This window comes from Eublepharis macularius, chromosome 15 (assembly GCF_028583425.1).
Source record: "Eublepharis macularius isolate TG4126 chromosome 15, MPM_Emac_v1.0, whole genome shotgun sequence".
Taxonomy (NCBI): domain Eukaryota; kingdom Metazoa; phylum Chordata; class Lepidosauria; order Squamata; family Eublepharidae; genus Eublepharis; species Eublepharis macularius.
In genome coordinates this window covers 12,974,350-13,252,473 of record NC_072804.1, presented here as the reverse complement: position 1 = coordinate 13,252,473, position 278,124 = coordinate 12,974,350, and the positions used below count along the sequence as shown (strand labels likewise).

Genomic DNA, 278,124 nt, shown 5'->3' with positions numbered 1-278,124 from the left:
AACTGCAGAATGTCAGGGAGCAAAAGCAGGGCTTTTTTTCCTGGGAAAGAGGTGGGGGAACTCTCACCCGGGGCCACTCCAGGGAGGAGGTGGGATGCCGCTCAGTATATGCGCATGCTTCCAGGACTGCACTTCTGGGAAGTGACGTCATCACTCAGGCCACGGCCACCCTGGGAGTGCTCCTGTGCTCCATTGGGGGGGTGGGGTCCAATTCAGCCCAGATTGGCACAGAACGGGCTGTTCTGCCACGGGGAAGCACACCCCTGCCTGGCAGTGGCCGGATCTGGGCCATTTCGGGCCCAAATTGGGCCAAAACAAGCTCAAAACAGCCCAGATCAGCCTGGAACAGGCTGCCGCTACATGGTAGAGCACTCCCCCGCCCAGCAGCAGCCTGAATCTGGCTGTTCTGGGCACAAAATGGGCCAGAAGCAGCTCGGATCGGCCTGGAACGGGCTGCTGCCACACAGGAGAGCACCCCCCCACCGGGCAGTGGGCTGATGATGGCTGTTTGGGGTCTGAATTGCGCCCAGAAAGGCCAAAAGGGGCCCAAAAAGGCCAGGATCGGGCCACTGCCGGACGGGGGGAGTGTTCCCCTGCCCAGCAGAGACCCAATCCTGGCTGTTTGGGGCCTGATCCTGGCCATTTCAGACCTGAATTAAGCCCAAAATGGCTGAAAGGGGAACAAAATGACCAGGATCGGGCTGCTGCCAGGCAGGGGAGTCTTCCCTCGCCTAACGGGCCCAATACTGGCCGTTTTGGGCCTGATCCTGGCCATTTTGAGCCTGAAAAAAGGGCCTGAAATAGCCCGGATTGGGGCCGAAACAGGCAGAATTGGGACGGTCTTCCACCCAGAAGCATCCTGATCCTTGCCGCTTTGGCCCCGATCCAGGGCATTTTAGAACCAAAATGGCCAGAAACGGCCCGGATCGGGCCCAAGTTGGCCTGGAATGGGCTGCTGCTGGGTGGGGGAACCCTTCTCCGCCTGGCAGCAGCTCGATCCAGGCTGTTTTGACCCAAGTTGGTCAAAACAGGGCATTTTAAATATACCCACTTGACACCAGTGGGGCACTCCAGGGTTTTCTGGCTCAAAAAAAGCCCTGGTTATGCATAACTTCAGTAGGAAATCTTCAGTATTTCAGGTAGAAACTCTGTTTAACAGGATGCCTCTTTAAGTGAACATATTGTTTTAAAATACTGTCTTGCATACAGAAAGCTTTTTTAATACCTGCACAATCAATCAGGAGTTTTGCTTGGCAGAAGCACCATCTGGTCCCCTCACTTTATAAAAACACTTGGCAGACACCAGGAAAGGTGTCAGCGGGTTCCATGTTTGGGACCTCTGATCCTAGTCTTATCTCAGTCCGACTCACTTGAAAATACAACCATAAGCCTTTTTTCTAAGTAGCTGGTGACTGTATAACTGGAAACAGATTTTTTTTAATATTTGAAAGAGTGCACCCTTCAGGTTTGCGTATGAAAATTTTATAAATATCACCAATAAGACTCTCCAGTCTTCATAAATAAATAAATGGAGAATTCTGCTGTGATTGTAAGGGATCTTTGTTGATTGGAAGGTCCTCCAGAAGGCCAAAGGAAGCTGTGAGACAGAGACAGAGACAGGGCATGAGTAACTTGCACGGCAGTCCCTTACAGTTCTGGTTCTTGTCTGAATGCTGCCTTGTTTCTTCAGTGGGAGAAAACACACATTTCCCGTGTGGAAGGGTGCTTTTCACTCCTTTGGGGATGGGGAGGAATACTTTTTCTTTCACCGTCCTTTTTCCCCGAACACTTGTAATAGCTCTTGGCCTTGGTTATGGTACGTTTTATTTCCAAGCATATGAATTGATTACCATAGCCTTATTTCAAATTTCGGACACTTTTGGTTGTCAAAGGTATATACCTCCATTATCCTCACTTGGCTTCCCATTTTCTTCAGTATGTTTTGAGCCTCTTGGACCCCTTCTCTCTGCTTTTTTTCATACCAGTTCTTGGACCTTCATGCAGTATTAGACGAGATGTCGTCCATTCCTTTCAAAAGTTACTTGGGCTTGCCCTGTTGGGGCAGATGACGGAAATGGCCACTAGAAAGATTCTTATGAAGAGTCAGCCACATGCTTAGGAGCCTGGCTGCTGGCCAGAGCTACCATTTGCTGTTTGATGGGAGTTTGCACACTAGTGGCTTTGTTCTTCGCTTGTTTTATTGGTATGGAGCTGATAAACTTACAGGAAAGTGTCCTCAGTTTTGGATAGGTTCAGTCTAATAATTTCCTCCGCCTCATCCATAGATGGTGTAAAATAAGATGCGTAAGTCACCTGTGTTACAGAATCGTTAAGAGTCTGAACAAGATAACAGACTGCTTGAGTGCTTTGAACATCACAGCAAGAGCCCTGGTAGAATTTTGGTTCTCCCTCTGAGGACATCCTGGGTGTTTCCCACTGTCCAAACGGGGAGGCAGGAAAGTTGATCTTTCTTCCTCTTCCTGTAGAGTATGTGTGGGAACACCCCCTCTGCTCAGTTCATTTCCTGCCTCAGGGGCGAACTGTTCTGTTCTAGGCTAGCTCTTAACTGCCTTCTATAATAATTCCTACCGCTAACTCTTATATCTACTTCCTCTTCTTATTCATCTTTATTTCCCTTCCGCTTCCACTCTATTCTCCTGTCCTCTTGAGCGAAAGCAAGGAGAAGATTTAAAGGAAGAATGGCCTCGGCCGAATTGTCGGAATCGGAGGACAGCTTTCTGGAGAGGGCGGGCCATTCCTCGGGAGCCGTCTTACCGATGGCGGGAATGAGCCCAGCCAGCGCTGGCTTACCTTTCGAGGCTGAGCAGCTCCCCGACGAGAAGCAGGCTTCAGAGGAGAACCAGCCCTCCAAAAAATGGCCCCGCTTGCTACAGAGGGAGCCCTGGAGTTCCATGAGCCAGAGCCTGAAGGATCAGTGCAGCATTGACGGAAGGAGCTCCATTTTGGCTGCAAAAACCGGCATGGCTAGCGTTTTCCCGCCTAAGCCAAAAGGCGCGCTTCCCAACCTCCCAGTGGGAGAAATAGGACTGAATCAATGCTCAGATGCTTTTAAAACCGACCAAGAGAGCCAAGTAAGTGCCGCCTCTCCTACTATGCCCCCTGAATTTATGTCGGTTCTTAGACGAACGTTGAGGGAAGAGATTCTTTGTGTAATGCTGAGCGCCCCCAGCCCACTCAGGCCTCTTTCTCCATGGGTTTCCAAGACCCCCCCCCCCGGGGACCTCAAGCCACGGCTCATCCTGGCCCACCAAAGCAGCAAGAAAGACCCCATCCAGCGCCACCTTAAATAGAATGAAGGGCTGGCTGGAGGAAGATCCCTCCCCTAGTGAGGACGCCGATGTTGGGGACTTCCTACCAGAGGAGGAACAGGAGGATGAGTCTGCCGGCCCAGAACAGTCAAACAGACTATTCCAAGCAGAGGATTACCAGTATCTTCTGGCAAAAACCCTATCTTCTCTAGACTTACAAGAGACACATAGGGAGGAGGAAGACCTGGCCCCTAGGGGCCCCAAGATCAGGCCCAAGGGAAATAAGGAATTCTTTCCTAGATCTGAAGAGAGGTCCAGGGTCTTTCCTTTTCCTGAATATTATGAGCGACAGTGAAAAGCAGAGTGGGCCACACCAGCATCTTGCAAACATTTTTCTAATAATGTTAAGAAGCTATACTCTCTTCCTAACTTTGCTACCGAGCTCTCACAGGTACCGGCTATCGAAGCCCCAGTAGCTGCGCTGCAATCTCAAGGCCTCCTTTCCGAGGATGGCCAAGGCACAATAAAGGACAGTCTGGATAAAAAGGGATAAATAGCATTGAAGAGAACACATGAGGCGCTCGCTATGGCAATCAAAGCTTCAGCCGTAGCGTCTACAGTGTCGAGAGCGTCTGTGGTCTGGATCAGGAGAATGATCCAACTATTGCCCGAGAACAACAAACGCCTGCTGGAGGGGGCCAACAGGATTCTAAAGGCTAGCACATTCGCTGCAGATGCCACACTTGATGTGATGTCCTTTTCTTCCAGAGCAATGGCATCAGCCACAGTTGCACGGAGTTTCCTGTGGCTCAGGGCCTGGCAAGCTGACATCCAATCCAAGGTGATTTTGATGTCTTATCCGTACCAGGGGAGAAAGTTGTTCGGAGAGCAGCTTGACAAGATACTAGTGGAGACGAGAGACAAAAAGAAAGCTCTACCACGTTCGCTGAGGAGGAATGACGGACGCACATTCCAGTTTCAGTCTTTCCGAACATGCCACACTCTACCTAGGCAGCGACAAGAGACCAAAAGAACTTGGACCTTCCCGAGATCACAGTCTCACAGGGGTTCCTTCACTAATAGATCACACAAGAACCTGGGTGGCCGCAACTTCAGGTCAGACCCGGAGGACAAAGGTCAGAAGCCCTGACTCGAGGGAAACTCCAGTGGGAGGGAGACTGCTTCTTTTTCACCAAGCTTGGGCAGACTCTCAGGTGGATGCTTGGGCCATGGAAGTGGTATCTTCTGGCTACTTAACAGAATTCTCCTCTCTTCCACCAGATCGATTTCTACTCTCGCCACTCAAGAAAGATCCAAGCAGGCGATCAGTTACAATCAAAGCTATTTGCCACCTGATCGACATTAGAGCTGTGGAACAGGTCCCTCAACACGAGAGGAACGGGGGTATACTCCATCTTCTTTACCGTGCCCAAGAAGAATGGGGACTGTAGGTCCATCCTAGACTTGAAGTTCGTAAATCGGTTCATCAAACTTCGACACTTCAGGATGGAAACACTTCGCTCCATTGCGGAGACCCTACGTCAAGGGGAGTATCTGACGTCCATAGACTTGACGGAAGCGTACCTCCACGTCCCCATTGCTCCTCCTCACCGGCGGTTCCTCAGATTCTGTGTCAGAAACATGCACTTCCAGTTTCGAGCCATGCTTTTTGGCCTGGCAACGGCACCAAGAGTTTTCACAAAGCTACTGGTGGTCCCTATTGTCAAACTACAAGAGATGGGTCTTCACTTGCACCCATATCTGGACGATATTCTAATAAGATCAAGGTCCCAGGACTCTTCCATCAGAGACACACTACTGGCAATTCACTTCCTGGAGCATCACATTTTCCTGATAAACAAGACCAAGTGCTCCTTGCAACCATCTCAAAGGTTAGAACACCTGGGACTGATAATCAGAACACAGGAGGGTACCTTCACCCTACCAGAGGAGAAGATCAAGAAAACCAAGAAGTTGACAGCTATCATCAAACAACAAAGATCCTTCATCGTGGAGTTGACCAAACTGCTGGGCCTTCTCGTGGCCAACTCAGAAGCCATTTACTGGGGCCGCTTTCATGCCAGACCACTGCAAGCTCTGTTAAGGCCTTACCAGCTACAGATAGCCCAGAGGAAAGCCATCAAGATACTTGTGCCCCTGGTTGTCAAGAACAGCCTTCGTTGATGGACTATCAACAACAACCTCAGACAAGGCAAGAGTTTTCTCACTTCTCAGTGTATCCAGATCTTCATGGACTCCAGCCTGTTGGGCTGGGGCGCAACGATGGAAGGTCTTCCCAGACAGGGACTCTGGTCCCAGATCGAGCGGAAATTGCCTATCAATGTGCTAGAGATGAGGGCGATCTACCTGGCTCTCATACAGTTCAGGGACCAAATAGCTTCCTCTCATGTTCTTATTCGTACGGACAATGTGGCAGCCAAAGCCTATATCAACAGGCAGGGGGACTCTAAATCCTCCTGTCTACAGAAGGAGGCAAATAGAATCACCAGCTGGGCGGAGAACAACCTTCTGTCTCTCCAAGCGGAGCACATCAGGGGTGTGTGCAATATACAGGCAGACTGGCTGAGTCAGGAGTCCCTGCACCCGGGAGAATGGTCCCTCAACAGAGAGATGTTCGAGCTTCTTTCAGTCCACTTCGGCACACCAACAGTAGATCTCTTCGTATCGCCTCAAAATCATCAAGTCCCAAGATACCTCACCAGGTACTTCCATCCGGCAGCGGAGGGCACAGACACCATGACATCGCAATGACCCAAGGCTCTCCTTTATGCATTCCCTCCTCTGCCAGTGCTCCCAAAACTCCTACGAAGGATTCAAGATCAAGGAGCAACAATAATTCTGGTAGCCACTTACTGGTCCAGAAGACCCTGGTTCTCAACTCTACTCCTATTATCAGTTCTTCCTTCTCTCCGCCTGCCAGTGCGACCGGACCTACTTCAACAGGGGCCAATATGGCACCCCCACCCGGAGTGGTGGTCCTTGACAGGCTGGAAATTGAAAGGAGATCTCTTCTTCAAGTAGGCTACCAATCATGGATTGTTGACACTATCCTTTTTTTTTTTTGAAAATTTTTATTTTTTAATATCTAACAGAAAACTACAAAAAACTACAAAAATACAAGGGAAAGAAAAAGGGGAAAAAAGGGGAGGGGGGCTGGGAAAGGGGGAAGAGCAACATACAAACAATAAACACTACACTACATCTCTTGTATTCCCTTCATGCTGCAATTTTTCTTAAAAGTTAACTTTCTAACATGCGATCAGATTAGTAGATCTTATACAGTACAAGCCATATTCAGGATCAGATCTTCTCCCCCCCCCCCCCCTTGCGTCTCGGTCTCAATTCTCTCTGCGCAGCTGGAGCAGCTGTGTCCGCTCTCTCCTCCCCCCCACCTTCCCCTTCAGACTTTGGACGTTCGTCTTGATGGAACTCCTGATGATTGAACAAAAAGTCTGTCAGCTGGGCTTCCGATGTAATCTTAGTAAGTTTGATCCTTATAACTAAACAAAACGCCTTCTGGAAACAACCATTTATATTTCACATCACATTTCCTCAAGAAAGCCGCAAGTCCTTTATACTTGAATCTTCTTTTACGAGCCAAAAATGGAACATCCTTCAAAATTTTAACCTTGTTGCCCAAATAATCCAAGTCCACATTGTACGAATTATATAAGATGGTGTCCCGAGTCTTCCTAGATGAAAAGTCAATAATAATCTCGCGAGGCAGCTGCCGCTTCATTACATACTTTGAAGATGTCTTCCGGACCTCCAAGATGTCGCTTTTTAACTCTAGTTGCCTCTGCGAATGTCGCCAAAAGTCCAGACACCACATCTTTTAAATTTTCATTTTCCTCCTCTTTTACATTCCGTTTGGGCACGGTCCACTTGCAATCCTATTAATTGATTCTCCAAAAGCTTCACTTCCTTACTTGTTGCTTTCATGAGTACTGCGTTCTCGTGCGCAGACTGCTCTGCTCCGGTCGCTGTTTCTTTAATGGCTTTCACCTCGCTCTCCACTGAATCAACCTTTTGCCCCATTTCATTCAGTTTCACTACAAAGGGCTGCACAGCATCGAAAACTGCTCGTCTCACCAACTCTTCCAAAGTTTCCCCCTTCCCCTGTAGCGTCGCCATCACCGATTTACTCATTGCTGGGCTCTGCTTTTTCATTGCCATCTTGGGGGGGGGGGACGCCAACTGAGTTCCAAAACTCGGTAAAGGGGGAAGAAATCCGCGCCTTCTTAGCTTCAGCTCCCACCAATCCTTCGCATACGCTTAAGAATCAGAAGGGATTCGCTTACTTACAGGCTTTCACCTTAAATCTGCTTATTGCCGTTCTCCATGGCCCGGCAGCACACGCGGTGCTGCGCAAGTCTGCCGGCCTCCATTGGAGCAAACGGGCAATTTACCCCCTGCATTGCTTTCAGGGGGTTCTTCCCGCGGCGCCCCGGATCCAGGCTCCCTCACTGGGAGTCCTGGAGGTTAACCCTCGCGGGTCAACCGCCCAGTCAGGCTGCTCAGACAGTTCCCCCCGGACCTGCGGAGAGGAACGTCCAACATGGCCGGGAAAACGAAACGAAACCGACACTATCCTGGCGTCGAGAAAGAAGTCTACAAATAGGATCTACAACTCCACGTGGAAAGCCTTTGTCTGTTGGAGTAAACGCAAGAAAATAGACCCGATGTCTCCATCTTTAAGTGACATCCTGGGCTTCCAGCAGGAGGGTCTGCACAGAGGTTTGAAACCGGCTACCATGAAGAAACAGATCGCAGCAATTAACACGATAGTTCCTAGGATTGAGAGGACTTCACTAACGGCGCATCCTCATGTTAGGAAGTTTCTTCGGAGAGCTACCTTACTCAACCCTCCAGTGGTACATTGCTTCCCTACCTGGCGGCTCCATGTGGTCCTGTCAGCTCTCACCAGGGCTCCGTTTGAACCGATAAGGGACATCCCTATCAGATGGCTGAAACTAAATACTATATTCCTTGTTGCTATTACATCAGCATGGAGAATTTTAGAGTTGAGCGCTCTTTCCATAAGATCAGACTTGTGCATATTCCACAAAGATAAAGTAGTTGTGAGAATGGATCCTACTTTCTTACCCAAAGCTTACTCGAGGTTTCATCGGACACAGGAGATTAATCTCCCTTATCATAGAATCATAGAGTTGGAAGGGGCCATACACACCATCTAGTCCAACCCCCTGCCCAGTGCAGGATGAGCATCTCTGACAAGTATTCATCCAGCCTCTTCTTGAAAACTCACCACCTCCCTAGGCAGCTGATTCCACTTTTGAACTACTCTGACCGTGAAAAAGTTCTTCCTAATATCCAGCTGGTACCTTTGTGCATGTAATTTAAGCCCATTGCTTCGCGTCCTACCCTCTGCTGCCAACTGAAACAGCTCCTTGCCCTCCTCCAAATGACAGCCTTTCAAATATTTAAAGAGAGTAATCATGTCCCCCCTCAACCTCCTCTTCTCCTAACTAAACATTCCCAAAGCCCTTAGCCTTTCATTGTAGGGCTCAGTCTCCAGACCCCTGATCATCCTCGTCGCTCTCCTCTGCACCCTCTCGATTTTGGCCACATCCTTTTTGAAGTGAGGCCTCCAGAACTGCACACAATACTCCAGGTGCAGCCTGACCAAGGCAGTATAGAGAGGGGCTATGACCTCCTGCGATTTCGACGCTATGGCCCGTTTGATACAACCCAAGATTGAATTAGCCTTTTTTCCCACCGCATCACACTGACTGCTCATATTTAGTTTACAGTCCACTCTTACCCCAAGATCCCTTTCTCATATACTACTGCCCAGAAGTGTATCCCCCATCCAGTATTTGTGCTTCCCATTTTTGTGGCCCAGATGTAATACTGTGCACTTGTCTTTGTTGAATTGCATCCTATTCACAGCTGCCCACTTCTCCAGAGTATTCAGGTCTTGTTGAATTTTACTTCTATCTTCTTGGGTGTTTGCTACTCCTCCCAATTTGGTATCATCAGCAAATTTAATGAGCAGCCCTTCCACTCCTTCATCCAGATCATTGATAAAAATATTGAAAAGTACCGGGCCCAAAACCGAGCCCTGCGGCATCCCACTGGACACCTCCCTCCAATCTGATGAAATGCCGTTGACCACCACTCTTTGAGTGCGGTCCTCTAACCAGTTCCCTATCCACCAAACTGTCCACAGTCTTCCAGTTTGCCCATCAGAATGTCATGGGGGACTTTATCAAAAGCTTTACTGAAATCCAGACAAATCACGTCAACAGAGTTCCCCCAATCCAGTAAGCTGGTCACTCGATCAAAGAAGGAAACCAGGTTGGTCTGGCAAGATTTGTTAGGAACAAAACCATGCTGACTTCCCCGGATCACTGAGCGGTCCTTCAGATGCTTACAGATTGATCCCTTTAAAATCTGTTCTAATATCTTCCCAGCAACAGAAGTCAGACTGATTGGCCTGTAGTTTCCCGGGTCATCCTTCTTCCCTTCCTTAAAGATTGGGATAACATTTGCTCTTCTCCAATCTTGTGGCACATCCCCAGTCCTCCAGGAGGCCTTGAAGATGATGGACAGGGGTTCTGCAAGTTCTCTAGAAAGTTCTTTCAGCATTCTTGGGTGCACCCCATCCAGCCCAGGGGATTTGTATTCATCCAATGCAGCCAGATGCCTCTCCACAACCTCTCTGTCAGTGTCAATTAGCCATTCAGGTGTCCTGCCACATTTTCTACTATCTCTAGATGTGCCTGAGTTCTTCAGGGAGAAAACAGAGGCAAAGAAGTCATTAAGCCTGTCTGCTTTTTTTCTGTCCTGCCTCAGAGTTTCTCCATCTACTCCCAACAGCGGTCCAATTGCCTCTTTTACCTTGCGTTTGCTTCTCACATATCTGTAGAAGTTTTTGTTATTGTAGCGAGCCCTCCTGGCCAGACCCAGCTCGTACTGAGCTTTGGCCTCCCTGATGGCTGATCTGCAGTACCTAGTAACCCTCATATACTCCTTTTAGAGGTCTGTCCTTCTCTCCATTTCCTGAACATTTCCTTTTTCTCCCTTAGCTTATTCTGGAGCTCTCTGTACATCCACATCAGTTTCTTGGAGCCCTTACCATGTTTCCGTCTTGCTGGGATAGTGAGGGCTTGAGCTTGCAAAAGCTCGTGTTTGAGAAGGGCCCACCCTTCACTCGCTTCTTTCCCTTCCAGCACACTCCCCCACGGAATGACTCTCATCAAGCCTCTGAGTTCATCAAAGTTGGCCCTACGAAAATCTAACCTATGAGTCTGGCTACGAACTTCCTTGGCTCCCCACAGCAACTGGAATTCAAGGAGGACATGGTCACTTCCCCCTAAGGTCCCCACCACCTTCATCTCATCTACTAATTCTTCCCTGGTGGTTAATATCAAGTCTAGTATGGCCGAACCCCTTGTAACTTCCTCCACCTTTTGAAAAAGGAAGTTATCGGCCAGGCAGGTCAGGAAATTGCATGATTCATGACGCTTTGCTGAGCCTGTCTCCCAGCACACATCAGGGAAGTTGAAGTCACCCATATGTACAAGGTTCTGATGTCTGGATACTCTACCAATCTGTTCAAAGAGGGCAGCATCCGTTTCTTCTCGCTGGTCAGGTGGTCTGTAGCAGACTCCAACAATCATACTCTTTGTCCTTCCTCCCCTTATTTCTACCCATACACTTTCCACTGGGCTGTCCGCCCCATTCTCCATAACTTCTTGACAGTCAAGCCCTCTCCTCACATACAACGCCACTCTACCTCCTCTTCTACACTTCCGGTTTTTCTTGAACAACTCATACCCATCCACTAGCACATTCCAGTCATGGGAATCATCCCACCAAGTCTCAGTAATTCCTACTATATCGTAGCCCTCTGTTTGCAATAGAAGCTCAAGCTCTTCTTTCTTATTGCCCATACTTTGGGCATTGGTATATAGACACTTGTAGCCTTGTACCTTCGTTCTGTCCGGATCCTAAACACCCAAGGGAACGAGAGTGGCACAATCTGGATGAGCGCAGGACTCTCAAAACGTACGTTATCAGAACAGAAGATTTACGCAAGACGGACTCACTATTCGTTAATATCTCTCCACCTAAACTAGGGCAGCGTATGTCTTCAAATTCCATTGCCTATGGCATCAAGACCTGCATAAGAGAGGCATACAGGGCTCTCAAGATGGAGATTCCGAATGGAATTACAGCTCACTCTGCCAGGTGTGCGGCTACCAATGCAGCATTAAGAAGAAATGCCTCAGTAGAAGAGATCTGCAGAGCAGCCACCTGGTCCTCAGTTTCTACATTTATCAGACACTATCAACTACATACATACTCGTCGGCGGATGCAGCGTTTGGGAGAAGAGTTCTGCAGCACATCGTAGAGGATGAAGATCTTATCCCACCCAGATCATAGAGGGACTGCTTTGGGAGCACCCAGGATGTCCTCCGACTCAGAGGGAGAACGGACCTTTGGACACTCACCGTGAAGGGTCCTTCTCCTCTGAGGTAAGGTGGACATCCTGCCCTCCCAAATTCTTTGTCCCTCAACTGTCTCTTATACTATCTCTAACTCTTCTTCTGACTTACTGATCCCAGCTATTGGGGTATCTCTTTGTTATGATTGTTCTATTTAAGACAGTGTTCCAGTTTGTCACAGTTATGACAGTTCTCTGTTTGAAAGTTTTTTATCTTAGTGCTATAGGATAGTATCGTGATTGAGATCCTGACTGCTGTGGGGAAACACCTGAACTGAGCAGAGAGGGGTTGTTCCCACACATACTCCACAGGAAGAGGAAGAAAGATCAACTTTCCTGCCTCCCCGATTGGACGGTGGGAAACACCCAGGATGTCCTCCTTACGTCAGAGGAGACGGACCCTTCACGGTGAGTGTCCAGAGGTCCGTTCCCAAGGGCCCAGGTAGCCATCTCTTGGGGACTCAAGTTGCTGTTCCATTGGTGTACCAGCAGTTCTGCCAACGACAGAAGACAAGACAATTTCTGCCAATTTTGCCAACCCCCACTGTTCCTGGGAATTCACTGACTCATAGGAGCATTATTCAGTGGGGCGCCGAAGGCTGCAGTGGGAGGGCAAAATAAGGAAGTTGTTTTCTTCTAACACAACTAACTTGTGCTGCTTCATTCTGATCCAAAGCTGCATCTTCAGGAGCAGCTAGCCAAATGCCTACAGGAACCCTTTAAAAATTGCGATGTAGATTGGCCCCAATAGTGTTCCACAGGCCAAATTTACCAAATAATTTTAGTTACAAAATTGGTTTATCTTAACTTCTACGGCTTGTGAACTCACAATGCTGGATCCATGCTCAGAAAAGGACAGAAACCGCCATGCAACAAACAGAACGCCCAACGTGGGCAGGGAGGGCCTTGCTGGTGACCCAGCAATTTCCCCCTCCCCCCTCAATTTCTCCTTAAAACAAGAGAATAAAATTCAAGAGTTTTTATGTAACTGATTTTCTAATAATCCTTTCTGGTAGCTCTGTGTCAGCAGAGCAAGTGTCCCCAAATGAACTCAAGGTCACTACCACCACCCGCCCACTCACTTTAGCAGAATTACAACAGATAAGCATCAAGGGCAAAGGTCATGGGACATTTATAGAATATTTTATTTTTAGACTGAAGTGATGGATCGGCCTATAATTTCCATAATCAGCTTCTTGAGCTAATCTCAAGTGTTACTATTAACTGAAGAATAATAAACTTTATTGCTTCAGATGTAACTGGGATTTCTTCTTAGAACTTTGCTGTAAGGGGAAGAGGGTGCTGTTTTTTGGGGGGGGGGGAAACAGGAATAAGCAGGTATCTTCTGGTGGAATTCATCTGGCAAATAAATTAGTGTGTGCAAAACATTGGGGGATCATTAAAGGAGAGCAATTAGATGAGTCCAAAAAAGTATCTTACCTAAAGATATGAAGGTCACAGGCAAGGAGCCCCTTCTAAGGAGAAGCTCTCAATTTAGCCTGTCATGTTTATAAGGTTTCAGAACCTTCTCTTAACAGCTGCTTCAAAGACTCAAATTCTTTGCTAATTTATTATCTTAACTAGGTTATCCATATTTGAAACATCTTGAAGCAGGTAACAATAGTTCATTCTTGCTATTTTTTGTCTTAAAGTCTATGTAGAATTAGCGATTACAAGTTTCTCATACATCTGAGTATCTTTTGGCCCTCTTCGAATACTGTTGCCGGCCTCTACTTAGTTAGACGTTCCTGCCATCCTCAGAGACTCTCTGCACCTGGGCCTTGGTACGTTGTATGCCTTAGTATGAGCTAGAGGGCTCTTCTAATCTGCACATGGCAATACAGCTGCGTGACTCTGTTTTATGCCCCTCTCCAAGGCGGTTAGATTCTAGGCCTCTGGACCCCATTTGTGGCCTGTCTAGTTATGGGGCCGGGCTAGCTCTGTTTCTGTGTGCAAAGGCATCTTCTATTAATTTCTTGGTCATATCCAGCAACTGTTTCTAGCTATATCCATGACACTATTGCACACCAGGACAGCTGCTTGCATGCCTTGAGGTGTGTGTGCACACGGGTTATGCTAGACGTATGCTAGGGCTGCATAAGTGACAACCAACTTATGCAACCCTAGCAAGTGGTTTTCAAGGCAGATGAGCAGAGGTGGTTTGTCACCGCCTCCCTCTGTAGAGCAGCCCATCCAAGCCCAGACTAATCGGCCCCTGCTTAACTCCCAAAGTCTGTCTGTACCATGCAGCCTTCCCTACGTAAGCTTTCGATGAGCTCCAAACACCCCACCTGTAGAAAAGCCTGCCAACGGCACCTTCCCTATGGAGTAAGAAGTAATGTCTCATATTAATTGTAATGTTTGTTTGAGCCTGATCATCTGACCAACCCCTGGAACAAGGAGTTTTGCTTGATAAATAATGCCTGAGCAACTTCTGTTATTGAAACTGTTATCAGTGCTTTGGTCTCCAATCAGTGAGGCATCCAAACCATTGCTCACACAGCCTTCTTGTTGCATAGCCAAGCTGCTGCCATGTAAGCCTATGTACAATAAGCACAACAAGACTCCTGGATTTACTGCTGGAGGTCTGTGGAGGATATTGACTGTGTTAATAGCCACGATTTTCAGGGCCTCTGTCCTTAACCTGACCGTCCTCTCTAGGCTTAAGTCTAATAACAAATGCACCTGCAACCTAAAACTAATAGGGAGGCCAGCAGAGGTTCACAGTCAAATCTGGGTTGGCCCCTTAAGGCTACAGAATTTTGAACTCGCATCACATTTGCAGAACCTGAGCATTGCTGCAGTTTTGAGATGTGGCACATGTGGTGAGAGGCCGCTGGCCTAGACCGACACGGAGCTTCCGCATTACCTCCAAGTGCTTTTGCTGCCTTGCCCGACCGCTCCTGTCTTTGGTGATGGTGTATTCTATATGGTCTGTGGATCAGTGGCAAGCTCCCAGTGGGATCCCACCACCCTATCATTTAAATATTTTTTTTGTAGAAACATCTCAGGCTCAGTCTGAGGGGGTCATCAGGAGGGTAGGGGGAGGCAGGAGGTCTGCAATGCTACACCTGCGTTGTTTTTCTCATTGGTTTCAGAGGCGCATGGTGAAGTTGGTACCAATGTTTTTCTATGGCAGCTGTGCATTAATGTGTGGATTGCTGAGAGATGGGAAACTGGCTGGTGGACTCAGCAAGGAGCAAAGGTGAAGGCAAAGGTGAGGAGCAGGAACAGAGAAAGAGGCAGAGAGAGACCTATGTGGTGGGGGGGGGGAGCGAGGAGGGGAGTGACAGAATCGCAGGGCCGTTCTGAAGAGAGCCCTTCTAAGCCCATTGATTTCAGTGGACATAAAAAGGTATACATCTGTTTAGGACTGCACTATACTTCATTCAGAATTCCTGATGGAAGAAACAAACCAAAAACAAGGGTTCTTGAAGGAGTATGTGTCATATAATGACTAGCCTATTGTGGGAAAAAATGCAAGTGGGCACTTTGCAGCAGCCTGGAGGCCAGAGTCATTGGCAACGTGCGAGGCTAAACAGTGAATCATCACCAATACGGCTGGCTTTTTATATAGTAGGATGATCGTTATTAATGTTATGTATAGTCAGCCTTTCTCTCTGAAAATCAAGAGAGATTACACAGTGTAAGTCAAATATGATCAACAGGATAGGACATCCAATAAACAGTGCAGTAGGGTTTGGACTGCAGAAGTCTGAAACTGCTAAAAAAAAGCTGAAACAAAGTGTAAGCCTTTAAATATGAGACATTCAGTATTGCCTACATTATATAGTAGGAGCATACAGTAACAGACAGTACACAATCGTATAATCCACATTCCCTATCACCCTTACCAAAGTATCTTTTGGAACCACTTCATTACATTCTGTATTATTAAGTGTAGTTGTTATTATGATGATGATTAAATATTTATTATTAGTCCTTTCTGACAGTTCTATTAAAACAATTTGTGTTTTCTTTAAGGATTATTCTTTTCTTTCTGCATAAATTTCAGTCAGCAAATGACAAGACAATAGAACATTGTCCTTCTTGCAATGTTCCCAGTCTTTGAAGCAAATCTGAACACACACAGCAGTCCCCAAATGGGGAATCACGTCACGTGTCCTAAACACTTGGCTCTCTTTTAGAAAGCTGCATAAGGAGGAACACAGCCAAGTCTCAAGCGTTCTGTCCACTGAAGGGCAGCAATGCTCTGGTGCAAGAGTGTTTGCTGTACGCAAGTAGCGTCTGCTCTCATGAGTGAGCTGCAGAAAGTATCACTGGGACGGAATCTTGGAACTGCAACACTCATTCTCTGTGTTATCGTAGGCTTAGATCTCACTGAGATGTTAAAGTTGTATTTGGACTGTATCACTAGAGACTGCAAGTGGCAGATAACAGGATGGAATGACTTCTCCATGAATGCGTGTGTGTGTGTGCACGTGCATGCGTGCATGCATGCACACGCACAAGCATTCCATGGAAGAAATTAGGAGCAACACCAGCCTTCTCCCTAGTTTTTTGCAGGATATGCTTGTATATGAAGGAGTCTCCAGGCAGGTCTACCCCAACCTCATCTTGAAGTGGTATAGCTCAGACAAGGGTTTACTACCTCAGTGAGAAATAGAATTATCTCCCGCACGGAGAAACTATTGAGAAACATAATGTGTGGGTAATAAAGTTTATAACAAAGCAGGTTTATCAGTTTTATATTTACCAAAGTGAGCTGCAAGTATTGATATGATACTCGGCCACTTCTTATGGGAACAACAAAGGCACCCTATACAGGGGTGGGGGTGGGGGTGCCAAGCTTGTGTAAAGGGGTCCATGGAGTCAGCCAAGTCGTATGATTTGTTTCCTTATGATGACTGAGTTGGAAATAAGTAGTGAAATGTTCTCTAGGGGAATCTTCGGGGGCCAGTGCTAGCTCTTAACAGCCCAGACCCCATATATTCAATGGGCATGTACATTTGAAAATCAATATAGTTAACATTCTTTCATTTTATAGAAGGATCTCAAATGAGAAATGTTTCATCAGCTTCCAAATCCAATTAATCTTAATTAAAATGTATCCCTGCGAATCCCTGACCTGGATCGTCTAGGCTAGCCCCATCTCAGCAGATCTTGGAAGCTAAGCAGGGGCAGCCCTGGTGAGTATTTGCATGGGAGGCCATCAATAAAGTCCATGTTGCTATGCAGAGGCAAACTTCTCTTGTCTTGAATGCCCTGTGGAGTTACCGTAAGTCAGATGCAACTTAACAGCTAAGTAAATAAATTAATTCTTATGGTTCCTGTAACAGCAAAATCATATGGTCACGGACAAGGTATTATTGGCTCATACTTTCTTTTGTAAAATAATACAGACAAACAATATTGAATTTCTGCTTTGAACTACAACTTCAAAAACTATTAATTGGTGGTGGTGGTGGTGGTGGTGGTGGTGGTGTGTGTGTGTGTGTGTGTGTGTGTGTGTATGAATTGTAGTGCATTTGGGATATCATGGCCATGAGTACATCCAATGTAGGTAAACCTAACTTCCCTATAGAACTCACTTCTACCAGACACAGAATCCATGACGGTAGCAAAATCAAAAAGTCCAGTAGCACCTTTAAGACTAACCAACTTTATTGTAGCATAAGCTTTCGAGAATCACAGTTCTCTTCGTCAGATGCATGACAGTAGGTAATCAACAACAGCTTTAATTTACATGCATCTTTTCCATGTGAAATAAATACACATTCAAGATTACATGTGGCTTTTTATCTATTAGCTTTCTCAGAGGCTTAGTGAGAGAGGTGGGCCAGGCAGAGAACACTGGCTCTGTTGCAACTTCCCACTGGCTATGTGCCTTAAGTACATATGTCCTCCCATACTTCTACCTGGGCAACTTTGAATTTCAGCAACCCGAGTATTATAGTCCTCCTAAACACCTGTCTACAAGAAGGCTTGGAGATGGATCTTGTGGTCTTTGTTGTTTGGAAGCTCCTTCAGAAGGCCAAAGGAAGCAGTGAGGCAGATACAGAGAGACAGAGCATGAGTGACTTGCACGGCGGTCCCTTTCGATTCCGGTTCTTGTCTGAATGCTTGCTTTGGCTCTTCAGTGGGAGAACACATTTCCCCTGAGAGGAAATGGGAAGGAATACATTTTCTCTCACCATCTCAGCTCCTCTGAAGTAAGGCCCTCAGGCCTGGTTGGTTAGACCAGGACTTGGGATACACGGCTTGCGCCTAGTGGACTGGTTGACCCAGCCTTCTCAAGCCTCAACCTAAATAGGCCAGGAGCTGATCTGGCTCTTGCTGGCAGCTGGGGGGGGGGGGGGCTCCTGAGACTGAGCTGTTCCTTGAGCAGGATCCTGTGAGGCAGTGCTGCACTCAGAGCCCTGTTCTGGATCCAGGCTGCCACTCCGGCCCTTCGCTTCCTTTGTACTATCTAGGGTTGTCAGGTAAATGCCAGGTCCCCTTACCCTCCGGGCAGGAGGTGAGAGACCTGGTACTCACCTTAGAGACGTCCTTGTGCGCACACAAAGCGTGCACCCGCTCCCAGGCAACATGATGACGTCACTTCCGGGTCTGGCAGGGTAGCCTCTGGGGCTATGGGAGCATGGACAGCAGGTGCCTCTGCAGCATCAAGCTGTCCCAGCTCCCTCCGGTCCTCTTGGTTCCCTGGCCTTGGCTCCTAGGGGTCCTCCTTTGAGGCCTCTGAGTCACTGGGCTGGTCAGAGGGGGTGTGACACACACCCTATCAAGGACACTTCCTCACAAGCTAAGGGAAATGCATGGAAGCAGCAAACGGTTTGTGAGTCAGCAAGACCAGCCCCCGCATTCCCGTGCTGCTTTCTGCTGCTGCTGCTGCCACCCCCTAGGTTGGCAAGGCTGGTTTGCAAAAGCGGCTGATGGTTGTGAAAGCGTCTTCCAATAAAGAACTGGACTGTAACAGGCTACTGCTTAAATGTGGAAAATGGGGTAACTTTTCATGTGATACTGATCCATCAAGAATTAATGATACAAAACTGATTTGGGACTGAGGTTGGGAAATGCCTCTTTGGGAAGGTCATTGAAGCCAAGCACTGAATATGCTGTCTGACGGGGAAAGTGAACCATTCATGTGAGGACATCCATCAAGAACAAAGCAGCGATATACTGAACTAACTGCTCTAATAAATTAAGGGATATTTATGTTAGATTATGTTAGATTGCTCTTACTGTATTGTGTTCAGACAATTGTATACCATTCTTAGGGTCAAACTAGACGTGCAGATTTTTAAAGAGTTGAGTCTGGGAACACAGAATGGACAATGTATTGTCGAAGGCTTTCACGGCCGGAGAACGATGGCTGTTGTGGGTTTTCCGGGCTGTATTGCCGTGGTCTTGGCATTGTAGTTCCTGACGTTTCATCGGGATCACAAAGTGTAGCATCCAGACAAGAATAAAAGAACATGAAAGACACTGCAGACTTGGACAACCTGAAAAATCAGCAGTGGCTGAACATAGCCTAACTCAAACAGGGCACAGTATCTTATTCCAGGACACCAAAATACTGGAAAACACTTCCAACTACTTTGTCAGACTGCACAGGGAAGCCATTGAAATTCACAAGCATAAGCAAAACTTCAACAGGAAAGAAGAAACCTTAAGAATGAACAGAGCATGGTTTCCAGTTCTGAAAAACACCAGGCCAACAAAACATTCTATCCCCGACAACAGCCCTGCAGAGAAGATTAGCACATCAAGTACCAATCCATATGCAAAAGAACCTCCTCAGGATACAGTGAAGCCTCCCGCCATTAGCATTCCACACCCTGGGAAACTCTTACAGGATGACTCAGCCCAAACCCACCCCTCCTGAGTAGATACAAATGACCTACATCTTTTCCACACTGTGACACTGAGAGATCTCTGTCTTTTGGAGCTACACCTCTGAAGATGCCAGCCGCAGCTGCTGGCGAAACGTCAGGAACTACAATGCCAAGACCACGGCAATACAGCCCGGAAAACCCACAACAGCCACAGAATGGACACTCCAGTCTCAGTTGAGTCTGGGAACACTCCACATGGAACAGAAGAAACAAGGAAAAAAACCTTCCCCCCGCCCCCCCGTGCTATTTTGACACAGGGAAATGGCTTGAGGGGGGAGGGGGGAGCCCTCCTCCCCCCAGGGAGGCTGTTTGGACCCTCATGTTTTAACAGCCATTCCCCAAAGCTGCTGTGTGGCTGCAGGAAACCCAAGTGCCCCAGACCCCCCTCTTTAAGACCCCCCTGTCTGTCTAGCTTGACTCTAGTTTCTTTGCACTATCAGTTTCATTGTATTAGCCAAGGGCCAGTGCATGTATGAATCAGTTGGGTTAAGCATTGTGCAACTGACGACAAAATGCATTGAATTACACCAATATTTGGGTGGGTGTAGGAACATTTCTAAGTCTCCTTAACTTTGCGGAGGCCACATATCCACTGCCTGCTAATATCCACTAATTTCCAGCACCCTTACCCTGATGGAACCCAGGCCACTTAAGAGGAAAATCTGGCAGAGCTGAGGAAGGGGAAGGGGGAGAATGGAAGTTAGTTAGAGTCTTATGCTCATTCAGGCACCGTTCTTTCCCCTGTGGTGGTGTGAAGTTATTCCTGTAAAAGAGGCTACTAAGTTAAGCAAATTTCACTGAAGTCATTGGAAAGCTGGAAATTACTGTCTGCTCAGTTCCTCTCATGCCACCCCCCTCTTACTCCACCTTAAAGAATCAGCCCATTTGGGGACCAAATTGGCCAGGTGTGAAGTGCGGGAATGCTCCTGGGGGCTACGCAATGATGTCACTCCTGGGATTGGGGGCCCCAACCGGGGAACCTGGCAGCCCTAATTGCAACATAGCCAATGATGTTTGCTGCCCCTCATTTCTCCACCCTATCATTCCTGCTGGTTCCTAGGCTCAACCAGGCAACGCTACCAACAGGCCAGGGGAGAAATAATAATTCTAATAGCTGTGCTTGTATAGCACTCTTCTAGGCAGATAGTGCTCCACACAGAGCCATGAACAAAGTCAGTGTTGTTATCTCCACAATACAGCTGGGGAGCTGGGGCTGAGGAGTGGCTTGCCCAAGGCCACCCACTGAGCTCATGGCTTTAGTGGGATTCAAACCAGTTAAAGGTGCCATCCCCTGCTCCCCCCCTCCCCCCATGCCCATTTATTGGCTGATGGGGGGTGCATTCCCCAGGGTGCCCCCTGGGCAGCGTGGCGCACCCCCATCCCCAAAGTGCCCTGATTCAGGCCAAAATGCACCCCACAGCGGGCCCATTTCAAGCCAAATCATGGCTGGCAATGGGCTGATCCAGCCTGCAGGAGCACTCCTGGCTACCCTTTGACCCTGCACGATGATATCACTTTCCAGAAGTGACGTCGTTGTGCAAAGCTGGGAGAGCATACGTGCGCACAGCACGCACACACGAAACCAGTACCCGGGCAGCAGCAAGGTAGGTGCCAGGCACCCAATCTCCTGCCGGGAGAGTCAAGGGACCCGGCAACCCTAGAACCAGTAGAGTGCTGATTCGCAGCTGAACCACTTAACCACTGTGCGACAGCAGCTTCTGCACCTTTAATGTCCTGTACCTGTAACAGAGTCTTAATGGGATTTTTTTACCAGTATCAGATGATATTTCCCCGAAGAGTTTCAACTTCCCCTTTCCATGAATGAAACCTCTATCAAAGGAACAGGACATTTTTCTCCGGTCCTGTTGGCTAACCTAGTCTTACAACTAACCTAGCTGTAAGACTACAGACATAATCATCTTCTAAAAAACCCCCTGTGGACGACTCCTGCTATTGGGTGCTGCAAGGACAAAGGACGTCACTCGGTTATGCAAAGAAGGGGGATGTACCATGGCAGCGGGGCGGGGTGGGGGGAGATGTAATGCTTCACTGGAGGATACCTGACTTTTTACATCCCTAACCCTAGGAAAAAAGATTGGCAGGTATCACACATATGCTGCACTTTGGGAAAACTGTTTCCTCAATTAACTCCCCACCACTCCACAGTTAGGAATCGTGTCCCACACTGTACCTTTCGCAATAAACTAACATCCTAAATGACTGAGAATCACGCTGACTGTGGCCATTTTCACATGCCCGTTAATGCCTCCAGAAAATCGCACAAAACTTGTGGCACGACGGCATCTTCATAGCACAATTTCCCATTTAATGGCGCAATGACAGCAGAAATTGCGCCATTAAACAGGAAGTCATGCTATAAAGATGGCGTCATGCCGTGGGTTTTGCGTGATTTTCCAGAGGTTTTAGCTGTGTGACTAAAACCAGTGCCTGGGGCCTCCTCTTCATTAAGGCCTTTTCTTTCTTCAGTAAATACACCGTTGGCCCTTTCGTTGCCTAGGAGACAACCTGGCCCAGTCATCTACTGGCTGTCTCTGCATCACTCATTGCGCAAGAATCCAAGCGCCTCAGTACCTTTTGCACAAGGTTTGAATGTTCAGACCTAACTAGGAAATTGATTTTAGCAAGAGGCGGGGAAAGTGTGGCTGCAGTGATGTAATTGTGCCTGTTGTGTATTATTTTGTGACTGCTTAGAAAAAGATGATTTGAAACAGAGAATTTAACGCACCAGATTACCCGTCGTGGTCACTGTTGGAAGAATTTACCCAAAAAGGAATTGTGAATCAACTTGGACTTCCTAGAATACAATCATTTATTTATGAATTTTTAAAATATATATTAATTAGTTCTGTCCAAAAATTGAATTGAATTTATATAACCGATTGTATCTGACTATTTGTATATTGTTTGTGAGGGAATAATAGGCACTAGCACTTTACAGATTAGACGTTCTCTAGCTGTATATAGGAAATACTGAACAACTGGACACTTGCTCTTTGTACTTGCTCTTGAACGTTTACAATTTGGCCTTGCTATAAGGAGTATTTTGATAACCTTGACTTAGTTATAACTTACAACTTTCATTATAAGGATTGTTGTTATAAGTAGCTGTGAGATATAATAAATTCAACTTTGTACTTTTGAGATACATTTTCTCCGGGTCTATTAAAGTGTTAGAATTTTTCCAGATCAGTTTCCTAGTTAGTTTTCACAGTTATTGTTCTTTTGGTGATTTTGATTCCATGATACTCTCTTTTGTGTGTATGTTCAGGCCTCTTCAGCAATAGCACTAAGTTTGTATCCACAGTTGCTTAGAGGGTGGCACGTGTCCCCAGTTGCTACTAGTGTGTGTTTGCGCTATAGCAGCAAGAAACCGGGAAGAGGGTTTCCTTCCTTCTCCATTGAAGGACGTAGTGAGTGGCTTTCTTCTGGAGCAGTGCTGGGGAAGTGTCATGGGAAAGGGAGTTGAGGCTGGGAACTGGTTGCCAACTCCAGGTTTGTAAATTCCTGGATATTTGGGGGTGGAGCCTGGGGAGGGTGGAGTTTAGGGAAGCAAGGTGACTCGGCAGGATATACTATCATAGAGTCAGCTCTCTAAAGCCGCCATTTCCTCCAGGGGAATGCATCTCTTTAGTCTGGGGATGACTTGTAATTCTGGGAGATTGCCAGAGACTGGCAACCATAATCGAAGACCAGTTATGGAGTCACTGTTGCCTAAGGAAAGAAATAGCTGAAGTATGTGGCAGCCTCAACGGCTCTTTCATGAAGGGAAGTGCCTTATGTGAAACAGGGAGGAGGAAGCTGGATAAGCCAGATCAGCTTCGCCCCTCCCCTTTCCCTTCCATACAAGATCATAGAATTTTGAGGCAAGAGAAGTAGGATATCAGATTGCTGGTTTGAGAACACTGGTATGTGACCTTTTTTAAAAAAAACACTATTATATAGATACACTTTGGTTGAGAGAGAAGGACTCAGGCTATGTATTTTAGCTGTAGGAGGCTGTAGGCCTGAAAACTTAGAAACTTCCGGTCATTTTGCTTGAGGGAGTCTGGAGCCCTATAATATTAATTAATTTTAACTAAGTGATTTCATACACTGTAGTGGTCCCTGTTTTCCTGGAACCATCTCAATTTTCCAGTACTAGCCCTTTCATATATAATTGTCCCAATTTCCATCTTCTGCCTTTTCAGAAGGTTTACAAATTGTGATGTTCTAGCATTCCCATTCCTTGTGTATCATCTTGATCTCTAGAAGTTATGGATGTGCTCTGTTACTTGAGACACTGAAAACTGAAAAAAAACAAAGTAAACAAAAAATGATTTTTTTTTGTGAATTTGGGTGCATGGCCAGAGATTGCGGTGTGCTGATACAGGCCGCTGTAAAACATTTGCCTTTGGAGGTGACAGATGTAGGTGGACTGGGTTCATGGCCCTGGAGGAAGTCATCTGGTGAAACAAGTAAATCATTCAGCCGGCCCCTTGTTGGGTCCAGAAGGGGTTCTTGTACACCCCCGCAATTTATGGTTCCACCTGGAAAGAAAAAGAAAAAAAAAACAGGATTAAAGACTGCCTTCTATGCCATAAACGTACCTGCTATCTGGATGTTCCCTGTGGACCATCCATCTTTTGCGCACCTAAAGGGAAAAGAGGAAAAATAGACGGTATCATCTTCTGAATACCTGAGGAGTAAAAGCTTTTATGATGTTTGGAATATTTTGAACTGTTATTGCCTGTGAATTTATGGCTGACGTTCATACATTGTTGTTTATTTCAGGTTTCTTGTACCTTTAAATTTGAATGTGATTCTAGATATTTGGAATGCTGTTTAGAGTTTACCAGTTTTATATTCATCAGTATTCATATAAGCACTAAGTCACTTTAGCACTTTGCAATACTGATGTATATATATTTCAATATCATATTGATTTATTTTTGACCTTGTTGTCATATTTATTCCCTTGGCTGTGGATATCCACTCTTTGTATTGCATTCCAATACCAGTGGAGCCTCTTTGTTTTGTGTGGCATCGCGCAGGAGGCTGGGAGCTCCGGCTGGCTAGAAACTCCCCCAGCCGGGAGGTGGTGCCATGCAGCTACTAGGGTTGCCAGGTCCCCTGCTGGGGCCCAACCCAAGAGACGGGTGTGTGGTGGGGCACACTCTGGGAGAACTCTGGAGCACTTCTACGTTGCATCAGGACAATGTGGAAGTGCTCTGTGGGAGTGTGGGAGCGTGCTGTGGGGCTCTCATGTCTGCTCTCTACACTTTTCCCTCCTTGCTGACCTGGTGAGAGGTGGTAAGAGGTGGAGGCAGGGAGCAGGAGATCCCTGCTCCCACCACGGGAATGGGATCCCTAGCAGCCACAGGAAGGTTGGGCAACAGAGCAGGGGGGAGGGGAGGGGAAGAGGCCAGGTGTCCGGTATTTGGGGAACATTTTCCCTGGACAGTCGTCTAAAATACCAGACTAGGTAAAAACCAGACACCTGGCAACCCTCTGTGGAGAAGTGGCAATTTGCCCAAGGCCTTTTCTGTGGATAAGCATTTAAAAACCTGAAAACAGTGGATCTGTTGGCTTGGTGCTTTATGGAGGGGGGGAAGAGCTGTATGTTGGATTAAAGATGATTTTTTTTCCCTCAGAGAGTTGAAGGCTTTTTGAGAGGGGGATCTCTTTGCATGATTCATAGACATGTGCCAGATTCAAGCAGGCTTTTGAATGGGTTCTAAAACCTATTTAGTTAGACTTCAGCAAGGGAAGTGGAGTCTCTTTCTAGCCCCTTCAGATGTGGGAGGTGGGGAATGTTGCTGGTCTTTTGCATGAGGAGTCAGAGCAAGCCTGTCTCCCAGGCAGCCCAGGGCTTCTCATGTTCTTTGAGTTTCATGGGAAACAGCTCATTGCCATGGATTCTGTACTGCAAAAATAATGGGGAAATCTGAGCCAAATTGCAGAGATTTATAATTAGATCTCCTGACCTTTTTTACTTTTAACTTTAAAGCAAGTGAAGGTAGGGTTGCCAACTTCCAGATGGAGCCTGGAGATCTCCTGGAATTACAACTGATCTCCAGCCTGCAGAGATTAGTCCCTCTGAAGAAAACGGCAGCTTTGGAGGGTAGGTTTTTTAGGGCGAAGGCATCTCTTGCGCAGAAGCCACCAAGTTTGGCTTTGCCACAATGCTTCTCTCGTTTTTCGTTGTTTGCCTTACATACAGCTTCATATTACAGATCCGGTCTTCTTGGGCTAATGACACTTAAGGAACTACTTTATTAGGTTTTTATTGTGGCTTTTTCACTGTGTTGGTACGCACACATCACTGAGATGCCCCGTGCCGACTTCTTGAATACTGAATGTAAATGCCCGGGCTCGCTCCATGTTTGCCTCCTCACCACAGCTGCTGGCCCATGGTTTGTAATCGTTCATCCTCAGTTAAGAAATTCCATAAAATGAATAGCTTTATACAATTATGAGGTAAAACAGGTTTTCTAGGAAAAAGAGACTCTCTCTAGTCATCTTCGGTACAGCAGGTCCTGGTTGCGCCTTGCCTGGAGGCTGCTGCCCTCTGCACTGCACAGTCGATGGGAGGCAGGAAGAAGAAGAGGAGCTCCGATGCCTCTTCCACAAAGAATGCTGGTTTCAACTGCTTGGGGCGTGCAATAGCTCACACCCCTCAAGCGAGTTTCTAAAAGATGCTTTTGTTTCCCTAAGTTATTTCAGAATTGTGTGAGATCCAACTATCTTTCTGAGGGCATTGTTTTTTTGGAGAGGAGGGAGGGGGGTATAGAAATTTTATTTAAAAAGAAAAAATATAGCAATAGAAAGTACATAAAAGAAACTTATACAGCACTACATTTGGAGTTAATTTGAAACTTATTCAAAGTTATACAAACAGTACATTTGAAATAAGTTTTGAAACTTGTACAAGCACTACAATTGAAATTAGATTAAATAAAAAGATAGAGTCAAAATTTATAATAACAAAGCTTAATTATGTAATAGCTCTCCTTCCCTCTCCTTGGTTACTTATACAAACTTTAATGTTAGCGATTTCTTTGTTTTATCTTTTTATCTTTGTACTAAGTTACCTCATAATTCTTCTTAGTTTTTGCCTAAGTAGTCAAAAAATCCTTCCAAATATTGGATAAAAATATATAAATAGATGCAGAAGATTTTCAAACTTAGATTTAAGCTAAATCCAAAAAGCATGTTATTAAATATCCTACCAAATGATCTTAGAAAAGAACAGGGAGACCTCTTCCATTACATCATGACAGCAGCAAGAGTGCTATACGCAGCGAAATGGAAAGTAGATATCTGCCCTAATGCATCAGATTGGAGAGATAAGATTTATGAATATGCACCAATGGCCAAATTGACAACTTATGTACATAACAGACCAAGAGCTGAATTCTGGGGAAAATGAGAGAGGGCATCGTTTTTGCACACAGCACATGTTCACTCTTGCTGACCTACACACTCACACACAACGCAGAGCACACCTATTTGTTGCCACTCCTCTGGTTTTACGTGCTGAGTAACTGTTATAAATAGTTATACAACACATTCATGTCAAAAGCATAAATTCCCTTTATTTAAAAAAGGTTGATCATTTTACCCTCTTTTGATAATATCACTGCACGTATTAGATAAAAGTACAAATAACAAATGCTCCTGAAAATTACCTTTCTTTTTGCAATTTACTTTTAAATATGTGGAAAAATCCCCGCTCTGCCATGGAAGCCAGTTGCGCTCTCCGCCTAACCTACCTAACAGGGTTGTTGCGAGGATAAAATGGAGATGAGAACGATCTAATCCATTTTGGGTCCTCATCGGGGAGAAAGGTGGCGTAAAAATGAAATCGTCAGGTCTGCGGCCCACAGCACTGCCCTGCTGCTTTCTCACTGCTGTTCTGCTGTGATTTCCCAGTGTTGTTTTGTGCGCAGGTTCACAGGAACAGGTGCGGTTCCCAAGACAGCCTCACCTGAAGCGGCTCACTGCAGAGACCTTGGAGCAATCACGCTCACGTTCCCCAGCTTGTCTATACTAACTGGACATACGGGGGGGGGGGGGCGGGGGAGATGGAAAGGAGGGTTTGATATACTGTTGCAAGAAACTAACACGGCATTCTCAACAAAGGCCTTATTTTCAGCCAGAAGCTTTTATAGCCTTTGGATACCTATGGACACTTGTACTATGAATATATTCTCTCAATAAATAACCTTTGACTCAAGAGTCCTTTGATTTCTTGCTGCAAGGGGTGGGAGATGAAATCAGAGTAACTTGAACTCCATAGACTGACAGAAATAAATAAAATGGACTTTTTAATCTCACTAACAATTTTAATAACAACAACAATAATAATAATATTTGCTTTATATACCGCCCTTCTTAATGCCCACTCAGAGCGGTTTACAAAGTATGTTATTATTATCTCCTCAACAAAACACCCTGTGAGGTGGGTGGGGCTGAGAGAGCTCTGAGAGAGCTGTGACTAGCCCAAGGTCACCCAGCTTGCTTCAAGTGGAGCAGGGGGGAATCAAACCCGGCTCTCCAGATTAGAGTCCTGCACTCCTTACTACACCAAACTAGTTCTCACCACCAGAAACAGCAACAGAAAAAGCAATATTTCCTCAGATTATTCCTTCTGCTAATAAGAAAACACTATTTTCCTAATAAGAAAACTCTATTTTCCTAATTTTTTGTGGTTTGGAAAGATTTTTCCCCACCCAATTATCACATTAAGTCTAATAGTGGTGTGTGCAATCTGGTTGCACAAGTATCCAAAGAACTCATTATTTCACTCCTGATGAGCCAATATTATATTTGTCCCGTTCTTTTTATGAACTTTGAAAGTGTGTTGCTGATTTTTATTATTTAGTTCTTGAAAGACTGAAAAGCATCCCCTACTTAAGCACAAAAATGCTACTTGACATTTTTTAAAAACAGTGGTAGAAGATGCATATGTGCCTCTACTCATATCCTATCATTTCATGTTTCTTTAACTTTTGATTTCTAATCTTAGCTGTGAAAATACAACTGGACAGATTTTTTTTGAAGAGGTAAACCCTAATATAACTATATCAAACCACACACCTACACACACCCTTGCCTTCCCTCTAACATCCGTGTGGGGGTGTGGGTTCTGTGAGTTGGCAGAAATGATTGAAGTTCTTCAATTTAAGAGGAAGAGTAGCTCTTCAATTTAACAAAGCAACATGTCATTCATTATTGTGTCATACAGGATTGTTTGGAACGGAGATGTTTTATGCAAGAAAGCATGGTTCATCCTCATATGCTATGGGTCGGACAAAGATTTACGACATTTGATTGGCTCCTGAAGTTACAAATGAATATGCTATAGCTGCATTAGCCCTAAATCACAGTCTACAAAAGGGATTGAATCTTTGGGCTGGCTGAATCTCAGCGGCTGAAGACAGGCATGACACCAAATAAATCTGTGGGTGCTGAAGGGCTACTCTGAAAGGTCTTGGGGTATTCTGTTGCTGCTGTGGGTGAGAATTAGAATGTATTTTTGAATGTGTGGATATTTTTAATCATAAGGAAAGGTTCAAGGATAAAACCTCAGGTTGTTACAGTGATTATCTGGGTGAAGGAAGGAATAGTATTTAAAAGGATCCTCTTGATGCAAAGAAAGCATTTAATCTGATGTGGGGCAAAACTGCATGATTTTTAAAAGGAATTAACCATGCTTTTCATCTCCTGCTACAAGAGAACATTTCTTTGATTATTATAGACTTTGCTCCCATTATTCACCAAGACACACTAGAATAGTTGGATTATTTGATTATAAAAAATGGTTTGAATTTTTTCATTTATTAAAAAAAACAAACCTACCAATAAAGGTCTACAGTGCAATCCTAAACAAATTTACTCCATTTTAAGACCATTGATTTCAGTGGGTTTAGACTGGGGTAACTCCACTTAGGATTGCACTGTAAATAACATACTGTAGTACAGGACGTATCATACAAAGCATACAGATATTAAGATATTAGATATAAATTACATTTTAAATACCAAAAGAACATTAAAACAACATTAATAATGTGGTTGCATAATGTAAGAAAGACTAGATTAATTAATATATAAACTGTAAAGAAAAATTCCTAATAATAATTGAATTTGTATTCAACAGTTCTTGTTAGTTAACATGAGACATTAATTATGAAGGCACAAATGCTCCAAGATATAACCATTAAGATGAAGTCGAGTATATAGTCAATTAAGGTAGGAAAACCTCCCAACTAGAGTACCGATAAAATAAATGTTATGTTGTTTAACAGACCATCTTAACATTCCCCATTATTAGTGACTGTAGTAGATAAAGATATAATATAATATAATAATATAATATAATATAATATAATATAATATAATATAATATAATATAATATAATATAATATAATATAATATAATATAATATAATATAATATAATAATAACACTTGATTTCTATACCGCCCTTCAGGACAACTTAACACCGACTCAGAGAGGTTTACAAAGTATGTTATTAGTATCCCCACAACAATCATCCTGTGAGGTTGGTGGGGCTGAGAGAGCTCGGGAAGAGCTGTGACTGAGGTCACATCCAGCTGGCTTCCAGCGGAGGAGTGGGGAATCAAACCCAGTTCTCCCGCTGTTCTTAACCATTGCACCAAACTGGCAATTGAATACAATAAAATGGGGTACTGTACCTTACATACCCAGGAATTGACATAATAGCCTATACTTAATGTAATAAAAATATACAAAGAACAGAAAGTACCAAAGCAATTTGTTTAATTACAGTAGATTTTCTCTTAACACTCTGATGGTTTACATTTCAATGCTCTTTAAATAATTTCCCATCATTTCCAAATATTTGGAAATTTTTTAAACATTTTTTCTTTAATTCTCACAAAACTAGTTGTTTTACTTAAACTTCTAGATCCTACAATTTTCTTTAACTGTTCTTTTTAATGTTGAACTTCTAATATTTACCCTAAATTGATGTCACTACCAACATCGGAATCAAAGAATGTCTTTATCCTTGAGTACTACACCTTTTAGTTAACAAATACATTTTAGGATTAAGAGCTGCTTTAACATCAAAATCTCATTAATCATATATTGTGTTTGTAACTAGTATTCTTTACAACTTCTGCAAGTCTGTCAACAGTGGATAAAATCATCCATTGTTTGTTTAACCTTCTAGTAATGATAGTCGTTCTACTCATAGATTTTTGGTGTATGTAGGAGGGATAACAGTATTGTAGCAATTTTGTAGTAATTTTCTCTTAATAAAGAACATCATCCTTATTAATGTATTTAGTCATATATGTCTCTATATTGCTACACACGGCAAAGAGCAATCCCATCAGTGTTTCATCCTTCTAAGTGTATTGGACATCAATGGAAATGGGCTCAAAAAGGGGTAACTCTGCTCAGAGTAGCAGTGCTGAATTCTTTAGGTACAACTTCAGCTTTGCTACTCCATTTTTGGCATCTATCAATTTTATTGTTAATAACCATGTTATAATCCCCTGCTTAAATGACCTCACCTTTTGACTTTTTTAGATGGACTGGGAAAATGATTATAAAATTTTATTTTGATTGTTCTGAGGGGTATGCTGTTTTTTTAAAAAAAATATATTTTATGTATGTTGTCTGTTATAAATTGAACTAATAATAGAAACTAATAATAGAACTAATAATAGAAATCTTCCTGAAGGCTTTGAATCTACTTTCTATTTGCTTAATTCTGATATAAATAGCTTCAATTTTTTATATATATTAAGAACCATCTATTTTCTGCACCTCTTCCCATATTTCTTTCATCTTACTGCAAAATTGTGTTACAAAAATTTGATGTTCTTCTTTAAATACTGACGTGATTTCATCAAAGGAAAGGCACTTTGGTTCTGATATTCTCTGAGAGCAGAACCACAAGTGACAAAAGGCACAGATTGGACACTTGTCAGCTTCCCTCAAGTTTTGATGGGAAATGTAGGCAGCTTGGCGGAATGTTGGACAAGTGACAGTTGAAAAGTCCATTGGACAGCAGTCGGAGAGCCAAGCTGCCTACATTTCCCATCAAAACTTGAGGGAAGCTGGCAAGTGTCCAATCTGTGCCTTTTGTCACTTGTGGTTCTGCTCTGAGTTTGTGTCTTCGCCCTGCTAATAACCATCCATTTCCCCTGCACTGTGTCAATGTTCTGTTCTAAATAAGAACAATTTTTTAAAAGTATCTAAAAGTTTGAACCAAACCTTATGAATTAATTTTACAAACACGTTTCTTAGAAGAAGAAAAAGAGACGGATACAGTAATACTTACTTAGACATGAGATGATATAACTTTAACCATAACAGTCTTGTTAATTCTGATGGTGTGTATGTAAAGTTCCATCAAGTCTCAGCTGACTTATAGTTAGTGACCCCTGATGGGGTTTTCAAGGCAAGAGACATTCATAGATGGCTTGCTATTGCCTGCCTCTGCATAGCAACCCTGGTCTCCCATCCAAGAACTGACCAGGGACGACCCTGTTTAGCTTCTGAGATCTGATGGGATAGGGCTAGCTTGGGCCATCCAGAGCAGGCTTTTACACCATAGTACACTAAAAAGATGTGTGTTGATATGTAGGGTAGAAGTATAGAGATTCAATGAATCTGCCTCCTCATCGTGGTGTCTATCTCCAGGACAAGTCACCGTTCCTGACCCAACAGCAGAGAACAGGCCTTGCACCAGAGGAAGACACCACCCTTAATAAGCAAGGTTCAAGTCCATTAGCACATTAAAGGACAACATGACATCCAGCCCATAAAGTCATAACATAACCATTTCTACATTACTACAATCTCAAACTTCTAATTACATCCAGCATCAGATATCAGTTGTTTGTTTAATCCTTTATTTTCTTTCCTTGTGCTGAAAAGTGACTGTGTGTGTAATTCTCAAGACTCTTTCTTTGCCCAAAAATTATATAGTTTGCACACTTGTTTTGTTTGATCCTAGTGTTTGTTCGGTTGCCCACGAAGCTCAGAACCATCATTTAAATCTATGTGATTTCACAAGCTCTTTCTCTTTTTTGCCCACATTTTCCTGCCCTCTGTAACAACAGTTGTTTGAGAGCTGCTTTTGCATCTTAAGTATTTGACCCCTCCTTCCAAAAAAAAGAAAGTTTTATAACCACATCGTCTCTCATACCTTATGACCTAAATACACATCTCCAAATGAAACATATTTCCAAAAGATTTTTTTTAAAGACAAAGTAGGTTTTAGAAGTAGGAAATTGGACCAAAGAGGCAGCGCAGTGGTTGTTTAATCCATCCCCTATCATCCTGTGCTCCAAATTGCCACTTTCCAAAGTAGTTTCTTCTTTCAAGGAAAAAAGGCTGTTTATGTGTAACATATAATTCAACCCTTAGCTGGCAAGTGTGAGCTGCAATTATATAAACTGAGAACCAAAATAGACTTTATCTTCCCATAACTCATTCAAGTCTACCAACAGAGCTTACTTTCTCCTGGAAGCTCTGAGGCTGGTTTTCTTTAGCTAGCCATGATACATTTCCTGGGGGCTGAATGGAAAGGATTTCAATATGGGGCTGGGTAAAATATTTCCATTTCTTACTTCATTAACAGACTATTTACAGAGTTGTATGGATGGTGTGCCACAGTAACTCAAACTCTGTGTGAGCAAAAGGAAGTTCTATGATTTGCATACATTCTGGCCCATGAAGGAACAAAACACTATATGAATGCCAAATATTATTGTTACTAATTTGCATAACAGTTATATAGCTCCCCCCCCATAGGCTGATGCTTGATCAGGCCTTACCTTTAGGTATCAGGAAGGCAGGGCTAAGAGACTCATCCTGGAATAATAACATAACATTCTATTTATAACTTAATGCCAACTCAGAGTGGTTTACAAAGTGTGTTATTATAGGATAGGATTGCCAGGTCTGCAAGAGGCTTTGGACCTGGCACTTTCTGGTGGCCCCAGCATGCTTCACTCTTGCGCAAAACGCACGGCCCTGCGCAATGATGGCACTTCTGGATGACATTATTGTGCAGGTGCAGGAGCATGTACACACTTTGCAATGGGCCAATTTGGGCCTCAAACAGGCCGATTTGGCCCATTTGGGCCAAATTGGCCCACTGCAAAGTGTTTGCATGCTCTCAGGGCAATGCAATAACGTCATTCCTGGGGGTAACATTGTCACACTGCCCCTGGGAACATGCCTGGAAGACCCATTTCCGTGACCTCCCTTGCTGGCCAGGGAGTGGTGGCGGGAGGTCGAGGGTGAAAGCGGGGGATCCCCCACTCCCACTGGGGGAATAGGATCCCTATTAAGGGACCTCATATTAACCTAAAGATGATTTTTCTTACTGCAATAGGGAGGCAAATTCTCAGGGGAGCTCTTCAGGAACACAGTGGGGGGGAATGAATAAATCAGAGAATAATACAGAAACAGCTTTGTCCCCAGTGTATCAGAAGCCAGTATCCATCCCTTTCTTCCTGCTCTCCCTATCCTACCCATTACTCCCTCTGTGCCAGGTCATTCAGGACAGGTCAGGGATACTATAGCGAAGGTGCTTCTCACCACGGAGAACAGCCAGACACATCTCTCCTCTCCTGTCTCAGTGTATTGGGCAAAGGAACTAATTGTTCTGAACCAGTTCAATTGCAATACCAGGGGGCAGGGGAGGAGGGGATCAGTCCTGCCAACTCCTTGGGTGACTAGACACACTCAACTCCCTGCTGATACTAGCCATGCCAACCTCCTGCTGATGGGCGCTCCTACTTGCCCTCACCTCTTGTTGGGCTGGTGGGGGGAACAGTGCATGGTGTAAATGGTATTTGGCTGTGTGCCAATGTCAGCAGACCCTCTAGAAACTCTTTGGTAATACCATAGAGTCTCTAGAGCATTGGTCAACATGCTGTGACCTCTGGGTTTCTGCCCCTACTTGATGTTAGCATGTCGCCTAACGTCATTTCCACCCCTTAACCCCAAAGCTCCTGTGGATGTTGGGCCACCACTTGGCATCCCTGTTTGACTTCCAAGCAAGCCAGAAAGACCCTGAGGATGTTGTGATGGTTGCTGACGGCCAATGACCCTTCCTTCTGCAGCTTTTATTGTGCCCTTTCCAGGGCTTTTTTTCCTGGGAAAAGAGGTGGTGGAACTCAGTGGGTTGCCCTCCGAGAAAATGGTCACATGGCTGGTGGCCCCGCCCCCTGATCTCCAGACAGAGGGAAGTTGAGATTGCCCTCCGCGCCGCTGGAGCGGCACGGAGGGCAATCTCAACTCCCCTCTGTCTGGAGATCAGGGGGCGGAGCCACCAGCCATGTGACCATTTTCAAGAGGTTCCGGAACTCCGTTCCACCGCATTCCTGCTGAAAAAAAGCCCTGGCCCTTTCCAAGGTCTGTGCCACGGCCCAATCTGACTTATGCAGCAGTTGTAATTCAGCCCGATGCCCCCGTTACAGTGTGCCATATTTTTCAGTCTCATTTTTGTAGACGGAGTCAGAGTTCTGAGAGACAAGAGCACTGACAGGGAAAAGAGAAGTCATGAGAGATCACATTCCATGTAGAACGGCAGGCTGTGAGTCCACTGGCCCCTTAGAAACCAACAAGATTTCAAGAGTATAAGCTTTCAAGAGTCAAAGCTCCCTTCATCAGATACAAGTAGATTGCCATTCCTACTTGTATCTGATAAAGGGAACTTTAACTCTTGAAAAACTGTTACCCTAAAAATCTTGGTCTCTAAAATGCCACTGGATTCAAATCCTGCTGTTCTACTGCAGACCAGCAAATCTCCTGCAGAACAGCAAATCCTGCTGTTCCACTGCTAACTACCTGAAATTCCCTTGGATCAAGACCCCTTTCATGTGAAAGATCTAGGAACATGATTACGATCTGAAGGGCCACCCCTCCAACCCACCCATGCCTCATCATTACCAGGCAGAGGTAGCCTTCCTTCCCTCCCATTCAAATAATGAAGCTTGTTTCTTAAAATAATTCTCTCTTAAAGAAGGTCAGACCGAACTGTTCCTTCACATGGATGATTCACCAGCACCAGTCCCCAAGGAAGGGTGGACTCAAGTGGCTTCCCTGGTCTTGTATAAGCCTCCTCGGAAGCAGAGAGCCTGTCCTGCCCAGCCTCCGCAGGGAGTTCCTGGGACTCAAACAGGGAAGAGACAGAATGGTCAGAGGAAGGGGGTCCCTCTAGCCAGCCCCGCCACAGATGCTTTTTTTCTGTGTCACCTCACCAGGCCAGCCACTTGAGGTGCTCACGAAGTAAAAGATGATAAAAACATACCATCAGCCAATCACATACTCTCAGCCTAACCTACCACACAGGGTTGTTATGAAGATAAAATGAAGGAACAGAGAATGATGTAAACCATGTTGGGTCTCAAAATCAGTCTCATAACGTAAATGAGTTCTCAGGCTTGAAGCAGTCTGCACATATGATGATCAAGCCCAGGTAAAGAAGAAATGTTTGGGCCTGGTGCCTAAAAGGGAGTAGGGTAGGTACCAGGTAATGCTCAAGGAGCAGGGCATCCCACAGGCGAGGTGCCACTCCTGGAAAAGCCCTGCCTCTGCTTGCCACCTGCCTTGCCTCTGAAGACTGGGAACAGCAAGGAGGGCTTCAGGTGAGGATGTGATCTGGCGAGCTGGACTGTGGAAGGAGATGCCCCTTTAAGCACCCTAGCCCCAAGCCATTAAGGGCCTTAAAGGTGAGGAGGAGGGCTTTGAGCTGGGCCCAGAAACTAATGGAAGCCAGTTTCTGGGCAGCTTTTGTGGTTCAGCTGCGAATCAGCACTCTGCTGGTTCGAATCCCTCTACTGCCATGAGCTCCGTAGGTGGCCTTGGGTGAGCCGCTCCCCTCAGCTCCAGCTCCCCAGCTGTATTGTGGGGATAATAATAACACTTAACTTGTTCACCACTCTGGGTGAGGCAATAATCTGTCTAGAGGAGTGGTACATAAGCACAGTCACCATCATCTCTGGAGCTTGGGTACAAGTAGCCTGGCTTCCATGTTTTGTATCAGCTGAAGTTTCCAGACATTTTCAAAAGCAGCCCCATGCGAAGTGCTTTACAGCAACTGGGAGTTTCCACTTTAGAAGATCCTCTAAGCATTCTCAACCCATACCTTAGGTCAGTTCTAGCTTTTGTTTTATTTCCAGCTGCTCTTTGTTCCTTGCTTAATATCCTTCGAAGTCACTGCTGTGAAGAAGTGGAGTGGGCTCTCTAGAGCCAAATCAACTCCATCAGCTTTCAGGCAGCTTTGCTTGCCTTCAGATGTTGTGGGAATTTTAATGCCAATGGACATTTTTACAAAGGGCCTGTCTTGAATGAAGTGAAAGGGAGGGTACTGGTGTGCCATCAATACACACTAAGTGGCTGGTTGCTCCGCCCTTCTATTGGTTGTCAGTCACGTGGTTCAATGAAGCAACGGTTTCTCTTTCATAAGACCACGAGTGCCCCTCCCAGTTTTGGAACTCAGATGGTTCTTTTCCTTTGATCATCTTATTCCCAGGTGGAAGACAAATACCTCTTTATGAAACATCACACGCAAAGTTTAGTTTTGTATGCCCACATGCAAGTCAGATAGGGTCTTGGTAAATAACTTTCAGTTTTTCTGCTCCTAGGTGGTGGATTCAAAATAGTATAGACAGCCTCATACTTCCCGTGAGTCAGATTCTGAGACGACAAATGATTTGTGTAAGGTGGTGATGAACAATGAATCAGGATGTTTGCTTCATGCACTCAACTCAAAGGCCAGTGCTGAGATTGGCCAATATGCTCTCCTCACTGCAAAGTCTTTATTAAGCTGAAAAAAAAAACTGTTTGGGTTTCTTTGAGTGTTTGTTTCATTGCCAGCTTTTTCAATCAATCTTGCCTAATATTCTTATTTACTAGGGAATCTATCCTGCATGGCTTTTGTTAGTGCAGGCCCAGTGATCCCCAGCATAGCTTTTTTGGTGGTCAAAGAAGAACCTGCCTCAATTTTTTGAAGCCTCTTGTGTCGTGTTTTGTATCTCAGTTTTTTGAAAAGCAAAAAATCTGACTGGATCCCACCCGGAATTTTTAGTGTTAGTATGAGATGGGGTTGCAAGCAGGGCTCAGTAACCTACCCAAAACGGGCACCCCGGGAATCTCAGCCAGTTTCTTCACAAAGTGTAATGACAAGCTTGATGGCGCTTCAGTCACTCCTGGGAATTGTTTTATTATTTATGAGTGTGAATTGGCTTGAGGCTTGAGGAATGCAGTAGATAATTTCTTTAAATAAGCAAATATTAGCCAGATCAGAATAAAGGCTTGGATCCCACAGACAATATCCGAAAGTATCTGACGAAGGGAACTTTTACCCTCCAAAGCTCATACCCTGGAACTCCTGTCCATCTTTTGGGTGCTACTGGACTCACGTCTTGTTCAGACAACCTCTCTGCGTTTTGCCTGTGGAGTGGGACGTTCCCTTGCTTCCGCAGCCTGTAGTGCCTCCTGAAATTCTGCTTGTGGAGAAAAATGAACCACAAAAACGTCATGGGGGCATGCTGCAGGAAGGAGGAATCAATGAAAATGCTTCCTTTCTGTCAGTGGAAATGTCCGGGGGGATCCCGACCCAACAATGCCGAATGAACGAGTGTGCCTAGGACCATACAGCAGCTAAGCAGCTAGCTACGAACTAGAAAGCTTCAGATTTAAATGCCGCCTCAGCTATGAACTGAGACCAAAAGCACCTGACCTCAATCGAAATGAAACTGCCCATTGCGAAAATTCTGTGGCTGCTGCAATCTTGTTCCCATCCCAGCCCTGGAAGTGTTTGGTAATCCAAAGCAAGTAGCGACATCACGGCCTCACCTCGGCTTTGTTGGGGCAGAAAAACCTGGCCCGTGGTGGCAGTATGACATGCTCGAGGTATTACTGGGCATTCAGCAGCAGCTGAGAGAAAGGGGAGACACATGGAAAGGTCTAGTTTCAAAATTATAGGTGCTAGTTCACTGCCCCCAGAGGAGATGAGAGAACTGCAAGGAATACTTTTGAACGGAATCTTTTTAAACAGGGAGTCAGGTGACTGAGAGGAATCAACCATTTTCTGTGGCGTCTGTTTTTTAAACTCTATATCTGTCAGGCCTTGGCAGGTAGATCCCCAAGCCCTTCTGTCAGTCCCTGGCAGTTAGATCCCCAAGTTCTCCACAGTTAACACACAGGTGTTCCAGTTGAAGTAACTTTTTTAGAGATCCATTCAGTACAAGGTGCTCAGACAGTGAAATTGGCAGAAGTGACGTAGATAGTGAAGTTTGGGCGTGAAGGGGCCAAGGGAAAAAGATAGGTTTGGGCTAGACATGAAATCATCTCAGTTCTCAGGAAAGATACATCTCGAGCTGGCTGCAGCTGGCATTCAAGGACACTTGCTAAAAGTGGCTGGGAAAGCGAAAGTAAATACTTGCGAGATAACAGGCTAAGCTAGCATCAATAAGGAACTTCCCATGTTCTCAGAGGACCAGTACCCAACACAGAAACACTATTGGCAGATATGCAGGCAGGCATACATGACACATCCTCTTGAATGAACAGGTGGCAGCAATCTCCAAGGATGCCTTTCGTCAGCTTTGACTGGTGAACCTGCTGTGGCCCTTCCTGTGTGGGAAAGTTCTTATCACTGTGGTGCATGTCCTGATAACATATAAATTAGATTGCTGCAATGTGTTTTACATAGGGCTTCCCTTGAAGACAGTCTGGAAACTGCATTTGGTACAGAATGTTGCAGCTATAGTGTTGACCAGAGTGGGTCATAGGGACCATACCACTCCAGTCTTGTTCAATCTATGCTGGCTCCCAATTTCCTTTCAGCTCAATTCAAAGTATTGGTACTGACTATTAAACCCCTATATGGCTCAAGGCCTTCTCCTATATGAATCTATCCATTCATTCTGGTCATCCCCAGAGGCCCTGCTTTGGATGCCCTTACCATCTGAGGCTAGACAGCAACCTGAGACAGGGCCTTCTTGGTCATGCTACCAAACCTTTGGAACTCCCTCCCCAGGTGTAATTGTATGTCTCCCTCTATTGTCTTCCAGCAGTGAGTAAAGACTTTTGTTTTGCTTGGCGTACCCATAGTAACCCCTATTGGCCCTCCTCACTGGTTGTATTTGTACATCTCTATGGTTATAATGAATTACTTAACTATTCTATATATGCCAGGTTTTAAATGTTGGGGACCCTATTTGGGTGGAAAGGTGGCATAGAAATGTTTAAAATAAATACCCATCCTGGGCCCCCACCTGCTGTTTACCTTACTAGGGAAAAGCATGCACAATACAGTTTTTCCCTATGGTGAAAATAACTTCAGGGGGAAATGGCACAAGGGAAGAAATTAGATACACCCTTCTGTACCACATCATTGCCTCTTGCACAATTCATTAAATTCAAAGGAGGGAGACACCTGACAAGTGTAACCACACAGCTTGATCTGTTGAAGGTTTCACTGCCTCCTTGATTTATTTCAGTTATGGTGTGCCTTGCCCAAGAAATCTCCCAAAGCACAGCAATAAATTGGCACAACAGAGAGCAAAAATGTTGGGTGCGTTCTTGAGGGCTAGTATGTTTCACCAAGCAGGCGTGTCTCATTTAGAAATGAGAAGGCGGAACATTTGATGAACTTTATTCCACAAATGGCATTAGGAACTGACTTCCTATTAAAGTCCTGAGTTAGGAGGGGACAGAGGTAACAAGAAGTAGCTGAGAGTCAGATCAAAGATTAGGGAATGGGAACAAGATGTAGGAGGCAGGCAAAAAGCAAAGATGTGTTTTACAAGATTGGAAGGGATGACTAAGAATCAGAGCCAGGCTGGGCAAAAAGGGTCAGGGACAATGAACTTCAGAAAGTACCGTATTTGATAATAAAGCTAGATTAGCATCGTCCTCTTTGTATGTAAATGAGATTGACATGTGGAAAACAAGGGTGGATGTTCTTGGCATGCTTCCTTGACACCGTCAAATGTTAATATCTGCTGCATAACCCTGTGAAATATTTGGGCATAAATTTGACAGGATAAAAAGAAACATTATCTAGAGACTATTATGAAGCACTTTGGAGGAGAATTCAAAAAGATCTTGAAAGATGGTCTAAATTAAAACTGTCCTGGTTAGGAAGAATTTCTACAATCAAAATGAATATTTTACCAAAAATTATTTTTTTTATTTCAAATGTTAACAGTCAGTATACAAGATACGACACTGAAAAGTTGGCGAAAACAGATAAACCAATTCATCTGGAATAGCAAACAACGAAGAACAAGGATTAAAGTCCTACAAGATGAAAAAAGAAAAGGAAGGCCTGGTGGTACCAAATATTAAATTATACCATCAAGCAGATGGGGCGAATCCACATTCACCCATTACCCGCATGTTTATAGGATATCTTCCGTTCGCCTCCAATCCGTGATTTTTTCCTCTTCGTTCACATTCCTGCTTCCAATCCGTCTTTCTCGTGCGTCCCTCCGGTCACACAGCCACTCGAAAACCGCTTTTTTGGGCGGGACCTTTTTTCCTGCCCATTTTTTAAAAAATTTTTGAGCGCACTTTTCTGTTATTTCGATCTTGCCTTATAAAGAAACATCATTGAAGATAATGATGCCTCTCTTTCCCCCACTGACAGCACTGATGGCTCTCTCCTGTTTCTTTTTTGGAAATTTGGAAGCATGTGGGAAGCTTTCGTGGGCATTTCCTATGCAGGACAGTTCAGTGCCTGAATTTTAGTGAAGTTTCACTTCCTTGGAGTGTCATTATGTTCCCAATAGTCACTGGCCGAATCAGCATTCACCCTACACCCTCATTTTCCATTTTTGCGGGTGGGAAGAAATCTTAGAAGGAGCGCGCAATTCTTACATTTTAGCCAAGTATTCAATTTTTTTTTGCTCGAAACTTTTGGTATAACGATATCATGATATATAGATAACGATGTCTTGTCTCTCTGATGCATTGACGGAGATGCAACAGTGTGCCCACATGTCTCACGCCCCATTTTCCTTGTGTGAGGTTATAGAACATCATCCCTGACAGTTTTCGAGGAAATGTAAAATGTCATTGGGGACCGATTATAACTTGGGGGAAACATGGAGGAGTGATGGAGGTCCTGCTCTGTGTTTTCTTTATTTCGAATGATTGATTCACCGTAATTTCGATATTACAGTAATATTAAAAAAAAATAGAAAACAGGTAAAAAGGAAGTTTCGCGAGTCCGTTCTGAGGATGGATTCACCCCAAAATGATTTTTCAAACTACCAGATTTGATTCAGAAACAGCATAATCAATAAATCCAATGCTATGAAGTCAAAAACAGTCTTTTGCAGACTACGGAGCACTTGCAAGTTGAATCAGCCAATAGGAACTCTCGGAACGGCCGGAGAGACAGGAAGGGGGGTGGGAGAAATGCGAATGAAATGCGTCTGTTTAATGAGGTAATGTGACCGGCACTCGGGATTGCGTGGGGAATGCGGGGAACATGCGACTTAGAATGAGTAATGTGGATTCGACCCTAGTCTGGTTTGGAGTACAGATTGGATTAAAAACCCAAAGGTTTTAATAAGATTAGAAGTGGCTGATTTGACTGAAAGGCTGCATAACTATCTTTGGATGAGAAGAATAACAAAGATACAGTACAAGAGCCATGTGATAAGAATCAGTTTGATCCAAATCTAGGATTCAGTAAAAATGAGGATAAGTCTTCACTGATAATGTCACCAATTGATGCCTTTTGTGATAAGAATCTGAGAAAAAACAATGATCTTATAACTTATTGAGATATGATAAACTCCCAAGGGAAGATAAAATTGTGGCAAGAAATCAGTGACGAAGGCAAGAAAATACAATGGTTGGTATTGACCTATAAGGCCCTGTGCGGACTGGGACCAGCGTATCTACAGGACCGTCTCTTCCCATATATTCCCCAGAGAACACTCCGATCAGGGAACAAGCAGCTGTTGGTGGCCCCTGACCCCAAGGAGGCCCGCCTAGCCTCGACTAGAGCCAGGGCCTTTTCGGTCCTGGCTCCCACCTGGTGGAACACTCTGTCTGCTGAAATCAGGGCTCAGCAGGACCTACTATCTTTTTGCCGGGCCTGCAAGACAGAGTTATTCTGCTAGGCATATGGCTGAGGCTGGGCCTCCACTGACCGGGAAAAAAGGAGTGTATAAAACCCTCCCTGTGAAGGCTCTCCACCATCCTGTTTTAAATGTGTTGTTTTTAATGAACATGAATTTTTAATTGTATTTTTAATATGTCATTATCCACCCTGAGCCCGCTTGTGGGGAGGGCGGAATACAAATTTGAAACAAACAAACAAACAAACAAACAAACAAACAAACAAACAAACAAACAAACAAAATATACCTTCAGGTGATCTCTGGACTAAAGGAAGCACTTAAGGATTACAGAGGCCAATTAAGGGATCTGACTGATTTTGAGAAGACAATTACTTAGCGAAAGAATCCTATTTTGGATCAAATCTATGAACTTTTCCTCCAATATGGTACAGAAATAGAACAAGTTAAAACTTGTATATTAAAATGGATGCAAAATCTGGGTGAAGAAATAACATTTCAACTGTGCGAAAATGTACGGTTAAAAATTTACAGCAAGTCAAACATTGAGAGAAAATTGAAGCATGAGCACTGGAGCAAGTGGGACCCTCTGTGGCTGCACCATGACCCCCTGAATTGAAGAGATGCCTGTGGGGCTGCAGTGACCAAACTCCTGAGTGCAGCTGATCCCTCTGGCCTCAACCTCCCCAGAAGACTGGGATGACAGGCACGCACCACCGGTTATCTGAGCCATTTACTTTCGATAGGCATCAAGTATATCTGTATTCTTGTGCCCCTGCTGTTTAACTTGTATATAAATGATCTCAGATCCTTTCTCCTGAGGAATGCTTGCTGTCTTCCATATATAGCTAAGTGTGAAAGGCCAATCCTTTTGTATGCTGTTGATGCAGTGATAATGTCCAGATCAGTTGTGGGACTTCGCAAATGGATTAAAAACATTGACTATTACTGACACTATGAAGGCTTGTCTATTACTGTAGTGAAATCCAAGGCCATGATATTTAGTAAAAGGAAAAGGGGAAAAATCTTCAGATGGTATGTAACAGGCCGATCTAAGGAACAAGTTAACCCATTTAAATACCTGGGAATCCATTTTGAAGCATCTCTTGCATGGAAAACACGTTTCGACTTAGCAATAAACACTGCCTTGAGAGTAGGGAGGACAATTGCAAAATATTTTTATACAGCAGGAGGCGAATTTGTGCCCTCGGCCTTAAAGGAATATAATGCCAAGCTTCTAAATCAGTGTTTGTATGGCCCAGAAATCTGGATTGAGGCCACATCTGAGGGCCAAGCTACAAGTGACGAATGACACTTGAACGGCAAGTGGATTGAGTGGAGCGCAAGTGAACAGGGAGAAATACACTTGCAGTTCAAGTGTCATTCGTCACTTGTAGCTTCGCCCTGAGAGAACGGATTACATCCAGTACGATTTTTTCCAACATTTATTGGCTACTCCCGGATGCGTTTCGGGAATAGCTCTGAGAGCTGAATTGGGCAAAATATCGATGGGAGCTAAGGCATGGATAAAAGCATTTCTTTTTAAAGTAAAGACTTTAAAATCTGAGGGAGAGCCCACTCTACTTGGGCTCATTCAGGCAGATAAATATAATAGTCACTGGGATCAACTATTGGGAAAGAAAATGAAATACCTAGGAATAACAACCAATATGGTCAAGACTGTCAGGGCTTGCTGCAGCCACCACTGGGTGGGGTGCTGGGCAGTCTGCTCCTGACATCAAAGGGGGGGCCAGGGATTCTGCGGGACCCTGCTCTGTGGATGGAGGGGCGGTATACATCACCCAGACTCCCTCTCACTCCACTCACTGGCCCGCTCAACCTGTACCACTCACTCCCCTTGGTCTCTGCTGTGTCCTCCTCCTTCATCCACTCTCCTCCTTGCCTTTGCTCTCGCTCCACTCCATCACTCCTGCTCAAACCCACACCCCAGAGCTCTTCCCAGCCAGCTTTTATAGGGCCTTCTCTCACCACTCCGCCCTCATTGCAGGTTCTGCCTGCCAGGCTACACCCCTCCTTGGCCTCCCAGCATTTGCCCAGGCTGTCTCAAGCTGTCGCAGCTGGGGTAGCTGGCTGGGCTGCCTGGATCAGCAACAGCTGCTTCATGTTGGCTGGATGCTGGGCCTCTCTGGCTGAGCTGATTGCTGAAGGTAGGCCCAGCTGTGACCCCTTGGCTGGCTGCCCAGCTGTTCCCACAGAATGCCTTCAGCAGCTCCACCTGGAGGGGCTGGGTTCTGAGAGTCTCCTGAGCCAGGTTGCTGTCTTCAAGCTGAGGTGGAGGCTGGGGTGTGGCTCTGAGCTGCTGTGGCTGCTTCTCCTCCTTGGCTGGTAAGGGCTCTGTTTGGGCTGCTGCTGGGTCCCTATTCTTCCTGCCTTTGCCCTCTCCCTCTGTCCTGCTCAGCCCCCTATCCTCCCCCTGGAGGGTGTGACTAGCTTGCCTCTCCCTGCCCCCTCGAGCCCTCTGGGGCCTTGGCCCTTTGCCCCTCTCCTCTGGTGTAGGCAGGTTCTGGCCCTGGCTGCCGGCTGAGGTGGCAGGACTGCTGTCTCCTGGCTGCCTCCCCCTGCTTCCTCCTGTTGAGGCCAGGGGCGGTGCCTCAGACCCCGGACAAAGACTACAGAGACCAAAGATATAATAAGGCAAATAAAAATGCGTGTCAGGAAGTTGGACGTTACTCGTACATCTGTTAGGGCACAGAGGGTATGTTCGACTCTTTACTTAGGTATAGCCCTCCTGATGCAACTGCCGAGGTATTTTTATCATCTGATAGTACCAAAGCTCAGAAGAGCTTTTACATTGGCAAGAATGAATGCTCTTCCCTCAGCAGTTTTGGAGATAGATACAAGAAAGTGCCATATGCCAACAGAACTTGCAGATGCCAAGATGATAAAATTGAAACCATTGAACCTACGATTATGGAGTGTCCGCATATTTGATGAGCTGAGGGCTAGCTTGATCTTCCCTCTGCTTGAAAATGTGGAACTACCTAGTGTGAGAGCCCAGGTGACGTGCTTGTTATCGGATACAGATGATTCCGCTACCCTTTCTGTTCCAAAATATATAGGGGCAATAATTGAACATCAGAGACATGATACCAAGTAAGGTTCTTCCCATTTTAATTTCTGCTTAAGGTAATAGCTGTAGGAGCAGAGAGAGAGAGAGAGAGAGAGAGAAAATTGGTGTAAGATTTTTTTTGATGGTACATTACTCCAAAAGATATTGAAAAAATGGATATGAAGTATATAGGGATGTGGTGGGTGTAAGGAAGCAGATGGCTCTTTTTTATATGTGGTGGGCATGCAAAAAACTAAAAAATCCTGGAAAGATATAAATGCTGAGATTCAGAAGATTTTAAAAATTGATTTTGCTATGAAAAATGAGACTATGCTGTTGAGAATAATACCAGATAGTGCTGCTGACAGAACACTACATGAATTACTTAGATATCTGCTGATGGTGGCTAAAGTCGTAATGGCAAGCAAATGGAAAGAAGAATGCCCAACCAAAGAAACCTGAAAAGATAAAATGTCAGAATATGAGGTAATGGCAACATTGAAGAGTTATTTAAATAAGAGACTGATTAAGGAATTTGAAGAGAAATGGGAAAAGTATTTTGCTTGCAATAGATAAAATCTGGAAAGAAATACATGAAATAAGATAATTTAGCCCTGTTAGTTTGAATATGATTATGAGTTCTGATTATTAGAGATCACTGAGATGTTGTTTGCTTAAGTCTCAAATTTTTGAGATGGTGGATGGATAAATACGCTACATAATGAAAAAATATATATATACAGATGTCTTTTAATTTGATCAATGTAAAATAATTAATAGAATATAATGTATTATAGACAGTTTGGTGTGGTGAAGAGCGTGGGACTCGAATCTGGAGAGCCGGGTTTGATTCCCCACTCCTCCGCTTGAAGCCAGCTGGGTGACCTTGGGTCAGTCACAGCTCTCTGGAGCTCTCTCAGCCCCACCCGCCTCTCACGTGTTTTGTTGTGGGGATAATAACGGCATATGCTTTGTAAACCACTCTGAGTGGGCATTAAGTTGTCCTGAAGGGTGGTATATAAATCGAATGTTATTATTATTGAAATATTGTTAAGAAGTTAGTGCTGAAATATGGCTAAGAAATATGTAAGTAGAAGGCAGGGATAAGATAAAATAAGGTAATGAGTGAAAGCAGGTTTGAATTCTGTACGCGTTGCTTATTTGAAAATATATTTTTTAAATATTCTCAAATATTTCAGCATTCTTAAATGTTATAAGAATTTTGTACTCCAATAGTCCCTGTAAAACATAGTTTTATATTTGTGTTTTTTGAAAAAAAAATCTGTTCTCCTCTCCTTTTTATTTCTGTATCCCCTTGTTTATCTTAAAATAAAATTTATAATTTAAAAAACAACTCCCCCAAATCTGCTGCTTGACAGCTGTAAAATTGAGTCCGACTGTAAAATTGCTGAGTCTCAAATGATGATGCTAAATGTCATGTTCTTTTAGAGAAGAGCCGCCATGGTGTAGTGGTTAGAGTATTGATTGAGGACCTGGGAGACCCAGGTTCAGGGGTGCATGCGCTCATGGATGCTTGCCAGATGACCCTGGGCCACTCACATACTCTCAGACTAAGATTCCTCACAAGGTTGCTGTAAGGATAAAAGAGCTGCTGTAGCATAGTAGTTAAGTGGCTGGACTGTGAATCAGCACTCAGCTAGTTCGACTCCCACTACTGCCATGAACTCAGCAGGTGGCCTTGGGTAAGCCACTCCCCTCAGCCCAGCTCCCAGCTGTATTGTGGGGATAATAATAATACTGACTTTGTTCACTGCTCTGAGTGTGGCACTAATCTGTCCAGAAGGGCAGCATATAAGCACACAGTTATTATTATTATGTTATTATTAAAGATAAAATGGAGGAGAATGGCGTAAGCTGTTTTGGTTCCTCCCACTGGAGTGAAAAACAGGATATAACATAAGATAGCAAAATGACAAAAGACACATTGAAAAAAGAAAAGAAAAACACAATATATCAAGTTTTCAGATGAAGAAATAAATAAAATACAGATTCAGTATGACTAAAACGAGGCAATACAAAAAACAGCATGAAGGACAGACAGAATTGCATGAACAGACTGGTGACTCTTAAAACTTGTTGATTGTTTTTCTACTTTGCAATGCATCTTCTTTTCAGATCACCACATTTTTTCAGCTTGAAACTGCAAAGAAGGAAGCCACCTGAAAGGCGTTCCCATGAAATACACACACATGGTTACTTTTGTAATCTTGTACAGCCATGAAAAGAATAAATATACAGTGGAAGGGGAAAAGGAATAGGTTGGTGTGGCTAAGTTTCCACATGCTGTCGACAACATGCAGCTGCTCAGGGCCAGTTCTTACGCTCCGGAGATCCTGGGGTTTCTCCATTGCAGCAACAGATTGCCTCTACAATGGTAGAAGCATCTACAATAAAAACTTCAAATGCTTATCTGTGATCTGACAGGGGCAAGAGTTTGAGGGGCCTTGCTTAAGACCTATGGTCCAATAAATGGTTTTACCATAGTGTTTCTTGTGATTCCTAGAGCAACCCTTTGTCACTTCCACTTTTTTTACCTGGAAGTGATACACCAACATCACTGACAACATACCCACCCCATGTCCCTGTCTCTAGCCCTCTCTTCGGTTTCTAGGCTTGGCCTGGAAATCCGTTCATTACTTCTGTTAAGATGTGATGTATGTTGCATCCTTCCTTCCTCACCTTAATAACAGGCAAGCAAGTTGAGATGGGTTTTGAACTTAAGACTTAGGATGGGGTACTGAAGAGGCATACTGACTTTCTTTTTGACACATTACTCTTCAAGGTAGAGATCATATTGCATTGGGTATTACCTCCTCCTGGATCCCTTAAAAATGATGCCCTGTGAAGATCCCTGGGCCAAGGGCTTTCTCCCCGTAGAGATTTTGGATCTTCATCTGTGGTTGCCCTTGCCACTGCCAGCCCAAGAGTTGGGGCGAATGCTAGGGTACTGCCCATGTGCAGTGGTGTCACTTCTAGGTTATGGCCAGAGGTCATTTCGTAGAAATAGAACTGCAGGAACTCATTAGCATACCTCATTAACATATGCCACATATGCCTAGGGCTGCCAGACCCCTGGTGGGGGCGGGGAATCCCCCGCCCCACCCTGCCACCCCCGCCCCTCCCTACCTGGCCAGCGGGGGGCGCGCACCTTCCATGCGTGCCCCCCCTGTGGTGCTGCGCACCCCTGCGCACAGCAACCACCAGGATCAGGCCTGTTTTGGAGGGGCCCCTGTGGAGTGCGGGAGCGTTCCTGCGCTCCGCAGGGACCCACAACGGGCCCGATCCGCACCAAAATGGGCCCAATCTGCGCCCATTTTGGTGAGGATTGGGTCCGTTTTGGCACAGATCGGGCTCGTGTTGGCACAGATTGGGCCTGTTGTGGGCCCCTGCAGAGCGCAGGAATGCTCCCGCACTCCACAGGGGCCTAAAACGAGCCAGATCCGCAGTGAAATGGACCCGATCCACACCAAAATGGGTGTGGATGGGGCCCGTTGTGGGCCCCTGCAGAACATAGGAATGCTCCTGTGCTCCACAGGGGCCCACAACGGGCCCGATCCGTGCCCAAATAGGCTGCGTGGTGACATCACTGACGTCATCATGCTTGCAGGAGTGTGCGCGCGCGCCCCCCCCTCCCGGTAAGAGCCAGGCCCTATCTCCCGCTGGGAGATCGAGGGGGCCTGGCAACCCTACATATGCCACACCCCTTGCTCGGGCCAAAATGGCCAGGATTTGGCTGCTGCCAGATGGGGGAGTGTTCCCCCACCTGGCAGTGGCCCGATTAGGGCTGTTTGGCCCCCAAACCAGGCCAAAACAGGCCCGAAATGGCCATTTGGGGCATGTTTTGGCCGGGATCAGGCCCAAAATGGCCCAGATTGGGTTGGTGCTGGGCAGGGGAGGGGTCTCCCACCAGGCACCAACCCAATCCTAGTGGTTTTGGTTCTGATCCCGTTCGAAAAGGGCCCCAAATGGCCAAAAATGCCCATTTGGGCTCCGTTTGTGCCTGGATCATGGCATGGACCATGATCAGTGCTGGGCAGGGGAGGCTTCCCCCACCTGGCACTGACCAGATCCCGGCAGATCTGGCCCCAATCCCGGCAGAAAATGGCCCAAATGGCCGAAAGTGGCCATTTGGGGCCTTTTGGGCCAGGATCAGGGCTGAAAAGGACCGAATCTGGTCTGAGCCAAATGGGGGAACCCTCTCTTGCCCAGCACTGACCCAGTCCAGGCTGTTTTGTCCAGATCTGTGCCCAAAAGGGCCCCAAAGTGCCAAAAATGGCCATTTTGGGCCCATTTGAACCCGAATTGGGGCCTAAAAGGCCGGGACCCGGGTTGGTGCTGGAAGGGGGATGCTTCCCCCCCCCAGTACCGACCCAATCTGGGCACCTTTGGCCCCAATCCAGGCAGAAACAGGCCAAAAATGGCCCAAAATGGCAATTTTGGGCCCCATTTTGGCCAGGATTAGGGCCGAAACGGCCTGGACCGCATTCGTGCTGGGCGAGGAAAGCTTCCCCCACCCAGCACAAACACAGTCCAAGCCATTTTGGCCCCGATCCGGGCCGTTTCAGCCCCAATCCAGGGCCGAAAAGGCTGAGACTGCGTTGGTGCCGGGCATGGCCATTTTTGACCCGTTTCGGCCAGGATCGGGCCTGAAATGGCCAGGACCAGGTCGGTGCCGGGTGGGGGAGGCTCCTCGTGCCTGGCACTGACTGGATCCCGGCTGTTTTGGCCTCGATCCGGTCCGTTTCGGCCCTTATCCAAAATGGCCAGGATCAGGTCAGTGCTGGGCGGGGGATCCAGGCTATTTTGTGGCCGTTTTGGCCCTAATCGAGGCCTAAACGTCCCAAAATGTTTTAAAGTCAGGTGGGTGGGGCCACCTGACTTGGGGGAACTACCAGAACTGTGTTCTGGTGCGTTCCCCCTCGAAATGAGCCCTGTGCTCTGTACTTTCTTGAGCACTAAAAAGTTCCAGGGCAGCTTTATACTGTCAATTTCCTCATGAAGATTGTTGTATTTTTGTAGTTTTTTACAATGAAGACTAGAAGCTATTCATCATGACTGATGTCAAGATGTCATTCAAGATCCAGACTGCCACCATGACAGAATCCAGAGAACAGGGGCACACATACACCATGAGAATGGGAGTATATAATAACATTCGAATAACAACATTCGATTCATATACCACCCTTTAGGTCAACTTAATGCCCCCTCAGAACGGTTTACAAAGTGTGCTATTATTATCCTCACAACAGTCACGCTGTGAAGTGCGCGGGGCTGAGGGAGCTCTGAGAGAGCTGTGACTGACCCAAGGTCACCCAGCTGGCTGCAAGCGGAGGAGTGGGAACTGGGGAATCAAACCTGGTTCTCCAGATTAGAGTCCTGCCACTCTTAACCACTACATCAAACTGGCTCTCATTGGGATTGCAAGAATGAGGCAACGCTGTGCGCTTGTGGCATGGAGAAGCTGTGTGTCAGAGCTGTGGCTAAATAATAGTTGTATCCAGACTACCTTCTGCAATCAGACAAGAGTCCGCTGTTTTCAAAAGATTTACTGAAAGAAGCAACCATTATAGTTCACGGGCCCAGATGCAATATCTGGGCTGGTACACGTGTATTGTTACGAATGATAGGCAAAGAACAAGGTACAGAGTATCAAACCCCAGCAGGCCCAACCTCCCCCCATAGTTCTCAAAACAAGCCGCTTGAGGCTGAGAAACTGAAAGCTTTTATCTTCTTTCTGAGAATATTGTTATAGAATGTGGTGAAACAGCAGGAGAGAAAGAATGAGGTGAGGACCGTAAAAGCGTTATTTAAAGTGCAGAGGTTTAGGGAATGCCATGAAGCAGCCAGTTAAAAAGCAGCCAGTTAAGAAGGGTAACAGGATATTTACAGCTTGCCCTTATGTTTCCCAGGTTCTTCTGCCGCCATTCCCTGTCCATTTATTACAACTGACTGAAAAGGCTAACCTGCCATAATCTGAGAGGTCCTCTGCCCCGGGGAAAGCCTCTACATTATTAAAGTAGCTTAAAGTATCCCAGGTTTGGACCAGCAAGCGCCCAGCAACTACCATAAAACAAAGAGAGCTTTTATCAAAAAGGAATTTTAACAAGAAATTTCCAATAATAATACAGTTCCAAGAGGAGGTTTCAGTGCACTAAAACAACAAAACTAACTCCCTAGATAAACTTACATAACAGCTCCTGCAGCACAAAAATTACCTCTTGATATTGCAGCTGCCCAGAAGTGTTGAGAAGGTGAGATAAAGGCGGCGGGGCGGGGGATAACTTTTGCCTGGCATATATACAATATTTATAAGAAACGCTGGCCATAAATGTTCCACCAGTCATCATTGTGTCTCCCAAAGCCAACTCTCTCCTACCATCCTACACCAGCAGTAACCAATGCTCAGTTAAGAGATGTGAAGGAACAGCCTTTATGATAACAGTTTCTGCTTAAAGGCATAAACACATGGAGCAAAAAAAGCCAAAACTTCCTTCAGAAATCATTCTCTTCTTAACACCAACAATACTAACCAGGTTGCATAAATAATTGATGCTTTGCCACAATAAGGGAAATGAAATGATAGGCAAGGGATAGCATCCAAGGAATTTTCTTGGAAATGGGAAAGGACAGCAGACAAACCAAGATTTATGAACAAACTGTGGTTTATCATATATGGTTGACAGACTAAGATTTAGCTCAATCAAATGCCGTTTAAACAAGCCATAGCAATGACATTTGAATGTAACCCAAGTGTCAAGTTAATCTCCTCTACTACTGCTTGCCATGTTTTATGACCCCTTTATTGAATTATTTAAAATCCTCTGTCCTTTTTGTATCGTTTCATGTTATTAATCAGTTATTTGGTTATGTATCAGGTGGATCTCTGTGTTGGTCTACAGTAGAACAACAAGATTTTCAGGGTATAAGCTTTTGAGAGTCAAAGTTCCCTTCTGGTTCTCAAAAGCTTATATTCTGAAAATATGTTGGTCTTTAAGGTGCTGCTGGACTTGAATCCAGTGTTATATTTTGCACCCATATAAGCATTCCTTTCTTTCAATTTTGTAATCCTTCCAGAATTGTGGGGGATGGGGGAGCGTTAAGAGTTTAAAATGCCTCACTTTTGAATATTGATTCTCGAACAAAAAAAGAATTGTAGTCCAGCAATGCCTCCAAGGATTTTCTTTTCAGCACTTGAATCGATGGTACATAATTTTGTTGACATGGGGATGTGCAGGCGTTGAATCTCTAGCAGCATTTGTTGCATTTCCATCACAGTTCTGCTTTGCTTGTTCTTGGAAAATGGCACATTTTCTTCTATTGTGGGTACCACAAAGATGGTTGCTAGAAAAGCCCCCCAGTTAAAATCTAATTCCTTGATGAAGCTGTATTGAACACACAGGATGAAAGGGAACAAGCAAAATGGTTACGTAGGCTGTTATTAAACTTCTATGAATTCTATGTCTCTGTTTATTATCAGCCATAATAATCATAGAGTTCAATGGAATTTTGGAACCATGAACAATGCACATCATTGGAGCCCCTGCACAACCTACCCACCCTTTGCATATGTGTAAAGCATATGCTGCTGTAGCACAGTGGTTAAGCGGTTCAGCTGCAAATCAGCACTCCGCTGGTTTGAATCCCACTACTGCCATGAGCTCAGTAGGTGGCCTTGGGTGAGCCACTCCCCAACTCCCAAGCTGCATTATAATAATAACACCAACTTGTTCACTGCTCTGGATGAGGCACTAATCTGCCGATAACAACAACAACAACAACAACAACAACAACAACTTCACTTGAACCCACATTCAATCGCACACCTACTGTTTGGGTGAGTAATGCCAGACATTGGGTTGTGCCCAGTCAATCTCAACCAATTCCCTTCCTCACTACAACTTGACCCCCCCCCCCATTGCACATGACTTTTGACCTTGCAGGTCCCCAGATCCTCAGCACAGCCTTTTTGGTGATCACAGAGGACCCCATTGTCCCTTTTTCTCAACTGGAAAAGCTGATTCTAGCCAACTTACTAGCATGAACTATCAAAAGCATGAGAACCGGAAGCTACAAAGCCTCCTTCACAACACAATATAGTGTTATATAATAAAAACACTTCAGCAAGACAGCAGAGGAGCCTTACGCAGGGGCCCAACCTTGTCCTATGGGTATGATGCCATTGTGAGAACCTACTGATTATTCTTTCCAGTTCTGCAGTTTGCTCCACACAGCCGTGTGAGAATGCTGAAGAGGGAGTGTTTTACGTTTCTGTTTGTTACTATGTGCTCTAAAAAACGTTCAGCTGATTTTTTAAACTACCTACAGGGAGGTGGGGGGGGTACATTATAGTTTACAGATCCATGGGGTCTCCAACCTTATTGTGGAGTCTTTTGGAATTTTGAGAAAGGCTACTGAGCATTACCAGAAAATGACTGCCAGGGGGTGCAGTTAAAACACATGTAGAGCGACAGGACTCTGATCTGGAGAACCGGGTTTGATTCCTCACTTCTCTGCTTGAAGCCAGCTGGGTGACCTTGGGTCAGTCACAGCTCTCTCAGAGCTCTCTCAGCCCCACCTTACTGACTCACGGGTGATTGTTGTGAGGATAATAATAACACACTTTTATATAAGACAGACCAATTGCAGAGGCAAATAAGGCCTGCCTGGAGAAACTCCTAATTGATGAAAATCCAACTATCTCCAGGCAAATAGCAAAATTCTGTCTCCATTTGGTTAAATTCTATAATAAAAAGCATAGCCATACATAGTTTGTCCTGCTCTTTTCACGATTTTAACTATTTTAACGCCAGTGTTTTAAATATTAGTTACTGCAGTTCCCAGAGAACTATATACATTTTAAGATAAGATTTTAAATGCTAAATGTATTTTTCTATGTCCTTTACATTTTTACACTGCATTTAACTATTCTATTGATTGCTAAGGATTTATTGCCATTGTAATGGTCTCTGACTGCAAATAAATTCATTCAAGTCAAGTTTCAAGACCTAACTGCCGGGGACTGACACATTTCTTGTTCCATATATGGTAAGAATCTTTGCTGTAGAATTTTGATCATCACTTTGCTTGCATGGGAAATTAATGTGATAGTCTAATAGTTGCTGTACTCTTTAGCATCCCCCTTTTCTGGAATTGGAATGTAGACTGCGCTTTTCCAGTCTGTGGGTCATTGTTTTGTTTTCCATATTAGTTGACAGATTCTTGTTAAGATTTTAATGGACTCCATTTCTGTAGCTTGAAATAGCTCTATTGGTATTCCATCTACTCCAGACGCTTTGTTTCTCCCAATTGCTGTCATCTTTCCGTCATCTGTCATCTTTCTGTCTCTTCTGTATTGTTCTTCAGTGTATTGTTTCCATCTTTCCTTTATTTTGTCCTGATCAGTTACCTAGCATTCGGCTAGGACCCGGTTGCCCCATCACGGAACCTCCCTCGGTTGTACTCACCGGGGAAAACGGCCCCCAAGGCGGAGGATCTCCTTGATCGACTCGCGATCTCGCTGCTAGAATTCCTTTGGCTAGGCCCGTCACTGCCGAGATGCCGGAATCTACAGCATGGGTGCGACTTTGCATTTGCACCCAACTTTGTTCAGGAACTTCCGTTGGCTCTTTCCATGGGGCAAGTTCCGAATAATCCCAACTCAGGGCGCCGCGGCGGGATGTGTTCCCGTCCGTCTGTTCGGCCGTCCTGTTCCAAAACAGCCACGGTTGGCTGCTATCCAGCTCAGGGACAGTCTCTAGGCTTCGGTGTCCGTCCATCGAAACTCTTGGATGTAGCCCTCCGGCCCGGCGCTCTCGCGTTTCTCGGGGTCTGGCTCCCCACTCCGACGGGGTGGGTAGTGAGATCAAGGGGAGAGCGGCAGCCGTCGGCCTTGTCCCCTCACTGCTGAGGTCGATGAGAGGCGGTGTAGAAGTCGAAGCTCCGGCCCCGGCTGGCACCTGAGATTCTTGGGGTTGCGCTGTTTGACTGTCGGGGGACGCATACGGATCAAACAAAGGATCCCTGTCCGGGACTACCTTGGATTCCGCTGGGCCCGACTCAGGCATGATTGGTAACAAAATGCCAGCTTGTGGCTAGATAAGGCTCTTCCTACAGGTTCCCTTTCAAAAGCAAACAAGAGTCCATTGATTGAATAAGGAAACTTTACTGCAGAAAAGGTCCATTATAGTCCACTGTCCTGAATAGGAGACTCAGGATGGTACACAGTCATTGTTACCAATGAAGGGCAAAGCATGAGGTACAGAGTAACAGTTCCCATCTGCATCAGCCTCCCCCCACAGTTCTCAAAACAACATCTTTCAGTCTTGGGAAGCTGCTCTCCTTCAAGGCCAATGCCTGCTGGAACGGTGTTAGACAAAACAGTCTCCTCCGGTGGGAAAGCTGCCTGGGAACTGGTGCACCTGCGGGGAAAGCACTTAGACACTAGAAACATTAGAAAATGGAGTCAGTACAGTTTAAATACACACTGGACCTGACATTCTGCCCCCCTTAAAATAGATCCCCCCCTGGCTTATATGGGTAACGAGTATGAAAAGCTTTGGTTAATCTAGGAGCATGAACATGTACAGAGTTCACCCACTCATCGTATCCAGAATCAAAGTCCTTCCACCTAATGAGGTAAAAAAGCTGATTCCGTTTGATCTTAGAGTCCAAAATTTGTTGCACTTCGTAGTGTATTTGGTCGTCTATCAAAGTTGGAATGGGTGGAGCTTTGATGTGCCACTTGTCGTCGGTGGGAGCTCTTTTAAGGAGACTGACATGAAATGTATCATGAACATGGCGCAAGTTCTTGGGTAAATTTATAGCAACAGTCACTTTATTAATTACTTTGCGCACAGGGAAAGGCCCAAGGAACTTTAATGCTAGTTTGCGGCTTGTCTGAGCTAATTTCAGGTTCTTGGTGGAAATATAAACATGATCTCCAGGTTGTAAATCCCATTCGGCCACACGATGGCGATCTGCGTACTTTTTGTAATCCAGTTTGGCTTTCTCGAGGTGTTTTTTAATGAGAGTCCATTGCTGCTTGGCCTCCCCCCACCAGGAAGATACATCAGGCGAATTAGAGGAATGGAGGGGGGGAGTGTCCAACGGGAAGGGATTGAAGTGAGTTCCATATACAATTTTGAAAGGGGCTTCCCCAGTGGAAGCATGCACACTGTTGTTGTATGAGAACTCGGCTAAAGGAAGAAGGTCCACCCAATTATCTTGTTGGAAATTAATGTAGCAACGAAGGAACTGTTCTAAAATCTGATTAGTTTTTTCGGATTGTCCGTCGGTTTGTGGGTGGTGGCTTGAACTGATTCCTTGCTCAATATTCAACATTCGCAAAAGCTCCCGCCAGAAGTTGGCAACGAACTGTCCGCCGCGATCCGAAATCACCTTGGACGGAAAAGAATGTAATTTTACGATGTGTTTTAAGAATAAATCTGCCAGTTTTCGAGCGGTGGGTATAGCAGTACATGGAATAAAATGAGCTTGTTTGGAGAACAGATCTACCACGACTAAAATGCAATTATGTCCTTTCGAAAGGGGTAAATCAGTGATAAAGTCCATAGATATTATTTCCCACGGTCTGTCAGGCGTCTCCAATGGTTGTAGGAGGCCTGGAGGTTTTCCTTTCCGGGTTTTGGCGCTGAGGCAAATGGGGCAGGAGCTAACGTATTGGGAAATGTCTTTGCGCATGCCCGGCCACCAGAATTGCCGTTGTATTAGATGCAACGTTTTCAGATACCCATAATGACCAGCAGTGGGGGCATCGTGACATCGTTGTAATACCTCCTGTCGGAGGCTGTCTGGGACATAAAATTTGCTTCCAGCTAGCCAGTCCCCCTGTGGGGATTGAGCCAGTTTGCTTTTAGGCGCTTTACCCCCCTCCTTTTCCACCTCAGCTTTAAGTTTCGATTTCCACTCCTGGTTATGCGGGAGGGGCTGTCTTGCGCGGCTGCGTGTAGTTACCACGCCTCCCAATTGCGTAGGGGAGAAGACCGTGTCTACAGTCTCCTCCCGTTTGCTCTTGTGTTGGGGCATGCGCGATAGGGCGTCTGCAAGAAAGTTAGTTTTGCCCGGGAGGTAATTTAAAGTGAAGTTGAATTTGGAAAAGAATTCTGCCCATCGCAATTGTTTGGCATTCAGTCTGCGAGGGCTGCGAAGGGCCTCCAAATTTTTATGATCTGTCCAGACCTCGAAGGGATATCGCGCCCCCTCCAGCCAATGTCTCCAGTTAGTGAGGGCCGCTTTCACTGCAAAAGCTTCCTTCTCCCACACATTCCAATTCCTTTCTGCTTCTGAAAATTTCCTTGACAGGAATGCACAAGGCCGTAGTTTCCCATCCTCCCCCTTCTGCAATAATACCCCTCCTATCGCCGCATCGCTGGCGTCGACTTGCACTATGAAAGGGTAATTTTCGTTGGGGTGGCAGAGGATGGGTTCTGTTACAAATTGTTCTTTTAGGCATTCGAAAGCAGTTTGGCAATCGGATGTCCACTGTATTTTGGAGGAGGGTTTTTTAGCCTGGTCCCCTTTATTTTTTGTCCTTAACAATTCGGTTAAGGGGAGCGTGATTTGAGCAAAGTTTGCTATAAAGTCTCTATAGAAGTTGGCAAAGCCCAGGAAGGACTGCACTTCTTTGCGGGTGGTGGGAGTTTGCCATTCTTGGATCGCTTGTATTTTGGCTGGATCCATTTTTAACCCCTCTTGGGAGATACAGTACCCAAGGTAAGTGAGTTCAGTTTTGTGGAATTCACATTTGGACAGCTTAATGGGAAGTTTATTGTTCATCAAAGTGGACAGGACTTTTTGCACCATTTGAACGTGTTCCTCCTCCGAGTCTGAATAAATTAATACATCATCAAGGTACACCACTACACCTTTATAGAGGAATTCGTGTAGAACTTCATTTATCATGGACATGAATACAGACGGGGCTCCCGCCAATCCAAAGGGCATAACTAAATATTCATACTGTCCGAGGGGTGTATTAAATGCGGTTTTCCACTCATCCCCTGCCCTGATACGGACGTGGAAGTAAGCATCTTTTAAGTCTAATTTTGTAAAGATCTTACCTTGGGCCACGACGTTGAGAAGATCTCGGATGAGTGGGATGGGATAGGCGTTGTTGGTGGACACAGCATTAAGTCCTCTAAAGTCCGTGCACAGTCGAAGTCCCCCATCTTTTTTCTTCACGAAGAGTACCGGAGCGGCATGGGGGCTATTGGCTGGACGGATGAACCCTCTTTGAAGATTGGTGTCGATGAATTTTCGGAGCTCCTCTCGTTCATGGAGACTCATGGGATAGAGTCGTACTTTGGGCAATGAGGCTCCAGGTACAATTTCCACCGCACAGTCAGTTCGTCGGTGCGGGGGTAGAGTATCTGCTTCTTCTTCGGAGAAGGCATTCAGAAAGGGCCAGTACGGTTCGGGAATTTGGTTTATTTCTTCTTGGGTGAGAAGAGCCTTCTCGGTGTGAGTTGGATCACTACCCCAGTTTTGGTTCCAGCGATGGTTTTTACAGTTGGAGTGAGTGAAGGTGATGCACCCCTCTGCCCAATTTATGTAGGGGTTGTGATCACATAGCCACTTGCTGCCTAAAATTAACGGGTATTTGGCAGTGGAGCTGATGACAAAAGACCTTTTCTCCCAGTGTTGGCCCATGCCGGTGATTATTGGGATGGTTTCAGTGGTAACAGGGTTCATATTGGTGCCATCCATTTGTTCAAAAATCACTGGGTTTTGCAATTCACGAGTTGGTAGAACTAGTCCGTTGACTAGGGCCGGGGCGATAATGTCTCTCGAGCAACCCGAGTCGATGAGGGCTTGCACTCGGATGTGCATCTTCCTCTCCGGGTTAAGTAAAGTCACTGGCATGAATAAGATGGACCCAGGTGGCCGGTTCCGTGCAGGGACGGGCTTGGGGCGGATCTGTCGTTTGGGCCCTTTTACGACAGATCCATCTCGTTTCCCGACTGGGGGCTTTCTGGATTGACCTCTGCGTTTGGGGAAGCGGGGTCGTATTCCATAACTTCTTCCGCTTCCAGTCCTCTCTCTGAGGCGGGCCTTTGGGAAGCGCCGCGGCCTCTGTTCGCGCGTGGCGCGGGAATCGGGCGTTGGAGAGTAGGAAATGGAGCAAGGGTTGGACGCCGTAGTTGAAGCGGAGGTCTTTGCACAGGCCGGTAGGGGCATTGTGCTGCAAAGTGACCGGCTTGTCCGCATTGCAAACACAGCCCTTGTTGCCATCTAGCATCTCTCGCTCCACGGGTGGCATACCCAGCTCCCCGTCCTCCCTTCTGTAAAGTCAAGGGTCTTCTTTGTCCCGTTTGTTGTTGTTGTTCAACCAAACGGACTTCCAAAATGCGATTTTCAACTTCGCATGCAAGTTGGATCCAACCTAACAACGTAGGGGGATTGTCCTGCATAAGGGCTCTGTCCAGAAGTCTCGGGTTTAGCTCTTGCTTGAACAGAATGATTTTGGTGGACTCCTCACACCTAGGGCATTTGGCAGCCAATTGTCGGAATTTCGTGATATAGTCTCTCGCCGACATGCTGCCCTGTTTAATGGCTTGCAATTCTGTTCGGGCCCTGGTTTCCTCTAAGGGGTCTTCATATTGCGCTCGAATAGCATCCACCAACCCCTGGAGAGTATTGAGTTCCGGGGCCCCGATATTGTATAGTCCTACATACCAGTCCGCTGCTTTGCCTTGTAAGCGGGAGCTGAGATGTTCAATTTGACTGGCCTCGCTGCCGAAGAGGTGTCCCCACCGGTTGAAGAATTGCACGACTTGCACTAGGAAAAATCCCAGTTTGGAGGGATCCCCATCAAAAGTAGCTTCCAGTTTCACCCAGCCCATCGGGAGGTCTTGCCTCGGAGCCGGTGCTGGGTAGAAGTCCGTCGGAAGCATCACTGGCACTTGCGGTACGGGGTGACCCGGTTGTGGTAGCGGCGCTGGTTGCGCTGGCGGCGGCATCACCGGCTGAGCCGGGGGTGGCGGCCTCGGCTGGGCTGGCGGTGGTGCCCTCGGCTGGGCCGGTGGCTGCAGCCGTGGTCGGGCAGGCGGCTGCAACCTTGGTCGGGCTGGTGGTGGCAATACCGGAGGTGCTGGCAGTAGCGGTTGAGGTGGAGGTGGCCGGTGCGGGTGAGTAATGACCGGCCGCTGAGGGGCGGGTTGGTGGGGTCGTAGTGGTGTAGGCCCCACCGGTTGGTTCGGAGGTGGTATTACGGGCTGCTCAAGTGGCAAACGTATCGGTTGCTGCAAAGGGGTTAGTTGCGGTCGAAGCGGAAGGGGCCGCAGCGGCGAAGGCCTGATGGGTGGTGGGCCGCGCGGGCTTGCCCCTCCCGGCGTCGTGTCTCTGGGACGCAAAGGCTGGTCTTGTGGCGCCGGTAGACCGTCCCTCGGGGTTTGCTGAATGGGAACCACTTCTAGCGGTCGTTGCGGTAATTCCTCCCCAGAAGGGGCCGGAGGCTCTTCCGTCTGATCCGGCCGAACTGTTATTGGAGAAGCGGGAGGGGGTATCACCGTCGTCTCGGTTGGACGGGTTGGCCCTTCTTCCCCTTCTCTAGGCTCCTCCGCTGGAGTCTCCTCGGGAGATGGATCCCCGTCCGATCTAGGGGGTTCCGTCGGAGTCTCTCCAGGTACCTCAGCTGGAGTATCCCCGCTCGGCGGAGTTTCGTCTATTCTAGGGAGTTCCGCGGGCGATTCTCCCGGTTCTCCAGGGTAGGATTCCTCCTCTCCCGAAGGCAGCGGCTGCTGCGGGGCGTCCTCCACTGGATAGGACATAACACTTTGGAGGGTGGCGATTTGTACCGCCATTTCTTCAGGTGAGATTCTCTCTCCTGCCCCCATCGCTGAGATTAGGTGAATGGCATGAGCCAAACTTTCCTCCATATCGATCAGCCTAGCTTCCAACTGTTGCATTCGGCTAGGACCCGGTTGCCCCATCACGGAACCTCCCTCGGTTGTACTCACCGGGGAAAACGGCCCCCAAGGCAGAGGATCTCCTTGATCGACTCGCGATCTCGCTGCTAGAATTCCTTTGGCTAGGCCCGTCACTGCCGAGATGCCGGAATCTACAGCATGGGTGCGACTTTGCATTTGCACCCAACTTTGTTCAGGAACTTCCGTTGGCTCTTTCCATGGGGCAAGTTCCGAATAATCCCAACTCAGGGCGCCGCGGCGGGATGTGTTCCCGTCCGTCTGTTCGGCCGTCCTGTTCCAAAACAGCCACGGTTGGCTGCTATCCAGCTCAGGGACAGTCTCTAGGCTTCGGCGTCCGTCCATCGAAACTCTTGGATGTAGCCCTCCGGCCCGGCGCTCTCGCGTTTCTCGGGGTCTGGCTCCCCACTCCGACGGGGTGGGTAGCGAGATCAAGGGGAGAGCGGCAGCCGTCGGCCTTGTCCCCTCACTGCTGAGGTCGATGAGAGGCGGTGTAGAAGTCGAAGCTCCGGCCCCGGCTGGCACCTGAGATTCTTGGGGTTGCGCTGTTTGACTGTCGGGGGACGCATACGGATCAAACAAAGGATCCCTGTCCGGGACTACCTTGGATTCCGCTGGGCCCGACTCAGGCATGATTGGTAACAAAATGCCAGCTTGTGGCTAGATAAGGCTCTTCCTACAGGTTCCCTTTCAAAAGCAAACAAGAGTCCATTGATTGAATAAGGAAACTTTACTGCAGAAAAGGTCCATTATAGTCCACTGTCCTGAATAGGAGACTCAGGATGGTACACAGTCATTGTTACCAATGAAGGGCAAAGCATGAGGTACAGAGTAACAGTTCCCATCTGCATCAGCCTCCCCCCACAGTTCTCAAAACAACATCTTTCAGTCTTGGGAAGCTGCTCTCCTTCAAGGCCAATGCCTGCTGGAACGGTGTTAGACAAAACAGTCTCCTCCGGTGGGAAAGCTGCCTGGGAACTGGTGCACCTGCGGGGAAAGCACTTAGACACTAGAAACATTAGAAAATGGAGTCAGTACAGTTTAAATACACACTGGACCTGACATCTGACTGCAAATAAATTCATTCAAGTCAAGTTTCAAGACCTAACTGCCGGGGACTGACACATTTCTTGTTCCATATATGGTAAGAATCTTTGCTGTAGAATTTTGATCATCACTTTGCTTGCATGGGAAATTAATGTGATAGTCTAATAGTTGCTGTACTCTTTAGCATCCCCCTTTTCTGGAATTGGAATGTAGACTGCGCTTTTCCAGTCTGTGGGTCATTGTTTTGTTTTCCATATTAGTTGACAGATTCTTGTTAAGATTTTAATGGACTCCATTTCTGTAGCTTGAAATAGCTCTATTGGTATTCCATCTACTCCAGACGCTTTGTTTCTCCCAATTGCTGTCATCTTTCCGTCATCTGTCATCTTTCTGTCTCTTCTGTATTGTTCTTCAGTGTATTGTTTCCATCTTTCCTTTATTTTGTCCTGATCAGTTACTGTATTTCCATCCCAAGCCGTGGCTTGAATTTCCCTTTGATTGCCCAGATCTTGTGGAATAGATCTCTTGTTCTTCATTTTTTTGTTTTTCTCTTCTATTTCTTTGCACTGGTTATTATAATAGATTTCTTTGTCTCCGCATGTAAATCACTGAAAAGCTGCATTTAGAATTCTGACTCTATTTTCGTCACGTTTTGCTTTTGTTTCCCATCTGTCTCTAGCAATTTTAAGAGTTTCCTCAGTCATCCATTTAGGCTTCTCCTTTCTTTTGGCTACAGGAATAGTCTTTGCACATTCTTCCTTGAGAATATCTCTGGTTTCAGCCCATAGTTCTTCTGGTTCACAATCAATTAAACTTAGTATTGCAAATCTATTCCTTACATGGACTTTAACTTCTTCAGGAATATCCTTTAGATTGTATTTTGGCACTGTGAAACACTAAAGGTTGAGGTTTTTTAAGTCCATTAGATATCAAGGACCAAAAAATTGTTGTATTATTTGTCTCTATCAAGTAGACTAAATTATGTCAACTTTTGAACTGTGCCCTTCTCTTGGACTCCCTAATGAGACTTCTATACTCTCGCTTCAGAGTTAGATAGCTATCCAGATTTTCCTGAGTATTGTACTTCCTAAATTACCAGTAAACATATTGCATTGCACATCTTAATGTATGACAATCTTCATTAAACCACTTTTGGTGGGTAATTATTCTAATGTCAAAAAACTTAGGGCATAGATGAAATAGAGGCTGTTTTCACCGGCAAAACACCTGAAACGACAGTGTCTTCCTGGCACAATTTCCCATAATTTCTGGTGATTTCTCTATGAACTGGAGTCATGATGGGAGATTGCGTCGGGAAGACATCATCGTTCCAGGAGTTTTGTGCAATTTTCCACGGCCGGTAAGACATGTGAAAATGGCCAGAAAGAATAGACGAGTTAATTTATGTTCTCTTGAACAGAGGATGAAAATTTTGTTCTCTCTTTTAGCTGGACACAGGTTGGAGTGAGATATATCTCAGCTACATTATTTGAAATTTTATTTGTCCCTCTAAGAGCATGTAGCAGAAAATAGCAAATAACAATCTGGGGATTAAATTTAATCATCTTCATATTATCATCTTGCTTTATTTGAAGGATTAAATTTAATGGTAAAATATCATTTGCAACATAGTCATTGACCAGTAACATCTTAACCAATGGAAACTTATCAGGAGACAGAATAAAATAATCAACTACACTTGCACCTTGGAAGTTTATAAAAGTGTAATCGCCCTTTCTATTGAAAAGCAGGCATCCATTAGCAATACCTAACCCACTATTCAAGATAAAGTCCATCAGACAACAGCCATCTTTCTTAATCATCGCATCTAAAGAGTTTTGCACCATATAAGGATTATCCAAAATTCCAAAAGGGATTCCCTTCTTTTATCATTAGTCTAAAATAGTCTTTGATGGCTCCCCCAATCCAAGCATTATAATCACCTGCAATCATAATTGACACTTCAGGATACTGGTGAACTAGTTGTTGTTAATGAGTCCAGTTCCTGCTAATTCCTGTTTAAATTATCCCCTGTTACGGGGGTGGGGAGGAGATAAAGATGAACTAAAACAATTTTTTGTACAGCAAATTCCAAAAAAAGACCATAAATAAATTAGATTTAGAAGGTATTTTGATAACTTTGACCTGCAGTGATGAAGAAATCAGAGTGGCCAAACCGGCAGATGGATGACCTATCTTAATCATTCTAACCGCCTATTTGAAAAAGGCACTAAAACCTGAAAGAAAGAATTCAGGGGTCCACTCTTTTGCCCCCTTTGGATGATTTCCATAGTGTAAGTTCACTATTTGAGGTGCTTGCACACTGGGCAGACTTCTTTGGGTACAATAGAGGCAAAATGTTGGTTTGCTTGTAGGATCTAATGGGAAATATTTATTTACATTATAACTCAGTTGTTTTATGGTTGTGATTTTATATGTCTAAGATCTTGCCGAAAGGTGGGACTCAGTGCTGTCCAATAAATTAATATCATCCATTACATAATGTTAAATCACATCTCAAAACAAACATTGTTGAGAAATATGCTAAATGATAATCAGATTATTATGTACCTGTGTTACCCAAAATGGTTTATATTTCTACATTCGTCAGGTTTTGGCAAGCTTGTCTTGTCACTCTTGATTAACATCAAATTAAGCTGAGTTGGTTTTTCCCAACCCAGGACTTGCTTTGTGGAAGTGTTTTGTTGTGGCTTTTTACCCAGCTTGCTGTAAGGGTATATAAAATCATTGGATGAGTTTGTGACACTCCATATAGCCATTTGGGCTAGACATGGGTGCGAACCAAAAAAATTTAACGAACCAACGGTTTGCGGTTCGGTGCTAATGACAATCCTGAGATTGCGAACCGCAATGAACATTTTCCGTTACCGAACCGGTTCACGGTTCGTTGGGTGTGGAATGGCCCCCGTGGCACTTACACAGCCCATATTCCCGTGGAGCGTTCATATTCCGGGGGAGTGTTTTGCAGGCTCTCCCCTACAGCCATCACCCAAGTTTTGACAAGATTGCAAAAGGGATCTTGGAGTTATACCCTCTTCAATCCAAGGCTCCCAGGAAACTCCCACTCGACCCAATTAGAGCCACCTGTTGACGTTGGCCTAGTGTACAGTAGGTGGGTGTTGATGGTGGCTGCCAGGCATGGCAGCCACTGGGAGGCAGCAAAGAGCCACCTCCCCTTTAGGGGGTGGGGGATCGGGCTGCTTGCCCGTGGCACCCCCCATGTGCCCGCCCGACAGGCCAAAGAGGAGCGCGCTGGTATTCTTGGTGTGGGTGGGAGAGGACGTCATTTGGATGGGGGCCTGATCCCCCAGCAAGTGAGGGTCCTCACCCGAGGGTCCCAGTGAGGAACAGTGTGGCAGCAGCCAACAGCACACACCTTCCTGCCTTGCTGGAAAGGACGGGAGGGAGAGGAGATGTCATTTGGAGGGGAAGTGGGAAGATCCACCAACAGCCACAAGGCCTCCTCCGAAGCTCCCACTGAGCTACTCTGTGGTGGCAGCCAACAGTACCCACCTCCCTGCCTTGCTAGAAAGGATGGGAAGGAGAGGACCTGTCATGTGGGGGTAAGTGGGAAGATCCCCCTGCAACCGCCAGTCCAAAGTGGAACATGCTGGTATTCCCGGTGCAGGCTGGAAGAAGGGTGATGACAGCGGCTGCTGGGCCTGGTGGCCACAGGGAAACAACGACAAGCCACCTCCCCTTTAGGGGGCGGGGGGTGCCGCTTGGCACCCCCCATGGAAGGACGGGAGGGAGAGGAGATGTTGTTTGGAGGGGTCAGAGTGCTCCAGAGAGGGACAGGTCGAAAGAGGGTCTGTGAAGTTGGAAGATCCTAACAGCCGCGAGGCCTGCTCCGAGGATCCCACTGAGGAACTCTGCGGCAGCAGCCAGCATCAACCACCTTATTGCCTTTGTGGAAAGGATGGAATAGGACAGGGCCAGAGAGGTCGTTGGGAGGGGACTGAGTGTTCTGCAGAGGGTGAGGTGAGAAGAGGGACTGTGTACTTGTGTGGGAGAGGAGGGCTGAGCCTGAGGCTTCCTGGCCACATTGCGCAGCAGGACCAGGACGGAGGGATCCCACATCCACATCCACCCTGAAGGAGTACGCAGACTGTTGTGGCAGAGGCTTGTCTGCTCCCCCTCTGTCACAGTGGAGGCTGTCACCAGCATTACTCACCTTCCTGCCTTCGCAGAAAGGATGTGAATGGTCGTGGCAGCATTACCCATTCACCCCTGCCCAGAGGGGACTGCCGCTGCTGTTGGCAGGGGCCACTGTGACGTGCAATTTTATGCGCAACACCAGTTGATCTGTCCCTTGTGGCCCAAAGCCGAAGCATCATACAGCACCCACCGTCCGGCCTTCACGGAAAGGGTGTGAGGGTGAGGGACCCATTCCCCCCTGCTCAGAGGGGGCAGCAGGTGACCACGGAAAGGGGGGGGGTACCGTGCGGCGCCACACTAACACCAGCAACAGCTCCTGAGCTGCCCCTCGTGCCCAAAAGCAGCAGCGGCAGACCTCAACCACCTTCCTGCCTTCACGGAAAGGACACGTGACTGGTTGTGGGTCCCATTCCCCCTATGCACAGAGAGGACAGCAGGTACACATGGATAGGGGTGCACCGTGCAGCTCAAACCTGTCAAGCTCAGCAAAAGCTTCTGAGCTGCCCCTCAGGGTCCAAAGCAGCAGCAGCAGATGGCACCCAACTTCCTGCCTTCGTGGAAAGCGTGGGAGGGACCCATTCCCCCCTGCTCAGTGGGGACACCAGGTGCCATGGAAGGGGAGGTACCGTGCGGTGCCACTCTCACATCGGCAACAGCAGCAGAGCTGTTCCTCGTGCCCAAAAGCGGCATCGGCTGGCAGCACCACACCTAACTGCCTTTGCGGAAAGGATGGGATGGGAAAGACAGGAGAGGTTGGGAGGCATCTGAGCAGATCCAGAGAGGGAGAGGTGTGAAGAGGGAACGGGAACTTGTCTGGGAGAGGAGGGGAAAGGGTCACCAGCCATGGAAGCAGCCCCGAGAACTGAGGGAGGTTTGAACCCGCTGTGGACGAGCTGGGCCGGCTGCAACCCCAGGATGGCTCAGAGCCTGGGTAGGTCCAGGTCCACGGGAGGGTGCCCCAGTAGGTTGAGGTTCACCTTGATGAACATCAACAAGTCCACCAGGTCCAGGTGCAGACGTGTGCAGCGGGGACGGAGGAGGTCTCCCAGGTGGGAGAACACCTGCTCCCTCTGCACGCTGGTGGGAGGGCAGGACAGGATGGTTGTTGCCACGATGGACAGGTCCGGCCATCGGTCTGATTTCCTCGCCCAATACTGCAACGGGTTGGCATGGGGGGGCTCAGTGGGCTCAGAAAGGTATTCGCGCACCATGGCCCCCGCCGAGTCCTCCACTGAGAGGGACGCGCCTGCCGTGCAGCAGCCATCCACGCAGCCCACCGATGAGGCCCAGAGATCGAATGTGTCCGTTTGGGTGGCTCTTCCCTGGTGTGGCTGTCTTCCCACCTCCTGCCCCTTGCCCTCACCCTCCTCCTCCACCACCTGCCCCTCACCGCTGCCCGGTTCCTTCTCACCTGCCCTCTGTCTCTGGAAACGGAGCACCGCTCTGCGGAGCTCCTTTTTCCAGTGCTGCATCTGACCCGCCTGCGTGGCGATGCTGCCCTTAATGCAGCAGGGGTCACATAGGGAGGCAAGTTGGTAGGGTGCCTCGCGGCATAGAGGATGCAGGCATTCGGCAACACAGGCCTGGATCCTCCGGACAAATTCCCGGACCCTGGGGAGCAGCTCTTGCCCTTGCTGGAGCTCCTGGGCCAGAAACTGGTCAAGGCCGTGGATCAGAGGGACGAACTGACCCAGGCTGGCCTGGTAGGCGCACAAGAGCTCAGTGACATTCTTGAATGGTTTCAGGATCCAGGACTTCTGTGCAAGGACTCTCCGGTCCACGGAGCTGAGGCTCAACTCCTGTCCCCTCCTCAGCACATCCAAAGAGGACAGGATGTCTTGCACCACGCACCTCTGCTCCACCAGACGACAGATCATGTCGTAGATGGAGTTCCAGCGGGTGGGCAGGTCCTGGAATAGTTGGTACTCGGGGTCTCCTTCCTCCCCCTGCCTCTGGATCAGCTTGCATGAAGAGTTGATGCTGCAGGAGAAGTGGGAAGCAATGTGGCGGCAGCTGTCCAGCAGATTTCACTTCCGCAAGGTTCCCTCGTCCCAGCTGTCCCTCGGCTTGCTCCCCAGTCCGAGCACATCCCACATGACGAGGTGCAGCTTGTGCGCCATGCACACCAGGCCCGGGAGGGATGCCTCTTTCAGGGCTGCCAACATGTTGGCTCCCATGTCTGTGACCAGGAAGCCACGGACAAACCCTTCCACCTCTGACGTCCACTCCCTCAGAGCCGCCTTGACGGTGGCGGCGATGTTCTTCCCGGTGTGGACCTCGTCCATCCCCCGGGCCTGAAGAAGAACCGCCCTGTAGCCCGGTGTCAAGCTGGGCACCTGATTGTAAAGAGAAGTGTTTTTTTTTTTTACTGGGTGCATCAAAAAGATCATGGATTGCAGAAGACGGTACTTGATCCACCAAAATTTATTATAATGTTTATTTGCTAGACCCTCAAAGGTGTCATGAGACTTGTTTTTGTTGCAGCAGAATAACACAGCTACAGCACTGGAGTAAGATAAAAAAGGTGACATCCTGTTCCATTTTAAAAAGCCATTATATATAAAAGTCTTGGCCAGCCAGCAGAAGACAACACTGAACACGCCTGGTCAGCTTCCCTGGAAAAACTGTTCCTTGAGGATATATTCCTGTGCTGAAAAGGTATTGCAATAACTAAAGCAATAAATGAACTGCATAAGAGGAACATGCACTCTTTTGTTAGGCACTCTGGTTTCACTCACAGGGCAGACATGTTATGTTGGAAACATTTTCTCAAACCTGCATTGTCTAACGTTAACACCAGTGCAGTCTGTATGAAGAAATATTTGCAGCATGAGTGCATAATCCTTCCCTTACCTGCCAGTTTCCTCTTGCAAATCTCCTCCCTGCATGGGCTGTATCTTTACGGTTGGAATCCCTTCCAGGTCTGGAGGCCATCTATGGTTACCAGCATCTGGGGGCGGGGGTGGGGTGGAGGAGATCTCTCAGAATCACAACTGATGTCAAAATTACAAAGAGGAGGCAACGGCTGCTTTTGAGGGTGGACTCTCTGACTTCTCAGCCTCAGTGAGCCCCCTCCCCTCCCCCAAACCCACCCTCTCCAGGCTCCACTCCCAAATCTCTAAGAATTCCCGACCTGGAGTTGGCAGCCCTACTGCCACCTAAAGGAAAACGTGTTTGTGACGTGCCCCCCCCCGGTGGCTTCAGAATAGGTGCAGCCCCTTTAGCTGGGAGTGGCCCCCCTGCATCTCCTCCCTGGCCTTACTGAGGCCAGGGCCTCCTTCCTTTGCTGCTCCTTGTGCTCGTCAGCGAAGGGGTTCCATCTGGGCCGGGAGGCTGTGGCATCAGGCAGGAAGGGGTGACCCGGGTCAACTGTCGACGCCTATCCTTGGAGAGCTCTGCCCCTGGCTTTGCTGTTCACTTTGGGCCGTCCCTCTGAGACCAGGTTCTGGTCGCAGCGTGTAGCTGCCTCTCACGGGGCTTGCCTCCGATGGCCCCTCTCTCTGGGTCAGCTCTGTGCTTCTCGTGCTGCTGCTACCGCTTTGCCTTTGCCGCATCCCTGCCTCCTCCTCACTTCCTGCTTTGCCCTCTTGCCCTCTGCCTCTCCTGCTCTGCTCTCTACCGCCCACCTCTGCCAGTGCTGCGCGTCTCCCTTTTGTAGTCTGTGCCTCGCTGCCTTGGCCCCACCCTTCCAGCAGAGCACCCCATGCCAGTGCTTCGCACACCCCTTCTCTTAAGGTGCCCATGCTCCCCACCACCAGTGCATGCCATCTCGATAGATAGTCTGTGTTAGTGTGCCCTGCACCCGCTTGTGTAGGACTATGAATATGTATGGCTGTAGTACCAGCATCCACCTCTGGACCCGTGCATTATGCTGTCCCTGGGCTTTCATCCAATGTAGGGTGGCATGATCGGTCACCAGGGTGAACAGGTTGTACACCAAGTAGTAGCGTAGCCCATTGCACTGCCAGCGCCTCTTTTTCCAGTGTTGAGTAGGCCCTCTCCCTGAGGAACAGCTTCCTGCTGAGAAAAAGTACAGGGTGCTCTCGCCTCTCAAGTGTCTGGGCTAGCACGCCCCCCCCCCCCCCGGGCAACTGCTGAGGCATCCATGTACACTGTGAAGGGTTGTTCAGAATCTGGTCCTTGTAGCACTGCAGGGTTGGTAAGAATGCTCACCATCTGATCTAGGGCCTTCTGGTGTGTTGGTCCCATGGGATCAGCTTGGGACCCCCCTTTTTCAAGAGACCTAATAAGGGGGCCCCTCATGTAGTGAAATGTGGGACAAAGCGGATGTAATAGCTGGCCAACCCTAACAGTTGGTGGACATGTCTCTTGCACGTGGGGTGAGGCAGATCCTGGAGGGCTTTCACCTTGCTGTACACCAGCCATACTTCACCCCTTCCTACTAAGTGTTCCAGGTATTGCAAGGTACCCCAGGCCAGGTAACACTTTTGGGCATTTAGGTGCAGCTCTGCCTGCTGTATGACCATGAGCGCCACCTCCAGGTGCCACAAATGCTCTTGCCCTGTCTTGCTGTACACCACCACATCGTCAATGTACACTGCCGTGAACCACTGGCAGGGGCTCAGAAGTTGGTCCACCAAGCACTGAAAGGTGGCGGCTGCCTTGTGGAGCCCCAAGGGCATGGTTACAAACTGGAACAGGCCCCAGGGCATTGCAAAAGCTGTTTTTTTCCTGGTCCTGCGCCCACAGTGGCACCTGTCAGTAGCCTGTGGTCATATCCAGCATCGAAAGGTACCTGGCCTTGCCCAAGCGTTCCAACAAATGGGGTACCTGGGACATGGGGTAGGCATCAAACTACGATATCTTATTGATTCCCCTGCAGTCCACGCACATACGCAGGGATCTGTCAGGCTTGGAGGCTTTGCCAGGGGCCGGTCGAGGATCGAGTGTGCAACACTGCCCGTACTGTCTCCCAGGCCTTCTGGGGTAGGGGCCTTAAGAGCTCCCTGGCTCCATATTGATTGTGTGCTTGAGGAGTGTCATCCTCCTGGGCCAAGTGGAGAACAGCTTCCCATACTGCTCAAGTAATCACCATAGTTCCTCATTCTGTCGCAGGGTCAAGTCCCCTTGATCCACCCACAGGAGCCCCACCTCCTTGTGCTCCCATTGAGGGACTTCTTGGCCTTTGGGCAACTCAGTGGCCGCAATGTCTGCCGCTCTCCACTCTTTCGGTAGGTTGATGTGCAGCCATTTAGTTTGACCCTAGGGGTGTCCAGCCCCAGAGCAGACATTCCCCTGGTGTTCAGCTATCAGGAATGGGCCCACCCACGGGTCCCCATCCCTTTGGCCCAAGGCGTGGGCTTGCACCAGTACCTGGGTCCCGACTCCAAGCTCCCAGGCCTCTGCCCTCTGGTTGTGCTCCCACTCTTGGACTGTCTGGGCTCTGTCAGCTGCCTCTGTCAGTTGCTCCCCATCAGAGTGGCCTCGCCAGCCTTCAGTCAAGACTGCCATGGGTCCATGGGGCACCCAGCCCAAGACCAGCCAGAAGGGGGTCCCCTGGATTGAGTCCTGACGCACCTCCTGCAGTGTGAACATCAAAGAGTCTAGCATTCAGTCCCAATCCCTACTGCACACTAACATGTCTACCCACCTGAAAATATCACAATGGAGTTTGTCAGCCTTAGCTTATATACTGCGAGAGGGGCTACATCATTAGGTTCATGGCGGACCAATGTTTGTTTAAAAAAAACTCAGCCCTTTGTAAACTTAAACATTCTCAAAGTATTGTTCATTGTGAGCTGAAGGATGAGAAAGGCATCCTTCATGAGACTGTAAAAAACTCTAATAGTCATGGTGGCTGATGCCAAGTTAGTTTTATTCAAAAGGATATCGCAAAATGCTCGAAGGCCCAAGATCATGGAAGACTATGGGACCAGTTATTTACAACACTGGAGGATTTAGCACTCCACTATCCAAATTCAAAATGGATCCTTGGTGGAGATTTTAATGCTAGGATTGGGCCGAGTAGTTCTGAGATTCAGCAGGGTTTAAATACCCAAATTGCTGACCACATATCTCTCCTTATGCGCAGTTCATTAGATTCTGTAACAAACAAGCCTGGTATAAAATTCCTTGAGCTGCTAGCTATCTTCAATCTGTACAAAACTAGGATCAGGCTTAAATCTTCCAGTTTTAAAAATGCATGCAATGGAGCAATATAAAGCTAACCATGGATAATCTTGAACATTATAGCTGATGAAAAACTTGATAACAAGTCCAATAATTTTTTTCCGTATTTAGAAAAAATCCATGTCAGATATTCAACTGGAACTCTTTCAGAATAGTTATAAATAGCAATCTAGGTGCATCCAAGTTGAGTGTTCAAGGACAGTAGAGCTCATCTCTATAAATTTTTTCCGACACGTTTGCTAGTCGTAACAACCTGTTAATAATTTTCCATACCCAATATCCGACAAGTTACACTTATCATGGGGCCTTTATGTTAAATAAAATCCCTTTCAATGGAAGTTAGCATTTAGATTTCTGTTTCTCAAAAGGAAACATTTTCAGGGTCATAAGTTGGGATGGATAATGCTTTGCGTCCTACACTGTGCTGAAAAAGTAGGCAGTATTTTAATAAGATCACTCAAACTGTGTGACTGCATTCTTATTATTTTCAGAAATAAGTACCTAAGCAGAATACAACTTACACCCTATATAACATTTGGCATGAGGTTAGAGATATTTTTCTCAAGATAAAAACATGTACATGCGTAACTTTGTTCAGAAATAAGCCCAGGGGCTGACTTTGGAGCAGGTGATAGAGCTGCTAGAAACTATGTACTTTTGGATTTAAAGTGTAGTGGCTTACAAGGTTTTATAACCGCATTTTAAAGTAATTAAGTAATCATGGCAAAGTGATTTTTAACACAAGGGAGATAACAAGGGGAATTCACTGCAGATTTTAAGTATTCAAATTGGGATTTAAGTGCAATTAATGAGTTTAGCCATAACTACAAAGGATTGTATTATGAATCTTTTAGTACTGGGCAAACATTTCATCAAGGTATTTTAGAGCCAAACTCCATGTTAACAGCAGTTCCATGTAGTATTCCCTTGACTGGAGATTCAGTCCACTCTAAAGGAAATTTTTTGCTTATGTTTGCCTACTCTGGGATGGGAAATTCCTGGAAATTTAGGGAAGACGTCTGGGAAGGGTAGAGTTTGAGGGGGCAGGGAACACAACAGAGTGTGAGCTCATCCTCTAAAGGTGCCATGTTCTCAGTAGCAACTGATCTCTGTAGTCTGGAGATCAGATATACTTCAGGGTTGGCTCCACCTGGAGGTTGGCAACTCTAATGTTGGGATTGTTCTGCGGTTAAAAAAATGTTCACAAGATATATATAGAACCACCAGTGAAACCGTGGTGGTTGAGGCATCTAGCAGTCCAGTGATAATTATGTGGGGTCAGATGGCTAAAAATGTGGAGAGGGGGAACTGTTAGGGATGCCATTCCGCCCCCCCCCGGGGGGCAGGAGATCCCCCGCTCTCACCCTCTGCCCCCCACCTCTACTCAAGTGGCTGGTGAGGGAGGAAAGGTGAGGGAACACTGCCCTGGGCATGTTCCCATGGTGGTGTGACGACATCACCTCCAGGAGTGATGTCATTGCGCCACCCCAAGAGTGCTCCTGTGCTTCTCAGCAGGCCGATTTTGGCTCCAAAAGGGCCAAATCAGGCCGGTTTGGGACCCCAGTTGACTTGCTGAAAAGCATGTGTGCAACCCTCCACCTGCACGGTGACGTCACTTCCGGTCATCACATAGGCACAAGAGCGCGCATGCGAGGAGCACCTGGGAACACCCAAAGGTAAGTTCTGGGCCCCCCTGCTCTCTTTGCTGGGAGGGGTGGGGGACCTGGCATTTCTAGGGACCATAAATACTCCAAATGTCTGCAAATGAGGCCACACTGAGACTTAGATATAGAAGTAGAGACTAGCAAGGGAATTGTTTTGACTTTTTTTGGTAAACTATCACTTTAGTTCAATTTCAGATCTTTCTGCAAAACTGGGATTAGGGATCCCATTCCCCCAGTGGGGGGCAGAGAATCCCTTGCTTTTGCCCCCCTTCACCTGGCCAGTGGGGGGAAAGGCATGGGGAATGGGTCCAGGAGCTCTACAAGGCACGGGGATGGTTTAATAAAAATCAGCCCCAACACTAGGTTAAGGGGGGGGGTTATCAAATCAGCCCTGCATGGGGGCCTTCACTTTCTTGTTGCTCCAGGAATGACGTCATTCCCAGCGTGACAAGGAAGTGCTCTGCAGCATTTGTGCAAAGTGCGCATGAAAGGTAATTACTCCCGAGGTGCACACCCCCTCCCAGTCCCTTCTTTGGGCTCCAGGGGAACTGGCAACTCTACTGGTGGGGGTGGGGGGCAAATTTGTGTCCAAATGGGCCCAATCCATGGATTTAATTATCTTCACATTGGGACCTCTTGAGAATGAGATTTATGATGTTAGAGATGGAGACAGAGGTGGAGATGGAGATAGAGACACAATTTGTATATTCTCATATTGTTTACCAAATTACTTTCTGGACCCCACCATTCTGGCACCCAGGCCTGATAGAGGTGAGGGGGAAAGGGGTGGGGTTTGCTGGAGCTGGCAGAAGGAGAGCTGGGCGGCTTGATGCTGCCTTCTTTGCATACGGCAGGGGTCCCCAATGTGGCGCCTGCAGGACTCACGGCACCTGCTGACACTTTTACTGGCCGGCATCCTCCAGATGTTTTTAGAAAGTGGGTGGAGCCTGATGGAGCTTTGCTCATTAGGGCACTGGAGATTTGATTAGTTTTGCAGATTTTTAAAATTGTGGCTTTGACAACAGGTCGGGTTGCCAGGTCCCCAGGGGCTGAAAGCGGGGAATAGGGGGGTTGTTGGGGGGCACATTGGTAGGGTTTTACCTTGCACATGCATGCTCCAGAACATTTGCATGTCGCATTGCATATGATGTTCCTGGCCCAATGTGGAAGCAATGGGTCACACTGAGGGCTGATTTTTACTGAATTGGCCCCCGTCATGCATGACCGGTCGGTTTATTTATTTATTTATTTATTCAATTTATATACCGCCCATCCCAGGGGCTCTGGGCGGTTCCACATTGTGCCAGGAATTATGTCATTCCCTGCACAATGCGGGAGTGTTCTGGTGTGTACAGGAGCTCCAGAGTTTCTAGCCCCATTCCAGTGCCTCTCTCCCCCAACTGGCCAGGTGAGAAGTGGCGGGAGGCTGGGAGCAGAGATCCCTCACCCACACCAGGGGGTTGGTAACCCTAGCAACACGTGCCATTACAGCACAAAGATCCTGACTGCACAACCGAAGATAAGCTGAAGTTATGCAACAAAATATTTTGAAACAATATGTTCATCTAAAAGGGCATCCTGTTCAGCGGGGCTTCTACCTGAAATGTCGAAGATTTACTATTAGAGTGATGTATAAACACAACCCCTGCCTTTTTGTGATTGGCTCTGCCACCTGCTGGAACACCACCTTGTTGTATGCCAGCCTCTGGATGAGAACTCCAAAAACATCTGCAGGCTCAAAAATGTTGAGGACCTCTGGTGTATGTCGTTGGCGGCAGTGGATGAGGAAGGCTGCATGGGAAGAGCGTCAATTCTGCATTGGAGATAACCGGCACTTATGCCCTTGGGGTCAAGTTCCAGTTGTTCACTACCTGCCAAAGGTCATTGGAAAGTTTTTTTTCCACATATTTTAGTAAGTGAATTTGTCAGCTAAGCTGATAGGCATTTAAGTATGATTTTACAGTATTTAATTTACCCTGTTTAAGTGCAGGGTGCAAATGCTGAAAGAAAGAAGTCCTTTCAGATTGTTCTAATAGTAAACCTTGTTCGTTAAGAAGGCATGACTGCCCGGAATTGTTTTGTTTTTGAAACTTGCCTGATATAGAAGAGTTAAGAGTGTGAAAGATCCACTTGTGGTGAATGGATAGGACCTTGTCCCAGACTTTTATACTTATAGAGATAAGTGACACCAGCCTGGAAGAGGGACAGAGTTCAAGGTCCTTAGTTTTTTTCCCCCAAGTCTTTGTGATAAGAGAGATTTTCTGGATTTTATTTTATTTATTTATGTCATTTACCCTATGAATTCATTTTGAAAGCCATTGTTCTATAACAATGATGGAAAGAGTAGACACTGGAAATTTTGTACTATGTGTTAATATTTAAAAGCTTCAAAAATGTAATCTTGGTATTTACTCATGAAGGACGGGATTTGATTCCAGAGGTGCTAGTAGCTGGAAAAGACCTTGATCGTTTGCAGTGATTACAGTTCCAAATCCCATTAACTGTACATTCCCACTAACTGTAAATCACTCCAGCCAATATTTTTAAATATGAGATTGGGCCACTGTAGTGTGCTGTCCATTGCATATGCAGCACACACACACACCTCAATGTGCAAAACCAGGGACAGCCAAAGACAAAAATGCTCTCTGAGTCTCCCGTTCACACTATCCAGACCCAACCGAGATATCGTATGAAGAAAATTACTTTTTGCCAATTCCCTCAGATCCTGTATAGGGATTTTGTCCCCCTTGTTCTCCCCCTTGCCAGTGTGTGTACTTCGCCAAAGCAGGCACTGATGCGTGTGGTTGTCTTTCACAATGCTGCCCCCAGGCCCACGGCCCTGCTTCTTATTTAGGTGTGCTATAAAGTTCTGCATCCACTTGTGGTATTTGGGCTATAGAGAACAGAGGATCACCAGGATCTGGTTGGGGCCTGGAGATTTCCTGGAACTCCAGCTGATCCCCAGACTATAGAAATCAGTTCCTCTGGAAAAAATGGCTATGTTGGAGGCTGAACCCTGTGACATTATACCCCACTGAGCAGAGATGAAATTGGCAGTGCCTTCTGGGAGGTGAAGATGAAATGAACAACCCTCTGAGGAGCGATCTCTGCCAGCTCTGTCTTTTTAAACTACTCTCCAGTAGAGAGGTGAAATTGGCAGAGCCTTCAGCTTTGTTTTTTTAAACTACACTTCTTGGCTAACATTGTGTCTCCCTACACTTGAGCGTCCTCATGTAAGAGGTCTCGTGTAGAGAAACTCTCAGTGTGGTATAGCGCTTAGTGTTAGAGTAGGCTCTGGGAGACCCAAGTTTGAATCCCCTCTCTGCCATGGAAGTTTGCTGGGTGATCTTGGCCCAGTTAAACATTCAGCCTAATCTACCTCACAGGGTTGTTTTGAGCATAAAATAAAATGGGGAGTGCATTGTAAGCCACTTTGGGTCCTCATTGGGGAGAAAAGTGGAGTATAAGTGAAGTAAATACATTCGTTTACTTGCACACTATGAAAGTCGCCAGATGAGGAGCCTGAGGTGGGATTCTGCCAGAGCCTCTGTGGCTCAGGGTGGATCAAGATTCTTTTGCCTGTATCGGATACCTGATGCTGGCAAGACAGAAGAACTTGCTCGTGTGACTTGGTATATGCGCGTCCTGTTCAAAATAGGCTGCTTCCCTTGCAAAGCAGCTACACTCACTAAACCCGTATAGCTGCTAGCTGCATTGCATGGATAGCAGCCCAGTTCCAATGAGGCACTTCACCAGTGCTATCTTTAAATCAGAACTTAAGATGTGTGGCTGAGGCACTCATAAGTACTCTGTCAAAGCCACCTGTGTGACTGTTTACGCTGTGAATGAAAGGCACCCCTTTTCTTGTCTTGACCTCGGTGGAACAATCTGCTGTTGTTCATGCTTGGAGGAAGAGGGGTCGTGGGAGGGGCCTCGGCCTGTGTCTTGGAATCTGAGGCTGAGGTTCTTAAAGAGTTGCTCCTCAGCATGGAAGTCTGATGGGGTGTCCAGACTGGAAGTTCCTGGAAATCCTCCAGGCGGCTGGTTGCTGATTTTTTCTGCATATGAATTAAGGTCATTTCCCACTGTAATTTACTCAGATTTGAAAAGGTAAATTCAGGATCCTCATCTGAATTAGAAGCCTGATCCCCCTTTTAGTGACTTTGTTAGCAGACCAGGGTTTGAATGTAACATTAGATGTGTGTAAATATATAGCTGCTACAATTAAAGACCATTTGTTTTTAATGAATATTGAACAGCAATAATTTTTAGTTATATTGCTGTCTTTTTTCTGGTTGATCAGCCTCAGTGAGCCCCCTCCCTTCCCCCAAACCCACCCTCTCCAGTCTCCACCCCCAAATCTCTAAGAATTCCCGACCTGGAGTTGGCAGCCCTACTGCCACCTAAAGGAAAACGTGTTTGTGGCGTGCCCCCCCCAGTGGCTTCAGAATAGGTGCAGCCCCTTTAGCTGGGAGTGGCCCCCCCGCATCTCCTCCCTGGCCTTACTGAGTGCTTCCTTCCTTTGCTGCTCCTCGTGCTCGTCAGCGAAGGGGTTCCATCTGGGCCGGGAGGCTGTGGCATCAGGCAGGAAGGGGTGACCCAGGTGCGCTATAGGGCTGCCAGGTCCCCCAGTGATCCACTGCTCCCAGCCTCTACCCCCACTGCCACTCACCTGGCCAGCAGGGGGGAAAGGCCTGGAGAACAAACCACCTGGCTGGCGGGGAGAAAAGGCCCAGCGTAAAAAACCTCCCAGGCCAGTGTGCAGTGGGTATGCTCCCACTGGCCATAATGACATCACTTCCAGAAGTGACATCATCGCGTCCAGCAGCAGGCGTGCTCCTGTGCTTCCCAGGGGCCCAAACTGACCCTGTGAAGGGCGGGGACATGCCTGCTGCCGGGTGCAATGACATCACTTTCAGAAGTGACTTCATTATGCCCAGACGAGCGCGCATGTGAACTTTGCATGCGTGCATGAAGATCATAATGGTAAGTGCCCGGCCCTCCCCCTCCTGTCAGGAGGGTAACGGGGGACCTGGCAACCCGAGTCTGGTAGGTGTATACTGGCCTGTTCACATAACACAACATGTCAGTGGGTTGTTGGAAATGAAGGTACAGTAGCTAGTGGCCTCTAGAGTTGCCAACCTCCAGACAGGGCCTGGAGTTCTCCTAGAATTACCACTGATCTCCTGATGGCAGAGATCAGTTGCCCTTGAATAAATTTCAGCTTTGAAGGACGGACTCCACGGCATGATGTCCCTGCTGAGCTCCCACCCTCCCCCAAACCCCATCCTCTTCAGGCCCCATCTCCAAAATCTTCATAACTGGACATTCTTGGACAACGCCAAGCACTGCCTGGAGGTTGGCAACCCTATGTTCAAAATCACTTTTTAAGTACAGTCCTGGAGTAAACCACACTGATTGCCTGGCCATCTATGGCTGCAGGAGCTGAAAGCGGTTAATATAGTTTCTAGGGGACGGGGGAGAAGGGGCAAGAACTGAGGGACTGGTGGTGAGGGACTGAGAGACGGGGGCAGAGAAATCCCCCAATCTGGATTTTATTTGAAGACCGTGTAGAGCAGCGTTGGGAATATAAGGTGGAGCAAAGCAGCTGCTTAATTTGCATGCTGGGAGGGGCATATGGTGCTTCTTTTTTCACTGTAACCCAGTGGGTAGCAGAGTATTTTGAACTAAGGGCCAAGCTACAAGTGACGAATGACACTTGAACGGCAAGTGGATTGAGTGGAGAGCAAGTGAACTGGGAGGAATACACTTGCAGTTCAAGTGCCATTCGTCACTTGTAGCTTCGCCCTAAGAGGGAACCTAGGAAGCCAAGCAACTGTTACATTGCTAAAAAGGCTTTAGTGGAAGCTGCAGCAGGTAGGAGCTACAACGAAATCAAGTTCAATTGATTTCCACTCAGAGTCTCTCTCTCTCTCTACAATACTGCTTACACGAGGACGCTCAAGTGAAGGGAGATGCAATGTTAGCTGGGACGTGTAGTTTCAAAAGACAGAACAGGAGTGATACGGCTCTGTCTTTTCAAACTACTCTCCCGGGGAGGGGAAATTGACAGAGCCTTCATCTTCTAAACTACACCTCCCAGCTAACATTGCATCTCCCTTCACTTGAGCATCCTCATGTAAGAATCCTATCGAGAGACTCTTAGTATCCTGTAGCTGAGCTATCCCTTCCAGATGGTTGGGCTGATTTCTTCTGGCGAAGGCTCCCTTCTCCCCTCTCTTCACTGAAGTAACTTTCTGGAGAGGATCTTGGCTCCCTCTCTGGAATACAACTGATTCCTTCTGATATGGGCTCTTGTAGCCTGAGTTGGCTAAAATCAAATAATTTCCTAGGGAAGAAGCTGGCCCTGAGATCTTCTCTTCAGATGGGTGGCCTGGGACTCAGGAACTGTGCTGCGCTACTAGATTGTGCAAGGCAATAGCGCTTCCAGAATATAGGCTAACCCCAGACATTAGCTGAAAAGGTGCACTTCCCAAGGACCTTGAGCAGGGTGTCCAGGTCCCCATAGGCTCCCGATGGGAGGAGTGGGGCTGGCACTTACTGTAGCTTTGGCTCAGCGTGATGATGTCACGTCTGGAAGTAATGGCATCACGCTGGCTGCCGGAGGGCTCCCGCACTTTGCACGGGGCTGCAAGTTTACCCACCACTGGCAGGCACCTGGGATCCCTAACCGTAAATGGCCATTACTCATCTTGGGCCTCTGAGCCTTTGGTTTGGGAGGGAAACAGTGCAAGTCCTAATTCTCTCTGTTATAATACATGACAGTTGTTCTGTTTTTACTAAGGTGTTAAAGTGCGATGCTTTGAGAAAGGAAACCCTAGACCTTGATCTGACCCTTGACTCCATCACCCGGAGTACAACAGTTTCCCCTGCTTTAAATATTGAAGGTCCTTCTCAATCTTGGAGCCTTCGCAAGATGAGGGGTGATGAAGGCAGCCCACTGAGGTTTGGAGGGATTGAGGTCGACGAGACTTGGCTGGAGGCCACAGCAGCAGAGAGGTAACGTCCATCTTATCAGTGGAAAGGAAGTGCAAGTTAAACTGATGCCCAGTGGTGAACTTTGTGTGTCCTACAAGGGATCTTAGTCCTGTTCCTCCAAACGGAAGCTGCTGGTTATCTGAATAGACCAGTTTAGTTTCATGATCCATGCTGCTGCTGGACTGGCATACATGCTTACTGGTGTACGTGTGTTTACAGGAGGATGCTCAAAAACGTGTCCCCAGAGCTTCACATACTTGGCACTTGATGAATAAGACATTGTTTTGTGATTGATTTCCCCAAACAAATGGCTGAAGTATTTTGTGTCCTGGGTGGATGGGGTGCTCGAAAAGAGAAGAATTCTATTTCTGTGTAAGTGGCTTGTACAGAGGCCCTAGGTGGAGGCTATTTAACCATCAAATCACAGGAGTTATAAAGACGATATTTTCACAGCCCTTCCTGCCCCCAAAGGGGCTGCCCCTGTCCTGAACGCCTTCCTGGTCTTTACTGTTGCTCCTCTTTCCATTCACATGCAACAAAGATCCTGGTACAGAATCCACGTTACCTAGCAACAGAGACTGTCCATCACTGCCTCCTCGACCAGACAGAAAAATGGAGGAACTGGATAGATTAAACAAAGGACTGGATAGAACAAAGGACTGGAACCCTGTACCTTTAACATCTGTACCTGCAGGACTGCCTCTTCCCCTCTGCTCCAGCCCAACAGTTTTGCTGATTTGAGCAGGGTCTTCTGCAGGTGCCAACCTTAGAATGTGCAAAATCAACAACTGCCCTTCTCTGTCGCTGACCCCACATTATGGGATGGCCTCTGTGATGAGGTCAGGAAGGCTCCTGGCTTTCCACAAACTATACAAAAAGGAATTATTCGAGAGGTCTTTTCTGCACAGGTAATAGGGTTGTACTGTACAGAATGGTTTAGAAAGCTACTTGGGTAAAGGTTTAGGGACTGTGAGATCTACTATGTATAGCTTGTGCTGCCTGCTCCTGTAAATAGGATCCTACTCTGTAATTTTTGCATCGTTTATCATACCATGTTAATACTTAAGTTATGCTGAACATGTACACTCTCTCTGAACATGGAGATTCACTAATAGCCATTAATGGGCCTATTATTCATTAATTTTTAAGCCATCTTGAGTTGGATCCTACGGCTTCCACAATTGGATCCTTTGATTAAGTATTCCTTCAACAGAGAGACTCTTCCCAATAAATAATAACATTTTATGATGAAGAAATGCTTCTTCTGATGGAAAGTCTTTTCTTGTTGAAGGAAGTCCTGTTATGGTAGAAGGGAATCATAGGATCTAATGACAATCATAGTCTTTCTTTCTTTCTTTCTTTCTTTCTTTCTTTCTTTCTTTCTTTCTTTCTTTCTTTCTTTCTTTCTTTCTTTCTTTCTTTCTATCTTTCTTTTGGGAACTGCCATCAGTTCTCAGTCCTAAGCAGAGCGTCACACTTCTAACTACATTGAAGTTAGTTGGCTTAGAAGGCTATAATTCTGTTTAGGATTGCCCTGTAAGAGTATGTGCTGTGAACCATAAAGTCCCTGGTTCAAATCTCACCTCTTCCTAGGGTTGTTAAGTGGAATTCTTTTAATTACTCTTTGCCAAATTTCTCCCTTAAATCCAGCAATCTGTTTTGATTCCTCTTTTTAGGAATTTGAGTCAGTTTTGAATCAATTCCTCCTTCATGAAAAGCAAGATTCAGTTTAGATCCCTAGGAAGTAATATCCTTTTTCTTTCCTTAGAAGCTCATTGATTCATAAATTTTGAGCAGCAGAAAATATTTATTCCTTATTTTCTGGATGCAAGTGCTTAAGAAGTAATATATTTATTTATATACTACAAATATTGTTGAAAAATTAAGAACAAGGTGAGAACCATTAAAGAAATGATTAAATACAAGCTGAACTAATCTGGAGAACTGGGTTTGATTCCCCACTCCTTTGCTTGAAGTCAGCTGGGTGACCTTGGGCTAGAGGTTTGGGCAAAGGTTTGGGGACTGTGATCTCTACTACTATGTATAGCTTGTGCTGCCTTCCAGAGCTCTATCAGCCCCACCCACCTCACAGAGTATTTATTGTTGTAGGGATAATAATGACATACTTTGTAAACCCCTCTGAGTGGGCATTAAGTTGTCCTGAAGGGCGGTATATAAATTGAATTATACCAGACTACTTTTTACCCTCTGTATCGTATTACAGTGGCACAACAGCAGGCAGAACTCCACAGGTAAGGACATCTACATTATCACATGGTTAAAAAATCTCAAAGATAAAATGAATAAGAAATCCAAGAGAATTCCTTTTTTGAAAGAAGAAAAGAGGATAAGAGGAACCAATTGCTATATCTGAAAATTACATATCTAATTTTTTTTGGGGGGGGGGAATAACAACAGTGTGCTTGGGCGTGCTTCCACAGCGTGCTTCCACCCCCTGTAACAACCCTGCCTCACCCAATAATTCACACATTTACTGTGCAATCCTAAAAACACTTTCCTGGCAGTTATTCCTATTGTACAGACCTGAGTCAGGTTTGGGATAGGATTTGTGTCTGATAGTGCAATACAGGGCTTTCAGTGGGCTTAGACTGAAGTAACTTTGCGTAGGACTGCACTATTAGGCAAGTTAACATCTCCAACTCCTGAGTACTGTACGGAGATATTAAAACTGAATTACCTTTCAAGGTTGTATAACCATTGTGAATGACATTACAGCCACTGACCAATTATGACCACTGTCCATTACCTCATTTCAAACCATAATAACCCCACTGCATGGAGAAAGTATGAAATTCCCTCAAATTACCATCATGTTCAGATTCCTGTGCTACTTCCTGGAGGTGGGAACCTCAGCTCCAAATGCTTGCTCAGCTCGCAAGTTCACTGAGGTGGCCAGTATCTCCCCCCACCCCCGTTGACCTCACAGAATTGTTATGAGGATAAAATGGTGATAAAGATAAGCCACAACTTGGGCTAGTGTAAATGTAAAGAGACTTTCCCCAAATAATGCAAGCAATTCCCATGGAACAAACCCAAGGGAAATAAACACAGTGCTAAATACATTCACAATATTCCAAATGCAACACTTAGTGCAAAAATACTGGATTTATCTTATACTATTATTCACAAACATATATTTCAAGTCACTTATAATCCAATACACCAAACAAGCTGATAAATCCCCCAGAGTCCCAAAGGGACGGAGTCTCTAGGACCCAACGGAACGCTGGAGAGCTGTTGGAATGTCCTCCTGTTAAGATTCTCCGTGCTGTTAACAATTCCATGTGAATTGCTTACAACTTGGGCTAGGGCAAGAGGAACACAGAAGTAAATAAATAAACTTAATTACCTTGTTGAGTGTGCAAATGTTAACACCATTTTCACAGATATTGTGAACACCCATTGATAGGCTACAACAAAGTAAATAAAAATCCGTTTACAGTGCATGGAAAGGAAGAGACTTCCTTAGGCATGGCCTCCCTCCGCACAACTGACCGGTCGAAAGGTGTGCCTGTTCATTCAGTTAGGGTGCATGAGTTGCACGTGAACAAAGATGGCATTCAATAGATGGCTGTGCTCTGATATTGACTTGGCATGTCCTCCTGTACGTCAGAATAGCCGGACTCTGAAAGAAGCTCCCTCGGAAGCTCATGTCTCTGGACTCAATAACAGATATTTGCAAATCTGACTGATTTTCAAATATGAAATGGTGTTGTGTGACCTTTCTCACCTGTGATTCTTTGGTGTCCTATTGCTTCTTGTTTTTCAGAGTACTGTTACCAAGGATGCATCTTAGTGTTTGATTTTTTAAAAAAGAAAGGCACTGGACTGAAAGGAACACACAGACACACACACAGCCCAACCAAATCACCCTTTGGTTATGAGAAGGATTCTGAACCAGTTTTGGTATCTAGAGTCAGTTTGTAATCTGCCCCCTACTCCAATCTTTTTCTAGGAAGATCAACAGGTAGTGGAACTAAGACACTTTTTCCCTTGGAATGTTTGAAATCAGTTTAGGGATGGGGAAAAAAAAAACTTCAGAGAAAGAATAACAAAATTGCCTGGCCAGTCAGCAACGGGGGTATAACACACCAGCCCAAGCTGATTAGAAGCCTGTTGCTGATGATGGGGTACTTTTTCAGTTTACAGATGTTCAGGGCCTTTAGCGTGTTTCTCTTTGAAAAGCATTGCCAGCCCTTCAGACCGTTCTTCCTGCAAAAACTCCTTGGGATTACTAAACTGCAGGTAGGCTGGACCTTGACGGAGCGAAATTGGAATGTGAGCCTGGGAGAGGAGGAGATGATGATGACAGCAGACTTTGCTCAATACCTGTGCTCTCTCTCCCTCTCTCGCTCTCTATATATTGTGGCTCCCAGCTGGGTACCTGCTTGAATCCTTCTTTGTCTGGGAAGGAAGCGGCGGGTGAGTAAAAGGAAATCTGATCTCCAGCTTTCCATTGCCTTCCCTGTATATTTGTCATCTTCTCTTCTGATTTCCTGCCTGAAACAACAGTTGGTGAATCTCTATGTTTTTGAACTTTAAAAAAAATCTTTTAAATTGGGCATAGCTATACTGGAAACCCCAGAGGGCACCGACAAACAGGTGTCTGGTTCCTAAAGATGAAACATTCTAAAAGTAGGGTGAAAGTTCTCTTAGTTTTATTTTACTGACTTGTTTTTTTAAAAAAAATTAATACCACTTTTTAAGTACTTATTCACCAAGCCTTACATTGAAACAATTTTATAATAAATGTGTTGCAAACACAGAACAATATAAAACAGAACACAGCAAAGCAAAATATTCACAAATGGAAGTATCAACTGAAAGCAATGGCTAAATGTTGGGCTTTATATAATTTATAAGAAAAAATAATTTAAACCAATGATATTTTGGTTCACTAAGATAGTGGTTTAGCCGGAATATACCTCTCATTGCATTTTCATACTATTGTTGAAAAAAGTCATTTTCTGTAGTCAGTTTGCATTGATGGATTGAGAAAAAGAGGTTGCATTGATCTAACACTTTTCACTGAATTTGACTGTAGCCAGAATAGCTTTCCTATTAGATTGGTGTATTTTTTGGAATTAGTTTTCTTCCTTGGGATTCATTCCTGTAGTTGAGTGCACAGAGAGTTTTATTTAGGGTGCTGTTTGTATAACCCCAAAGGGTCAGAGGCCCAGTGTGAATTGGTCGGCTTTGAAGCGTGGCATAGTTTTTCTTCAGTAATCCAACCAGAGATGTCAAGATCAGCATATCTCACGATCGATATTTCCCTTTTGAGTATTTCCCGTTTTGCATCAGAGATGAAGGATGTCACACATTGCATTTAAATGCTGCTTACCTAACAGGTATTCCTAGTGGTGTCACTGGAGCAAGAAAAACTTGTCCCAGCAAACATAAATTGGCACGAGCCCTTATTTAAAATTATTGCTTGTTCTGTCATGTTCAGTATCCATGCACCTGCCACATCACTAGGAGTGCCTGGATGAAAAAGCCATGCGCCAAAGACTGCGAACAACTGCTTTGTAATGAAGGACCTGTTTCCAAAGGAGAGTCCCTAACACTGTTATTACAGTTGTGAGATTTGGTTCTCATGGGATGTAAAGGTGCCTAGACTTACAGCTATTTATTGAAAGATATTGACTTGTACAATCTTCTCTATATTGTACCCTCCAAGCTACCAAATCTTTATCGTTTATTCAGAACGCCCCCCCTCGCTTTTTCGCTTGCTGTGTTTTGGGAACTTGAACATTCTTGTTATTGCCGTATATTTAGCACTTCATTCACAAAGTGTTATGTTGTTTTATTTCAAGACAGTGCAGTAGGTAGATTGGGTTGACGCTATCTTCACACATTATGGAGTACACAGTTTGGTTCTGGGGTAGTCCCATGTGACTTGCAGGTTCTGCTCAATTCCCCTGTGTGCAGTGCCTGATTTGGATCATGCCTCTGATGCGCATAAAGAAGAGGCTTCAGCTCCTCCCTCTCATATGTGCCATTCTTCTGACCCACAGTGGCCCCAAGCATGCACTAATTTGCCCATCGGGGAAACCCTTTGTACAATGATGGATTCCGCAAGAGGCTGAATATTGCCTCCCCTCCGTCAGAATAATGAGGGGAGGCTGACGCCCTTTCTCCACACAGACTTCAGTCATAATCTGAACCGGGTACTGCATGCTTGGGAATTGAGGAGAACCGTCACATTCTTCATGTTATGCAAGGTAAGGATGCTGGACCCAACCTGCGTACCCCACAGTGAAATCCTTGTTCAGTCATGAAGCTGACCCGGTGGCTTTGAGTTGCTTCTCATGTTTTTGGTGAACTTACCTCACAGGACTTTGGTAAGGATAAAATGTTCGGTATGTGTGAGGGATAGGCCCATTGTAAACTCTTTGTAAGATGACTGGGATAATTAAATGAGAAGGCAAGATTCTCTAGAAAAGTCAATAATGCTAGGAAAAGTGGAAGGCTGAAGGACAAGAGGAAGACCTAAAATGAGATGGGTTGACTCAATAAAGGAAGCCACATCCTCCAGTTTGCAGGATCTGAGCAAGTCTGTTAATGACAGGACATCTTGGAGGTCTTTCATTCATAGAGTCGCCATAGGTCGGAGGCAACTTGATGGCACATAACACAATGTCACAATTATTTGCATTTTGCGTATGTGGCTGAGAGTGACTTGCTCAAGCCCACATAATGTGTTTATGGCAGAGAAAGAGCTTTGATGTCAGCCCCCATTATCCAGGCACGAGCCCCTGACTGCTGGACATCACCAGTTTTCAAGGGAAAGATGCTGTTCACTGAAGCAAAATCTGTGGGGGGAGCTGACTCAAAGACACAAGGTTTAATTGCAGGGTGTGTTGGGTTTGGACTGGGAAGATCTGGATACAAATGTTTACTCAGCTTGAAAAATTTTCAGTGATTCTGGGCAAGTCAATGCCTTCCCATATAAATAAATAATTATCTAATTTTAGTTTTGATGTTGACTACCCTGTTATGCCTTGAGCCTGTTTTGGGGGAAAGCAGGATATTAAATTTTTAAATAAATACATTTTCCTTTAAGGAATTCAGGGCAGTATACATGAGATTCATCATTTTAATATTATACAACCATATTATACAACCACCCAGTATAGTATTATTATTCGCGTTGTTGCTGCTGTTATTGTATGCTGTAAGGAAATGGTTCAGAGATGCTTTTGGTAAAGGGATAGGGATTACGAAGTTTACAGCTGTGTACAGTCTGTTGCTGTATGATCTTATCTAGTAACAACAACAACAACAACAACAACATTTGATTTATATACTGCCCTTCAGGACAACTTAATGCCCACTCAGGGTGGTTTACGAAGTATGTTATCATTATCCCCACAACAATCACCCTGTGAGGTGGGTGGGGCTGAGAGAGCTCTGAGAGAGCTGTGACTGACTCAAAGTCACCCAGCTGGCTTCAAGCAGAGGAGGGGGGAACCAAACCCAGTTCTCCAGATTAGAGTCCCACGCTCTTAACCGCTACACCAAACTGGTGTAGTGGATAGTAATATCCACATGGTTTAATATGTCATGCCAAATTACTTATGTTCTGTAACGCTTGTTTTCAAATATCTGCCATCTATACACTATTGTATTGTTTACTGAATCAGCCATTGATCATAATGGCTTACACGGTATAAGTCTAGGTGAGAAAGGCAGACTATAAATAATATAAATACATTTTGTCTTGGACCCATAGTTATCTATCTATCTATCTATCTATCTATCTATCTATCTATCTATCTATCTATCTATCTATCTATCTATCTATCTATCTATCTATCTATCTATCTATCTATCCATCTATCCATCTATCCATCCATCCATCCATCCATCCATCCATCCATCCATCCATCCATCCATCCATCCATCCATCCATCCATCCATCCATCCATCCATCCATCCATCCATCCATCCATCCATCCATCCATCCATCTATCCATCTATCTATTAAAACTGTCCTAAACCAGCATAAAATGTAACAGCTTTCTTATTCTCAAGACATCAAAGGTAAAAATTATCAGCTTCAACATTACTAAAATATTACACAAAAATAAAATATGTCAGCATTCAGTCACATATCTTTATATCTTCCTTAACTGACAGATTTTGTAAGCTGCTGCAAAGAACTTTGCGGTGAACGCTGTCACCTTTGGGTTTTCATCTATTAACAGGCATACTCAAATTCTGAGTGGCCAGGGTGCCTATTGATGATAGAGGAAGCAAACTCAATGCTAATTTCTTGATAAGAGGGGCAATGAAATAGAACATGTCCTATAGTTGCATTTTCCCCTATACCATAAGGACACAACTTACCTTCCATCTGAACTTTTTGTATTGCCCCTCTAGAACTGCAGAGGGGAGGGCTTGATGTCTTGCAAGTGAGAATGCCCTCCTATGACTGGGTACCTCCAGCCGAGATAGATAAGCGGCTGGAGAGACTACATATCTAGGGCTGCCCACAGATAAATTTGGCGACCGTTCTCAATCTATCTGCCGCTCTGTATCCAGCATCCTTTGTTTCAGGGCTAGTTTTGCCTTTTCGTGCCCCAGCTCCGACTCTGAATCAGAGGAAGCTCAGTCTGTAACTTAATTTTTACTGTTTTTAGCCATGCAGACTCATAACTATCCTCAACGATCAAAGGAGTTAAGGCCCGAGGTCTTAAATTCAACTTTAACCAGAGAGTAAACAAGGCAAGGCACACCCCGGCGCCCACTTTTACCATGTCAGATTCCAGCCATAAGTTCACATTTGAAACACAATTGAAGAGCAGCTCTCAAAAACTTTGCACCTGTTTAGTTTCTCACCCATTCCAAAGAAGGGGGTGGCCCTAGCACTGTACCATATAATAGCCATGCCAATGTTTGGGAGCCAGTTTGGTGTAGTTATTAAGAGTGGCGGAACTGTAATCTGGAGAACCGGCTTTGATTTCCCACTCTTCTGCTTGAAGCCAGCTAGGTGACCTTGGGTCAGTCACAGCTCTCTCAGAGCTCTCTCATCCCCACCTACCTCACAGGGTGATTGTTGTGGGGATAATTATAACATAATTGGTAAACTAGTCTGAGTGGGTGTTAAGTTGTCCTGAAGGGTGGTATATACATTGAATGTTATTATGATGTTATTATTGTTAATGTTTTAGCCTGAAATAGTTTGAGGTCCACTGGAATATATTGACCATCCTTATTGCAAAGAAATGTAGTTGTATTATGGGCAGATTTTTGTCTAGCATCAGCTACGAAATCACAGTGTGCCTTCCTCAAACCAGAGGCTTGTAGTACCACCCCTAAGTACTTAAAACTGGCCACCTGTTCTATCCTGTGGGCATTTCTATTCCACACCCGAATTTTGGGTCTCTTCCCAAATGCCATGATTTTGGTTTTTTGATAGGTTATTGCCAAATGATCTCTGCTGCAGAACTGAGACAGCATCTTCAATGCCCTTTTCAATCCTGTTGGAGTCCTTGATAAGATTACTGTATCATCTGCATATAGTGGCACTGAGATTTCACGATCCGATCATTTAGGGGGGTAGAAATCTGGGTCACTTAAATTATTAACCATGTCATTGGTGTAGAAAACAAAAAAGGGGGGCGGCGGCGAAATACGGCCTTGTTTAACTCCCTTACAGTGAAATATTAAGTAGAGTTACTCCATTCTAAGCCCACTGATGTCAATGAGATTAGACTGGAGTAACTCTGCTTAGGATTTCACTGTTTGTGGTATTAATTTTTATTATATCTAACTTTAAGGATGGTATTATTATATAATGCATGGATTAGGTATAAGAGCCTATGATCTACTGAAGTCTTCTCTCATTTTCCCCACAATTTGGTCCTAGAGACAGAATCGAAAGCCGCCTTCAAATCTATGAAGTAAGGTTGGACTTTTTGTTAAGTGTTTTTCAATTAAATGTTGTAGAATCAGACAGTTATCTATAAGTAACTGAGACAGAACATAAGTAAGTATAGTGGCTCTATCTTCCCTAAAACCAGCTTGCTCTTCAACTGTTTGATCTTCCTGCTCTAACCAACTTTTAAATTTTTCTGTGCAGTGACTGGCATAAAGTTTATCTTGGACCCATAGTAATGAAGAAATTATCCCAGTTTCTAAAGGAGCCGCCCACTTTTCTGAATCATGGGGTGGGTTGCCATGCAGGTTGGTGCTCACAAGAGCCACGGGTGGCATGTTGAAAAACCATGTGTAGCTTCTGAGCCACTGAATGAGTATCACTGCCCTAGGGATACTTTTAAAATCTCAGCTAATATGTGAAGAGTCCAGTAGCACCTTTAAGACTAACCGACTTTATTGTAGCATAAGCTTTCGAGAGCCACAGCTCTCTTTGTCTCTGTCTTGAAAGCTTATGCTACAATAAAGTTGGTATTTTGCTACTACAGACTAACATGGCTAACTCCTTTGGAGCTAATATGTGCTTTTCATTCCAGTTATTCACATGCTTTATGATGCATGAATGGGATACGGTTCTCTGTCACCTACTGGCGTATATAATTCTTTTTAATAGATCGTGTTTCTGCACAATAGTCACAATGCCAAATTATTATTTTCTATTTCTATAACATCAACAGTGAGCATGGCTCTTACAGAGTAATGCAAGTTTCTGCCTCAAGGACTTTCCCCTAGAGATGGGCACGATCCAAAAAAAAATTAACGATCCAGCTGATTGTGGATCGGTGCTGGCGACGATCCTGAATTAACGATCCACACCGATCATCTCCAGTTCCCGAACCGTGGATTGTGGATTGTGGATCGTGGATGCCAAAGCGGGGCACGCTGGTATTCCCAGCTATGTGGGAAGGTGGGTTGTGGCAGCGGCCGTCTCTCTCAGTCTCTCTCAGTCTCTCCAAGGGCTAGCAAGTAGCAAGCAAGAGCTCTGTCCCACTCCACTGCTCGCAGAAAGTGAAACCCAGCCTGGGAGCCCATGACATGGGTCCCATTCAGCAACACAGGAGGTCTGTGTTTGGCCGTCAGAGCTGCCTATCAGGGTTTACAGGGATGAAATTGGAATGCCCATGGCTACAGAACACTCCCTTCCCCCTCCCTCCCCTGGGTGTCTTCTCCCAGCTTGTGACTGCTTTGCTGCTCCGTGGTTGGAAGGAAGCCCTGCTGATCAAGGAAAGCTGGGCTTCCATTTGGGTTTCCAGGGTGACAGAAGGAGGGAAAACAGAGCTCAGGCATTCCCCTGGCTCTGTTGCCAGGGGAATAGATTGCTGCCGCCTGAGTGTCTGGATCCCTGATCCGAGCCCAATCGCCCTGATCCAGGCCCCTCCCGATCGCTGGATCGTTCGCCATGGACGATCACGATCCGCCGGTTCACAATCGCACGATCACCATTATCGTGGGTTTTTTCTGATCATAATGCGGATCGTGCCCATCTCTACTTTCCCCCCTCAGTGTTGCTTGTTCCTTGTTGTAATGATTTTAAGTGTGTGTGTGTGTGTGTGTGTGTCTTTAAATGCTTGGTGTGGTACAGATGAAGAGTGGGGGTGAAAGAGAGGGATGAGTGAGTGAAATGATTGGTTGATGACTGAGAGTGTGGGCAGAGTGAAGGCATTTTAGACTGAGAGTGGAGAAAAATGATTTAGTCAGGGCAGGAGAGGCAAGCTGTGTGCAGCCTGACGAGGGTCTGAAAGAAATATTGATTCTAGTTCATTTAGGCAACCTGTGTGGAAGCCTGAAGTTTGTGTGTCTGTAAGAGAACTTTAATTCTATCTGAAGCAGGCAAACTGTGTGTGAGCCAGAAAAAGTGTATATATCTGTGTGATTGAGCCTATGAAGAGAAAATTTAACAACGGAACTATTTTTGAAACCATCAAGCTTAATTAACAGTATGAAACCAATATGCTTCTTAACAAAATAAAAGTTGGTTGTTGTGGGTTTTCCGGGCTGTATTGCCGTGGTCTTGGCATCCTGACGTTTCGCCAGCAGCTGTGACTGGCATCTTCAGAGGTGTAGCACCAAAAGACAGAGATCTCTCAGTGTCACAGTGAGATAAAATAAAAGTTTATTTTTGTTTATTTTAAATCTCAGAGTTATTTGTTATTCCTATATCCCATTTCTATCCTCAGGGCCACATAGACCCATGAAGGAGCCTGATGCTTGGACGCGTTATATAAAGGGGAAATATAAATCATTTTGGAATATAATTCCTGGTGGCAGCAATCTAGCCAGAGGTGTAAGAAAAGGGTTAAAGGGAAAATCTAGCTAAGGACAAAAAAGGGGGTCATACAAGTAACACTTGTCCATTACTCCTCTTCTCACCTGGTTTTCATCCTTGGAGGCCCCATGATTCCCAGCATAGTCAAACTCCCTTCCACCGTTTTTCACCAGCACAAAAGTTAGTGGGATCCCCCCTCCCCATGCCTTGTACATTATTAGACAGCAACCAATAAGTGTATGACATTTTCGCAGTTGGTTCTCCCAATACTGTCTCTCCATGAGGATTTCTAAAATAAATAAACAAGGGCTTGGATCCAGACTAGCATTTCTACAGGTGCAAGGATTTCCATCTGCAGAGCATGAGATTCTTACCTCTCCCCCTCCACAGGAAACCAAATGACCCCGAAATCCTCTTTGTGGGAGATGGGGGGCCTCCCCCACCCCTGGAACAGGATTTGGGTGAGCATTGCAGGCTGCCAGGGAAGGGCAGAGGCAGAAAAATCATGCTGCCTAGGGGAAAGCCCTTGCCCCACAAAGACGCTAGTCTCTACATCAAGCCTAGAAATAAGGAGCAGGTGGCAAGTCTTCTGGACCTCCAGTAGCTACTTCTCTCATTCCTGACCCTCTTTTCATCTCCTTTCCCCCAGTTCTGGGTCTGCGACCTCCTTTGTACACCTTCTTCCAGCTTCCTCGCTTATTATTTTTTATGGAAGTGTGGATATTTTTATATTCATTTTAGGCCCTGGATTTAAATTGTTTTAATGATGTATTTGTTTACAGATTTTAATGTTTCTTAAAATGAGATTTTAATTTGTTAGCTGCCTGAGTGACCCTATGAGGGCAGAAAGGCAGGGGAAATATATCATAAATAAATAATTAAATAATAAATACATATAAGCTAACATATAAGGCCTTATTGTGCTTAAGTTAAGCACATTTAAATTTCACGGGAGAATTAATTTATTCTTAAAATCTCTTTCTTTAAACTCAGTGCAGTTAAACCCTTCTAAGACCATTGATTACAATAGACTGAGAAGGGCACGACTCTTCTTAGGATTGTACTATTTAATACCGAACTTTGGCTCGGTCTTTCCAAGGTGAATAATCTTTAGCCGTTCTAGATGTCATATTGGCTCAGTGTCACTTTGGCTAAATTACCAAATTTTAAAAATTCTACTTTAAGACTTGTACTCCTTGAGCACCACATTTCAAACGAATTAATTTTCTTCCTGCCAGTTTTCTTCATTGCCCAGCTTTTACATCCATACATAGTAATGGGGAATAACATGGTTTGGATTATCTTGATCTTGGTCCCCAGAGAGAGATATTTATCTTTAAGGATCTACTCTAGCTCCCTCACAGCTGCTCTTCCAAGTCTCAATCTTCTTCTGATTTCTTCATTGCAGTCTCCCTTTGGGTTGATGGTTGGGCCAAGGAATAGGTAATCTTGAACAGTTTCAATTTCCTCATTGTCAACTTTAAAATTGTGTAATTCCTCAGTAGTCATTACTTTTGTCTTCTTGATGTTCAGTTGTAATCCTACTTTGGCGCTTTCCCCTTTAACCTTCATCAGTAGTCGTTTCAAGTCTTCATTATTTTCTGCTAGTAATGTGGTGTCATCTGCATATCTCAAATTGTTAATGTTCCTCCCACCGATTTTCACTCCACCTTCTTCTAGATCTAATCCAGCTTTCCTTATGATATACTCTGCCTAGAGGTTGAACAGGTAGGGAGATAATCTGCATCCTTGTCTGACACCTTAGCCAATTGGAAACCATTCTGTTTCCCCATGTTCTGTCCTGACAGTAGCCTCTTGTCCAGACTAGGTAGCGCATCAAAACAATCAGATATTGTGGCATCCCCATTTCTTTTAACACCATCCATAGCTTTTCATGATCTATACAGTCAAAAGCTTTGCTGTAATCTATAAAACACAGGCTGATTTTCTTCTGAAATTCCCTAGTATGTTCCATTAGCCATTGTAAGAATCAAGGTATGAACAGCCTTTTAATTTGCCCCACCAATCTGCCCTAAATGTCAAATGATTTACTACAGCATTCGTGTATATAAAATGCAGTTCCCAAGGTCCCTTCCTAAGCTAACTTGACCAAGAAACTCAGCTGCTCCTCAATTATAGAACCAGTTTTGCTTGATGGTTTTTCCAAACTTGGCCTTAAGCATTCTTTGTCAGCCTAACAGGCTGTGGCTGGTGTTGAAAAACTGAAATTTTAAATGTGCACCTCCCAAATGAGTGATCCAGCTCTGTGCATGTTAGGACTTTGCACATGCTGAACAGCCTTTATGGTTTCCTACACCACTTAGGTAGAAAATGACCCATCTATTGTTTTGCCTTCCATACCATGAAAACAAGAAAGGAATATTCAAACAGGTTAGCATAATAGTTGGGGGGTAGGGGGGTGGTATGATTCTGGAGTAGCACTGTTGTTCCAAAAGTGAATGTATGTACATGTGAGCACACACATGCGCTCAAAGGCAGAGAAGCGATCTAGCCATGCACGGGAAAGCGCAAAGGCACAATTTTCTCTACTCACAGGATATTTGGCACAAGAGCCTGTTTGGTTCCACTCACTAATAGTGTCAGATATTACCCAGTAAAGATGTATGGGATGTAGAGTTGGACTAGGAGCTGGAAGACCCAGTTCAAATCCTCTCTCTGTTATAAGGCTTGCGCTTCAATCTTGGGCCAGCTGCTGTCCCTCTGCCTCACTTACCTCACAGGGTAGTTGTATGGTTAACATGGGGGAGGGAAAATCCTTGCATGCGCCCACGATTAGACATGGGCATGATCTGAATTACGATTAACCCCCCCCCCCCCGATTTTGGCATTTGCGCCATTGTGACTCAGCTAATCGGTTCCGTCCACGGCAACCGATCCAGCAGTCGGGGGTTTGCTTGTTCGGGACTTGATCGGATGTATCGGTTTCTGTTAGGAATTGCAGACACTCTGGGGCTAGTAATTTATTCCCGGGGCAACGGAGCCAGGGGAATGAGCTGTGTTTGCCCTCCTTCTGTCGCCCTCGAAACACGAATGGAAGCCCAGCTTTCCTTGATTAGCAGGCTTCCTTCCAACCACGGAGCAGCAACCCAGGGGAGGGAGGGGGAAGGGGGTGTTCTGAAGCCATGGGCACAAAGGAAAGGCAAAAGGCAGCGTGGGAGGCTGGGAGGCCGCCCGCGCCGTTTGTCATTCCCCAGGACAAGAGGCATGCGGGCAAGCCAGCTGTCCCTTGTCCTGGGGAAAGGCAAAAGGCAGTGCGGGTGGCTGGGAGGCTGCCTGCGCCGTTCGTCTTTCCCCAGGACAAGAGGCATGCGGGCAAGCCAGCCGACCCTTGTCCTGGGGAAAGGCAAAAGGCAGCACGGGAGGCTGGGAGGCCACCTGCGCCATTCATCTTTCCCCGGGACAAGGGGCGCACGGGCAAGCCAGCCACCCCTTGTCCTGGGGAAAGGCAAAAGGCAGCGCGGGAGGCTGGGAGGCCACCCACGCTGTTTGCCTTTCCCCAGGACAAGGGGTGTGCGGGCAAGCCGGCCGCCCCTTGTCTTGCAGGGCAGGTGAACGGTGCGGGCAGCCATCGAGCAACTCGCGCTGCCGCCAGCTCCACAGCACACCGGGACAGCCAGCTTGCTGCATAGGTGGGGCAACCCAGGAGCGTGCCCGCGCCCGCGCAAGAGCCTGACTACAGTTGCCCTGGGCGCTGGCAACCATAGATCCGGCCCCGGGAATGTCCCCTCCCTGAGGGGAGGCGGCTCGTTGCCGGGTTAAAAACTCCCCCCTACTCTAAGTGTGTGTGTGTGTGTGTGTGTGTGAATGTCCCCTTGCCGCCTCCCCCTGCCCGCTGGGCCTGGCAGCCGCTGCCACCAACCACCATTCCTATATCGCTGGAAACAGCGGGGCGCCCTCCCGCTTTGGCCTTCCCGATTCCGGATAGGAAATGGGACTTGATCGGTTAGAATCGGTGGCCTGGGTTCAGCAGCGGCCCGGATCCACGAACGGCTTAATCGGTATTTTTTTTGGGATTGTGCCCATCTCTACCCACGATCTCCTTAGAAGAAAGACAGAGTGAACAGGCAGTGGTGGAGGTGATATCTAGGTGAAGACGCAGGTTGATGCTTTTGTGCAAATCCAAAACATGGAAGACAATGGCATCAGTACATCTATGATACAGGTATACTTTTTCATGCTGCTGCTAACACCCCTGTTTCTTTGTTGGCTGAAGAGCTGGTGGTGCTCTGTGTTCACCATGGGCTGCAGTGATTTGGAGGTATTAGCATATGATGGCTACATCCTCTGCACCTCTTTAGGCAAGTATAATTTTAAGACCCCTCATACTCATTCTTCTACGTGCCAGTGCTGACCAACACTAGTCTGATGTGCAAAGTTGCTTCAAGTTGGCATTGTTAGGTTGGTATCAAGCCCTAAATGGAGAAACAAAAGACCTTTTCAGCTTGTTTTGTTCATTTGAGTGCATTCCTTGTAAGGCTGTCTCTGGGTTGGGGTCTCATCGCACACACACAAAATACCCTGGAGGAGCTGGTCGTCCCACCCCTTGAAGCCTGCCGACATGAATGGGATTTAATGAAACACAAAAGGGTTGTGAGAGGCCACCCAAAGGCTCCTGCCACGTCATGGGGCAAGATGAGTAAAAGAGATAGGTGAGAGCAAGCTGTTCATTAATTAGTTAATATTTGCTAGATCAAAACCAGGCAGGTGAATTCCAGCGCTTACGAGGACCAACCAGCATTCTCGGAGTAGTATGGACGCTTTTAAATGAAGAGCCCTTTTTCAGGCTGGATATTTTTAAAAATGGAGGGGGGACATTTCTTGGTGCAAGAATACTCTCTGCTAATAAATCCCAAATATGCTTTCTTGCAGAAAATGCTTTCATTCACAACAGCTAGTTTATCCCTCGCTTTTATTGAAATAGCTCTTTCTACTGTACATGGGAAAGCTTTAGGAGGCTTTTTTGTTGGCCTTTTCCCTATATCTCTTTTCCTCCCCCATTTCAGAGTATGGCTCCGTGGCCTGAACTAAAAGACACAAATAAATATATTGAAGAACCTTGTTCCAAACAAAAGCAAGTCATGACTGAAAAAGAAGAGAAAAACCCCAAAGGTAAACCAATCGATTAATCCCTACTCAACAGCCATCCAGCTAGTCATGTAATTTTAACCTCCATTGTTTTCAATGGAAGAATTTCCCAATGAAATCAACAGCACTTGGGAGTGTTTAATTTTAGTTGGATCATTCAGTTTCTAAAGTAGCTTAAGGACAGATACTGTAATTATTTTGACATTTGATTTTACTTCTTAGGTGAGCAGGTTTCCTCAAGAAACCAGATAGAACTTCTCCCTGCATACTCCACTGTTGCCTTGACAACTGATCAAGAACCCGAGGATGAAGTGGACCCTTGGGATATGCCAATGCTCCAGAACTCTGGCGTCAGGTGGTCAGGTAAGAAATTAGCATTGTGGAAATGGCTGGATTGCATCTGTCTTCCCAGCATATATCGTTCCCGTTTTATTTCTCTTGGTTCACAAATGTTAATTTTCTGTTTACTCCAGTTGTAGTCCGCCTTTCTTGATGAGACACAAGTGAAGAACAATGCAATAGAACCATGTAATATATACAACAGACAATGAAATAAAATAGAAATAAACCAATGGAATCAGAAATAAATGAAAGTAAAAAAGAGAGAAAAGGACAAAGTAGTTGAACTGAACAATTTACACTGATCCCTTATGCTGGTTCTTCCATTAGTAATACAAAATTGTTGTGTTTTTGTTTTATTTGCTTTGTTTTTTTTCTGGACTTATATGTCACTTCCGGACTGCAGCAGGAGTACATGTGGATAGGGTTGTCCTCTAATGGCTGACACCCAATGGGAGATGGGGACATGAGGGGACTGGTGTCACGTGCAGCATCCAAAGGCAACCCTGCCTGTGAGCCTGGCTTGATGTAGTCTCGGATGCACTATTCTTCATTAGTTTTGCATACCAGAGGCATAGTGTATGTCAGAATTTGGGCTTGACTGGTGGCACTCTTGCCAAAAAGACTGGCATCATTGTTTTGTGTTTACTTTGGCACACCTCAGTAGAACTCTGGTGTGCCTAGTCTTCAGGTAAAGCATCTATAAATTTTCTTCTTGGCTGGAATGACTCACTTTGGGAACAGAGATAGATACCACCCTGTTTGCCTAGGGTACAGCCGCTGTCTCAAACCAGATGACCCATTCAACTGTCCAAATCAGGCTCCTGGCAGTGCTATCTAGGGTTGTCAGCCTCCAGGTAGGCCTTGGAGATTCCCCAGAATTACAGTTCATCTCCAGACTATGGTGATCAGTTCCCCTGGAGAAAATGGCTGCATTGGAGAGCGGCACTGTACTCCACTGAGGTTCCACCCCACCCTCCCCAGGCTGAACCTCCAAATTTCCAGGAATTTCCCAACCTGGAGTTGGCAACTCTAGAACTATCCCATCCATTTCACAGCTGAATTGTTCTTCCTATTGTAAGGCAGTTATGTGGAAAGATGGGTAACTACTACTTAACCTTCCAAAGATCATCAGTGTGTGGTAATGAATGACATGACTTAGTTCTTTCCCTTCTTTTAAATGAAATAATGCTACTTTCCTAACTGGAATGCTACAAACTCCGTGAGTGAGAAAATTAAATTCCATTCAATATTATTCTCTTGTTTTTTCAGTTTCCGTTCATCACATTGCATTAAGTTGTTTGAAAAAGCTTAGCACAACTGTGGGATTTTTTTTGTCTTATTAGGCTTTAAAGTTTCATAAGGTTATTTTAGCTACAATTAACTTTTATTAACAGGAGCATTCCTTCTGGTTTATTATCCACAGAATGCACGGCACCGGTCTTGACTTAATGGACTTACTGGGAACTGCTACACTGTTGAAAATCAAGCCTTTGATTCTCCACTCTTTTTATACATTAACTTGTTCTATATTTTTTGCAGAATTGGATAGAAAAGGCAAAGTGCTGTGTGTGTTAAAAAGCATAGGGAAGTTTATTCTCTTGCTTGGACTCCTCTATTTTTTTGTCTGCTCCTTGGATGTGCTCAGCTCAGCCTTCCAGTTGGTAGGAGGTAGGCAAATAGAATTCAGATTATCACATTGAAATGATGTTCAAAGTCTGTTGATTCTGTAAAATGGAACCTGAGTTCAGCATCACACTTCAGAAAGAATCGCTTTAGACAGATATCTGCAAAGGGAAAAGAAAGAAAGAAAGAAAGAAAGAAAGAAAGAAAGAAAGAAAGAAAGAAAGAAAGAAAGAAAGAAAGAGGGGGGGAAAGTTGACATTTCCCCCCCACCTTTGGCCAAAACATCTTTGGGTTCCAGAATTTCAGAATGGTGTTGACTTTAGAGATTAGCAGTCCCATTTGATTTTAGAAGCTCCTTTTTATTTCAGTTGCCGGTCACTCATGGCAAACATGTCTCCATTGAGACACATGTATGAGTGACTTGAATATCCTGTGGCCCTGTAAACATTTACCGAAGGGCATGAGATTCTGGAGGCTAAAAGCTTACCTCTCTTGATATATTAAGCAGGAAGTGGAAGTAACTGAGGAGTGTGTAGATGTGTGTATATGCGTATTTATATGTGTACATGTGGCAGGATGGTGGTCAGCAAATGCCTTCAACTTCTAATCTTTCCTTGCAAAAAAGATTCCCTTCCCCAGCAATCCAATTTGTACTTCTGGTAAGCACCAGAAATTTGCTGAATTTTGGCACTCACGGTAATTCTTAGTATTTTCACAGGCCCGGGGGAAAAACTAGGAAATTGAAACATTTACTAATATCTCAAAACAGAGTGTCCACAATGAATCTCACATCATCTGGTCTTTTACATGACTATAAATATCACAAAGACGCTTCATGAAGCAAATATCTCTCCCTGCTCGCCCTCCTAAAAACTGTAACTATTGTCAGCACATCTCAGCATTCATCAGTTTCCCCACCTGCCTCTTGCCTGAATAGAGCTCTCAGCTAACAGAAGAGGCACAAGGAAGCAATTTTGCTCCCTGCCCATGGCAGCCTCCAGAGCTGTGTGTGGTTATTGTTCAACACGGGTTTTGCAACCCCAGGAAAAGATTTTCCTGTAGTCAGAAATGGATGCCCGAGGGGTGGGGGTGGGGAGGAACATCGGGGATCATAGCACGAGCCCTGCAAATTCCTTGTGCTGGATCCAACCTTTTAAAAGGAAAACATTTGAATAAATAAATTTGACAGAATAGATTGATCCTAAGGCTGACAACTCTGGACTGGGAAATCCCTGGACATTTGGGGCTGGAGCCTGGGGAGGGCAGGGTTTAGGGAAAGGAGAGTTGTCAGTGGGGTGTAATGCCACATACAGCATGTGCTCCAAGGCTGCCATTCCCGCTGGGGAACTAATCTCTGCTATCTGGAGATCAGATGTAAATCCAAGCAATCTCCAGGCCTCACCTTGGAAGTGAACTAGATTTGAGAGGCACACATGGTATGGCCACTACAAAATGCAAAGGGTAGCAGACCCTCCCAGGGTTAAACTTGACAACACTGTCAAGGAAAAATACCAATGAAATGTAATGCTAATATATAATTAGTCAACACGTGCAAGGTGCTCATGTGCAATAAATACTAATACATTGCAATCAGATATTATACAATAAATACTACTAACCTACAATTAGATATTCCTTTCTGGGTACTATAATACCTGTTCCTGCTAACGCCTGACAATCACTTCAATGAATACATCAATTACATCAATAAATACATCCATCATGCACATAGCAAAAGAATTTGTCACAGTGTAGCTGTGAACACCCTGGAAGCTGTCTACAAGCTCGTAATAAGAAGAGACAGATTGGTTGGTTCTGCAGCATTTAAGAACGCCCTTGAAAAGGGGCATGAACAAGTCCATAAGCTGGCAGCTCGTCGGGCGTTCCCAGCCAGGCAACTCAGGTCATTCAGTATCTGCAACACAAAGAAAATGGTGTTTACCAGTTGGCAACTACGGTTGTGAAGTATACCTACCTCTACAATGGGGAAAACAGCAGAGGCAGACAGGGTTCTTCTTCCTGTAAAAGAGAGTAAGAGAACTAATTAATGTTGGACTTTGCGGCTGCCAGTTTCTTGCATAGATCCTTTTGCAATGTGCATGATGGATGTATTTATTTATAGTATTTATTGATGTAATTGATGTATTCATTGAAGTGATTGTCATGCATTAGTAGGAACTAATTATATATTAGCATTACATTTCATTGGTATTTTTCCTCGACTGTATTGTCAAGTTTAACCCTGGGAGGGTTTGCTACCCTTTGCATTTTGTACTCACCTTGGAAGTTGGCAACCTTGGAAGTTGGCAACCATTATCTCTCGTACCTTACATATAAATGCTTGCCTTTGAAAGCTCACGTTGTTCATGCTAAGCGAGTCAAAAGGGCAAGCTCCTGCTTTCGATTAGGCAAGAGAGATGCAAAGGAAATCTTTTCAACTCAGTAGAGTTGGGTTTTCACAAAGATCCCCGAGTTATTCATTGTCACTATGCTATTATTCTTTAACCTTGCAGTGAAGAAACATTAACAAGTGATGAAAAATGGTTGGCTCTATTACTTCTTAGCCAAGTCCTTTTGATGTCTAAAAAGTGCAGTTTGCAAGTATAGGTATAAAGCCCCACGGACTGGAAAACCATTTCCCCTGTGATAATTGAACACACTACTGTTCTATTTGTAGTTATAGGTTCCGAACACACAATTATGTATTTATCAAATACATCTCTTGCCTTTTCTCCAAGGAAGTCAGGGAAACATCCATGAGATACATAAGATTATCGCAGTTTTGTCCTCACAACACCCCTATGCGGTGAAATTAAATACATTCAGTGCTCATAATGGTTCTTGCTAGCCAGTTGCCCAGTTGCTTGCATATTGATAATGGATTCACCAGACCCTTCATAATCCTGCACCCACCCTTGCCAGCCTATGGCTAACTAACTACACACGAGTAGCCACACACAACCAAGCTTTTCATACATTGGCAAACATATTCCAAACATGCGTGTACACACCAAAAGCTTGCTCTCATGTGTTGCTGCTGTACCATTACTGCCTGTCTGCTCATAGACTGGGAGCAATCACGTGCGTGGTTTTCAGACACCTGCCGTTTGAATGAGCTCTTGAGTTCTTTTTAATCGACAGCTCAGTTTACTATTTATGTCATTTATCACCCACCTTTTTAAGTATAGAACTTCAAACTTTAAATCCTACCCAGTATATTCAAATGTTTGATTTTCTATATTCCCAGTTTCTAGATTCCCAGTTCAAATTGGTCCCATGGGAACAGCTATGGTTGCCAACCTCCAGGTGGGGGCAGGAGATGTCCCCAGAATTACAGTGGATTTCCAGGCTGCAGGGATCAGCCCCCCCTGGAGGAAAGGGCTGCTTTGGAGGGCGGAGTCCATGGCATTACACTCCACTGAGGTCCCTTCCCTCCCCAAACCCCACCCTCCCCAGAGTCCAATTTAGGACTGCTAACTCCAGGCTGGAAATTTCCTGGAGATTTGGGAGTGAAGTTTGAAGAGGCTGGTGTTTGGAGAGGGGAGGGACCTCAGTGGGCTATAATGACATAAAACCAACTTTCAAAGTCAGCCATTTTCTCCAGGAGAACCTGATCTCCGTAGGCTGGAGATGAGAGTTGGAATCCTGAGAGAGTTCCAGGTCCCACCAGGAGGTTGGCAAGCTTACTCTACCTCCAAATCTCCGGGAATTTTCCAACCCAGAGTTGGCAACCCTAGGTACAACATATTACTTCATGGTTTCTTTGCCTCACAGTGAAAGGTCAGGAATGCTTCCCCCCCCCCCCCATTTTGTTGATTTGACATTTTGTCAACTTTATGTTGACGCATCGACTGAGAGGGGCTGGAGTACCCGTCAGATAGCCCTCCAAAAACAACGTTCACAGGCAAGCAGCCTGTTTTTGCACAGATAATTGAAAGCTGCGTGCTTGTCATTGTCTGGCAAAGTGGGATAAAGTCAGCTTTGATCCTTGGGTCTTTTGAATACTGTAGGGGGAAGTAAAAGTTGGCAAAGTTAGCTGCTTTTCTGGTAACTCTACAATTGTACCACTCAGTGAGAGTTAAATCTGTTCCTTGCCTTTGGAAGTCTCATAAGAATCAAGCCGGCTTCTGTCTGCATAGCCACATCCAGGGTTTTGCCTGCTCACACTGTGTCCCTTTTCAGACATTACAATTGCACATACTGGTAGCCTACGTGAGAGCACGCACTATCCACAATCCTCCTGATAAACACGGCCTCCGTGTTATATGATGAACAGGGACAATGTGTATATTTATCATGCACATGTAGTACAGTTTTGGTAAATGTGAACATGATCCCTAAAAAAATCCATTGGTCAGTTCATGCATACGACAGGAATACAAGCATAGTGTTGCCCCTGTTCGCACAACATAATGACCATGTAAAGGCTACGTGGTCATGGTCTGATGGTCATGGTCTGATGGGTACTCCAGCCCCTCTCAGTCTACGTGTCAACATAAAGTTGACAAAATGTCAAATCAACAAAACGGGGCTTGGGGGGGGGGAGCATTCCTGACCTTTCACTGGTATACACCATTGTAACATCTGAAAAGGGTTAGGGTTAGGGAGAAGGAATGTAACAAGAGTGGTATGGGAAATTGATCACAGGCTCTTACACATATTATAGATATTTTGTAGTTATAAAGGCATTCCCTTTTCATAGGTAAAGCTGCGGGAGACATTTTCAAAGATGGTTCCGTGCTGTCCAACCCTGTGGCAGGCCTTGTGATTGGCGTCCTGGTGACCGTGATGGTTCAGAGCTCTAGCACCTCCTCCTCCATCATAGTCAGTATGGTGGCCTCTTCCTGTAAGTTAACCCTAAAAAAGATTTAGGCTTTGTACTAGTCTTTGTGACAGTTGCACACAAAAACTTGGGATAGCAGGAAGACAGCTTCACTGTATTTTTATTTTATTTTATTTATATCATTTATAGTCCGCCTTTCTCACTGAGACTCAAGGCAGTATATCAGAAACAGTGCATGATAAACTACAGGTGCATAATACTGGAAACTAATCATGGCAAAACTCTAATATAAATGAGAATGGTTAACAACATTGTTATAGAATGGGAAATTCTGCCCAATTTGGTTTACTTCATGGCCGTTTTCACACTGGCTGTTTTCACACCGCTTACCGGCCACAGAACATCGCGCCAAGCTCTGGGAACGACAGTATCTTGCGGGCATAATTTCGTGCGAAAACTGCAATTTTGCATGAAATCGTGCCAGGAAAACGCTGTTGTTCCGGGAGCTTGGCGCAATGTTCTGTGGCTGGTAAGTAGTGTGAAAATGGCCTATATCTAGAAGCATTTTAAAACAACCTTGTTAGGCTGTTCCTAAAGCACATTGCCTTATATGGTAAATCCCAGTCCCAGAGATAGTAGGGAAACCCTACAGAGTATTGTGCTCTGGCATTCTCCATCCCTCTTATTCTTGTAACTGATTCATCTTTTACAGTACTGACAGTTGAACGTGCAATTCCAATCATAATGGGAGCCAATATTGGAACCTCGGTCACCAACACTATTGTGGCACTCATGCAAGCTGGAGACAGGAATGAATTTAGAAGGTACCGATGCTTTATTTTTAAATTGTGGGTTAAAACAGTGGACTAACAGGAATACTAGAACATTAAAGGAAAAAAGGAGCACCAGTATCACAAAGAAGTCTGTATAAACTGTTCATAAGAATATTTATATATAATACTGTAATACATCAGTGCACAAACAAATAACAATCCATATAATCCCAGATTTCTAAACATTTTAAAAATCTATGTACCCACCTAAATAATATAGTTGTAATAAAGATATTAGTCTCTAAAAGAAACAGTTCCCGAATATCCATACAATTTTCTTACATTTTATTTCATTATTACATATTCATATTGTTAATTGTTTTATAGGGACATCTTTACAACACTGCAGCTTCTTTTCATTCTCCAATCCTCTTATTCTAGAAATGAAGCAACCTAACCCTTCCCATTGAAATTATGTCTGGCTTAGTCATTCTAAATAATTACATGGTACGGACAGCCTGTGCTTTGGTTTTCAATTATCTTTTACCTTTGTTTTTTTTTCCATATAGATGGAACAGCTGCAGGCATACAGTAGTAGAATTCATAGAATGTTTGCATGGGTTCCAAGTTGTCCTTAATCCTTCATAGTACATTACTCTGGTTCTTAATATTGCTTTCCCAGGTCATAGAACTATCCAGTCTCTGAAGCTAGCCAGCCCTAGGTGTTCACATTCCTTCCAGCGTATTTATATAAACAAGTACCTTACTCAATTCGTTTATAGTCCATCTTTCTTGCTGAGACTCAAGGCAGATTATAAAATGTTTTAAAACCCAATTAAATCATATAGCAGAAGACATCCAATAAACAATGCAGTAGGACTGTTATGTTATGTTGTCTGCCCTTTTCACTTGGAATCAAGGTAGATTACGTAGTGTAATTTCCCCTGCAGTTGGGCAAAATCAGCAGCTGCCCATACACACACTTTCTCTGCAGTAGCCCCCACCTTCTGGAACGCCTGTGGAGGTCAATCAGTCTCCCACTCTCCTGGCTTTCTGTGATCTATGCAAAACTGAATTATTCAGGAGGCCTTTTTAACTTAGGTAATAGGGTTGTACCATAAGAAATGGCTCAGAGAGATGCCTTGGTAGAGGGACAGGAACTGTAGGCAGTTCGGCTGGGTAATGTCTGCTGATATAGGTATGCTCCTACTGAGTAGTTCCGTATCATTAAAGATGTCATGTTTAATTACTTATGCTTTGTTTCAGCAACGTTTTCATCTCTATGTTTTCAAATTTCTGCAACCTGTCCCCTATTGTATTGTTCATTGAATGTCCTAGCTGCTGATTATATTGACTTGCACTACAAAATCTCCTTGGATCTCAGTGATAAAAGCAGACTATAAACAAACAAACAAACAAACAGAACAGCTGGGGCATCAAACACTGAGCGAGCGGCCAACATGCCAAGAAACTTTGTGTGCCTCTCCTTGAATTGGGTTTTTTGTAACTGCCAGGAAGAAGGGGATATCGGAAATGGGATTCCTCGCATGCAAACCCGTTGCGGTTACTTCTCTGAATTTCTTGCAAGCTTCAGAGCAGCAATAATAATATTTTGGGTTGTCACCTATTAAGTTCATATCATGTTTGCAAGCTTTTTGCTGCTGTGAATTTGATACGGTCGAACGTAGTGAACCTTCACGCCTTTATAAACACAGAACTCAGCATTTGCATTTTATGATTTGTTTACTGTATGACGCTGTGTTCTCATGTTCGTACCGTTTTTCCTATGAGCTGCAAATTGTCAGTTTCATAACCATTTACAGTTCATGTTCAATTTGTATACTTGACATAAATAACTGCTAAATATCAGTGATTGAATGTATCTTTAGTCAGTAGGTCACGGTTTTCTTGTTTAGGGGAGTCGTTGCTCTGTGACCCTTTCTTGTTTGTGATAGAAGCTCGACCAATTCATAACAAAGACCATCGTCCTCATTGTGGCCACGTCTGCCAGAAGAATCTCAGAGCCAAGCTACAAGTGACGAATTACACTTGCCTGGCAAGTGAACAGACTCACGTGCATTCCTCCCTGTTCACTTGTCCTCCACTTGCGCTCCACTTGATCAAGTGAACAGGGAGGAATGCACGTGAGTCTGTTCACTTGCCAGGCAAGTGTAATTCGTCACTTGTAGCTTGGCTCTCAGACTTAACGAAAAATAGAGCAGCGAAACAGAGGCAGGCGACAGCAAGCCACCTCTGCTCATCTCTTTCTTTGAATACCCTATTGGGTTGCCAAAAACAACACCGTTTTTGTCCCCTTGATGCTCAGGTTTCTTATATGTAGGTTGCTAGCCTGTGTCATATACTTTTAGTTGAGTGTGACTTTCTGAGAGGAATCTTTAACATCATTTTCCAGTAAAGAGTAGGGTTGTCCACAGATCTGTCCTAAACAGTTTGCATTTGTGATTACAACGAATCTGAACTTATGAGGGTAGTTTGTCAATACTCTGGAATGTTCCCTGCCTCACTGCTGCTTTCTGTTTCACTTCCATGAAGTGTGGGGCCTGTGGGGTCAATGAGGCCTGCTGACATCTTTCCTGGAAGCCATTCAGGGTCACTCTAAATGTTACTTCTTTCATGAGTTCACTACGGAGTCAACCCATGCTCCACGCGGTTGGCTCCCAGCAGCGCTGGGGAATGACTTCTATAAAATAAGGAGAGCCCAAGTGGGCTTGGAAAGCTGCCGCCAGGGGACAGCGCCTGCCTTTCTTCAAAATTTCCCCCCCCCCAAGCAAAAGAAGTGTGTGTTTGGGGCGGGGGAGGGGGGGAGAGAGAAGTTTCCCCATTTCTGCTTCTGCATATACATACAATACCTCCAAGGAGGTGTTGGGAGGGAGGAAAGGGGGAAGGTGTTTAGAGAAAGGGTGGGAAAGGGAGAACCACCTTGCCAACTACCTTCCCTATTCATCTTATTAATTTCCACCCCCATCCTTCTCTGTGAATCTCCCCCTGCCCCATTACTTTCCTCTGTCTGATTTGATATTTTGTTGTTATCTGTGTGTGTGCACCAGTTGGTGCTCACTTTTTGGTCCCCCCCCATTTTGACTTGGACCACGAAGCTCTCTTTTTCTTTTCTTATACTCTCAGTGTACTGACTCAGCTGGGCGACCAACCTCCAGGTGGGGTCTGGAGATCTCCTGGAATTACATCTGATCTCCAGACTACAGAGATCAGTTATCTTGGAGAAAGTGGTAGCTTCCGAGGGCAAGCTCTATGGTATACCATAAATTCTAGGTGAAATTTCTCCCCAGATGTTCCCCTCCACAGGTACCACCCCCAAATCTCTAGGAATGTTTCAGGATAGAAGTGGCGGTCTTATTACTTTGTTTCATCCACATGTCCAGTCCTATTGATCAAATATGCTCTGGAAATTCTGTGCTGAGAACTTCATTTCCAGACATGGATGGGCCTAATTCATATCAAGAAGGCCTGGGAATCTTCCCTATACCTGGGAATTAAGTTTCAAGCATGGAATTCCCAAAGCATGTCTGGCCATCAGGACCAGGGCAGACGTAAGACTTCGTAATGTACAGTTAGACCTTTTACAATGGACTTTTATGCAGGGTTGCTCTGGTCATGATGGGCTCATCAACAAGAAGCCTCGGCATAAGTAGCCTCATTGTGGGTGAAGAACTTAGTATAAAGACCACATAACTAGAGAGAGCCTGCTCAGTCGAAATTTGGGATTAAGAATGAGGATTAGGCCACCAGCCTCACCAGTAACGTCACCAATTGATGCATTTTGCAATAAAAATGTGAAGAAGACTGATGATTTTATAACTTATCTAGATATGATAAACACACAAGGAAAAATAAAAACGTGGCAAACAGTTAAAGCAGAAGGAAAGAGAATACAATGGCTGGTATATCTCCAAGTAACCTTGAGATTAAAAGAAGCTTCCCATACTTAGAGAGGTCAAATAAGAGACTTAACTGATTTTGAAAAGATTACTACTCAAAAGAAATACCGTATGTTAGGACAAATGTATAAACTCTTACTTCAGTATGATATGGAAATGGAACAAGTTAAAATGTGCATGCTGAAATGGATCCAGAGTTTCAGAGAAGAGAGGACATTTCAGCAGTGGGAAAGCTTATGGGTGAAAGACATAAAATTTGCAGCGAGTCAAGCCTTAAGGGGGAAAAGGTGGGGGGGGAGGGAACTGAGCACTGGGAAGACGGACTTGCTCTCTACAACTGTCCTTAACACTCACTTGCTGAAGGCTGCCTGCTGCTGCTCTGATGGCTGGTGGGAGAAAAATAAATTTAAAAATAAAAAAAATTAAAAATGTGGAAGAGATGTCACGTTGCTATAGGAATCACTGAAAACTCCTTTTTTTAAAAAAAAACATAAAGTTCTGGTTTCCCCCAGAGGTGATACATCGCAATTGTGTTGGTGGAGTCCCCCCCCCCCCGCCCCCACTCTCCGGAATTCCAACAGTTGTCAACCGTTGGCTGGCAAACCTAAGGCCATCCCAGCTTGACTTATGCTAGGACTTGGCTCTTTTTATTAAGAAGAAGTGTAATTTACCCACTTATAGAAACTTTTTGCCACCTTGTCCTGGATTATGTGGATTTACCATTTTGGCTCCTCTTGATTTTTCTGCAGGGCCTTTGCAGGGGCTACAGTCCACGATTTCTTTAACTGGCTTTCCGTGTTTGTGCTGCTGCCCATTGAAGAGGCCTCAGGCTACCTTTTTCGTCTTACAAATGCCACCGTTGAGACCTTCCATCTTGAGAGTGGAGAAAGTGCCCCTGAGCTGTTAAAAGTCATTACTGATCCTTTTACAAAACTTATCATCCAGGTAGGCACTTTTCTCTGGTACTTACTAGTTGCCAAACCACTTTTGGGCAATGAGCTGTGCCCTTCTGATGGTCCCTTCAGCCAAATGGGTAAGGCTGTAAAGTTATGTGTGAGTGAGAAAGGCAAATGGCACGATACATTTTTTTTAGTAAGTTGGGTTTGGGAACCCCCCACAGGAAGCCCAGGAAAGGGCAACTGGGGGAAATACCACTTTTAAAGTCTGCAGGAACCCGATTCGACTCAGTCGGGAGTCGGGAGGACTGCAGGGTGGAGGGAGAGGGCCTCCCGCCTCCCCCGCATGACTTTTTCTGAGCTGAAACAGCCTCTGTGGGGAGTAACTTGGGAGCTTAATGTGCTCAGAGAGAGAGAGAGAGAGGAAGAGAGAAACCAGATCACCTGGAGAAAAGGGACCGTATTTGTAGCTTCGTTCAGATACCAGTTATCTGACATGTTTAGCCAACTCAAACTCAGTTACAAGGAAATTAACTGTATGGTACACTGTTTTTAATCCAAACCAATGTGCCATTCTATTTCACTCAACTCATCACTGTTCCACTCCACGCTGGCCCTCAGCCTCTCAGAGACCAATTGTGATTTCTGCCTTGTGCAGAGACGTATGATGGTGATGCCCTGGTTCAATCCAAGTCACCCAATTTCCTAGCCTTCATATGAGTAAATGGCAGCTATTGCCTGCCTTCTGTGGGAGAGTGTCAGGGACACGGTTAGGCTTAGGAACCAGATTTGTTGGGATCCCAGGCAGCTTCAGGGAGATTGGTGGTTTCGCACCCCTTCGAGCAGGCGTGCTGATTTTCAGCCTCTAGAGCTTAGTGGGTATCACTAAATGGAGCTCCCTCCGGTCTGTTCGCCCAGCTTGGGTCGGGTTATTAGAACGTGAAAAAGAAATGAACTACAGGATCTGTGTATTATATAACAAATAAAAATCAAACTTTCTTTTCTGTTTGCTTTTATGTGTCTAACAGCTTGATAAATCAGTGATCAGTGCAGTTGCGACAGGTGATGAATCAGCAAGCAACAAAAGCTTAGTGAAAACATGGTGTGAAAAGAAAACTCACCTGGTGGGTACTGTATGTAGACGCCATCGAGGCACAGAGGATATTGTTACTACATTATCAAATGGTCTTCTCATTTCTTTTTTCTTGCTCAACTCCAAATGGGAAGGAGCTGTAATGTATGCATCACTGTGGAAATCCAATTTTATTACATTTAATATCACATTAAAGTTTCCTACAAGTGCCTTGCCCTAACCTAGACAGCCCAGGTGAGCCTGATCTCGTCATATCTCAAGCTAAGCAAGGTCGGCCTTGGTTAGCAATTGAATGGGAGGCCTCCACCAAAGACCAGACCCAGCAGGGGTCGCCATGAGTCAGCTATGGCCTGAGGGCACTCTCCATCACCATCACAAATGCTTTATCTACTGAAATCTGGATATATGACAAACAAATTGGGTCCAATACTAAACAGTATGGAGGTCATTAATGATCCTATAAGTGCCTTGCCCTAACCTAGACAGTCAGGTGAGCCTGATCTCGTCAGATCTCAAGCTAAGCTAAGCTTTAAAAAAACTCATAAATTGTGACCTTGGATGGAGATTCATTGTTTGGATCTCCACAATACTGGTTTATATTCAGCCATCCATACACAGAAGGCATACAGATTTTTCTCATGTTTCTCTCCATTACGTCTTCATGTTCTGTGTGTATCATCTGCACAAATTGGAAACTTCTAGAGCTAGCATTTAAGCGTAAAAACCAAAAAGTCCGTATGCAGATAGTTGAATACTGGTCAGAAATTCTTAGCACCTACATAACGCTTGTGAATATTTGCAGTTCTTTATGTACATTAATTCTTACAACAATCCTCAAAAATATATTTGTATTATTATTTGTGATCTCTTTGCCAGAATGCTTGTCATGTTGATAGGCAAGGAGAAGAAGAAGGCCTGCATATTGCAGGGTTCGTAATTTTCATCACCACCAACAGACTCTTTGCTGTAGCACTTTAAACTGCAGGAGAATTGAAAAGGAGAAAGTTGACTTCATTAGCCTGATTTACATGTTGCTGTCTAGATTACAGAGAATTATACCGTCCCATCACCTGAAAACTGCACATCTCCAGACCTTTGCTGGACTGCTGGAAACTTGACCTGGACTCTCAAAAATTATTCCAACACTGAATATATTAAAAAATGTAAGGAAGTATGCCACTTGGTGCAATTTTAAGAATTTACAATACAAAACCGCATTTTCAGAGCAGAAGAATTGCATGTTACAAGAGAAATTTTTCAATAAACATATAACAACATGAAGTGCACTTATTTACTGCTCTTCTAGACAGAGCAGTGAATGAAGTCAGTGTTATTATCCCCATAATGCAGCTGGGGAGCTGGGGGTGAGAGGAGTGGCTTACCCAAGGCTACCTGCTGAGCTCATGGCAGAATGGGATTCGAAGTTTTCGAACCAGCAGAGTGCTGATTAGCAGCCCAACCATTTAACCATTGTTCTCTATCATACGAAAGAAAAACTGCAGCTAGTCTGATTACATCCTTACCCAAATCCTTGTATAGCTGCAGATATCCAGTGAACACTCAGAGCTGAATCACAAGTTACAGAATCCTCCTGTCCCTAGCACGGATCGTCGACTGATGTGGTCTGGGAATTCCACGTTTGGAACTTAATGTCCAGGCACACACATGCCGATTCAGATCAGGACTTCATGGAGAGAGGGGTTTAAGCCTCCCCCCCCCACACACCATTGTACCGACCAGTTTCCGGTGAAAATAGGGCACGTATTATATAAAGACAGAGTTGACCTTGTGTGTCAACATTGGCATCATTGCTGAGGGATGTCGTGGAAGGCCTGCATGGGCCACCCATGATTGACATCCTACCTAGCCCAGTTTAAGACAAATAAATTAGTATCTCCAACTTCTTAAAAAAGATAGCTTCACAACGCAGCTATCTAACAGACAGATTTTTTTTAAAAAAATACTGAGGGCTATGTTAAATGTTACTGCCCTCATATAGCTGCTGCCCTCTGGTTTATAACATCTAAAAGATGTGTGTTTTGTATGTTTGTGTGTGTGTATCTGCTGTCAGAATCGCAACCTCCAAGGAAGTGTGGTGTTGTTGATACTTTTTGAGTGCATTGATACAAAATAAATGTTTAGGCATCATCCATCCCATGGGGGGCCTTGAAGAGGTTCTTGATGGAACTTCATGGGGCAAAAACATTTGAACTCCTCCCGAGTCTATACGGCAGAGAAGTCCTGTTCAGTTGTTATGCTTTTGGCAGTCCAAGCACATGTAAGGGGAAATTGTTCTATGCGCAATCCTCTTGATACACACAGTTGCCATTTTGTGTGAATAGGGTGACGTGTCTTCTCCAGCTTTGGTACTTGTGATATGTGTTTGCATGTACTGAAACTGGAAAATACACATGCTACGTTATTTACACAAAATGGCAACTGTGTATATTCAAAGGATTCCAGGTAGCATACTCGCCTGCTGTGCGAGGTTAGAGCACCAAAATCATAACAACTGACCTGGACTAGGGTCTGGGAAAATGAAACCTATTACAAGCACCCACTTTTCTCACCAGAATAGATGAACTGTAATTATTTTAAATACTCAGTTAATTTAATTTCCCTCCCTTTGTAGGTAATCATATTTTTGCAGGAACAAGCCTTTCTGATTCAGCTGTTGGCCTCATCCTGCTGGCATTATCCTTGCTTGTACTGTGCACTTGTTTGATACTGATCGTTAAGTTGCTGAATTCCGTACTTAAAGGACAAGTGGCAAGTGTTATCAAGAAGACACTCAACACGGGTAAATACTCCCCCCCCCCGCAATGTACATAAATAATAACAATAATAATAACATTCGATTTATATACTGCCCTTCAGGACAACTTAATGCCCACTCAGAGCGGTTTACAAAGTATGCCATTATTATCCCCACAACAAAACACCCTGTGAGGTGGGTGGGGCTGAGAGAGCTCTGAGAGAGCCGTGACTGACCCAAGGTCACCCAGCTGGCTTCAAGGGGAGGAGTGGGGAATCAAACCTGGCTCTCCAGATTAGAGTCCCGCGCTCTTAACCACTACACCAAACTGGCAAATGGAACACTGGAAAAGTTCCAAGTAGACTGTACTACTTCTCCAGTCCAGATTGCTATGAAAAGAGAGGGAGAGTTAACAAGAAACATACCCAATGGGCTGTGCTTTTCATCTGTACTTCAGAATTATCCATTTTTTAAAAAACAAAAGCAGTGCTAGATGTGTGTGTGTGTTTTGGGAAAGCTTGGGATGTGAGAAGGTGGGCCCATCAGCTCAGCTTGTCTCCCCCAGTCTTCCCAGCTGAATGCCTGCCTGCCCCTGTGAGTGTAGACGGCTGTTCCCAAAGCTCATCCCATGAACAAAAATGTTGGTGCTGTGTATTCTCTCGTTCAAATGACCTGATTGACCCTGCAGGCAATGCCTGACTTGCTTCTGTTTTCCAGATTTCCCGTTTCCATTTTCTTGGCTCACAGGATACCTGGCTATGATAGTGGGAGCTGGCATGACCTTTATAGTTCAGAGCAGTTCAGTGTTCACGTCAGCAATCACTCCACTTGTTGGTAAGTATAATGATACAATCAATATATCTCATTCTTAACGTGGCTCCATCTGTGAATACTTAAATCCAGAGAATGGAGCCTCTAACAGACAACACAGATCTTTCTATACATCTGAGAAAGTCCCAGTTTTGTAGAAAAATCTGAAATTTTAAAAGAATAGATCAAGGCTCCACTAGCATTTATAAGACTAACAAAATTTGTGGTAGGGTATGATCTTTTGTGAGTCACAGTTCACTTCAAATCATGTTTGAGTGAGTGGAAGCTCAGACCACAAATGTTCTCTTCGTCAGATGCATGGAGGGCAAGAAGAAACTGGTCAGATACATAGGTGGAGACGGGAGGGAGGAGTAGATGCAAACAGTAGCGTCTGATATGGAGATCAATTTGCTTCTGTTAAGGAAGTCAGTTACTTCTGATAATGAGAATGATAATGATAATCTATTATCAGAAGTAACTGACTTCCTTAACAGAAGCAAACTGATCTCCATATCAGAAGCTACTGTTTGCATCTACTCCTCCCTCCCCTCTCCACCTATGTATCTGACCAGTTTCTTCTTGCCCTCCATGCATCTGACGAAGAGAACTGATTCTCGAAAGCTTATGCTACAATAAAGTTGGTTAGTCTTAAAGATTTTGCTACTACAGACTAACACGGCTAACTCCTCTGGATCTATGACCACAAATGTTGTTAGCCTTATAGGTAAAGAGTCCAGTAGCACATTTAAGACTAACCAGCTTTATTGTAGCAGAAGCTTTTGAGAACCACAGTTCTCTTTGTCAGATGAGAACTGGATCTATAGCCTCATTGGTGCTACTGGACTCCTTTTCTACTGCTATAGACAGACTAACACAGCTACCCATCTTGACCTACCTTAAAAGAATAGTACATTAGGGGTTTAAAACTCCACAAAATAGAAGCTGCACTGTAGTGCTAGGCCATTATCCCACTATTCCATCAAACCATTATTTTGGGGGTGGTAAACTGAGGTCTTGCTGTCCACATTTCCTGAAAAACCTTGCTCATGAAGTTAGTGTCTTGATTGGTTAGGATGGCCGTGGAAAAGCCCACTCTTGGGAATATCATGAGCAACTCATTATCAATTGTTACTGACCCTGTACATTTCAGAATCACTACCTTTGGATATAGAGCAGCATAATCAATGATCCTTGGCAGACTTATCCAGTGGTCCTGCCAGGTCCAGGGCAACTCATTCAAAAGTCTGACCAGTTTGAGGTCTAAGGTAGGCCTGTTGCTTGCTACTCCAGCCAGTCCAGTACTATTTCATGATTGGATTAACTTGGTCAATCCAGGCCAATCCAGACTGGGTACCACTCCAGACCATAACACCCAAGTGGTTTCTGCCACTGAGATGTGGACCACCTGTGTCCAATAGCTTTGAACAGCCGCATGGACACACCATATTTGTATTACTTCCCCCGGGGGTCTGGCTGTTCCGTTGCTAACAGTGTTTGGCTGCAACCTGTATCAATGAGGGTCCACATCATCATCCTATCTACCCTGGCCTGTGCTGCTGGCATACTAGGTTGGGGGCAACTGCTTACCTGGGATGCTGTCCATGTGTCCTCCTCAGAGCAGTCCAAGACTACAGGGGCAGTCTTGGCATACATTCCCAGTCTGTCCACAGTCCAATGGGCTGCTTTCAGGACCTTTCCAAGTGGCTAGGGGTGTTTATGGGTGGGGACCAGGGTTGACTGGATTGCTGGTTCCTAGGTCCTGAGGCAGGTGTAACCCCCAGAGTCAAGAGAACCAGGTTCAATGTTTACCAATTCAAAATAATAAATGTAATTTATTTAAACACAGCTATGAAACATTCCCAAAGTTATCAATACTGGATCAGTAACCAGTGACCCCAGCGCCAAGTCCTATTCACAATCCCTTGATAAAGTATCCACAAACAGTTCTGTGGATTTGGCTGGAGGCTATGTCTGTAACAGAGTCCGAAATATCCAAAAGGCCTCACCACCGCAGGACTCTGTTTGTGAAGATGCTGTCTGAATCCTGGAGCTTGCTTGTTGCCCTAGGAGCAGTTGCCCTTTTCTCCTAGCAAGATGAAGTGGGGCAGCTCTGTACTAGGGTGCTGGTCTCAAAGAGTCAATGAGTTCAGCTGCCAGCGATTCCTGTTCTTTGCTCTTCCTTGCTTCTTCAGCTGTTCCCAGTTACTGCAGTTCTCCCAAGGAGAAGGGTTCAGCTCTTCCAGCTAGCAGATTCAGCTCTGTGATCTTCTTAGCTCCAAAGCTTGGAAACAAGCTTTGCCTTCCAAAAAAGCAGCAGCTTCAGCTCTCCTCTCTCTCCCTCCAGTCTTTCCAGCTAGCCTAGTCCTGTATAACACCACGCCTCTTAGTCATGGTGACCTCTTTTTTCTATACATGCCCCATGGGCCTTTGCTAAACATGCAAATTAAACAACCCTAGGTACAGCTCAGTTATCTGCTAGTCTGGTCTATCTATGTCCCTGCAGTCTATTAATCAGGTCCAGGTCCTAGGCCCCAAACCCTTTTCCCAGTACAGGCTTACACTGGTCTACATGCCCTGATGGCAGCCTGCTAGATTCTGGTGGTTTGGGTCCAGTCTGAGGTTGTCTCCGGGTGGTGTCTGGGCCACGGGGGTCAGTCAGGTGACAGCTGGATTCGTCTCCTCAGGTTACTGTTGGCTTGACTCCTGGGTGTGAGGCAGTGCCAGTGGTGGTCGAGGCCCTCATCAGTTTTATTGCCGCTTCTAGTGTCTTTGAGGTACTGCAGAGCATCCAGTTGTGTTCTGCTGCTAGCAGAATCATGGCATATTGTTCTAACATGACTAACTGCCATTTCCATGGATGTATAGTTGGCAGGATTAAGCCACCTTAAGCAGTCAGCCCGGATCTTTTGGCTCACCACATGAGGACTGAAAACTTCTACATCAATCGGGCTGCTCAGGGGCCATCAGTTAGTTTCCTCGCTCACTTTGAGCATACTAAGAATCGCTGACTTTACTTTGGCTCAGAGCGGGACCACAAGTGACGCCTGACACAGGTTGGACACTTGCCAGCTTCCCTCAAGTTTTGATGGGAAATGTAGGCAGCTTGGCGGAATGTTGGACAAGTGACAGTTGAAAAGTCCATTGGACAGCAGTCAGAGAGTCAAGCTGCAAGACCAGGATGCCTACATTTCCCATCAAAACTTGAGGGAAGCTGACTAGTGTCCAACCTGTGTCAGGCGTCACTTGTGGTCCCGCTCTTAGACTATGACCTCCTGAGATGCAAGGCAAGGGTATCGACAACCTCCTAGGCTGGACCTGACAGACCAGGGGTCAAAATCAGAGCTCACTGGGCTTTGGCAACCTTGCCGCTGTTGCAGTCCTTTCAAATGTGTTGTGGAGTGCCTCCAGCTCATCTGTTGGGGACATGGTGGAAATCCGCACTGGCCCTAATCCTTGCCCTCCACTCCCTGTTCCTCCTCAAAGTCACCCATAGTGGTTAAGGGCTGCAGGTCTCGAGAAGGCAGTCCCGTAGGCCAGCACAGGACTGTTGTTGCATCTGTAACAGCAGTTTGAACAGGTCGGCCTGTTGGCCAGCTACCTGCTGTGGAGCTGTTCCTGCACCTGCTGCTCTCCAAGCTGCACCCACCAGGCTTGAAGGTTCACCTCTGGGCCACCTTGCATTTAATTGGGGGCTGATAGACCTGCATTCTCCACCACTGTGGCCCCACCAGGGGGCAGTGGGACATCATAGGTGTCTTCTGTGGTCAGCAGAGGCTCATCTAGACTCAGTGGGGCTCCTTGTAGTTCCATTTATTGCAATGAGCAAAGTCTGCACAGATATCCATTTGAGGGCAATTCCTTTCACCTGCCCACTTTGCCCCTTTAAAAGTTTAGGGTGCTGAACTGTGCCTCTCCTGTGGGCCATTTCCACCAGGCCTGCATAGGTGTCTTGTCTTATCTTGCCCAAAGCCCAAGCTCTAGGTTCATCTTCCTCCCCTCTGTGCCTTCTCAGCCTTTCCCAGCCAGCTTCTCATCCTCTCTTCCCTCATCTCTCTTGACATCTCCCCATTCATCCCTGGGGCTCCACCCATGCCCAGCACTGCCCCTTCCTTCCCTGAGCTTCTTCATCACTTAACCCCTTCATTGCCTTGCCCCACCCCAGTTAGATTTGCATAGGGCTAGCCAGAGACCATTCCTGCCCACTGTGCCCCCAGTCAATGCCCTGGGCTGGCAAAGCTCCTGCCCTATTGTTAAGCTCAACAGACAATGATGTAAGTATCCACTGTGATAACCTAACTAAATAATAAATGAAAAGAATGTCTGTGAAAAAATATATATGCACAATTTATAAATAAATACAAAGAGTTAAGGTATTTGGTAAATCGTGAAATACAACACTTAAAGCTCTGTATCACAATAACCAGAAAGCAATAATTACCCTCTTATTATGAAAACGCTCGATACAAAAACATACAGTAAACAACTAGCCAGCAACTTTACCTGGAGTGGACTGAGCGCTTGCAGCCACCCAGAAGTCTGCAGAAGGAGATTGCTCTTCATTTTCGTTCCTATGATCAACCTTTAAAAAACATTTGGATATCTATTCTTTGGACTTGAATCACATTGCTGGGGGTGAAATTTGTTTAGTGTATGTTTTTGTATCAAGTGTTCTCATTATAAGAGGGTAATGATTGCGTTCTGGTCATTGTGATACGGAGCTTTCAGTGTTGTTTTTCTGACTGGCAGCCTGCTCTTGCTTCTCCTTGTCCAGCTAGCGGGAGGAGGCTGGGTCAGAGGCTTCAGTTCTTCCTGCTCCCTCCTGGCCTTGAGGCCTACCTGACTTAGTGCAATCCTAAGCAGAGTTACTCCAGTCTAAGCCCATTGACTTCAGTGGGTATAAACTGGAGTGACTCTTCTTAGGATTTCACTGTTAGAGTCTCTCTTCACATTACCAAGTCCCTAAGGACACTCAAGTGCAGGATTGTATGTCTAGTCCTCAGTTTGCATGCAGGCTGTTCTTGCTCAGTGCTTGTCGTAAATGCCACTTTCACGGGAGCTTAGGGTTGCCAGCTGCAAGTTGAGAAATTCCTGGAGATCTGGGTGGTAAAACCTGGAGAAACCTGGAGAAAGTGGGGGTTTGGGGAGGGAAAGGTCCTTGGCATGGCATAATTCCATAGAGTCCACCTCCCAAAGTAGCCATTTTCTCCAGGCGAACTGATCTCTGTGGCCTGGAGATGAGTTGTAATTCCAGGAGTTCTCCAGGCACTACCTGGAGGCTGGCAACCCTAATCCCTTTGTGTGGCTGCATCTGCAAGTGATTCTGGAGGGAAAAGCACCAATTCAGCTCAGTTTTCGCTGTGAGTCCTGCAGGCTCCTTTGAAATGCCAATTTGCATTTCTTTAAGGTGTGAGAAAGTGTCAAGATCTGCATTTCAATGAATGGATGTGAGGGAAAGTGGGATACTTTTAATAGTTGAGGAGAAACTGATATCAAACACATGATGTGGAGCAAACTGAAGTGTAACTGTGCAATCGAGTGCATGGAAAGTTGGAGGGAGGACACATGAAATGAGGTTCTCTTGAGCATCTCTAGATACTTAGTAACATGTAGAGAGACTCTCACTGTTTGGGCATGATCCGCAGTTGGAGAACTGCTGCTCTGAAGTGCTATATTGGCAGTGCTGATAGTGATGCTAGCGTTGTTCTTCCTTGATTTTCTTTTCTCTACCAGGAATTGGTGTTATAAGCATCGAGCGTGCGTACCCCCTTACTCTGGGATCCAACATTGGCACTACCACAACAGCAATTCTTGCTGCTTTGGCCAGTCCAGGAAGCACGTTAAAGTATTCTTTACAGGTTAGCGTTCATATCTGGTTTTATGATGCGGTGTGTTAAAGACTTAATGGCAATTTGGATGTCATGTGCATTTTATTTATTTAAGCAGCTTATCAAAAATAGTTCTGCCTCGCATTTTGAGCTCAGGGAGCTCCCAACATGTCTCACAGTCACAAGTATTAAAACAACGGACCATCATCATGATACAGTTTCTACATTACCTTAGGGAGATGGAATAACTGTTAAACCAATTAGCACATGCAGCTTGCCCAAAATCTTGGAAAACAGGGCTAGTAAGATAGCACACCGGCTTTTAGCATTAACAAGAGTCCCGGTCTCGCTGTTTAGTAATATACGGAAGTCATACGTAGCCCTGACAATTTCATAGTTTATATAGTATGACCCCACTCTGTAAATGAAAAGCCATCATTGGCTTCCCTTGCAAATAGTGCCTTCAACCTGACTGTAGTTTGCCTTTCCATATCAAAGGTACTAACAACCATAATAAAACCTTCTAGGAAATTAGCATCACGGCTTTACAATCACCCTAATAAGGCAAGAGAATTATTGACACTTATGGAAAAAGTAAGGATAGACACAGTAGATGTTTTATTACCTCTGCACAAGATAAAGTCCATTGATACCCTGATATGGGCAGAGTCCAATCTGGCTGATTTCACATTTCTTTCACATGGAAACAAACAATAAATTCATGTGTTACATACAGCACTGTTCATTCTGTACCAACCCCCAAGAAAAATTCTAGGCATACTGTAATGTCTGACTTGGTACAAATTTGAAAGTTCTTGTTGACTAAGACAAATATCTTAGTTATCAGATCATCACATTATTTGCAGTAGCTGCCCAGTAGATAAGACATAAACATATCCCAGCAATAGCTGATACAAACACTATGGTAAGATAATTTGGATTGCTAAACTGCACGTGGTACTGACTGTAGAACTATCACGCTAAGGGTCAAACAGGGTAAGATGCTGGGATTCAGCACTAGTTCAAGGCATTTTGTAACCCCAAGCAAGGTACACCCATCGCCTCCTGGACCAGGTATGGGATTTGGACCCAGCTGGCGGCAGGCAGCACAGGCTCAGGAGGGGATGCCTTCCGCCTGTTGCACTGCTATGGGGCGCATGCTTGAGCCCCTGCAGTGCATGACGCCCCCTCCCCATTGCGCTGCCCCAAGCATCTGCCCTTTTGGGATCTCCTGCTTTTTAGGAAGGATGGTTCAGATTGAGGCTCCGGCACTGACTGAAGAGGATGAATCCCCCCCCCGCTTCCTATTTTCCTGATGCGAGTCGCTAGCTGCAGTTTACACAACAGGAAACACACAAAGGTGCCATATGAATGTCCTTCCCCAAGCCAGTGGAGATGGTGGGGAATTTGGTTTGGTAAAACCACACGGTGGAAAAGGAAGTCTTGAGGTGGAAAAGAAAGGGTTTCCCCCTCCCCCAGCACCATGATGACTGCATCTCATTTGGCTCCTCTGCTGAATGCTTTTAACAACAGCAACAACAAAATGAAGGACGATCATAGAACTAGATATAATACATGTGATCAGAGGTGGATCTGTAGATGAAAGTCCAATTGAGGAAGAACCAAAAATCTGACATCTGGTTTTCTTTTGCTTTCTTCTTTGCTTCCAGATTGCTTTGTGCCACTTCTTCTTCAATATTTCTGGAATTATCCTTTGGTACCCAATCCCCTTCATGCGCCTCCCGATCCGATTGGCTAAAGGCTTGGGTAACATAACTGCCAAGTACAGATGGTTTGCCATTTTTTATCTTCTCACCTGCTTCCTCCTCATTCCTTTAGCTGTCTTTGGCTTGTCAGTGGCTGGCTGGCCATACCTTGTGGGTGTCTCTGCCCCCATCTTGGCTTTCTTAGTTGTGTTGGTCACCATCAACATTTTGCAAACCAAATGGCCACATGTGCTGCCTCAAAAGCTCCAAAACTGGGGCTTCCTCCCCATATGGATGTCCTCCTTGCAGCCTTGGGATAACGTCATCACTTCTCTGGCATCTACCTGTGGAAGATACTGCTGCTGCTGCTGCAGATGCTGTCAAGACAAAAACCCTGACCAATCGATGAAAGAAAAGCCGACAAAAGCCATGAAAGGGCATGATAACCCTGTTTCATTGGCAGATGAAGAAAATGATCTCTCAGCAGTTAAAACTAAGCAAATAGATCTGAGTATCACAGCTTTGTAGCAGAAGTTTGGGCCATAAAGATTGAGAACCAAAGGACAAATAGCTGAGGGGGGAACTTAGGAGGCAGAGAAGAAGGAGAGGGGGAAAATGTATGCCAAGTTTTTGCATCCAGTAAACAGAATGCTTGGCATCAACTACAACCAACCTTTGGGGCAAGAATGCAAGCCCAGACTCTGAGATCCATGAGGAATATCTATGCAATCCCTGGTGCCGTCTATAAATTTGCCTCTTATCTATCTAGCTAAGGAGCAGGCTACTACTGGAGGGTAGCTCGTCTCTATGCTGTAGCCTGGCCGATAGGGATTCTTGCTCCTGACTAGAAGCACCACAGGTGGCATGATTGCAACCTACCCATATCCTACTCAAATCCAAAAGTAATCTATGGCACATTTCTCTGTAATATGTTTCCCCATATTTTTATTTGGTCTCTAGACCCAACAGTGACAAAATGTAAATATGCAGTGGGAGGAGGGGGCAAGAATCAGTATAACAGGTAAACAAATTTCAGGGCCAAGTAGGACCCCAGGTGTTCTGCTTTCACTTGTTAGATCATCACATTTGGCCCATAAAACCCTCCAAACATGACCGTACTTTGTGCAAAACTGCCAGAATGGACATACTGAAACGTTTGATAATATCTAAAGAAAGGGTTGATGTATTTTAGCAACACAGTTGCTGTAATTTGTGCCTTAAAGATGGAAATTGTATTTATTATTATATGTATAAATCATATTTATAGAGCATTTGGCTTTCCAAAGCCTAAATTGTTCAAGGGCTGAAGTCAAAAAGAGTGAACAATACCAGCATCCAGCTATTAGAGAACTGGCTTGCTGCATAAGGCGGCATGTGGAGTGCCAGTTTAATGGGAAGGAAGAGATTTCAGGGGCAGGGAAGTCCACATCTCCTCTTGGCAAGACAAAATTGCCCAAAGGTAAATTTACAAAACATAACTTTAATACCTCATAACAAGTAGAGATACAGGTAGTGCTGTGGTTTGAAAGATGTGGCGGGACTAAATCTCTCCTCCTTAAAATGGGACCCTTATTACTCCCTTTATTTTAATTGTAGTTAATGTAAGTTAACTCCAAGCACCACTATATAAACAATACTTTTTTACTAGCAGTGAAAGGTGAATTCAAAACAATAAGAAGAATCTACAGGTGAAAATGCAGCTTTTCTCAACAAACTTTTTAAAAATGTACAACAGTTTTATGTCTTGTTTAGTTTTATTAAATAAATTCCAGGCCAAAGTGTCTGATCAGCTACTACCTCCTGTGGGGTTTTGGAAGTAACTTAAAATAAACCAGACCCCTAGAAGATGTAACTGAGCATTTGTGTATGTGTGTGTGAGACTAACCTATTGTGTGTTGTTAGTACTGAGTGGAAAATTTTGGTTGATGACTGAGTTTATATTTGCATCATATGTTCAACATATCCATAAAATGATTTTTGAGTTATATTTGTATTATGTCATTGAAACTTAACAGGAAACGAAGCTTGTTTCCACACTGTATGGATGACATTGTCTAAGGCAGTGATCTTTAAGTGGTTGGTTGTTGGAACCCAAAAATGGATCATGGGCCAGACAGGGAGAGGTTGTACCAGGGCCTTAGCTGCCATTTTATTTTGTCTTATTCTTAAAATTGTTTTAGAAAGGATGAAAGAGAAAGTAAAGCATAAAAACAGGGTGCTGGTGGTTTGGGGTGGGGAGAGAAGGGTGAAACAGAAGACAATATCAGTGAATATAGTGGAAACAATTGCAGTGGGTTCCATAAAACAAGTTGGGTTTAAAGGTGGGTCCTACTCTGTAAAGTTCAAAGACTTCTTCTAAGACTACTGCCCTAAGTCATCCAGTCTTAACCTCAGGGAATGAACCAGTAAGAGTTGAAAGCATATATGTGTATGATCCAGCCAAAGTTAAGCACTTTGAAGTTTCGTGTTTTTAGTAGGACTGTTAAATTCATATCCTATGAAATCAATGGGGTTTTAAAAGTGCTCAATTGTGCCACATTTTTTAAACGTGTACAAAAGAAAGTTGTTGCAACTAGCTAATATGTATAAAGGCATGTTAGGAAACTGCAAAATGTTAAAATAGGAGATAAATATGATACAGTCAAAGTTCTGATGGATTTCAACAGGAGGGTGAAGTACCTGCTCCAGCCCTTAATGGGACATGAATCATAACATTTCATTTTCTTTGTCAACTTCAGTGAATCAAAGGGAGACTCCCCCTAAGAGCTTTTGATAATCTTGTAAGCAATTTTACTTACATAATCTAACTTAAATAAGTGGGACTGTACTCCATTTTTCAAGTGATGTTTACTTTGGAGTGATACAGTATAAATGTCAAAGAGCAAGAGTACAGTATCATTTTATGCAAGAAAAGCAATTTAACGGAAGGCGCAATCCAGTGAACGTAACGCACTTTTAAATCCTGTTGGTTCCAATGGGATATTAAGCACATATTTAAAGTTCTTGTTGACTAATGGGGCTTAACCCCCTTATTCTTTTTGCTTAACGTCTTATATTGTTTACTTTTTAATGGAGAACATAAAATGTTCCCTTCACACTGAATCTTTATTGTTGCATTGATCATATGTGTCAAACAGTCTTGACAAACCTATTGTTGCTGCTGAATATAACTCTCGGGTGGCTTCCAAATGGGGACAGGATTTTGTGGTTTCCCCTTTGCTGGTGTAGCTGCAGATAAAGCTCAGAAGCAACAGGGTTTTCACATGACAGGTTTCCTTGCTACAATCCCCTGGAAGCAGCCACCCCCGCTCCCCTCGGCAATTAAAAAAAATAGTACTAGAATATCATTATATTCATATACTGTTGTAATTGTAGTTTTAGCACATTCCCTGAATTCCCAGCTTCCCTATTGTTAAATGCTATATTGCTATAATGTTATTCTACTGCCAATTTAAAAAAAAATTAAATCCCTCCAATAGTGGTTAGAGGGGAGAAACTGGCTGCCATGGTGACAGGGTCAAGGAAAATGGCTGCCATGTGGGCCAGCCCACACAGCAGCCATCCAGGCTTTGTTGTAGTCTTTCCCAAAACTTCACAGAAAAGGTTTGAGAAAGATTAGAGAAAAGACAATAAAAGCCCTGGAGGTGCATAAATCCGCCATGATGCTGTGGGGAAGCAGGAAAGAAACTCATTTCCCCAGATCATTGAACTATGAGCCGAAATGGCCTTAAAGAGAGGCCTCTGTCATTTCTGGATAACCTGATCCTAGACTACATTGTTTTAATGTCATCTACCTCCTGGTTTCTTCAGCCATATCAGTCTTTTAGAGGGGAAAACCCCTATAAACTCTTGTAAAATCCAAGAATCTGAAAGGAATTGGGCTCCATACTTTTTCCTAAACATGATGACATAGTTGGGCAAAAAGCCATCCTAAAACACTGAAAGGCGGATAGAAAAGGTTGTGGGGTGGGGTCAGGCCAACTTTTCTAGCCACTCTTGCTCAGTTCTTGGCCTGGCCACATCTTCTGTTTCAGAAGATACGTTGGTCCATGAAGGTCCCGTGATCTCCAGCGTATCCTCTTTAGGATGGTCTTTTATCGGCAGAAAAGTTAGTTGGATCCCACCATGTGATTACAAAAAACACAAGAATATTGGCAGGTATATTGGCTGTACCTTAGATAGGGTCGTCAACTGTCTACAGAAATAATGTTCTATCAGTTTTCTAGGGTCTTGATGGAATGTTATTTACCAGGTGAAATTATTAACTTCCATTCCATGAAAAGCATCAGCTGCCCATTTTCGCGCATTAAGCCTCTGTGAAAGAGACAGAAAAGGCAGCAAGAGCCTGGAGCTTTGGGGCAGCAGGTCTCCTATGGAGGGCAACATGGCATCTCTCCCTGTTACCCGCACAGAAATGCTGCGGTTAGGCTGAGAAGTAGGAACTGATGTTAGGTCACCAGTGCGCTTCATAGAACAGTGGGGATTTGAACCAGTCCATCTCTAACCATTGGCTCTACCTCTGTTGCCCTTTCTATCCAAACCATTCTGCAGGCTGCCTCCTGCACAGCTGTGGCACCTCCACACGCACTTCTGTGGATCAGGAGGACACATCTCTGTTGGATCACAACCTGTAGTTCCCATCTAGTGGCTCCATGTATATGTGACGATTCTGATGCATACGCAGAGCTCCATGTAGCATGGGGTGGCCCATTTCCTTCCATTTTAAGAACGCTGTCCCCGTCTGGCACAGCAGCAAGGAAGTCCCTTGCTCTATATGCTCTATACTCTTGTGTACCAGAGTTTCCCATAGAAATTTTTAGTTTCGTACATTCTATTTAAAGTCTTTGTTAGTATTTTTAGAGTATCATTTTTCATAAGGTGTGTAGGGTATGCCTTTTTGTGATTTGATTTTTATACTGTATATTTCTGATACATTGTATTGTTTGTAAGAAATGCAAAGAAAAAAAAGGCAAGAATGTATATTTTGTAAAACTGCTTATAAAGTTATCTTTGTGAATTCTTGTATGGTATACCAAGAAAATATGTGGATGGCGCTACTGTAGAGGTTTCAGTAAGATTTGCTGGTGAGACCAAATCAAAGGGCATCCAAGAAGGATGTAATGATGCCCTCCTATTATGTTTGTAACACGTGTTAAAATATTGAACTACTTTTATCCACTGTGCATTTTTGTGGTAATTTTTTTTAACTTAAAAATCCTTCATATATGAGGAGGAAACTATGACAAAAGGAAAATGATCTAACGCAGTAATCTACTAGTATTGCCATCTTATTGAAAAAGAAAGAAAAGACATTGAATGCAAAATTAAAAGACTTGTTTAAAAGCCATATCAAGCATAAAACTACATTTTCCCCAACAAGCACTGGATTGTAATAGTTCTTTGCAGAATATTTCTTTAAAATGTCTATGTGGGCACTGTACTTATCCTGACTTAGTAATAACTGCTTGATTTACAACAAGCGTAAAGAGGCAGAAAATAGGTTCCAACAGCAGTCAGCAAAACTGCTTATCGGGCATCAGGCTGCCAAAGAGTGGGATTGTTCACACAGTGCTTGTTTTGCACTGTTGAAGGATTACTCTTTCTCCTTTCTTTTTCCTTTCCTTTTATTCCCTTAGAAGCTCATTGATTAACAAATCTTGAACAGCAAAAAATTCTTGATCAACGGACAGAAGGATTGAAACAAATTTTGCTGCTGCCAAAGTAATCTTGGGACCATTATCTAAGTAGATAAAACAGTGTTTCCGAGTTGTAGGGGGTGTGATTAATCAGTAATAAGTGGCTTGATATAATAGTCTCTGATATTATCTTACAAATGACATTCAAGTAGGACATGTAAATATGTATCAATCAATCCCATTAAGACCACAAGGGCAGATTCTATCAGAATAATATTCAATTATCAGAATAATATTCAATCTTGCAAATAAAAAATCTCTGCAATAGCATGGAACAGTTAAATAATACATATAGGTAGTTACAGATTTCAGAGGAGTAATGCCAAAGGATAAAGGGGAACAGACACAACGAGCTCTGTATGTCAAACTTCCATTGTTGATTTCTAGAATGTACTTTTTAATCAAGAAGAAAGCTTTTGATTTACCCATCTCAGAAATTAGATTAGTCAATCAATCCATTAATCAGCATTTATTAACATATAACAAACAAGACAAGATAGTACAGAACAAAAATAACAAATGTAATATAAAACAGTTATTTCTGAAGCTTCTCCTGACGCAGCGTCAGGCTCTGCCAGTTAGATCCCCAGTTACTTCACTGCAGACACTTCAAGAGTCCAGTTAAAGTTTCTTTATTAGAGATCCATCAGTATCAGTGCACTCAAACTACAGTATTGGCAGAAGTGACGTAAAGGGGCAAAGCAATGTTAGTTATAGGGCAGCATTCCCGCCCCGGGATAAGGACCATTAGAATTTAGGCATGCAGGGCCTAGAAAGTTGGATGGGGTAGGGGTAGGGGAAGACAAGGATGAGCTCATTTCATGTTGTAGGGAGATACGGCTCCAACCGGCACTCCAAGGACACTTTCCCAGGCCAGTCGAGAAAGTGAAAGTAGCCACCTGCAAGATAAACGATTCATAGCTACACAGACAGCTACACAGATATTTCTTTACACATTCTCAGAGGCTCAGAATACGGTATAGAATATAACAGACACACATGGCAGATAAGCAGGGCGCATCTGACATGCAGCTTTATAGCAAGTTGTAAAAACTTTTCTAGCTTTTCAGTTGTATCAGAGGATAAATAATTTAAGAGTCAGTAAGCTTTCTAGGAATCAGAAAAATACAACATATTAGCTAAAATAGGTCCCTGGCCAAGATCTAATATCCTCTGAAATCTTAAAATTGGATCCAGACTCGTGGGCCACTCCTCTCAAATCAAATCAGATTTATTATATGGTCAAAGACCAGCATAAATACCACAAAATTACAGAGTTAAAATTATTAGTAAAAATAGCACAAAATTAAAATAGTTAATTAAAACAGTAATATAAAAGGGTGGTATTTACATAAACCCCGATAATGAGAGCATTTGTTGGATTTTATAGGCTGTTGGACAAAATTTTGCGACTGAGGCTGTAGTTGTTGGATTTCCATCTTCTAGAAGTAGCCTAACATATTCCAAGCTCGTTCTTCCAGGTATGCTATTGATCAAAGGAGTAATGAGCTTGATGCGAGTATCCTGATGGAAGGGACAACGCAGAAGGACGTGATCGACAGTCTCAATTTCTCCTTCATTGCAGGGGCAAAGCCTTTTCTCATAGGGAATTCGGTCAAAGCGCCCATCTAAAACGGCAGAGGGGAGTGCGACACACCTTGCAAGTGTAAAGGCCCCCCTGTGACTATGCACCTCCAAGAGGGACGGATAGGCAGCTGGCTTGGCTATATAGCTGGTGTGCATAGGGGACAAAAAAGTAGGGACCCTCCCTAAATCAAGCTGGCGTTCAGGGTCCAAAATCCTTTGTTTTAGAGCCCGTTTTGCCTGATCAAAACCCATGGTTAAAATCATGGAAGGTGAAAAGCCTGGGCTCACCAGTTCGCAAAGGACTGTCTCAAGCCATCCAGAAGGAGCAGTGGGGTCTAAGCCTTGCCCGAAATAGCTGATCTTAAGCCAGTAATTTAAAGAGGCAAGGCACACCAGTGCCGATCTCCAGATGTAGCAACGCATTTGGTACTCAACTGGGGACCTGCAAAGCCGCTCTTAGGAACTTTGATTGGGAGGGACAAAAGAAGATGATGTTGCCCCTATATGGTTCCATATAGGAGTTGGGCTAAAGTTTTGGCTTCAAAGAGTTTTAGGGCAGCAGGGATCTAATCGCCCTTTGTTCAGAGAAATGTTAGTATATTGCTTTCCTATGGCAGATCTTCCGCGTTTCCCTGCTGCGCGATTGCCTCACCTTCTTGGGGGTGGTAATTCACCTCGCCTGGCAGCTCTTCCGCTTCCAGCCCAGTGTCCTGCCTCCCGCGCCAGGGTAGAGGTTTGCGTTCGGCTTTTGGGGCTCGAGGTGCCGGTGTGGGTCATGGGGCCCCTCTGTCAGAAGTGGACTTAAGGGGGCACTGCGCAGCGAAATGCCCTCTATTTCCACACTGCAGGCATAGGCCCTGTCGCCAACGGGTGTCCCTTACTTCACGGCCGGGGCCAGGTCCTCCGGAGGTTGCTCGGCTGCAGCTAGAGGAGCCAGGAGCGCGCTTCGCTCCCCTGAGCTGGTGTTGCCTCACCAGGCAGACTACCTGGGTGCGATTTTCCACCTCGCATGCCAGTTGAATCCAGCCCAGGAGAGTTGATGGGACATCATGCATCAAGGCCCGATCCAGCAGCTCGGGATTCAAGCCATTTCGGAATAGCTCAATTTTGACTCCCTCGTGATAGCTAAGGCACTTGGTGGCGAGTTGGCGGAATTTGGTGGCGTAATCCCTCACTGGTCGGGAACCCTGCCAGATGGCTCAGAGTCTGGTGCAAGCCCTCTCTCCTTCCATCGGGTCTTCATATTGGGCTCGTAAAGCAGCAAGGAAGGCTTGCAAGTTGAACAGTTCGGGCACCCCGGTATTGTGAAGGGTCACGTACCACTCCACCGCAGCTCCCTCCAATCTGGACCCCAGATGGATAACGCGGCTCTGTTCAGAGGGGAATAGGTGGCCCCACTCATTGAAGAATTGTAGCGCCTGTACAATGAGGAAGCCCAGCTTTCACGGCTCCCCGTCAAAGGTGGCTGCCAGTTTTATCCAGCCCATCGGGAGTTCTGTAGTTCTTGCTCTTGTATCTGGATAACTACCGACATAAGCGGGGGGGGGGGAGGGCAGTGCTGGGTGGCCCCACACAGGGGGGGAGGAACAAGAAGCCGGTCTCTAGGCCTGGGCAGCGGCGCTCCTGCTGCTGGAGGAGCGTATGGCTCTTGCCGTGGTACAGTGGGAGGGGGTGCAACTGGAGCTCTCCCACGTAGGTCTCTCGGGGGCACCGGGCAGTGTGGCTGTGGTAGGGTTGGGGCAGCTGTCCCCGCCCGACAGATCCTTGGCGGTCCCGGGTAGGGGTCAGGTCTGGGAGGTGGAGCAGATGGCGGTCCTTATCTGGGACCCATTGCCTGCCTCTTACTGGAAGTTGCTGGTGCACCAGGAGGATGAGTGGGCCCAGCCCTGTTCACGGCTGACTGGGCGGTCACTGGGACTAGCGGCAGTGGTGGCGGTAGGGCCGGTGGTGCCCCCTGATTAGGAGTTGCAGGGGGTCCTGCTGGCTGTGCCATCATGAGTTCCATGAGCTGTGCCGCCTGCATCAACTCCCCTCTCATCACCGCCATCTGGGCTTCCAAGGCGGCGTAGCATGCTTCCTCGGCCTGAAGAGCCAGCAGTTCTTCCCCGCCGCCGGGCCCTCCCGCAGCTTGAACGGCTGCTTTGTGGAGGTCCTCCTCCCAGGCACGTTGCATTCTCCCTTCTCGGTCCCACTCCTCCTGTGAGAAGTCAGGGTCGGTTGGGGCTCCAGAGTCTCGGATAGTGCCCGCTCTGACGGGTGTCCCAGAGGCATCCTGGTAGTCACTCGATCCCGAGGAACTGTTCTCCTGAGACTCCTCAACAAGTTCTCCGGCAAACTCTAGATTTTGTACGTCCCGCAGTGCTGACTGCGCCACCTCCACGGGGATTGGTGGGCTAGCAGGTGTGGCGGAGTATAATCCCAGGCCCCTGGCCTCAAAGGGTGCTAGGGGTCATTGCAGTTCATGAGCGCTGTCCTCCCAGCCCTTAGTGAGGCCAGATACTGCTAACAGATCGTAGGACATGATTTGGACTAGTTCCCTGAGGACATCCAAACGGTCCCCTTCCTGCTGCCCAACCCCTTCCGTCGAAATGGGAGCTCCCATCTCCATGTCTACTCGTTCCCACCGCAGGAGCTCCTGCGGTGACACCCAACTTAGTCTTGGCAGCATGTGGGAAGGGGGTCCTCCAGCAGTTTCGCTCTCTTGCAGCCCCAGCGCCTCTACGTAGCACCCGGCCATCTTGTCCCGCCAGAGTTCCAGAGCACCGCTAAGTAGAGCAGGGGGGAGTGCTGCTGTACAAGATTGAAGCGACTCCTAGGCGTAATCCCTCGCTACTTCTCATCCCGGCTGGGTTTCGGGTATGGCCGAGAGTTGGGGGTCTAAGCTGCTGCTTATCCCCATCCTGGCAAAGTAGCACGCGAACAGAGTCCCCCTGCGCCATTCCTTCTCTTCTCGTGGCCGAGGGGCCCACTGTCTCGGGGTAGGTAAGGAAGACCATGTTAGGTGGGAGACCCCGCTCCTGGGGATCACTCCTAAGTCTGCCCAGGTTCGTCCTCCCGGTGGTATCGGGTCCGGGGCCCCAGGTAGTTGGTTGGAAGGGCCCCCCGCCTGCTCTCCCAGTTCGAACGACTCGGTCGGTGTGAAACCGGTAGCTATCTCTCCGGGGTGTAGGTTGGGAGGGAAAATGATTCTCAACAATATGTCAGTCTATGGAAAACAGGATATGTTGAAGTTGACTCCCATCCCCTTGCAGTAAGAAATCCAAGCTCTCTCTTCTGTTAAAGGTGCTTTAATGAGATATCATAGCTTCAGCATATATGTGTCCATAGGTTACACAGAGGCAAGTAAAAGCATCTGGCTGTACACAGGTCTCTTGTTGAGAATGACGTACTGAGTGCTTGTTACAATATATCTATCCCTCTACACAGGCCCCCCACCCTCGGTGCCCATCCAGCTGGGTATAGTCAGTGGGAGAGAAAGAAGGAGTTGTCCCAAGGCTGCTGCGGTGAGCCATCCCAGATAAGAGCTCAGCCGTCCCAGGAACTAGACAGCAACTGTGGAAAACAGACACATGAGAACATACTGCAATATACTCAGAGTAGGCAAGATGGAAGGACTGTGGGCAACAGACCTGACAATTCCTTCCTTCTTTGGCCCTGTGGCTTCTGCAGAGGAGGCTAGGCTGCTTTGAGTCCATTCTGCTTTCTTTTCATTCCTCTCTCTCTCTCTCTCTCTCTCTCTCTCAGTGTGTGTGTGTGTGTGTGAGAGAGAGAGAGAGAGAGAGAGAGAGAGAGCACGCAGAGTTGCTGGGGCTGGCTTTCCAGAGGAGGTTAAGCTGCTTTGAGTTCATTCTGCTTTCATTTCATTCAGGGGTTTCTGTGTATGTGTGCGCTGCTTTGAGTTCATTCTATTTTATTTTCATTCAGGGGTGGTGTGGTGGTGCTGTGTGTGTATGTGTGCTGCTTTGAGTTCATTCTGCTTTCTTTTCATGGGGGTGGGTGGGGCTGTGCTTGTATGTGTGTGTGTGTTTCTTTCATTCTTTTGTTGACTGATGTTGACATTGTTATGGTTCCCACAGCTTTTGAATGCAGATTGGTTATGTGTTAGTTAAATATATCAGTTATGGTTATCTGTATTAGTTAAAACATCAGTTATGGTTTTTCCAGTTTTATGCTAGGAATGGATAGCTGTGTCCAAGTCACAGAAGGCATCATGACAGGTTTTTAACACTTCCCCTCTCAGACTGGCTGGGATGTACCGTTTCAGTACACTGAAATTGCAGTGGACATACTGGTGTCAAGGAAGTTTTTATTAATATTGTTTGTCTGGGACATTGGAATATTTATGAGCATTTCACAATGTCACAACAGCTTAGCCATTGGTAAGGTAGAGTTGGCAGGCAACAAAAAAAAAGCCATTTTAAACTAAGTATATATCTAACGCAGCTATAGTTGAATATCTTCTTTTGAATTGCTCTACTAAAGCAAAACCCTCCCTGAAAATTTGAAAATTCAATATTCATTAGATTAAGAATTTCTGACTGTGGAATTTTGAGAAAGAATTTTAGAATTTTTTTTCTATGCTGGCAGAGGGAATCTGTTAGAATTTAGATTTATGAGATGGGTTTTGGATTTTTAGAGGCCTCCTCCTTTTTGCATATTTTAAAATATGATTCCAAAGAAATGAAATGTTTGGGAAAGGGAATGGAAGATTTCACTTTTTGTAGAGGATACAGAAGGGAATAATAGTGTAATTTCCCAAGCTTACTAACATTTATCTTGTCATAATGCATTGTGCTGGGTTCCAGGAAGCGGCATCACTTCCGGGAGCGGCATCACTTCTGGGAGTGGCGTCACTTCTGGAAGTGATGACATAACACATTTCCAGGAGTGCACACGCACTTTGCGCACATGCATGTGGTAATAGAGAGTTCCACCACCTCTTTCCCAGAAAAAAAGCCTTGAGGTTAACTATGCATCTAAACAAAGATGGCGAAAAATGCATGTTTTCCATTGTTGCAGGAAGGTGTCATAAGTAGATTCAAGAAAGAAGAAAAATGTGCCATCAAGCTGCAAACAGCTCAGGGCCACCCCAACCATGAGATGAGAAGAGGTGGTTTGCCATTGCTTTCCTCTGCATAGCAACCCCAATCTCCCTTAGAGGTCTCTCCTCCAAGTACTAATTGTGGCTGACCGTGCTTAGCTTCCAAGCCCTGATGAGCTTGGGTTATCACTAATTTTGGCTAACCAATGAAGCAAGGCCCATAAAAAACATATAGTCTACATATCACTCATTATTTACATTAAAGTCTATGACAACGAAACCACTGAAGATATTTGGTTAGGAAAATGTGGATGTAGTCATGGGAGAACGTGAAGAAACTCTTTTTACAAGCCATCACAATAAAACAACATTGGAAGCGAACACACATATGACTGTAGCTTTTGTTTAAATATGTGGTTCTGCATAACTGAGAAAGGAGCTGATGCTCAGAGTTCATATTCCTCTGACAGAGAGACCATTATTGTAATTAAATGGTTATAAAATAACCTGTTCAGTTTTTGTTCCTTCACTGGAGAAATGAAAAGTACATTATAAAAAATATTTATTACAGCTACAAATAAACTTGGAAGAACTACTGTAGACACAACTGTTCCCACCTTGTGTCAGACACAAGGGCTCGCTTCAATTCCTGCCTGTGCAGTGCCCCCTGGGATACATGGAAGCTTCCCCAATGGGCATCCTGGGAATTTCCCGGGCTGGGACAATGGCTTGGGGGAAATCTGAAGCCCCTTCTCCACATGTACCAAAGTCCTGATGCTAATTGGGCACCACACGCTCCAGAAATGAGGAGAACCCTCAACGCATGAGTAGTTGCGTTACATCTGACTACACAGTGGGGGCAGAGACTAGGATTTCCCACCAAACTCTGGCAACTGGTGGGAGTCTTCGGGGTGGGGTGGGGAGTGGTGTCTTTATTGTTCTTTAACACAGAGATGTGCAAATTCCTAGAGTGTCATGATATCATATTTGGGTACAAAATAAACATATAAAAACATTAAGCTGCCTTATACCAAATTTGGTCCATCAAGGTCAGCAGTGTCTACTCGGACAGGAAGTGGCTCTCCAGGGCCTCAGGCAGAGGTCTTTCACATCACCTGATCCTTTCAACCAGAGATGATGAGGATTGAACCTAGGACCTTCTGCATGCCAAGCAGACGCTCTATAACAGAGGGTGGAAATACACATTATGAGTGACTTAGGGATGCTCAAGTGAACCTCATTTCATGAGTCCTCCCTCCAACTTTCCATGCAGTTTGGTGTAGTGGTTAAGATGGTGGGACTCTAATCTGGAGAGCTGGGTTTGATTCCTCGCTCCTCTGCTTGAAGCCAGGTGGGTGACCTTGGGTCAGTCTCAGCTCTTCCAGAGCTCTCTCAGGCCCACCCACCTCACAGGGTGATTGTTGTGAGGATAATAATAGCACACTTTGTAAACTGCTCTGAGTGGGTGTTAAGTTGTTCTGAAGGGTGGTATATAAATCAAATGTTGTTATTATGCACAGTCACACTTCAATTTGCTCCATGTGAACACATTCATGCACTCAGTATCAGTTCCTCCTCAATTGCTAAAAGTATCTCAGTTTCCCCCATTTCCCACATCCATTCATTCAAATGCTTTCTCACACCTCAGAAAAATGCAAATTGGCAAGTCAAAGGAGCCTACAGTATGCAGCAAAACCAGAGCTAAATTGGCGCTTTGCCTCCTGGACTCACTTGCAGATGCAGTCACACAAAGGGAGCTCCCATGAAAGTGGCATTCACATGCACTGAGCAAGAACAGCCTGCACGTGAATTGAGGACCGCACATAAAATCCTGCACTTGAGCATCCCCAAGTAATTTGCGTCATGCATTTCCATTCAGAGTCATTGTCCAAACTAGTGTAACTATGTCACACATAATTGCATGACATCCCTCCCTGTCCCCATCCCTTGCTCCAGCTGGAGTGAAGAGGCCCAGTGAGGCCTGGAGCTCGGGACTCACTCTCAGGAGTGAGAGTTTGCTTGCTGCCCCTGAGAGGATAGTAAACCTAACCAAGACCTGAGCTACACACTCTGTAATGTGTGAAGAGGTAATTTGAGCAGAGAAAGAAGGAGTTCTTCATGTGGCAGTGAAGTCAATCAATAGGTATCTAGTACTATAATTTAAAGAACGCTTTCTCCCCTATGTTCCCGTTCCTTAGAATCTGCAGACTGGTGCTTGTTTTATATTCTCTTGGTTGGATTTTGAAGTAGAACCTTTGGGTTGCTCATGCCTCTGTTGTGGGATCTGCAACTAGGGGGAGCCACCAGACCCCCCCCACACACACACATTAGCCTTTTCTGCTAGTCTGTCATTTAAAGTAATTATAAAGAGCTTTTTTAAAGCAATTGAGATACAATTTGGAAGGTGTTTTTTTAATTCATAAAGTTTAGGGTTGCCAATCTCAGTTAGGAAATTCCAGGAGGTTTGGGGGTGGAACTTAGGAAGGGCAGGGTTTGGGGAGGGGAGGGTCCTCAGTTGTCATTGAGTCCACTTGTCATGTCTGACTGACGTATTGGCTCTGACATGTGGCCTGACTTCCGGACTCTCGTTTGCCAGCTCCTTGGCTACTGACTGCCTGACAACTAACCTTGGGACCATCTGCAGTACTAGTGAGCCACCTGCCTGTCGTAGCCAGCCCTGAGCGCGACAGTAAAATTGCCAGCAATTCAACCTGAGAGTGGCATTTTCATTGGGAAAATCATGCAGGGTACAGAGTTAAACAAAACCAGCATCGCTGTCTTGACTGAACTCATACCACCACCCCATCCCTACAACACACAGCGGCAATGAATGGAAATTGAAAGAGAGGTTTGCCAATTGTGGATCTCTGTATCTCACCCATCCGAGCCCTTAGGTTGCATTCTAAACGTGTTCTTGGTTAGAGTGAAACATATTTTGATTGAGCAAAAGTGCCTTCGATTAGGCATCAGATATTTGGAAATATAAATTAGTTTTGATTCAAGGACATAGCTATAAATAGCAAGCACAAGCTTAAAAGACATTCCTTCCTGTGTGAGGGAAGGGGGAATGCCTCTTCTAAGATGTTGCCTGCTGCACCAAATACACGAGTCCCCTCAAAACAAATTATGTTTTTCTTTAGAACTAGTTTTTCCCCATTCAAATTCATGCATAACTGTTACTCAGCTGATTGGATTAGTCTACAACCCACATGATTATTCAACTTTCTTTAAACAGGTGACAGCAGTAATTGTAGTTAGTATTCATATTTAGTATTCATATTTATTCATAGTTAGTATTCATATTTATTTGTACTTTTTTTTAACATTTTTTGGCTCTTCCTATATTTTTGTTTTGAATATCATTTCTGTACATGTGTATAGAGGTGAACAAGCTGTCTTTGTAGTAAATCTTGAAGAGTATTTATCACTTGTTATCATTTGTTGAGGAAGAGTTAACCATTTTCTTAAACATTTCATCTAGAGGTTTGAATGCTAGAAAGCAATATAGCCTGAAAATGGGAATGCTAGTAATATTGATATTAATATTAATTAATGCATTCACTATAACTTCCTTCCTCGTAGGTGTGTTTAGGCTTGCACCTTATAACATGATCCTAGTAATAGTGATTTGGAAGTAAATCCCACTGTGTTCAATAGAGCTTACTTACATTTACAAATGTGCACAGACTTGCAAGCCTTCAGTTGTTATACTAGACAACCTTGTTTGTGAGTAAATCCTATTGGACTTCTCAGGCAGTTACCTTCATTAGAGCTCTGACTCTGACTTAGAGCCCAGGTGAACCTGATCTCGTCAGATCTCAGACCTCCAACGAAGACCAGGATTGCAGAGGCAGGCAATGGTAAACCACTTCTGATAGTCTCTTGCCATGAAAACCCCACCAGAGGTTGTAGTAAGTCAACTATGACTTAAGGACACACATATACACACATGCACACACCTTCATTAGAATTCTTATTCTGGCTCAGACTTTAACACGATGTGGTTGTCTGGTTCCGTGACAACCTTGGTACATCAAGTTTAGCAAACAGAAGTCCGAGCAATAGTGTGGCCGGTATGTACCTTGCCACATAAGCTGCCTTCCCAGAATGTCTTTGTCAACAGAAAGCTAAGCTTTTTCCCCCAAACGAATGCGATTCATTTTCTCTTATCTTTCCCGTTTTGTTGTTGTTGAAGGTCCATGTTGATTCCCACCCTGACCTGAGCTTAGGTTCATAGGAACTTGCAGTCCTGCTGTGTCCAAATTGTGACTGGTTGTTTCTCTGAGACCAGACCAGCAAGAGACAGAATGCGATAACATTATCAGATTAACTCCTGATGAGAAAAGCAAGACCAGTTGGATGTTGACTGAAGGGTTACAGAGAAAAGCAGGCGTGTGCTTTCTGTCCATTTCCTCAAGGGAAGTGACCTCTGAATGAAAATATATGGATGAGCAGACCTTGAGATTATATTCCTAAACTAGAAATTATTTCTCTTGGTTACAAATTTACTTAAGAAATTTCATCTGAAGGGCTTGTTTATTTAGTGTTACGTCAGTGCTTAGTTCTTGTGGCCCCTTCTTACATGCCCAGGGTAATGCCAATCACCACCTTGGGGTCAGGTAGCAGTTTTCCCCAGCTCAGTTTGGCTAGGGATCCTGAGGGTGTTTTGCCATCTTCTGGGCGTGGAGCAAGGGCCACTGGGCATGTGGGGGGAAGGGGAGGTATTTGTGAATTTCCTGCATTGTGCAGGAGGTTGGACTAGATGACCCTGGAGGTCCCTTCCAGCTATAGGATTCTATGATTCTAGTGCTGAAAGAATGGAGGCCACCATAGATTTAAACTGCATGTAACAGAATGCCCTAAGAATGGGTAGTATTATACTGCAGCTGAGCACTTTATGTTTCGTCCTAACTATAGTCAAGTTGCCCACAATCTTGAATAACAGCAGCCACCATATCTGGCTTCTGGTTGGGCTTGGTCCTGAGCCACTCTGCCTAGCGATCATCCATTAGGAAGGGGCACTTACAAGAGGCCGCATATGTTTATCTTACTGTCTTACTTTTATTACTTCAGCCCAATCGAGAAACTGCTGACAAAGACGTTTTCAGGTTTAATATCTACAATTTGACGTCACTATTGTCGTTACAGTGAACTTCTATAACGCTGTTTATTATATACTCTTCATTCCATTTCCCATGAGAGTAAACTTACCCTTAAGAGACCAGCAGTCACACAATTATATTTTGAGAATTTTCTATAGAAACAGTATTTGACAATAGTACTGCAAAGTCCATGTGAGAGTGTAATAGGCCCAATAAAATGTAAGATTAGTTGTCTGTTTTTATTGTGAGGACCTGTTCTGTGCTCTCACGACCACAGTTCACTTATGGCCGTCCCTAATCACCTGGTACTAGTTCACATGTTACAATCAATTGGTACTAGTTCACAAGTATGGTTGCCAACTCTGGGTTGGGAAATTCCTGAAGATTTAGAGGTGGAGGATGGAAGCTTGGGTTTGGGGAAGGGAAGGACCTGAGCAGAGTATAATGCCATAAAAGCCAACATCCAGATCAGCCATTTTCTGCTGGGGAACGGATCTCTGCAGTCTGGAGATAAGTTGTAATTTTGGGAGATCTCCAGCCCCTACCTGGAGGCCGGCAACACTTACTGAACCCAGGTTATTTACTTCAGCAGCAACCTGGACATTCACGGGCTGTTCTTGCCTTGTCAAGCATTGAACTAGTAGAGAACACGAATGTTCTGGGCCCATCCAAAGGCTAACATTATGACAAATTATGAAATAACTATTGTCCTTGGTGGTTGAATTACATATTCCATTTTTTAAGCATGTTCCTAAGCATCAAGCGTCCTAGATTAGCTAAGATAATTACTGTTCTAAACAGACATGAATGTGGCATCGTATCACAGGAACAATAACAATTTATTAAATCTCCATAGTTCAAGGATTATTCATCTGCCTGAGTTTACAATAAAACAGTGCCATCACATGACATATAGTAAAGAGTCCAGTAGCATCTTTAAGACTAACCAACTTATTGTAGCATTGGCAACAAAGCCAGTGAGAAAAAATACAACGGGCTCCAGAAAGGGGGAGGCGGGCAGGCGGGCATTGCCTCCTCCTGGACCGTGACTGAGTTTCAAACTGCCCAATGATTGCCTGTCACCAACAGGCACTTTGGAAACACATGAAGTACACAAGCTTCCAACAGACACGTCACTTCCAGAAGTGACATCATTGCCACGGGAGTACTCCTGCTCTTTTTGTGGGGCAGACTGTGGCCCTAAAAGGGCCTCTTCTCCCAGAAGCAGCCCCGTGCGGAGAGCAGGAGCACTCCCACAGGTGGTGCGATGACATCACTTCCAGGAGACTCCCAGTAAGGACCAGGTCTGGGTGGGTATAAGGACCTGGTAACCCTAAGTATTAGTGGGGTGGTGGTGGTGGTGGTTCCATTTTTCCTAGACTCCTTGGTAAACATAAAGCCTGACCTCTGAAACTGTCACTTTCTCCAAGGGAACTAATTTCTGTCACCAGGAGATGATTTGTAATTCCAGGAAAACTCCAGCCCCCACCTTGAGTTTGCTCCCTCTAAACAAAATACATTCCTAATCCTCAGCCCATTGTCTGGGAATGGAGTGGCCTCAGGGTGGGCTCCCTAATGATACTAATCTAGATGGTCATCTCAGGGGCCCTTGTAGTTTCTGGAGTTCCCTTTCTATGGGCTGCAGAGGGGAGGGGCCAGTTCTGGAGTGGAATGTGATTGGAGGGAGAGGGAGTCAGTTGGTGGAGGGGAGCTGGAAGGTGACAGTTGGTGGCTGAGGAGTGGAGGGAGGGATGGCTCTGAGGGGAGATGGAGAGCGAAGGTAGCCCCAGGTGTCAAAGGATTGGGCCGGCCCTACACAACATCTCATTAGGGCATGATTATAGAGAGAGCAGGGGTTTCTGTTTCTGTTTTATTATTCCTTCCGTTCACTGTACATTTGCCTGTGTATAGTTAGAAGTTAAATAAATGATTTTCAGAATTTATGAAGGAAGAAAGCTCTTCTGTTCCTCATAGTCCCCCAACCGCTTGGGCCCACTAGCAGAGGAGGGAGGTTAGGAGGCTGTCCTGCCTAACCAGGACCCCATACAGGGACAGGTGGCAGCGAATACCCGGAGACAGGGAAGTGAGACAGCCCCTTCAGGTGCCTGGCCAGGGGCAGAAAGGGAGGGGTAGGCAGAGCGGGGTCTACCAGTGGGAGGAAAGGCCCCCATCTGCCACATGCAGCAACATCTTTTCTGCCCTTCGCCAGCTTCCAGTCCCCCCTTCTTCCACAACAGCCTCTTTGCCTTGCCTCCACCCAAGCGGTGGAGCAGTTAATCCTTCTCTCACATACATTAAAAACAGCTTGGCTCCTGGGCGGAAACAGTGGCAGCTGGCCTCTGGCCACACTGTGAATGCAGTTGGTCTTGAGTGCTCCTTACGAACGGATCATCCATCAAACAGCCAATGGATGCAGCCCTTTGCTGCGGTGACAATCTTAAAGGGCAGCTGGAGTAAGAATCGTACTGATGCAAGGGTGCGAGGGAATATTCTCCAAACCAGGGCCAGTCCAACCATAAAAATAAATGAATCCAACCATAAAGACAAACTTGATGGGTGGGGGTGGGGGGTGGGTGAGGGTACTACAATACCTCATCTACCTCAGTTATTCATAAGCTTTTGGATGCATGAGTGGGGGAAATGAGGCTGTCAATTATTTTGCAGTAGGTACACAGGTAATTTAATAACTTGATGGCAGATGACATCCTTTCTGTATTCACTTCTGTTCTTTATTGGCTGCTCACACCAGAGAAGGGGAAAAAATAAAAAAAATTATAGACACTAAACATGAAAACAGTATCGTAGTCAATTCTTTTAGGAGGTAGCCATGTTGGTCTGCAGTAGAACAGCAGGATTTAGGTCCAGTGGCAACTTAGAGACCAACAAGATTTTCAGAGAGTAAGCTTGAGAGAGTCAGCGCTCCCTTCTTCAGACATGAGAAGGAATGGAGATCCCTGAACCTTTATATCCCAGCTGAAGGTGGGTGGGGTGTTACAAAGGAAGGCATATAAGGGTACAATGCAGCTTGATTCGAACAGAAATAAGAATCCTAAGTCTCTGGTCAGCCACGAGCGTGGGAGGGGTTCCATTGTTCTGAATTTGTGAGTGAGATCCATTTCAGCAAGCTAACATTATAATCTCCCTTTGGAGTTTCTCTTTTTGAGGACAGCCACTTTTAGGTTAGCAATGGAATGTCCTTGGAGATTAAAATGTTCTCCCACTGGTTTTTTGATTGTTGTGATTTCCAGAGTCAGATTTATGTCCATTTATGTCCAGGGATTGACCTGTTTGTTCAATGTAGAGAGTAGAAGGGCATTGCTGACATTTGATAGCATGTATAACGTTGCAAGCCGAACAAGTAAATGAACCTTAGATTATATGACTTGTGTTGTTAGGTCCAATGATCATGCTGTTGGAGTAAACTCTGTCCCCATATTTACTTGCATAAAGAATGGATTAGCTCCAACCGCAAGATACAAGGTGAAAAGTTGACTTATTTCTGTAAGCTGCAGTCTTTCAAAATAGCGTTTTGCTGTAATACGAGTTTGGTGGTTTATTTCAACACAAGATCAGTTTAAAAGAACAATTTTAAAAGGACAACATAATTGCCACATACAATAAAAACATATATGTGCCATCATTTTCAAGCATTTCAGGGATTGAGCACACACATCACAATAAAGATGTTAGTAAGTTGACTTCACCAGCTGCTTTCATATTTCACACGTCATTGCACAAATTTTTGCTACATTATAGATTGATTCTTTACAAGAGTCTGAAAGGAGAACAGAAGTGTAGATTTGCTCCAATCTTCCTGGGAGGTTTTCTAAAACCAGCGTAATATATTGGTTGCATATGTCAATATAAGGAAGACAGGGTAATAATTTATGAGCAACTGTCTCTACCTTTCCCATGTTCAATATCATTCATGGCCCTCAATTTTCTATGTCCTTTTAGTAAAAATAAGAATTTTCTTCCTTTGATAACTTATCACAAGCTGCTCCTCTCAGCAACATGAAGCCAAGGTATGGAGTACTTGCCTGAGTGTGGCAGAATTACTCTATCATCTGCATATAGCAAGTTCGGAATTGCTCTGTTTGCTAGTTTTGAGGTGTGGAAAGCTGGATTTGTTAAGAACTGCACTATGGAGTTTATAGACATTTCAAAAGTGCCAAAATATATCTGTTCCATTCCTTTGCAAGTGAGCCCTTACCAGATAGATGACTCTATGGACAGCATCTTACCCTTAGGAATCTTTTTCATACAGCATACAGAGAAGTATGCAAAATCATCTGTCTATTGTGGAATTTCCAAGCTTTGCCCATAATTTGTGTCTAGGGAAGCTATTGAATGCAGCTTTAGAATCAACAAATGCACACATGTCTTAGTACTATATTTCTCCTCTAAATGATGCAGTATCGTATCTATGGCTAGGGGTGCTAGGTTCCCTTAGCCTCCCGGCAGGAGGGGGGGAAACCCAGAGCTTGCCTCCTCCATTCTGCCTTCATGCTTGCCTTGTGCACGCACAGTGCACGGCCCCATGGCTCTGTGATGGTATCATTTCCGGTGCCGTCATCATGAGGGTGCAGGAGTGCATGCACGCTTCACAGTGGGCCAATTTGGGTCTCAAAGGGGTCCAATTCGGCCCATTTGGGGCTCAAATCAGCTCGCTGCAAAGCACAGGAGCTCTTTCAGGGCAGCACAATGACATCACTCCTAGTAGTGGTGTCATTCTGCTGCCCTGGGAATGCGCCCAGAAAGTCCCTTCCTGCACCTTTCCCCCTGCAGGCTAGGTGAGCGGTGCCAGGGGCAGAGGGTCAAAGCAGGGAATCCCCTGCCCCCACTGCGGGAATGCCCTATCCATGGCTGTCTGGCTCTGAAACCCACCTCCTGCTCCTCCATTAGTATGTTCTTGGCCCAACCATTCCGAGTTTCTAGTCTGAGCATCTAGAGTAAAGTTTACTAACCACAAAGAAAGATAATTGGTCTCCTTTTTATATATTAGGGCTAAGATAACCAGGCCGCAGTCACTGGGAATCTGTGTGACAGGTCAATATGTGTGAATACTGCTGGCGCCAGGGTTTCTGGCACCTGCAGCCACCCCTACAGCATGCGCACGCCACAGACTGTGTGATGTCATCATGCGATGACATCATCACGCAGCGCAAGCCGGGGGCATTGGCCGGCGGATGGCTGGGGTGGCGGGCGGAGGCTGCTCTGTGCTCCGCACACTGCCCCAGCAGTGGCTCGCGGCGGCTGCGCCCGGTTGGGGGCGTGTGGCGGCGGCACGGGGCTGGCTGGCTGCAGCAGCTGCGGCCCAGCCACGCCAGCTCCGCGGCACACGCCTCCAGCCCCAATAGCCCCTCCGGTGCACTCGCACCGAGGCCACCGCCTACCTGGCCTCAATGGGCGCGCCAGCCTGGTGTGTGAAGAACGCAGCCAGCATTGGGGCCCACCAATCAATGTCTGGTTTACTCAATTCTGGAGAGATCATATCACTTGCAGGAGCCTTTTCTTGTTTCAGTTGAGTTCATCTTTTGACCTCTGCACTTGTTACTGGAGACCAGGAAGGAAGCTTGTCAAGCTGGCAATCTGGGAGTCTATCCAGATCCATTTCTGCCGAGTAAAAGGCACTAAAATGAGTCTCCCAGCTGCTCACAGGTATAGAGCAGCTCATTTTTAGGGGCTACATAAGGAGTTCACCTGTTATTAGGAGCCAAAAGGATTATTAGGATTACTTAATTTAAAGGACCGAATCAGCCGGGAACAAGTATTCCTGAGCGCCACTCTCTTTTTTCCCCTTTAGAAGCTGCTTTATATTGCTGCTTTGGGGTTTTCGGTACTTTCAGACTTAATACAGTAAATGGGGGGGCAAGATTCAAATTAGACCGTACATTTAAACCAATAGAAAAATTTATTTACTTTTGTATATAAATCAGAACAAGAGAGGTACATTTGAAGACCAAAACTCCTTTTGTGCAGGAGAAGGTATAAGCAGCAGCATTGAGTCCCAAGAGCTTGTACATGGACATGTGAGCTCCTGGGAGCAGCAGCCGTTTCTCCTTCTTCAAGAGCCTTTATGTGGTACTTTGTTCAAAGTATAGGAGCCCCGTGGCGTAGAGGGGTAAGTGGCAGTACTGCAGCCCAAGCTCTGCTCACAACCTGAGTTTGATCCTGGAGGAAGCCAGGTTCAGACAGACAGCTCAAGGTTGACGCAGCCTTCCATCCTTCCAAGGTCAGTAAAATGAGTACCCAGGTTCCTGGAGGTAAAGTGTAGATGACTGGGGAAGGCAATGGCAAACCACCCCGTAACAAAAAGTCTGCCAAGAAAACATCGTGATGCGACGTCCTCCCATGGGTCAGTAATGACTTGGTGCTTGCACAGGGGACTACCTTTACCTTTTACCTTGTTCAAAGTGCTTTAAACTAGCAATAAGTGTGCAATTCAGCAGGGACTGGAGAAAGGAGGGTCCTAAAGGGCGGGCCTTCCCAAGCCCTGGACACCCATTCCAGCAGGGGATGCCTCGGGTACTAAAGGGACAGATAGGTATTCAACCGTTTGGTATTTTTTCCCTTCTCTTATTAGCTGTAGCCTTGGGTACAGCTCCTTCCATATGTACCTATTCTTGTGCTCTATGTATTTTTATTATATTTTATAATTCTTCAACTACAGCTTCAAAGGCTTTGTGGGAGGGTTTTTACACCAGTGCCTACCTATAAGATGTTGCTTTGTGACATCATTTCTGGAGATCGATGCAGCTGTAGACTCAAATTTTAAGTGTTTGCTTTATATTACTATTAAAATGCAAGTAAACCAATGGAGCGCTTAAAAGAAAACCCTGTAAAAATGAGCAAGGCTACACCTACTTCCCCAGGTACACGTACTTCCTCGGCCATTATATGAATATTGTGATAATTTTTTCAGTGTTTCCTTTAGTTCCCTAAATAGTGTTAATCTCTTCCTCAATACTGCTTTAAACACCCACCTTTCTTAATCTTCAAAAAGGCAGGGAAAGCAATCTCCCAGTAGATTGCTTACATGTGCTACTCTTACATGTGCTACAGATGTCCTACTATTGCTTTAGAAACCACAGTGGGACTCAGTATCCCACCAAAGGCTAAAATGAGGTTGGCATATGCTCGATTCATTGTTTGGGTACATCTAAACTAGGTCAATTAATTAAGCTCTTATTACTTTTAAGTGGAGCAGAAATCCCTTTCCCCACTGATTAAACTGTTTGATTTCTCCTTAAAGCAGTTTCTGAAATTGAAAATAAATTACTTTGATTTTTGAATGAGATTCCCCTATATTTAAAGGCCCTTCTTCCCAGAATCAGTCTTTTGTCTTGGCAGACAAACTGCAAATGAAGCCTTCAATGCTGCTCCAACCTAGATCACCTAATTGTGGGGCACGGAGCACTTCATCCGCATTTTTACAGTGAAACCTGAATCCTGCCCCCCCCTGCCCCTTCATAGAAAATTGAAGAGGCTTTTTGCCATTGATTGGAAAGAAGTGACAGTTTTATCTTCTGCTGGCATCCAAATTCCACTTACTTTGGAATCTATATTTTCAGCTGCTGGAGTGCACGTGCTGAGGACCTACGCCAGTCCCTTCTTTATTATTTGCAACAGTGGATGCTTCTTGCTCGGCTGAGCTGGTCTCATGAGTACTTTCTTCTGCTGAAGAATACTCCGCTTGAGCTTCTTCAGGCAATAATGGTGGGTGAGACCGAACAGCTGCTGGAAAGCATAATAATAATAAGTCACTATGTGGACATGAATGAAGACTAGTATTTTGAAGAGCTTACAATTCCAAGATGATGCTAGCATCCAAAACCCTGATCTAAAGATCGTTAGTAAATAGCAGTGAGCAGGTGGTGAAGATCCTCCATACAGATGATCTGTTCCAACACCAGATCACCTGTAAAGGAGGAAGGGCCTCTGGATTCAATCCTTCATGCCCCAACAAGGCAACTGGTGCTCCAAGGTCTACACGCCCTTTGCGCTTCAAAACGAGCCTTACACATCATGAGTCCACCTAGCAGACAGATCCCCCTGACTGTGGGGGTATATAATATATGGTGGAGTAAGCCTCATTTTGTAGGTGTTTGCATCTCTCTTCCCAATATAAGCTTCTGGGAGGCAGCCCAAATAGGAGCTCTTAGCTCCAGAACCAGTCATTGGATCGGCACCAGCACATGTTTTCTTGTAGGGGACAGTCTCTGGAGTGCAGTTCTGTGTGATTTGGGGTGATCCAAAAATTGTTTGGGAGTGCAGCTCCCACTCCCACTTTCTGCTTCTGTCCTGGGGGCAGCCTGCTTTGAAGCAGTTAACTCAAGAACTGGGCTTTGTAGCAGGACCCAGCATAGGTCCACTTAAAGAGCAGAGTCCCCTGAACACGAAGGTGTATGATATGTGCTCCTCTAAACTTTATTTTGGGATGCAGAGCTTGTCAGTTTCCCCCAATATTTGTGTTTGGATTTGTTAATAAGGAACTAGATCTCGGAATAAGGATCTGGGAATCAACTTCAGCCTTGTGACCACAACTGCATTTGTTTAAGCTTGATGGTGCCACTAACTTACCTAACAGAGCTGGATAACACAACATGACGAATATAACCACCAATGCAGAGATGACCATGGAGCCCAGGAAGTAAATCTGCAGTTAATTGCAAAATGGGTATTAGTCAGAGACTTAAAATGCTCAGTGTTCACTCAAAGGGCAATGGACTTGTACGCACCAGTCCAGAATGAAAAATGTTCTTCCAAAAAATCCTCAGCTGAAGATAGAGTGAAGCTAACATACATGGGCTAATTGATTCTTGGTCGCTGAGATTCCAACACCTACAGATAACAATAAGTCAGTCACTAACATATAATACAAAAACCATTTGCCAGCCTTATGTCTGGAGGAGCCAGTAAATAAAACCTGGCCTGGCAGTTATGCAGATGACAAGGGACCACTTTGCTAATGGGCACAGTCTTGATTCCTGAGTGGGTCCATCATGAAAGGGAACAGTTGTTCCCTCCACAAGGATGTGTCTTCCTTTCTGTGTAGACCGAATGGTTGCCATAGAGATGGGCATGAACTGAGAAAATGGCGGTTCACGAACCATGAACCACCATGAACTTGCCCTGGTTCATGGAAGGGTTTCTTTGGTTTGTGAAAATGTCACTTCTGGGGCAGCAGGAGGTCTGTAGAACAGGGGTGTGTGCTTCAAGTTTCCCCCTTTCAAACACCTTCCGTTTTTCAGCTGAGAGGAGGGGAATCCCCTCCTGGTTTCCTCAGACAGAGAGTGCCACCAGGCCTGTGTCAGGACTGAAAAGGCCCTGGCTCTGTTCGAGGCCAGGCGAGCCTCCCTTGGGCCAGGGACCACCAAAAGTTGTTTATTTGTAGAACAAAGTGTCCTCTGGGGTACATATAGGGAGAGAACTGATTATCCAATAGTCAATCTTATGCTCCTCATTGAGCATAAACCTCCCCTTTTCCTTGGCTGGAAGAACGACTCAACATCTAAATGGCCTATGCAAACTAGCTGTCTCTCACTAAACATAAACATCTAACTCTTTCATGACAGAAGGGATGACATTTGCTAAAAGCCCAACGATGTGCCACTGTGAGGATGGCATAGAGATCCAATGGTGGGTGTGCTGCCCTTCAAGGAAGCTTGCCTGCCATTATGAGTGCGTTCATTAAAGAACCTTCAGAAGCTTCTAAGGAATACCAGAAGTTTCTTAGGCCTCTTTGGTATGAAGTGGTGGTTACGGTGCTGGACCAGTACTGTGAGGCCAAGGACCCCACACACTGGCATGAAGCTTACTAGTTGACAGGGCTGCAAAGAGACAAGTTCCCCTGGATAAAATGGCAACTTCAGAGGGTAGACGCTACGGCAGAGCATATCTTCTAGGTGAAATCCCTCCCTGAATTCCCTCCTCCACAGGCATCGCCTCCAAATCTCCAGGAATTTCCCAGATTGGATTTTGAAACCATATTGGTTGACCTTGGGCTAGTCATGATCTCTCAGAAGAAATGTTGTGTTGATGAAATAAGGGAGGGAGAACCCCGTTTGCTGTCTTGAATTCTTTGGAGGAAGAGCAGAAGAATCTAAGAGGAAACCACTGCCACTTGAACTGTGGGAGACAGATGAAGGTTCTTGTTTGGAGTAAGGCAGGTTCATAACATTGGGGCCAGGAATGACTTTACTGTTGCTGGTTTTATTGTGTCTAGTTTTGATATTTTCATATGGCTTTTAAACTAATCTTGCACATCACATTGAATATTTTCTTATTAGAAAAACAAAATAAGTAAGATTACTCAAGTCAAGTCCTGGACTAATGAGAAATCAATGGGACAAGTTTAAATTTATAACCAGACCAGCAGGAGCCAGAGTCAAATCCTTTACCTGCAACACATGGCATGAAAGAGAATAGCCTCACCTCTCATAAAGCTTCTGAAGAATGGATAGGTTACTGGAATCCGTAGTCCTGTCAATATCTAATTGATCTAAAATATGATTAGGAATGGGATAACCGTCTTCCAGAAGAAGGGCGACATTAAAGAACCCCTGGAAAAACATGTAGAATATATTATTAGTATTGCAGCCTTTGCCAGTTCAACTTTTTAGCCTTCTTATTTACATTCATGATTTGTACTGACCCCACTTTACACCCCAAGGACTGAACCTGGAGAGCTGTGCAGCAGTCCTGACGTAGCACCGCTGGCACAGCACCAATTCCTTGTAGACAGAAGGGGTGTCTACAAGGACAGCCACTAAGAAGAACCTGGGCCAGCAAAGGTCTCTTTTACTTCCTCTTCCTTTCCCGTTCTACCGAGTGCCAGAATGCCTATGCAAGGACTGACATCCAACAGGTAAGCTTCTGTAATCTCAAATGAACAGGTGAGAACTGTATAAATTCTAATAAATCTTTTTCTTGTAGGTGGAGATGAAAATAGCGGGATGAAGCAAAGATTCCCGCGGCGCCCGACATGCAACGCTGGCTTGAGACCCAAAATTTCGTACAACAACCTCTTCAGGGGCGACAGCTAGATCCACCACACAAATAATAGCAGTTAATCATTCATAGCACCTTCAATTTAACCAGTCAGAGAGCGTCCTCATGTCTCGCTACACAAGATGAATTATGCAAGGATGCTCAAGTGAAGGGAGACATAATGTTAGCCGGGAAGGGTAGTTGTTAAAAAGACAGATTGGAAGGCTCTGTCAGTTTCACCTCTCTAGAGCTGGCAAAGATTGCTCCTCAGGGGGTTTGTTTGTTTTGTCAGAGGAGCGATCTTTGCCGGCTCTAGAGGTGTGAAACTGACAGAGCCATCTGATCTGTCTTTTTAACTACCCTTCCCGGCTAACATTGTGTCTCCCTTCACTTGAGCATCCTTGTGTAATTTGTCTCATGTAGCGAGACTCTCAGATCACAAAGAGAGCAATCCTAATCAGATCTAGGCAAAAGTAAGTCCCATTGTATTCACTGGGGCTTACTGCTAGAAAAGGGTTCTCAGGATTGCAGCCAAAGTAACGTCCCATGCCAGAGTCAAAATAAAAGCCCGTTCATGAACCACTTCCATCTGATCAGCATCCCCCCCCACCCCGGGCAGTGCGCCCCCAAGCAGTTATCACGTCTGCCTGGATTATCCACCTTTTCCTGAGCAGGTTTGACAGTATCAAGAAATAAGCTTTTGCACAATAGGATTTTTATTCTTCTGCAAGAAGTTCTATGCCAATGCAGTGCTTCTGATGTGGCTGTTTTTAACTGTTCACAATTATAAACACTCTTCGTAAGTGCTAAAGGTATCAGGACTGTCAAACTGAAGTGGGTTGGGAAGGACAAATTCTCCACTAAGCAGATGCATGCTTAGGTCTACATGCATAATTCTTCACAGGACAATGAACAATAGACATGAATGAGTAAGAAAGGAGTAACAGTAACTGTGTACGATCTCTTTCTTCACTTGTTTTTAATTTGTGAACCTAATGTGCTGTTTACTCTGAATACTGGTTCGGATTACATATTGTTGCATTTTAGAAAAGTAAAAAAAGAAATTCTTCAGGGGACAATGGCCATTCTAACAACAGCAAATTATTAACTTCGTCTCACCTCAAATAGATGTTTAAATGGGGGGGGGGAGGGAATTGAGAAATGGCAACTTTGGCAACTTATCTTTTCTTGACCATCTACACCTTCATTTTAACCAAAAGGTATTAACCACCACCCAACAGAAATTATATACTTTATTTATTTATCCACTCTTAATGCTCAAATAGACTGTTATATAAACCTATCTAATATCTTGCTCTGGTATGCAGTACCAGCCAGTTCATTAAGGGAAAAGCTACTATTTATGTCTTCACTAACAGCAATCCTTACCTGTGGATCACCATCTGACGCTGCTTGGGCGTACATCTGTACTGATCTGTCCAAGACCTTGGATTGGTTGTGATGTCCATAGTAATAGAAATCTCCTACTTTCAAATAAGCTTGATAATAAACAGCAAGTTTCATGTGAGTTAATGCAAACCCCCAAAAGACAGAGGCTGGTCATCTTTGCCCTAGAAACTACTTCCGCCAGCCAGAAACCACTCGTGGCGGGGAGAGGGGAACTGTGAATGCATCTTTAGGATGATACGTTTTAGTGAGAAAACAACAGGGGAGGAAAGAGTCAAAGAGCCCTTCTTCACCCCTCTTACTTTGAAAAAGCAGCCTCAACAGCTGCATTTGGAAAAGAAAACAAATAATTTTTAAAAATGACCATGGATCTAAATGTAAGATGCAGTTCTGTCCTCTGCAATCTTCTCCATCCAGCTCCAAACTTTAAAATTATTTCTCTTCTCAGCCAAAGTAAAGATTGCAGGCAACATGCCTTTCATACCCCTCTCAGGCAAGTAGGTTATGACGACACGAATCCCAGTGGCTAGGATTTGCGACCAGCCAGCACAGACTCTTGATTAGAAGAATCTTGTTGCTCAGCATTAAGTATTAGGTTCTACAAGAAAGCCCACCAAGGAAGGAAGTCATTTTGCATTACTAAAGAACATGCATGAAATGCTAACTTCAATAAGTTACTATACATACCAAATGAAGGAGCGTAGTTCTGGGAGACTGAAAAATTATAGTATCTCCAAACGCAGTCAGCAGCCATGTATCTTTTTGCCACGTTCTGGGAGGGGACAGAAGGAAGGGAAAGGGGGTTAGATTGCCTTACAAGCAAAATGGTTAAGGATTAAGAACAGCAACCGGTTGTGAAAACATTGACTTACTGGTCTCTCTTCACAGAGATGTGCTAAGTTCGTCTGTGAAACTTCAATCCCAGTCTCTGCACTCAGAATGTAATACAGCAAGGCTTCATGCCTAAAATGTGAGAGGCATGAGAGGCTCAAAAATGCACACTGAACACTTAAAAAAATGTCAGTGTTGTTTTCAACATGCATTCCAGGGAACCCTTGGGGTTATTTGGAAACTTATTGGGACTTTCTCAGAAGATGACAGAGGAACTTGCCTGAAAGACGCCTGATCTACCACTACTGCACTTTCCTTGTAGCTGCATAAGTGTGTCGGGTGCCTTCTCCCTTCAGTAGGGCAACAAGGAGACCCAATAAGCCAGACAACAACTTCACTGGTGCCCTTTAGTAGTATGTGCACCCTGCAGTGGTGTGTGCCCTAAAACACTCTCCTAAATGACCTACAAACAAAGGAGTTCCTGAGGACACATGCCTAAGTGGAGAGAGTTTCTGGAAGTTAGAAAGTTTGAGTGGCACAGGTTTAAAAGGCTCCCCAGTATCAAAGGCATAGCAGTGGCATGACCCAATGACTGTGCAAATTCATATGAAGAAGGGGAAAGGAATTTAAAACACACTGGGGGAGTGGAACCCTCTTCCGCCTAGGCTTCCCTCCTTGTCCCTGACAAACATCTCTCCCCAGCCATTTTTCTCCAGTGAGATTTATGCCAGTCTCAGAGTCCCATTGAGGAAAAGTGGCAGGGGTGAAGTGGCTTCTCCAGTCCAGTCTATCCATGCTGTTCTTTATATGCCCCCACCCTTTCCTTGACGCTTTCATGAATGCAGTAGTGATACACAGATGTGTATATGTGAAATGTGTATCTGAAATGTGGTGCTGGAGGAGAGTTTTGAGGATACCACGGACAGGCAAAAAGACAAATAAGTGAGTACTCGATCAAATCAAGCCTGAATCCTCCCTAGAAGCTAAAATGACAAAACTGAGGCTATTGTACTTTGGTCACATCATGAGAAGACAAGATTCTCTGGAAAGGTCAATAATGCTAGGAAAAGTGGAAGGCAGGAGGAAAAGAGAAAGACCTAAAACAAGATGGCTTGACTCAATAAAAGAAGCCACGTCCTCCACTTTGCAGGATCTGAGCACGTCTGTTAATGAAAGGAGATTTTGGAGGTCATTCATTCATAGGGTTGCCAAAGGTCGGAGGCGACTTGATGGCACGCACACACACACACACACACACACACACACAGAGAGAGAGAGATCTGCTATGGCCCTAACAGCCTAGAAGGCTTTGGGGTCTGAAAAGCTTACACTCTGAAAATCACATTAGTCTCTATGGTGCCACTGAACAAAAATCTTGCTGTCTCTGTAAAGTAATAGCTACCTCTACTGGCCAAATCAGAAAGCGTAAGAACAGCTGTTATCCGGGGTAGCTTTGTCAAGCTTTCTCACACTTTCATTTGGGTTGGTTGTTGTCGATTTCCTGGGCTGTATGGTCTTGGCATTTGGGTGCTTTCTTTGCAGAGTTTAGTTATTTTCTATCATTATGATTTGAGGATTCCTACTAGCTTTAAAAGGGGATTAAGCAGATTCATGGAGGAGGGGACCATCAGTGGCTACTAGCCCTGGTAACTGAAGGGAGCCTCCACATTCAGAGGTGGTAAAGCTGTGCCAGGTGGCCAGTGCCAGGTGGCAACATCAGAGGAAGGCCTTGGCAAGGGGCATATTTTCCAACTTCAGTACAAATGATCAGAAACACTGCTTTGTTGCAAGCATGTGTTTATGGTATTGAAGCTGGAAAATATATGCATTGCCTTGTTCACACAAAATGGCAATCACAGGTATTGGATTGTGGACAATACGCTCTATGTGAGGTAGGCATGCCAAAAATCTAACACTCAAAAAGGGGGGGGGGGGTTGGCACAGTCTCTTGTAGAATGCAGCTGGCATCTGTGGCAGCACTTCTGCATGTAAGGACATGGATGAAGGAACTCTGGATTTGGACTACCGCTAAAAGGAAACAAGTTGCCCCTTATTTGGCTTGTTATTATCATGAGAATTTTTTGCCTCTAGTGCAAATATGTCTTGGGCAGTTTGAACTGCCTGGTTATTCTGGTGTCAGGTTCTGCCGCAGGGGGGGTTGGACCCTGGGGTGGGCTCACCCTCCAGGGTTCCTCCATCTCCACCGGAGCTCCCAGGTAGCCTCAAAAATAGGGAGGGGGGGTTACAGTACCCTCAGCCTTCTCTCCCCTTTCCCAAGTCCTGCTCCTCACAGGGTGGAAATACATGTTATGAAGTACCCAGGGCTGTCTCTTCTTCCCAGGCTGCCTGTGAGGGTCCTCCTTTTAAGTTCTCCCTGCCCGGATGACTGAATCCATCCAGCCCCAATCCCCTCGGCCTGGTGCCCCTCCATGGCTCTTCCCCTTTCTGGCCTATCAAAGCTCAGCTATGGGGTGGGGCTGGCTAGCTTCCTCCCCGCCTGGGCTTGGCTCACGCCTCGGCCACACACGGGTGCCCTGCTCCAGCCTCCTCGGCTCCAGCATCACCATCCCCTCCAGCTGCCCTGTGGCCTGGCCTGTCTCCACCTTCCCATGATGGGAACTGGCACCCCAAGGCACTGACAGGGCCGCAGGCGCTCCTGCCAGGCTCAGCAGAGCTGCACTGCAAGCTGTCACTGTGGGCCTCTGCTCCTCCCGGCTTTCCTTGCCAGCCAGCTCCCCTCCTGGGGCTGTGGCGCCGTCTGTCCTCTGCTGGGTCCTCAGTGCTGGGCAGCCTTGGCACTGTGGCTAATCATCCTGCAGCCAGAGAAGCCCCTGAGGAGGCTGCTTCACTGTCCGCCCTCCTGCCGGGCCACCCCTGGGGAGACGGTAAGGCCAGAGTGTGGGGGGGGTCTTCCGATCCTGGACCACTAGGCCATCAGGCATCATCCCCCCCCCGCCCCCAAACACAGAGCTAAGAGCAGCATCGGGACCGTCTGTTTTAGAATACAGAAATGGAAAAGGAGTGAGGGGTTATATGTTGCCACTGCTAAGCAGCTTCCTTACTCACACGGGCTGTCCAGTGCCGCTGCTTTGACATAAAAAAAGTGAGAGATTCTGATCATGAATCTCTTCTGTCCTCTCAAATTTGATCATTAGGTGTTCTCAAAAGGCATGTTGGTCTTTCAGCAGCAGGAAATGTGTACACACACAGATATGTGGGCATGAGTGCACACGCACGCGCACACACACACACGAATGGACACATGTGCACCCCACCCACCCACACTTACAAGCATAACAGGAACCTACCATGACAATTCCAGATAAGCATTGAGTGCTTTTCGGATGACGTGGCCCAAATAGCCATTCTTTTCTGCCACATATTTTGCCCAGCTGCAAAGGAAAACAAAACCATTCAAAGGAAACTTTTGAGCCAAGGTACTGGTCACCTACAATCCTACTCCAAGCAACAGGTTGCGGGAGAAATCTCAGTCCCTGCACTCACTCCTATGCTCTTTCCCCTCTCTCTCACTTACTGTTTTCTCCCCCCCCTCCCCCAACTGGCACCTTCTTGACTGTACCTGCTTAAACTCACATTTAGGCACCGAGTAGCCCCCACACAGGGAAGGCGTGGGTGAGCAAACCTTTCCCTTTGTTGCACAGCCCAAAGAACATTGGAGCTGATTGTTCTACAAGGTCTCCTGAAGGAGGCTGAGAAGAGGTTTCTGTGTGAGAGAACGCTGGAGGAAGAGCCTCTGCCTTTTGGAGGACTCTGCCTCACATGTCCTTGTGGAGAAGACACAGAACGGAAGGAAGCCATCCCAATGTCTGAATTAGGCTGCCTCCTCGCTCTTCCTCCCGCTCTCCTCCTCTGAAAGAACGATGTCATTAATACTCAATGTGAGGAAACACCTGTAGCCAGCACCGGTCATCAAGATGCAACTATGGCCCTGTGTAGATGGTGTATATCGTGGAGGAAGCACAGGCTGTTTTCTAATTACCTGAATTCTCAGTTCAAATTCAGTTCTAGTGAAATTAGATTTTTCCCCCTCTGGACAACTTCTTAAGCATTACTTACAGTACTGCTTTTTCAGGGTCCCTGGGAAAGCGTGGTAAGTTTCCTGTGATATAATACAGAGAGCATCGCAACGTCCCTTCCATGTGGCCACCTTGTGCTGCTTTATGGAAATAATCAGCGGCAACAGTCTGCAAATGAAAAATAAAAGGTTAGAAAAAGATTATCTTCTCAAGTTAACTCTTCATCTAGTTTTAATTCATTATTCGTCTGAGATAAAAAGCACAATTTTCAAATATTCTAGCAAAGGGGATTTAACTACATGTTTGATACACCAAATGACACAACCATCTCCCCATTATATCCTTGAGAAATCATTTAGGAAAAATGAAACTGAATCCATAAGCGCACGCTGCCAGCAATGCCACAAGTAGACAATTGTGCAGAAATTCACCACTGGCTAAGCACAGAAATTTAAGAGAGCAAAAGGTGGTTTCAGAGAGGCATCACTTCCCACAGTGTGCACTCATATTTCTAGTCACCTCTGGTTTTCAGTTGTTTTTTAAAAACCTGAGACACCACGCCAGTGAAAGTTGGAGGTGTGCATATGTTTTAAGTAGCAACTCTGCTTTCAAAAATACTATTTCCTGACTCCAGCCCCAAACCCCACACCCTTCCTTGGTAGATGCACAGCAAAAGATCTTGGTATGGAATCCCAGTTACACACGCTGGGTGGGTAAAGCAGAGCCGGCTGAAGTTGAACCCGGTAAAGACGGAGGTCCTGTACTTGGACCGGGGGTTGCCAGATTCAGGAATCCGACTCCCGACCTTTGATGGGGCGCCGTTAGCACCTGTCTCGTCGGTCTGGAGTCTCAGAGTGATACTGGATTCCTCCCTATCAACGGAGGGCCAGGTCACAGCAGTTGCCCAGACTGCATTTTCCATCTCCAACAGGCCAGGCAGCTGGCACCCTATCTGTCAACCTGCAATCCAATTAGAGTAATCCATGCAATGGTCACCTCCAGAACAGACTACTGTAACTCGCTCTATGCAGGGCTTCCCTTGGGCTTGAGCCAGATATTACAACGGGTCCAGAATGCTGCTGCCCATGTCCTGATGGGCATATCACACAGGGCACATATCACTCCAATTCTGCAGCAGCTGCATCAGCTCTCCATGGAGTTCCAGATCAAGTTCAAGGTTTTGGTTTTAACCTTGAAAGCCCTAAACTGCCTCTCCCCGTATGTACCCCGGAGAGCACTAAGACTGGCAAATAAGAACCTACTGGCGGTCCCTTGCCCCAGGGTGGCCCAGCTGGCCTCGACCAGGGCCAGGGCCTTTTCAGTCCTGGCCCCAACCTGGTGGAACTCTCTGTTGGAGGACACCCAGGCCTGCCAAGACCTCATATCTTTTCGGTGGGCCTGTAAGAGAGAGATGTTCCGCCAGGCATATGGTTAAGGTCAGTCTTTGATTGTATTAGCAGCCTCCCTACTGGTCTCCTGCCGGGGGGGGGGGACGAAATCATCTTCCCCTTCCAGAAGCACAGTCACTGAAATAATATTAATTGTGGCCCCACCCCCCTCTTTTGTTTATATTTGACAGGGGAAATTGGAGGGGGCCACCATCTGAGATGTTGCTCTATATCTATTTTTGGGGTTTGGGATTTTAAATGTATTTATCTGTTTTATTGTGTACCAAGCATTTTATTGTATCCTGCCTTGAGCCCGTTCGTGGTGAGGATGGGCTAAAAATCAAATCAAATCAATCAATCACCACCCTTTCCTTCTCAGCATGATCGACATCTTAAGTCTTAACTGTGGTTAGACATCTTCCTTGGATCCTCCTGAGTTAGTTTTGATAGAACTGCAAGATCCGAGTCCAAAGGCACCTTAAAGACCAGTAAGATTTTCATGGTGTAAGTTTTTCAAGAGTTAAAGCTCCTTTCCTCAGATCCAAGTAGGAATGGAGATCTGAAGAAGGGAGCTTTGACTCTCGAAAAACTTGTACCATGAAAACCTTGTTTGTCTCTAAGGTGCTCCTGGACTCAGATCTCACTGTTCTGCTTCAGAGTTCAGACCCACACAGCTGGCCACCTGAAGCTTTGACAGAGGAAGCTAACAAATCACAATACCAAATACTCACACTCACCTGATTTCTACCAGTCACTTCTGGATAAATCCCATCTAAATAGAGGGCACCAAGATTGAACGAGGCATCAGGACTGCCCATAGCCTCAGCTTTTAACCAGTATTTGGCTGCTTTTGCATAGTTTTTCTTGAAGTTATGATAATACCAGCCCAGCCCATTCATTGCCTGAGGTAGGCCCTGTAAATTAAAAGAAAGAGAATACAGCAGAAATCGTGAATGCATTTAGGCTATCTTTCATTGTCCATAAAGATAATCAGCTCCAAGTACTAAATGCAGAGAAATATTATAACTTGGCATGCTGAAGAAAGAGGCCGACATCAGCGACAGAGCATTTGTTTCGAAAGGGTCGCCAAGTCAGTATCTAAGGAAAGCCTCTCGAGTTCCAAAGTTAGGTGAGATCTTGGACTGAGACTTTGGCCAACTGGACCTGAGACAGGAGAAGAATGTTCTCTCTACAAGACTCAGCAGGCCACTGCACTGAGGAGGTGACGGCTCACATGCTGCTAGGATAGTATGCAAGCTTTCTGATCATCAAACCATCTCCAGCTATTTATTTATGTCATTTATTGTCCACCTTTCTCACTGAGACTCAAGGTGGATTACACTTTGTGAGATTAGTACAATTCGTATCAAGGACATTTCCATACAGTGTCAAGGACATAGGGTAAATAAATACAAGTTTATAAAGACATAACATTAGCAAGGATCCAACACAGAACTGAAGAAATGCTGAAACAGAACATAAGCAATTCTAGGACTGACATTAGAAAACATGAAGCACAGGAAAACATGGCAGGAAAACTGGTTAAACAGCATTAAAAAGGAATTCAACACAATTTTTATTATTTATTTAGAAAAATATTATGCCATCTCTCCAGGCAACTTGCCTGAAGCGACTCAGAAAATAAAACATAAAAAAAGAAAATGTTGAAACTTGTTAATTAAAACCCAGCATTTAATGTGCAGCCAGAGTATAAAAAGATAAATCTGTGGGGAGGCTAAAACAGCGATATAGTTTCAGGCTAAAAGCAAACTATGAAAATGGCACTAAAAAGATCAACCTTTGAATTAATTTCCAGTGGAATTTCCAAGGGTCGTCTATAGATGAGTAGAAATCTGGGTGGGCCCAGTGGAAAATCCACTATATAAACTGATCTAAATTACCTTTGAAGCAGCTTTTCTCATCAGATGTAGAGCAAGTCTTTGGTTCTTTTGTACACCTTGACCCTAAACAACAATGAAAATCTGTTTTATAGAGTTATGTAAAATTTCTCTATTTTTTCTGTCAATCTAAAAAGTAGAATTGCCTATTTGGGCCATTTCTCCACAAATGCAAACATGTAGTTTTCACACAGATAGGATTTCCCTAATAGTTCTTCCCAGAAATGCACTTTGTTACCCATTCAAAGCGCTGACCAGCTTGCCACAGCTTAAAAGATCAGGTTGTTTCACATTGTTCTGCATTCAGTATTGTTCATTTAATTGTACAACAACCTGTGCAACAAATCATCACAGAATACAGCAACATGACAGAATAATCCAGACAGGTACAGGTGGTATCAGCGTTCTTCTGGGGCTAACAGAACAATCCTAAACAGAATCACACCTTTCAAAATCCTTTGAAGTCTGAGAAGGACCAAGACATTCTCAGATCATAATCCCGTATCTATGACTTATACGGGGAAATGAGATACCTTTAGGTGGAGAATAAATGAAATTGTGTTACAAAATGAAGGGATTATTAAAGACTGTAAAAATAAACTAAAAGATTTTTTTGAATTAAATCTAAATAAAGGCACAGACATGAGAATGGTCTGGGATGCGGGTAAAGAATTTATTAGAGGTTATCTAATCCAGCATAATGCTTAACTGAAGAAAAAGAATCAAGGGAAAAAGCAACATATTCTGGAGGAGATAAAGAGCAGAGGAAGAACTCTAGAGAGCTCCTGGATATTGAAAATACACGAGGCAGACAAGGTATTAACAGATACTTCAGATATACAAAAGGCATTCTATCAATATTATGTAAATCTGTATAAGAGTTGTCAGTGGAAAAAATAGATGAATATATTAATAAGCAATCTAAAATTGAATTTGAAATTGCCCTTTGTACAAATGATGAAAATGTTATTTCTAAAATGTATAAACTTTTGTTGAGGTTTGAGATGGAAGAAGAGCAAGTAAAAGAATGTATGACTAAATGGGCAAAAAAATGTGGACATGACATATTAAGGGAGCAATGGGGAAATATGTGGACAAAAGGGTTGAAATTTACATTAAGCTCTAGTATCAAAGAAAATGTTTACAAGATGATGTATCATTGGTAAATGACTCCTGAAAAACTTCCTAGAATGTATAAGGATGCTTCAAATGTATGTTGGAAATGTGCTAAACAAGAAGGGACATTTTATCACAAGTGGTGGACATGTAAGGAAGCAAAGAGTTTCTGGTTGCTGATACCATCATCGATTCAGAGGATTTTGAAGATTAAAATCCAGTTGAAACCAGAGACTTTTTTTGTTGGGAACAATGGACAGCCAGTTGGAAAGAAGCTTTGAAACTCTGTTTTTATATTTTATTACAGCAGCAAGAGTACTCTATGCACAAAAGTGGAAAACTCCAACATTGTCTACAGTGGAGGAATGGTGGATAAAAGTTTTGGAGTTTGCGTCAATGGCAAAACTTACTTCACTGAGTAGGGAAAAGACATTAGTTACATTTTTGACAAAGTATGTTACCCCGTAAGGTGGGTGGGGCTGGGAAAGCTCTGAGAGAGCTGTGACCAGCTGGCTTCAGGTGGAGGAGTGGGGAATCAAACCCGGCTCTCCAGAAGAGTCCTGCCATTCTTAACCACTACACCAAACTGGCTCCTCTAGAATCATGGCTAAATTGGGAGAAAATCCTGAAATATTTCTTGTGAGTTTGAAAATAATATTTGCAACCATTAACAAGAAGAATATCCTTCGTGTGAACTTCTGCCGTGCCCTCCAAAGCAGAGTTACACCTTTCTAGTCCATTGACTTCAGTGGTGTTAGAAAGGTGTGACTATGCCTAGGATGGCAACGTTCAAAGACCATCTTACCTTGAACAACACAATGGAGTAATCATACAAGGATACCGGGTCTTCCATTTCCAAGGCACCCTTTGCATACCACTCAACAGCTGCTTCAGGATTTTTTTCTACTCCTTGCTGGCCCCAGAAAAGCATTTGTCCCAACCGTTGCTAAAGCAAGACAAAAACATGAATAAATATCAAATAAGACGGACTAATTGCACATTTTCATAAATGTTTTCAATTCTCATATGCTCAAGAAAGATGATTTATAGTGCAACGCTGCGCAAAGCTGCTGCTCCAATCTATTGATTTTAATAGGCTTAGACTGGAGCAATTCCGCATAGCATTGCACTGTTAGGCAATTTAGAAAGACAGTAAGACATCTGGAGCATATGAAGAGCCGTACTGGATCAGACCAAAGGCCCGCCTAGTCCAGCACACAGTGGTCAACCAGCTACCTCTAGGAAGCCCACAGGCAACATCTACATTTGGATGTGGTGTTACAGCCCAAGCCAATTCATATATCACCCTACTGGAGCAGGAAGAGTCCCAAGAGTCCCTGTTTGGAATTTGAATGGGAACAGTCATGCATCTTCGATCACTGGCTCAGGCTATGCAATTTTTGTCACTGGCACCAGGATCACACCTATTATTCCAGAGATTATTGGTTTAACCATATGCAGAATCACCCCAATTTATGCTGGTTGTTTCAATGGGCTTAGACTGGAGTCACTGACCAGAATGGCACTGCAGACTTTCCTGAGATAGAACTGGCATACGAGCCTGCCCGAATCAGCCCTGTATATTCTTACAGGCACCTGCTCTCCTGGGAGGTTGCTGAATTCATGCGTCCCAAAGCACACCCACCTGGGCAGCTGCATTTCCTCTTATGGCTTCATGTTTCAGCCACATGAAGAGGTCACCGTTTTCTTTGGTTTGAGCTTTCAGTAGGCTGTCATCTTCAAACCTTATTACTTCTACGAATGCCTAGAGCAAAAGAAACAAAACAGTAAAGATCTTGTTCACATCTCTGAAAATGGTAGGTGTGTTCTGTTCTAGCGCTTGGAGTTCCTTTAGTTTGCTAACCCCGCAAGTCTGCCGTTGGGTCAGTGCTAAGCCGATCCAAAAGAGCCAAAGCACGGTGGAAGAGTGCCTGCTTGGCCCAGACAGTGCCCCACATGTCCAGTCTCTGGCCTCTCCTGAGGAAAGAACCTCTGGGGGCTGGGATGGGGAGGGCTTTGGTGGGAGAGCCGCTGCTGGCCCGAACAGACGATACTGGGCCCACGGTCTGCCACCTTCATACGTACAAGCCAAAGCATGGCGTTACTCTCCCCTCCTCTGTTCTACTTTCTCCACTGCAACCTTGTGAGGTAGATTAAGCGGACAGAAAGCGACTGGCCCAGGGACACCCAGCCACTTGCCATGGCCAAGCGTGGATCGGAACTTGCCATGGTCACCGGGTGTGGAAGAACAGTGAGTTGACCCGAAATATGGGTGCTCCTCATGCTTAATCACATAGGGTGTGTGTGACAGATTTATTGGTAGATTGCTATTTAATTAATTTGGGACCAACTGCTGTGGGGATCCTCTCCTCTCAGACCCGTGTCCTGCAGAGACCACCTGTAGACAGCTCTTACAGCACAGTGGTGAAGCGGCTGGACTGTGGCTCAGCACTCTGTTGGTTCGAATCCCATGACTGCCATGAGCTCAGCAGGTGGACTGGGGACGCCACTCCCCTCAGCCCAGCTCCCCAGCTGTATTGTGGAAATAATAATAGCACTGACTGTGTTCACTGCTCTGAGTGAGCACTAAACTGTTTGCAAGAGTGGTTTATAACCGCGTTGTTGTTGTTATTCCGGCACGAGCTTTCATGAATCAGAATTCACTTTCTCAGAAGCAGCAAAAGAAAATCGTTTTCCTCATTATCACACAGAAGATTACAGCGTGGGGAGGGGGAAGGAGAAGTAAAAAGACGGCTGAGATTTTATCTGCTGAGAGGAAATGGCTCACTGCTCTGAGTGGAGCGCTGATCTGCCTAGAAGAGCGGAATGCACATGCAATTATTATCATTACCTTATGGAACAGTTATAGAAGAAAACCTAAGCATCGGCTCTGAAAGTCCTTGTTTTTCCATTCCTGTCCCTTTCTCAGGGCCAAACTAGATGTGATGGGTTGGCACGAGACGCCACGCTGCAGGGGCGAGGAGGGGCAGAGCAGCAGGGCAGGAGCTTCGAAAGGAAGACACGCTGCTTTGGAGAGCGGATGGTGGAGAGCGAGAAAGGGAGGCGAGAAGGAGCAAGGAGGCGGAGGTGCAGAGCCGAAAGAGCTGCCAGCAGCCGGGCTCTGAGACGAGGCAGCCAGGGCGGAGGTCCAGTTTCAGAGAGCCAGTAGGAGGGGAGCGAGGCTGCTCTGTGCAGAGCCCAGTCAGGCTGCCCAGGACTCCTCGTCCTGAACGATGCTACAGCCCACCCGCTGGGTCAGACCCCCTGCACTGAGCTCAGGAGGAGCACAGGGGACGGGAGCACGGGAGACCTCAGAGGCCAGGAGACCCCCGTCAGGCCAGGGATGAGCTGCAAGGCCGCCACCCGCTGTTAAAGGGGCCACACCTACTCTGAGGCCACTGGGGCAATCGTCACACTAGATATGGCAGCATCCTCATAGTTGCCACAAGGATTCCACTGCCGTTTCAAAATGCTGCAAGGCCTCCCGTACAATGGGCTGAGGCACTCTTCTCCTCCCATCCACCTTATAACATTTGATTTATATTCCGCCCTTCAGGACAACTTAACACCCATTCAGAGCAGTTTACAAAGTATGTCATTATTATCCCCACAACAATCACCCTGTGAGGTGGGTGGGGCTGAGAGAGTTCTGAGAGAGTTGTGACTGATCCAAGGTCACCCAGCTGGCTTCAAGTGGGGAATCAAACCCGGCTCTCCAGATTAGAGTCCCACGCTCTTAACCACTACACCAAATTGGCTTATCAAGTGCCAACAAAGCCGCATCACTCCCTTGCAGCTGTTTTGGTAACGTGATAAGGAATGGAGGAATAAGAGTGCTGGGCCCCTAGCCAGATCAGGATCCGGCCTTTGTGGCATTTTTAAATGACTTTAAAATAGCAGTGGCATCCTCATGGTAGCCACAAGGACACTGTCACCTCTAGTAACACTATTTTATATGGTGTGTATTGTATTGAAGACAATTTTTATATTGTATTACATTGTAGACAATTATTCTGAATTGTGAACTGCCTTGGCAGAAAAGCAATATATAATTGTATCAAATCCATTGATAAATAAAATGTTGGTCCATTAATATATTTCAGATGGGACAAATAAATCTGGATAATGTATATTTTTTTACTTGGTCTCCTTCAGCACGCTGATGATCACGAGGCGTCTTTACAGCAACGTCACTGTAGTAAGCGTATGATAACTCCAGATCACGTGGGTAACCATTAATCCCTTGGTAGTGCTTATATCCAAGACTGATCAAAGCCAGCCTATCACCTCCTTGAGCAGCGATCAAACTGTACAGGAGCCCCTGGCAAAATATAAGCATCAGAAATGTAAGTTTAATAACATCAACAACAAAAGGTGTCAAAATACTGAAAATGATACGTCAGGTTCAATGAACAGCTAATCTTTAAACCTATTATTCATTATCCACATCCCATAGTACTTCAATTATTCAAATCCTGCAGCACTGAAACAACAACATTTTCCAGGGTATAAGTTTTCATAAGACGAAGCTCATTTTGTCAGTTTTCTGACTAAGCGAGCCTTTACTTATGAAAGCTTATTATATCCTGGGAAATTGTGTGTTCTTTAAGGTGTTACTAGACTCCAATTTTGTTCTACAATTTTGTTCTACTATGACTAACATGGCTACCCACCTGAAACATGCTTAAGTATTGTTATGCTTAATAATAAAATATAACAAACAGGAATGCAAATTAGTACGTTATGCATACTTAAGAGCCATTTCTCTTTGCAATTTCAGCTAGCAAGTGTGATAAATTCTTACTGAAGAGCACTGAAGGCAACAGTTGTGTATGTCACGTATTGAGAAAACCACTCTGCTACTACCAGCAGAATAAAACCATTTTATGTACTATTGGGATAATCTTACTATATTAGCAAGTTTTATTGCATATGCCCAACAGACTGTTTTTGTGTTTTGGTCGTACGTGTGTGTCAGAAACGTAACTTTGGAATCTATTTGAACACCAAGATCTGAATCTTGAATCTGTGAGATTCTTACAGTATCATCCTAAGCAGAGTTAAACCCTTTTAAGTCAATGGAAGTGAATAGGCTTCAAAACATGGAACTGTTCAGGATAACATTGTTACTTATTGATTTTTATAATCCTGCTATTTGGTCCATAAGTGGCTTACAAAATATAAAACTCATCATAAAAGCAGCAATAAAATCACAATAAACTGTAAAACTAAAAAAAAATTAGCAAACAATAAACTAGCATGTATTGTCGAAGGCTTTCACGGCCGGAGAACGATGGTTGTTGGGGGTTTTCTGGGCTGTATTGCCGTGGTCTTGGCATTGTAGTTCCTGACGTTTCGCCAGCAGCTGTGGCTGGCATCTTCAGAGGTGTAGCACCAAAAGACAGAGATCTCTCAGTGTCACAGTGTGGAAAAGATGTTGGCAGTATCCTGAGGAGGTTCTTTTGCATATGGATTGGGGCTTGATGTGCTAATCTTCTATGCAGGGCTATTGTCGAGTATAGAGTGTTTTGTTAGCCTGTAAACACCAGGCTAACAAAACACTCTATACTGGACAATAGCCCTGCAGAGAAGATTAGCACATCAAGCCCCAATCCATATACAAAAGAACCTCCTCAGGATACAGTGAAGCCTCCCGCCATTAGCATTCCACACACCCTGGGAAACTCTTACAGGATGACTCAGCTCAACCCCACCCCTCCTGAGTAGATACAAATGACCTGCCAACATCTTTTCCACACTGTGACACTGAGAGATCTCTGTCTTTTGGTGCTACACCTCTGAAGATGCCAGCCACAGCTGCTGGCGAAACGTCAGGAACTACAATGCCAAGACCACGGCAATACAGCCCGGAAAACCCACAACAACCATCAATAAACTAGCAATCAGGGAACCAGCATTCAGTTCAATGGTTTAATTTTCCCTTGGAACAGACACAGTTTAGAGGCACAAGCCACAATCCTGGCTATTTAAATGATGGAAATGTCCAGGGTCTGCGTCCCAGCCCCCAGACTTGCCAGGAGGGAGCAGTGGGAGGCAACTGGGAGGCAGTAGCCCTACCACCCCAGCCAGCAACCAGGTCCAGAACCTGCCCACTCCAGGGGGAAGGAGCAAAAGGCCAAAGCCTCAGAGGGCTGGAGGGAGCAGGGAGAGACCAGCCAGTCCCACCCTCCAGGGGGAAGAGAGGGGGCTAAGCAGGCCAGAGGAAAAGGGCCAAGGCAGGGGGAATAGGGACCCAGCAGCAGCCCAAACAGAGCCCTTACCAACCAAGGAGGAGAAGCAGCCACTACAGCCCAGAGCCACGCCCCGGCAAGAGGACAGTAGCCTGGCTCAGGAGGTGCTAGGAGCCAAGCCCCTCCAGGTGGAGCTGCCACAGGCATTCTGGGGGAGGAGATGGGCAGCCCCGCCCGGCATCAATGAGCAGGCAGCCCAGAAGCTGGCCAGGGCAATTCCTCGTGAGCAAGGCCAAGGAGGCTCAGCAGCACAGCAGCCAGCTGGGGCAGTTCCTCATGAGCAAGGCCAGGCTAGCTCAGCAGTTCAAAGGCCTACTGAGGCAGCTCCTCACGAGCAAGGCCAAGGAGACCTCAGCTGGGGATGGCTCGCATTCAACCCCACCCTGCCAGCAAGGCAAAGAAGCCTAGAAGGGATTAGTGATAGGAGGGAAACACCTGAGGGAAGGCACAGCTGGGCCAAGTCAGGAGAGGGAACAAGCCTGGAAGGAGGGCGGGGCAGAGAAAGGAAACCCTATAAAAGCTGGCTGGGAAGAACTCTGGGGTGATGGAGCGGGAGATGATGGAGGACGCAGAGGGCAAGCAGACCATGTTGAGCAGGCCAGTGAGTGGACTGAGAGGGAGCCAGGGTGATGTATACCACCCCTCCTTCCACAGAGCAGGGTCCTGCAGCATCCCTGGTGCCCCTCTGACGTCAGGGCTGGCCCAGCCGGCGTCCTGCCCAGCGGCGGCAGCGACAAGCCCTGACAGGAAAGATACACGTGGTAGGATGTGAACTAACATTAAATGTTCTCTTTCTTTCTGCAACCATTTGTCTTACTAGAAGCAAAGGGCTGGAGGCAGATAATACATATGAAGGCTGAGCTCAAGGCTGCAACTTTATGGAAGTTGGCATGCTGATCAGCCAGTATCCACAGCTTTCAGAAATTTTTTGCAATTGAAAAAAAATTGTGCTTTTTTAGATACCTTTTACAGTGCTGCATGTACATTCGTTCAGCTAAATGTTGGTTCATCAACTTTTAAAATAAAAAAGCCCATGAAGCACAGGGGAAGGGCAAGATTGATTCCGCTTCTGGTTATGCAAATGGGCACAAGCAGCTATCCCTGCTTTCACATTGTCTCTCTATAAAACTGTCCCTAGCCTACAAGATATACAACACTGGCCATATTCCCTCTTAAGTAAATCTTCTCCGTTTAGCATTCCCCCACTAGAGACATTCCAATTCTTACCTGGTCTGGGTCGATGGGCAAACCCAGTCCGATTTCAAAGATAACAGCAAGCACATAGGAAGCCCTGTGATGACCACAACAGCTTGAGTCCATCAGAGACAGGACAGAGGAATTGATATAATGTAAGCCACCAGCCCTGGACAGATTCTGAGCAGCTTTCTTGAATATCCTGTGTCCAATTTCTAACACTGTATCCTTTTGGCTTTCAGGAACTACAGCTGCAAAACATTACATACCATTACAGCTTGGATCCTATGAATGAGTCCTGTGCATGCTAGATACTCTGTTATGGCATATATAACCAGCTGTCCTGAATACACTTTCAGTTGGCCCCCAAGACCTTCATGAACATGGCAGAGAAAGAGCCAGAAGTTCTTTGCACTTTTCTTCCCATGTTGAAAGGCAAGGTACTTTTCTATGTTTAAGTGTTAACAAAAACACAGCTTGCCTCTTCAGTAGTACAACTGGGTGCAGTGGAAACTTACAGGGCACCTTCCCAGCTGTGACCTCCTTCAAAATTTCTAACGTGTATAAGTGTGTTGTTGAGTCACAGCTGACTTATGGTGACTCCATCGAGGGGTTTTTAAGGTAAATGAGGAGCAGAGGTGGTTTGCCATTGCCTTCCTCTGCACAGCAACCCGTCTTCCTTGTTGGCCTCCCATCCAAGTACTGACTGGGCCTGACCCTGTGTAGCTTCTAAGATCTGATGAGATCGGGCTATACTATGCTGCCTTCTTACCCAACATACATTAAATGAAAACAAAGAGCTGATTTTTTATTTCAGAAGAATTTTGAATGTCTTTCCATTGTGGAAAACTACAAAGAGCAATCACAATGGAACAGTGACATTCCATCCAGCAAAGCTGAAGAACTATTGCCTTAATGGGAGATGAGCAACTGGCAGCTTTGCAGAGGGCTCCAGCACTTGCCATACACATCAAACAAAGACCTTCATATAGACTCTAGCACCATGGAGAGCAGCTTCTAAGCTAGACGTTGCAATCTGGTTGGGCCTGCAGGCACTTTTGGAATGTTGAGAACAGGTAGTAGGCATCACCACAACATGGGTGCCACAAAGAACAAGCACGAAATGGCTGCCATGGGATGCTGGTAGGTTGCAAGATAAACATCCTCCTGTGACTGAGGCAGCTGTTTCTGAATGGGTTCTCCCAGGATGCAGAAAGGTTCTTCTGAAGTATCTCTAAGGTTGCCATCTCGCTGGGAGGGTACGGGGACCTGGGGCTTACCTTTTTGCTGTTCCTGGGTGCTTTTCGAGGAAGTGACATCATCGCACAGGCATGGGAGCGTGCATATGCACTTCTCAGCAGGCTGATTTGGGCCACAAATGAGCTTCATTTGGCCTGTTTGGAGCCAAAACTGACCCGCTAAGAAGTGCAGGAGTACTCTCAGGGGTGGTACAATAATGTCACTCCCAGAGGTGACGTAAGTGTGCCACACCAGAAGCGTGCCCGGCGCAGCATTCCCACACCCTTCCCCCCCCCCCCGCTGGCCAAGATGAGTAGAGGCAGGGGCGGGAGATCCCCTGGCCCCAGCAGGGGAATGGTGTCCCGAAGCATCTCCTTCTCCAGCGAGGTGGAGGACAGCCAAGCTAGCTATTTGCTTTGGAGAAAAGATGTTTTGAGCAAGAAGCAAAAGGGTACCTGGAAACCCACTGACAAGCACCACATTGGGGACCCCTGCCCAGAGCACTGCACCGTAACAGAAGAAACCAAACAATAACGTATGCATGTGTGTCTGTGTGTAAGGTGCTGTCAAGCTGCAGACAACTTGCAGTAACCCCGTAGTGTTTTTAAGGGTTTTTAAGGCAAAGGACGTTCACCAGCAGTTTTGCCAGTGCCTTCCTCTGCATAACAACCCTGGACTTCCATGGTGGGCCAACCCTACTTAAAAGCAACATAGAAAAAACCCTGCCATACATTTTTCAACATTTAGGCTAGTAACAGATTATATAACTCCTAAAAAGTATGACACAAGAGTCCCCAAACCTGAGGCTTATTTAGTGATAGGACTCAGTTCCAGAAAGGTGTCAGACAAAAATGTATATTATCTCCCCATCTGTTCAATCTCTATGCAGAACATACCATAAGGAAAGCTGGAATAGAATTAGAAGAAGGTGGAGTCAACATTGGTGGAAGGAACATTAACAATTTGACATGTGCAGATGACACCACATGACTGACAGAAAACAGAGAAGACCTGAAATGACTCATGATGGAGGCTAAAGTGCCAAGGCAGGACTACAGCTAAGCACCGAGAAGACAAAGTAATCACTCCTGAGGAATTACTCAGTTCTAAGGTTGACAGGGAAGAAACTGAAATTGTTAAAGATTTTCTGTTCCTTAGCTCAGTCAAAAGAGAGACTGCAACCAAGAAATCAGAAGAAGGCTGAGACTAGGGGTGCACAATCCGGGTCTGGAATTCTGAAAAAAAGCTGGATTTCTGCAGATCTGGCTAAATTCGGCTTTCCCAAATCAAATCAGAGAATCCCAGATCCAGACTCTGGACAAATCTGGGTTTATCCAGGAAACGTTGCTTCAGCCTCAGACTGGCTACTTCCTGGGCTTCTCTTGCATTTTTTCCAAGAGGGAAGGGGGGAGGGGGGCAGGGAAGGGGGAGGGAGGGGCCAATCCGTGCAGGAGTTCTCCTTGTCTACCTGACTTCTGAGACTGACACTGGTCCTGTTGGGCTAAGTTGCAATAGTGTCCCTTGCCTCAGTATGGTTTGGCTGGAATTCGCACTTTTGACATGCTTCTCCGGTTCGATGTTGTTGGTCCCCTTGCTGCACTTTGTTTCTGGGGCGGGGGGGGGGGGGCGTTCCATACACACATTCCCTTGCTTCCATTTGGTTCTGTTGGGCTTTCCCCGGGTTGAGCTTGCATTTGGGAGTGGCCTCTGGCCATTGTCAGCCGTGCCCTTGTGCGTTTCTGCTTCGGAGCTAGCTTGGAACCTTCCCTGCCACAGGCAACAATGGAGAACGGCTGGGCAGCTTGCTCAGGGGGGGGGGGCTGGGTTTTGCAGGGGCATCGGTTTGGTCCTGTGGGGCTCGTGTGTGGAGTTTGCACTTGGGAGTGTGTACTGATCAGGGCAGCCGTGCCCCAGTGGGTTTCTGAAGTGGGAGTCGGCTTCGACTATTTCCCCTTGGGAAACAGTGGAGAGGGGCTGGGGGCACCTTGTTCAGGGGCCCATGGAATTGGCCCCCGGGATCCAATCTTCTTAAAACCTAGCAGGTTTTTAGAGGACAGTGAGGAATAAGTTCCTGGAAAATTGGTGTTTTCTCAAAAAATGACCCCTCCCAACCCCCCAAATAGCCCCCATATAGGTTTCCCCATAGAAAATAATGACCAAATAAATTTGATATTCTCTATTCTTGCTGAACCATACTAGAGAATCTTGCCAAGATTTCAGGGAACTTGGATATTTTTTGTTTTCCCAAAATCCAGATCTGTATTTCCTGGATTGGGGGGGGGGGGTGCACATCCCTAATTGAGACTTGGAAAAGCAGCCATGAAGGAACTAGAAAAGATCCTTAAGGATAAGAATGTGTCTCTGGGGACCGAGATCAAGATAATCCAGACTATGGTGTTCCCCATTACTATGTATGGATGTGAAAGCTGGACAGTGAAGAAAGCTGACAGGAAGAAAATTGATTCATTTGAAATGTGGTGCTGGAGGAGAGTTTTGCAGATACCATGGACAGCCAAAAAGACAAATAAGTGGGTTCTAGATCAAACCAAGCCTAAATTCTGCCTAGAAACTAAAATGACAAAACTAAGGCTATCATAGTGTATTCACATCATGAGAAGACAAGATGCACTGGAAAAGTCAATAATGCTAGGAAAAAGTGGAAGGCAGTAGGAAAAGAGGAAGACAAAATGAGATGGTTTGACTCAATAAAGGAAGTCACATCCTCCAGTTTACAAGATTTGAGCAAGTCTGATAATGATAGGACGTTTTGGAGGTCTTTCCTTCATAGGGTCACCATAGGTCAGAGGTGACTTGACGGCACATAACACACACACAATGCCTCAGAATACGTGCACTGAGTGCCTTTCTATCCTCTGTAATCAGAGCCGAACGCTACACATACAGAGTTAGGGGGCTTGGCTCCCAGGCTAGAGAATATGATTTATGAGAAGGCTTCAGGCCTAGTCATGTCTTATTTTAGCAAGAGGACACTGAGTGATGCAGCTGTCCTGGGATGGCTTCATTACACCAAGAAATTAGGAGATGAGGTAGAAGGCCAAATCCATAAGTTCTGTGACGGCCTGAACTTCTGCAAAAAAGCAGGAAATAAATGGAATACTCTAAATGGAATACTTCATTTATTTGACAGCAAGGAACAGCCTCCCCCAAAGCCTATGCAATGCTAAACCAACCAAGGCATGTCTCACCATGAAGACAACGGATGTTTCAGAGCCTTGGACTGGAGCCAATATTCAGAAATCACAAAAGGAAAACAAGAATTCCCTTTTACCTCCTTGCAAGTGTAAATCAGTCTCCTGCAGAAATTTGAACAAGTCGTTATATTCCTCCCTCAGCTCTTTTCCCCAGAAGGAAGCTTTGCACTTGAGGTTTCCTCCGTATTTGCTGTTCATTTCCAAATAATAGTTTTCACGAAGGCCTGAAGAAAAGGAAAGTGGATTATCCTGGCTGATGTTTTAGAAACTTCTCACATCCAGCAGTTATTTTTTTCCTTCAGTGTTACTTTTATAATGTCAAAAATTATCCCAAGGTCTCTCCCTTTTAAAGGCGGCAATGCTCTTGCCTGATTTTGGTCCCTGAGCAGTTATTAAGATTGTGAGCATACGTACACTACAGACGTTCAGCCCAATCGTGAACATGTTTATTCGGAAGCAGAAACGGGATTACATCCTTATTAATAAGTGTTTTCAATAACAGTTGTGAATGCGTATCACAATTATTCCCTTTTCCCAGGGAATCTTAGGAACTATCGTTCTGTGAGGGGGACTACAGGTCTCTAATCAGACAAGAACTTGAGATTCCTCACCAAACTACAGTTCCAGGACTTTGGTCAATGAGAGGGAGCCATGACCTATAATGCTGTATAAAACTAAGATGTATTTGTAATGTAGATATGCCCAGGCAGAAGTGTAGCATAGTTATCCTCCAAGTCCTAAGTTAAAGACTATAAACTCTGTCACACACAAACACACACAGTGTACAACAGAGTAAGGTAGGAAGCAACATTCATAGACTGTGGCTTAGTACTTACTCTTTCCCTCTTCTTGTCTCAGCCTGGATCCATACTCAGATGCTATGCTCTGGATATTTGCACATTTTTTGTAGTACAGCTCAACTCTTTCCATGAATTCTTTGTTGCAGAAAGGGTTAGAAATCTGGAGGGGGGAAAATTAATTTCTACTTGCTTTGGCAACATAGATAACTAATATGATTTTTGCATGATTTTTCTAGGGAGGATTTTGAATATATTTTAAAAATTGGATAAAAAGCATATTATCATATTTGACTCCCAATGCAACTGAATGAATGAAGCTGAGTGGACATCGCCATTTAGCATGCAATGCAGTTCAGAAAAGAACAAGATACTGATGTCTAAATTATACTTTATGTTGGGAATCTGTGACTGGATCCCTCCATGAGTAATTTAACCTCAAAAAGCATTGTTGGACCTCCAGAAAGCAGAAGGAAAATTCTTACTAGCCTGACATTTTTGACCACAGCCCTTCTTTAAATGAACTAAAGGTTTTGCTGTAGAATCTTGAAAAAATCTCAGTGGACATACCATATCTCCTAAGATAGTCCAGCTGGGATAGAAGTAATGAAGTATCCTCAAGGAAGAAAAGGTAAATGAGGCCATGTATCCATTCTACCATCTTAAGATCAACATAAGATCAACGCACTAAATGCGTGTGCCAGATGTCTCCTTGTCTGCCACTTAATTGCCCAATTTATAAAGGGTCCTTGATAGGGAAAAATATTAAAAAACTACCACGGCAGGATCACTATATGGTGACGCCAGACACATCCCAGAACTTCGAGTTTAGATGACTGTCCAATTTCTCTGATGCTAGTTTATGTAAATCCTGAGTTCTGCCCATATTTGTTTTCAACTCAGTAGGTGGTTCCTTCATAGGGAGAATCTTGCCTAGGACTTATTTCCTTCAATCAATATTGTATAATAAAATCTAGTTTCTCACAATTTTTTCCAGAGTTTCTGAAATAAGCATTGTCTGTTTTGCTAAAAAATCTAGACTTTCATATCTTGATTGACTTAGAACTGATGAAGGAAACTGAGAAAAAGGTCATTATTTAACACGTCCTTAATACTATCTGTTGACTGTTGAGATAAGATAGAAACACTACTAGATGACAAAGATGCATCCTCCAAAAGGCTCTGGGGTCTACTTGTATCAGCCAGAGCACAGGCAAGTCTATCTGGTAAAAAAATCTTCCATTCTGCTTTGCTCGCCTTGCAGGGCTATAGCATCCTTAAAAGGGCATCCTCTCTTCTTCCCCATCCTAAATGTAATACATAATATAGTTAATATTAGTGACTAATTAATTAACTATTAATATGTCAAATTAATTCCAATTAAAGTAAATTTCTTTTGAAAACCCTCCAAATTAACTAAAATAAACTAAAATCGGGTAAAAAAACTAAACTAAAAAAATAAAAACATAACACTGCTTTTGAGACTTCGATATCTGCCACTGGCTGTCTTCACATACCCCAAGTACAGCTGGTGGCTTTAGATTCTCTTGAACAATTCATAGTAGAGAGTGCCCTCAAGTCAGAGTTGACTTACAGTGACCCCTGATGGGGTTTTCATGGCAAGAGACGAACAGAGGTGGTTTGCCATTGCCTGCCTCTGCAACCCTGGTCTTTGTTGGAGGTCTCCCATCTAATTATTAACCCTGCTTAGCTTCTGAGATCTGATAAGATCAGGCTCACCTGGGCTATCCAGGTTAGGGTTTGAACAGTTAGGCAAATACCATAACCAAGATAAAATACATAAACAAAAACAAACAGAGGAAAGACTAAAAGCAGCTGAAACACTTTCTCTGACCAATAGCTAATAATACTAAATTACTTCTATCTCATATACAATGGCTGCTCGACATACCCTTCTGCCAAAACCAACCCTCCCCACCCCCCAAAAAAAGAGAAAAGAAAACATAAGCCTGTCAGGAGAAACACCTTCACAGTAGTTTATTATGTTCCTACAGATTAATTTCTCTCTCCCAAAGAAACAAAACGAGAAGAAAAAGATTAAAAACATAAAATTAAACTAGAGCACAGATCTAGCAAACACCCAGCCCAAGCAACCGGAATCTCTCCTACTCCCCACATAATGTGCCACTGGCCTTAAGGGCTCCTCGTGCTCAGTTCTCCGGAATGGGCTCTTGAAAAGTGAGTCTTCCCCGGCTGACAAAGAGGACCACTTTGAGAAGAACTTGTGGGTCATAGGCCAGGATTCCCACCCTGCAAAGTAATTTGCGGGTGATTCGTATTATCCCCAAAATCTCTGACTAGCCTGATCTCTTCAGATCTTGGGAGCAAAGCAGGGTAAGCGATTGTTAGTACGTGGATGGAAGAGCACCAAGGAAGACATTAAACCATCTCTGCTCATCTCTTGCCTTGAAAACCTCAGGGTCTTGGGGTTGCCACAACTTGATGGCTCACAGCTCTTACTATTAATAGTAACAAGGCCCATTGTGGGGAAAAATACAATGGGCTCTAGAAAGGGGAGAGTGGGCAAATGGGCATTGCCTCCTCCTCCATGACTGATCCTGACTGGGTGAAGGTGGAAGGCAGGCATTGCCACCTGCTCCGCTCCTGATCCCAGCTGGGTGAAGGTGGGGGGCAGGCATTGCCACCTGCTCCGCTCCTGATCCCAGCTGGGTGAAGGCACGGGACGGGCATTGCCACCTTCTCCGTTCCTGATTCCAGGTGAGTGAAGGTGGGGGGCAGGCATTGGCTGCCTGCTCTGCCCCTGATTCTGGCCTGGGCTTTCCGTCATGGTGCGCTCTCTGGAGGTCTGACTGCCTCATCTGGGCTTCCCTTCAAAGCAGCGCCCTCTGGAGGCGCACCAGGGTAGCAAGTGAGTCGTCTTGAATAAGCTTAGCCTTTTATATAGTAGGATTCCCTCCATATACTGCTATTATTTTTTAGCAAGTAGTTATATACTGGTGCAAACTTTTTTAAAAAAGAAAAAAAGCCTGCTTGATAAAAATGTTTATGCAGTTTAAAAAATTGTTTCATCCAAGCTGGTCTTTAGAACACCATCAAAAGTTTCAGGAGAAATGAGTCTCACAATGAAAATGACAGTTGAGTCAGACCCAGGTCCCTAATCCATGTCCAGAGCTTACTACTTCCCTCTCACTCACCTTTCTTGTCCCAAGACTATTAAGGCGATAATATTTCACTGGTCCAAAGTATCCTTCAATACCTGATGAATATAAACTGCCTCCGAGAACAAAATATCCTGAAGTGTCATCATAAAAGAAATCCTCCCTAAAACTAGAAAAGAAGATACATTAATGTTCTGAATATTTCAAAATGTTGTGACAAAATAAAATCTCTATCTCCCTGGCAGGACCAGCAGGCTAAGGGCACAGTCTTGGAATGTTCCAGAAAGAGGGTAAGTCACACACGAGAATACCATCCATACAGAAAAGTAAGGTAAGTTAAAGCAGATACAGGACAGGTAAAGAAACTGTACAGTGCAATCTAAGTCTACAGACTGCTTAGGACTGCACTGTTAATCTTTTGAAGAGGAGACAGAATCGAGGGGGGATTTTTATATCCCAGTGAGGGATAATGTGTAGATGTAGCACAGGGGTTAAGCGGTTCCGCTCCGAATCAGCAGTCTACTGGTTTGAATCCCACTACTGCCTTGAGCTCAGTAGGTCCTGGAGTGGCCTTGGGCAAGCCACTCCTCTCAGCCCCAGCTCCCCAGCTGTGTTGTGGGGATAACAGTAACACTAACTTGTTCACCACTCTGCGTGAGGCACTAATCGGTCTAGAAGAGTGGTATATAAGCACAGTTCTTGTTGTTATGTCTCTGTAAAGTCACCTATCCAGAGGAGTTAGCCATGTTAGTCTGTAGTTGCAAAATAGTAAAGAGTCCAGTAGCACCTTTAAGACTAACCAACTTTATTGTAGCATAAGCTTTGAAGACCCACACCTCTCTGCGTAGTTCTCTCTTGCATCTGACAAAGAGAACTGTGATTCTTGAAAGCTTATGCTACAATAAAGATGGTTAGTCTTAAAGGTGCTACTCTTTACTAAAGTTACCTAGGCCGTTTCCACACTGCTTACCTTCCCTCGGAATGACCCGGAACATCGCGCAAATCTAGCATGAGAAAATGTGATCTTCCGCGTTTTTTGTGCGATGTTCCAGGTCGTTCCAAGGGAAGGTAAGCAGTGTGGAAACGGCCCTAGTAACAGAGTAACATCAAGTATTTTTACACTGCAGTAATATGTCAGTTGGTTGGCACTGAATTTACTGAGGCAATAAATGTTTAAACATTGTTTTCACAAACATATTGCACCATGAATGAGAACTTGTTAACAGCTTAAACAATTTGTTCTAATTCAGCATTACAGACACATGCTGGAGCCATTGCTTACAATCTGGACCTCAAATCTCCAGTAATCTTGGTAAGAATTGGCACCCGGAGGAAGCAGGGTCCCAGCCAGCACTGAGGGAGGCCGTACACTGGACCCACTCGCCTCTGTGTGTCTGGGGCACTGAAGGGGGGGTCACTGATTGGTGGAAAGGACTGTGGCCTATTCCAGCTGTGCTGCTATAGGAGAAGACTGTTTATTTTTTAAAATTGTTCTGCCACAGCTTAGTATGATTTTTTTCTTTAAGCCACCTTGAATCCTGCTTTGTGCGACAAAGGTGAGGTACAAACACCTAAAAATAAATAACGAAGAAAAAACTTCATGGAGAATGGCACGGTTTCTTCTCACACTAGGTTCTGGGGAGGGCAACACTGGCTGGGGAAGGAATCTTGTCCCTTTCCTAACTCGCGTTGCTCCTCCTTGAAAATGTTTACCAGAACTCTGTAGAACTGGACTTGGGGGAAGTGGATCCCGCCCTGTTCTGGTACCATCTGGATAACTCTTTACTACGGTTCACATACTGAGGAAAATCTCATATATGTAGGAAAACACAGTATTATTCTGAAATGGGGAAGGGATGGTTGCTCTCACATAAAAGTTTGATGCCGACGACTATTCATATTCTTCTCAACGCTGGTTATTTCTATCTAAAGAAGGAAAATTATTTATTGTTAGTTTGGTAAACATAAATGTTGCACATTAATTAAAAAATAGTGATTATTTAGTCTCGGACTGCAAAATATAGCATGTTCTCTGGCATATTCTTCAGACACACAAAAACCCACAAAAAGAATATACTATCATTACATGTGAAATATCATTCACTACTACCATTTTCACACAATTTCCCCAAATTTATTTCATCTGAAAACATCATTCAGATTGACTTTATCAGGAGGGGAGTGTTGAGTTCAGTTAAGGATGGCTGGACCAGTCAGACAGCCCTTCCTTTCTTTACTGGCAGAGCGCTCCTCCTGAGCTTCAGCACAGCAGCATGGCCTAAACTAATATTTACCACACTATCTTACAAATTGCACACAGAGAGCCTCTCCTTCCAGTTAAAGAATCAAAAATGGTCTATTTATTTAGAGAGGTACATTAACTTAAGTATAGTGGACAGAAAAAGTGACTAACTAATCTAGCTAACTAGGATGGCTTCAGATTGATAACAGGCCATCTGCTTCATTTGTCCCACGAGCAGACACCATGCTGCTTCTCCTGAGGCACGCAGGGAAGAAAGGAAGGAAGAAGAGGAAAGAAGGCAGTTCCCTTGGACTACGTTCTACCAATCAGAGAAAGTGAGTAATAGTAGAGTAGGCAGGAAGGAGACTGATACTAGCCTATCTATCTGTCTAACTCTATGGTTCTTGTCTTGAAGGTGTGAGCCAGAGACATCGCCAGTCCCTTTTTCTAACAGGGAGATTGAGAACAGACAAGACAAGAGACCAGGCAACATGGAATCTATTGAAAAGTTCATAGGCTGGGGTGGTGCTATCCCATTCCACCTTATCTAATATGCACACGGTGTGGAAAAACAGCCAGCTTTCCTTCTTTCTTGCATCCCAAAGGTCACAAAACCAGAAATCTGTCCAGAAACAAATTAGCTGGCAATGTTGGGAAGCTTTGCCCCTCCCCCGTGCTTCAAGTAGATGGCCAATTTTTTAAAATTTTTAAACGCCACTCATGTTTGCCCATCCATTTGTCACCTTATTACTTTAAAAAATGTTGAAAGGTTTTTAAAAACTGTTTCAAGGATTGTGATGGTGTGTGTGAAATTTCTCAAATTCAGTTGGAATTCACTACCAGTGAATGTAGCAACAGACACTGGTAACTTTAAAAGGGGATGAGGCAGATTCATGAAGGACAGGGTCCATCAGCGGCTACTAGTCATGGTGACTAGCAACCCTCGGAACACCAGTGCTGGGAGGCAGCGTCCGGAGGAGGCCTTGGCCCCTACGCATAATCTGCTGCTCCTCCAGGGTGGCCGCTGTGTGATACCGGACGCTGGAGTAAATGGATCATTGCTCTGCTGCAGTAGATCCTTCTTCTGTTTCTTGATGACATCAAGAAGGCACCACATCAGCACAACACACCATTTCAAACCCAGACAACCTCCCCCCCCCCCCCCGCAATCTCAGTCCTGGAGAGAAAAAGGTACGTCTGGACTCGTCACAGTGAAAGTGTTTTCAGTGCCGCTTCTGCTCTCCAAATGTACTGTCCAACTTCACCCACAGTAACCCTGCAAAGCCCAGAGGCGCTTCCCTGCACTTCTGCCTATGGGAAGGCAGTTGTCATGGTAACCCATATACCTGCCCTCCAATGACAGAGATGTCAAGTCGCAGCCACTCCCTCAGAGGAAGGCTGAAGGAGGTTTTCATAGCGAGGTCCCCTCCTCTGACAAGGTGCATCTGGATGTGGACATAACCTGGAAAAGAAAAGATGTCATCTAACTTGCAAAGAGGGCGCAACACAATTAGGCCCCGTTAACACACGCAGCCAAATGCAGGGACAGAATCCTCAGGTGGCAGAACAGGCTGTGCCACTTCAGACTCTGAGGGAAGGATGTCGTGTGATAAATGCCCTCCATGTAAAAACTCCCTGATAATTAAAAACTAGCACATCTGGCACAAAAGTTGGAAGTCTAGCCCTTCATGTGCTGTGCTGCTTTCCACTTACAGGGAATTATTAATGTGGGGGAAATTTGAAAAAAGTGGTCCTTCCTCTGTAGTCTGAAATGGTATGCATGGAAATCCACTTCAGCCGTCTGTCACCTCATAACTACCTGATTCTGCTGCAAATGTCTTTCTTCCCCAGCTATCTAGAAGCAGTCATACATCTGCCAACAAAAAGTGCTTGTTTTGTATAGCTGAACTCACAGGGTGTTAGATCTGCTGCAGAAAAATAGTTTGGGTTCAGCATGGAAGGATTAGAAGTTTGAGCCCCTAATCTAAAGCTCCTGCTGTTTTTACTTGCATGATTCAGGGACCCCCCATAGCACCCTCCCCCCAATAATACACTCACACTGAAATGATCTTTCAACATTTACTTAATTTAAACCACAGAAGTTTTCAATGGACTGGAAAAACAGCTTGGCTCCACCAAAAGAACTCAGAGAATCAAAGGGGGGGGGCAATTTTTGCCAATTCCCTACTTCTGCTGCAAAAAGTGCCATCACGTTGTAGCTGACTTATGGCAACCCCATAGGGTTTATAAGGCAAATGACAAACAGAGAGAGCTTGCCATTGACTGTCTCTGCATAGCGACCCTGGACTTCCTTGATGGTCTCCAGGGCAGACCGTGCTTAGCTTCCAAAATCTGATGAGCTCGGAGTAGCCTGGGTTACTGTAGGATTTTGATTAGCAGAGTAAATTTTTGCACATTAGAACATAATAAGAACAGACTAGAAAAATACTTTACTACATATCCGGTTAAAAGGTTACATTGGTAATAAATAGCTAATTAACTGGCTTGAAGGTGAGAAAGAGTGACTCTTAGACTTATATAAAGCTTACTCAGACAAGAGTCTGAGTATATGTTGCTAGCTAATTGCCCCCCAATAAACTGGTTGACCAGTAGTGAATCCCAGGTCTTCTTCATTAAGCATAAAGACTCCCCTTTCTATAGCAGGGAAACTTAACTGACAGCTAAATGGTCATTATCAAACTAGTTGAATAAATTACACAACAACAATTTAACACTTTCATGACTGAACGGAGAACACTTGCTAAAATCCCAACAGCTACTCAGGTCAGGGTAGACCTTTGGACCTTTTATGCTACTGGGAGGGGCGGGGGCCTTGTCCTCCAGGAGCAGCATTTGGGCTGCAGTGGGAAGTGGGTGGCACAGAGAGAAAGTCTTGCTCCACAGATGGAAATTGTCAGAGATGCTTTAGGCTGATCCTGCACTGGGCAGGGGGTTGGACTAGATGGTCTGTATGGCCCCTTCCAACTCTATGACTCTATGATTCTGTGATAAATTCCTGGTGGATCCATATTGTTATCACCTAACAACATGAGCCTGTCCCCATTGGTTTTTTTAAAAAAGCAAGTCCTTAAATCAAGAAATAAATATTCCAGTTGGTGTCGTCAGCTGTTCCGTCAGAAGTGCTGGACAAAAGGAGAGAGTCCAGATCTTCACAGATCTACCTATCCATTTGCACCATTGTTTATATAATCCAGGAACTTTACCCAAGTCTTCCAGGTCCAAGATTGGCATTCTAACCACTGCACCACACTGGCTCTCCAGCTCTTTTACAGATGACACCAATTCTCCCTCTCACCACTGCGGATAAGCAGGGAGTCTCTTTCAGCAATCACTTCCTCACTGGAAATTCTCACACACTGTTTTTGTCATCAGCAGGAAAAAGATGGTACAACGGCCTCCTTCAGTTGTCAACTCCAAATTAGCATTTCTGTCAATATGGCTGCCCTACTTAAAACTAGAGATGGGCACGAACAGCAATATGAACTAAAAACAAACAGCCCAATCTGCTGTTAGTTAACAAGCTGTTCATGAGGCCCCATTCTAAACAAACAGGTGGTCTTTGCAAGCCTCATTCATTGCTGTTTGTTGCTGTTTGTCAAGCCAGACAGTCTGGCACCTGCAATCAATTCCCACAGCAACTCAGGCAGGGATTGTCTGAACTCTGTCTGAACTCCTGCTGTTGCCCTGGAAACCCCAATCTAAGCCCAATTTAGCTTGATAGGCAGGTCTTCCTTCCAAGTGTGGAGCTCCAAATTGGTTACAAGAGGAAAAGACCAGGGGGGAGGGGGGCTCCCAGCTCTGGCTTTCAGGGAGAGACAGCTGCTGTTAGAGAGACAGGGTGAGCGCATTGGAGCTTGAATTTTCTTTGTGTGTGGTGGGATAGGGATCTACCCCTTCAAGTTCTGGGGCTGCTGCCAGGCTCTGGGGCCAAGCTATTATTTATTACTGGTACCTTTCCTGCTGCCTGCTCAGGTAAGGTTTCTGGGAGTGGTACGGTAGGGATCTTGATGGCTGGAGGAGAGCCTGCTGGCCCCCACGAACAACAAACATGTTCATGACAGGATCATGTTAGTCAGTGTTAGTTGTTCATGGATGGCAACAAACAAGGCAACCGAGAAAAGGGGGGGGGCTTCCTTCACAGAACTACTCAAAGGGGAAGGAAAAGGAAGCGTGCCACACAATCAGGGGATAACTGAATTCTCTAAGGAAACGGTATAATTTTAATAATTCAACAAGTGAGTTATACCCTATGTAGTAAATATAAGTACTAAGTCCAAACAAAGTGAGAAAGTACAGTCCCAGAGATTATATAATCAAAGTTCAGACGGCTGTATGTTGACCATGACGTCGCGCAGTCACGAGGGGAAGCACCCGTAGCAGCGGCAACGAGCAGTACTGGTCCAATCCCAGCAAACAAGGAACACCAAGTTCAGGGTTTTTTTTTCTGTTCGTGCCCATGTCTACTTAAAACACCAGGAGGGATCATTAAAAATCACATAAAGTAGATTTACTGTCTTAGAAGTACGCTGGATTAAATTAGTTCTGCACTGGAAGATGTCCCCCCCGCCTACTTACCTTCTTCAGTTAGAAATACAGCAGGGGTCCCATACATTTCTTCTGAATCAATGAGGTACAGAAGTCCGCACAAAGATTTTTTGCAGTAATGGAGTAAATAAAGCCAGAGTGAAACAGTAAAGCTGTAGAAAGACAAACAGAAATCAAACCCAGATTCCCCCGTTTCCATTCTGAAATGATACAGTTCAAGGAAGTCAGTGGCAGTTGATTTTTCTGAGCATGTAGAACAACAAAGATGGAGTCTGAATGTTTCTGGGGGCCCCTGTGCAAGTCTGTGGGCACTTCAACTGTATGTTGGTTTCTACCCAGCCACACTGCTAACGAACCAGTGAGGAGGACTAAACCCATACAAAGATGGTCAGTGAATGTATTTGGAATATACTCCCATCTTTTTTCCTAATTACAGACTTAGACCAGGGATCACCAGCTTGAAGCTGGAATATTTTATTTTAAAAACTTGGCCTGCATCAAATGGCCCATGCCTGGAATGTGGCAACCTCCTGCACTCCTGCAGCCCTTTCCAGCCTCCAGAAAGACCATTCATGGCGTTGTGAGACCCACACGGAAGGACAGTTGCACATGCCAGGGGCTGGGGTGGGGAGAGACCAGAGGATAAGACGGCTCCTTCTCTCTCTTTCAGAAGCAAACCACTCCAGCCCCACCCCCACCCCCGTGGGGCCAGTGAATGGAAAGAATGTAGAAAGACAACGTGTCCCTTTTGTGCACAGATGGTTGGTTGCAAACCCTTATTTTCTTTTCAGTAATAGACCATTATTCCAAATATGCCACAAATTGCTTTTGAGATCCCTGATTCCAAAGGTGCTTGCTACATGAGGAGTTACCTTAAGCAGAGAGCCAGCTGCACAGTTCTTTGGCTTCTGATCTAGGGTACCTGTTACCTGTATGAATAGTGCCTCACTTACTGACAGAACAAATATCACTTCAAACTGAATGATCCCAGCTTATACGACAGATCTGGCCCCCAGCTAAATTTTTATCAATGTGTAGATGAATTGATGCTCATAGCTTTACTTGCAAAGACAAAACATTGTCTTCCTCCTTTGCACATGGAGATTCTCTCCATTTTATAATGAATGGTTGTATTAATGCTAATGTCATTCTAAAATTTGACCACTTGTGACTGAGTTGAGAATATTTAGCAACATATAGGCAGTCTAGTATAGTTGTTAAGAGTATCAGATTAGGAGCTAGGAGACTGAATTCAAATCCTCACTTGGCTATGAAGCTTGCTGGGTGACCTTTGGCCCGTCACCCTCTCTCAACCTCACCTTCCTCACAGGGTTCTTGTGAGGTTAAAATGGAGGAATGAAGAGAACCATGTAAGTTGCCCTGGGGTCTTTGGAAGAAGTGTAGATAAAACTTGACAGATACATAACAGATTACAGGATGAATTCTGACAACAGATGTACTTCAGGATAGAATTCATGGAGACCACAACCTTAGCTATTTCCCATTTTTCTATACACACACAATTTGATTGTTTTATCTATGACAATGCTGAAGTTATAAACCAGAAACCAACAAGAAAGTGCCAGATCTGAAAATCCTACCCTACAGTGCCCCTGGCACAAAGTTTAGGGTTCTTGAAAAACATGTCCTCCAATCAAGGGAAAGGGTGGAAGAAGGCTGTTGTGATATGGACCACTGGAGAATTTCTGTTAGAATATGGCGTTATTTAATACTTATAGCTTCCTGTAACTGATTTGTTTTTAACAGAAATAGGTGTGTCAGTATTAAAAAGTTCTTGTCAGCCATGCTGGTCCAAAAGAAAAATCCTAAAATGCAGAACACAATCCAGGTACGTTTTGGACGTAATAGGGAGTAACCCCACATAGGGTGGCGCTGTTTAAGCAGGCAGGCCACCTGCACAGCTGTTGCTAACTTGTCACAAGATAAATAAAGGTGCAGTTTGTGCACATTACAGAAAGGGGGGAAAGGCATCTGAAAGCCTAATCTTTCTTTGGTCACAGGGAGCTTTGTTGGTTTTCTGAGCACATAATGTGATGGCTAAAGTGCCCTTTTCAAAAGGAATGGATCAGCACAGGGCTTTTTTTCAGGGGGAACGCAGGGGAACGGAGTTCCGGAACCTCTTGAAAATGGTCACATGGCTGGTGGCCCCGCCCCCTGATCTCCAGCCAGAGGGGAGTTGAGATTGCCCTCCACGCCGCTGAGGGCAATCCAAGCTCCCCTCTGTCTGGAGATCAGGGGGCGGGGCCACCAGCCATGTGACCATTTTCTCCGAAGGCAACCCACTGAGTTCCACCACCTCTTTCCCCAGAAAAAAGGCCCTGGAGCAGCATGACACGCTGCACACATCCCAGCCTCATACTTAAGGCAGCAGCATATTAGACATGGAAACTTGGGAAGTGGTCAATGTTAGCATTATATTCTTTTTATGGTGCAAAACTTCTTCATGAACAAAGTTAGGGGACAGCATAGAGATGTTTTAAATAAATAAAGGAGCAAAGAGTAAAAGCTTGTTCACTGCGTGTCCCCCACTTGATTATTCCTCCACTTGATAATGGTACGTATATTGCACAGTGGTTCTTAAACTGTGGGGGGACACTAAGTAGGTCACAACTCTCTCTCAGGCAACATCAGAGGGGAAAGGAGGAGGAGGAGGAGGAGGAACTGGGGAAGAGGAGCCTCTGGGAAGCCGAATGGCAAAAACGGGTTTGCCTCGGCATAAGGTGCAAAATGGCCATGAAATGACGTATGTGGCTCGGTAATGCCGTATATTGATGAATACTGAACAAGACAGACAGAATATAAACTTGTTCTCTGTTAAGTGATATCCCTGGGGACTCCTTTTATTTTGGTATCGGGGAAGTAGAGTTCACTTATTTCTGCTTTCAATAGTACAGAATGCTTCACAATACGTTATCACAAGAATCTTTAACACAGACGCGTTGGTCAGATTTACTATCCAGATAATACATATGTGGGGCTGAGAGGTGAGCACCCAAATGCATGGTATGTGTGACACGAGTTGGGATGTGGGCCCCCAACCCAACTCATCGTCCTAAGAAGGATTGGTGTAGCACACCTTGGAAGTGTTGTGTTGCTCTGCTTGGTTACAAACGCTGCAAAAATGGTGTGCACAAGAAGCCTAAATCATTCCTCACTTAAAGCTTCCTGAAATCAACAGAACTTGCTCTGAGGAGACGAGGTTTCTAATACCAGCTCAACCCTGAAGACAAGCCTGGGTGGACTTTTTGGACACTATCCAGGCTGCTTCACAGGATTCAAGGCAGACTGGCAAAAAGAAGCCCTTCTTTATACAATTTGAAGTGAAGTGTTAGAACGTATTACTACCGCAAGTAGCAGGGACAGCCATTAGCTTGGATGCCTTTCCAAAAGGATTAGACAAATTCACAGGAAACGCATCTGTCACCAGCCTGTATCTTACCACTCTCCTAAAGAAAATTTTCTGCAGCCTAAGCAGTCTTTCTCTTCCAGCAGCAGAAGAGCCACTTGAGTTGAGAAGAATCTCCCTGGGCTTGAGCAGCTCCTTGGACTTTAAACTCAGCTTTGCAGAATGGTAAGATGCAAGTCTTGACTGCAGCCGCCTATCAGACACTGCAAAGGTGGCCTGCTGCTTTCATACACTTTCTGACATTCCTAGACATTATTAGAAACAGAATGGTTTGATCAAACAACACCATTTTTTATGACTAGAAAAGATGGTGTTGTGTTCACTCATGAAGCTTTTATACTGGGATCTATCCTGCCCCAAATGTTCACACATTACAAATCAGAGTGGTTTCTTTCAGATGAATGGCTTTCACTACAGTCACAAACGTGCACACAGAGCAATTCAGTGTTAGGGTTTGTGAATCACAACACATCATCAGGACCTAGTACCAGCAACATAATGGGTGAACTAGCATAATAATGGAAGGATTCTCCAGAAACCATCGTTTAATTTATGACTTCCTCCAAGAAAGAATGGCAAACAGAAAGACAGTCCAATATGGAGGGGGGTGGGGGGGGACAGATAGAGGACCAAGAATTTAGACTTTAAACATTATCATATTCAAGGTGTTTTTGTTTGCTTACACTGGGTAACCAATCTGATGTTTCCTGATTGTTTCCAGCTCTCTGTTCTTGAATTTCTGAAATTTCTTCACCATGCCTGCCATCTCTCCGCTGGATGCATATGGAAAGCTGAGGATCTCAACAGCATCTGAAAAATCCAGCCATTCTTCAATTTGTCAAGAACTATGATGAAAATACAACCCTTGCTATCTACCACTCTTGGTTCTTTACCAATGCATAGCAGAATGACAACTTGGAGAAACAGAACCAATATTCTGATCCACTTATTTTGCAAATACAAGGCAAACACAGTATGCAAGTATTTCCCTAGTTCAAAAGGTACAGACTGCTGGAAAGGAAATTATTTTTTTAATATTTATAGTTCAACTTTCTCAATGAAACGCAAAGGCTGCTACCTAAGATTGTAGCAATTGCACACTGTGTACAGGAATTTCACACTGTATACAGCAGAGGTTCCCAAAGTGGGGCCCGTGTACAGCAGAGGTTCCCAGAGGGCCTGTGGGTGCTATGCCTTCTCTGGGGCTTACCAAGTGGGTTGAGAAAGTGGGCAGGGACAGATGGGGATTTTGCCCAGCAAGGCTTCTGATTGGCCACTGGAGATCTGATTGGCTGTGCAAATTTTTTAAGTTGTTGCCTCAGCAGTCTCTGCCACCACAGCACAAGGATCTGCGCTATGTGACTGAAGGTAAGCTGTCAGGAGTCCAGTAAGCGCCTTTAAGACTAACCAACTTATCTGTAGCATAAGCTTTCGAGAACCACAGCTCTCTTCGTCAGTTGGTTAGTCTTAAAGGTGCTACTGGACTCTTTCGTATTTTGCAACTACAGACTAACACTGCTAACTCCTCTGAAGCTAAGCGGTGGCAGCCTTTTTAAGGCGGCTTCTGCATCCTGCGGCAACCATTTTGGGGCTGCTCCCACCATTCTATGTCAAACTTCCAAAGGTACCTGCAGGCTCAAAAAAGTTGAGCATCTTTGCTCAGAAGTGACATAGGGCTGTAGCTTTAGATACTTTTTCAAAGCCTCCACAAAAAACTGGCTCTCATAAGCCATAGCTCTGATAACTGTGTGTTGAACATGAGAGGGAGGGAGAGCATGCCCAGCTAGCCACAAGTAGGACATCCCTTGCTGTGGTGAGGCTGGCACCTCCTTTTCTGTGGCTCCAATTCGTGGCAGTGGGGAGTGACACCCATCTGTCTCTTTGGGTCCCTAGGCTGGAATAACCCTCAGGGAAGAGGCAAATCCACCAAGAATGTTCCTGGTGGTCTTAATCACCAGTCCACCTCATGTGCTGCCTTAAGTGTAGATAAGTGAACTACAGCAGCCACAACGGGCAAGGTTGCAGTTCCACACTTATGAAAGTGCCCATGTGAATGTTTAATTTTGTACAGTTTGTGTCTGGAAGGGCAGCAAATACTTTTACACTTTTTTGCTGATCACGGTGTCTCCCCTGCCATGTAAGCAGCCTTTTTGGCATGGTGAATGAAACGTCTGCCTCCCAGATTCACTGTTGCTCTGCCCGACATCAGATATAAAGAAAATGTTTCCCAGAGTGTAATGGTTTTCTGCCAGAATTTCTGAGAAATAAAAACCTAGCTCTCTGCGTAAGTTATGCGATTGTTCTTAAAATGTTACCTTTTTCTTTAATGTGTGCATGTGTGTGTGAACGTGTGAGTAAACATACTTGAGGGATAATCTAATGTTCCGCTTGCAGAAAATATGTTTGTGTTATACAATTTGTAGAGGCAGGAAAACACCAGATGCCTATCTGAGTGAAGAACCTGCCATGCATGCCGTTTCAATATTACTCTGGGCTTTTCATCCTTGGATAATTTTCCTTAGGCATTTCACTACCCATGTACTCGCTCCATACCAAAATCTATTGAAAGATTGTATCATAAGAACTGGTTGGGAAGCTTCTTGTCCTTGTAAAGGTTAGATGAAATATTTTTTTAAAAAACTTTCCAAAAACGTGCCCCTGGAATTCCAGGATCAAAAATTCTTCTCTGGTTCTAGACATTAGAGATGTACCTCACAAATAATGCCTTTCGACATTCAGGATTCAATTTCCAGTATTTCATTTAAAGCGGCCACTCACTGTGGTATATTGTTGAAGGCTTTCATGGCCGGAGAACGATGGTTGTTGTGGATTTTCCGGGCTGTATAGCCGTGGTCTTGGCATTGTAGTTCCTGATATTTTGCCAGCAGCTGTGGCCGGCATCTTCAGAGCTGTGTCACTGAGAGATCTCTGTCTTTTGGTGCTACACCTCTGAAGATGCCAGCCACAGCTGCTGGCGAAACATCAGGAACTACAATGCCAAGACCATGCCTATACAGCCCAGAAAATCCACAACAACCATCACTCACGGTGGGTTCTCCATTAGGTCCATAAGCAATCCAAAATGCACAGTCATGTCCCTGATACTCTTAGTTCATCTAAAACCAATACGTGGTCTCACCCTGCACCTTTTAAAGGTGGTGAAGCCTGTTTGTTGATACTAAAGCTTAAAGAATTTATACATCATTAAGGAATGTGTACTATATGATTGAAAAGTTTTACCAAGTACAGTATATATGTTGTTAGTTGTCCTTGTCAAAGGCTTTATGTAGGTAGTAGTATGAGAGCCATTAAAACACATTCTTAAACATAGATCAAGAATAAAAAACAGGAATCTTGAAGCACCTGTTGTGGCTCACTTCTTAGAGCAAAATCACTCAGTTGATAATCTACGCTGTACATCTTCTTATAATGATGTACAGAAATTACTGTTTCAAAAGGAAGCTATGTGGACACGCAAATTGTGATCCTATGATGGACATGGATTAAATCAACATTTGGATTTGTCTTGTTTCATGAGAGTAAGAAGTGTGTGTTTTCCCATGAATAAGATTGTGCTTGTTCTTTGCTTGAACTCAGCTGCAACCAATTAACTCTGGTAGGCTGCAAATAGGTTTAACGAACTGATTAAGATCTGAGAGCTGTCCCTTATCCTGAGCGAGCTTTAAACTTTTGCTTTGGTCGCTGACTGAGATATAGAAATGCTAAATGCCTAATGTTAAGTTTTTTCATTTTTTAAGTTAAGTTTTTTAAACTTTTGTAATCTTTTTAAAATTTTAGACTAGAGTTATCTTGGTGCAGCACGTTCATTATGTATGTATGTTTTACTTCAACTCCTCTTGCGTTAAGGATGTTTACTTTGGTGAAGAATGTGAAATGGGGCTATTTACCTAGGAAGCTCGTTACATTTTTGATCTTACATGCAAGTTGCAAGTTAATTGCTCTTCAGCTGGCAAGTTATATGAATGCAGTTTTCTTCATTGATAAGAATTTCTACACAAGAATTGTAAACTTGGCTTGGACAGCACCTGTTTTTTTAGCTATGACTGTTCTCTTTGGAGCTGGGTCGCTTCGTATCTAAAGACTTTAGTTTAACATACATTGTGACCAAATGGTGGAGGAACTGTTTGTTTGTTTGTTTGAGTATATATGTATATAAACTCCCTTCTCATGTCTGAGGAAGGGAGTTTTGACTCTCCAAAGCTCATGTCCTGGAATTCTAGTTGGTCTTTAAGGTCTACTGGGCCTGAATCTCGCTTTAGATCACAGTCTAGATTACTATACTGGTATATACCTGGACCAGTCCTTCGTGGCATATCGCTGTTTGGTGGGGGTGGGGAACGGACCAGCTCTCTTCGATTTTACAAAAGCTACTAAGGCTACTGTTACCCAGAGGCAATTTTTGCACACCACAGGTAACCAGTCAAGCTTTGAAATCTTGGAACCCAGCCCACTGAATGGTTCTGGCCAAACAGCAGCATTCTTCTCAGATGTTTAATTCCCGACTCTCTGCAGAATCGATGATTACCACCAATTTCTTTTTGAAAAATATCTTCCTTGATTGACTATAACAGATGATCCCTATAATAATGTTTCAGAACTTTGCAAGCATGTAAAGCTGCTTACTTGCTCCTTCTCAATTGCTTCACCTTAGTGAGAGAAAGGGGAAAGACTGTATTTTGGGCAATGTATAGACTGTGTAGTGCAGCGGTTAGTGTCAGTGTAGGACCTAGGAGACCCAAGTTCAAATCTTCACTCTGCCATGAAGTGGGCTGGGTTCCCTGGGGCTGGTCATGCTCTGTAAGCCTCGCCTACCTCACTGGGCTGTTCTGAGAATAAAATGGGGGGGGGCGTTGTATGCCCTGAGGAAGGGCAGGATAAATACAGTAGAGAGATTCAGCTCAGCGAGAGCCTCCCAACCTCAACAGCCCTTCTCCCTAAGAAAACGTCGATGAAAAGTTGATCTGTAACCTAAGCAGCTAGCAGACGTGCCCCCCCCCTCTGCCTTTTCCTGTTGAAAATTCCAGGCAAACTGGGACAGGCTGCAGGTTTCCAACACCTTCCCTCCACTCACCAATTCAGTGGGCTTCTTACTAGTTTTATTTATTTATTTTTACTCAGCTTTCCCTCCCTCTGGTGATCTAAACATGGTTCTCCCCGCCTCCACGTTATCCTCACATCAACTGCTCTGAGGAAGGTTGGGCTGAGAGCGTGACTGGCCCGAGGTGACCTCGTGAGCTTCCATGGCAGAGTGGATATTTGAACCTGGTTTTCCACATTCTAGCCTGCTGCTCTAACCACTACACTACACTGATTCTTTTACAGGAAAGGTAATGCAACCAGCATGTGTCAAGGCCAACCAAGGTTTGATTGATAATCTGTGAGCTGAATCATGTTTTCACAAGCCATTTCCAGCTGAAATAAACCATGATTTTGTCTTACATCTGAACCAAGCCACACTATGCCATTTTTGGAACAAAGATATTTCCCCTCCTAAAGGAAAATGCCTACCTGTCTCATACGGACACTGAGGAATCTTGTTTGACTGGAGCTTCCACGTGTATTCCAAATTCCATTTCAAACACATTTTGTGTTCTTTGTATGGACGTTCAAACGGTGGAACGCTTTCCAACAACGTGTAGTCTTTTGCAATAGCCTGCAAGTATTCTTCCCCCTGCTTAGCATGGTGGATCCTTACTTGCTTATGAGTAATCCATGCATACAGTATCACTGTGTGTACTATTAAGGAATGTCTGATGAAATAATCATCTCTGAAAACCATACTGCTTGGAAATTGCAGTGTCAGCGTTTGATTCCTACTGCTGTGGAGGTGGTTATCCTCCCAGCTCTTCTTATACACTGACACACCTGTTCTGAATTCCAACGAAGCTACTGCTTCTATAGTGACAACACACAATTTTGAGCATAAATAGTAAACAGAAACTTCAGTGTCATTGAGGACTCTTTTGTTCAAAACATTCAAATTAATGTAATCTTCATTAAATAGATCATATTCAGGTTGTGGAGTGACAGGTGTCGTCAGCAGTGTTTCCCTTCCAGAGGACAGCATACTTTTCTAAGAAAGAAAAAGACAGAAAATGTTTCTTTACTACTTTACTAAAAAATAACCAAGGCTTATGATAGCTGTAATGGTCTTTATGAAGATATTTTTTCCATTAGACAATAAGTGTAAACCAAATACTTGTTTGGTACTGGTTAAGGTCAGCAGCTCACGATTGTGGTGTTGAGCCCTCCAATTTATCCCAGATTAAGTTAATGGTCTTCCCCCCACCATACACTCCCACCTGGGCAGCTACTCTGAGCGCTCCAAATAGGGTTACTAACTGGTGGAGAGTGCCCTCAAGTCATAGCTGACATGATGACCCCTGGTGGGGTTTTCATGGCAAGAGATTAACAGAGGTGGTTTGCCATTGCCTGCCTCTGCAGCCCTGATCTTCGTTGGGGGGGGGGGGTGTCTCTCATCCAATTACTAACAAAGGTCAGCCCAGCTTAGCTTCTGAGATATGACAAGATCAGGCTCACCTGGGCAATCCAGGGCCACTTTCACACTCTTTAACATCGTGCAAAACTCACAGAACAAGGGCATCTTTCATGGCGTGATTTCTGAAGTCACCCTGTCATGATTCCGTTTTTGCAGCGTGATGACATCGGAATTGCATCATTCTGTGAGTTTTGCACAAGGTTAAGGAGTGTGAAAGCAGCCCAGGTCAGGGTAGGGTTACCAACTATGAGTTGGGGAGTTCCTACAGATTTAGCAGGGTGAGAGTGGGGTTTGGGGAGGGCGGAGATTTCAGTGGCCTCTTCTGCCATGGAGTCCATCCTCCAAGGTTGCCATTTTCTCCATCTGACGAATAGACCTGTGGCTCTTGAAAGCTTATGCTACAAGAAAGTTGGTTCGTCTTAAAGGTGCTACTGGACTCTTTACTATTTGCTACTATAGACTAACTCCTTTGGGTCATTTTCTCCAGGGGAACTGATCCCGGTTGTCTGGAGATGAGTTGTAGTTCGGCAAGCTCTCCAGCCTTCGCCCAGAGCTTGGCAAGCCGCAGATCTCCAGGGCAGCCCACGGGCTTCGGCCAGAATTTGCTCGGCCACGTGTTTCTGTAAGCAACCTTTTTAGCCCTTGCGACAGCAGAGTTCAGACCGCGGGAAGGCGGGGATGTCCGGACGCTGGACCTACAAGCGCCGGCGCCCGCTGCCCTCCAGGCTTCCCCCCGAGCGCGGCCGGCGTCAGCGCCCCACGGGGAAGGGCCGCCACTGGCTCCGGCCAGGCGAGAGAGCCGCGAGGCGCCGCCACTCACCAGCAGGAGCCCCAGCAGAGGCCAGCAGAGGCGGCGGGCGCCGCTGCCCCGACGGCGCCCGGGGGGTCCCGCGGCGCTGCCCATGGCCGGCCCGGCGCCTCCTCGCTGGGCTCCGGCCGCGGAAGTCCTGCCACGGGGCCGGGGCAGAGGCAGATCCGGCTTCCTGGCCGAGGAGGCGGAGGAGGAAGCGGGAGGGGCCGCCCGGGGAACAGGTGCGCCCGGCCGCGGCGGCTGGCGCTGGCTGCGGGGGGATCGCCCGTCTCGCCTTGCCTGGCGGAGCGGCGCAGCCTGGGCAGGGCAGGGCCGGGCAGGGCCGGGCAGGGCCGGCGGCCAGAAGGGCTGCGCCTCCCCACAGCGAGGCGCGCCAAAGGGGCCGAGAGCTCTGCGGGACGGCCCGCTGGCCTAGGAGCCCGGCTCGAGGGGGGCCCCGGCTTCTCCCGCCGCTCCGGCAGACTCCGCGGAAGTCGCCCGAGGAAACGGCTGCGCTCCGGGGGGGCCCGGCCCGGCTGTGCTCCGGGGGGCCCGGGGCGAGGGCCGCCTCTGCCGAGGATGCTCGAGGTGGCCGTGGGCTAGTCACGCTGCGTTAACCTCGCCTTTCCCTCGCAGGCTTCTGCTTGCCTGAGGATCAAATAGAGGCGAGGGGAATGATGTAGGGTTGCCAACTTTGGGCGGGAATATTCCTGGAGGTTGCGAGGTGGTGCCTGGGGAGGGACCGCAACAGGCGATAGGGGCCACCCTCCAAAGGCACCATTTTCTCCAGAGGAACTGATGTCAGTTGTCAGTTCTAATTCTGGGAAATCTCCAGCCCCCGGGTTGGTAACCCTAGATGATGCTTTAAACCACTTTGGGTCACCATGTCAGGTTCAGAATGCTTTCATGTATATCCTTGCCTAACCGACTCCATGTTTAATCCTTTCAGTGTTTAAGTGCTTTCTTCACAGGTGCCAAGGTTCCCAGGCAGCTATCTCACAGAGAAGGATTGTTTTGGCTACCGCTGTTCCACCAAGAACCGGCCTTGAAGAACTTTCGCTTTCCTAGCTTCAAAGGGGTTGTTTTGGGAACTATGGGGGGAGGTTGGGCCTGCTGGGATCTGTTACTTTGTACCTCTTGCTTTGCCTGTCATTGGTAACAACTCACATGTACCATCCTGGATATTGTATTCAGGCCAGTGGACTATAATGAACTAATTCTTCAGTAAAAACCTTTTGGAAACAATGAACTGTTGTCTGATTGCAGAAGGTAGTCTGGAGTAAGGACATTATCTAGCCACAGTTCTGACATTTTGTTACCAATCATCTTTCCAATGCCTAAGCCGGATCAAACGGACTCCAAAGCAGCCCCTATCAGGGACCCTTTGTTTGACCCGTATGCCTCTCCCGGCTCTCAAGGATTGGAACCTCAAGGACCCGTACCAAGAGGGAATGGCTCCTCTGTTACCACTATTTACACCATCGCTCCCAGCAGTGTGGATAATCGGCCCAGAGCTACAGCCAAACCCCTGTTTTCTATGCCCACTCCTTCGCAGTGGGGCGCAAGACCTCGGGAGACGAGAGAACGAAGGGCCAGCATAATGTTCACGCAATCATCGCTGGACGGCCGACGGAGTTTAGAAGCGATTCCGGAACATACCGGTAGACAGCCGTGGCTTTACTGGAATAGAACGGCCGAGCAAACAGAGTGGGAGGCGTCCCACCATGGCGTTCTAAGTTGGGATTACACAGAAGTCACCCCGGGAGCGGGGCAAGCGGATGTAAGTGAGCACCATTGGGTGCAACTGCAAAGCAGGACTATTGCGATTGACTCCGGGATTTCTGCGGTCACCGGCTTAGCAAAGGGGATTCTAGCCGCAAGATCCCAAGAAGAGCAAGCCGCAGAAGACCCCCCTACCTGGGCCAAGGGCGACAGCCACGAGACCACATGCTGAGTATGTGCCGACCTCGCAGGCCACGGGAGATACGGAACAAGAGGTAGGGAACGCAGACAGAGTTCAAGTTTTAGAGTCCAGACTAGCGAACATGGAAGAAAGTCTGGCCCATGCGGTCCACCTGCTGTCTGTACTCGTAGTGGGAGATGGACAAGAGCCGCCGACGGGCTACCCGGATATCGCTCAAAGTCTGTCTGCACTACAAAATATCGTCCCGCGGCCCGAGGGACCGATTCAACCATGGCCACAGCAACCCAACGAAACCGGGGATTCGGATATTGGATATTGTATTCAGAACTGTGGCTAGATAATGTCCTTACTCCAGACTACCTTCTGCAATCAGACAACAGTCCATTGTTTCCAAAAGGTTTTTACTGAAGAATTAGTTCATTATAGTCCACTGGCCTGAATACAATATTCAGGATGGTACATATGCATTGTTACCAATGACAGGCAAAGCATGAGGTACAAAGTAACAGATCCCAGCAGGCCCAACCTCCCCCCATAGTTCTCAAAACAATTCTTTTGAAGCTAGGAAAGCGAAAGTCTCTCAAGGCCGGTTCTTGGTGGAACAGCGGTAGCCAAAACAATCCTTCCCTGTGAGATAGCTGCCTGGGAACCTTGGCACCTGTGAAGCCTGGGAACCTTGGCACTTAAACACTGAAAGGATTAAACATGGAGTCAGTTAGGCAAGGATATACATGAAAGCATTCTGAACCTGACACTCCACTGGGGAAAGTGGAGCATAAAGAAACTGAAGGGACCCGTTTCCTGACAAGTTATGTGAAGTTATCTTTTGTATCGTGGGGGGGGGGCAGTGATGCCTGGGAATATTCCATATTACATTTTTAGCAAGTGAAAAAGAGCAAGAGTCCAGTAGCACCTATAAAACTAACAAAATTTGTGGTAGGGGATGAGTTTTCGTGAGTCACAGCTCACTTCTTCGGATCATGTTCGAGTGAAAGCTCGCACCCTACCACAAATTTTGTTAGTCTTCTGGGTGCTGCTGGACTCTTGCTCTTTTCTACTGCTACAGACACACTAACACGGCTACCCATTTTCATCTATTTTTAAACAAGGACAAAAGTAGATGAAAATTAAGTGCCCCCTTTCCCCCCTTGTGTTCTTTTTTCTTTCACAGCAACCTTACTTGGAGTTTTCTTGTTTTGTGTGAAGCCTGAATAGCACATTCTGAGAAAAAAAACCCCAACCCCGTTCTGTGTAGGCTTCTGACAAACACTTGCCTAGGAGTAAATTCCACTGAACTGACTGGGGTTAACTTTTGAGTAGACCAGCATAGGGCAAGGCTGTAAATATGACGGAATGTGCCTCTAAATCACAAAGCCCTTTCATTTTATTTTATATACTTCATTTATACCCTGCCTTTCTCCCCAGAGGGAACCCAAAGCAACTTACATCATTCTTGAGCTAATAAGACATTATAAAATCACAGTAGAAAAATGCCTTGTATATAATGACATAATGACATAAAATTTTTGTGCCTAAGTCTATAAAGAAACTTTAAAGAGCTGGTTATCCACAGTTTGAGGCTATTGATGATCTCTTGAATGAATCAGTGAATCTCCAAATCCCTTCAGATTCCTAATAATAATAACAACAACATTCGATTTATGTACCGCCCTTCAGGACAACTTAACGCCCACTCAGGGTGGTTTACAAAGTATATTATTATTATCCCCACAACAATCACCGTACAGCTATTGAGGCCATATAGATCAATCTCTGTCAGCCCCGTGAGGAAGAACCAAGTATTTTTACGCTGTAAAGAAATGGCGCCTTGAGTCTCAGTGAGAATGCAGACTATAAATAACATTTAAAAAATTATCCTGACCTGCATTATATCTATTTTTAACTACTAACACACAGTGAGTTGACCTGAACAAACATTTTTATTTCTGTATTTTTTGAAAGCCCTGAAAATAACTTAGAAAAAGTGTTCTAATTTTTAATTGTGAAATATTGTATAGAGTCTTGCAAGGGAGGGAAGGCGACTTGGTATAGCCCAATCTTATCGGCTCTTAAAAGCTCAGCAGGGTCAGTTCTTGCATGGGAGACCACCAAGAAAGACTCTGCGGAGGAAGGCCATGGCGAGCCACCTCCGCTCCTCACTTGCCCTGGAAGGCCTTGCTGGGGGTGTCGTGAGAAAGTTGTGACTTGACAGCAGGTACCAGCTGTTCCACACCAAGGACAACTTCCCTGTGGCTTTATCGTTTTGATGTGCAGAGACCCAGCAGCATGGCACCCCTCTGCTTTGGAGGCCTCTCCACTCCGCTTACATGTAAAGGAATTGGCACAAGACAGAGGTTACCATATCGCCCTGTTGGCTGGGTCTTTGCAGAACTCAATGTGTTGCTCTGTGCTGACGATTCAATCATTATATCCCAAACTAAGGTAGGCCTGAAGAGACTATTGAGATGTTTTTCAAATTATTGCCTAGATGAGGACTTGCAAATAAATTACACCAAATCTAAAATCTTGGTGTTCTCCAAAAATAGCAATTTAAGTATCTCCAACTTGACTGTAGCAAATTTTGATATTGAGCAAGTTAAGAGGTTTTGTTATTTGTGAATTGTTTTCTCTTCAAACTTGTCTTGGCTCTGCCAGCAGAAGATTGTACTAAATAAGATAAAGTCTATTATTGGAGCAATATCTCGATTTTTTACAGGGGAGATATATTCCAGGTACAATCCAGGTGTTTAATTCAAAAATAACCTCATACTACCCTGTGGTGTTGTTATTTGGATCTTTTGATCATCCTCTTCGCCAATTTACATGTAGGATAATAGGCAGTTGTCTCAAATGTATCTCTCAGGACTGAATTAGACCAAAAGTCAGTGGAAGCTAGAGCCTGGCTCAGTGCTTTTAAGTTAAGAATAAAGACCATGGAAGAAAGAAATGGAAGGTTTGCTGTTTTTTTCTTAAACAAGATGTTTACTATTCTGCTTGGATAAAGATTGTTGATGCCTAGTTACAACAGTTGGGGCTTACAACTGAAGACATTTTTGTGCTGGGCAAAGCAGAGACCCTATCTACTGTTAAGCCTCGTCTTATCAACCTTGATTATAATAGCACTGTGATAAAGGCTTGTAGAGTTTGCTCGATCCAATTTCTTGGTATCTTGCCTCCAGAGCCCTTATCATCCTACATGAGATATTGAACAGCTTTTCATTATGTTCAAGCATTTTCCCTAGCTCAGTTGAATGCCAGCCCCTCTGAAGTACTGAATGGTAGATGCCATCATATTCCCTATTCATATTCAGAGGAGTTAGCCGTGTTAGTCTGTAGTCACAAAATAGTAAAGAGCCCAGTAGCACCTTTAAGACGAAAGAAGTCATGGTTCTCGAAAGCTTATGCTACAATAAAGTTGGTTGGTCTTAAAGGTGCTACTGGACTCTTTCCTATTCAGATTGCCTTTGTTCTTGTGGTCAGGGTAAAATTGACACTTTCAGAGCAATCTTAAACAGAGTTACTCCAGTAAGTTGCTGTTTGTCGCATAAAATACTGGAATGTCCTCTTTTTACCAGTTTTAACTTGTGCTCGGGTTAATAATTTTCAGGGGGAGATTCTTCCTTATCTGATGTGAGATAGGGATCCAAATATAACCTTGTTGGTTGCTAAATTTCTGTCTAGCATATTTTTCTTTAGACATTTATTACTGCATTAGTTATTGCTCAAGATCATTTGGTCGTAGGAGCTCTGGAAAAGGAAAGGAGGGAAAGACTTCATAGACAGGATGTTTCCTGGAAATCCATGAAACCTCACTGAAGCTGGAGTGCATGAAACAGCAGCTCAAATCTTACTTCAGTGGACTCTGAATTTCTACTAATTCAGTACAGTTGCCAACTCCAGGTTGGGAAATTCCTGGAGTTTTGAGGGTGGATCCTGTGGAGGGTGGATTTTGAGGTGGAAAGGAAGTTCAGTGAGATATAATGCCATTGAATCCACCCTCCAAAGCAGCCATTTTGTCCAGGGGAACTGATCTCTATCATTTGGTGATCAGTGGTACTTCTAGGACATCCAAAGTCCCGACCTGAAGGTTGTCAACCCTCTAACTCAGATGACAGTACTGTTAGCAGTCAGATACTGAGAGGGCAGCTTATATATGGAATATCATAAACTCCCTTCCTCATATTCCACAAGCACAAGGCACTGCCTGGCCCATGGCAGAATATATGCCAACCGAACAGGAGCCCTGGAAAATTAACAGGAGGTGAGTCAGAATGACTAGCTGACCAGCAGCCCCTTCCACACCCCAGAGAAGCATAACTTGGAACAAAGAGGCTCCCAGAAAGCTCCTGGCTCGTCCCGTCAACACCCAACTTTGCCTAATCCTAATCATGCAACATCCAAGCTATTCAGCAAACATGGTAGTTTTCCCCATCCGATGCTTAAAGGGTCATCAAACACTTTTTCACCTATAGTCTTCCTCAGATATGAGCCATCAGACTTCTCCCAACTCCTTTGTCTACTTCCGGAGACAGCCAATTAGGCATTGTTTTGGGGCAAAGACGTCAGTTTTTCCCCAGGGGACCTTTTGCCCTATAATTGTGCTCTCTCTGTGTGTTGGGACCCACCATACACCCCCAAATTCATTTGGACTTCTCTTCTTTGTGAAATGCTAGTCATTTTGCTATTGTCTTCATGGAGCTCTACCTTCAAGACTGCTATTGCCCTCCCTGAAACTGTTTTCTCCCATTTTCCTCCCTGATTTTCTTAGTTAGTGTGTGTATGTGCATTTGTGTAATTGCCTTTTTTATTCCTATTTAATTAAAAAAAACTTTCCAGTTGAACATCTGCATGACTTATTTGAGAGTTCTCTAAGGGAATAAACCTCGTAAGCAAGGTTACCCCCCTCTTGCTTGCCTCCTTACTGCTAATTCCCCCAACTAATTAAGAAAACCTCATATTTGAGTAACAGCACAAGCGAAGGGTGTGTGCATTTAGGATTTATCTGTCAAGGATCTGAGACTTGGGAGGAAAAAAATCCTCCTACATGGAAACATTTGTGGCACACTAACGGCAGAGCCATGCATTGGTGGAGAAATGAAATGAGAGCCCAGAGGGGACAAGGCTTTCTGGATCTGGATCGAATTTTTACTGTGTATAATACTGAGCCAATTGACGATAAAGAATGCTCTACTTCCCACGTTAATGGGCATATTCTTTTCTTTAATCATATTCTTTTTTCTCTGATCCTTGTGGTAGTTATTTTCATATTTAGACAAAAATGTGATGCATTAAATCTTCCTTGAATGATAATTTATTTGAGTCAATCGACATTGTGAAACATCTTCTGGTGGCAATACCTTGATTGTTTACTTTTGTCATGAAAGTCTGAAAAGCAGTGTTGGACAGGTGAAGACTTTTCAGCTCTTTCTGAAAACCAGTGGAAAGAGGTGCTTTTCACTGTAGAGGCAAACACATTTCCAAAGTTAGCCTTCTAATAAAGGGACGTTGGCAAAAAGGGGTATGTTCTGGAAGCACAGTTCCTAGAGCATCAATGGACTTAATCCCCTTCCCACACATGTTCTTTCCAAGAAAGCGAAGCTCCTGCTCTGCCAGCTGAAGATCTCTCATAACTCATCAGATTTTTCAAAACATCCAAGTGAAAGAGCTGGTGCCTGACCAATCTTCAAGCATTATAATACTGGTATGATGCCCTCCTTCCCCTTTCAATCTTTTTAGCGTCTTAAACACTTTAAATGGCACTAGAGGCAATTTTAAATTTAAGAACAAAATATTTTATCTAACACAAATGGGAAAAATCTCCCCCCCCCCAAATTACATCTATAATAAGATCACCCCTTCCTCGGTTTATCAGGATAACATTTGTGAAAAGCTTCTATGAGTCTTTTAGCATTTACATCTTTTGATTGAACCCACTCATTCTGACTCCGGTCAAAGTACTTCCACTGAATGAGGTAAAACAATTTCCCCCTTTTCCATTCTGAGTCCAAAACCGCTTCTACTTCATGATAAGGTTGTCCATCCACCATGAGGGGGGAATACCTCTGGAGCATTCTTCAATAAGCTGAAGTGGAATACTGGGTGTATGTGTCTTAAATTCTTTGGCAAGTCTAGTTTAACCGCCACTCCATTTATTACTTCGAGAATTTTATAAAGTCTGACGTACTTCCATCCCAATTTTTTGCTTGGTTGTTCCCCTTTGAGATTTTTTGTGGACACATAGACCTCATCTCCAGGTTTCAGCTCCCCAGGCAGGGGGAGGGGGAGCATTTACAGTGTGCATGTTTTTTGTAATCCTGTTTGGCTTTTTCCAGAGTTTTTGTTACTAGATCCCACTGTTTCACAATAGAGTTCCACCAAGCACTGAGATTCCCCCCACACTCCCGGGCGGGGGTCTTTCACGAAAGGCTAGGGTTTGCCTTCAAAGCCCTGTGTGATCTTGAATGGGGATGCTCCCATAGAGGTATGAATGCTATTATTGTAACAATATTCTGCATGCACTAGAAAATCAGTCCAATTATCTTGTTGATAATTAATATAACATCTTAAAAATTGCTCCAGGACCTGATTAACCCTTTCAGATTACCCATTGGTCTTGAGATGTTACGCTGAACTCAAACCTTGAGTCATTCCAGTTACTTTCCACGAGGCATATGGTGGAGGCTAGGTTGGGCCCCCACTGGCCACACTAAAGATCTGTCCACCACCCCACATATGAGCCAGGGCTTGAAAAGCAATATTTTATCATCACCATCTGAAGAGAAGCTGTATTGTATAAAGTTGTTTTAATGTTATTTGTATACTGTTTTATCTGTTTTTAACTGTATTTATGTAATTTGAAATGTTGTACTCCGCCCTGAGCCCGCCTGGTGGGGAGGGCGGACTAAAAATATAATATAATAAATAATAAATAAATAATACTTCCATCAGCTCCCACCAAAACTTGGCAATGAATTGTGGGCCCCGATCCAATATTACTTTGTCAGGAAATGAATGGAGCCTTACTACGTGGTGCATGAACAATGTGGCCAACTTTTTAGCTGTTGGCAACTTAGAGCATGGCGTGAAATGGGCTTGTTTGGAAAACAAATCCACCCCCCCCCAAAAATGCCTGTTTTTCCTTTGCTTGGAGGAAGGTCAGTGATGAAGTCCATGGATACTACAGACCAGGGAAGGGGTGCGGTTTCTAGAGGTTGTAATAGTCCTGGAGGTCCTCCCCCATTTTTGCCCATTAAGCAGGTCTGACACGTGGATACATATTGCGATATATCCTTTTGCATTCCTGGCCACCAAAACTGTCTTTTTATTAAAAAATTCGGCATCATGACAGTGTTTCAAGATCTCTCCCCTTCATCCCGGTGGGATATACATTTTGTTGTTCTTATACCAGCAATCATTTTCTCCTTTCTCTAAGTCCTCAGGCCAATTCTCTCCCCCACCCCTCCTTTTCTAGTTCCGCCTTAATTTTCTCTTCCCACTCTGCAGGAGGACGCCTCCCATAGCGACATCGCTCGCATCCACCTGTATCACGAATGGGCGGCTCTCATTGGGATGGCACAACACAGGTTCGGAGGTGAAGCGAGTTTTTAACTCCTCAGAGGCCCCTTGGCACTCCCTAGATCAGGCTAGTTTAGTGCTCAGTTTCACTTTTCCAGTGCTTTTCTCCTTGGTTTTTAGTAAGTCTGTAAGCGGCAAGGCAACTTGAGCAAAAAATTGTACGAAGGGTCAGTAGAAGTTAGCAAACCCCAAGAATGCCTGTAGCTGCTGCCATGTTTTAGGGGTTTCCCATCTGAGCACTGCTTCTACCTGGTACTCTGGAGGGATGCTCTCCCTCTCCTCCATAGTCAAACACACTGTCTCTGGGAGGGGGGAGGGACTTGGCCCCACTTGACGTCCCGTACATGTTTTTGGCAAGCTTCAGAAGGGAAACGCAGCTCCCTTGTCCTCAATTTCATGTCGGGATCGTGGTCCCACAGCCATCTTACTCCCAACAAGCAATATATATGAGGGCAACACAGTGAAAAAATAGTATAAAGTGTTATTGAAAAAGTAACAACAAATGTATAGTCAAAGTGCAACATGCTACAGTACCATAGTAATACAATCAGAACAGGCAGCGGCGACCAATACAACCAACCAAGGTAAGGGAGTACAAGGTGAGTGCTACATATAAAGTCATGAAATTGTTTGCATATTAAAGGTACTTATGTTCTTTTTTTACAGGTGTCAGGAAGAAAGCCTGGGGGCACAAGACCCCAGCGACTCTACAAGGAGCCAGGCAAAGAACTTGTTTCAAAACGTCTTCCTCAGGAGTCGCAACACAGATAACACCTGAAAATAATAAATCACCACTATGAAGCTCTTTGGTGGAAAAGCAGGCACCTCCAAAGGCATGGCCGCTGGCAGGGGGCTTCCCAACAGCAGAGGGAACTTGGTGGCCAGGCTGACCACCAAAGTGCTTTCCTCCCAATGTCCCCCTATCCCCACTAGGGTGGTCTCGGTTTCATAACTAGGGGGAATCCTCTTCTTCACCATCCTGTCCCTCTGTTCAAACACCAGAAGCTCAGGTAGCTTCATCTCCTCTAGGCCCAACCCCATCACAAGCGCAGGGGCAATCAAGTTTCTGCTGCACCCCAAGTCAATCAAGGCCCTGATGTTCATGCCTCTCCGGGGGTTTAACAAGGTGACCACTATGAAAAACAATGCTCCCTTAGGTCTCACCATCTGCAGCATTGGGACTTCTGCGACCCGCCGGCTGGTGCCCTTCACAGCAAGTCTCCGCCAATTCCCGTCGGCAATTTCGGCTCTTCTTCATTGTTCGACAAGAGCTTGTCACTTGCGGTGTCCCTTTCCTCTTCTGGTGCCACATGTTCTGGAAACCAATAGTTTTGGTCAAATCTGTGGCATGGATATGATCTGTGAACCGAGTCAGGCTGACTATCTGTGCTGGCTTCAGATGCCTCCCTCTATGGAATGTTCAGGGAGCATCACAATGTCCAGGAAGGTTCTAGAAGTTGCCATAGTGATAGCAGTTGGAGAGCTATTTCCAGCAATCTTCAGTGATGGCACAGGTAGTAAAAGATCTGGAGAGTCAATGGAGGCAAAAAATGTGGGCTTAGATTGTGAGTGGAAAGAAAGACTTTAAAAGCAGGGAGATCAGAAGTGTGGCATGGGGACCACCATGGGCACCAAAGATCTTTCCAGTTGGACCCATTCTCCCTCCTTTCTGGGCTTTCACCTCAGCCTGAAAGTCAGCACCTGACTAACCACCACAAGGCACCTCCATTTCTCTGCTGACTGACGAGTTTGGGGCAGCTGTAGAGAAAACATGGGGCAAAGCTGGTCCCCACCCTGGCTGAATCCACCACATCCGTCAGTCAGTAGAAAATATTTGGATGATGGTGGAAGGAAAGAGAAGGAGGAGCCATCAGGAGGAAGGGAAAGATGGGGAGCCAAAGCCGGAGAGGGGAAGAAGGGAACAGAAAGGGTGAAAGTGGAGCCATGATGGGGGAAACAAAGATGGACCAGAAGGGCAGTGTTGATGGAGAAGGGTGATGGGATTTCACTTCTCTCTCAAGTCCTCGGAGGTCACCTCTTACGTCTCTTTAAGAGCAAGAAGTAACTCATGAACATCCCAAAATCCTGGGGCTCCAGATCCAGCACAATCGAGACACCGGGGTACCAAATATGGATTGGGACATTCATGCAGATTTGGGGATGGAGCCTGGGGAAGGCAGGGTTTGGGGAAGAGAGGGACCTCAGCAGGCACATGATGCCACAGTGTGCACCGTCCTGTGCATCCATGTTCCCTGGGGGAACTGCAGATCAGTGGTAATTCCAGGAGATCTCCAGGCCTAACCTGGAGGTTGACACTTGGGAGCAGAAACAAGCTAGGAACCTATAAAAATGTTATTGTAGGAGTAGAAGATTATCCTCACATCCTGCCTCTATTAAAAGGCAGAGAGCCATGCTCTGGACCAGATGTCATTTCTGGACACTCAAAAACCCAGTCCCCCATAGAGCTGGTTACAATATCCCAATTTGGGTATCTCTAAAGATAGGTTTGGCCACTCACTGGAACCATCCGGTTTGGCTCTGTGGAGAGAAGGATTTCAGATGCCTCCCTCCATGGAATGCTTGAGGTGAATCACAATGTCCAGGAAGGTTCTAGAAGTTGCCATGGGGATGGCAGTTGGAGTGCTATCGCCAGCAGTCTTCAGCAGACTTGAGGATCATGCCTGAAGCAGGCAGGGTTTGGGTAGGAGAGCCACCTCAGTAGGCATGTGATGCCATAGTGTGCACCCTCCTGTGCATCCATGTTCTCTGGGGAAACTGCAGATCAGTTGTAATTCAGGGAGATCTTCAGGCCTAACCTGGAGTGGAGCCGGTGGCAATGCCCACCCCCCTTCACCCAGCTGGGATAAGGAGTGGGGCAGGTGGCAAAGCCTGCACCTTTTAACCCATCCAGGATTGGGAGTGGAGCATGATACAATGCCTTAACCTGGCTGCGATTGGGTGCAGAGGAGGAGACAATGGCCACCCTTCCTTCACACACACACACCCCAGAATCAGGTGCAGATCAACAGGTAATGTCCACCCCCCCCTTCATCCAGCCAGGATCAGTCACGGAGGAGGAGGAATGCCCGACTGCCTGCCCTGCCCTTTATAGAGCCCATTGTATTTTTCCCCACAACAGGCTTTGTTGCTAATAGGGAATACTGGAAAGAATGCTTGCCCATAAGGAATAATGGGGACAGCGATTGCCCATAGGGAATAATGGAAAACATGCTTGCCCGTATGGAATAATGGGCACAGTGATTGACTATAGGGAATAATGGAAATCACGATTTCCCAAAGGGAATAATGGGGACAGCGATTGCCCATAGGGAATAATGGGGCAGTGATTGCCCCAGTGATTGCCCATAGGGAATAATGGCTAGAATGTGGGTGATGCATGGCTAACTTGGCAATATGGCACCTCTAATTCCAAGAAACTATTAGAAACTTGGACCTTTTCTGGGTGTTAGGTGAACATTACTATGATTCAGCACACAACATATAGAAAGCGAAACTTGAAGTAACCTGAAGCAACTGCTTTGCATTGAGGGGCCATGTCAAAATAGCAATACATTTCAATAGGGGAACTTCATCAAACTGACAATAGTTCATAGCATATTTCCCGTAACAGAACATCAACCAACCCTCTAACTGCTCAAGGAAGTTCCTCCTGTTGGGAAAGCAATAGCAGCAGATCACAGTGCAGAACAGAAGAGTTTTTCAGAAGGTAAAGTTCTGTTAGATTCTCCAGCAGCTAGCCATGAGGGGTATAGGATATTGTTACCTAGCAACTAACTGGTACCGTTCTCCTACAGCTAGCAAAGAGGGGTATGAGGTGTTGTTGCCTACCGACTAACTGAGAGCTAAAAGTTTCTCTCCTGAGTTTCTTTTTTGCTCACTCTCCTTGTGGTGTTTGCTGCTAACCAGGAGCAAGTCATGCACCTGCTCTTTCTGCCCATGTAGACTTTTGTAGTTACGTGTCCAGACCGCGCATACTCCTGCATAATCCTTAACTTCACTGCTCTGTTCCTTCTACTGGCTGGTCCTCGTGTCTCCAGTTCAGAAGGAGCTGTGAAGCAGGCCCTGGACCATCAACATGGCAGACGGCCAGGATACAGATAAGTAGAGATGGGCATGAACAGCAAAACAAACAAACAAAAGCCACAAACAGCCCAATCCGCTGTTCGCGAGCAAGCTGTTCATGAGGTCCCATTCCCGGCGAACATGTGTTCATTCCAAGCCCTGTTCATGATGTTTGTCAGCCGTTCGTAAAGCCAGATATTCTGGCACCTTCCCTGCTAGCGGGGAGGGCAGAATACAAATATGATTAAATAAATAAATAAATTCCCTTGGCAACGTAGGCATGGACTGTCTGAACTCTGTCTGAACTCCTTTTGGCTTTCCTTCTGGCTTGTAACCCCTCGAAGTAGCTTCCAGCAGACAGTCCACTTCTTGCCACTGTGAAGAAAAAAGGATAGGAAGGGGGGGGGACCCATGGATCATGCCATTCCCGGGGTGCAATCTCTCTGAAACCTGGGGGGTCTTTAGAGGACAGTGAGGCTATGTCCCCTGCAAATTTGGTGGACATTGGACATTGGGAAGGTCAGTTTGTAACCCCTCAAAGTAGCTTCCAGCAGACAGTCCTGTTTTTGCCACTGTGAAGAGAAAATGACAGGAAAGGGGAAGACCCATGGATCATGCCTTTCCCGGCTCAAGTTCAGCTAAGTCCCAAGGGGGCCGTTCTGGCTCTCAGGAACCTCCAACTACAAACATGTTCATGAACAGGTCATGGTCCTCGATGTTCATGAATCCCTGTTTGTGGATGGCAAAGAACAACGAACATTGTGTTTGGGTTTTTTTTCCTGTTCGTGTCCATCTCTACAGATAAGTGTTCAAGTAACAATCCATATATGACAGGTCGCCCAACTGATCTTCCCACAGAAGAAGTGCTAGGAATTCTCAGAAAGGAAAACTTGGATGAAAGTAAAATTATCTCATTACCACCAGTGCTACTGAAGGGAGGTGTTTGTATACCGTTCCTCCTCGTCTGTTCTTGAACATCAGCATGATTATTGATTTGACTAATACATCGACTGGTTGTATCAAAGGGGCCATAGCGTCGAAATCGCAGGAGGTCATAGCCCCTCTCTATACTGCCTTGGTCAGGCTGCACCTTGAGTATTGTGTGCAGTTCTGGAGGCCTCACTTCAAAAAGGATGTGGCCAAAATTGAGAGGGTGCAGAGGAGAGCGACGAGGATGATCAGGGGTCTGGAGACTGAGCCCTACGAGGAAAGGCTGAGGGCCTTGGGAATGTTTGGAGAAGAGGAGGTTGAGGGGGGACATGATTGCTCTCTTTAAATATTTGAAAGGCTGTCATTTGGAGGAGGGCAAAGAGCTGTTCCAGTTGGCAGCAGAGGGTAGGACCCGAAGCAATGGGCTTAAATTACATGCACAAAGGTACTGGCTGGATATTAGGAAAAACTTTTTCACGGTCAGAGTAGTTCAAAAGTGGAACCAGCTGCCTAGGGAGGTGGTGAGCTCCCCCTCACTGGCAGTTTTCAAGAAGAGGCTGGATGAATATTCGTCAGAGATGCTTTAGGCTGATCCTGCACTGGGCAGGGGGTTGGACTAGATGGTCTGTATGGCCCCCTTCCAACTCTATGATTCTATGATGGCTAGCAAGGGGTTCAAATTTCCATAAGCAACGTCTGCACCCTCCAGCTGTATTGAAAAGGTACTACTGCCTTACGAACCCAAAAGGGTCCTGGATGGATTCACTGCCTTGTTTCAAGAAACACTTGCTGTCTGAGGGAGTGCAGAGACCAGAGAACGCTGTACATTGTTCACTCTTTGGGTGATGAAACATTGCATCAACCTTCCAGTCATGGTAATAGGAAGGGTTCTAGAAGACCTTTCGTGGGAAGTATGAAGCAGGTTTTTACAAAAATGAAAAGTGATTTGGACTCTCATAAAGATCCAATGAAGGTATATAAATACTTGCAGTCCACTATATCAGTAGATAGTTCACACAGACATATGGCAACTGACCGTCCACGCAATCTAAAACAGGTACAAAATATGTCATACAAGAAGAAATGGGAAAAGAAAATGGAATGGATGAGATATTTAACCTTGTAGCACTCTCACACCATCTTCACAATTTTATTACAAAATTAACCTTATCAATTATTCCTTAAGGACAAGCATGCCTTCCATTATACTGTATGGGCAATTGCTGTGTCCATTATTCCCTGTGGGCAAACGTGCTTTCCATTATCCCCTAAGGGAAATTGCTGTCCCCATTATTCCCTAAGGGCAAGTGTGCTTTCCATTATTCCCTATGAGCAACCGTGGTTTCCATTACTCCCCATGGCAATCCCTGTCCCCATTATTCCCTATGGGTAAGTGTGATTTCCATTTTTACCTATGTGCAATCGGTGTCCCGATTTTTCCCTATGGTCAAGTGTACTTTCCATTATTCCCTAGGGCAATCATGATTTCCAGTATTACCTATGGTCAAAGATGCTTTCCATTATTCCCTACGGGCAGTTGCTGTGTCCATTATTTCCTACGCACAAGTGTCTTCTCCATTATTCCCTACTGGCAATCATGAATTCTCTATTGGCAATCATGTATTGTCTATGGGCAATCGCTGTCCTTAGTTTTAGTATGTCTTGTCTAAGGTCAGTCCTAGAATTATGCTGTTTCAGCAGTTCTTCAATGCTGTATTAGATTCTTTGTAACGTATTTGTAAACTTGTATTTATTAACCCTATGGCATCGTTTATGGAAATGTCCTTCATATTGTTGACTGTCCTAGTCTCACACTCTGTAATCCGCCTTGAGTCTCAGCGAGAATGACAGACTAGAAATGACATAAATAAAATAAATAATCAACGTTGACCACTGAACATGACAGAGTTAATGAATCAACGTTACAAAGCAATCAAGAACTGCTCTTTCCATGGCGCGACATGTTGAAAAGCGGATGCTCTCCCAGTCCAATTACGAAGACCCTCCCGGAGGCGCGCGTTGCGCCCGGCGCTCGGAAGGGCGCGGTCACCGCCGCTGCTCCGCAGGCAGCCGCCCAAGGGCCGCTTCTCAGCGCGGAGGCGACAGAGCGCGGGCACGTGCGCCATCTGGTGGCCACGAGGAGGCACAGCACCCGCCCGCCCCCAAAAAACAGTATCACGCATGCTCGGAAACACGCAACTCGGGAGTTGGGTGGCGCGACGGACGCGCGTAAGCGCAGACCCGGGTTGAAGCGCCTGTGCTGGGTAACGTTTAGAGAGCCCCCCCCCCGGCTCAGGCGGTCTCCCCCTGCGGGCAGGAAAGAGACACGGGCTCTACACCGGAAGCGTTTCGCTTCTGCTCTTGCTTCCTGACCCCGGAAGCGGACAGAGAAGCCATCCGTGCCGCAGAGGTCGCGCCGTCCCCTCCGCTCCGCGTCCCTCCGATGGCGCGCGTCTTTCGGACGGCCCTGATCTTCGGCGGGTTCGTGGCCGCGATGGGCGCGGCCTTCTACCCCATCTATTTCCGGCCGCTGATGTTCGTGGACCAGTACAGTAAGGCCCGGCGGCAGCTGCGCACGCGCGGACCCCCTCCCCCCCCAGGGGCCCCTGTGCTCACGTGACGCGGCGCCCTTCGCGGCCCCCCGCTGCGTGTCGGCTGGCCCGGGGAGCCCCGCGGCGAGGCTGCCCCCCCGCGGCTCCCTCGCCCACAGGGCCGTTCCGTGCGCCTCGCCCCCGGCCGGGGAGGGCCGCGCCTGGGCCGCGTGTTCCGGGGCTCCCGCAGCAGCAGCAGCAGCGTGTTTATGGCCTGGCCAGGATGGGTGGCCGCGTTTGGGGAAAAGAGCCCAACAGCAGTTCTGGTGGGGCGTGAGCTTCTGTGGGCCACAGCTCTCTTCTTCAGACACAGCCCAGAGACTTCAGATAAACAAGTAGGGGTATCTGAAGAAGTGAGCTGTGACTCACGAAAGCTCACGCCCCGCCACACATTTGGTTGCTCTTATAGGTGCTCCTGGACACTTGTTCTTTTGCTTATTGAATGTAGTTTTAATTTGCCTCATTGAGACTCGAGGCGGGTTGTCGTGTTCAATCAATACCGTCAACAGGATGGGACTTCTGCTGGCTTTATTTGACTTCGTTTACATCACACCTCTCCCCCCCCCCCACCCCAAAGTAGGAGCCCCAAAGAGTTAACATAATTCTCCATTGTTTATAAGCGAGGCTGTAGGGTTAGGAGTGTAGAAATCTGAAAGAAATGAGCCTTTGGTTTTAGATGTGGTCTTCGAATCCTTGCAGTAATAAATAACCCCCGTTTGGTTGCAGGAAAAATAACTAGAGCAGACCTTAACAGCTAACAGGATTTTATTCCACCATAAACTTTGGTGGCCTAGAGCCCGCTTCGACAGATGCAAAGATCAATATATTAGATTAAATTTATTTTAGTATACCGGTGGCGGGGGGGGGGGGGGGCTAGAGCCCACTTGGTCAGATGAATGTGGAAATGGGCTTTGGTCCGGAAAACCATATGCTGGAATAAAATTTTATCATCTCTAAAAATGACCATGGATTCCTATTTATTTTTATGACACTAAAATTGGTCAGTATTAACAAAAGAAACGACAGTGCTGACCACCTGACAAAGTAGACTCTGGCTCAGAGAAGCTTATGCTGTAATAAATGTGTTGGTTGCTAACTTCCAGGTGAAGCCTGGAGATACGGAATTGCAATTGTTCTCCAGACAACAAAGATCAATTCTCCTAGAAAAATGGTTGCCTTGGGAGCAGGACTGTATGGCATTATATCCTACTAATGATGTTGAGTCATTCTAACATGACATTCAATGCGCATACAGCTGAACATGGGATTTTAACCCCACAGATTGCCAGCCTGTTGTAGTGGTTAGAGTATTGGACTAGGATCTAGGAATCCCAGGTTTGGATCCCCACTCTGCCATGAAAGCTTGCTAGGTGACTTTGGGCAAGTCACATACTCTCAGCCTCACCTACCTGATGGGGTTGTTGAGAGGATAAAATGGAGGAGAGGAGAAAGATGGGTCCATATTGGGGGGAAAGGTGAGTTATAAATGAAGTAAACAAATAGAAATTTATCCAATACTACCGGTCCCCAGTTTCATTTGTAAAACTAATGCACATTTTCTGATGTTGTTCAGAAGCTTCTCTTTGGGAGTCTTCAGCTGAAATTCTTCCAGTGAAGTAGTTAATTCCAAGTAATATATCTCCCCATCTGGAATTGGTCAGTATTATTGTTGCAGATGTGGCGGCTGAAGCAGAGAGAGTGACTTGCCTAAAGAAAGCTGCTGAAGTCACGGCTGAGGTGAGATTAGGACTTGGGTACTTTTCAGCTCAAAGAACGATCCTGTCCAGATATATGCAGATCTGTTTGGAAGTACATCTCTCTTATGTTCAGTGAGATTTACTCACAGAAAAGTGTCATAAAAGAAAAGACAGATACAACCATTTAATTGTGGTGTGTGGGGGTGGGCACGTGCTTGTTTTGTACATATCTGTCCACTAAATTTGTATCCTGCACTTCCCTCCAAGGAGTTCCCCTAGTCATCCCTACAACAGTCCTTTGAGGTAGGTAAAGCTGAGATTACAACTGTATTTAGATATGTTGAGGAAGGTGACTCTTCCGCACCGTCCACATATTTATTATTATTGAGAACATTTATATTGTGCCCCCCCTCAGACATTTCCAGAGACTTGCTGGAAAGTCACAAAATAGTATGATATAACTACAAAAACGTAAAAATTCCTCAATAATAAACTGCTGTTAAAAGAAGCCAGGGCATAAAATAGCAAATGAGCTAATGTTTATTTCTTCGTGCAGTAGTGATTCCGTCTTTCCTTTGCTCCACTGCTTTGTTTCCAGATTGGGAGTAGGGGGACACTTCTGTTGCCTGGACAGTCCAGCATGGCACAGAAAGGGGATCCTGGGCAGTCTTTCATTTGGCCCCCAAATATATATAATGGCGTTCGTGACCGGTATCCCAAATGCATGTGTGCAGATGTGCATGTTTTGCATATTTGATCCATGGTAAGATTGCAGCTCTGGTCTGGAAATGTTTTAAAATAAAGGGAAACTTCATTGGCACATTAAAGACTAACATTTTGTTTCAGTATGAGCTCTTGTGAGTCACAGTTTGCTTCTTCAGATAGGTATATCCAAATTCATTGTTTTCTTCACTGAATTCATTATTTTCTCATTTAGTACCAGCAGAGGGAGCATAATTTTGCTTATTCTGGTTTTAGAGATTTCCCTGGTCCACGGAGTAATACCGGCTGTTGTACAGTATTGATTTCCCCCACATTCATTTGATCAACAGAAAATACTGAAGATACTACATAAAATTTTAGATAGCTAAACATTCATCTTTTGAGTTGTCCATTGAAAAGTCTGGAACACGTGTTCAAAAGAGCTGCAGCTGGGGAGTAAAGTGTCCGTAGGGATGGCCCGGCAGTCTGTTGGTTTAAAACAACCTTGCAAATAAGTCCATGAAGGTCACTAGCCTGCCTGCCCATCTTTGTCTGTTGGCCATGCTTACCCCCAGAGACCCAAGTTCTGCGAAGCTTTTCCTGCCTTTCGGCGCTTCTTCTTCAGTACAGGCCACGTGGGGAGTGGCTGTTTATGGTCCTGGTTTCAGGAGCTTGGCAGTTGCCGTGTTTGGTTTGTGGTTCCTGGGGGATGCGCTCCACTTTTGTCTTCAGACAGGGAAACGGTTGCTGCAGCTGCCTATTTAGACTTCTTTCCTAGGTCCAACCAGTTGCTTTGAGCAGTTTGCACCAGAGTGCAGTCCTTGCAGATGTACCCTCTGAATGCCAGTGCCGGGGGGCAATACCAGGGAAAGACCTCGGCATCTGAGCCCTGTTGTTAGCTCTCTACAGGAACTAGTTGTCCACTGTGTGATACGGGACGCTGGACTAGATGGACCTCTGGGCCGATTCCACAGAGTTGTTCTTGTGCTGACCCCTGGATTCTAGCGATGATTTTTGCTCTTCTTCTCTCATCTTCCTGAGACTCCACAGTGCATGCAATTAGATCCCTTAGTTATTCTGAATGCAGAGAGCAAACCCCAAATTAGCTGCCTTCAGAGGAGACAGTTTGGGAATAGTGACTTGCTTAGAAACGTGGGGAAGAGGGGCTCCTGGAGGCAAGTAACTCTGGCAACATGTTCTGTTGCTGACTTTCTAGACACACCTTCCACCTTCTAGCTAATATATTGTTTGGGAGAACTAATTGAGATGTCTGTTTTGAGCAGGCTTTGGTTTGCAATAATCTTCTGTTCTTCACTGTATCTTTGTGAGCAAGTTTGCTGAATTAAGAGATTGACCTCAGCATTTCTGTGTCTCTCAGAAAAGGAGCAATCAATAAATCGAGCCGGTATTATCCAAGAAGACATTCAACCTGCAGGTATTTCTGAATACTCACTTGGTGGTGGTGGGGGGGCGTGTTTATGTGAATAATGTTGCCCTTACTCTGAACAGTCTGATCCTGAGCAGGCATTGGGTAGATCCTGCCCCATCCTACCATTCTACCAAGCAAAGTTTGAAGCCTCTCTTTAGCCTAAGGAGCCTTCCTCCAGGGTAAGTAGTTCTCATTGGAAGAAGAGCTGCTTACGTTGGAGGAAGCTTGGAGAATGGCTCGGTCCAGTCCAATCTGTTTCGGATCCTGTCCAAAATATGCCGCAGTGCACTTTTAAAAATGCCTCTAAAGGGGTTTCTTTAAGGAAAGCTATTGGGCCTGTTTCCAGTGAGATATTTTGCACATAGATTATGAATATTTATTTAAAACATTTCTGTGCTGCCTTTCCATCCAGGTAGGTCCACAAGGCAGCAAACATCAAAACAACATTTTTTAAAAAAACATGAAAGCAGGATTTGAAATATTTGAACAATTTAATAAAAACATATAAATATATGAACACAACACAATTGGGGAGGTGGTCTTGGGAAGAGTTACTGGAGGTGTGCCAAATAAAACCCAAAAAGTCTTCATCTGCTGGCAGAAGACAATGATTGAGGGAGACAGAGGAATCCCCTGGGGTGGGAGTCCCAGAGTTCCAGCGCCACGACTGAGAAGGCCCTTTGCTCAACTTGCCACCTGCCTGACCTCAGATGGCAAGGGTGTCCAAGGCAGGGCCTCTGGAGGTGACGGGAGTGAATGGGGGGGGGTTCATAGGGGAGAAGGCAGTCTTTAAGGTACGTTGGCCTTGAGCCTTATAGAGCTTTGAAGGTCAGGGCCAGCACCTTGAATTGAGCCCAGAAGGAAATTGGGAGCCAGTGGAACAAGACCGGAGTGATGGGGTCCCTGGGACCCTTTCACTCTGGCCGCAGCATTCTGTACCAACTGCAGCTTCTGGACAGCTTTGAACGGCAGCCCTGCACACAAAGGTCAAAAATAAAGGGTACTTGGCATGCGGTTTGAGTCTTGTTGTGCGCCTCGGTCGGGGACAGCGCTGATAATGCATTTGGAGGAGAAACGAGGCAAACAAGTTATGCACGAGCCACTGACACCTGACCCGCAGCACACACACTTTCTCATCAGGCACTCATACTCAGTTTTGTAAAAACTGGCCCCTTTTGCCTTTTGAACAGCATTTAGAATATTTGTGAGTTTTATTGTTATATTTCCGGAAACAGTCAAATTTGAATTAATAACTTTGAAGTAAAAGGTAAAGTAAAAGGTAAATGACCCTGGGCAAGCACCGAGTCATGACGGACCCATGATGGGGGGACGTCGCATCACGACGTTTTCTTGGCAGACTTTTTGTTACGGGGTGGTTTGCCGTTGCCTTCCCCAGTCACCCACACTTTACCCCCCCCCCCCAGGAACCTGGGTACTCATTTTACTGACCTCGGAAGGATGGAAGGCTGAGTCAACCTTGAGCCGGCTACCTGAACCCGGCTTCCACCAGGTTCGAACTCAGGTCATGAGCAGAGCTTGGGCTGCAGTACTGCAGCTTACCACTCTGCACCACTCTGCACCTTTTTAACATTGAAGTAGTAGTATTGGGTGTGTACCAACAGAATGATTTGCTGTAGGCCAATGGTCTTAAATCCAATATTTTTGCAAACAGTCGCTGAGTAGAAAATTTTAGAGAGGTACTGATTTCCTTATGCCATAGAAATCTAATTTTATTTGTTCCATAATTTGTTCCTTGTGGCATTGGCATTTGTTCATAACTCTCCCCAGAAAATTTTCCTATAAGCCAAGCATTCTGGAAATCAGGAATATTCCATGGTTGCTCTTACTAGGTTTCTCCTTCAATGCCTCCCGTAGCTAAGTTTATACAGGAACTAATTTATTGCTTTCAAAAAATTGCTAGCTTGACAGTTGGGCCTTCCGTAGGTTCTAGCTGGGTTCCATTCCGAGAAGCAGGTTGTAGCCGTTCCAGCTCAGCTGGGGGCAGACCGTTTGCCATCCCGCGTTGCTGTCCTCTGATGGCTGCCCAGGTGGTAAGCATGCTGAGCTGCTCTGTAGATGCTGGGAGGTTTCTCTCTTACTTTGCTTGGTTGCATCTGGTTTGCATCTTGGCCATTGCTGCTGGTGAAGGCAAGAATACAGTTGCATAGAGGAGAAATAGAAGACCTTGTAATCAAGTCTATGGGAGGACCACAGTATTGTGCAATACCAACCCAATATCAACCCACAGTAGTCATTTTTATGGGGTGCCTCCATACCCTGTTCTACACACAACAAGACTGACAGAATTGCTCCCCAAATTTCAGAGTTTAAACTGAAAAAAATGTGTGCGCAACCACTTTAGGACGTGTGCTTGTTGGATTGTTCAATATATATGGCATCTTGGGTTCATACCGAAAATTTAGGATATAGAAAATACACATGCAGCTTTTGTGCTTCCTGCTATATGAGAGCGACAGTGATTTGGATCCCATGGTAAATCTTTGCGAGCGGAGTAATCTTCACTGATTGCCTTCTTCCTGCCGCAAACCTCTGATTCTCCCGTCATGCAGTTCATAGGGGTCTTCTGTACGCTGGGAGCAGAGTTTTGGGTGACATCTTGAGTTGCAGTGGGTGGGGGAGATGAGGAAGTCCCATTCTGTTGATAGAACTGCCTTCCATTAGTAGAGGTTTACTGTGGGCTCCAAGCCAAACTCATCATTTGAAAATTCCAGCAATCTTCTAAAATCTGTGCTTTTTTTAAACCCGTAGGATTAAAAGTATGGTCTGATCCATTCGGAAGAAAGTAAAGGCTTCTCGAGGTGTGACCTTGAGGATGGCTGCTTTTTCCTTATTCCAGCAACGATGCGCCAGGCTCATTTAGTCCATGAAGATAATGCAGAACTTACTGGCAAAATAGATTTGTTTTGTGGCATCAACTTATGAGTTATCCAGTAGTTGTGTAGCAAATGGCACTGAATATTTTCTTCAAAGCAGATGAATATTTTTTTCACTGGAGAAATGGAAGAGGATTGGCTTTTATAAACTGGACAAGATCAGAGTAAATGCTGCAGCTGGTGTTTCTATAACTGTGCACTGACTAGCTGAGCATCTGCAAAGGATAAAAACGGTGCATTTTTGTGTGTAAGTCTGTTTCCATTCAAACTGGATGCAGAATTCTCTGACTGATCTCTGTCTCTTAAATAAAAACAGAATGAATCTTACTAATATGAACTTGGCTCTGAAGCAAAGTTGGTGTACTGGGAAGTGACTCGACCTGCAATTTGCTGGTGTTTGCTTCGAAGTCAATATTCTGTGGTTAAGCACTTTGAGACGATGCTTTCTCATAGCAAAAAGTGAGGAGAAGCAAATGGATCTATTTTGTGTTGATGAGAATGTTTCGTCTGTGTTTGAATTCTGATTTTGTAATGCTAGAAGTTGGGCAGAAAGATTTACTCTGGTATGTGAGCACTCTGTTCAATAAAGTGTTGAACCAATGGTGTTAATTCATATCTGGTGGTCTGGTCTTCTGTGTGATTGCATTACAACTTTGTCTTTTATTCCTGGGATCTTGGTGTGGTTATTTACAGGAATCTTAGTAAGCCATTTTTGAAGTCCATTAGCCTTGGATCTGAAGGAAGCTAACCAGCTTTTGTAAGTTTGGGACCGCTCTTGTTTCTAGATTGCAGCCCAGGGGCCATAAGAATCTGCTGCTGCTACACAAGTTACCTTTTGGCGGGGTTGGGGGGTCAAGTTTTGTAATAAAGTTCACCCTCTCTTACAGTAAGGGCTTTGGTTCCATGGACCGTAAGTGCTCTGGGATAACGCGGGAGTGAATCCATCCTTCTTCCAGGGAACAACTTTTTACATTGGAGGAGGGCTCCTTAGGTTGGAAGGAGGCTTCCAATGTTACTCAGTGGAGTGGTAGGGTAGGGGTACCAGTTAGATAGAAATGGTGGGAACACAGAAAGCAGGGCTTGGAAAGTGGATCTTGACTGGTGGGCTAGGCATCATGTGTGCTTCTGAAACTGTTCATAGATAGGTTTGCAAAGGAGGTGGGTTTCTGGGGGAGGGGTGGGCACAGAACTTTTAGTGAGACCAGATCCAGCAACTGCTGGTGAATTGGAGAAAAAAATGCTGCGCGGTTATTCATCCCAAGGACAAGATAAACTGAGCTCATATCTGCAAAAGCCACTCGATAGTTTAAACTTTTTAAACCAAAAAAAGACCCCCTTCAGTTTGTATTTGTTTTGTTAGCCCATAATCGCTTAGGGAAGCCTTTTCCCATTGCCCTCTAGCAATGATTAACTGCCATTTTTCCCAGAACTGTGCACCGTCAGTCTGACATCAATTAAACCACTACGCAGACTGACGTAAACAAAAAGCAGGTGTGTGTGCCCTTGGCTAGCCTCCACTTGAGTTCAATAACATGTTTGCTAACAAGATCAGCCCAGTATTGGGAAACATTGTCTCAGCAGCTTTTTTAAGAAACAGCAGGTGTGGGGGCAGAGATACTGGGCTAAGATAGAACCAAAGTTGTAGGCACCAGTGAAAAAAAATACAAAAGTCAGGCTCTACATTCAAATCCTTGACTTTCTGGCTAGTTCTAGCTAATCGGTCTGGATTTGTACAAATTCAGTTTGTTACACCTGCAAGGAGTTTCATAGTGCAGTTCCAAGCAAAGTAAACCATTCTAAGCCCAATGAGTTCCAAAGACTTAGAAGGCTATGATGCTGCTTTGGATGTTGCTGTATGTCTTCGAGTTTTGATCGAGGAGAAACTTCTGCTTGAGCTTCTCCAAATAGTAATAGCATTTCACTAGCTGCATTTGGATATCTCTTTGGACATCACTCTGGAATCAGTTGAATTTCAGCACATGGACTGATTTCTTGCATTGCCATGGGTGGATTCTGCTCCTATCCTACTATTCCACTGAGCAAAGTTTATTTATTTATTAAAATATTAATACCTCCACCTTTCCCTTTGGCTCAAGTTAGAAGCCTTCCTCCAGTATAAGAATCTTTCTTCCATAGGAGGAAGAGCCGTTTAAGTTGGAGGAAGATTCCTTAGGCTGGAAGAAGGCTACTTGAAGGATGGTTGGATCCACCCCAGTATTTCTGCTGCATTTGAAAGGCACATACATGCTGAAAATGCGCAGAAACCATGCCTTGCTGCCACAGCTAGACAGTGCTTTCATGATCCCAACTATCAAGATCCTTAGAAGGAAATCAGTTGCTCAAATATTATGGGTTGAAATGTAGGGTAAAGGTGAAGTGAAATTTTCACATTTCTGGGCAAAAGTTTTAAGGTGGAGTTAAACAAATCCCAGGTGCCAGCTTGCCCAGGTGCCTAGTGGTTTCCAACATGATTTTATTGTAGCACCAGTAGTTCTTAGTGGAATTACAAAGGGTTGGATCCAACCAGTTTTTCTACTGATGAAAAAGGGAAGAAGACCAACAAAAAGACACTTTGCAAGCATTTGATTTGTGTGTACTATAATGAGGGGAATTGGCTTAGACCCTAGATTGAACAAAAAAGATGGCTGGATGCAACACAAAGCTTGTTTATTATTTCACACTAGCAACAAAACCCGTTGTGGGGAAAAATACAACGGGCTCTAGAAAGGGGAGGATAGGCAGGTAGACATTCCCTCCTCCGTCACTGATCCTGGCCTGTGAAGGAGGGGTGGGTGGGCATTGCCACCTGGTCCATGCCTGATCTCGGCCATGTGAAGGGGCGGTAGGCTTTGCTAGCTGCTCCACATCTGATACAGGCCGGGTAAAGGGGGGTGGGCATTGCTACCTGCTCCGCTCCTGATCACCAGCCACGTGAAGGGGTGGTGGGCTTTACTAGCTGCTCCACGTCTGATACAGGCCAGGTAAAGGGGGGTGGGCATTGCTACCTGCTCCGCTCCTGATCACCAGCCACGTGAAGGGGTGGTGGGCTTTACTAGCTGCTCCACGTCTGATACAGGCCAGGTAAAGGGGGGTGGGCATTGCTACCTGCTCCACTCCTGATCACCAGCCACGTGAAGGGGTGGTGGGCTTTACTAGCTGCTCCACGTCTGATACAGGCCAGGTAAAGGGGAGTGGACATTGCTACCTGCTCCGCTCCTGATCACCAGCTGGGTGAAGGGGAAATAGACATTGCCTCCTGCTCTGTACCTGATTACAGCTGGGTGAAGGGGGAGCTGGCATTGCCACCTTCTCTGAGCCTGATCCAAGCTGAGTGAAGGGGGATGCGTATTGCCACCTTCTCCCCACTGAGTGAAGGGAGGAATGGGCATTGCCTCCTCCGCACCTGATCCCAACACGCGAAGGTGGGTGGCGGGCTTTGCTACCTGCTCCACTCCTGATCCCAGCTGGGTGAAGGGAGTGCGGGCCTTGCCGCCTGCTCTGCTCCTGATTCTGGCATGTTGAAGGGGGGCAGGCATTGCTGCCTGCTTGGTGCCTGATTCCAGCAGTGTGAAGATGGGGCGGGCATTGCCACCTGCTCAGTGCCTTATTCTGGTACGTTGAAGGGGGCAGGCATTGCCACCTGTTCCACTCCTTATCCTGGCTGGGTGAAGGGAAGAAGGGCATTGCCTCCTGCTCTGTGCCTGATCCCAGCCAGGTGAAGGAGCGGGGCGGGCATTGCCACCTGCTCCACTCCTGATCACAGCCAGGTGAAGGGGGTGGGCATTGCCACTTTTTCCGCTCCTGATCACAGCTGGCTGAAGGGGGAGCTGGCATTGCCTCCTGCTCCGCTCCTAATACCAGCTGGGTTAAGGCAGGGGTGGGCATTGCCACCTCCTTCACTCCAGATCCCAGCTTCCTGTCATGGCATGTTTCTGGAGGGATATGGTGCCTTGCCTGAGCTTCCCTCCACGGCAGCACCCTCTGGTGCACCAGGGTAGGAAGTGAGTCATCTTGAATACGCATACTCAATTATATAGTAAGATGTTCTTGTCATTGCATGTTTATATGTAAGCTTAACTTACATAGGCTAGGGATTGTACAGAAAATTTAAATATGAGGGGCGTGTTAAAGAAGGAGAAATCCCTGTTGCAGAAATAGAGTATAAAAGCCTTGCCCAGAACTGTGTACTCACATGATTCCGCACACGTTGGATAATGCACTTTCAATGCACTTTATCAATCATTTGAGGTGGATTTTTTGTTCCGCACACGAAAAAATCCGTTCCAAATGATCTATAAAGAGGATTGGAAGTGCATTATCCAACGTGTGCGGAATCACTCGTTATCAACGTCAGTTGCCCCCTCCTGATCACCTCTGGCGCTTCCCAATAGTCCATATCCCTCTCCGTGATAAGGGAAAGGCAAGGGGCTCAAGTACTGCTTGATGGGGTACTGGGAGCAGAATAACGGGAAAGTGCATGTTGTGACCAGTTATGTATCAGAAGTGATGTCACACCATTGTGCTGGCCGGATCCAACACAAAGCTGACGGTGCATCTGACAAAGAGAGCTGTGGCTTGGCTCTTGAAAGCTTATGCTACAATAAAGTTGGTTAGTCTTAAAGGTGCTACTGGACACTTTACAATATAACCAGAAGTGATACCACACAACATACCGCTCACTGTGCCCTGCCCTCCAAAACTCCCTGAGGATGCTGGTGTATGGCATAGACCCACGAAAAATTTGTCAAGGCCTGTTTTAAGGTTCTCATTCCTTCCTTGAGGAGTTTCTGGTTTATGCTGAAACTCGCTTTCTGCCTATCAGGGCTTGTATGTATATGGCATTACTTCAGAACTCCGTGAGACAGTCACACCAGGTTGATTGCCCCGGTTGTCAGTCTGAGCAGCCAGTAGTCTGCAAGTAGAATAATACACATGAAAGTCTTTTATTTTATTAAGGTTTACCCTTGGCAGGTTTCAGTACAGTTTATATGAGCCAGGAGAGGCTGTTTACCGAAATGGTTATAGGAAAAAGTTATACCAGGTGTGAGAAGTCGTATAGATAATATGGGCAGGATGTTGATGTCTACGATCCATCAGGCATGGACTCCTGACACAGCGTGGTTCTTTCCTAACTCACAAAATATCACTAGGTTGCACCCCACCATCTGCTGTGCGCTGCCCCTTCGCTCCCTCTCTACCGCCAGGATTAAACCTGAGGAAGCCAACCTAATCACACGTTACATTTTTCCTGGGAACATCTCAGGATTCAGTTCACCGTTCTGTTCTGAAGTTCTGTGTTTCCTAAGCATATGAGCCCAATTCAGGGAAGGACCATGGAATGCAGAGAGCAGGAGCATATGCCATTATCCCTACAGCCTATTTTCTATCTGAAATGATTCGAGGGGGGCACTTTTTGCTTCATTGGGATCTGCTTATGTATTATTGAGTAGCTAAACATTACATTTCTACCGTGGCACAAATAACATTTCCAGTTGGAAAGTGGTGTCTGGGGAAGTCTAAATCCCATCCCACCCCCACCCCCCATGCCACGGTCTCAATCTGAAACACGCTCATGCACCCCTGGAAAGCACAGGACCTGGGGAGAAGCGGGGGGGGGAGACATCATTCGCTGTCAGATACAGTGATATGTGCCGGCAAAGTGAACTGCAGAATTGCTCTAAAGCATCGACTTGTCCTCTGTACTCATGGAGGGGGCTGGTAAGGGGAAGAGGGGATCTCTCAGTCTTTTCCAAACTGCACTGCCAGTAAAACTAACAAAAAGAGAACCACAGCCAAACCAGAGTGCTGGATTTGTTTCTGAGTGCGCAATCAGTTTTATTTGCTTGGGTCTTATTTTATTTGCTTTCTGATGATTCAGATAGGAGTATTGAGGTCCTTTCCAAGTGAACTCACACGTTCTGTAAATTTGGAGCTTTGGGCTTTGCCAAGTACAGAGAGGCTTTTGGCTGCACTCGAGTGTTTTTCTATCCAGGGGATTTTACAAACCTTGAAAAGGAAACGAAGGAATGTCTTTCTCAAGCCAGGAGATTTTCCTAGGCAACTTCTCTTTGCTTCACCTCATTGCTATAAAACAGCCAAGGAATTTTAATGCTCGCCTCTGTACCATTGTAAAAAAAAAGTTGTTTTCATTCATTGCTTTACCATCCTGAAGTTCTCCTGAATGTCCTTTCGCAACATAACAGGCGTGGATCTTTGGGGGATTCAAACTTTAAAAGAATTTATAGGACACTCTGTATGCACCATGGCAAACCTCAGAATCTCCCCAGTTCGCTTGGTTAAAGGCTGTGCTTACACATGTGGGCACCAATCCAGCTAAAATTAATTTCATGAAGCAAGTTAGTTGTGGTTAACTGAAGTTCCTCTGCTTTCGCTGGAACTTAGGCTAAAGTGCTCCACATGTTTACCTGGAACTATCCCCTTGAATTCCATTTCTGAGTATAAATACATAGGTTCAGGCGGACTAACTAGCTTTCACCGGACGAGGACGAGTAAGATTTACATTAGCTCAAATAGCCAGAATTTCTATTACTAGTCACTGAAGTTTCCAAAGTTATGTGCATCATTTCAACCATAGTTTTGAGGCATTCCTAATGACTCACCCTCATACTAATTTTATTTGCAGAGGAAATTGAAAAGATCATTTTCTTCCCGTGGGAGGTGCAGGTCTCCTAGAAAACGTTTCAGTCATCTAAATCATATATATCTTCTCTGAGGCATGTGCAGCTTCCCAACTTCTGCTTTTAGACTGCTCAGAATAATGCAGAATGTTTTTAAAAAGGATAAAGACAAACTATGTAGCAAAAGGATTTCCAGGACTCCTACAAAAACATGCATTCTTTTGGGACTTTTACTGCTTTTTCCTATACATATGTAAATATTTCTATCTATTTCATGGAGAAATAGAAAGTTTCAGGGGCAGCTGTTCACAGAGTACATTTCCTATGTGAGGAAAGGGCGTTGAAAACTTGGGATACTTTACAAACATTTGTTTATAAATATATACATTGAGCTTAGAACAACAGGCAGGCAGTGCTAGGATTTAAATCAGTGTCACACCCCCTGCTCCCCATAAGCAGCACATAGCGCCCCTCGCAAAGTCCGCTTCTCGGGATCGGGGATGGGGCCGTGGCTCAACAGCACAGTATCAGCTTTGCTCGCAGAAGGTCCCGGCTTCAGTCCCCGGCATCTCCAGTGCAAAGCATCCGGGGAAAGGTGATGTGGAAGACCTCTCCCTAAGGCACTAGACAGTGGCTGCCAGTTAGAGTAGACAGTGCTGACCTCGACAGACCAGTGGCTTGTCTCAGGAGAATGTAGCTCCATGTCTTTATGGGAATGCAAAAAGCCACTTTGGATTTCAATTGGGAGGAAAAGTGGGGTAGCGATAAAATGAAAAATAAAAAAGACAAATAAGGGTTCCTGCACGCCAGCTGACAAGCATCTTCCCCAGCTCCCTCCCAAATTGTGTTCAGTAGTTTGTAGCTTCCAGCTATCAAGTCATTAGTGCTCATTATACATACTCGTTAGTTAAATACGCTTAGAGCAAAGGTCATTGGGGGGGCACAACACTAACATTTCTATTACAATTTCTTTAGTGCATTAAAATTGGTTTTCCCCTTATGTTCCTATTTGCAGGTTTGTGATACAAGCAAACGTGCTTAGATGTGCAAACCGTTGTGTTGGTGTGATTGGTTGTGTTCAGGTAGCGCCAGCAGAAAGCAGTGGTAGAGATGGATCTCCCTGCCTTCCCCCTGCAGCCCAAAGGGTGATACACTCATGTATTAATATAGCCACACCCTTAGATTGAGTGGACATTTCTGTAACGTATGCCTCTCCAATCCAGTCTCTACACAACTTGTTTTTATCATTTGCCATTATGAGTTTCTTGTAGAAATGTCATGTCAGCGTTAAGATTTTTCAATTTGGAGATAACATTTTTGCATTTGATAGCATCTCTCATGTCCTTAACATTCCATATGTTGAACATAAACCCAAAGAAATGGTATATCCAACCAATAACGCTCTCTTCCCTTATCACTGAATAAATGCAGACTAGCACACAAAAGAGACAGGAGCGGCATACGATTGTTTCTGGTCACGCCACCATCTTTACCGGAAGTCTCTAGAACGAATTCATGCATGCCACTTTTCATTCCCTGTCTTGAAAAACAGAAAGGCCATTTCATCAAATTTCTGAATGGAGCCCAAGCTTCCTGTGCCTTGTCATGCATGTGTGAGCTGCATGTAGGGTTGCCATCTCCAGCTTGGGAAATTCCTGGAGATTTGAAGGTGGATATTGCAGAGGGCAGAGTTTGGGGAGAGGATTTAATTCCGAAGAGCTCAGCAGGGATTTGATTCCACACAGTCCACCCTCCAAAACTGCCACCTCCAGGGGAATTAATCTCTATAGTCTGGAGATTCTGGGAGAACTCCAGGCTCTACCTGGGGGTTGACAACCATAGCTGCATGCCAAGAAACAATGAACCCTGGAACTGTCAGCAGGAGCCAAAGGAACAAGAGAATACTGAAGGGGGCAGTTGAAGTGTCAGCTGTCAGAGATCTTTGCCTGCATGACAACAGAAGAGATGTAACTAGCGTGGTGTAGTGTTTAGAGTGTCGTATTTAGGCAAATGAATATAGGAGCTATTAAGCTCTTGTGACCAAGATCACAGGTTTTTTTAATCAATTTGCAATAAAACAAGAGGAGGTTTGCTTCTCAAACCTCCTCCCTACTTAATGGACATTGTTTTAAGAGCCTATTTAATATTTGCCTATGTGCATGTTATAGGCATTATTTTTGCACGTGCTTTTTTTTGCATATACCCACCATGTTATTTAGTTACCTGACTCAATCATCCATGACTGTGAGGAAGAACTTATTCAACCTAGTGCAAAGTAGAGGTGCATATGGTGGGAGACATCCTTCATTGCCTCTGGCTACTCAAAGGCTGATGGGGGAAAATTGGGGAGAATTGGGTGGATGTGTTGCCAGTGAGTGACTTCATTTCCAGAAAAAAACAGAGCTAACTTCGAGGGTGACACTTTAAAACTTTATGGTTTAACCATAGAGTTTTTGGTGAATCCTAGAGTGTCATCCCTGATGTCATAATGTCACTTCTGGTTTTTTGCCACACTGGACTCCACCTCCCCAAATCTTCCAGAGATGCCAAGGAGAGCTCTGTCATCCCTAATGCAAAGGCTGCTACAAGGCCAAAGGAAAATATACTCTTATCAACCCTACTATGCAGCCACAAAGCTGTTTGGTGTTCTTGAGTCAGATGATGGCTAGGTGCTTCAAGGCTCAGCTCATACGAGATCGCTGCAGTTGAAAATGGCATGTTCACATACTGACCATGTCTGCTTCACCTCTAGTTGAAAAATGAAGGTGCCATTGAATTCGGGATACAATAATAAACGTAGATAGACAGCCATTAAATTTTCGAGGCTGTAGAGTCAGAAGAAAATGGCTACATTTCAAACAAAATAAATGATCTGGCATCCTTTCATAAATAAAAAGGAATCAACTGGCAGTTGTACAGTTTAACATAAATAACAAGACATTCTTCCACAGGAAAGCTCTATAATACATTCTATACACATTACATTTTCATGGCTGTTTTTTGCAAAGTATCACAGCAAAACAGTTGGCAGCATCATTTCAACAAAGCCTTCTGCTGGGCCTATCCAAGTCTTTAAATAGTTTTATACATGCCCTTCGCATGATCATGCTTAACTGTGCAGATGATTAAGCCTGTAGATATGATGCTCAAGTCCTGTTCATTTGTGAATACATGTACAATCTTGTGTATATACTTGATTTTCCATTATTCATGTATTGAGTAATTCTCATGTTACATTCAGCGCATGTACAGCTGACTGTGTGATTGAATCCCTACATTTATCCAGGAACTAGTCTTTAGTTTCATTTGTTAAGTGAACACATGTTGGCTTTTTCTTATAAGAGAGCCAGTTTGGTGTAGTGGTTTAGAGTGCAGGACTCTAATCTGGAGAACCGGGTTTGATTCCCCACTCCTCCACTTGAAGCCATTAGTCCTAGTGGTAAATACTTCCTCTGTATGGAGTCCCTTTAACTGTTCCTTCATTTGCTCAATTTCAATAGAAATTTGGTCTTTCTCATTAACAATGCGGTCTATTAATAGTAACATCAAGTCAAGAGAACACTTGTTTAATATGGCTGCCCGTCGTTTTTTGTACATCCCAGAAGGTTTGTGCATTCTAAGTCCTCTAGGAATGATTTTTTCTTTGCAGTATTTGGTAAAGGAAGCAGCATGTAGCCGCAGTTTCGAAACGAGCAGGATTACAAGCTGGCAGGCTCGTTGCCAACACCTGCATGTTGGAACTTTGGTCTGTCAGTCCATTCTTGATATTGAAGTTTTGCTCTACTGATGACACGCCAACCTACCTTGCTGGCGTACATCTTCTGTCTATTCAAAAGTAACATACAAACTTACGTTAGAGACTGATTACGGACTTACCTTATACTTACTGTGTTAGACTATCAAAAAGAGTCCAGTAGCACCTTTAAGACTAACCAATTTTATTTTAGCATAAGCTTTCGAGAATCAAGTTCTCTTCGTCAGATGCCTGATACAGTCTCTGTATCAGGCATCTGACGAAGAGAACTTGATTCTCGAAAGCTTATGCTAAAATAAAATTGGTTAGTCTTAAAGGTGCTACTGGACTCTTTTTGATTTTGCTACCACAGACTAACACGGCTAACTTCTCTGTGTTAGACTATATTCTTGTAATCATTGTGTATTGATATTTATAGAGTCTTACTGCTTGTTTACACTGTTCAGCGCTTGCACTTTAATTAATACTGTATATTTGGATTAACACCTAGTAGTGTTGTTTGGTCTCCTTGGGTAGCTCCCAGCTGGCTTGAGTTTTAACCCTAACTCCCAGCCCACTCCCACTTCATTCTGCAGCCAGCTCCTCTTCTCCCTCTCATGTCCTATGAGCTCTCCCCCACCCCCGGCTCCTCTTGGCTCCTTTCCGCCCCGTTAGATTTCCTTCCTCCCGTGTGTTCTTTTCCTTGCTGCCCTGGGATTGGCTTCCATCTCCCCACTTTCTTCTGCTGATTCTGCCAATTTTTGTGCCCCAATTCAGGTGGTGGCAGTTTAAAATATTGCTGGCTGGGCGGAGGGCAGTATTTACAGATGCACAAATGTCACTATCAAATTTTGGGAAGGCCCACTCTCAAATTACGTGTTTTAAAGAGAACTGAGGGGTTCTCTCGGCAAAACCCTAAGCCATTTTTGTGGATTTGGCTAAGAACAGATCTGACCCTGGCTGTTAAGTATAGGGATATGGAACTCTACAGAAAAATAAAAGAAGATATTTTGATGAAGGGATAAAAGTTTATAACTGGCTGATCAAAATGGAGAAACGATACCATTCATAGACCCAGAATATCAGGGGCCCACTTTCTTGTTTCAGCTTTGACTCATCATGTTGCCTTTTTGAAGTACCACAGTAAAGTGAGGATATTTTGTTTAACTACGTATCAGCTGTGTTATTGGGCAGACTGGCCTTTTGGGGGGGGGGCATTTTGGTCTCCCAGCTGGACAATATTAAATAATACAGAACTTTGGTGTTTTTCCTCCTGCACACTTGCACGTTATTTTCTAAGTATTTGATCCACAAGCATCTGATCTGCTTTGGGCCTTTGTAATTCTGCACTTGAGGGAGTTGAATCAAAGTGTTTATTTTTTTCTGCACTTGAAATGTTATGTATTGCTTGAGTAGAATGAAGGCTCCTAAGGCCTATAGAGCTATTGGTGTTTGGGTGCAGGCACAGCCAATCAGAACTGTTGCCTTGTCGCCAATCACTGAGCTGAAAAATAAATATTTGTATATAGTTCATGCAAATGAAGGATTCTAGCTGCTTGCATTGTATTAGTTGTTGTATAAGTGGGTGTGGTTTCTACAACTGTAAATTGGTTACTGTTGAGCCTAAGGCTTCAGCCTGTCGGCTTTGTTTTCAATAAAGATGTTTATCCTAATAAAGAGCTGTTCGTCTCAATATACAATAAGAAAAATGCCTCATTTCTTGCTGTGGGCTTTCTGGGGAAAGAGGACATATTAGTTTTGTCAGCTGATGAAGAAATTTGCAAGATTTTTGTTTTTTATAAAGCTCCAAGGTTGCAATGTTATTTTGTTTTTAAAAAATAATTAAAAATGCAATCGACTAAAAAGTACAGAAAACACAGAGACTCCTGTACAGAAGACGGTTTACTTCTAATTGCCAGAGTGCACACAACACATAACCAACAATAATCATATTTCAGTGTGTTGATTGGCTGAGGTGTTCTGGAGGGAAGTATTAAAATATTAAGGATTCAGGACTCTCTGCATAGTTTTAACCACATTGTAGCAGTTTTTCCTCCTCATCAGTTGGAACAGTGGTGGTTTTTGTTGTCGTTGTAAACAACAACAGTGCAATGTTGTTTTAAAAAATAAATAAGAAGAAAAAAACTGGATTGATTGCCGTTTGTCCAATCAGCACACAGAGGGATAAAGGAAAGGGCAAAAGTCAGGGTCAGGACCAGGCCTCACACCAGAGAAAACATTCTGCACTTCAAAAACAGTTGTGGTTTGACTTCACTGGGGGGAAAACACTGGGGTATGTGCACAAAGAGAAAAGCCACAGAAAAGCTGGGGGGAGAACGATTCTCCGTGGCAGAAGCAGCCCTTCTCTGTACAGAACACAGAAAAGCCTGTGAAGCAGTTTGGAGGCTGAACCAAGTTATTTTGGCTGTGGGTGCAGAACTCTGGAGAGAAATCGACGCAGTACTGGGAAAGAACTGATGAAAAAAGCCCATTCCCGAAAAGACCTTTGATGCCTTTTGTTGAGAAATCCAGACCACATTAGAGCTTGTCAATTTCACCAGCTTTCATGAAAGCCAATAAGGTACAGCAGTCTGATCTCAATCTCCTCCACAGCCGTGAATCTTAACGGGCCATCTCTTGAACCATTTGCTGTCTTCTGGCCTAACTTACCTAGAGGATTGTTTTTTGTGGAAAAAACATTGTGCTCAATGTGTTGGTTGCGGCATCATAACATGTTCTTTTCCAATGAGATTACACCATAATGCACCCCAAATCCTAGCATTAAACAGTAGGAGGGAGGGGGCTACTGCTCAAAAATGCTCCTACAGGAATCAAAACATCTGGTGTTAATCATCTGTAATGGGCTTTCCAGATGTTCTGGCCAGAAGGGAGCCTTTTGTAAGCTCCAATGAACCACATTTATCTGAGGAAAGACCCAACTTTTTCTCTCCTGGTGAATCACTCTCCCTGTTTTGTCCCTTTGAGGAGATTCTGGGGATACCTTTTAAAAATGTTAACATTCCGGTTCCACCCACCTTCCATAGATCTCCAGCAGCTGAATGTCAAGAGCTGGGGGTAGGATGTCACTGGCAATGCCCACACTCGAACACTGAAGTTCTAACTGCAATGCACACTTACTGAGAAGTCAGAACCCTTGAACTTAGTGGGACTTCCCACTCAGTAAATATAGTTCAGTTTAGACAAGATAACTTGGCATTTTGCACACTGCTGCACTGGAGGTTCCTTTTGAAGGCTGAAAAGGTATTAAAATAAGGACGATTGTGGTTTGTCCTTCATCTTACAGAAGAGAGATCCTCTTTTGCTGGAGGATAAAAATATTTGCCTCGTAAATGAGGACAGGTGTATAGTAGGTACAGAAGAGCCAACAGCAATGTATAAATGTACTCCTTTGGGGGAGACAGAGATGATTCAAGTACAGAAGAAAGAACATTCCAGTTTTCATCTGTGAAATGCCAGAGTGTGGGACACTTCAGTGGAAAGGAGATACCCCACACTTATTGTGCAATCCATGTGGAATGGCAGTCGTAAATGCAGTGGTAACATAACCACAAGAAGCTTGGGCATTTTAAATGGTTTTATTTTTCCAGCACCAGAGCAGCAGGACTTGAGACCTTTCCAAGATCTTTCAAACTTATTTCCCACAATCTTTCCTCATCACATTACTAGGTTGCAGGCTTGTTTGTTACGAATAGAGCCTATGATCTTTCTTAATCTTGTCTGGATTACATTTGTGTTTCTTTACCCTCATCCCATGCAGGTTCAGTATTTAAATTGCTTCTCTGATGGAAATGAAGGGCAGAGAAGGGTGTCACCTATGTAATGTTGACTAGACATGGGCATGAACTGAAAAAAAATGGAGCTCCCGGCAGCAGTCGGGCTGTGGGCTTAAGCCTGCAGCCCCACTGCCACCGTTCCCTTTGCCCTCTGAAGAAGCAGCCAGGGGATTCCCTGGTCGCTTCTGCAGCGGGTGAATGGAGCATCCAGCAGCAGAGCTGCGGGCTTAAGCCTGCAGCCCCACCACCGCCGTTCCCTTCGCCCACTGCAGAAGTGGCCTGGGGATTCCAGATCAGTCATTGCATGAACTATATTTATTGGAACACACAGAGGCAACTAACAAAAAGCCAGACCTAGGCCTCTACAATGCTAACCACTCCTCAAGCTATGGTTATAATACCTGGGCCTCTCCTTCTGAAGGGCTTCTGGGAGTTATATTTAAAACAATGCAACAACAACAATAACATTAGATTTATATACCGCCCTTCAGGACAACTTAACACCACTTCAGAGCAGTTTACAAAGTATGTTTATTATTATCCCCACAACAATCACCCTGTTAGGTGGGTGGGGCTGAGAGAACTCTGATAGAGTGTGACTGACCCAAGGTCACCCAGCTGGCTTCAAGTGGAGGGGAATCAAACCCGGCTCTCCAGATTAGAGTCCTGCCACTCTTAACCACTACACAAAACTGGCTCCCAATAGTACCAATATTCCACATCTTCCATCTTTATCATTTAAGAAATAAGTTCAGTAACACTTTTCACGATGGGCTGTTCATCATCTGTGTTGCTCAGTAAATTGATGGGATCGGTCACAATATTGTGTTGGGATATGCCCCAGGCATTTATTTATGGTAAACCTGCCTCCTGGTTGCTGTATAAAACATACAAATCACCGTGTCCACACAAATAATGCAAAACAATGAAAGGTACATGAATGAATTTTATATGCTATTAAAAATGAATGCTATTGTACAAGCACAAATGAGAATATTAAGAAGTACAATGTCTAATAATTATCATAAACCTCAACCATACAGAGCAATTACAATATGTACCAGCAGCGCTTTTTTTCTGGGAAAAGCAGTGGTGAAATTCAATGGTACTATATGTGTGTGTGCACTTTGCATGTGTGCGGTCCCACCCCCAGGAGCACGCCCACAATTCGAGCCTGCTCACCTGCCTGCCCCAGGCCGATTCGGGCTTCATCTTGGCTGTTAACCCTGCCCAGCAGAGGCCCAATCCTAGACGTTTGGGGCCCGATCCTGGCCAGTGTCATGAGTCACCTTGCCCTGTGCTCAGTGAAGAGTCATCAGACGAAGAGCTGCCTGCAGTTCACCCCCATACTGACCCAGCTGCAGCTGACCTTGAGTCTGATGAACAGCAATTGCCAGCTAATCAATCAGCAGAGCCTTCAGCTGTAACAGACTCAGCTGCAGAAGGCCACTCCTCCCCTCCCTCTTTGCCGACATCATTGCAACGCCAGTGCTGTCAGAGACAGGTAGAGCTGCAAGAACGCAGGAGGAGTGTGCGACTCATGAGTCAGCAGCAACTGTCAAATGACTGGGATGAATGAGTGAGGTCAGGATGTCTGCCTAGTAAGTGGCTCACAGTTTAGGTCATTTGCCATAACTTCTATATAACTTCTATTCAACTTCTATATAAATGACTTGGTCAAATCCCTAAGCAACCAGGCCTTTCATCCTCCAAAATTACAGCGACACCAGATCTCTATTTTATTATTTGCAGATGATGCAGCCATTTTGTCAAGGACCCCAGTTGGGCTCAGAAGAGCCCTAAAGGCTCTAGTGCAGCACTGCAAAGAAGACTCTCTTACCGTAAATTATTAAAAAAACAAAAATAATGGCCTTCGGTAAGAAACAGAAGTCTAGAACCTGGACCATCGATGGCCACTTGATTGAACAGGTACAGACCTTCAAATCTCTCGGTGCAGTATTTCATGCCTCAGGTTCAAAAAAGTGCATATTGTCCACACAGCAGATATTGGGCAAAAGTCAGCTCACAATATACTAAGATTTCACCGAACAAAGGGCGGACATTACATCCCTGCTGCCCTAAAACTCTTTAAAGCCAAAACTTTGGCCCACTCCTATATGGAACCATGATAGGGGCAACATCATCTTCTTTTGCCCACCCTTGAGCTTGTCCAATCAAAGTTCCTAAGAGCGGCTTTGCAGGTCCCCAATTGCCTACCAAATGCGTTGCTACATCTGGAGATCGGCACTGGTGTGCCTTGCCTCTTTAAATTACTGGCTTAAGATCAGCTATTTTGGGCAAGGCTTGGACCCCACTGCTCCTTCTGAATGGCTTGAGATAGTCCTTTGCGAACTGGTGAGCCCAGGCTTTTCACCTTCCATGATTTTAACCATGGGTTTTGATCAGGCAAAACAGGCTATAAAACAAAGGATTTTGGACCCTGAACGCCAGCTTGATTTAGGGAGGGTCCCTACTTTTTTGTCCCCTATGCACACCAGCTATATAGCCAAGCCAGCTGCCTATCCGTCCCTCTTGGAGGTGCATAGTCACAGGGGGGCCTTTACACTTGCAAGGTGTGTCGCACTCCCCTCTGCCGTTTTAGATGGGTGCTTTAACCGAATTCCCTATGAGAAAAGGCTTTGCCCCTGCAATGAAGGAGAAATTGAGACTGTCGATCACGTCCTTCTACGTTGTCCCTTCCATCAGGATACTCGCATCAAGCTCATTACTCCTTTGATCAATAGCATACCTGGAAGAACGAGCTTGGAATATGTTAGGCTACTTCTAGAAGATGGAAATCCAACAACTACAGCCTCAGTCGCAAAATTTTGTCCAACAGCCTATAAAATCCAACAAATGCTCTCATTATCGGGGTTTATGTAAATACCACCCTTTTAGATTACTGTTTTAATTAACTATTTTTATTTTGTGCTGGTTTTACTAATAATTTTAACTCTGTAATTGTGTAGTATTCACTCTATGCTGGTCTTTGACCGTATAATAAATTTGATTTAATTTGCCATAAAAACAGTAGGAAGGTACAGCAGTTTTTGGAAGCAACTAGTATACTTTATGGCTGCTCCACTGTCCTTGCTATTGCTCAAACTCTGGTACTGTGACCCTTAGATTGGACCTGATGCTTGGCTTCTCTGGAACTCTGACCCTTGGACTGAACCTGACTTGTGGCTTCTCTGGAACACTGACCCTTGGACTGGACTCTGTTTATTCTTTTCTCCCAGGTTGTGACTGGCCTCTCCATTCTGACCCCTGACCCCTGGAGGACTACGCCAGTACAGCTGTTTTGGGCCCAAACCTGGCCAGGATCAGGACGCTGCTGGGTGAGGGAGTGTTTCCCCATAGGGCAGATGCCTGATCCTGGCCATTTCGGACCCGATCCTGGCCATTTTGGGCCCATTTTCACCATCTTGTCCCCAATCAGGCAGGATTGGGCCCAAAATGGCCAGGATCAGACTGCTGCCGGGTGGGGGGAGTGTTCCCCTGCCAGGCAGCAGCCCGTTCCAGTCCAATTTGAGCCCGATCATGGCCAGTTTTGCCCCAAAACAACCAGGAGTGGGGGGCAGTTTTAAGAACTGCCAGAACGCCATTCCAGAGCATTCCGGCAGGGGAAAAGTCCTGTGTTCCAATCAAGATCATCAACCAAACAGAGCAATTACAGTGTGTTCCAATCACTACATGAAACTAGATGGCATAAATATGTACAAAATGGCAATTTCTAAAAAGAAACCCTTCCAAAACCTACAATTGTACAATTCAAGTTACTATATTTTTTAAATTTTTTTAATTTTTATTGTAGCAAAGATAGAACAAGAGAAAGAAAGTGAAATATAACAAGAAGACAACTACAAAGGGCCATGAATTGCCTACAAATCAATCTACAAAGTAAAAACAGTAAGAAACAAAATAGGCATATTTTTAATCCATTACAGTTTTTTGCTTACAACACTTCCCTCTTTATTATCAATCAGCTTGTTGTCACGTTAATATATTTTTTCTGTGTCTCCTCTTCTTGATATCTCAGAAACTTATTCTTAAAAACCAAAGCCACAAATCATTCATTTATTTTTCTTTGTCTCTCGCAGATAGTCCATAAAGGGATTCCAATTTGCCCTGAAAATAGATAGTGTTTTATCTCTAATTAATACTGTAAGTTTGGCCATCTCAGCAAAGTCCATCATCTTTCCAGTCCAAACTTCCAATATAGGTAGCTCCTTGAACTTCCATTTTTGAGCATACAAGAGCCGTACCATTGTTACCATATATAAAATTAAAATACCATACTCTTTTTCCAATTTATTGTCCATAATTTCCAACAAATAAAACTCTGGTTTAAACTGTAAATTAACCTTTAAGATTCTCTGCATTAACATATGTAACCGGGGTCATTTCGTAGGGGTAATTTCATAGAAAAAGAACTGCAGGAACTCATTAGCATAACTCATTAACATATGCCACACCCCTTGATTGGGCCTAAATGGTCAGAATTCGGCTGCTGCCAGATGGGGGAGTGTTCCCTCACCTGGCAGTGGCCTGATCATGGCCATTTTGCCCCCAATCCAGGCCAAAACATGGCCATTTGGGGCATGTTTTGGCCAGGATCAGGCCCCAAACAGCCCAGATTGGATTAGTGCTGGACAGGGGAGGGGTCCCCTACCAGGCACCAACCAAATCCTGGTGGTTTTCATCCTGATCCTGGCCGAAAAGGGCCCCAAATGGCTAAAAATGACCATTTGGGCCCTGTTTGGGCCCAGATCATGGCTGAAACAGCCTGGACTAGATCAGTGCGGGGCAGGGGAGGGTTCCCCCACCTGGCACTGCCCCACTCCTGGCAGAAAATGGCCCAAATGACCAAAAGTGGTCATTTTGGGCCATTTTGGCCAGGATCAGGGCCAAAAAGGACTGAATCTGGTCAGAGCTGAGTGGGGGAACCCTCCCCTGTCCAGCACTGACCCAGTCCAGGCCCCTTTGGCCCCAACCTGGGCTGAAATTTCGGCCAGGATTGGGGCTGAAATGGCCGGGACCATGTCCGTACTAAGCAGGGGAAGCTTCCTCCACCCAGCACCGACCCGATCTGGGCTGTTTCAGCCCACATCCGGGCCGTTTCGGCCCCAATCCAGGCTGAAATGGCCCAAAATGGCCAACAATGGCCATTTTGGGTCCGTTTCGGCCCTGATCTGGGCCAAAACGGCTGGGATCGCATCATGCCAGGCAGTGGGGGCTTCCCCCACCTGGCACCAACCCAATCCAGTCCATTTCGGCCCCAATCCGGTCCATTTCGACCCTTATCCAGGCCTAAACAGGTCCAAAATAGCAAAAATTGTCCATTTTAGGCCTGTTGCGGCCCTGATTAGGGCCAAACCGGCCAGGACCAGGTCGGTGCCGGGCAGGGGACGCTTCCCCCAGCCAGCACCGACTGGATCAGGGCTGTTTTGGCCCTGATTGTGACTGTTTTGGCCCCAATCTAGGCCTAAACGTCCCAAAATGTTTTAAAGTCAGTTGGGTGGGGCCACCTGACTTGGGGGAACTACCGGAAAGGCGTTCCAGTGCGTTCCCTCTTGAAATGAACCCTGCTTGTAACCAAAAATTTTTTGCTTTGTTGCAAGCCCGCCAAAGATGATAAAATGTTCCTTCTTCTTGTTCACATATCCATTGACGTTTGTAACCTTTAGCTTATAATTTTTCCCGTTTTCAATTTACACTCCTCTTCCCAAAATACTACTAAGTTTCCATAAATCAACCAGTCCTGTTTAGTTATAATTTCCTTTCTATAGAAGGCTTCTTGTGATGAAATCCACAATGGCGTCTTTGGAGACCATCTTGGTTTATACTTATTCCATATTCTCAGAATTGCTCATCTTATATTGTGATTTTTGAAATCCACATTAACCTTTACTTCGTCATACCCTAAGTAGGCATGCTGCTAACCATATCACAAGTCATGTCCTTCTAGTGTCAAGAATCGATCATTTTCCAGAGCCATCCATTCCTTCCTCCACATCAGACATGAGGCTGCAAAGTACAGCTTTGGTAGTCCTTTGGTAGCCCTTTGCATCTTGTAATATTTTGTATTTGACTCTTGGTTTTTTCCCTTGCCAAATAAATTTTAAAATGTCTCTTTGCCACTGTTTAAATGGTTCGTCTGATGTTAGTATAGGTATTGTCTGAAACAAGAACAACATTCTCGGAAGAACATTGATCTTAATAACCGATATCCTCCCCATCAGAGACAATTGTAATCTATCCCATCTCATGGTTGTTGCGGATTTTCCGGGCTGTATAGCCGTGTACTTACTGTACAAAGCACCCTTACCACTCCCCCTCCCTCATCAAACACCCTTCTCCTTTCCCTCTTTCGGTCCCCCCAAACCTCTTACCCTTCCCCCTTTCCTACTTTTCCTATTTACTGGGGTTGCTGGGCTCAAATCTGGCCCTCCAAGGGCCTGCAGGGTCTCACCATGCTACAGCACTGGGCGGGAGCTCCAGTGCCTCCCAAAGCCGGGCCTGGTGCAGCTCACAGCCACCTTGCCCAGGACAGAGGAGGCTTGCTGCTGCGACATCCAAGCCTGGGAGAGGCAAGGGCCAGTGTGCAGGGCAGCTCCCACGTCTCCAACTGCCATGCGCCGTTGTGCATGAGCAGCAGCCAGGTAAGCAGTTTGGGGGAGATTTACACATTTTAAAAAAATGTTCCAGATTTTACTGCGACCCTGCAGAGGGGGTGGGGGCAGTGTTCCCCAAAGTTGCAGAAGCATCCAGTTTCTAGCCTAGTGGCCCTGATCTGCAGATTTAAGTATCGGTATGTTACCTGAAATGGGCTGCTTCCACACACGTTGGATAATCCACTTTCAATACTCTTTAGTGAAGATTTGAAACTGATTTTCCATGTGTGGAACAAAAAATCCACTTCTAAAGGATTATGAAAGTGCATTGAAAGTGCATTATTCAACTTGTATGGAAATGGCCACGGTCTCCTTGCATAAATATGATTTATGGGGGGAATTAGCTGGCAAGGAAGATGGCTATACGAGAGGCGGTAACTGGAATCTATCACCTTTGTATACCAGGTCCCAATCCCAATAAGCCAAGCGAGTCTGGTGCTTCAAATCAATCAATAACTTTTATTTTAAACTACAGAACTTCATTTTCATACACGCCAATTACTGGGGAAAATAACCACATGCACACACAGAGAGAGGCCTAGGAAATAATAGCCAGAGGCAAAAGGGAGTAATTATATATACCTATCCTGGAGAAGGGGGTCCAGTCCGTAGGAGAGAAGCTTCAAACGTCCCGTGTCGTCAGCCCAGAGAGAGAGGTGTGGAACAGCGCTTGTAGATCCAGGAAAGCGAGCAAGCGTGAACAGAGAGAGACTCAGGGAGGTGGCCCTAAGGGAGAAGCCGGGAAGCCTGCACGATTTGAATGGGGCCAGGGCCTACCTTTATAGGTGAAATGTGCCCTGAGGTGGAGGAGAGTCCTCCTGGCAGTTAGGACAAAGAGTCCAATGGTTGGTTCCTGGGTGTAACAAAGGGTCCGAGTACTTTTATTAATGGCTGCCAGGGTGCGTGCAAGAAGATGCAAAACTAGTTCCAGCACTGCACAAAAGGGACAGTTTTCCTGATGAAGTATCGGAGCCAGGTTAAGTGTTTTTGGGGAGGGGATACAATGTGCCAGGAACGACTGTACATGCTTATGAATGCCACTTGATTAATTCCTCGATCATAGCGGGGAACTTCAAGTATGCTGTCAGAAATTTAGTCTGCACAATTTCAAAAGATCTGTAATTAGTATATGTGCATTATTGAGAGCCATATAGAAACTGTGAAATAACTGTGGCCACAAAAACACGAATAACTGAAGGAACACGTTGACCGAGGCAGGAATGAAGCCCAATAGTCATCATAGATAAGTCAATCTTGCTTTTCTTTACTTATTTTTATTATGATATTTTCAGAAGATATATTCAGAAGACATCACAACCAAGATATCAGATGATGCCCGATACAGCAGAGGATATGGTTTTTAGGTTTCCGGCAGAAAACTACATTGACCTAAAGCACCATGTTATTAGTTCTGTATTCCAAAGGGACGTTAGGGCTTATTATTTATCCCCTTTGTCCTAGAAACTGTGTGGCACACATGGCTTCTCCCCTATTTTTCTCTTCTTAACAACCCTGTGAGTTAAGGCAGTTTCCATGATAACAAGACCCAAGGCTGCCCTTCAGCTTCACAGCTCCCAGCAAATTGGTGCCGCAGTGGCTAAGTGAAGACCTCAGATCTGCTTAAACATGCATAGAGTTTTAAAAAATAAATAAATGGTATTGAATTATAAGGTTAAACTAATTCTCTCACTCTTCCATTACTAGAAACTAAAGAAGCCATAAAAGGTTTTCAATTTTCTTCCAATTCTCTTTCCCCTCAATGAGTTTTGACTCATTCTTATAAAACTGGAAATGTTTTGCATAGTTGTAATTTCCCAGGCCTTACTAAGGCACATTCCAGACAGAGTTCTATGCTTTCCAAATTTATCAAAATACATTTGAGCTGCTACCAATAAGTTCCTGGTGCATTCTTTATCACCCATTGGAGCCCATTCTTGAAGACACCCGTTACAACTGGATCATCGGTTAAACAGGTTTGCAGTTACCTGTAACTGTTGTTCATCTAGATTTTAGTGCAGGCACACATTGGGAACTGTGCTTCCATAGACCAGCCGTTCAGAACAGGATTTCTTAGTTTCTAGGCTATTAAGGGGGCCAACCTCCCTGCAGACCGCTCCAAGCCGGTTTTTCCCACCGAAGCTGGTCACGTGGTAAGGGGGATCGCCCCCTCCTTCCCCAGTTCTCCTGTGCTGCCATCACTCCCTTGCAATTACTTCAGAGAGCTCACAGCAGGGTAGGAGGGGGGGAAATGTGTACCTGCACTAAGAACTAGAGGAACAACAGTTACAGGTAAGTGCAAGCCTGTTTTCATCCATGGTCTTAGTGCAGCAGGGCCTCTGAGAAAAATTTTATGAGGTGGTGCAAAAAAATTTCAGGGCCCCTTTCTTGCTCCATTAGCCATCTTTTTTTAACCATAATGGTTTTAAGCATAAGATCAAAAAAGGTTTTTTAAAAAAAGCTTTGTGTTTACCTAAAAACAATCTTTTCTTTCCTTTTTTTGTGAAAAAATTCTAATGACAGCATCAAAATTAATTGTTCTGGCAATATTTGATTCAATACTCAGCCTGTTCAAATCCACAAGATGTTCTTGAGACATTGTAGACCTTAAACATTTCTCAATCAGCTTGAGTTTGCTAAATGATCACTCTGTAGAAGTTACTGTTGCTGGAATTGTTAAAAGAATTTGTAGGCTGACACAAACATTTGGAAACAGGTCACCAAGTCTGTATTCTGTTAATATGTTCAGCGGATCCAGTGATTTTAACTGGGCATTTCCAAAATTTGCCTTATGTACTGAAAGTAAATGCTGCATTTCTGTCAAAAAATCCTCATCATTAAGGTCATCCGGATATTGTTTTGATAAAAATAAAGCTTTTTCTTTCAAGTCACTTTCAGACATGGAGAGGTATTTCCATAAGAAATTGAACTTTTCAGCCAACTGCTTCACAGCATTGAATCTTACAATTAATCCTGCTATAACACTATCTACCAAAACATAAAACACAGACTTTCTGAAGTAGGCTTCTTCTCGTGAATCATCTGTGTCATTCATTTCCAGCTAGTTAGCATCAGGTCTGTTATCACGCAGCCTTGCCCTCTTGTGTGTAACTCCATCACATCCATGTGCGAATTTTATTTCTATCTTAAGGGTAGATGCAACAATTTTGGTTTCATTCCACATGCATTTCCAGTCATCTCGACGTTTTGTAAGATCTGTGAGGAGTGTTTCAATGTTTTCTGCTTCGGCATCCAATGTGTCATTTCTGGCTTGGATTACCTTATTGCAGTTGCCTATGAGAGCTTATATTTTGTACCACACAGCTGACATTAACACAGAGACAAAAGATGTCACATAGAATAAAACTCCCTGGATTTCATTTCTTGTTTTGGCTGTCAAATTTAGTTCTAGGAGGTCTTGCAGTGCTAATTTAATTCCAGACAGGTGAACTGCAAAAGGCTTCACACTTTCAACATGATCTGACCATCTTGTTTCAGACATACTATAACGAGAACAGCCTATGCGGTTTTCAAGTATTTCCCAGCGCTTGGGACTGGAACTAAACAAGTGGTAGATAGTTTGAATTGTTCCAAAAAAGGTTATTGTTTCAGGTATGCATTCAGCAGCATCATTTCCACCTAAGTTAAATGTATGAATGACAGCCGCAAGGTGAAAAAATTGCTGTTGGACACAGTTGTATTTTTGCTTGTGCGCCGTTAGATCTTCCAGCCATATTTGGTCCATTGTCATAAGCTTGAGCTCTGTAATCACTGAGAGGAATAGCATGTTCTTTCAAAGTATCAGTTTTCAGTTGAGCATTCCCCTCCCCCTCTTTGGTTGCTACAATCTGCAAACTTTAGAAATCTTTCTTGAATTTTATACTGTTTCTTTTAAAATTACAAATCTCCAAAGAAATGCTGTTTGTTCTCTATGTGAAGAATCTGGTGTGGCATCTACTATTTCTGCGAAGTACTTTGCAGACTGCCTCTCAAGCAAAATATGATGTTTCACAAGATTTGAGCATTCTGCAATAAATTCATTTTGTGAGTCAAGACGAGACAGACGATAAACTTGAAGTCGCTCCCCCCCCCACTCTTCTGTGACTCCTGGTCACTTAGCACGTGCCCCTGAAGGATGGGGTCCCACCTGGAGAGTAGTTCTATGAGTCCTAAAAAGTTTCCATTGTTTGAATCACCAATGCAATGGAATTGTTAGCCCAAAAGGGCCCCACCAACTCCGGGCCCAATTAAGGAGAAAGCAGGTGGAGTAGAAGGAGTACAGGAAGTCTTTATTGCAATAAAGGGAGGACCAGGTTCTTAACACAGAGAAAGTTACCTCGGCTTCCTCACAGACTTGATGCATCTGATCAGCAGGAAAGTGCCCTTCTCCATGGTGCCTCCTTTCCATCCCAGCCGCCTCGTCGGAAGCTAAGGACCTCAAGCTTGCTCTCCTACGGGATATAACTACAGATGGCAGTTACGCCTCTAGGTTGGAAGCAGGTGCAGGAACCGAGACTCAGTGTGATTCTGGGGCTTGCGTTGATGCTTCTCCTTCTCCAGATGCTTTGATTTATCTTTGTGCTTCTTTGGGGGTGGATCTGAAGGGTCTCCCTCGGTTCCAGCCAGTGCCGGAGATCTCAAAGTCACATGTCTGATTCCAGGGGAAGTAGCCTCTCGAGGTATGACGCTACCAGTCAGCTCAACACTGCAGTTTCCTGTGACTGTCTCTGAGTCCGACCTCGAGGATGAGCCTTTGGGTCCAACACGGTTCCAGTAGATCTTGGCTCTGAAATTGCTGCCGGGTCTGGTGCTAGCTTGGAAGCGGGTCATGCTGAGCACCCTGCTGGAGCAGATATCTTTGCTGCCGGGCTGCTGGTCCTGGACATGGCTTTCTCTCATAGCATTGCCTTTAAATGGGAAGCTCTATCTCCTCTTGCCTTTGGAGTAAATAGCTGGCAGTGCTTGCATTTCGCTATGACATGGCCTTCCCCCAAGCAAATACAATTAATGGCTATTAGTCTTAGCCATTTTTGTGCCACATTCTGCACACTTTTTGAAAAGGGACTTGTCCACCATCCCAGTCGAATCCTGCAAGACGGTATAAGAAAATGGTCTGATAACTCACCGCTATATTGATCGTCGAAAAACACAAAACAATCTCTTTTTTTGTACTAATTAACAACTATCAACTATTTAACTACTATAAACTACTGTAAACTACTAGATAACTATTAACACTTATAACACACTAAGTTGGCAAAGCCGAAGCACAGAAGAAAACATGTCTGTCTATCATGGTGGTGAGAAACAAACTGGGGAAGGAGGTGTAAGCAGTCGGCCTGGCCTCCACCATGTTTAATAGTTATTTAATATATCTACCTCTGATATAAAATCACAAGGCCCCTGGATTAAATGCAGTATAGTTTGCAAATAGGGGAATTCCAACTAGCAGTTGTTGAGTCCCACCTGGGAAACCCAGGCATGAATGGAATGCCAAATGTAAATGCAGAGTGACCAGTGGTGATTAGTTTACAGTCCTCTCAGCTCCAAATGGAATCCAGAGCAAGAAAGGTCTCGCAGTGTCATCCCACTTAACACATTCCTTTCCTTCATTCCGTGATGAGATCCCCAGCCCATGATTGAGGAGAAATCAATTAGCATGCACAAGTTCCCCACTTACTCGCAAGGAGACCCATTCCAGGTAACAGAGGGGGTGATCTCCCTTACCATGAGACCAGCTTCAGCGGGGAAAACCACCTTGGAGCGGTCCACAGGGAGGTTGCCTCTCTTAATAGCCTAGAAGCAAAGAACTCTTGTCCTGCGCAAGTGTAGTTCCCAATGTGAGACTGCACTAAGACCATGGATGAAGTATCAGATCTGTAGTTCTACAAATTCACAACTTCCTGCAGATCCCCAAATGTGGGAAATGTTTAAATTAATTGCACCCCTTTTGGCATAGATAATTTGGGAGCCAATGATATTTTTTTTAAAATTTTTTATTGGATTAGATTATAATATTCAGTACATTCATTACCCCCTTGTAAGTCTATTTCTAACCCCCTCCCTTTCCTCCCCCCTTTTTAGTTGACTTCCAACAGTTTTCCAACCCTTAGTCTATTTTATTACTTAATTACTTAATATCTCATATACCCTGTTAAACACACACTTAATACTCTTTTCTCTAAGCTTATTAAATCTCTACTAAAAATATCTCTATATCTCTATGGTACAAGTTCCCCTTTAAATACCTCAGGTAAACCATATATTCTACCTAAAATAACGCTAGCATAATCATATATATTAGCAATCAAGATATTAAAAATATAACATTACATCCATTTTACTTTCCGATTATCTAAACTCTTTACTTTCCACAATCCTCCTGATTCTAATATTAACTTAAACTCTAATATTCTATTACACACCCATCTTTTACTTTTTCTTGTTCTGAGCTTTTTTTAAGTCTATAAGGTAACTGTTATACTCAAATACCTATTATATACTCTTTACTTAAACTATATATTGTACATAATATCTAGCTAGCTTAATCTTATATATCTTATGTATCCATAGTAAAACATCTATTATTTAATACTCTATAATTTTTACTTTTATCATAACCCCAATAGTAGCTTAGATTTCTATAATTATATTCCCCCTTTCCCGGTAAAGTCACTTCTCTCTTCTTCTTCTATTACATTTCAATAATTCTCGAACTGCCACAGTTTCCCTTTCACGTCCCATTTTGGGAGCCAATGATATTTTTTGAAGATAAAGCTGCTCAAACCACAGCCTTTTCTGCATGAATGATTTTCGCCCTTTCTGGCCCCATATTGCTTTGGGTTTTCTTCTGAATTCCCTCATTAGATTTTTAATGTGATTTTCAAATTTTTCCTTTGAATTTCTGCTTGTACTTATTCCTTGATGTTTTCCTCAATGCAATTTTGAGTTAGCTTTTTGAATTGTACAGAATTTCCATTTGTTTCCCCCCCCCCCTCTGCCTTCTGTTCCACCTCCCACCCTGCAGGCCACTTTTAGCTTATTGGCCTTTCCATCCTCCTCTCATCTCCTTCCTCCCCCTTCACCCTCCTCCTTCTACTCATCCCACCCTTTCCCAAGACACACCTTTGTTCGGAAGAAAACTTAATGATATTCTAACATCATAATTGTTGTTATTGCATTGTGTTGGTTTGCCCCCCTGGTACTGGCCTCTGCCTCCCAGTTCAATTGGGTTAGCCCAATTAAGGCTCTCAGTATGGACAGTGGGGGGGGGGAATGTAGGGTTGCTGGGTGTCCAGTTTTGGCCTGTCCAGTATTTTGGGGGACCGTCTGGGAAAAATATCCCCCAAACATCCCCAGACATCTGGGCTGGGCTTGTTCCCCAAAGCTATGCCTTCCTCCTTAAAAACCACAGGCCTCTTCTTCCCTTGCCCCCATTATTTTTCAGATGTCCTCTTCTCTCCTTACTTTCTTATATAATTGATCGCTGCCAGGCCTTTGTGTGTGTATGTTTGTGATGGTACTCACAGATACTGAGTACTGGCACCTTTTTTCAGGGCTCTCTCAAGTACAGCTGCATGCCAACCTTCTAGAGATCTCCTGGCAGTTCCCCTAGACAAAATGGCTGCTTTTCAGGGTGGACTTTATGTAGGGTTACCAGGTCCCCTTACCCTCCCGGTGGGATGGGGGACCTGGCACTTACTTGCTTCATCTCCTCATGTGGGTGTGAAGCGCATGCATGCTCTTGGTGTGGCATGATGATGTCACTTCTGGGACCATTCGGAGCCCCAGTTGGCCCAGTGCAACATGCAGGAGAGCTCCTGGGGCCTGTGCAATGATGTCACTTCCGGGAGTGATGTTTTCGTACTGTGCCGGGAGTGTGCTCCAAGAGGTCTGTTCCCTCGCCTTTCCGCCCTGGCCAGGTGAATGGTAGTGGAGGGTGAAGCAGGCGATTTCCCACCCCCACCGGGGGACTGACCACCCTAACTCTGTGGCATCATACCCTGCTAGGTTTTCCAGCCTCCAGCTGCGGCCTGAAGATCTCTCAGGATTACAACTGATCTCTAGCAGTTCCTCCGGAGGGAATGGCTGCTTTGGATGGAGGGAGGTCTCTATGACATTCTAGCCTGCTGAGGCCCTTCCTGAATCCTCACCCTCCCCAGGCTCCACCCTAGAAACTCCCGGAATTTCCCAACCCAGCATTGGCTACTCCACAAGTCCTCATCCTCATGCACAGGCCCGCCCTCAGGAACAGCGCAGTGGGGCTCTGCATAGGGAGGGTGGGCACAGGGGAAACCAATGCAACTCGGGTATGAGCACTGGCACTGTCTTTTAACACAGAAAAGCAATGATCTTCTGTGCTCCTAGATAAATGTCCTCAGTCTGGCAGTAGACAATCGGTGTGCCAACAGGCTGGTTCTCCATTCCAGAAATCATTTCAAATACCATGACGACAGGGGGACCTCCTGGTGGAAGCCAGGAGTTTAGTTTGTAATACTGACTGGATAGTTAGAAATATGTTTTTATTTTAATGATTTTTAAACGTTTTATGGTAATGGAATTTTATTATATTTTAATGGGTTGTGATCCACCCTGAGCCCGTTCGTGGGGAGGGCGGAATAGAAATGTGAAATAAATAAAAGTAAAAAATAAGCCTTTCTTTCCCATTCTTTCTTTGCTCCAGTAAGAAGCTGGCTGTCTCCTCTGTGCCTGTACTCCGGCTCCCCCTCTTAAAAAACATTCTCCTAACATGTCTCCTGCTCTTCATCCTCCCCACCACCAAAGTTGAAGCCAAGAGCCTCATGTAGGTTTGCCGACTTCCAGGCTGGGCTTGGAGATCTCCTGGAGTTACCCCCAGGTGATGGAGATCATTTCCCTGGGAGAAAACGGCTGCTTTGGAGGGTGGACTTTATAGCATTACACCCCGCTGAGGTCTCTCCCTTCCCAAACTCCACCCTCCCCAGGCTCCAATGCAAGTTTCCAGGAATTTCCCAAACTGGCATTCTGGGAAGGTTCCAGAAAATCAGACAATCCCTGTTGAAAAGGTATCACGAGAAAAAATCCAGTTGGGAGAGTCAACATTCTAGTACTGTATATATACATTTGTTTTACTGAGACAAACCAAACTTTAGGTTAAAGTCTGGAAGAAACTTTGGAAACTATCCCCTCCCATCCCAGCATGGCTCCAAGAAAAGAGGTGCATACTGACATAACTTCTTAGCACTGTGACCAGCATATTTCTCCAAGCAAATGTTGCCAGTAGCAGTTGCCAAATACAATATTGACCCAGCCCTTCAACCAATCAACAAACGCTATTCTTTATGAGAAAGGATTTTTCTTGGTCGAAGTTCAAAGTAAAGCTCCAAGGATTTTCAAAACAATAAAAATTAGAGGGTTTAGCTTTCCTCCCCAAAAGAGCATAAACCCTGCAGTTTGCTTTCAGACCCAGCGGGAATGCTAGGTCACTGTGCATAAACACTCCAGATTACCTTTTCAATATATATTTAATGCAAATATATGTATTCACTTCTCTACAATTTTTTCTCACTTCTTGAAATTCTGTGGGTCTGAATTTAAGTCCTATGGTAAAGCTAAAAGGAAAGAGCCCTGGAACAATCAGGATGTTTAAAATCTTTGCATTTCCTGAATCTATAATTTGAAGTCCCCATTACTATGTATGAATGTGAAAGCTGGACAGTGAAGAAAGCGGACAGGGAGAAAATGGATTCATTTGAAATGTGGTGCTGGAGGAGAGTTTTGCAGATACCATGGACAGCCAAAAAGACAAATAAGTGGGTGCTAGATCAGATCAAACCTGAATTCTCTCTAAGAGCTAAAATGCCAAAACTGAGGCTATTGTACTTTGGTCACATCATGAGAAGACAGGATTCTCTCGAAAAATCAATAATGCTAGGAAAAGTGGAAGGCAGTAAGAAAAGAGGAAGACCCAAAACGAGATGGCTTGACTCAATAAAAGAAACCACGTCCTCCAGTTTACAGGATCTGAGCAAGTCTGTTAATGGTAAGATATTTTGGAGGTCTCTCATTCATAGGATCACCATAGGTCAGAGGCAACTTGACGGCACATAACACATGCTTATTTTGGTTAGAACGTATGATCGATTTTAAAATGTTTCTCTTCAGAATATATTAGTGCAATGTTCCTAAAACCTCTTTTCCTTCTGAACTTCAGTTTAAAGCACATGTCTCTCTTAAGCCCCTGAAAAGTTACTTGTCAAATGAGCACGAGTAACCTGTCTTCAAAGTAGGTCATTCATCTGTTGCTGAGCAGGTCACTCTTCTGAGCACGCCTTCTAATTAGAAGAGATCTAGGACCCCAACTCCTGCAGACAGTCAGCCTTCTGTGAGGCCAAGTAATTGTAATGGTGTGAGCCAATGGCACAATCCTATATGATGCAGAGATACAAAATAATGGGCCACTCCCAGTGGAGACTGATTAGGAAGAGGCAAGAATCAAGGGGCAGCTCCTCCAGGGACACAACAGGCAGCACGTCTTCTGAACAAGAGCTTTAGGACTCCAGAAGCCTTTAGCTATTAAATTTGTGAGTTCCTTTCAGCACTCTGGCATATAATCTGGGAATTTCCCAGTTAGTAATCCCAAGATATTGGGTTGGATCCAACTAACTTTTCCACTGTTGAGAAAAGGAGGAAGCAGACCTCTTTGACCATCAAAAAGGCTATGCTGGGGGGGGGATCATGGGACCTGCATGAGAAAAAGCCACGTGGGACAGGCAAATTTGAAGAGTGAGAAAACCAGCTGGATCCAACTCACTGCTTCTGCCTTTTAAAACTAGCAACTGTAATAAAAACAATTCTCAGTTTTGCTTTGCTTAACCACTGAACCCTTTTGTGTTTGCAGGCAGCCAGCGGGCAGGGAATTATGGCTGGAGACAGTTTCCCCCCCCCCCCCACAGAAATGAAGAAAAAAGTCCACTTACAGAGAACAATTGAGTTTTGCTTACTTCTGCTCTGCTTAAAAAACCTGTTCAGTTGTAAGAAAGGATGTGACCAAAGAAAGGAAGCGCACAGAAATTTGTTTTTTATTTGGAATATTTTTGTCCTACTTGTGTCCCATGCTCAAAGTTGCCTATGGAATGAAAAAAATGTAAAATACAATTTACAAAAAAAATGCACACTTCTACAGCTCCCCCACCATAACACTTCAAGTAGGTAGTGAGGCACAAAGGATATCTTTTGCTGGTATGGTGCCCACAGGGCTGGAGGCCAAGATCCAGTTCCCACTGTCCAGCTTACCGTGCCTGGGCTTTAAGGGAGGGATAAATGCTCCGGTGCTCCCACTTCCTTCCTTCTTCATTGCACTTCGGTTTGGACTTGGTGTGCTTAATGCATGAAGAATTTCGATCAGATTCTTTAATGTTCAAATGTCACAAGTAACTTGTGTAATGCCACAAGTGCTGGGTTGCTATTGTGATGCTCACACTGATTTCACTGGGAAATACATTTCTGCCCATAACTCCACCCCCAACCAACAGTGGGGATTGCAGCCCTCACCCAACAGATTCTCTCTGCCAAAGGAGGAGGGGTCATGGCTCAGAGGGTAGAGCATCCCAGGTTCAATCCCCAGCACCTCCCCATTGAAATGATCTGGTAGAAGGTGATGGGAAAGACACCCCCCCCACCTGAGATCCTGGGGAGCTGCTACCAGAAAGAATAGACAAGACTGGCCTTGATAGACCAAGGGGCTAAAGATAAGGCAACTTCATGTGTTTAAAACGCAAAGAGAAAATAGAAAGACGTTGATTTTACAGGCTGTTAAAATCCTTCCTTGCGGAGCAGGCACACACAATAGGGATGATTTTTTCCTCCACTCTTTCCCACCAGAAATACTAAACCCTGAATTTGTGTATGAGCCTTGCACCAGGTTCATTAATACCATCACGTTTCTTTCAACTTGGGCAACCCGAAAACCATGGAAAAATATGCCCTCTCCCTTGAACATAGGCTTAATGGGATGCTATTTACCAAGTGGCAATATTTACCTCCATACAACGAAAAGCTTCCGCTGCCCATCTCTGCACATCAAACCTCTATTAAAGTGACAGGACCTTTTTCTTCAGGCCTCCTGGCAATCTAACCTTGCTTCCTTAGAGAAAGTTTGATGTTTCAAACAGTGGGACACATTTAAAAATGCATCATCCCATACCTCAATTTACAGGTGAATCAGCAAGCTCATAATTGGGTCGTGCCAAAACTGCTTTTAGATGAGATAACAAGATCTGATTCTTCTCCTTCCTTAGTGACAAACTCACACCAGGGACTCAGTTATAATGGCAGATGAAGCACAGGACTGTCCACCCCTCCTATTTATCATATTACAATTTCCATGATTCTTTGGGTATTTGTTCCTGTTTTTTGCTCTTATGTATTTCTGTGTTTATTAAGAATTTATAATTTAAAAAAGGGGTTGCAGTTTATATAAACAATTTACAAATAAATGTTACAGAAGAATTAAGAGACTCTGATGAAAGGCAAGATTTACACACTAGCAACAATATATGCGCCAAACAATGCAAGAGATTTTTGATTTTCAAGAAGATAATGATCTTCAGAGACATGAATAGGATAATGGATCTAAAAAAAAGATAGGTAAAAAAAACCCAAAGAAGGCAAACTTCCCAAAAATGTCTTTAATTATATAGAAATGTTACAATTGGAAGATGCTTGGAGGATCAAAAATCTGAATACTGGAGACTATACTTTCTTTTCTTTTCTGACAGACACCATTCAAGGATTGATATATGCTGGTTATAAAAAATCCTTTAGTTATTTATATTGTTTATTATGTGTTTACTCTTCTTTTTCTTTTGATGTAATTATAATTTTGTGATCATTTTTATTTTATTTTCTTTGTTCTGTTTACATTTATAAAAATAAATTTAATATAAAAAAGAATTTATACACTGCTTTAAAATATCTATAGCTATGGCCCATACTAAGTAGCTTCATCCTTAAGCCTGGCTGGCTGCACCCAATTTCAGTGTAGCAACAGTCAGATTGCAAGGTCCCTGTTGGACATAATTGCAACATAATTGCTTGGCTCCAATTTACCTTTGGAAAACAAAACAATGGCCCACACACTGGAAACTATCGGTCTACTTTACAATTCCCCAAAAAGGGGATGCCAAAGTGTGCAGCAACTATCAAACTATTGCATTAATTTCCCATGCAAGCAAAGTGATGCTCAAAATTCTAAAGCAAAGACTCTTACCACATATGGAACGAGAAATGCCAGATCTCAAGCTTGATTCAGAAAAGGAAGAGGCACCACGTTGCAAATTTACAATGGCTATGCAACATACCAGGGAATTTCAGAAGAAAATCAGCCTGTGTTTTATAGATTACAGCAAAGCTTTTGTCTGTGTGGATCATAAAAAGGTATGGAAAGGGTTAAAAGAAATGGGGGTACCACAACATCTGATTGTTTTGATGTGCAACCTGTACTCTGGACAAGAGGCTACTGTCAGGACAGAACATGGGGAAACAGAATGGTTTCCAATTGGCAAAGGTGTCAGACAAGGATGCATATTATATCCCTACCTGTTCAACCTCTATGCAGAGCATATCATAAGGAAAGCTGGATTAGATCTAGAAGAAGGTGGAGTGAAAATTGGTGGAAGGAACATTAACAGTTTGAGATATACAAATTACATCACGTTACTGGTAGAAAATAATGAAGACTTGAAATGACAACTGATGAAGGTTAAAGGAGAAAGCACCGAAGCAGGATTACAACTGAACATCAAGAAGACAAAAGTATTGACTACTGAGGAATTACACAATTTTAAAGTTGAGAATGAGGAAATTGAAATAGTCCAAGATTTTCTATTCCTTGGCTCAATCATCAACCAAAAGGGAGACTCCAATCAAGAAATCAGAAGAAGATTGAGACTGGGAAGAACAGCTGTGAGGGAGCTAGAGAAGATCCCTAAAGATAAAGATGTCTCTCTGGAAATCAAGATCAAGATAATCCAAACTATGGTATTCCCCATTACTAAGTATGGATGTGAAAGTTGGACAGTGAAGAAAGCTGACAGGAAGAAAATTGATTCATTTGAAATGTGGTGCCGGAGGAGAGTTTTGCGGATACTATGGATGGCCAGAAAGACAATTAAGTGGGTACTAGAACAAATCAAGCCTGAATTCTCCCTAGAAGCTAAAATGACAAAACTGAGGCTATTGTACTTTGGTCACATCATGAGAAGACAAGATTCTCTAGAAAAGGCAATAATGCTAGGAAAAGTAGAAGGCAGTAAGAAAAAAGGAAGACCTAAAACGAGATGGCTTGATTCAATAAACGAAGCCATGTTCTCCAGTTTGCAGGATCTGAGCAAGTCTGTTAATGATAGGAAGTTTTGGAAATCTTTCATTCATAGGGTCGCTATAGGGCAGAGGCATCTTGACGGCACATACCAACAACAACAAGACTCCACTTCTAATGCTGTCCCTTTCCTCAGATTTCAGAGGGAGAGAAATCAGAGAGTTAGAATGATAGACAGGTCAGGGCATCTGTTTACTGTTTACTCCTTTACTGCCCTGAACTATCCTTTGATGTGTAGATTGCTAATCTCAGGACTTCCTCCTCAGGAATAGATCGGTAGATAGGAATCTATCCATTTTCCTATCAAAGTACGGAACTCCTATAATAAAGAACTCTTACTTCTTTTCTATAACTAAGGCAAGTATAAATTCATTATTTTCTCTTTCACACTCACACCAGCCAGCACATTCCAACTATCTATTATCACATTTTCTCTGCAAGCAATGCCACTCTGTTAAGGAACAGCTTCTGTTCCTTTTAAGAGGGGAAAAGTCTCTATTTTATTTTACTTTTCAGTTAATTTATCGTTACATTGTATTTTGGAAATGGAACGCTGGGATAGGGTAGACCCTATGTTTCCTTGTTGAAATAGCTTTTCTTGCTTGCTTGCTTGCTTACTTGCTTACTTGTTTTCTTGATGTTTGGGGGGCTGGGTGTGGGAGAACAGTTATTTTCATGGTAGTGGGAGAGCTGCTTCAGCCACTCCTAAGCTCCTCTTTCAATTTCCATTCCATTATCTATTGCAGAAAAGGACAATTCCTAAAATGGCAGCCTGAGTGCTGTCTCTCTGAAACAATGAGAAAGCTCATCTGCATGAACAAGATTGGGGGGGCAGAATGCAGATCAGAGGTCTTTTTAAAAATTCCTTTTGCCCTGTGTGTAGCCTGGAGAGAACATTGGCAAGGAATGTGCACTTAATTATGTGGTTTTTGTTAATAATGTGTTCTGAAGGTCTGTGTTTTTAAGGTAGAGTTTTTAAGCAGTGTGCTAAGAAAGAAAGGTATATACAATCCTAGGTAGTATAACTGTGAGTTTTCTTTGGGGTCATGACTAGCACTGTTCTGAATTGCCTCAAAATATGCTTATACTCACTTATAGGATATGAGTTTGAAGTGAGAAGAAGGAGATTGCTACTACTCTGAACTCTGTACATTGCTCAGAAATCAAGTGCACAGCAACTATTTTGCATTCTGCCCTGATTCAGACTTTAAACACACATTTACCAAATGAAGGCATCTGCTATGCCACAATTTAGTAAATTTCAGTACTAAGTCACCCTTATGATTAAGGCAGAATCAAGACTCCTGTAAATGAACGTCCAGGAAAACGTTAAAAATGTTCCCTTACAGGCTTTTCTGTGTTGACTTTCTTAGTATCAAATTAGTGACCATTAGTTTGTCCTATACACATGGTATGCATATTTGTAGATCTTAAAGTGACTATCCTAAAAGTGAATTTCAAAAACAGGACACAGCAGGAGATTGCTGAGATACCACTATAACCACTGGCCAACTCCGACCTTTTCCTAGGTTTGGCCCAGCCCAGGGGCATTTTAGGGGGGTCTCCATGGTGCCCTGGTCCCCCTAAATTTGTGGGGAGCCCGCTCCCTAAATTCCCCATGGTCCCGCCTCCACAGATGGTGGCAATGGAAGCCCCTCCCTGTGATGTCATTGGCTTCTCCCTATGATGCCAAAGGACCAGATATAGCAATGCCTCTGGCCCAGCCCCGGCTCCCACCCCTGGAAATTGGAAAGTCTATGCTCCTGTTTACAAGATTGTACTGACTGTGTTGTTGATTCTGCCATCAGCCATCAATGTACTGGAAAGATATCATGGATATGTTTTTACTTTGTCATTATTAGTAACTTGAGAAAAGCAGGCTAAAATTGCTCCATAATAATAAATAAATGCAGGAATGCACATGAACACGACGAGGCCATTTTACACTTTACTGCTTACAGAGGTTGTCTCTGGGTTCACTCTGTCTTTTAGTCAAACGTGAGGTGCAAATTCTCCCTCTTTCTGCACAGTGTTTGAGTCAGATCAGGCCCTTGCCTCCAGACTGTTCCCCGTCTGCCCAGCCTCCAGGCCCGCCCCCCCCCCCGCCCCATGGCCCAGGGCCACCCCAGGGCCATGAGTGGAGCTCCATCACCAGGGAGGCTGCCTGGTTTGAGATGTTCAATAACCAAAGAACCTCGTGAAGACTAACTAGAACCAAGAGTTAACACAATGATATACTACAATTAAACAGTAATAGTAAAGTGCAATTTATAAGAATATTCACTATGTAATTCACTGTATTAACAAGCACGCACAAAAGGAGACCCCAGCAACATAAAACTGTTACAATTCATTAACATGGACTGTGAAAACTCATATAAAGTGCTAAGTGCTTAAGCCTATGACCATACAATTCAAAAATCATTGGTAGCTGGTACAACATGTGCAACAAACATACACTGAAAGTGCTGGGTGCTTAAGCAAGAAAACTGTTCATATCATCGTGGAGCTCTTACACAAGAGCATGTAAGTCCATGAGTAATCCGTTGGCGGGTCTACGCAGTGTAGCAGCAAGGAGGAGGGGTCCAATCAACAAAAAGAATCAAAACGGCTTCTTGCATAGGAACCGGTCCATCCGTCAGACGGCGGATGGACCGGTTCCTATACAAGAAGCCATTTCGATTCTTTCTCAAAGATGGCAAAAGCAGGTACTGACACTGGTCCTATTCAAAGTCTGCATTGACAACAAAAATATTCTGTCGACTTGTATATTACAAACAGTCAATGTTATGTTGCAATTTAAAACAATAATTACATTTCAATTCCACAATTTAACAAGCACATCAAACCCTCTCCTTCAAATGATGGTAATGCAGTGTGTGAAACACAATTCAGAGCAGTCATTTTATACAAACGCTAAGTAATCACAAGTTAAGAGACATACCAGCCAAGGATGAGCTCCATTTCCTTTATCTGAAGATAAGCTGTGGCTGGTCTTCCTTTAGACAAATGGAATGAGTGTGCTGAATTTATGCATGAGAGATACGTTTTTGACTATGTGCAAGTTCATTGCTCCGGTGGAGGACTTTCTGGCCCCTGAAGAAATGAATATTGTATGAAACAAGCGGATTATTTGTTGCTGGCCGCTTGTAGGGCAAGTCTTTGGAGCCCCTTGGGAGCTTCCCATATTCTTCACAACCTACCTGTAAGAGAAGAAAAGAGAAAGCCGCTTTGAACTTTTCTGCTTCTCTCTCCTGAGACTTGTGGAAGGAGGGCAATGCAGGGGAGCCCCTCGGGAGCTTCAATTGGTTATTCCACCTGAAAGAGAAGAAAAAAGAAAGCACCTTTATACAAGAAAGGACAGTTTCTTTCCATTCTTTCATTGGAGGATTAATTTTTTCTTTCAAAAATTAATAGACCACTTGTGATATAGATTGTTGGAAATATTGACTGTATTTCATGTTGTTACATTTGTTGTATTTCATTTTGATTGTAAATATGAAGATTACTGATTAGAAAAAAACTGTGTCTTGTTTTGGTTCTATACCTAGTACTGGTGCTTTTAAATGACTTGATTTTCATTCCTGGGACCTTGTTTCTCTTCTATTTAGATAATATGAGCTGCTGACATTTGGCTGGTTTTCCAACCTGACCAGACATTCTTGGACAAAATGTTACATTTGTGCTTGTTCTTGCATTCTTCAATTCCCAAACAATCTAGGCAAGAATCTTTTCCTGTAAATGAATTGAATGGTTGCTGGCTTTAATTTTCTCCCCTCTAATCTATTTTTGGACGTGTCAACATAGTTAGCAATATGTAACTCCCAAAGTGACTTTTTGCCAGGTCCCAACAGACCTGAGCTAAGATATAATTCATTCCTAATCCTGCTGATTGTCAGACTGTGGCTAAATAAGGCACTCACTACAGGATTCCCTTTAGAAGCAAACACAAGTCCATTGTTTGAAAAAGGAAACTTTACTGCAGAAAAGGTCCATTATAGTCCACTGTCCTGAATAGGAGACTCAGGATGGTACATGATCATTGTTACCAATGAAGGGCAAAGCATAAGGTACAGAGTAACAATACCCATCTGGATTAGCCTCCCCCCACAGTTCTCAAAACAACATCTCTCAGTCCTGGGAAGCTGCTCTCCTTCAAGGCCAATGCTTGGTGGAACGGTGTTAGACAAAACAGTCTCCTCCGGTGGGAATGCTGCCTGGGAACTGGTGCACCTGGGAAGAAAGCACTTAAACACTAGAAGCATTAGAAAATGGAGTCAGTACAGTTTAGATATACACTGGACCTGACATTCTGCCCCCCTTAAAACAGATCCCCCCCGGGTTTATATGGGTAGCGAGTATGGAAAGCTTTGGTTAGTCTAGGAGCATGAACATGTACAGAATTCACCCACTCATCGTACCCAGAATCAAAGTCCTTCCATCTAATGAGGTAAAAAAGCTGATTTCGCTTGAGTTTAGAGTCCAGAATTTGTTGTACCTCATAGTGTATTTGGTCGTCAATTAAAGTTGGAATGGGTGGAGCTTTGATGTGCCACTTGTCATCGGTAGGAGCTCTCTTTAAAAGACTGACATGGAACGTATCATGAACATGGCGTAAGTTTTTGGGCAAAGTTACAGCAACAGTCACTTTATTTATTATTTTGCGCACAGGAAAAGGTCCCAGGAATTTCAGAGCGAGTTTGCGGCTTGTCTGAGCTAGTTTCAGGTTCTTTGTGGAAATATACACATGATCTCCAGGTTGTAAATCCCATTCGGCCACACGATGGCGGTCTGCGTATTTTTTGTAATCCAGTTTGGCTTTTTCAAGGTGTTTCTTAATAAGAGTCCATTGTTGCGCCGCCTCCCCCCACCACGAAGATACATCTGGCAATTTAGAGGAATGGAGAGGGGGAGCGTCCAACGGGAAGGGATTGAAGTGAGCTCCATAGACAATTTTGAAAGGGGCCTCTCCGGTTGAAGCGTGTACACTGTTGTTATATGAGAATTCGGCTAGAGGGAGAAGGTCCACCCAATTATCTTGTTGGAAATTAATGTAGCAACGAAGAAACTGTTCTAGTATCTGGTTTGTTTTTTCGGATTGTCCGTCGGTTTGTGGGTGGTGGCTTGAGCTGATGCCTTGCTCAATATTCAACATTCTCAAAAGCTCCCGCCAGAAGTTGGCAACGAACTGTCCGCCGCGATCCGAAATCACCTTGGACGGAAAAGAATGTAATTTTACGATGTGTTTTAAAAATAAATCGGCTAGTTTTCGAGCGGTGGGTATAGCAGTACAGGGAATAAAATGAGCTTGTTTGGAGAACAGATCTACCACGACTAAAATACAATTATGTCCTTTTGAAATAGGTAGATCAGTAATAAAGTCCATAGAAATTATTTCCCAAGGTCTGTTCGGTGTTTCTAATGGTTGCAGGAGACCCGGAGGTTTTCCTTTTCTGGTTTTGGCGCTGAGGCAAACAGGGCAGGAACTAACATATTGGGAAATGTCTTTGCGCATGCCTGGCCACCAGAATTGTCTTTGGATTAGATGCAATGTTTTCAGATACCCATAATGACCAGCAGTGGGAGCATCATGACAGCGCTGCAGGACCTCCAGCCTGAGGCTGTCTGGGACATAAAACTTGCTCCCAGCTAGCCAATCCCCTTGTGGGGATTGGATCAGTTTGTTTCGCGGAGCTTTATCCCCCTCCTTTTCCACTTCAGTTTTAAGTTTCGATTTCCACTCCTGGTTGGCCGGGAGGGGCTGCTTGGCCCGACTGCGAGTAGTCACCACGCCCCCAAGTTGCGTAGGCGAGAAGACCGTGTCGACAGTCTCCTCCCGTTTGCTTTTGTGTTGGGGCATGCGCGATAGGGCGTCCGCCAAAAAGTTAGTTTTGCCCGGGAGGTAATTCAGAGTGAAGTTGAATTTGGAAAAGAATTCCGCCCATCGCAATTGCTTGGCATTCAGTCTGCGTGGGCTTCGGAGGGCCTCCAGATTTTTATGATCTGTCCAGACCTCGAAGGGGTATCGCGCCCCCTCCAGCCAATGTCTCCAGTTAGTAAGGGCTGCTTTTACTGCAAAAGCCTCCTTCTCCCACACATTCCAATTCCTTTCCGCCTCCGAAAATTTTCTAGACAAAAACGCACAAGGCCGCAACTTTCCATCCTCCCCCTTCTGCAGTAAAACTCCCCCTATTGCCGTATCGCTGGCGTCGACTTGCACTATGAAAGGGGACTGTTCATTAGGGTGGGAGAGGATGGGTTCCGTTACAAATTGCTTTTTTAGGCATTCGAAGGCAGTTTGGCAATCGGAGGTCCATTGTAGTTTGGAGGAGGGTTTTTTAGCTTGGTCCCCTTTATCTTTTGTTTTCAGCAATTCTGTTAAGGGGAGCGTGATTTGGGCAAAATTTGCTATAAAGTCTCTATAGAAGTTGGCAAAACCCAGGAAGGATTGCAGTTCTTTACGGGTGGTGGGTGTTTGCCAGTCTTGGATCGCTTGTATTTTGGCTGGATCCATTTTTAAACCCTCTTGGGAGATGCAATATCCGAGGTAAGTGAGTTCGGTTTTATGGAATTCACATTTGGACAACTTGATGGGCAGTTTATTATTCATCAAGGTGGCCAGGACCTTTTGTACCATTTGAATATGTTCTTCCTCGGTGTCTGAATAAATTAAAACATCATCAAGGTACACCACCACCCCTTTGTACAGAAATTCATGTAGAACTTCGTTTATCATGGACATGAATACAGACGGGGCTCCCGTCAATCCAAAAGGCATAACAAGGTATTCATATTGGCCGAGGGGCGTATTAAACGCGGTTTTCCACTCATCCCCTGCCTTGATACGAACGTGGAAGTAAGCATCTTTTAGATCTAATTTCGTAAAGATCTTACCTTGAGCCACGACGTTGAGAAGGTCTCGGATGAGTGGTATAGGATAGGCGTTGTTGGTGGACACTGCATTCAGTCCTCGGAAATCCGTGCACAGTCGGAGTCCCCCATCCTTCTTTTTCACGAAGAGGACCGGAGCGGCGTGGGGACTATTGGCTGGGCGGATGAACCCTCGTTGGAGGTTGGTGTCGATGAATTTCCGGAGCTCTTCTCGTTCATGGAGACTCATGGGATAGAGTCGTCCTTTGGGCAGTGAGGCTCCGGGTAAAATTTCCACCGCGCAGTCCGTTCGTCGGTGCGGGGGTAGAGTGTCAGCTTCCTCCTCAGAAAAAGCATTTAGAAAAGGCCAATACGGTTCGGGTATTTGGTTGACTTCTTCTTGAGTGAGAAGGGCCTTTTCAGTATGAGTTGGATCATCGCCCCAGTTTTGGTTCCAACGGTGATTTTTACAGTTGGCATGACTGAAGGTGATACATCCTTGTGCCCAGTCTATGTAGGGATTGTGATCACATAGCCACTTGCTGCCTAGAATTAACGGGTACTTGGCAGTAGAGCTGATGACAAAAGACCTCTTTTCCCAATGTTGTCCCATGCCTGTGATCACTGGGATGGTCTCAGTTGTGACAGGGTTCATATTGGTGCCATCCATTTGTTCAAAGATTACTGGATTTTGTAATTCCCGAGTTGGTAAGACCAGTCCATTGACTAGAGCTGGGGCGATGATGTCTCTCGAACAGCCCGAGTCGATAAGGGCTTGCACCCGAATGTGCATTTGTCTCTCTGGGTTGATTAGAGTCACTGGCATGAATAAGATGGACCCAGGCGGCCGGTTCCGTGCAGGGACTGGCTTGGGGCGGATCTGTCGTTTGGGCCCTTTTACGACAGATCCATCTCGTTTCCCGACTGGGGGCTTTCTGGATTGACTTCTGCGGTTGGGGAAGCGGGGTCGTATTCCATAACCTCTTCCGCTTCCAGCCCTCTCTCTGAGGCGGGCCTTTCGGAAGCGCCGCGGCCTCTATTCGCTCGTGGCGCGGGAATCGGGCGTTGGAGAGTAGGAAACGGAGCAAGGGTTGGACGCCGTAGTTGAAGCGGAGGTCTTTGCACAGGCCGGTAGGGGCATTGTGCTGCAAAGTGACCTGCTTGTCCGCATTGCAAACACAGCCCTTGTTGCCATCTAGCATCTCTCGCTCCACGGGTGGCGTAGCCAGCTCCCTGTCCTCCCTTCTGTAAAGTCAATGGTCTTCTTTGTCCCGTTTGTTGTTGTTGTTCAACCAAACGGACTTCCAAAATGCGATTCTCCACTTCGCATGCAAGTTGGATCCAACCTAACAACGTAGGGGGATTGTCTTGCATGAGGGCTCTGTCCAAAAGTCTCGGGTTTAGTCCTTGCTTGAACAGAATAATCTTGGTGGACTCCTCACACCTAGGGCACTTGGCTGCCAATTGCCGGAATTTTGTGACATAGTCTCTTGCTGACATGCCGCCTTGTTTAATGGCTTGCAATTCTGTTCGGGCCCTGGTTTCCTCTAAGGGGTCTTCATATTGCGCTCGGATAGCATCCACCAACCCCTGGAGAGTATCGAGTTCTGGGGCCCCATCATTGTATAGTCCTACATACCAGTCCGCTGCCTTGCCTTGTAAGCGGGATCCAAGATGTTCAATTTGACTGGCCTCGCTGCCGAAGAGGTGTCCCCACCGGTTGAAAAATTGTACCACTTGCACCAGGAAAAATCCTAGTTTGGAGGGATCCCCATCGAAAGTGGCTTCCAGTTTCACCCAGCCCATCGGGAGTTCTTGTCTCGGAGCAGGCGCTGGGTAGAAGTCCATCGGCAGTCTTAATTGCGCCTGGGGCGCGGGAGGAGGTAACTGGGGCCCCGGTTGGGGCAACGGTGGCGGTTGTACTGGCGGCGGCAACACCGGCGGTGCTGGCAGAGGTTGCCGTGGTTGGGCTGCCGGGGGTGGTCTCGGTTGGGCCGGAGGCTGCAGTGGCGGGCGAGCAGGTGGCGGCAGTCTTGGTCTGGCTGGTAACACGGGAGGCGTTGGCGGTAGCTGTCGAGGTGGAGGAGGCTGGTGTGGTTGAGTGGGGATCGGCCGCGGAGGAGGGGGTTGGTGATGTCGTAGTGGTGCGGGCCTTCCCGGTTGATTCGGGGGTGGTAAGGCGGGCTGGTCCTGTGGCTGCTGCAACGGTATGAGCTGCGGTCGAGGCGGGAGGGGCCGCAGCGGCGAAGGCCGGATGGGTGGAAGGCCGCGCGGGCTTGCCCCTCCAGGCGTCGTTATTCTGGGAAGCAAAGGCTGGCCTCGTGGCGCTGGTAGACCGTCCCCTGGAGTTTGCCCGACGGGAACAGTTTCCCGCGGTTGACGAGGGGCTCCCTCCTCGGATGGAGCCGGGTGTTCTCCCGATTGGTCCGGCCGGACCGTTATTGGAGAAGTATGAGGGGGTATCACCGGTGTCCCACTTGGCTTTTCTTCCCCTTCCGTAGGCCGCTCAACGGGAGTCTCGTCTGGCGGTAAATCCCCTCCCGAGTTAGGAGGTTCGGTGGGAGTTTCTCCAGGTGGCTCAACCGGGTTATCCCCTCTCGGTGGAATTTCGTGCAGTTTGGGAAATTCCTTGGGTTGTTCTCCCGATTCGCCAGGGCAGGCATCCCCCTCTCCCGTAGGTGACGACCGTTGCTGGACTCCCTCCACCGGATAGGAGATGACACTTTGGAGTGTAGCTATCTGCACCGCCATCTCTTCAGGGGACAGTCTCTCTCCTGCTCCCATTGCCGAGATTAGATGAATGGCATGAGCCAAACTTTCTTCCATATCCATCAGTTTAGCTTCTAACTGTTGCATTCGACTTGGCCCCGGTTGCTCCCTCATGGAACCTCCATTCGTTGCACTCACCGGGGAAAAGGGGCCCCAAGGCGGAGGGTCTCCTTGAACGACTCGCGATCTCGCTGCTAGAATTCCCTTGGCCAGGCCCGTCACTGCCGAGATGCCGGTATCTACAGCATGGGTGCGACCTTGCATCTGCTCCCAACTTTGTTCAGGAACTTCCGTTGGCTCTTTCCACGGAGCAAGTTCGGAATAATCCCAACTCAGGGCGCCGCGGTGGGACGTGTCCCCCTCCGTCTGCTCGAACGTCCTGTTCCAATATCGCCATGGTTGGCTGCTATCTAGCTCAGGGACCGTGTCTAGGCTTCGGCGCCCTTCCATCGAAACTCGTGGATGGAGTCCACCGGCCCGGCGCTCTCTCGTTTCTCGGGGTCTGGCTCCCCACTCCGACGGGGTGGGTACCGAGATCAAGGGGAGAGCGGTTGCCTTCGGCCTTGTCCCTTCAGCACCGAGATCAATGAGAGGCGGGGTGGAAGTGGAGGCTCCGGTCCCGTTCCCGGTTGCTCCCAGCTCCTGAGAGTCTTGGGCTTGCACTGGTTGATTGTCGGGAGACGCATACGGATCAAACAAAGGATCCCTGTCCGGGACAACCTTGGATTCCGCTGGGCCCGACTCAGACATGATTGGTAACAAAATGTCAGACTGTGGCTAAATAAGGCTCTCACTACAGGATTCCCTTTAGAAGCAAACACAAGTCCATTGTTTGAAAAAGGAAACTTTACTGCAGAAAAGGTCCATTATAGTCCACTGTCCTGAATAGGAGACTCAGGATGGTACATGATCATTGTTACCAATGAAGGGCAAAGCATAAGGTACAGAGTAACAATACCCATCTGGATTAGCCTCCCCCCACAGTTCTCAAAACAACATCTCTCAGTCCTGGGAAGCTGCTCTCCTTCAAGGCCAATGCTTGGTGGAACGGTGTTAGACAAAACAGTCTCCTCCGGTGGGAATGCTGCCTGGGAACTGGTGCACCTGGGAAGAAAGCACTTAAACACTAGAAGCATTAGAAAATGGAGTCAGTACAGTTTAGATATACACTGGACCTGACACTGATATCATTATTGATACATGCAATCTCTGCCCATTGCAAAGGACCCTGGGATGCCTTCTAGAGTTGGGGTTAGCAACCTCCTGGAGTTCTCCTACAATTACAAGTTATTTTCCCATGACAGCAATTAGTTCCCTCTGAAGGAAATGGCAGCTTTGGAGGGCAGACTCTATGGTGTCAGGTCTCCTCTGAGCTCTTGCCTATTCCCAAACCCCACCCACCTGAGGAATTTCCCAAACAGGAGTTGGTAATCATATCTAGGACACATAATAGGGCTCCCAGATCTCTTGCTGTAGTAGAAGACCTCCAGCCCTGGAGCTACCGGTTGCCAGGTCTCCCTGGGAACTAGTGAGAGATCTGGAGACCAGCGGGGTAAAGGGGACACAATACTTACTTTTGTATCCCCACGCATGTGCTCCAGCCTCCCCCCATGATGTCCCTTCCAGAAGTGACATCATTGCAGCGGGGTGCAGAGCCAGACGTGCCTGTTTGCTTGGGATGCCCACTAGTGGTGGGCAGTCGCTGGGCAGCTTGCCTCCTCCAGTTGATGGCCAGAGATGGGTGGGCAGAGGGGCAAGCCACCAAGAGTTTGTCCACCAATGGTGGGCACCTGGCATCCCTAACCATCTCCCACTGCAGCTCGATAGAGCAGTGAAGAGGAATGGCGGGGAAATGTCAGTTGCCTGTGACATCCCTTTCAAGTTCATGCCAGAAGAGACATTGTGACATAGGTGCTGGGTTGCTTGGAGATCTCCTGGAATTACTATTGTTTCCCAGACTGCCGAGTTCTGATGAAAATGGCTTCTTTGGAGGGTGGACTCTATGGCATTATACCCCTCTAAGGTCTCTCTCCTCCACAAACCCCACCCTCCTAAAGCTCCACCCCAAATCTCCAGGAATTTCCTAACTCATAGTTAGCAACCCTACACTTGTGTGACACCAGTCAGGAAGGTCCCTGTCCCCAGCAATCACCTGCCAGTACTGGGGTGGCAACCCTAGCAAGCAGTCCGTATAGTTCAACCTCTACTGTGGGCCATAACCATCTTCCTAGCCATGGCCTTCAGCCTTTCCAGACCTACTCAATACGAGACCCATTGAGCTGCAAACACGTGACAGCAAGTCATGCTATTTAAGCCACGTGATGGGAAGTACCTGAATTATTACTTTACTGGTTTCAAACCCAGGATCATGAGCAGCGTGGGGGATGGGACAGGGAACACCAGGAAGCATAACATGGTGAGGAGCAAGTAAAGGGTCAGCTTTGATCCTTTCTATTACTGTGTAAGCTTGCCTTGCTGTGCCCATGGTTGAGAACAAGGGTGCTGTGGCTCTTGCCACTCTTTGAATACAAGGAGCAGCTGGATAATGAGATGAGGTCTTTCATCTGTGAAGGGGGTTCATTGTTTGTACAGGCAGGTTTAAATACTCTGAGAGACAGTTTGGTGTAGTGGTTAAGAGTGGCTGGGCTCTAATCTAGAGAACGGGGTTTAATTCCCCACTCCTTCACTTGAAGCCAGCTGGGTGACCTTGCATCAGTCACAGCTCTCTGGAGCTCCCTCAGCCCCACCCACCTCACAGGCTGTTTTGTTGTGGGAATAATAATAACATACTTTGTAAACCGCTCTGAGTGGGTGTTAAGTTGTCCTGAAGGGTGAGAAACTGACACTGGATTAACTTTGGGTCCCTTCTCTAGAAACACTGACTACCATTGACATAGAATGTACACAGCAAGCCACTTACATCAGTGTAAGTTACAGGATCTAGTTAGGCATGACAGCTGCCACGGATCTATCCAAGTGTCTGCATAGTCCCCTCTGGTCTCCAAATCCCACCCTCTCCAGGCTCCACCCCCAAAATCTCCAGGAATTGTCCAACCTGGACCTGGCAACCCTAGCTGACACCATTTTGTTTTTGAACACCATTTTGTTTTTTAACACAGAGCTGTGAGGATCTATCCAGAACAGGCGTGCAGTGAGGCAGCCCTGGGCGTGAGGGCTAGCTGCCCGGCCAGCTTGCCCCGAGGCCTGGCAAAGCCGGTTGAGAGCAGGAAGAAGACAGCAGCGGTGGGGCTGCACAGACTCACCAACCGGGTCTCCATCTTCCTCCTGTGAAAGGAGGCAAGATTAGGAGCTCGGGAAGAGGAGGAGCTGGGCAAACAGCCAGTGGAAGCAGCAGCAGCCAGGCAGAGGGCTGAGGGGCAACTCCCCACTCTGGCACACCAGGGCAAGGCTATGCTACCAGGCGAGCTGGTTGTGTGGCCCTGGCACTGCGGTCTTCCTCCTTTTCTCACCTGACTTCACTGGGCTTGCTGTCCGGTCACTGAGCCCTTGCACCTCGGCTTGCCTGATCTGGATGGGGCCTCGTGGCTCTGTGTTAAAACTACAAATAAATTTAAAATGGTGTCACCAGACCCTTGGATAAACCTGTGCCAGCCATCACATCTAGATTGACCCACAGATTTGTAATTGTGGGCACTCTGTCTTTGGAGCAGCATGCCTATTATTATTGGCCTTCTCATAAAGAGACCCCTGATGAGCTTCCAGGGAATCACAGACTTTCTAGAAACATAGTTGAAAATTAATGCTATACTATAAAACCATTACCGTTAATTACCATTAAATAACTTTACATTATTATTACCTGGAACTTCCCTAAGGCTCATGGAAGTAAAGGGCAGAGCTCATATTTGGCTCTTAATGCCTGGGGTTGCTGTCACTCAGATCCACGTTTCCTGTGAAAGCCCACGTAGAGTGCTGTGGTCACCTTTTTCTAGTTAATGATTGTTCCTCCTTCATCCTTGCCTTGACGCTTTGCTCCTCTCCCTGTCCCTGTGAGCAGCCTGAAATTAGAAAAGCCCTCTTTCGTGATGCATATTAACCACGGGCAGTGTTTCCTTTGTCTGAAACGTGACACAGCATTGTCTGGGAAGCAGGTTTGCCTTATTGTTCTTCCAAACATGTACTGCTGGGTGCAGCTCAGCGGAAGGCATTGAGTTTCTACCAGCTAAGGCTGACTTGGGCAACCGCTCAGAAGCCCAGCAGATGGTGGCACAGGGTCTCCAGTGATCTGGAACTAATACCCTGTGCTATTTCTTTTTTGTTTCCAACAGACAGCTGAGCTGTGCGCTTTCCTCCTTTCTATGGCAACAGCTGTAGACATGGTACAAGCTGTCAAAATTCTAACTGTCGCTTCAAGGGCACCTCTTCTGTCAATAACAATTCTTGGAGGGAGAAAAATCTCCTCTTCATGAACCCACTCTGTGGGCCGGCTGGTTGCAGGGTTCTTTCTACCAGGAGCTAAGGAGAAATCTTTGGCCAGCTCAGGTGAAAAGTGGAGAATGTGGTACAAAAGTGATAAATGAAAACCACACTCATTCCTCCTTCCCGAGAGGCATTTCCTTAGAGCTGTAAAAGTCTGTGAGAGACAATTTCAGTCTGTGCCATTTACCTAGGAAAGTTTTTGGAAAAATCTGAGAAACCTAATTTATAGATGTCCTAAAAATAAAACACAATGAAGGCCTATTTTACAAACCCATCTTTTTTTTTAAAAAAAAACTTCAGTAGTGTTGTTTAGCTGCTTATCTTTGCCATAGGGGATTTAGTTTTCTTCAGAATCACAGCCAACCAGTTCTTGATTCCTCACCTGTTCTTCCCTCTGCTGTCTCCACTGTTGAAACTGATATGCAGAATTTCTGCATCAAAGGAGGAATTCAGGGACACTGAGCATTGGATCCAAACTAAATTTTCTGCCAGTGGAAAATTTCCACTTCCTTCAGCGGAATGCAACTTCCCTGCTTATATCCTTCCACTGCAGCCCATTAATTGACTGGACCCAGTTTGGTGTAGTGGTTAAGAGCGGCAGGATTCTAATCTGGAGAACTGGGTTTGGTTCCCCACTCCTCCACTTGAAGCCAGCTGGGTGACCTTGGGTCAATCATAGCTCTTGCAGAGCTCTCTCAGCCCCACCCACCTTACAGGGTGATTGTTGTGGGAATAATAATAACATACTTTGTAAACCGCTCTGAACATAAGATCTTTGATTTTTTCCCCCAAATTTACTCTGGATCATAGCAACATAGTCCTTTATGTGGTTGAGCATCTGGGATTTCTCACTAAGGAGATATAGTAGGCTGTATTTTGCATGGTCATCTATGAATGTCACAAAATATTTGTGCTTTCCAAGAGTCTGCCCAGGCAGAGGGTCACAATTGTCTTAGTGGATTAAATCAAGTTGCTTCTCTGTTTTGCGTTCACTATGCTTTGGAAAATAAGGTTTGGTTGCCTTGGAAGAAATACAGGATTCACATCTTTGGTTAGTTACATCACAATGTTCCAGACCAATCCTGTCGGATAGGCCTTCTTGTATTTACAGAATGCGTTCATAGATGGCATGGCCTTGTCTTCTCTGCCACAAATGCAAGCAGTGTTTGTCATCACATGATTTAGTAAGGTCTGCTTGAACATTATAAAGACACTTAGAGTAGACATAGCATGAATCTCTCCATTCAGAGGAAATGGTACACACTCCATTTTTACAATTAAATTCATAGCCTTCAATATCCAGCTTTGACTGGGATATTAAATTGGATTTGAAATCAGCGGCTTAAAGAGGAGGTCATGTGTTTGGTAATTTGCAATGCAGCACAACATTTCCTACTTTAGATATTTTTGCAAGATTTGCCATCAACCATTTGGACAGTAGTTAAAGATGTATTTTTCAATTCAGTAAAGAAAGATGCTTGGCTTACAAAATGCAAACTAGCCCCAGAATCCAATATAAAGCTGTGATTTTCAATTTCATCTTTCATCAGAATATGATAGACCAGGTGAAACCTTGGCCTTCTCCCCTTTCACATCTGGTCCCTCTGTCTCCAGTCTTGCAGCTTGTAGAATTAAAGTTAGGCTTCTTAGTGGAGTAAACTGTAACCCAGTGACCAATTCCATTACAGCTGAAACAACAGGTAGAGCTCTCTGAGCGTACCCCTCTTTCACTGCAATTTCCTGTGGTCTCTCAGCATCCTCTGTAACCAGATCTCAGCCCTTTTTGCCTGTACCTTGAAGTGTTAGCTCTCCGGCTCCTTCAAACTGTATTAGCTTTATGAGCAAATTCAACATGCAGATTTTCCTCTTCTCTTTTCCTTAAACATTGTCTCCTTTGCATGAAGACATCTCAGAACACACCTCAGCAAAAGATAAAATCCATTTAGTTTCTAGATAGCTTATCACATTGGCAAAGCTGCTTGGTTGACAAATAAACAAAGACATTCTGCCCTCTTGGGACATTGCAGAGTTCCAGTGCCTTAACTGGTTAAATATGTGTCACACCCCTGCGCATCCGCCGCTGTGGCACCCCGCTCAGCCATGGTGGCTTACTGCTGCTTGCTCTGCCGGAGCTGGTTTTGGTTACAGCTGCTGACCCAGAGAGGCTGCCACAGAGCCCCTGGGCCAGTCCTCTGTGCAGGATCATGCAAGGGTGGGAGGTTAGCCCCTAGAACCCTTGCTTCCCCCGAGAAGCTGTGCCCTTCATCTTAGAACCAGCCACTCCTCCCTCAGTGCCCTCTCCTCTGACCTTCCTCCACGCTAGCTTTCCGCCCTCACTTCCTCACTTCGTCTCCCTGCCCTCCGCACTCCTCTCCTTCACACTCCTTCCCAGTGCCTCCCCCCATCCTTTTATCCCTCACCCTCATCACCAGCTCCACCCCCAGCCCCTGGATCCTAATGCTATCCCCACCACCTGTGCTACCTGCGACCACCTGAGCCGTCCCCCGCCCTTGGCCCCGCTTGCTCCGCCCTGCCCCGGCCCACCTCCCAGCTATCCACCCTCAGAGCTGCTGCTGCTGGTGGGGAGGGCTGGGCTTGCTCCTGCCCCTTGTCCCTCTTCCGGTGGCAGCCCTGCCTCCCATGCTGTCTGGGTGCCGGGGAAGGCCAGCCCTGGGCAAGCCGTGGGGGTGGTGTGTCTCAGTGTCTTGCCAGTCCACCTGTCCACTGCTCCACTGGCTCAGCGATTGGCCACAGAGCTGCAGCCTTGCCCTCTGCCTCCATGGCCCATCCTGGCCACGTCTGCTGCAGTGGCCTCATTTCCCTTTGCCGACGCTTCCCTCTTCTCAGCCCCATCGCTCTCCAGTGCCTGCAGGTAAGCCACCAGACCCTTTCCCACATCAGGGGGTGACGAGGAGGGCAGGGATCCCAGCCCTTGACACACACCCTCCCTTGGGTAGGCACCATCTTGCCCCTTGTCCTCGAGCATCCTCGAGCATCCTTGACAGAAAGTCAGCATTGGTCTGCTGTCTTCCAGGTTGGTGCTGAATCATAAAACTAAAAGGTAGAAGAGACAAGTACCACCTCATTACCCGTGCATTGTGGTCTTTCATGCGGGATAGCCATAACAGGAGTGCCTGGTCCGTTACTAGTATAAAGGGGTTGCCCGCAAGGTAATAATGCAGGGCCCTGACCACCTGTTTCACTGCCAGGGCCTCCTTCTCGTCTGTTGGGTAGCGGTGCTCTGCCGGCTGTAGCTTCCAACTGATGTACAATATCGGGTGTTCCTGGCCCTCCAAGTCCTGAGAGAGGACAGCACCCAGACCCATGTCCGACACATCCGTCTGAACTGTAAAAGGCCCCCTGAAGTCGGGGTTGTGCAACATCAGCACACGTGACAGGGCACTGTAGCTCTAGGAAGGCTTGTTGCTGGTCTGGAGTCCTGCAAAGCTGGTTGGGTTAGTCCTTACAAAGGCTGTCAGTCAGTGGGCTGGCCTGGGCTGCAAAGTGGCTAAGGAACTTGCTGTAATAGCCCACAACTCGCAAGAAGCAATGCAACTGGTGCTTGGTCCGGGGCTGCAGGCAGTTCTCGAGCATGGTCACCTTGTCAGGTATGGGTCGCAGGGATCCTTGGCTGACGGTGAACCCCAGGTACCAGAGCTCTTGAAACCCTAGCTGGCTCTTTTTGGAGTTGATCTTTAGTCCAGTGTCACGGAGAACCTGCAACACTTGACGGAGGTGAGAAAGGTGGGATTCCCAATCCACACTGTAGACAATGATGTTGACAATGTAGGCTATTGAGAAGCCCTGGCATTGGCCCAAGGCCCAGTCCACCAGCCTTTGGGAGGTTGCAGTGGCCCCATGGAGCCTGAAGGGCAGGGCTCAAAAGTGGAAAAGTCCCCTCAGGGTGGTGAAGGCCATCTTTTCCCGATCTCCCAGGACCATGGGCAGCTGCCAGTACCCTTTTGTGAGGTCTAAGGCCGAGAGATACCATGTGGTACTCAGCTGGTCGATGAGGACCTCTGCCCAGGGTGTAGAGTATGCATCAAACTTGGTCAGTTTGTTAACTACCCTGAAGTCTATGCAAAAGCGGACAGATCTGTCTGGTTTGGGGAGCAGTATGATGGGGCTTTGCCAGGCACTGTTAGATGGCTCGATGGCTCCCAGTTGGAGCATGTCGGCCACTTCTTTATCAACGGCCTCCCATTGCTTACGGGGCAGCAGGCACCAAGGCGAGTGGGCCACTACCCCTTCTGGGGTGAATATGGCATGTGACATGAAATGGGTCAGGCCAGGCCGGCTGGAGAAGCTCGTGGGAAAGGCCTTCAGGAGGGCTCGGAGCCCCTGCTTCTTTGCAGCTGAGAACTCCTTGTCTATTGCAGGTTCTTCATTGGGGCCCCCACGGGGGGACCAGGGTAGGGACCCGTCAGTGGGTTCTGACAGGTCTTCAGCCAGCTGACAGGTCGTGGGTGTTCGTTCCCGCCAGGCCTTGATGTCATTGATGTGTAGCCACTTCTGGCCTCGAGGTCCCTTCCCACACTGGACTATATAGGACAGGGGGCCCAGAGTGCGGGTTACTGTGTAGGGGCCCCACTGAGGGTCATTGGATTTGGCTGGGCCCAAAGACCCTGCAGTAGACGAGCACCTGATCTCCCACCTGGAATATCCGTAGCTGGGTTCCCTGATTGTACCGCTCCTTCTGTCCTGCCTGGGCACTGCAAGGTGCCGCCGAGCTGCCAACCGCGCCGTCTCCAGGTGCTCTTGCAGGCAGCATATGTATTCCGGAGCAGACACCCTGGGTTCCTCTGGCCCACAGGCCCAGTGCCCCTCCACTATGTCAAGGATCCCCCATGGGTGCCTCCCATAAATCAACTTAAATGGCGTGAACCCCATAGAAGCCTGTGGTGACTCCCACATTACAAACAAGAGGGGGTCAACGTAGAGGTCCCACTGGTTGGATTGATCTTGGGCCAGCTTCCGTAGCATGGTTTTGAGGGTCTGATTGAATCTCTCCATCAGCCCATCGGTCTGGAGGTGATATGTCATGATAAAGATTTGCTTGATGCCCAAAATCTGGCAGAACTGACGCGTGATGGAGACCGTGAAGGATGTTCCGCAGTCCAACATGACCTCCTTGGGAAGCCCCACCAGGTGAAGAAGCGTATGAGGGCCTGGGTGACCCTGGTCGCCTGCATATTCCTGAGAGGTATGGCCTCTGGGTAGCAGGATGCATAGTCCATGAGCACCAACAGATATCGATGGCCCTATGCTGTTCAGGGGAGAGGGACGAGGAAGTCCATGGCTAACCTTTCAAATAGTTCCTGGATTATGAGCAGCAGGGCAAGGGGGGCCCGGGGAGGTGGATGGCTGGTGGCCTTCTGGCAGGTGGGGCAGGCCCTGCAAAAGCGTTGGACTTCCCGGGCCATGGGGGGCCAGAAAAAATGGGTAAGCACCCAGGCTAAGATTGTGGATGCCCCTTGGTGGCCAGCCCAGGCATGGTCATGTGTCCAGGCCAGGACCTGGGTGTGGAACCCATGCGGTACCAACAGTTGGCGGGTCTCTGCGCTTCTAATACATATGAGGTGGTACCATATGCCCCCTTCACGCACCACCCGGGGATACCGGCCAGCCCTCCTCCCATCCCGGACCTCTACCTCACTTACTGCTATGGCATCTCTCAGAAGCTCCAGAGAGGTGTCCATAGCCTGGGCTGCAACGAAGCGAGGATCCATGCTCCACTTCTCCTGTGGTGTGAGTGCCCCCGGGGGGTTGGGTGCTGTGGCTCCATCCTCTTCCTCGGCCAGGACGGCTACCTCTGTCTTTGTGGCAGTCCTCAGGTACTGGGCGAATCTCGGTGCATCGCGGCCTAGCAAGACGGGATAGGGCAGGGCCGGGACTCATGCCGCTTCCACTTCCTAGCTGAAGCCCTGGTAATGTATTGTCGAAGGCTTTCACGGCCGGAGAACGATGGTTGTTGTGGGTTTTCCGGGCTGTATTGCCGTGGTCTTGGCATTGTAGTTCCTGACGTTTCGCCAGCAGCTGTGGCTGGCATCTTCAGAGGTGTAGCACCAAAAGACAGAGATCTCTCAGTGTCGACACTGAGAGATCTCTGTCTTTTGGTGCTACACCTCTGAAGATGCCAGCCACAGCTGCTGGCGAAACGTCAGGAACTACAATGCCAAGACCACGGCAATACAGCCCGGAAAACCCACAACAACCACCCTGGTAATGCATGGGCACCTGGACCACTGGATAGTCCTCCGAGTGCCCGTGGAAGCATGCTACGTGAGCCATGTATATGACAGCAGATTCTATGGCAGCAGCTGGGTCCGAATCATTGAGACCGGGCTGCCACTATCCAGGAAGGTTGACAGCCTCCGTCCTGCCACCTGTACCATCAACAAGAGCAGCGGCGGGCGGGAGCACAGGCCATCAGCAACATGGCAGTATCCCAACTGGCGTCGTACCCCATCAACGGGCAGTCACGGATGAAGTGGCCTTTCTGGCCTCACTTGAAGCAGGGGCCCTTGTCTTCCCCTTCCCTGCTAGGGCCTGCCAGGCTCTCTCATTGGCCTGTGGGGGACTGACATGTATATTGTGGCCCCCTGTCTTATGTTTCCAGTGCAGCCCAGGGGGTGCATCTGGCCCGACCAGCACGTAGGTCCATTCCCAAACCCGGCCCGGCTTGGGAGGCTTGGCCTGAACCTTTCCTCCTCCATGGCTCTCTCCCCTCCATCTGCGGGTCCCTTCCCGCTTCCCAGGGTTTGGCTGTGGTAAAGTTTTCGAGCAGGGTGGTGGCTTCCTGTAGTGTGCTGGGCTTGCTGCAGGCCACTCAATAGTGGGCCCGGGGGGAAAGGATGTTGAGCAACTGCACCATGACCACTAGGTAAGCAATCCTCTTCCCCTCATCTGTTGTAGGCTTCAACCACCGATGGGCCATATCCTTCAGCTTGGTCACCAGGCCCCGCGGGCAGTCGCTCCAGTGATAGGCGATGGCCCAGAACGTCTGCCTGTAAGTGTTAGGCATTAGCTTGAACCGGTCAATGATGGCAGCCTTTAGCATTGGGTAGTCTTCCCCCTTCTCCTTGGGTAGGGCCTTCAGGGCGGCCTGGGCTTCCCTCGTAAGATACGGGCCAAGGATAAAGGCCCACTGGGCAGGGGGCCACTGGGCACCTCTGCCGGCCTCCAGTTTCCTGGAGCACCTCTGCTGGTTTCCAGGAGCACTGGGCACCTCTGCCGGTTTCCAGATAGGCATCTGTGTCATCATCGGGTCCAAGCTTGGTCAGATGGAAGGGGGTTTGCAGCGGAGGTCCTCCTGTCCCTTCCCCTGCTGTGGTGTTGCCTCTGCCTCTTCCCAGCGCTTGCACCAGGTCACAGATTAAGGAGGTCTGGGCAGCCTGTTGCTGGGAGGTGATATCCCTGAGCAATCTACTCTGCTGCTCGATCATCCACTGGCCAAACTGTCCGAAGTCGATACTCTGGCTTGCCTGAGCCACAGCTCCACCAGTGGCGGGGTCCATCTTTGCTGCCTCCACCTTGGAGATGAGGACTGGCTTGGTGGAGACAGGCCCTTAGAACATGGCCTGACGTAGCATGGGCTGACTTTGGCTAGGGCCCGCAGGTGTCGGTAGGTGTGGCTGGGGTGTCCCCAGGGGTGTGCCTAGTGCAGGATCTGTGCTTGCCTTCTCCACCACTTTGTCACGCCCCTGCACATCCACCACTGCAGCACCCTGCTCAGCCATGGTGGCTCTCTGCTGCTTGCTTTGCCAGCGCTGGTTTTGGTTATGGCTGTTGCCCCAGAGAGGCTGCCACGGAGCCCCCTCCTGCACTCCTCTCCTTCATGCTGTCATAGTACAGCTGGGGCTTGATGATTCCTCAGAGGAGGAGCAGCTGGAACAGCCAAGGCTTGCTGACAGGCTTGCTTCTCCTGAGGAGGAGCAGCCTGTGTCCCATCAGCCAACCACAGCTGAACTGTCAAATGCTGAATCCCAGCCAGAAGCTCCCCTTCCCCACCCAGAGCCATCAGCCCAGATGCAGCCAGCTTCTTTATCCCCTCCAACATCTCCAGACCCCCAAGAACAATGAGAGCAACATCGACGCAGCAGGCATAGAAGAGACTTACAGACCCAACGTCAATCATCATGCCTCCAAACTCTGAACATGCCGGCCTTCTCAGAGGAAGGAGGGGCTTCAGAGGAGGAGACTTAAAGCAGCTGTGCCAGCTGATATAACGCTCCCAGAGTATAAGAGCATGAGGGAGGGGCCCCTTCAGCGTGGCTTCAATGAGTTCTATGAACTGCTACTGTGTTGCCTAATTGGAACTGTTTTTCTGACCTCTGACCCGGCCTGTCTTTGACTACTCCCTTGATTTACAGACTTTTTTCATTCCTAGCCTTGCCAGCTTGTTCTCATTACCTGTCAGCAGTACTCTGCAGACCTGGCTGCTGCCCGAAGCAGGACAGTTTGAAGCCACCCAAAACTCTCCAGCACAATGGAGGAAGGCACTGCTTCTGCAACTGACCTTGCTGCCCAGAGCCAATTGCTACAGACGCAGGTACAGCAATTAACCCAGACCATAGCCTTGTTGCAGCAGCAGGCCACCCTGGGGTCTGGGCCAATTCCTGCTCCTCCCTGGAAATGTCCAGCGCAGCCTCCAGAGAAGTTCACAGGGAATGTTGAAGAGTTCCCTGTATTCCTGGCACAGAGCCAGCTTTACATGGAGCTGCAGGCCCAAGATTTTCCTTTTTTTAAAAAAAGAATTTTTATTGGATTAGAAACATATAATAACAATTATAATCACATTCTTTAATTTTTTCCAATTCTAACCCCCTCCCTTCCCCCCCTTTTTATTGACTTCCAACAGTTTTCCAACCCCCTATC

At 45.5% G+C, this 278,124-nt stretch overlaps 3 protein-coding genes across 6 annotated transcripts; 2 read left to right on the top strand and 1 right to left on the bottom strand.

The window, feature by feature from the left end:
* The first annotated feature begins 86,225 nt into the window (after window positions 1-86,225).
* Window positions 86,226-128,612, top strand: SLC34A2 (solute carrier family 34 member 2). 2 transcript variants are annotated; one of them, XM_055000012.1, is made up of 13 exons: window positions 86,226-86,263; window positions 99,071-99,176; window positions 99,375-99,515; window positions 101,034-101,162; window positions 105,820-105,963; window positions 106,613-106,724; window positions 111,340-111,535; window positions 112,515-112,610; window positions 113,622-113,742; window positions 115,212-115,379; window positions 116,052-116,168; window positions 121,875-121,999; window positions 123,640-128,612. In XM_055000012.1, the coding sequence occupies exons 2-13, from the start codon at window positions 99,074-99,076 to the stop codon at window positions 124,201-124,203; spliced, it is 2,016 nt and encodes a 671-aa protein (XP_054855987.1). In that variant the 5' UTR covers window positions 86,226-86,263; window positions 99,071-99,073; the 3' UTR covers window positions 124,204-128,612. The 2 variants fall into 2 exon arrangements, with proteins under 2 accessions (XP_054855987.1, XP_054855986.1); XM_055000011.1 differs by lacking the exon at window positions 86,226-86,263 and adding an exon at window positions 88,038-88,062.
* Window positions 128,613-146,996: 18,384 nt separating this feature from the next.
* Window positions 146,997-196,321, bottom strand: SEL1L3 (SEL1L family member 3). Of its 2 annotated transcripts, XM_054999552.1 has the most exons (25): window positions 196,179-196,321; window positions 194,368-194,932; window positions 189,522-189,648; window positions 185,442-185,563; window positions 182,192-182,307; window positions 180,474-180,529; window positions 178,640-178,772; window positions 175,503-175,626; window positions 174,744-174,890; window positions 170,249-170,466; window positions 166,912-167,091; window positions 164,416-164,535; window positions 163,576-163,716; window positions 161,658-161,720; window positions 160,494-160,670; window positions 158,409-158,536; window positions 157,640-157,723; window positions 154,373-154,463; window positions 154,188-154,272; window positions 153,483-153,592; window positions 151,539-151,666; window positions 149,843-149,945; window positions 149,685-149,760; window positions 148,656-148,841; window positions 146,997-147,361 (listed from the first exon to the last, which is right to left on the bottom strand). In XM_054999552.1, exons 1-24 carry the CDS (start codon window positions 196,260-196,262, stop codon window positions 148,672-148,674), a joined length of 3,348 nt encoding a protein of 1,115 aa, XP_054855527.1. In that variant the 5' UTR covers window positions 196,263-196,321; the 3' UTR covers window positions 146,997-147,361; window positions 148,656-148,671. The 2 variants fall into 2 exon arrangements, with proteins under 2 accessions (XP_054855527.1, XP_054855526.1); XM_054999551.1 differs by having other exon boundaries at window positions 146,997-148,841.
* Window positions 196,322-212,930: 16,609 nt separating this feature from the next.
* Window positions 212,931-220,586, top strand: SMIM20 (small integral membrane protein 20). Of its 2 annotated transcripts, none has more exons than XM_054999621.1 (3): window positions 212,931-213,212; window positions 217,029-217,085; window positions 219,849-220,586. In XM_054999621.1, exons 1-3 carry the CDS (start codon window positions 213,104-213,106, stop codon window positions 219,884-219,886), a joined length of 204 nt encoding a protein of 67 aa, XP_054855596.1. In that variant the 5' UTR covers window positions 212,931-213,103; the 3' UTR covers window positions 219,887-220,586. The 2 variants fall into 2 exon arrangements, with proteins under 2 accessions (XP_054855596.1, XP_054855597.1); XM_054999622.1 differs by having other exon boundaries at window positions 212,931-213,195; window positions 219,849-219,882.
* The last annotated feature ends 57,538 nt before the right edge of the window (window positions 220,587-278,124 follow it).

What these genes read in the sequence shown, in the direction of transcription:
- SEL1L3 (XM_054999551.1), bottom strand. Translation starts at nt 196,262, where the DNA reads ATGGGCAGCGCCGCGGGACCCCCCGGGCGCCGTCGGGGCAGCGGCGCC. An exon ending in GAGACAAGAAGAGGGAAAGA is followed by an intron (nt 174,891 to 175,502) that starts GTAAGTACTAAG and finishes CCTTTTCTTCAG; the next exon opens with GCCTTCGTGAAAACTATTAT. An exon ending in AAGTGACTGGTAGAAATCAG is followed by an intron (nt 158,537 to 160,493) that starts GTGAGTGTGAGT and finishes TTTCATTTGCAG; the next exon opens with ACTGTTGCCGCTGATTATTT.
- SMIM20 (XM_054999621.1), top strand. Translation starts at nt 213,104, where the DNA reads ATGGCGCGCGTCTTTCGGACGGCCCTGATCTTCGGCGGGTTCGTGGCC. An exon ending in GATGTTCGTGGACCAGTACA is followed by an intron (nt 213,213 to 217,028) that starts GTAAGGCCCGGC and finishes TGTGTCTCTCAG; the next exon opens with AAAAGGAGCAATCAATAAAT. An exon ending in AGAAGACATTCAACCTGCAG is followed by an intron (nt 217,086 to 219,848) that starts GTATTTCTGAAT and finishes TTAAACCCGTAG; the next exon opens with GATTAAAAGTATGGTCTGAT.
- SLC34A2 (XM_055000011.1), top strand. An exon ending in AGCCTTCCAGTTGGTAGGAG is followed by an intron (nt 101,163 to 105,819) that starts GTAGGCAAATAG and finishes CCCTTTTCATAG; the next exon opens with GTAAAGCTGCGGGAGACATT. An exon ending in CAGTATGGTGGCCTCTTCCT is followed by an intron (nt 105,964 to 106,612) that starts GTAAGTTAACCC and finishes CATCTTTTACAG; the next exon opens with TACTGACAGTTGAACGTGCA.